Here is a 216,266-nt window from a genome sequence, read left to right on the forward strand (position 1 = left end):
CCCCGGCCTTCCCTGCCCCTTCCCTTCCCTTCCCTTCCGCATGTGGCACGGCGGGTCGAGTGTGGCGTGATGGGCAGGTGGGCGGCGCGGACCCGTTTTCCGGCGCTGTCATCTTCCCGATCGGCATTTCCCCCATTTTGTCCCGACACAAAAACATAATCACGTTATAATTATCACTTAATTAAAGCTGAGGAGATCAAAGCCACTTTAGACACATTAATGACATGTGAATGCCAGAAATTTCACCGGTTTCCAGAGTGGCCGCATTGTCGCTGCATGACGTTTTTGAATTTTTATTTTAAATTGCCATCGCGTATGCAAAAGCGGTCTTTTCATTCCCTCCTTTTCTTTGCTTCTCTTGACGGATCAAGGATTTTTGAAGCCCCAACAGCTGTGGGGATTTACGCGCCGAGGAAAGGAAACATTCGGATGGATTATCAGAACAAGGGGAGGAGAGAAACTGGCACAGGCGGCACACGCAGACGCGGACATATATATAAAAGGAGGAAAATTAAATGTAAAGAGCAGATCTATGCAAGGGCCAGGCTCCAAAAATAGAAGGCCAGAAATAGCGCTCGGGTCGTTTCGGTTGCGTAAGACAGCCGTCCCCGACCAGGCACCCTCCGGGTGCGCTGGACTCCAGTGCACGTCATTCCACTGAGGAATGATGGGAGTTGTGTTCCAAACCGTTGTGGGGAAAGCTGCCCAAGCCAGCGTTTCATTGAAAGGGCCGAAATAAGGAAGGGTGAATGACGGCCTTGGACTCCCCAGGAGTCTTGGAACGTTGGGTCCGCTCCCGGGTTGGAGAGGAGACGCGGGCAGCCTCCTGGGTGGGTGAAATTCCGACAGATTCGGGCAAATTTCACAAATTGCGCATTCTGTGCAAATGTCCTTGGCGGTGCTGGTTCACATTCACGGAGGCTGCCGAGGCGCCCCAGGCCGGGAGCAGACTGAGCCCAGGGTGAGCTGGGGGTCCCAACCCCTGTGCATCCGGGGGTGGGGAGGGATATGAGAACAGGTTGTCTGGACAGGGCGGGCTGGTGATCGGCACCCGAGGCAACCAAGAATGCACCTGCAGCCCACCCTGGCCCAGTTGCTGCTGGCTCCAAATTCCATCTTCCCCAACCATCAGCCATACTTCCAGGCCCAGCAGCATGGAGTCCCGTGTTGAGGTTACTGCTGAGTCGACAGACAACATCTTCGGGTCCTTCCGAGTGCACACGTGCCCCGACAGTCGCGTTTTTTCCAGCCCGGGCTGTGTGCATCTTGCCCTCAAGCTCCCCCTGAGTCTTGGGGGGTGGTCTGCTGAAAAGCAGATGCTCCAGCCCCCCGGAGGTGCTTTCTTCCTGGCCCCCTTCCATGGGTAAAGCCCACCCTGTGCCAAGAAGTCCTTGCCTGACTTCCGTCCGCTTGCTCTGGGCCGCCTCCGACAGCTGAGCTGTTGCGTCCCCAAAGGATCAGAGGCTTTCGGGGCCTGCAGACTCTACCAAGCGCGGACACGAAGAGACCTCTCTCTCTCCCTCATAGAGGCATCCATCTGCCAACAGCTGGTGGGATCAATATGTCACCGTGAGTTATGGAGCACGATCATCCACTGGCTTTTGACAAGGTGTTAGACAACGAGTGTATAAACCCCGAGACGCGGTGGCGGCATTGATTTACGGAGGATAATTGGGAGGGAAAGGCGCCTCCTCGTGCGGAGGACTCCCTCCGCCTGCTGTGTCGCCTCCCCTCGTTTTCGACCCAGGCTTGGCTCGCTGCGAGACTCTCTCGGGGTTGGCCCAGAATGGGCCATGCTTGCTCTAAGGGGCTTTTCTGGGCCAGGAAATTTGCTACAGCCGGCGATGCTTGGGAGCTTTGCACGAGCAGGAACGGGAGTTTCATGAACAGTGAGCATTTTCGGCAGAGCCTGCCGCATCCAGAGGGCAGAGGATCCACTGAAGCAGGAGCTGGACCCTGCAAGGGACTGCCCGTGGTCATGAACCCGAGTCGAGTTGAGCACCGTGGGCTGCCCCGTTCCCCTTTGGAGGAGAGCTGGCATGCATGCACTTCTGTAAAGTACACATTTTTCCTGCTCATCTGCCAGATTCATGTTGTCTCCACATGGGTCTGGTCTGCGATGCACACTGCAAGCTCACAGACGGGGGACTTGGATTGAAGATCGTGTCTGAGCAAAGGTGTTTGATCCAGCGCGGGCACACTTGACAAAACTCCAATGGGGACAAGGCAAAATGGGTTTTCCATCTGTCCCCGACTGCCGTGACTCGGCCCCCATTCATCCCTGCGGCTCAAGCGGAGAGAGCACAGCCTTGCACTCCCCACAGCCGCTTCCCAAACAAGTTATCCTTCCAGCCGTACCTGCTTTGTTCTCCTCTGCCAGTTCCAAAGCCGGCAGGTGTGAGCTGGAGCGCTCTTGGCCGGCGCCCAAGGATGCAGAGCCGTTCTGGGACCGCGTCCCTCTCCTGTCGCGCGCGTGTTGCTGCCGCTTCTCCCGGCTGCCAAAATGGCTTCCGCTTTCCAACGGCCGGAAGCCAATTGTGTGGGTTCTCATCGGCGCCTTGATAGCTGCGGCGTGCCGGCTGCCTGGCTGAGGCGAGCTGGTGCGCCACGGAAGGAGGGCGTGGGCACGCCATGTGCGGGGGGCTGGCGGGCCCACGCCGGCGGGTATCAGGAGCAGCCGGTGCAGCTTCCTGGGCCTGGGCTGGAGGCTCGACTTGTGAGCCCCGAGCGGAGCAGGGCAGGCCTCTCGGAGAAATGGGGGCGTTGGTTTGTTTGCGTGTTCCCTTATCGCCCACAAACTTGTGAGCAGGAGGAAGGGAGAGGGTGACAGGGCAGAAAATAGACTTCGAACAGGAGGGTGGGAAAGAGCTAGGTTTTGGAAAGGAGTATGGGAAAAAGCAGATTTTTGGAGTGGCCGGGCAGGGAGATGTGGGAACCAGCAAAACTTGAGCTCACTGAATTTCTCCAGGTTCCACCTCGGAGCTTTAAGCTAAATCAGAGCTTTAAGTCTCTAATAGGCTGCACGCCTTATTTTCTGTTTTGCACGGGAATTCATAGGCCTTTCCGTGCACATTTTCCAAAAGAGATGCATAGAATCTGCTCGTCTTGTCCACATTCTGAAAAGTTTTCCTCTTCTCCAGCAATGAAATCCTTGCATTCCCAGAGACACTGAATTTTTTAAAAAGCTCTGGGCCGTCGTTCACATTTCTGAGCAGAATCTTGGCTCCATGATCAAAGAATTGCCCCAGCTGGCCTGATTGGCATCCTCTTTTTATTCCACGTGGTGGCAGCGGATCAGCGTCGGATTTCTGGCAGCGCGTGGGCGAGACCTCTAAGCCCCTATCTCTGTCCTCTTGGCGGAAAAGCCGCACGCTGTGCAGGCACCAAGCTGGCTTGGCTTGCTTCAGATGAAAGGTCCTCACCAAAGGACTTGGGTGTGTATAAATTGGTGGCGAACACGATAAAATGGGGCGACTGGCTTCAGGGCTGGCTTTGTTCCACCTCCGGCTGCAAGAGGGAAGAGGCTTTGTTGAGCGACTCAGGTGGCCTTACTGGTTGATGCTATAGGAGCCGGTGACGGCAGAAACAGACTCCGGACCTTTGAGAAGCACCCACAGAGGGGGTGGGGCTTCCAGCCTTTATAAGGCTTTAGAAGGCCTCTGCCCCTTGCTTAGACAACAGCGCTTTATGGGTGAGCGCCAGCCTGTGAGCCGTCCAGGGTCCTGATGGGAAGCTGCACTGTTGCACCCGTGCTTGTCTTACTGGAAGCGATCTTGGCTTTCCAGTCCTCACCGCTGCTGTCTCCGGTTTCCTTTGGGATCTCAGCGAGGACTTCCTGGTAGGGAACATGGGGTATGACTGTCCTGGGAATCTGACTGCCTGATTGATTTCTACGCTACCCGATGGCTGAAGCAATGGGTACGGCACTCCCAGCGGACTCACAGCAGGTGCTGCTCCGCTGGGCTCTGTCACTGGGTAAATACGGCAGGCCCCAAATGGTGGCGGGCCGGAACTCCGCTCCTTGAGGACTCAGACAGGTGAGCCCGTTCAGGTGCAGACAAGACTCGCACGGAATATGCCTCTGATGGGGCTGGTGTGCGGAGCCTGTGTTGTAACATGTGGTATTCCTAACACTCCGTGACAGGGCCTCTGCCCGGGCTCCTGATTAATAGATGCTTCTCAAAATAAACCGACGGCGCAGCCTGCCGGAAAGCGACTCCACATCACAGTGATGCGGCTCCTCTCCCTTGTCGGCGGAACTGCTGCTAGGAAGGGAACATGCCGTGTTGAGAATCTTTATCGATACATCTTTTTAAAAGAAAAAGTGATGATAAACATAGCTTGGTACATTAATAACTCATCAGCCCGCGCCTTCCGGCATGGCAGTGTAATACATTTTTAACAGATGATTCTAAAATGAGCTATCATTGGACCTATTAGATTACATGACGATGTATCGATTGCGAAAGTTCCACGCATTATTTAAACATTGCCACTGAGGTAGGATGCGTGTCTCCCAAACCAGCGTATGTCTTTGCCTTCTGGCAGTCCAGTGAAAGGGATGCGGTCAATTTCTCCCCCCATCCTCCTGCCCCCATTAGTGAGAAGCCGTGGCACGACAAGACTCCCTCCTACACTGAGCTCCCAACGAGCCTCTTCTGCCTTTTTAATGTATGGCTTGCTGAGATGGTTCTGTGATTTGTTTTGTTTAAGGCAGAATCAAAATGTGTGTGTGTTTGGACTATAAAATACCCTCTGTTGGAGTCCTATTTCAAGGGATGTGATCTGGTGAAAATATTTGCCCATTCTGAGTGAGGTGAGTTACCTTGCCCTTACTCTGAGCTGGCTTTGTGATGTGTCTTATCGTTAGAAATATGTGAATCAGCCAACTCGGGCTGATCAAAGATTTCTGAATTCGGTGTCAAAAATGATTTTGACTTTAGTCCGTATCGCATTGCAAGCTCTGCCTTTTTTCTTCTTTTGGAAAACCCTTGCATGTTTTCTCAGAGGTGCCGCTCAGTTGTACATGTATCTGAAATATATGTACAATTATTTGCACATAGCATCAATGGCGTTGCTTTCCATTGATTAAAGGGTATCTGCGTGCATTTTTCACAAGTCCCCATTTTCACGTGCATTTCCCAAATGTACGCACAGGGCTGGATGTACTTTTTGGGCCACGAAGCACATTGCATGTGTGGAAATATCCACGTTGGGGCCACGGACCTCCTCCTAGCCCGTGTTTGCTCCAGAAGATGAGAACAGGGCAAATTCTGCTCAGAAGAGAACTGGCGCAAATGCCTTCGACGCATTTGTTGGTGTGCACCGTCCAGCCACGTCTGATTTGTGGCGACCCTGTGGAGGAGGCTGGGTCCAGCATGCCGCGTCCTTCCCAGCTCTGTGCAGCTCTTGGAAACGCAAGACCGTGGCTTCCCGCGTGGGACCCTTCCCCTCCTGCTTTCAACCTTCCCGGGCACGAACGCTGTTGAGCCCCAGCACGGAAGACCTGGCGTTGGCCGAAGGCCTGTCTCAGGGCTGGGGAACCTTCTCTGCCAGGTGTTGCTTGCCCTCAACCCTCCCACCTTGGTTCCCAGGCCTTGCTGGCTGGGACTGATGGGAGTTGGTGTGGTCCAGGTTCGGGCCCCGTTGGATGTTACCGCAGAAGGTTCTTCTCTTGGCTCGCGGAGTTTACCGGCTCTCCTTCTGCCGTCTTCTGCATTGACAGCGTTGATGTCTTGATACCACGCGCTGCCTCAGGATTCCCCCAAGAGACGGGCATTTTAAGTGAATCCATTAACTGATCAGCTAGCTGGTCGATTAATTAAACGCAGCGCTGCTTCGTTAAACGGAGGGGATTTCTCCCACCCACACGGCTGCCGGATGCTGACACCACGCAGGCCTCCTGTGACGTCGCATCTCTGGAAGCAACCGCGTGACAAGCCAGGCTGGAAACGCGAGGGCTCGGATGCCCGAGGGCTTCCTTCGGGCACTTTGCACTCCATCTCCCATCGGCCCCGGCCAGTACGGCCAGTGATCGTCAGCTGAGGGAATGGCGGTCCAACAGAGCCGTGGGCAACGTGGAGGGTCCCAGCCTGGAGGGAGCGTGGGGCTAGCGGGAGGCTTCTTTGTGTGGGGCAGAAACTTGCTGTCGGCAGCGGAACTGAGGGCTGGGCAGAGTGCAGGGCAACCGGGGGAAAGGCTTGGCTGGGGACGGAAGGAGGAGCCTGTGGCCACTGGGCCTTTGTGGACCCCCCGGGGCTTGTGGCAGAGGGTCCGGGGGGTCCTGCACTGCACACCCAGCCTCTGCGCGAGGGGCTGACGACCCCAAGCTCCTGAAGGGTGGGCCCCTGCCAGGCCGCTCACGCCCCCTGCCGGGAACGAGGACCGCGAGCAGCCCTCTCGGGCCCTGCCGGCTTTGCTCCAGCCACGAGTCCTCCCTGCCCTCGGCCCCGTGCTCGTAGCCCCGGCGGGGCTTTGGCTGGACTTCTAGCCCGCCGGCGGAGTCCCGGCTTTCTGCTTTGAACTGGGGGCGCCTCGTCGTGCACCTTGAGGCGGGGCACAGCCTTGGTGGCCCCCGGATGTTGTGGCACGAGGTCTTCTGCCTGGGCGCGCCCCCGTTCCCCCCCTGCCCGCCTGGCTTCTCCCTGCTCCGCCGGCCTCATTAATCGCTTCCGCTCTGCCGCGGCGTCGCTGGCTGCACGCGTGTCGTGATGAAGGTGCTGCGTCTCCGGGGTTTATTGCCCCGTCTGCCAAGCACGTCGGACCGTTGGTGCGGGAGCCTGCTCCGGCGCTCCCGGGCTCTGCTCCCGGCGGCGGCTGGCACGGGGCGCCCCTCGCTGGCTCCGTGCTGGCCTCGCTGCCCTCCGGGCCAGTCTGGCTGTGGGCTTTGGCCGGGGCCTGGCCTTGCTCTGCTTGGATACGCCGGCCTGGCTCGCCTGCTGACCTTGCGCTGGGCATTCTCGGACATCGCCGGGTTCGGGCTTTGGCTGGCGCCTGGCCTGGCCTGGCCTGGCTCTTCCCTGGGACACGCCTGGGCTGGGCCGTGGGTCACAGGCGCCAGCGTTGCTCCGGCTTTGCTCGAGGCCTGGCGGGCCGGAGCGATGCTCCCCATCCTTCCCCGCTGCCCGTGTTCTTCTCTAGAGCACCTGCAAGAGCTAAGGAAGCGGCGGGGGGGGGGCGGTTTGATTTTCTTCCTGGGGGTGGAGCTGGAGGAGCTGCTGCTCCGGGCTCTTGGCTCTCCAACTTGTAAATCTCGCTGAAAACCATTACGAAGCCATGGCAATTCGGAGACAAAATTAAGAGGGAGGCCAAAAAAAGAAAGAGCAAGAAAAAGGAAAGAGAAAAGATCGATGTTATTTATTCCCTCAAGCCCAATTCATAACTTTTTATGGCTAAATCAATGCAAATCTTTGTGGATCAAGAGGGGCGCAGGCATCCTTTAGCGGCGGGTGGGGGGAATAAGGGGTTTCTTTTATTTTCTCAAAATTGCTGGTTGCAGCAATTCTGAGCAGAAGAGCAGCCGGAGGATGGAGCTGGCTACCCAGGGAGGCGGGGGGCGGGCGGGCGGGCTTGTTGCTGGGGGGAAGCCAGGGCAGCTGTCAGCCAGGGGGCTTTGGACCGGATTTCCGCCCGGAGCAGGGGTGGACTTGATGGCCTCCGTGCACCCCTCCCAGCCGGAGCATCTTGCTCCACTTCTGCGGCAGTGTGCCGCGCTGGGGTGTTGGTCCTCCAGCCCCAACCCGGCCTGTGCTGGCCCCCTGCCACCGGTGTGGGCTTGGATCCAGGGCCGCCTCTGTCCTTGGCTCCCAGGGGGACAATGGGGGTCTGGCTGGGGCGGATCTGGGTGCATTCGATCCTCCAGCTCTGTCGGTCTCCTTGGTGGCCCTTTTCAAGGGCCCCCAATTCAGCTACCCAGGTGTGTCAGCTCTCCCCAGGATCTCACGGTTCAGGGGCTCTTGGGGGGGGGGGCCTTTGACGACCGCAGTGGGGTCCCTGCTGCTGTGGGGGCGGGGGCGGGCACCGGCGTGCCCCTCCCGCTGGAGGATGCCCCTTCCGTGCCTGCCGCCTCGTCCGCAGATGCTGCGCCTGCCTGAAGCCGGCCGCCACGCCTCCTGGGAGAAGCTGGCTCGGGCCTGGGTTGTTCTGCCCCCGCCCAGCCCGGCCACGGATCGCCCTGCCCGGGCAGCGAGGACTGCCCCATTCCTTGGCGACCCCCGGCGCTGACCCCCGGCTCGCCGGTCGGCTGCACCCCCTGCGCTTGCCCTTGAGTTTTGACCCGCTGGGCCGGCATCCTGGCCACCGGCCCTCCCCGATTCCGGGCCCTCCCGTGGCTCTGCCCGTGGCCCAGCCCTTCTTCTCGCCATCCGTGGACGGGAGAAGCAGGGCGCCCCCGAAAGAGGGTCGGTTGCCTGCCGCCTCTGGAGCGCGGAAGGGCTTTCCAGCCCCTCGAGAGGGGAGGGTGGGGAGCCCGCATTCAGCCCCGGAGCTGAGATCCCGCTCACGCCCTGCTAGCCGGCTGCTCTCCCCGCAACCGCAGCCGCCCCTCGCCTGCCCTGCGGGGAGGTTGTGGGGAGGGAGAGGGGCCTGGGCGAGGCCGCCGTGCTGCAGTCCCCGGGCACAGTTGGGAGTGGGTCAATAGCGGCTCTAGCCGAATAGTTATTTTCCTTCCATCTCTTTTGGTTTTAATTAGGTATCGATAGCCGAGGCAGGCGGGGAACGTCTCCGGTGGGCGGGGGCCGTGGACGGCGGGGTGGAGGAGGAGGCTGGTCCGCGGGAGGCCTGTGCAGCCGCAGGGGTGCGTGGGGATGGGGCGCCGGGCGCCCGCTGGAGCTGAAAGGCAGCGGGGGGGGCCCTGGCAGGGGGCGGGGGTGCAAGGACACCCCCGCTCGGCACGCGCGATTTCTTGCTTTCGCCCGAGCTGTGCCATGCTGAGCGCTGCCCGGGCCGTTGGGCTCTTGGGCGCGCCGGCCTTGCGCCTGGGCCCCCGTGCCCCGTTTGATCGGCGTCTCCTGTCCGCATGACGTGTGACCGGCTTCGCCACGGCCACGGCCGGGGACCTGGCGAGCCGAGCGGCCAAGCCGTGCGAAAGGGCTTCCTCTCGTGGGGCTCCCCGAGTCGGAGGCAGCCGGGCGGCATGAACGGAGGAGGCCCCGCTCTTGCTTTCCAGCCGCGGGCAGCTGGACCGTCTCGTAATCCCTTCCGTAATCCCTTCCTCATCGTTAAGGCGCTGGATGTGGGCGAGCGGAAGGAAGGGGCTTGCCAATTACAGCCCCTCATTCCAGCCATCCGTCTTCCTTTTGGGGACGCTAATGAGGGAGGAAGTCAAAAAGACGGAGTGGGGATTCCACGCCCCCAAACCAGGCCTCCCCGTTTCAGCTGCTGGAGGGCCCGGCGCTAAACAGATGAGCCGGGCCACCTCCGTTTTAGCCTGGACAGACAGAACTTTCCTTGGGGCTTGGCCCGAGCCATTTTAAGCACGTGCCGTTTGCGGACTGCCTCTGAGCATGTGCAGAGGGCTGCTTTTTCATCGTGGAGGCGGCTGCTTTCTGGGGAAAGATGTGAAGAACGCAGGGTGTAAGGGCAGCTTTGAAGCGGATGGTTTATGGAAGTGGGTTTCCCCAGCGGTGAGGACTGGGAACCTGGCGAGTGATAGGGATTGCTAATTTGGGACGTTATCCCGGGGTTCATTTGAGCCCGAGCTTTGAGCAGCTTTGGGTCAGGCCTCTAGAAAATGTGAGCGCCCCACTCGAGCAGATGCTCCATCCCCCAAAAACGGGGCGGCAGCAGAGGTGGACATTCTCTAGGGTGGCGAAATAGCTGCAGCACCGCCTGGCGCTTCAGGCGCTCCCCTTCTAGCCTCTGTGGTCTCTGAGCAACAGCGCTTTTGCAGGCCTCATTTGCAATGCAGCGGATAATGGCACTGGCCTACCTTGCAGGGCTGTTGTAAACCACAGCTTAACAGGCGCTTTTCCATCTGCCCCCAAATGAAGTGGCTGGGTGGGAAAACATTCGCCTGCTGGTGGGAAACCAGGTTGGAACTTGCTCTTTTCTCACAAGGAAAACAAACCCTTGTGAGTACAAAATGAGGACACCGAAGGACAGGCAGGACTAGAAACATGCTCCTTGCTATGCTAGGTTTTTGGTTTTATTGCGACTGAGAGTTATCAAAAATGCAGTGCCCCGCCTATACTCTGAACATGGCCTGGCCGGCTAAATCGCTTCCGCCTCTATCGGGGCCCCAAGTCACAGACGGGACGGTCCCCCGGCTCCCTGACTAAACCTGGCTGTGGTGACACGGTTTCCCTCCCGTTCTCAATCTCTCTGATTTCCATTTTTCCCAAATGTTAAACCCCTGAGAAGCGAAGGTTGCCGAACACCTGAACACTTCCTCATGTAACCGTGAGCTGAAGGAATGTAAGAAATTCTCCCTCTTACAGTTTCCTTCACGGATTCTTTTAAAAAATTTATTCTTCTATTTTTGAAAGGAATAAACTGTGCCAGGGGCCAAAGGGGAATCTATAAATCTCATCTGAGAATCACGAGAGGGGCAAATAAAAAAGGGATGTAAAGTTATTTCACTTATCCTCCCCTCTTTCTTTTTGGAGCGCGTGCCCCCCATTCCTAACTGAATAAACCGAAAGCAAATTTAAAGGAAGACTCCCAGGGAAAGCAGAGAGAAATGCATTTCAGTGTTTCTAAATGAAGAGAGAGGTGCCAATGCAATATTAAACCCATTCCCGGCAGAATTGGCTTCATTTCAGCTCTGAATTGGTGCAAAATCAGGTTTTGAAGTGTAACAGCTTTGCTCTCCGCTCTTCCCTGCTCCCCTCCGACTCCTCAATCGGAATCTCTGCTTCGGGAGGTGGATTGAATGGCGGTTCCCCGCCCGGCGTGGTCTTCATGCTGAAGTGCTGGCCCCTCGAAGCCAGCTGGGAGCAGCTGCCACGTCGCGGGCCACCCTCAGCTCAGCTCGGCCCCGTCTACGTGGGTGGCCCCGTCCGGCCCAGTTTTGCCAGCACGGGCTGGTAGCAGCAGCCCTCCCAGACGCTGAGCACCTGAGCCGTCCCAGGGAGCCCACGGGGGCACGAGCGTTTTCAGATCCTCTGGGATTTAGAAATGAGCGCTGTGGCCAGTCCAGCTTACCTGCGTGATAGACCGATGGGCATTCCTGACCACTCCTCAGCTGCTTTAATTTGAGGTGAGATATTAGCATTTATATTAAAATCCTGTTGTATTTTTGGATATACATAATTTCCTCCTAATCTGGTCTGTTTTGCCAAGTGAAGCAGAATCAGGGGAAGCTGCCCCTGGCCTGCTCAGCCCTGTGTGTTTGTGGGGGTGCTCAGCGGTGGCAGCCACGGTGCTTGGGGGGGTCCGGCCGGAGCTTCTCCAGCCCCACCTGGGACTGAACCGAGACCTTTGCCTCCGGCTCCGCCGTCCGTCCTCTCCTGGCGCAGAAGCACCTTCGTCTCCCCACCACTGTTGTCTAGGCGTGGAGCCGAGGACGGAAGACCGAGCAGGTTGAGGCTGGGGAGGGAAGGAGCAAGCCCAGGGGCCCCTTGCCAGGAGGTGTGGCGCCTCAGCGGGGGCCTGCCTGTGCCAGCCCTGGTCCCTGCAGTGGGGTGCAGCAGCCGGGGTCCTGGGGGAAGCCGAGCAGGGGGCTGTCCAGAGGGCCTGGGACTTTGCCCAGCCAGTTCCCTTCTGTGCCTGAAGAGGGCGCTGGTGCCCTCCTGATAGTTTGGCCCTGGCCATGGGTGGCCGCTGGAAGTCAGTGGAGAGGCCTGGAGACCCGCCAAGGGGCGTGTGGAGAGATGGTCAGGGGCCCGGGAGAGGGGAACTGGAGATTTCTTTCCCGGTTTCGGAAGCTCTTTCACGAGAGCTTTGGGTGTTGGTGGCCACCAAGCTGGATGAGAGAAGTTCATGGAGAGTCTGCGTGGCTACCGATCCTGGTGGTTATATGGCACCTGTCGCCTCAGAGGCCATGTGCCAGTGTAAAAGAGTTGCTGGGGGACATGGGTAGAGGGTGCTGCGGCGCTCCTGGTGAGCTTGTGGATTGCTTGTGGCGGGTTGGCTTCTGTGCGGACGGAAAGCTGGTTGAGGTGGACCCGGGTTTGCCGCAGCCCCGCTCTCCTGGTGTTCTGGTGTCGTGCTGAGCCTCAGGCCCAGCAGTGCGGCTGCCACTAGCTAGTCCAGACGCGCTCAGATGTGCCGTTGCCGTTGGCCTCCTCCATCCCACGGTGGGGTGTGGAGATGAGCACAGCCAGAGTTGCTCCAGACTCCACTCTGACGATCGTTCTGATCCACGTCCACACCCGAGCGGAAATTCCGTGCCCCTCCACCCCTCCCGGTTTGCGTGGAAATTGAGGCATATTTTCATGTGCGTGGTCCGAAAGGCAGCAATCGATGGTGTGCATTTGCTCCTGCTGGATCAACACGTTCCTGCGCGTTTTTCCGAGGGACACTTTCTCTCGTGTGCATTTCTCAAATGCACACCTCCTTGTTTGTCCTCCAAAGTGCGTCACCAGGTTGGAAAAACATGGATTGCAGGCTGGGCTGAGTTCCAGGAGGTGCAAATTGGGTGAATTCTGGTTCAGAAAAAAGCTTTGCAATAAATTCCCCCTGCATCTCAAGTCTCACCCTCTGTATTCTGTTTGCTACCAAGACGCTTTAAAAAAACCCGCCTGCAACGTGTCTGCACCAGGCTGCCTCTCCTGCCACAGCCCGGGGAATTTATTATTCAAAAGCACTTGTCTTTTCTGCGTTAATTTAAGGAAAAACGTATGTCGCTGGTGTAAGTAATGCTGTGTGAATCACACAATTACTGTGTAATGTATTGTCTTTTTTTTAAAACACACACACAGACGCCCAATATCTGAAAAAAAATCTTGTAAGATAATTAATTTACTAAACGTTTCACTTGGGCACAGTAATTCTATCCCCCACCCCACCCCACACACATCAAAAGCGGAGCAAGAAGGACTCTGAGTAATTTTGTGTTAATCAATCTCTCTCTTAACCAACATGAGCGTGAAGGACTTCCCAAGGCCGGGGGGGGGGGGGGGGGGGGGGGGCGAGGGAAGAGAGAGAGGCTCCCACAGCCCTCCGCCTCCTCCCTCGGATCACGTCCCTGGGAAATGCCGGCAATGGACGGAGCAGGCGGCTGTGAGGCGCAAGGGGCACCTGCCCCGCCAGTCGCGCTTCTCCGGCGTCCTCATTCGCATTAAGGGTACGTGCAAATTGCGGCGTCACCTGGAAAAGACCCGAATACCCTTCTGTGCAAAGCCCCAAATGCGACAAAAGGCCCGGTTGCGTATCCGACGGAAATCCCCGTCAAGCTTTCCGCAAGTTCCACGGTTTGGTCTGTGCGACTTTCCCCCACCCCTTGGACTTCGGTCGGTGGAGGAAAGTTCTGCAAATGGCGGAACCGCTGGCTTTGCTCAAGGGTCTCGTTGGCGCGGGGCGAGCGACCCTCCGAGCCGTGGATGGGAATCGTGCGGAAGCGCCGCAGTGTTTGGAGGCAGCTGGAGCTCAAGGACATGCCTGGCCCGCCCGAGGAGGCTGGGCTGAGCACGGACTCGGAAACCGCCTGCCGTCAGAGACGCCTCTTTGTTTGATGTGGATGCGGGGCAGAAGAGAGCACCTTCCGCAGCGCTGGGCAGGAAGCCCCGAAGGAGGACCTGAAGCACCTCCCTCCACGGAGGAGGCTCCAGCGTCCAGAGAGGCCACTTCCTTCACCGTCCTCTCTCCTACGGATATCCGACGGGCCCTGCGAGAGGTGCCCAAAGGGCCACCTCGCCTGGCTGCTGGCTCACCTGTGAGCAACAGGAAGCCTGCAGGCAGGGCTGGGGGTGCTCCCTCACCTGGTGCTCGGTCCCCGTGCTTGGCCTGCAGCGCGGCCGTTTCACCTGCCACCTGCCATGAGCCTCCTGAGAGGCACAGCTGGTCCAGGGAAGCCGGGAAGGCATCCGTGGCGTGGATTCCCACGGCTGGTGCCAGAGCTGCCGAGTGGGCTTTCCGGGCCGGCTCCCGGTTTTCCAGCTTTGCTTTTGTGAAAAGGGCAGGTAGAGGCTGTTCTGTGGGAGCCTCCACCCTCCGGCCGGGGGGCACAGCAGGACTGTGTCCTCTCGCCCTGGACGACGTCGCGACGGCACCGCTCCTGGCGGGCAGCCCCTGCCGGGCGCCAGCCTCGCACACGGCGAGGTCCAAGGGTTGGGGCTGCGCTGGGAGGGGGCAGAAGCAAAGCGGGGCAAGGCAGGCCTTGGCCTGGGCTGTGGCCGACCGCTCGAAAGCCGCTTCCACCCAGGAGAGGCATATGTGTTCCTTTCCTGCGGGAGGAAGCCTTGGAAGGAGGGACAGGTGTCTCCAGGCATCGCAGCCTCCAGCTCGCACCCTGGAGATCGGCTCGGCCTGCTGAGCCTTTTCTTGGGGGAGCGGGCTGCAGAATGGCCCTGTGGGTGTGGCCATGGTTGGGTGGGAAGCATGGGGGTCCCGCAGCACTCCCCGGGACTGCCCGAGCATGCGCGCCCGAGCGTCAGCGCAGCCGGGGCTGATCGTGCCGGGCCATCCGCGCGAGGGAGAGGGCGGCCCACGGATGCTCAGCCGCCCAGAGGCCACCTCTGCCCGGTGGAGGCTGACGTAATTCCAGCATTACCGGAGAACTATGTGGAAAAAATCGAGAGAATTGTGGGGAGGGCCCCCTCATGCGAGACATTTGCATGAGGCAAAAACATTAGAAAAAGGTAATCATGTTAAAAGCATGAGTCACTGTTTTATGTCCTGGCTTTTCTGACATCATTGCTTAGAAATGTTTGCCGTGCAGGCTCGGATCTGGAAATTGGGGGGACAGGTGGGACGGGGCGCGAAGCCTGGGTGCCCCGCCTGGGTCTTTCTCCCCGCTCCACCGCCCCCCCCACAGGTGTGCCGGGGCAGTTGTCCCTGTTGCTTCACACCCGGAGGTCTCCTGGGACCGATGCTGCCTGCGGACCCCCCTGGGGACAGTGGTGGCCCCGGGTGGGTGGCGCTGCGGTGGCTTCTCTCTCGAAATGCAGAGAATTCCCGCCTGTGCGCCCAAAGTTGGACCGTGTGATGTGTGGCGAGCAGGAGGCGCAGTTCAACGCCAGGCGGGACACTCGCGGCCCCGGCCCCCTCGCCCAGCGTTGGAGGCAATACTTGGCCCAGCAAGAACACAAGGGAGGAGCGTCCTGGCATTGTCGTGGATCACGAGCTGAATAGGAGCTGGCAGCGTGGCGTGGCTGCAAGAAGGACAGACGCTATTTTAGGCTGCATTGACAGAAGCATCACTTTCAAAAGGTCCCCTTAACTCAGCCCTGGTCAGGCCACCTCTGGAGTCCTGCGTACCGTTCTGGGCAGCAGCATTTCGGAAAGATGCGGACAGGCTGGGAAGGGCTCGGGAGGCCAACCAGGACGATTTGGGGTCTGGAAGCGAAGCCCCGTGAGGAGAGATGGAACGAACTGGGCACGTTGAGCCTTGAGAACCTTGCTCGAGTGCATGAAAGGCCCGGAAGAGGAAGGCCCGGATCTCTTTGCGATCAGCCCAGTGTGCAGGACACAGAACACCGGGCTCAAGTTCAGGAGCCAGGTTCTGCCTCGATAGCCGGAAAAATTCCTGACTCTTGGTGCAGTGCTCCGATGGAGCCGGTTGCCTGTGCAGGTGGTGGGCTTCCAAGACATTCAAGGGTCAGCGATTGGGAGGCGTTCAGGAGCGCTCTGAGAGGATGCAGCAGCCCTCCGGCCCCTTCCAGCTCAGGGAAGGGGAATCGCTCTCCTTCCGTTGTGCCCCTAAATATTTTTTCCTCTCAGCTGCCAAAGCATTCGCCAATTAAATGGCTGTTTAGCAGTCTTTAGAGCCACTAATCAAATCTGCCAAAACCCTTAATGAGGGCTTTTTATTTCCCCTTTCCATTTTTTAAAAGCACGTTTAAAGGTTCATTAAAGATCCGCAAAGGAACACAAAGAGCTTCTCACAGCCGCACGCACGCACGCTCTTCCTCGGCTGAGTCACCGGAGAGGCCCTGGGCTCGCCTCCCGTCGGGTCGGTCGGCCCGCTGCCCTCACTGGGGCCTGGACCCATGGCGAGGGCGACCCGTGAGGTCGGGGAGCAGCGCCGCCGTCCGCCTCGTGGGCCTTCTCCGCTCCAACCGGACCGTCCCCAGCTGCCTTCCTTCGTGGGGCCTGGTGTCCAGTCCGCACGCCATCTTTGGGCCTTTCCCCGAAGGCACGCTGACGTACCTGACGATGTCCAGAATGGGTCCCAATGCGTGAGGCGAGGCCTGAGGACCGTGGTGTCTTCCGGGTGGGGTGGTCTGATAAGCTGGTCCCCCCAGACCCCACGGTTAGGGTTCCGGTCCTGGCTGGGCCAGGACACCTGTCCCCCAAGATGGATTTCCAGAACGCCTGCCCTGTGGATGCTTTTCTGCACCGCTCATTCGTTCTGCCTGTGCTGATGCCGGCCGGTGGCTGTGACATAGAAGATCTGTGGGGCACAGGGCGCCCCCGCACAGCTGAGAAGTGGTGGGGAGAAGCGGAGGCTGATCTTGAGGCGACGCAGGGATGCCGCTGAGTGGACGGATGCTTTTGCACGTCGCAGGGACTGTCTTCTCCCGTCGGAAGAGGTGCAGCCTCTGGGGCGTCTCCCCCGATCAGCAGAATGTCTGGGGGCCGAGGGAAAGCCTCGCTTGGCGGCCTCACATGGTGCAGCTGCAGGAGGCGGGTGACTGCGGCGAGACCCGCAGCTGCACGGCAGAGATTCTGCTTCGCTTCTCCAGGTGTTCCCACGAGGATGGCTCATCCCCGCTGCAAAATCCGTGGGGCAGAGGGCGGGAAGCATGCCCTTTGGGGGGCAGAGCCCGCACACAACACAGGGAGATCTTCCGCTACAAGACCCTTGAGCCGGCGGGCGAGAAGCTCACGCAGGACGGCTGGAAAGCCCAGGATGCCATGCGAACCGGGCACATCCATCATCCCTACGCACACCGTGACGTGGGGTGGACGGTGCTCAGCAGAAGCAACACCTAAGGACTTTAATTAAAGCCATAAATTTGCAGTGTTTTAGGCCTGTCGGCCACATGCAGAAGAAAGCAGGATCTGAGGAGGCAGGCAGATTTTCTGCAGGAATCCTGCTGCTCGGGGACGGGAGCGGGGAGCGGAGGAGGAGAGCCCCGCCAGCGGCATGTGCCCTGGCTGGTATGCGGCGGGCACCAGCCGAGCCCGGGGGTCCCATCCAGAAGCATCTGCCCGCAGTTCTTCTGCCAGAGAGCCCCGTTCGGGAGCAGAGTGCCCCCCTCTGCCGGCAATAACCACCCCGAAACATTTCACGGAAGCGGCTCCTGAGGAGCAGAGCATATTGGATGCAAAATCGCCGAGTTTTTTAATCTGCATTTTCATCCAAGACTTCTCTTGGGGGGAGGGGTTGAGCCTTTTGCCGTCTGTTTACGCTCACTAAAAGCAAATAAACTTTGCACACCAGAAAATACTATCCAGCTTGTAAATTTGCAAAACGATAAATGTATGGCATCCGTCGAAGGCTTGCGTGGGCTGGCTGGAAGGGGGCTTCAGCGGCTCTTTGGTGCAGAAAGAGCGGGATTTGCAGATTTAATCTTCCCTTATTCTGTTTTGGGGGAAAAAATCATCCCTTTGAAGTGTTTTCCTGACTTCCACATGGAGACTTATTCTGCAAAGATTTCATATCTTCAAATAAATTCACGACTGCCAGCCTCACTTTTGCTGCCTGTTCGTGAAATGCAAACAGAGCCGCCGCCGTGCCGAGCATGAACTGGGCTGGAGCGCCGTGCTTGGCCCACACGGCCCGTCTGCGGGGCCCTCCTCGCGTGCAGAAGGCCCCAGCTCCGTCCGCACAGCCCTCGGGGGCGGCCTGGCGAAGGGCCGCCCTCCTTTCCAACTCCTGGCCCTTCTCCTCTTCCTCTTCGGGATCTGGCACAAATCGCGGGCATCGTGTGTCTGGCTGGGCTCTGAGAGTCTGGCTGGGCTCACCATCCCTTTCTCCCGGCTGTGCGTGATGCCCAGGCAGGGGGCCTCTTGCAGGTCCGTCCTCGGGCAGGAGGGGGTCAAGCCCGGTCAGGTCGGAGGACGTCCTGCCCTGAGCAGCCTGCCTGCTCGCTCCTCGGAGTCCCTCTTCCCGATCCGATCCGCCTGCCACTGTTCAGGGCCGCGGGCGCCTGGTCCCGTCCCCAGCCGGGCCTCTCGCTTGGCCTGCATGCTGATGGATGTCCAGCGTGCGTCCGCTCCTGCCTTCGGGGTGATGTCATTCTCATTTTCACAGGAGAGGGCTAATAAGCAGCCGCAGTTAACGCGGCCTCGTCTTCGCAGCCCCCGCGCTCCCCTCCTGCATCCACAGCCGCCTCTGCACGCCGCACGGACATAATTGCATGCCGGGAACGGCCCCGAATGCGCAACCCGGTCGCGGGCGGTGTGCTTCGGCGTCCTGCCGGTGGAGATGGCTCGCTCTCCAAGGCGCTGGGATAATCGCGGGTCGCTACCTGCTGAGCCTTCCACATCGCGAGCAGACCTGCCCCGTCAAGCGGCAGAGAACTAATTCGCCTTAAAGAGGCGACTCCGTCCTTAATAGGGGTGCGCAGAGCCAGGGAGGCGCCCATCTTCCACTGGCCGTTCCTTCCGGCACCCGACTGCTGCAGCAGGCCCCTCTGGAGGTGGCCTTTTCCCCCCCGCCAATGGCACGCAGCTCCGCCAGTGGACTGGAGTGTGGAAATGCCCCTCTGGGCCAGCACACCTGTCTGGACAGGGGTGCTCACCTGAGCATGCAGGCGCAGAAAGGGCGCTCACCCCAGGACTGCGCTCTGCCGGTGCTCTGCCTGGGGGGGCAACCAGGCCACCGTTGGCTGAACCTGTCCCAGCCGGACTCTGGTGGGGGGGAGCTGCATTAGCACCTGCCCCGTGGGCTCCAGCGGGACGACAGCTCCTTCCGGGGGGCCTAGCGGCCTTTGTGCAGCTTCTGGGTCAGAAACACGGACGGGAACCCTGGCAGGACTGGTGAAAAGGTCTTTGCCTTTCCGTTCCTTTTGCCCCCATCCTGTTGCTCATTGATATGCCTCGCCTTTGAATGCGAAGATCAGCATACTTGGGTTTTTGGCTTTTGCTTTGTTGCTGAGAGAGAGAGAGAAGAAGTGGAGAAAGGCGGAAAACACTGAAAGTAAAATAAAGGGAATGAGCTAAAACAGAAATTTCCCGACAAGCGAAGAGAAATAATTAGCAGCACATTGTGTCATTAAACACTAGACTTTAATTAAATTGCATAGAGATAACTACCTCGAACGGCTGGAAGTCTGGGAGCCCATGGAAAACAAAGCACCCGGCATAATGGAGGAACAGACCCCATGAATAGAGGCAAGTCAGAGACCCCGGCTTGATGCAGCACCTGGCACCCCGGGTTGTCCCTCTCCTCCTCCAGCCCGCGTCCTCCGGCTGGGCCGCGCTCTCCCGACGACTGCTCTCCCTGGGAGGTGACACTTGCGTGTGCGAACGAGGCTGCAGGATCGGAGCCAATCCACTTCTTCCTGCTTCGGCAGCCGCCTTCCCTTTTTCGTCCTGCCTCTCCCTCTTCCTCCAGCTCCAACCTGGCCCAGCTTTGAGCTCAGCCGGCCCTCGCGGCCTCCTGGACGGACGGGAGCCCTCCCCCTCCTCGCACCACCTGGCCACGCTCTCCCGCAACCACGCGCCGTTCGGTGGCGCCCAGCTTGTGGAGGGCTGGACCGCCTCCCCGCAGGGGCATCGCCAGGGCGGGAAGGCTCTGAGCTGCCCTGCACTGCCTCTCACCCAGCGCTACTGACTGCCCAGCCCTGCAATCTGGCTGCCCTCCAGGGCTATATCCGCCCCGCGGGGAGCGGGCGGCTTGTTGCCCCAGGCAGGAGAGCGCTGGCCCCTGGCCAGGGAGGTGCAGACCTGGCCCCTGGCCAGGGAGGTGCAGGGGTCCCATGTCTTCGAGGGTCTTTCGGTCCTTTATCTCCCCGCACGGTGGCTATCCCTTTTATCACTGATGTGCGGGAATGCCATTCCTCTCCACAAATGCACATTTGGCCTGATACACGCATGTGCTGATAGCACATAGGTACAGTTGTGCAACCCCCCCCCCCGCCCCCATCGGAAGAGGTCTTTCATCCTGCAGCTTTTTCGCAAGTTCAGCAAAGTCCGCCTGCTGCAGAATCTGCAGGTTGGAGTCACAGAAGCCCAAGTTCAGCTGCAGATGTTAAGAGGCGTCCCAGCCGCATCAGCTTCCACAGAGGGCCAGTGTCTCTGGATCCCCAGGCTTGCGGGCTCACACCGCCTGGGACGTTGTGGATGACCGAGGGTCATGAAACACTGGCTCGCCTGCAGCCCCCACTTGCCACCGTGGGGGCTCGCCGGGCACGACACACAAGGAAAGAGGAGCAGGGAGGGCAGAGGGGAACGGATGCTCTTGCCTCCATGCGGCCTGCCGGGCGTGGTGGCCAGAAGGACCTCCTTGCTGGTCCGTGGAACCTCACAAGCCGTGGCGGGGCCTGAGCGACGGTTTGGTCAAACGGAGCCGCCTTGTTCGGATCCCATGCGTCTTTCGAGAGGCTCGGTTTCTCCGCTTCTCTCCTCCTGACGACAAACACTCCTGCAAGCAGCGCTCACGGTTGCGGCATTGTGTTCCTCCGACGATTGCTGTGTAAGGCGCTTACGCGGGAGAACATTTAACCTTCCTTGATGAGACAATTCTGTTCAACTCTCAAGGCTGGAACGTCGTTCGTAATGAGTTTGGAAATGTTCCAGAGAGAGACTGTGCCTCTCTCCCTGCTCCCCACCCGCTCTTCGGGCTTATTCCATTTGACCAAATTGTTTAACCTCCTCCACCCCCGACTCCTGCGCACACTCGCCCCCGCAACGACATGGGTGGTGTTCACAGATGCGCGGCTGTCACGCAATCCATGCGCCTGGGCTCTTTTCGCACCATAATGCCCAGGACCAGCCACAGACCGTTTTCTGTGCCGAATCCGCACCTGGCGGTGGGTGGGGGGTTGCTGGTTGAATCTTCCTGCCCCCTTCACATTATCGGGGGGGGCACCATGTCACCAGTTACCCTGCTCAATAATAAATCAAGCGATATTTTCCTTTTACAGAAAGGGAAGGTAAGCAGAGGCGATCTAATCCCTGCTCATGGCATCTTTACAGCCAATTGCTTAGAGCAGAATAGAATTGGTGGAGCTAAAATGTATCTATTAAAATGCATGGGGCTCTCTCTCGCTCTCTTGGCACGCATCTGTGTTTCTGAGACGTCTTTGCACAGACATCAGCTGAGGAACTTCATCGGCAGCTGTGCTTCAGGAGAGACACCCTTCTTCTAGGCCCTTCTTTCCCAGCGCAACGTGCAAGCGCACCATGTACTTGTGGACTGCCGGGTAGGTCCCAGCGCCGTTTGCACGACCTCCCCGGCCTGGCCTGCTCCAGCGGCGCCCTTCCTCTGCCGGCCTCTGGAGCCGTGGAAAGGGGGACGTCCGGCCGGGCAGACGTGACGGATGTGCCACGCACGAAAAGACCATTTTTTGCTCATCAGCTTGTGCTCGTGTTTGTGCATTTAGTGTGTGGCCCAAGACATTCTTTCTTCTTCCGATGTGGCCCAGAGAAGCCAAAGGTTTGTTCACCCCTGGTTTAGAACACCACCTTTTCATGGCCCAACAGGTGGCCTCCAGACTGCGCCTTCCCCTGGCTGAGGTGCGCGTTTCCCTGTCTCTGGGTTGGAAGCCGACCTCTCTCTCTTCATCAGCAAAACACCGTTTTGCTCTGATCTTCCTCTCCATCGTCTCCTCCGCTTGTCCACTGCTTCGCGGGGCTTCCCAGCCCATCGTCCTTCGGTCTGTGGGGCTCCCGGGGGGCAGCAGGCCGGGCCAGCCAGGCAGAGAACGGCCTCGCCAGCCAGTGGATCAAACCCACTTACAATTTCTCTCACTGAAGGAGCAAAACAAGCTAAAGGGATTAGCATGATCTTGTTATAGCTGGGCTCCTTCTTAAAAACCAGGAGGAGGAGGAAGCAAGGGCCTCCTTAAAGGGATTGGTAATTATGGGTGGAAATGGCCCCACTTCAAACAAACATGCGCCCTTTTAAGTCTTGGCTGAGAGTCTGGCTTTCATGGCATCCTGGACACCTACAAAGAGTCGGGCCTGCTCTCTGAAGGCGGAGAGAAATTCCAGCAGGCCCCCGTGGAGTCGCGGGGCAGGATTAGCGCTGCAGGCAGAGGTGCTGGCCCTTTCCCTGCAGCTCCGTGGAAGCGTCCAGGCGCCAGTTGCACAGGCCCACCTGCCCGGAGGGGCTGCCACTTGGGAGGCGAGTGTGGCTCTTGGTGAGCGTCGTCTGACGAAGGGGTGGCGGCGTGGCAGTGCGGGCGATGCCCCCGGCCCCGTCTCGTGCTGGCCAGCCGGATGCCCCAGGGGCAGGCCCCAGGCAGGAGCTGGGGGCAGCTGCCCCTGTTCCGCTGCTCGTGGCCCCCAGGAGCTGGGGGCACACGGCACCCGCCTCTCCCTCTTCCCTCTCGGGCACCACCCAGCTCGGGAATGCTGTAACTTGACGACGTCAGCAGCCGATGGGGGCTGCTTGGGGTGTGAGCTGGTCAACGATGCGCCCGTCAGCCCAAGCCGAGGAGCCCTCCAGATTCCGTCCCCAACTTGACTTGACGGGGGGCCCGTGGGACCGCAAGGCGGCTTCATTTCCTTCCGCATGAGAATCCGCGTGAGTTTTTGTGCGCCTCGCTCCGGAAGCGCCTGAGTCCCCTCGAACTCTGCCCCTCCGGCTTCCCTCGCCTGCAGCTCGGTTGCGCTCGCTTTCCCACGGCGCCACGCTATTCGGCTCGCGCCGGGTTTTGCTCCCACAAAGCACAAAGGGAGCTCGGGCGCGGCTGGACCACCATCGCAGCATCTGCCTCTGAATCAGTCACTGGTTGGGAAGGCGGGAACGAGATAAATTCCCATCAGAACCGATCCGAAACCAATTCCTGCTTCTTCCAGGTGGCTGGCGCCCCTTGGCACGCTGGCGCTTCGACAGGAAGGCGCTGCCACACAACGGAAAGGTGCGAGTGCACCGCGTTGGAGCCGGCGTGTGATGCCGCCTCCCGCCTGCTTCCCCGCCCCCCCTCCCCCCCTCGGAAGAGCTTTATCCTGCTCTCCCCGAGAGAAGCTTGCCAGTGAATAGATTTAATACTTAACCACAGAGTTCTCCTGCACGCACATGTTCTCCTTACCTGCCTGAGGAGACACGGCAAGCCATTTGCATATTTATTAAATATCTTTTAGTAGGATACACAAGCCGCATTGCTACGTCTTGCTCACCGCGTGCAGCTCTGCTGGGGGAGGGGGCGGGGAGGGGAAGGGTCTGCGGGAGAAGAAGGGGCGGTGTGGAAAGCGAGCTGGTGTGGCAGCCTTGGCGTTGGCGGGTGTGCGGAGGCTGGGGCCGAGGCCGAGGCCTCGCCGCCCAAGCCGCTTCAGACTGCAGGTGTCCCCACACAGAGACAACCCCGCTCCAGCCAGCAGGTATCCATGCCCTTGGCAAGCTAGCAAGTCAAGGAAATGGGGTCTGCGCCGCGTGTCTCCCTGACAAGCTGCCTTTCCATGCTCGGGGCGGCGTGTTGGTTGGTTTGGCTTGCGTGGCCCTCGTGCGGGCCGGAGTGGCGCGTCCTCAGCAAAGGTTGAGTGCTTTGCCGAGGACGTGGCTCCTTCGCCGAGTACGGGAAGGGGAAGGACGTCGGCGCGATTTCTGGCTTGGATGAGCGTGTTGGGTTGTGCCCGTATTTTCCACAGTTCTGTGAAACGAGGCACAGATTGTTCTTCCGGCGGATTCGCTTGGTGGGCAGGAAGCTGCCGAAGCGACGTGGCGCCTCCTCTGCCTCACGGGGTTGTTGCGCAGAAAAATTGGAGAGGGGAGGATTGTGTAAAGCACTTAGGGTTCCTTGCGAAGTAAACAAGGAATAACAACAACCACCACAAGAACAACAGTTGTAGTAGTGGTCATATTTGTATGCTGCTCCAGAGCTAGACGATGAAAAGCAGTGAGCGGCGAAAAGTTCAGACCGACCACAGAATCCGAACAACGCGTGGGGACCCGGCTGCCATCAGAATGGGGCGGTTCAGCGGGGAGGCCTTCCTGCAGCAGGTGCCTCCTGCAGGCCCCGAAGGCGGCACGGCCGGCCTCCGCCCGGGCCCGGGCCGGGGGTCTAGAGAAGGGAGCCAGCCGGGCCACGTCTCCGGATGCACCTCACGCGAGCGCCCATCGCGTCCCCAGGTGGCCTTCGTGTCGCCCTCTCCCGCTGGCTGCCTGGATGGAGGAAGGCCCGGCTCCGTTCCTGGTGTCCCCCGGCAGACAGGAAAGGCTTCTCGCCGGAAGCTGCTGGCTGGTGTCTCCTGGGCTTGGCCCCTTGGCCGGAGGTGCAGCGGCCCGTCTGCCGAAAGCCGTGGGCCTTGCGTGCTGGCATGCGCTGCGGGATGCAGACAAAGTGGAGGCTGCGTCTGGGATGCTGAAGGTGACCGGGGCTGCCAAGTTCAGCTTTGTCTTCCTGTTTGCCATCTTCGTCTTTTGTCGTCCTCTGTGTCATCTCCTCCTCCTCCTCCTCCTCCTCGAGCCCTGTGCTAGTTTCAGGCACTACTTAGAAGTATTTCCTCCTCGTTCCTGGACATCTCGAACAAACCCACTCAGTTTAAATGCGAGCTGACAGGAACCAAGGTGCTATTGATCGTACTCTCTCTCCCAACTACTGGGGTAGTTCATTGCGGCGTCGTAGGTGGAGATGTGAGACCCCGCACTTCTGGTTCCGTTTCATCTCCCTGCGATTCGTTCCCATTCTCTCTCTCTCGGTTCCTCCCCTCCAATCCCTGTGTTCTGGATATTTTTTGACTATAAAGGGAAGGCAGATGGCATGGAATTGCTCAGGCGCCTCATTCAGAAGCTGCTGCACTCCGTTCCTTTTCCAAGCCATCCAAACATGCTCGCAGAATGGCGTGACTCCCCCTCTGCCGGGAGCCCCAGGATCCCCTCCGCTGGCTGGCGTCCCCTGATGCCACGCAGAGGAGATTCCCGATGTGCGCCCTTTGCTCCAAAATGCCTCCTCCTCTCCCACGTGGGGCCAGCAGTTCAGCTAGACGTGAAGTCCGACCTGGAAATCTTTGCCACCCTGCCGTTTCTCAGCAGCTTTTCCCGAGGGAGGGAGGGAGGCAGATCGAGAGGGAGGGAGGTGAGCTCGGCCAGGTTGCGGGCCAGATGAAGGATGTTTTGCCTGCCTCTGCTGCTGGGGAGGCCGCCAGCTTGTGGCTCCCCGGTTTTCCGGTCCCCACATCAGAGGAGGCAGCCCGCCTCGAAGCTGCGTGCCGGAGACAGGTTGCTTTGCAGCACAAATGCCGCTGGATTTACCCAGATGTGACTCAGCGGGCAAAGCTGCCCCGCTTCCAGCTGGCACACCGAGGCGTCCTGCGCCGGCTCGCTGCTGCAGGGAGGGATTAGCGGGGACGGCCTGCCCTTGTTCGTGGGCCAAGCTCGGCAGCGGCAGAAGGACGAGAGAGCGGGTGCTGGCCCCGTGCCTGCCCTTTGCTCTCCGGCGCGCCTTCCCGTGGCTGGGAGGGCTGGGGGGGGTGGCTGCGGGACCGAGAGGGAAACATGGCGTGCATGTGGGGCGCTGGAGGAGGGGCGGCAGAAGGAAGGGCTTCCAGCAGGGCAGGAGGTCTGGAGCGACCGGGCGCTTGAGCAGGCCTCCAGGCCTGCGGCTTTGTTGCCGGCATCGTCCTGAGTGCGGCGAATCTGGGGATGAACCGAACGAGGGAGGAATTCCCCCACCGAGCATCAGGCTGCCCGGGGCTCTGCGGAACAGGGCAACGTCCTGCAGTCACCGTCCAGACCCCGGGATGGGGAAGGGGGCACAGCCCGGCGCGTGTCTGCAGTGCCCCGTGGTGTCGCCGTGGACTCCGCCTCGTGTGAGATGCTGGCGTGGCCGGCACGGGACCCGCCTTCCCCTTGGGCCAGCGGCATTCGCCATTCTCCCTGGTGCGGCTCCTTCATCCCCAGGCACTGGGGGGTGGGCGTGCCAGGCCAAGATGCCGCAGGGGAGGACTGTTAGCCCCCCCCCCCCCCGGAGACTTCCAGTGGCCTCTCGACTGAAAGAGGTCTGGCGTCGCCCGCAGAAGGCGCCGAGGAGGTGCGGGGCGTGGAGTGGATGGGGTGGCGCACGGGCCGGGCGGGAGGGCTTGGGGTTGCGTGCGCACCATGGGCCGGCCGGCATCTGCGCACCAGACAGCCGCCTCGCCGGCACTTTTCTTCACTTGACGCCGAAAGGACCTGACAGCCCCGTTCACTTTGTGCAAAGCAAGCGAGCTGCAGTGACGCCTCGGTAAATAATCTTCGGCGGTCGCACGGTGCCGGCACGGAGCAAGCGGGAGCTGGATTCTGCTGACCCCGGCATTGTTGCTACCTAAAGGGAAGCAGTCCCCATAACATATTGAGAGGAACTAATAGAAAACAAGTCAGCGTGACTAATGGAGAGGGCCAGGCGGGGAGCGGCCGCACCGGGCGGCAGTGCGGATGCAGCTCTCTCGCCCCGCCGGGCGGGTGCAGGAGACTCCCACAATGCTCTGTGGCCCGGGCGATGGGGGGGGGGACAACCCAGGAGGCCAGGAGCGGCCAATGGGAGCGGGGCACGGCGGAATCTGCTGCCCATCCTGGCTCGGCATTGGCTGCCTTTAGGGACCTACGGATTTCGTGGAATCTCGTGGGTCATCCAGCGCCTGTTTTTCGATGGCCCGCGTACGGAAATATTTCTTAGGATTTGCACAAAGAGTTAATGTGCGCTTGCTCAAAGTTGCACCTGTGGGAATGTGCAAATGCTGCCTCTCCGAGCCCACTTCGATGCTGCCGCCCGTGGGAGGAAATGCCCCGTGGTTTCCTAGTTTTTCATAAAAAGACACTATTTGCATAAAATTCCACAAACTGAAAAAGAACTGGTCTGCAAGCCAATTTGTGCAGCTGGTCTGTTGCACCGCTCATGGAAGCCAGGGCTCGTCTGGGTCCTTTGCGGCCGTCTTCATCTTCCCCGCTTGACTTCCTGGAGAATCGTGATTTAGACCTTGGGGGACTTGGGTTCGAACGTCAGCTTCCCCTTTCGTCGCAGACAAATTGTGCTGCCTTGGATGAATAGACCTGTGTGGCCTCGGAGGGGATTGGCGCTCCGACTGATCATAACACGGGGTGGGAAGCGGGGTGGCCAACGGCGAGGTTGGAGAGCACCAGGGTGCCGTGAGTATCACCCCCCCCTCGTGTCCGCTCCCCGGCCACATCTGCAGTCCCCCTCGCCCCGGAGCCGGCAGAGGGCAGGCGGGTGCGTCATCAGCGGCAAATATGGGAAGGCCGTTCATAATTCCGTCTGATTCTCCCAGGCGGGGTGCAGAAGTGCCCTCTCCGGAAGGCCGAGAGGGTCCCGGGATGGCCGCACGGCAGGAGCGGGCAGGGCTGAGGTGCGAGGGGGCCGGGCTCTGGTGAGCGCCAGTCTCTCGCTTGCGCCGGCCGAGTTGTAGGGGAGGCATCCCGGCCTCTTCGACTCGTGGGAAAGGCCATGCACAAGCCAGGGAAACGTTTTGCGATTGGTCCAGGGGGGCGGCTTTAGACCCCTGGGCTTCAGGCCACCAAAGGGCCGGATTTACACCACCGATCTCGCGTCGCACAGATAAATCCTGCCGTCTGTCCAGACCTGATGGAGGGCCTCGGTCGCCCTCCGTGCCCCTGCCCCATCTCTGTGGGGAAACCTCCCCGGCTAAAGGACATCATTCTTCGGGTGCTTAATTCTGCCACCCTTGCTCTGCCTCGTTCTGGACCCTCAATCACTGCCTTCGCCGCTCTCCAGGTGAGGAAAGGGCTGTGGACGCCGGCTCACTCAAAACTGTCGATTTCCTTGTATTTTCCCCCTCGGAAGAGTGATTTGATTTCAGATCCGCCCAGAGGTGGTAGGACGGTGGCGGAGCATCCATTACGCCTGTCACGGACAGCCCTCCCTTTAAATCACCTCCAGCAGGCCAGAAAATCCCTGCCTCAAAGACCTTGTCACCATCTGCTCTGCGCAGCCCTGATCAGCTCTGGATGCCAGGCAAGCTCACCTGGAGCGCCGAGGGGTGGGTCGGGACGGCGGCTCATGCCAAACGCGGCGTGAGCGGGCTGCCCGTCCTGGCATCCGTCTCTTCCGATTGCAGCTCGCTTCTCGAACACACGGAGCCGGCCCTCGCCGGCCCCACCTCGCCGAGGGTGCCTTGCGGCCGCCGTTGCATACATTTGATTCACTCAATTTCGTCCTTGGTTTCTTACCCCGTTGCGCGAGATGCCTGGTGGCGGAGAGATTTCCCGGTCCCACCTTTCCATCGTGGGGTGCTGACCCTACCCTCTCCCCATCAGGTGCTCTTTTGTTGTTGACGTCGAATTCCATTAGAGGCAGACAAGCAAACTGTTTCTCTTGGCCTCTGTTGTCTGAAGGCTTTGATCGGCTGTGCTTTAAAGGAAAATAAAATAAATTCATGCGTGCAATTCTGTTTGCAATTCATTTCTATCAACATTTCACTTCCGTTACCAATAGCTGACTCACGTGCTGCTTTGGAATTTGGGAGACAGTCCAGGAGTCAAATTAATCCATGGACTGAGGTCAAGCTCCAGGTGAGGCCCGGGGTGAAGGTGAAGGGAGCTTTCGCCTCTGAGATGGTCACGCACCTGAGCCGGTTGCGACTGGTTTCGCTACCAAGTCATCCTTCGTGACCTCTGGGGATGCATATTTTGGGAGCGGCCCGTGTGTTGGATGGAAGGAGGGCCTGCAGGTGATTAAGGGTCAGGGCACGGAAGTGTCTTAGTGCCTGAAACCTAGGGTAGTTTCTTGAGACTCTGCTGGGAGGAAGAGCAGAGATAATTGCCTGGAAGCTGTCTTCTCCAATAACGTTTAGACAAGGGCTGTGTTTGCTGTGAGCACAGAACTGAGGCAGCTGCGTTCCCTCTCCTACGTGCCAGGAAGGAGTGGGTTAGACCCCCTGGATGAGTGGGGGAGATGCGTTTTATAATATCCGCGCGAAAGGGCATTGTCTTTTATTCTTGGTCTGGGGAGAGGAACTGATGGACTGTTCACCCGTGGAATTTTGGAAGCCTGCGGAGGATTGCCTGGCTGTTCACAGCCCTAGATAATGGGAGAATGGGCAATCGTTAGTGTGCTTATGTTCCGCACTCGTATTTTAGCTTTGCAGTGTATCCTATGTTGTGTATCCTCTTTGGCACAGGTAGACACCACATCTTCCGAAGCATCCTCAAATCTGAAGTGAAGTGAACTGACCAGGCTTCTGGGGCCGGGAGAGCTGCAGTGGTAAGTTATCCGAGTGAACGATTTCTTGTCCACCCTCGTCTTGTAAATCTCAGCGCTTCCTCACTGGGATCCGTGTGTGGTGCTTGGGATTCGGTTTTGTTTCCGGCAGGGTGCATAGACACAGATCTTGGGAGGACCATCTGGCAGGACAACCTGGTTCTGGCTAAGGGTGGGGGAGAAATTTCTTGGGTTTGCAGTCCTGCAGGAGCTGACCTAATTCACACCCCCTGCATTAATACACAGACTGGAATTCTGCAGTTTTTGCGCTTCTCCAGATTTGGCGATGCATTCTCAGATTTCCCGTATGTATAAAGAGCTGCATTTGTTAGAGGAGATCCATGCATTTCCCTCTCTTTAATACATCTTCGAATGCACTTCCTCAAACGGATGCATTTTAATTTGTCTTCCCCGCGTTGCTTCCAGCGCACAGAAGGCACGACAAAAGCACAGAAAAGCGCATGCAAACTTTTCCGTGGTCATTTTTCTTAAAAACAGCGTACCAAGAAACCCAGCAGCGGAAACCGAAGTGGGAACGAGGCAGAGAGAAATGTTGACTGAGGTGCCCAGGAGCCACCCCTCCCTCTGGTGGGTCGTGCTTTGGGGGTCTGCTTAGCCATGGCCTCCCTTCCCCTCTCGCACGTGCTCACACGCGAGCTCCCGAGTGCACAATGGTGCACACTCTTCCATGTGCCAGCGGATGGCTAATCTTTTCCCCTCCACCTTGGCCTTTAATGAAATATTGTGATTTCAAATCTTGTGAGTCGATGATTTATGGGAGCCGGCGAGGTCCGTGCGTGTTGGGGGAGAGCCCGTTAGCTCCCAGTGTTCTCTCTAATGGACCAGAGCGAGAGCGAGAGCGAGAGTGAGACAGGCGGCAAGAGAGGGAAAGGAGTTGGTCAGCGGAGTTCATCTTTGTTCCTCGGCTGCCTTGCCGTCAGAACTGCTTAGGAGAACGCGAGTTGGCAGACGGTTGACAGCATTAATTGGCAGGCCAAAGCCCTGCAGGGCGCCCCGTTTTCCGCTCCGGCCCGCTTCTCACGCACTCCAGCTGCAGCGCCGCGAAGCCTCGGAGGCGGTGAAAGGGCCGCGTGTGACGGGGCCACGTAGACCGGCCTGGCTAGCCCTTGAAAGCACACCTGTTGGTTCACATCCGCCCCTCACCTGTCTCAGGTCACGATGGGGCCCCTGGCCCGTCACTCCCTGTGGGGGCTGTGCTCCCTCCCCGGCACCCCGAGGCATCCCACGGAAAGGAGAAAGAAGGTGGCACCCAGGAGCACCCAGGAGCCTGTGGGGCGTGCGCCGTCACTGGGGGAACCCACCCCGCTTTCAGGGCCTCATCTCTGGAGTTCTTCCCTTCCACGGACATGTGAGCCCAGAGTTTTCCCCTGAGGTCGTTTGCCTCTGCTCTTGTGATGTTGTTTCGGTTTCTTGCTGGATGGGAGAGGAGAACTGCTGGGACCAGCGGCCGATGGAGCGTCCTTGACCCCTACGTGGTGGAGCTGGCCAGCCCAAGCAGTGAACTGAAACGTTGCAACGGAGGCCCGCCAGGCTGCCTTTCCTCCCATCGCTCATGGCTGGTGGCCGTCGGGCTCTCTTGCTTCCTTCTCACTGGGCACTGAACTCCGCTCACCGACTTCCTGCCACGAAAAGCACTGGCTGGTTCCTTCTCGGTGACCCTCCCTGTTTGCCATTTTCTTGGTTACTGACGAAAACACATCTTCTCCCCACGCAGCCCGCAGGCCCGGCTTTTCTGCCAGAACTTGCTATCCCTTCTCCCCACACGTCTCCCAAATACACGCAGTTCCGTGATTTATGCTTCTCCGCAGTGCGCTCCACTGGGGTCTGTGGATCACAGCAAGCTCCGCGGTGCTGGACATGGTGCGCCCAAGCCCGTGGTTGGCCGGGAAGGAGTGACCAGGAGTAGGCGGGTCGCTGGGTTGCGGCGCGGAGGCGCGGGGAGGGGCGCCCGTGTCCCTCGCCTCGCGGAGCTGGCCTTGGCGAAGTTCTGCGGGAGCCGAAAGGCAGGCATTTGGACGCCTCCCTATCAGCCACATCTCCCCTGGCTTAGGAACAATTCCTTTTGTCTCCGTTTCCTCGCTGTATCCCACGGCTTCAGTTGCCTTTGGCTCCCTCTTATTTCCCTGGCGTGTTTGTGTGTGCCTGCTCTTTTGTTGTCTTTGTCTGCCGATTGTTACCGCTCACTTTGCGATCCCTTGTCTTCCGCTCGATTCCTGCAGCGAGAGAAACTGTTTGTGTCTGTTGCTATATAATTAGCCGCAACTGAAGCCCAAGCCCAAACCTCCTCCCGAGATTCACACGGAGCCAAATGAGGTCAGATGCGGCTGCTTTCTCACCTGCCTGGATTTCAGCACAATGAAATATCTGTGGAGATGGGGGGCGGGGGGGGGGAGGAGGAGGAGGAGGAGGCGGCTGGGTGTGTGCTTTGTGCTGCCCTGGACTCGTATTTGAGGCTCTGGTGCGCTAGCAGCCTGTTTGGAGAGAAGAGGCCAATGCACCAGGCAGCTCGCCAAGAGCCTCGCTCGTGCTGAAGAGGGGCTTCGCGTCACCGACAGCAGACTTTCCTGGCCCGCCGCGCAACCCCATGGCGGAGCTGCCCGTGCAGGCGCTCCCAGCCTTGGCGTCCCAGAGGGCAAGCTGGGCTCAGGATTACCTTGGAAGCCCGAGGCTGGCTTGCATTAGGGCCCAGCAGGGACTGCCCTTCGGACCGCCCTGGCGAGGTTTGCCCCGCTCAGACTCCCAAGTGCTCTGCAGTGGAAGCCAGTCCATCTCTGAACTGGGAGTTCGATTCACGGGCCAAGAACGCTGCGTTTGAAACCGTGCGCGTGTGGCCGACGTGTGGGAGTCTGTCCTTGTGAAAACTGCGGCAAGCATCTTTTGATCCGCGGGAGAAAATGTGTCTTGCTCAGAAAGGCACGTGGCGAATTTGCACATTCAGAAAAAGGAATGCCAAAAGCGCGAGAGTTCCCAGGAGCCTCGGCAAACCCAGAAGAAGAGCGCTCACAATTCGTGGGGAAGTTCATCGGGGTGCTTTGAAGGAAGATTTGGAGACCCTCCGTGAGCACAGCCCTCCCTGATTCGCACTTTCCCAGTGCCTGGGCTCAGCTCTGTTTGGTCCCAGGCACTGTTTCTTCCAAGGCCGTGCCTGGAGATGTGGAGGATGGAACATGGGGCACCCTGAATACAGAACTATTGAGCTCCATCAGCCGAAAGGTGGCCTTCCTCCAGAACTAATAGGAAAGCTGGACGCAGCTTCTAGACGGGGCTTCTCTGTCGCACAAAGTTCTGGGATTTGTCTGCTTGTCCCGGCTTCCATGGACACCCATTTCCTATCCACCTAAGGTGGCTGGAGAAATCTCAAGTGGCTGAGACCCCACCCCACAGATTCCACGCCAGCCTCCCTTCTCTGGGCCGTGGGGACTCCATGGACTCGTCGAGCATTTTTAAAAAAGCAACAGCCTCTTATGCAGATCTACTCACAGAACAATCTGTAAAAGAGGCAAGAATATAATTTCCCCCACAGGCTAACGCATGGAAATACTCATTTTGGGGGATTTGCGTACTTGGGGGGGGCGTGCAAGTCTTCCGTGGGGTGTGTGCATTTGCTGTGCTCTGCGTTTGTGCGAATGCCTTTTCGCCATCTCCGGTTCTGCCAGCGAGCAGGCGGAGACAGACGAATGCGGGCCGCGCACTGTTGCGTGGCGAACCCCCGTGCCCCCGCGACTCACCCCCCCGTGCCTTGAAAGTCTCGAACCTGGCACCGTCCGTTCATTGTGCGGGGCGTGGAGCAGGGTTGCGTCCAAAGCCCCGCCTGGCCTTTCCCCCGCTCCCATCTCAGCCATTCTGAGCTGCACAGTCATATGCTAAAAATTACAAGGACGTCGATAGGATTCCTCCTTCCCCCTCCAACCTCCACATTTTTAATTTACATAGATACATATATATATATATTTGGCAATTCATGTAGTGTAGCAAATTGTACTTCATAAAGCAAAGGTTACGAGTTGTTATTGCCTTGCCGAAACAATCACGAGTGGCTGATCCTTACTCCGGGCCACGGCGCTCTCTCTCCGAATGCTTAGCACTGTTCCAATCACCGCTCCGGATTTATTCCAGTCAGCGCGGATGGGGGGTGGGGAGGCCGCGGGCGCGTGCACCGAGCGCGGCATCTGGATTTCGCTCGCCTCGCCTCCTCCCACTCGCGTCGGTGCAATGCACTCCATCGCCAGCTGCCCTGCAATCGGTTTGCGTGGGAAGGAAGCGCAGGAAGGCACATTCCTGTGTGCAGAGCGGAGGCTTCCGGGTTCCCGCGCTTGCCCTTCTCTCCCTCCGGACTCCCGGTCCAGTCTGCACAGTTTTCCCTCACGGGCCGCATCAATCTTGCTTTGTCTGCGGAGGAGAATTTGGAAGTTTGTGCGGGTTTAGGGAAAATGGCCCCAGCGTGCAAGCGCGGCCCGTTCCAGCATGTTTCTTCGCTTGCGCTGAGCCAGCGGCGATTCAGAGAGGTGAAAGAGAGCGGCTTGGGCGGAGCAGTGGGAGGATGACCGGATCCTTCTGGGGATTTGAACGGCCATTTTGCACCCACCCCGACTCATGAGTAGCCCTTTCGTCGCCAGCGGGCTGCTGCCACGGCTCTTGCGCTGCACCTGTGGCCTCTGCGCCCAGCCTGTGCTCCCACCTTCTTGCGCCGGGGAAACACAGTCCGGGGGGCCGGATCGTGCCCATGGGGCCGACTCCCCTCTGCACCCCCTGGCAGTCCCTTCACCCCTCCAGGTGCCCCCCAAGGCCACGGCCCCCCCGCAGCGCCCCTCCTCCGGAACACAACTGCATCAGGCAGGACCTGTGTGTGTGTGTGTGTGTGGTGGTTTAAAGAGAGAGGGGGAAAAGCACACACACCACGTCCTCCGGTTGCCATAACGACCCAATGCAAATCGCTTTGCCTGCCTTGTGCCTTCCCTCTCACCCACAGACTCCTGCCCGCCCTGCGTCTGACCCACGCCCAGCCCCAGGGCACCCGGACGGGGGCGAAGGGCCCCGCAGCGCTGCCGTTCCCTTGGTGGCTTCCGGCAGAGCCGCCCCGTGGCCCCTCGACGCGCCTTCCGGCTCCTGCGGGGCGACGGGGCCACCCTGCCGTCCGCCCGACATCCAGGCTTCCTTGGCGCCCCAGACCCCCAAGCAGGGGGGTCGAAGGCCGTGCTTCCCAGGCCTGGCTGCTACCCCTCCCTCCGCGCGGAGGTTGCCACGGACCCGCGGGCCAGAAGGAGCCACGTGGGTTGCAGGAGAATTGTGGGCAGCGGCCTCCACACGCGTGGGGCACAGCGACCTCGGGAGCGGGAGCGCCCGACGAAGTCCGCCTTGGCCAGCCTGTGGGGCGAAGGGCTTTGGCTGCCCCCCTCCCGCAGGCCCCCTGTCTCCGTGAGTGGCGAACACGCCACCTCTGCCCGAGGGCCTTCTGCACATGCCCCGCATCCACGCCCCCCGCTCACGGCTTCTGACCTTTGCGTCCGCTGGCGCAGGTTGCGTTCGCAGTGGGGACGTCCCCCATCACGGTGCCAGAGGCCTTATCGATTAGGATCGTTTTCGAGCTTGTCGCGGGGAGATATAGATTTTCCCCAGCCGCTTGTATCAAAGAGATGATTTATTTGTCTTTGCAAGAAAAACAAATATTCTGCTATTTCCCCCACCCCCTTTAATCTCTAAATACTTCGGCGCAAAATCGATCAATCGATACACGGACCGCAGACAGTCCCTTTCCTGTGGGCTCATAAAAACGTTAAATACTCATACGTGCGAAGACATTATGCAGGCAAAGCTGGAGCGGGTGGCTGAGGACGGACCACTCCTGAATCGCCAGGCGGGTCTTCCAAGTAATCAGTTTCCCTGCCCTGACTCTGTCTCTGTAGATTTTGGGCCGGCGGCGTAAGAATTTTGTTTCGGTCCCGCTTCCCCCCGGTTGTGCCAAGAGGGGCTCACCCGGCCCCTGCCCGGCGGGCTTTGTGGACCTCCAGGCTTCCTTATCGTGTCCCTTGGGTTGACACCTGCCACTGCGCGGTTCGCTCTCCGCTGCCGCCGCTTCCTCTGGCTGCCTGCCTCCTCGGGATGCTCAGGTTTTCGCCGTGCTGAACTCTGGGGTCCGTCGGAGGCGCACCCAGAGAGCCTCGGTGACCGGGCACGCTTGGGACGGGACGGCAGGCGCCGCTCGATGGGCTACAAACCACGCAGGGAAGGCAGAGGAAGAGGTGGGGGCTGTGGACCCCCGGCAGAGCGCCAGTTGCCCCGCGGCGCGTGGACGAGGCGGAGGGGCCGCAAGGCCCGCGGATCCAGCCCTGCTCCAAGTTGAAGCTGCGTGGACAGCTTTGCAAAGAGAAGCCGAGTCCTGCTGCGTGCGGTTCCCGTTGCGCGTCGGACAGCGCATACGTGGGGGGTCCCTCTCCGCGCGCCCCCCCACCGACGGCCAGAGGCAGAGGCGTGGGGTCCGGGAGGGTGCCGGGGCTGACTTTTGCACGCCGGCTGCTGCCCCCGCTTCCGCTGCAGAGCCGTGCTCACCGCTCCGGCGCCGGGGCCTGTGACGGACACGCATGGGTGTGGCGCACGGTGTGCGCCTCCCTGAGGTGCCCCAGAAGCCGGATAGTGTCTCGGCTGCGCTCTGCGCCTCGCTCACGCTTCCCAAACATCTCTCTTTATTTATAGCTTCCTGCGAGATGTCACCCGCCTATTTATACAGATGCTTCTTTCTCTTTTGTACGTGTTAAAAATACATATCTTTACCTTCCTCCCCTGGATCTACCCCTCCATATTCATATTCATATTCAAGCCTCGGGGGATTCACTTAGCAAAGCCACCGGTGATGTTTCGACAGGTGACGTGCAAGGGGCAGTGGCCAGGGAGGGGCTTGTTGGCTCAGGTGGCACATGGGCTGAGGAGGCCAGGTGGAGGGACAGCGCCCTCGTGCCTCTTCCGAGCATCGTGGGGTGCACCGCATCCTCTTCGGTTTGGTTTGGGCGATCAGAAAAGGCGATTTGGGAGGGCAGTAAAATAGTGCCCCTCGCCCGGAAGAAAATGCGAGGCAATATTGAGGTTTTAATGGGTCACAGGTTAAATCCTGGGGCAGCTGCAGGGAGATTCTCCTGACAGAGTAGCTGCCCGGAGGTGGGCTGGGTTCGGACAACGCAGCTCGCCATGATGGGTTTTCACCACGGCCGGTGTGTTGCATTCTCTGAACCCAGGCACGCTACTCTGCCATGGTGGGGTTGGACGTTCGAAGCCATGCTGGGAAACCAGGTTTGTTCTCTGGTTCTCTGGAAGAGCAGCAATTTCAGGAGCTGCCCCAGCCACCCAGCCTCTCGCTAGGAATCAGTGAGGAAGAGGGAGGGGACACAGGCAGGGGGCAGTGGGACTTGAGATTGAATTTCAGGCTTGGGGTGATGGGCTATATCCCCGCCGTGGGAGGCCTGGTACTGGCAAAGTTCCGAGAACGTGGCACTTGAAAGAGCCACTGGATTCTGCTCCAGGTGTTGACCAGAAAGCACAAAGCCGGGCTGGACCTGAGCTGCGCCAAAGGGCCGCCTTGCTCTCCCCACCGGAGGATCTTCAGGGACGCCGGCGCCGTTCTCTGCTCCAGGCAAGATCCCGCAGGCCATCCATGCCGGCAGAAGATCCCGCTCCATTCCCTCGTCTACGGATCTGAGAACTGGTCGCTTTTCATTCTCTCTCTCTCTCTTGCCTCGAAACGGACCGCTGGCTACCTAATCGGGCCTCATCTGCTGCCCAGCCTCCCATTTTGGCTTCTGCAGAGCTGCAGAGGGACAGAAATGTCGGGAAGCCATTAGCTACGGAGGTGCAGAGAAACGCAGGGAGAGAAACTCTCATGCGCGCGCCGATGAAAGAGAAGATCAGAAGGGAGGCCATGAATGGGAAGTGCGCAGCATCCCAAATCAGCTCCGCGTGTCAGTGGAGGGCTCGTGCCCGGCTCCTCTTCTTTTCCGAACCAGCTGCTTCCCTTATCGCTAACACGCAGCACATGTTCCCAGCGAGGTAAGAGGAGCGACGGGCGCTGGAGGACAAAAGGAGGCAGACAAAGATGAAGCTCCGGCAGCAGGCGCGGGGGAGGGGCCTCCCTGGCCTAGTTTTCTGCCTCTTCAGAACGGCTCAGCAATACCACCCTGCCTTTGAAGATTTACATATTTAGGTGGTGCCGAAATACTTCTGAACTGGAGCCCCCACTCGGCAGGGGGAGCGGCTCTTGGTCCTCCGCTTCCGGCCGCTCTTGGCGATGCCTTTCCCAGGCGGCCAGCCACCTCCGCCCTGCTTCTGTCCTCTCTTCTTGGCTGAAGCACCGGCCCCCTGGATGCCGCATGGAGGCCCGGCTTGCCCTTTCACACACCGGCAACCGTGGGGGGCCGGGCAGGGTGGGCACCAAACACCAGAAAACAAAGGAAGGGCTGAAGTACAGGTTGTTTGCCAAGAACACTGCCAGACAAGGTGCGGTGAAGCTCTTCCAAACCCGGAAGTGCCATGGACCCAGATAAAGATGAGATCGGAGGGCAGCTCTCGCTTTGCATCCCTAGCCCAATGCCCCCTTCAAATGCGTATGTATCTTAATGAAACACAGAGGACTCAAAGCAAGAATCGAAGGGGTGGAGATCCTGGCAGGTGCCCAGAAAGGTCGTCCCCCGGCACACTCAGCGTGTCAGCCAGCTCAGCCGCAGGCCCCCGTTCTCTCCCCACCAGTATCCACTTCTCTGCCAACAGCAGCATGGATAGCGCTATTCCATGACTGACCTTTCTCGTTCTTTCAGCAGTTCGACTGTTGCTGAGCATTCCAGGGCACCCGGCTCAGGTTTTGCTTTGTGTTAAAGCCGCACAGATCTCAGCCAGCCTCCTATCTTTTAAAACAGACGTCCTTTTAGCGTGCGGCTCTCCGCAGTTTTTAGTTGCGAAGGACGGGAGCCTCGGCCCCCCGAACTTTGCACAAACACCTTGTCATGATCCGGGTGGGAAATATTGTACGTTGGCTGAGAACGAGGAGAAATGGAGAAAGCGGCTGCGTTGCTGCAGCAACCGGAGATCCCGGTGTTGCTGATTGCCATAATTATGAACGGGGTGGGGGAGCGTTGGGGCCTCCCCATTAGCGATGTGACAGGGTCCGAACCTGGGGCGCTCCAGCCTCGCCCCCTCCCCTGGCTGGGACATGCCGCTGCCCGTAAGCTGAGTCTCCGCCCGGTGCTTCACGGATACCTGCTGCTTGCCTACTTTATTACGCTCTCATGACGTCGGTGGCAAAGCGCCCCTCTGTATCGTGGGTCTAGGTGCCAGCAGTTTTGGGAGGCCCGTGCCAGCCGGGACTGATGATTTTGCTGGAGGGCTGTGAGGAGGTCTGCTCACTTGGGGAGGGGAGGGGAGGGGAGGAAGAGTGATGGGTCACACGGGAGTTGGCGGGCCACCTCGCCAAGGCCTCGCAGCCACCGTGCGACGGCCAGCGGTTTCCTGGGACAAGCCACCCTGCCTGCTGGCCCGCCCTCTTGGGCTCACAGCGGCCAGCGAGGGCCAGCTGCAGGGGGCAGCTTGGCCGGACGCAGCCGTTCCCGAAGACCCGGTGTGGTGTGGGAGCAGCGTGCCGAAGCGTTCAGACGCATTGCTCTCCTTGCAGGAACCAGCCGCGCTGTCTGGCCTTCATTCCCGCTCTGGATCGGAGGAGGACTGCGGAGTGCGGAAGGTATGGTCCTGCTAACGCCACCTGTCGGCCTGGACGTTCCAGGCTCTTGGGGGCTCTCTGGGGTGGGAGGGCAGGCCAGCCGGGGCACACCTGGCCCAGGAAGGCCTGGTTGGGCACCTGACGCAGGCCCCCACTGCGGCTGCCCACTGGCCAGCACCCCGGACTAGCACCGCCCCTGGGCTCGGGCCTGGTGCACACGGAGAACGGCAGAATACCCTGCGCTCGAGGGGCCTGGGGACCACTGGGGGTCCTCCGCTCGGCCGCCGCAGGAGTTCGTGCAGCGGGGGCGGCGTCCTCGCCCGCTTTCCCCCTCCTGAGCTGCCAGACTCCTCAGCTGTGCGGCCTCTGCCCACGGAGGGCTCCTTCTGGGCTTTCAAGGTGAGCAGCCCCCGGGACGGGCTGGTTGCCTTTCCTTCGCAGTGGCAGGTTCCACGGCTGGGGGGAGAAAGCGCCCTCTCAGCTTGGGGGGTGGTGCTTTTCAGGATGGAGATGGGGATAATGAGCCAAAGATAAATCCCGTTAATGCTAATGGCGAGTTATCTGTGGTTAATTACCCCTGAGAGCCCTCTCTTCCATCATGTAAAGTGACTTTGTCAAGACCACCTGCGACGACGGGAGACTCCACTCCACTTTGCTGGAGTTCAGCGGCCTGCCTTGGCAGCGGGGCCGGCCCATTTAGCCAGGCCTGGGGTCGCGAGGCTTCTCCGGCAATTCTCCCGTGGGGGCTTGCAGCCTTGCAGGGAATGCCGGGCACATCAGGAGAACCGCCGGGGCAACGCGGTGTCTGGCAGTCATAACATCTTGGGCAGACGTGTGTGTGTGTTGTTCCTAAGTTGTTGCTCTTTTAAGCAGAAGGAAGCGGTCCCGGCCAGAAGCCTTGGACACCTCCGGCTGTTCCACACATCAACTCCCTGCTGGTGGCACAGGAGACCAGAAAGGTAGGCGCCCTGGCGGGTGTTGGTTTTGGTCTGGATTTAGCCAAATTTGCTGCGTTCTTCATGGTCTAGTTGGATTCCTCTTGAATTTCATTGGCAAGTCCTTATACGATGCCCACCTGCATGATTCTCTTTTGTGCAAGAATGTTTCCATGTGTATTTTCCTAATGCCAGTATTTATTGTGTGCATCTTCGACCCGCTCGTCCTCTTCTCGGATACTCTGCGGTATATCCTGTGCATCTTTCAGAGGTATGTTTTCGTTTAGTCCACAAGTCACTTTGGTCCACCGTGGAAGCCTGGAAATGCACAGTCTTTGACTGCAGATTGGATTCATGTCTGTGTTTCCACCTGAAGGTGCCGAACAGGCCAACTCTGAATGAAGGGGAATGAATTTTGTATGCGCCCCCGTTGCCCAGGGCTTTGAAGCTTTGCTCTTAAAATTCTGGCTTTGAATCGCGCCGTCCTCAACCATGTCTGTGCCAAATTTGTGTCGCTGCCTCTTTTTACCTTATGGGCGCCTCAATTTTAACCGCTGCGTGTCGGGTCCTCTTCATGCTCGGAACGGCAAATGGCTTTCATGGTTTCCTGTTTGTTTCTCGAAGGTACAAATTGAGCACGTTTTTCTAAAAGCACCCTTGATAGAACACATTCCCCATCTTCCCAGCTAGTCTTGATTTCTGCCGTTGGCTAAATGCGGTGCTTTTGTTTTGATTTTTGGCAAGGAAGGGTAGCTCAGTACAGATTACGGTGAGTGCGTTTGCCGCAGGGCTGGGCCCCGTTCATTTCACTTCGGCGGGTTTATGTGTTTCCGCCTGACCCAAGGGGATGATTTCTTTGCTCGGTGCTGATGAATGTGGGAAAGGCGGCGAATAAGGTGAGAAAGAGGCACAGGTCGGCGATCTGGGCTTGCTCAAAGACCAGCTGAGTGATTCCCTGATTTGAGTTCAGCAACTCAATGCACCTGCCAGCCAGTCTGATGCAGAACGGAGGGGCGGGCGGGAATCCTGGGAGCTTGGAAGTGAGTGCGTGGCCTCGGGGCGTCTCGCTTGCAATTTCCCGGCTGCCGGCTTACATTCTGGCACAGCTCTGCCTGCGTGCATCTCCGTCTCGGCTCTGGGACCAGCTGCCGGGCAGGTGCAGCGGCAGTGCAGCGGGCAGGGAACGGGTCACGCGCCGCCTCCGCAGCCCACCAAGCCCCAAGCGGGGGGGGGGGGAGTCGGCAGGCAGGCAGAGGGCAGGAGCGCAGGGCCACCGGTCAGCGAGGGCCACGGCCTGTGGTGTGGCCAAGGCCAGCGGCCTGGAGGAGCTTCAGGAAGAAAGGCTGCGGGAGCCACGGGTTCCGGCGCCAGGAGCTGGGAGGACTGGGTTGCGGCAGCGGTTCCTCCGGAGCTGGGCTGGCTGCAGGGCGTGTGCCTCGTCTCTGCCGCTGCCCGTGCCTTCGGCTTCTGGAGATGCTGCGCATGGGTTAGGTGGACAACTGTTCTTGCCTTCTGACCCTGTGGGCGAGGAGCAGTCCTCGGGGGCATTCCTCAGAGGCCACTGCTGTCAGAGGGCCTATGGCGTCTTCTCCACTGATGCTGGAGGTGCGGGGCGGTTGCCCCCCCCCCCACAGGTTCTGCTCAGCCCAGCCTAGGTCAGACTCGGAGAGGCAGGGCCTGGCGCGTTGGACCGTGAAGGCTTCCCAAAATGCCCTTTCTTCTCTTACACGTTCTCATAAAGGTAACAGGAATGCGAGGGGGTCGAAGACCTCTTCCGGCTGGAGCTTGTGCAGGATAAAGTTTCTCTCCCCCGGATCTTGTCTTCTCCCAAGAAGGGCAGAGCCGGAGCCGCCTTCCCAAACCTGGCACTAGGATTCCCAGGGCCCCGCTCCATGGGCCGGGCTGGGAGGGGCCGCTGGAGTCGGATTCAGCGCAGGCGTGAACTTTCTGACCTCTGGCGCTTCCCCCGGCAGCCAATTCCAACTTTCCGCCTCTCGTTTATTTCCCAATAACGCGCCCGCTCCAAAAGGGCCCCGAGCAGGTAGCAATCTTGAAAACACAGCATGTTATCGCAGCATAAAACGTGCATTTATAGTCCCACATAAAAAATAATGCTTATAAAATGGATTTGAAAGATATATTTCATCTCCAGTGCATCTTTTAAACTATACAGCGAAAACGAAGCCCTGCTTATTTCTGGCGGATAAACTGGGGTGGGGAGGGGGCCGTCAGGCAGCTTGGCCTGGCCTGGGGTTGCCGCTGACCCGCCGTTGGTGGCGTGCACGGTGGACCGAGCGAGCGAGCGTTCATTCGTGGTGTGAGCGAGCCACGGAGACGCTGCACCCTGCAAGCCGATGGGGCACCCGATCCCAGACCGGTCCCCAGAACATCAGATCTTCTCAGTCCGGAAACCGGGAGAGCGGATCCCAGAAGACGCTCTGCTTTGAGAACCAGATCCACTGGTGCAAAGCAAAATCCGTAAAGAAATGGAGGGCCGAATGTGGAGAGGCCACGGGCAGCTTTGTGGGCGCAGAATTTCGGTTTCGGTGCGGCCTCCCCCGGCCGAGCGCTCCTTTTCCGGCCCGGCCTCCGGCCTGTCCGGGTGCTGCTTAATCTCCCGCAAAGGGCGCGAGGGACAGAGAGAGGGGAAGGATCCGCCTGCTCCCACTTCTCCGTCTCCGCATTAATCTTGATTATGAAGCCCTCGTGCTGAAGTTAATTTTCTTGTAGATGCCTATCAGTCATGTTAGCTGGGAATCTCTCTCCAGCTAATAAGGAAATCGCATTCCTTGCAACTTTATTACGCCGCTAATTAGCGCGCGGGACTCTGGCAAATGGGGCTGGGGGAGGGGGAGCGGTGGGTGGTTGAGGGGCGCTTTGTTTCAGAATCCGGGCCGGGGCGTTATGCTCGCTCGGCGCACGCAGGGGCCGGGGGCCCCGTGGGAAGGCCCCGTGGGACAGCAGCACCGCGGCCGAAGCCACACGGACGCGCACGGGGCAAACCGCGCAAGACGCGGCACGCGGCTGGGCGGACCGTGTGGGGAGCTCCCATGGGGAGGACCAAGTCGAACCCGTGCAGGAGGAAGCGTCATGACGGCTGGGCAGCCTGGGCTCCCGGAAGCGTCCTGGGGCCTCCTCCGTGAGCGGCACTGGCCTCGTCGGCCGGCCGTCGGTCTCTCCCCCGCTGGCACTTCTGGAGCTCGCCGGCCTGTCCGGGTCCACGCAGCCCCATGCAAGGGCCACCCGGCCCAGGCGGCTCAGCTGGGCGGGCATCCAGGCCTTCCCCCGCAATCCAGGGTTCAAGCCCTCATGAGCGGCCTTTCCGTAGGAGAGGGAGCCAGCGCAAGGGGCGAGCGTCTGTTTGGCGCGACGGTTGATGGTCGGAGCCCTTAACGGCGGAGCGCCTATCTTTCCAAAACACCCCCCGGCTTTGTTTCCCCCGCCAGAAAAATGTAAATTGGGGAAGATGGCCGTGTGTGCATTGTTTACTTGCGTATTAAAGCTTAACGTTACTTTGGGTACACAAATGGGTTATATGTACCTTTTAGCATATAACATGAGGGTACCATTTGGCAAACCTAGACAGTTCGCAAGCATAAAGGCAGTTGTTTTATTCTAACAATAATTATGCCGATCTCCAGCATGAGAGATGGGGCTGCGATCAGCGGCAACTGAAGGTACTTAACTATATCTTTAATTTTTTTCCGGTTGGGAAAAGAGGGATTTAAAAGCAAAGCACAAATGAGAAAGAGAAAGCTGAAAATGCAAAGCATCAATATTGTAATAAACAGACGGAGGGTTTTATCAGCTAGGTTTAGAAAGAGGAACGAGCCCAAACCATGATCGGGCAGTTAGCAGCTCTCAGTGTTTTTATTTTTTATTTGTTTCGTTAGAAGAGAAATGATCAGAAAGTGAACAGGGGAAGAATTGCCCCGGGGGAGACCGAGCGGCCATCTAGTCCGGCGTCCTGGCCAGATAGCGGCCAGCCTGGTGCTCCAGTGGGAAGCCCATGAGTCACCGCACCCTTCCACCCACACTCCCCAGCAACAGGTGCACATAGGCCCATGGATGCCGGGTGGGAGGGGCGTGGCGCCGTCGGTGGTTTAACTAACTCAGAGCCACGTGAACGGTCTCTCCCTCTGACCTGCCCGGGAGCTGCCACCGGGCGCTGCCCCGTGCCCCGGGTTTTATGCGGGGGGAGAAGAACAGTCTCACGCCCCCAGAGACCACGCGTAATTCCGTCTCCCCTCACTCGGCCTTTCTCCAGGGCCAGGTGCTGCAGCTGTTCCTTTCGCGGGAGGCGCCGCGCTCCCTGCCCTTTTCTGTGTCTGCGCCACCCCGTCTCAGCTGCGGCGAGCCAACTGTGCCCGGGGCGGGCTCCGGCCGCCCCATCGATCGCATCTGAGTCTGCGCTCAGCCTCAGAGGGGCAAAGAGGGTAAATTCTGATCAAGCCGCACTGAAGGAAACAATGCCCACGGCTGTGCTTCCTGCCAGAGGTTGGGAGTTGTCCTTCTGACTTCCCCATCCACCCCCTCCTCTGGTTTCTGATCCTCCACCTCGTGGCCTGTCCACTCTGGTAATCTCAGCCAGGGTCCCCTTTCGGCTGCATTTCTGCCCCTTTTCATTTACCCCCCTGTTCATGGGCCTGGACACGAGTGCACAGGACTTTCACTCCCCCAACAGTTGGCACACGGAGGGGATCTCAGCTGTGGCAGATGGGACATGTCTTCAAAACAGCCTCTGGGGGCTGCAGGGGATGGGCGGAAGGATAAAATCTGGTAGGCACCAGGGTGGAAAAGGCTGTGCGAACAGCCACCCCTTGCCAGTCCTTTCTTCCACATATGACTCGCAGCTGGTTGCTTGCTCGGTGCTTTGAAAGATGGGCCCCATGCCTGTTTTCCACCCTTCTTCGTGACCCCTCGCTAGCAATCCCGTGCCACCAGGCCTCCCAAATCAAAAACCGAGCTGAGCCATAAAGCCAGGCACCCCGGGCTAAGAGAAACCCGTTTCGTCTGGCAGTTTACATGGCTTGCTGTCTCCTTTAATGCCTTGCCGTGGCCTTTAAGCCCCATCTATTTCTGAATGGCGTGCTCTCACCTTACAGTGGGCTGTCTGGAAGCCGTCAGAACAATTTCATTGCTGGGGGAAAAAATGAAACAAAACCACCCCAAATCCATTTTCAAATGATTTGGGAGAAGAAAGCAAACAAAATCCTCACCGTCTCCTTGGCAGCCAGCTTTGGAACTCTTGAGTGAAAAGGCAAATAAATGCCTAACAGCATTATAGTGAAATTTACTTATTTTTATTTTTTGAGGAGAAGCCTCCTATGGATAGGCATTCCACTTACAATGCCATAGTCACTTACTCTGAACTCAGAGGGAGGTGCCGCTATGCAAATATGCGTGTGAGCTGGCTGCTGAGTGCTGGCGGCAGACGGGGAGGGGTCAGCCTCCCGTTGGCCTCTGACTTGGAAGATGTTTTCTTGCAATGGTTTACGTCCCTCAGCCAAGCCGCAGGGCGAGGCTCTGCAAATCGTCACAGGCCCCTTAAGAACTGCAACCAGCTCCCAGCAGAGGTGGAGCCACAAGCTGAGGCCTCGGTTGGCCTCAGACCTTTGCTGAGACAACATCTCTCCCCAGCTCAGCACACTGGGAGCTGTCCATGATGCTAGTGGCTGCCTGAATCTGCCATGGCTAAGCCGGTAGTGAATGGGCTTGACCAGACTGAGTTGGCCAGATCTACTGGAGCAGATTTAATACATGAGCTCTGTGGGACGTGGCCTGCCTCCTCCTTCATGGGCTCCAAGTCCCAGCCCCCGTGCAGTGCTCTGTGTGAAACAGATTTATCGCATCTGCATCTCATGGAAGGGTTCATGGAGGTGGGGGAGATTTATGATAAGTTAGTGCACGGTGGCCTCCTCTTCCTCTTCCCTTCCTCTTCTTCTGGTATCACTTCCCCTCTTGGAAGGAATCCAAGGTGATGTACATTGTCCTCCTCCTCTTCATTCACATCCTCACAAGGTAGGCTGGATGGTGAATCAGCGACTGGCCCAAAGGGAGCGTCATGGCCAGGTGGGCTGCACGTGAGGACCCAGATCTCCCAAGCTGCAGACCAACTCTAACCAGCAGGCCACACTCCCTCCCTAATTAGACATGCCGACAGGAAAAGTGTGAGATGGCTTTTGTGGCATTTTTTTCACTCTGGGTGGTTGAAATGCCTCTCCCACAGCTGAGCTATTGGCGGAAGAGCTTTCAGCTGAAATGGGCTGGTGTTCCGGTCCCCGCCCCTTCTGCTTGTAGCCCCGCCCACCCCTGGGAGGCGTCCTGGAGAGCTGCCCCGGAAAGGCAGGCAGGCCGGCCGGCTGCCCCGGGGAGCTTCGGTGCTGAGTTCCGTGCTGGCCGAGAACCTGCTGAGCTCTCGATCTGGGCGATACCGGCGGAACGGGAGCGGTGGCCAGGCCCGTCTTCCCGGGCCGGCCTTACGTCCTGCTCCCTCTGGTCCCCACGGGAGAGCGGCTTCAGCGGCTTGCGTCCCCCCGCGTTCGCACGGCTGCGCGTGTGTGAGACAGGGTGTTTTTGTCCCTCCTGCGCTGCGTGTTTCTAATGTATGTCATCCGAGCTTAAATAATGATCTAAAAAGGACTTGTTTATCAGGCAGATTCTCCCGAAAGCATTAATAACGTTGTGTGTTCCCGAGCAAACAGGCACATTAGCATCCTCTTAAAGGACAGCAGGACTTTCTGAGGGCGAGAGCCTTCCTGGCTTTTGCGTTTCCGAATCTGAGTCAGCCCCAAAGCCCATGTGTGGGGGCTTCTCCCCCACTCCCCACACGCCTCCTTCGCGGGTTTGCAGGCGATTTCCTCCCCTCTGCACCATCGGCCGTTTTGGCAAATGGGCGTGTGAATGGTGGAGAGGAGGCGGAGAGCGTCTGGGGGCCGGGGGCCGGGAAGGCTGGGGAGAAGTGGACGGCGGCTGCTTAGGCCCTGCCCATCTTCTCCTCCACAGTGGAGTCCGGAGAGCATTCCCATTGATCTGTGATCGCGTGGGTTCCCGGGAGCGATCGCGCGCCAGCTGTGCCAGCCAGGGAGGCAGCCATGATCCGGAGAAACCGCACGGCGCAGCGGCGCTTCAGCATCTCTCCCTCCCAGAAAGGGACGCACCGAGATGTGCCTGGGAAGGTGCCACAGACGTGGCCCAGGCAGCGTTTGCGTCTTGGTCTGCCCGTGTTTAAAGATCCACTTGGCCTTTCCTTCTGGTTAGGGAAGCTTGTGGCACATGGGAACTCTTGCTCTAGTCCGTGCTGCATGACAAGCCGGGTTAGGTGGGTTAGTGCGTTGTATGAACCCAGCCGTGCTAACAACCCCTGGCTTGTTAACCTCCGGAAACCCACATGGGTTACTCTTAATGGGTTGTTTGTGGGTAACAAGCCATGGCTTGTTCATGCAGTTGGGTTCACGCAACACAAGAACCCATGAGTCAGCAACCGCAACAGCATGACAACCCAACCTGTATTCTTTGTTTTCCTTTTGCATGAACCCGGCCTTTATATGGCAGAGGAGTCGCCAAGCGGCTGGAATTGTGGGTGGAATTGTTTTGGAGAGAAACAGGCGGAGGAGCATATGCCGTCTGGCTCTGAATCGCTTTGCTGGCTCAGAAACGGGCGGACTCCAACCAGAGAGTGTGTCTGAGTCCACGCTCAGCCTGAAAGGTGCAGGCTGAGGAAATGCTGATTAAAAGGAATAAATGGAAACGAAATGTTCCTACATCCCTAGCGATTCTTCAGCACGTTCTTGAAGGACCACTGGCTCTCGGATCCCTGCTGGAGTCAGTCAGCGTTTCACCTCTCTGAGGAACTGTTGCCTACTTCTGGATCTAGGCCCTTCCCGGCCCTCCCAACACAATAGTTTTCCCCAACTTTTTATATTTTCCGGTCCCACTTCCCCTCCAAGAGCATAAAACTCTGAGATAATGCTCGCTTGGCGATGAGCGGATGGCTTACCTGAATTATATACCAAGGGGTTTTAAAATATAATTTTTTCACTCCTACCTCCTTGCAGGGAACAAACGCAGAAACGGCTCCATGTGCAGCCGAGCTGCAGAAGATGGAGTAGGTAGAATTTAAATACCTGCCAATTTGCAAAGCCAGTGCCCCGGGACACTGGAGACAATGCTTAGACAGAGCTGGGTAATTTTTATAACTGTTAATAACATTTTGACGCTCAGCAGGCACAAAACAGGAGCAGGCGCGTCCCTCCTCCGCCGCGTCTTCTGCTTTTGCGCCACGCAGGAGACGGTTTCACGTGCCAGGTTTGGGAAAGGGGAGGGGCGCGCGTGTTTCCGTGTCGCTGAGTTCGGTGGCTCTTTCTCCCCTCTTAGTTTCTCTTCCCCTAAAAAAAGAAGAGGAGAGGAATAGCTATAAAGGGATGGAAAGTCGCCTGCTGCTACTCCTGATGAAATCTGTAGGACCTTTGTGCCAGGAAGATGGATTTTGGCTGAACATGAGAAGAAGCATCTTGATGGCCAGAGCAGCAGGGCCGTGGAACCAGTGGCCAAGGGCCAGGTTGCCCAGTCTTTGTGCTTTCGCAGGCGTACCTGGAAGCCTTCGTGGCTTCTCTTCCCACGTGGCTGCCCTGCTGGGCACTGCCATGGGCAGCATTCCCGTTTCCTGGAAGCCGGATGGGCGGGGTGAGAAGAGGAGCCACCTGTCCAGGGACCCAGGTATAGAGCAGAGGTGTGGAGCGGGGTGTGAGGTGAAACCAGTTTTTGGAAGCCGAGTGGAGAGGGCTGGCACTTCAGTGGCAGCAGGATGGACTCCTAGTTCGTGTCTGAAAGGGATCTCGTCACTCTTCAGAATTAAAATGTAAATCAAAATCAGAGGAGGTGTGGAGAGGGACGGGGCCAAGAGAGGTTTGTGGCTATGCTGCCTCCACAGGCCCCACGTCGGAGACCAGAGTCTTAGGGGGATGGCGGTCTCTCCCTCCCTCGCCTTCGGGCTGAGGCAGTGCAGCCCTCTCTTGGGAAAACGTCCGTCCGTGTCTCTGTCCGTCCATCCGCCCATCTCCTCTGCCTCTAGGCCCATCCATCCCTCCTCCTGCGCCTCTAACCTGCCCAGTAATCAATGCTCTCGAGCAGGTGGTGGGACCAGATGGCCCAGGGCGCCCTTCCAAACCGAGGACGATCTGTGTGGCGGCCCTTCCGCCCTCACCTGCTTCGCGTCACCTCGTCTGCCCAGCCTGAGGATCCAGCTGCCAACTGTCCCACTCCCGAGGAGACCTTCTCGGGGCCGGGCCTCCCCGCACGGCCACTTCCGCGGCGCGCCCTCCACAGCGGGGCGGCAGTCCTCTCCGGCGCTCTGCCAGGCCTGTGTGCCGGCAGCAGTTCCGCTGCCTTTCCCGCTAAAGGTGGTTCTCTGTGCCGTGTTTCAAGGTTTTGCTTTGAGAGGGGGAGAAAAGCAACCGGCCCCCACCGGGCCTCGAGTTAACGAGGCCCGCGCTGATGGTGGCTGCTTCCTCTAGTCACGGGCGCGTGGAGGCCGGCCTGTGGAGTCGAGCCTCCAAGGGGTCCATGGCATCGTGCGGCCTGCTGCCGGATAAGCAGGCGCCTCGTTACCGGCTGGCCTTGGCCTCCCTTCCCCAGAATATCTTGCGCCACTTTCGCTGGAGGATAAAAACAGGGCCAAAAAGCCCACCTTGGAAGGCATTTCGAGCATAATTGATCCCCCGCCCAGCAGACGCCCGTTTGTGGCCTGCTTTCTTTATTGTGCTGCCGCCTATAAGCTGTTTAAGCACAGCAGCAGCATGAAACACCAATGCGCTGCACATTAATTTGGCCTCGGACCTGTGCTAGGCGTCCCAGATACATCTTCGTTTTCTGGAACTGTGGGTGATAGAAAGGCGGCGGGGGGTGGATCTGCTTCCCCATCTGGCGTGGGAGTGGGTGGCGAGAGGATTCGGGGTCCGAATACACCCCCCGCGTGCCAGTGGGGTGGGGTCTCGAGTGACGGGATGGGTCTGCGGCCCCCAGGGAGGGGGCGCCTCCTGCTAGAGACGAGCTGCTGGGGGGCAGCAGCCCTGGGGGGGTGAACGAGAGGCAGAAGATGGGGGAGGGGATGTGAGCAAGGAGCAGATTATCCTCGTCAGCGCTGAGCCTTAATCTTCACTGGCGACGGAGCTGAGAAGCCCTGGCAGAGCGAGCGGGGGGCACCACCAGCCCTGGGTGCCCAAGCTGTCCCTCGGCTGAGCGCCGCCCCCCACGCCCCGGGCATTAATTCCAGCACGCTTTTGTTGGTGCACGGTTGTCTCCGTTTAATTGGGGAAATCCGCTTAATTGGGATGTCTCCCAGGGCATGGGATGTGGCAAGCAACCATGCGGGCGGGGGGCGGGGGGGGAGCATGTGTCCAGCCCTTTGCATCTCGGTGCGCGACGCTGCCCTCTAGTGCCCGCCGGGGGGGTGCGCATCTCTGTGTCCTGCTGCCGAGATGCCTGCAGCTGCTTCGGCTCTTCCGCACCCTCGCAAAATGGCTGTTCAGTGAAGTCTTCCCTGGGGCAACTCCGTGCTGGGAAGCAGACGTGGCGTGCCGAAGCAGGGAAAAGGCGCTTCTCATCCCGCTTCCCTGGCACTTGGACACCGCCTCTGCTAGCCAAGCTAGACTTCTCCTGAGCATGGAGGTTCTATTGGGCATCGTGCAGAGCAGACTCCGAAATGCAGGAGCGGGTGTTCCAGGGCAGCCGTGTCCCATGGATCCCCTGGTTGGCTCGTCTGGACAAGCCCCTTCCAACCAGCCCCGCTTCCGTCAGAAGCAAGATGTCGGTCAAGCAAATCCGCCTCCGCTTTCCAGCCACGTCCAGCCGCCCTCTGAGCCTTCGCAGCCCAACAGGGAAGCACCGATTGCGGGGGGAATGAATGGGCTGTTCTCCCGGCTGCAGGGCCAGGGCTAAAGGGGAGTGAAGAGGACACAGAAGCTATGCCTGTTGTGGAGGAAGCAGGAAGGGAGGCGTTTCTCTCCCCCCACCCCCACCCCCGTCGCAGTGGGAGAACCCCGAGGGGCCGCCCCGTGAGGCCGGTTGCAGGAGGTTCAGGATGCAGCGAAGGAAGGGCTTCTCCGCACAGAGCGGGGCTGGACTGCGGAACTGGCTTCCACTTGATGCAGCCGCCCTTTGGACGCTTGGCCACATGCATGGAAGAGAAGTCTCGCAGGGCTCCCCCGTCCTGACGGCCACGTGGCCCCCGGGGTCAAAGGCAGTGTGCCCGTGTGGACCAGCTGCTGGGGAGCATGGGCAGGGGGGCCTGCCTACTCCTGTCCTGCTTGGGCTTTTTCCACGGAAGCCTCAGGACAGCCACTGTGGGGGCGGAACGGCGGGCCAGGCAGCCCCTGGAGGCTTCTGGTGTGCCCACATTCTCAGCAGGGAAGAGGCTCTGCCTTCGTGGCCCCCTTCGGACGTCACCGCCAGGCCGCGGTTTCCGCATCGCCAGCCGTGTTGGCCGACGTTCCCCCACCGCACCCCGCGCATTCCCCTGATCCCATCGGGCTCTGCGAGTGGATAATGGGACTGCCACCCATGAGGAAGGGAGGTATCGCCCATCGAAAAGGACGCTTCAGACGGAGTCTCATCGGACTGGCCTCCCAGGAGGCAGGGGGGCCCATCTGCAGGGCCACTGCGCCTCCAAAACGAGGCGCCTCCGAGGCCAAACGGGCGCGTTTGCAGTGCCCACCTGTGCGACGCGCCCGGATGCCTGTTTCACAGACGTGGCTACGATCCGTCACTCATCCTGAAACGCACTGTGAGCTTTGGGCGCAGGCGGACTCGAAGGGCTGAGTGCGGAAGCCACGTGGCTGCAGAAAACCAGGAGGGGGTGGCGCAGGGACGCTTCACGTGCTCCCGCCCCCCCCCAGGCACCTGGACCGTGCACCTGTGCAAAGGCGCGCACCTCTGGAACGCGGTTGCGAGAGCGCCCCCATCACGGCCTCGGGCCCTCTGCAGGTGTGGCGGGGGGCGCTGGGCAAGTCCTCGGCAAGGCCGCCCCGCCACGCTTCCGCGGAGCGAAGTCCCCCGCACGTGTGGGGCGCTTGTGCGGAGGCCGCGTGGGGGGCCGCTGGTTAAGACGGGGCCGTCCTGGGAGGGCCGCCCGGCGCTCGCCACAGCGCCTCCCCTCTCCTCCCTCGGCCTCACGCTGCGGCTTCGGCAGAGGGGGCGGCGGGAGAGCCGGTCCGGGGCACGGTCTTTTCTTTCAAGGCACGGTGGGCTTCCTCTCGGAGAGGGAGAACAGGAGAAGTCACATTTCCCAGTGCTGGGTAGAAACTTCACTTCCAGTGGAGCCCAGCTACCAGTAGCACAATTTCGCAGCAGTACAGTATGTGTCTTCTCCTTGGAAAAATGAAAATGCGCACCGGTTTCCGATGATTCTTGCCGGCATTGCGCTTGTAGCCACGTTGCTGACTCTTCCGGCACCCCCCACGTCTCCCCAGGCTGACTCCTCTTTGGGGCTGGTCGAGAAGGGGTTAAGCTCCTCAACCGAGCCGGGAGTGTGTGTGTGTGGGGGGGGGGAGGAGCCCTGGAAGCGAGGGGCTGTTTCCCCCTCTCTCCTCTCGCTCTTCGCTCGCTCTCTTGCTGCAATAAATCCGGCTTAAAGGACAAGAGCGCAGGAGCCTGGATGGATTAAAGAACAGCCTGTAAAATACAGATGCCAGCGCGAGAGGAAGGGAGCGAGCGGGAGCGAGAGCGAGCAAGGGAGACAGGAAGGGGGCACGGAGCCGCGCCGAGGGGAGGCGAGGCGGGGATGAGTTGACGCTGGCACCCCGAACTCCAGCTGCCCGAGGGCCGCCAGGACCGAGCAGGTGCGTCTCCGGGGCCCCGCCGGCGGCTTCCCTCGGGCACCTCCGCGCGCCCTCCTCCCGCCGCCGCCGCCGCCGCCGCCGCCTCGGCCCCCCCGCTCTCCGGTCCCGGGGCCTCCGCGATGCCCGCCAGGGCTGGCCGCAGATGCGTTGGCGCCGCGTCGCTGCCGCTCGGAGCCTCGCCGTGCTGAACGCCGCGGCGCGTTGGAACCAGATGGAGTTTCCCTCCGGAGGGCCAAGATGCCCACCATGAGCTGCCTGCTGCCCCTCTGCTTCGTGCTGGGCAAACTCCTCGACGCAGCGCTGGGTGAGTGATCGACGCCTGCCGGGGACGCGGGGCGGGGGGGGGGCGCGGGTCCTCGCTGCCCCACCGCCAGGGGCCCGGCCCCAGACCCCGCGGCAGGCTGGCTCGCCTCCGCCGCTCGCGCTCCCAACTCCGCAGCCGCGCCGCGCCGCGCCGCCCCAGCCCGGCCCCGAGCCAGCGGCTGCTGGGTCCAGCGGGGGGGGGGGCGCCTGCGCGGGGGGCACCGGGCGTGCTGGGTGTTCCCCAACTTATGCCAACTTCCGCCAGCCTGGTCCTGGCGGTGGTCCCCGCGCCCCCTCCGGAGCATCCCTCCCGCGGCCGACCGTGGAGTTGTTTTTTCCGGAGGGGGCGGGCGGGCGGGAGACCGCGGCGCATCTTCCCTGCTGTTTTGTGGCAAGACGTGCCCCCTCCCCTCCCCTCCTCCCCCCCTCCCCTCGTTATCATTCCCCTCGTCGCCCGCCCGGGCGTGTTAATAATGATGACCGTAAAGGGGGAGGGAGCGCCTTTTCCAGCCGCCGCCCCCGGCGATCAGCCCGCGCCGTGGCCGAGCCGAGCCGAGCCGAAGGGCGACGGGAGCCGAGCCGAGCCTTCCCTCCGGGGCATCGGACGAGCTCTCGCCTCTGGCGGAAATAACCAGGCGAGGGGCAGCGGGGGGGGGGGGGCCGGGGCGGGGGGGGGGCGACTGCAGGAAGCCCTGGGGCTGGCAGGGGCAGGAGCCCTGCGCGTGTGTGCGCGCGCACAGGCTCACGCACATGTTGGAGGGCTGGCCGGCCGCTGTGCCGATTTGCCCGCTGACTCCTCCAAACTGCACCCTGGTCCTCCCCAGATGTCCTGCCAGGGTGGGACAAGCGCCCCCCCCCCCCCGCTTCCTGTCTGGTCTGGTCTGGACTGAGACTGGGCGGACTGGCACGCGGCTGCACAAGTTCTGTTTGCGGGGCTTGTGCGACTGGATTTGGAGCCAACTCGCAGCCCGTCCTGCGCAGAGCCCCCCCCCGGGGGCAGAGGGCGGGGGGCACGTGGAGACCCAGGGGGCAGAGGGCCCCTTCTGCATCTTTTCAGGGCGGACGCCTCCCTTCACCGGATGGGCCCTGCCCACCTTTGCCAGGTGTGTCCACTGCCTGTCCTCTATGCCCCGCCATGTTGGAGGTGCAGCTGCACCCCAAGTTTGGCCCCCTCCCCCTTTCTCCCCTCCCCCAGCACACAATCCCCTCCCCGGGTCCTTAGCTGGGGGGTCCAGAGGGGGTGGACTATCTCCCCTTTGTCCCCCCGCCCCCTGCCTTGCTGAGTGATGAGCTGGGCAGGTTTCCTGAGCAAGGTGCTAGAGCCATTGGGCGATGGTGGGTGGGTGGGTGGGTCTGAGCGCCCCCGGCCCCTCTTTCTGCATGGGGGGGTGTGACCACGGCCGGGTGGGCAAGGTGGGGTCTTTTCTCTGCTGTGCTGTGGATTTGGAGATGCTAACGGAGAAGCGCTGTTTGGCGTTGTCTGCGTATTTTGGGCTTCCTCATCGGGACGGTGCTCTGCCACAGCCTATGGACTCACTCCGGTTTCGTATAACTTGCCCCAGTCTTTTGGGAATTTGGCTGTGTCATAATTCTGATTAACGCTGGGCGACGGGTTGGGAGAGTTTACGGAGCGCGGCTGCGCCTCGTGTTGAGCACAAAGAAGGCGTTGGGGGAGCGAGGAAAGCGCACACAGGGCCCAGTCGGAGAGGGGCCGAGGGGCCGCCGGGTCGTGTGAGGCGGGTGGAAGCGCCCGGCCCACACAGGGCCCTTCCTTCGGTTTGTTTCAGAGAAAAGAGACGCGCTTGCTTGTAGGGGGAGGAGGCACATTTGTGCTGGATCCGAAGCTGTGTTTTTTTCGGCTCACTTCCACGCTGGCTTCAGGCTTCCCACGCCCAGGTGGAAGAAGCAAGCAGGAGTTGTCTGAGCATGAGGCTGGGCTCACTTGCTCGAGTTATCTAGCTGCGTGGTCCGTTCTGCCGGTCCCGTTTCTTGTTGTGGCAGTTGCCCTCCAGATGTGCACAATCCTGGCCTGGATGGTTGGCTGAGGGCTGAGCTGTCGGGCGGGCGAGCGGATCCCGCCTTCCATGCGCTCCCCGTGGTGCCCGTTGTCACGCCCCCCGAAGGGTTCTAGGTTCCGTGTTACCCTTATTATTACTTTGCCTTTCTAGGCTGCCTTTCCCCCGTTTGCAGCGAGGCCAAAGGCCTGCACTGCTGCACCGCACCCTCGCAACACAACCCGGCGAGGTGGGCCAGGTCGCGAGTCGGTCTGGCCCAGAGCCCCCCAAGCGATGCCGGAGAGGCCGGGAGCGCGCTTTGCTCGGGAACGGGTGATGTCGCAGGGGAGGCAGGCTGGCCTAAGGGCCAGAGGGCTGGTCCAGGGCGTCGGAGCCCTGCGTTCTCGTTCCCACTTGGCCGAGACACTCGCTTGGTTGGTGTCTTCGGGCCGGCCTCCCCTACCTCACAGGGTTGTTGTGCAGACAAGCACGGAGAGGAGGGGGCTTGGCTGATGTGCCCCCCCGGGTTCTGTGCCAGGGCTCAAAGGCCCGCTGCATCGGCCGTAAAGGCCCTCTGCTGAATCGGCGAGAGGCCAGCAGCACTCGGGCCGCAGGCGGGGAAGAGCGGTGGGACGCCGAAGGGAGCAGAAGCCCCCCGGGGGCAAGCGGGTGGGGAATACCCTGCCTCAGAGCGCACCTGCCGAGCCCCCGGGGCCCCCGCCACCGCCGCGTCGCCGGAGGGGTGCGCCTGCCACGGCTGTTCCTTGCGCTGTCCTGGCTTCGGAGGGATGAGCACCTGCGCGGTTCTTTTGCGCCGCCGCGTCGTTGCTGTTTCCTCGCTCCCCGGCAGAGGACGCCCCGGTGCCCGTCCTCCAGCGGCTGCAGGCTGCGCGGGAGCGTTGTGGACTTCGCCACTTCGGTCTAGCGATCGCCATATGGCCCCTCGAGAGCAGCCCCCTCCGCACCCCACCCTCCGCTCCGGCTCCCGGGGCAGGTCCGTTCCCCTTCGGCTCTGCTGCGCCTCCTGGGGCCTGTGCAGACCGTTCTGATGGGCAAGAAGAAAAGAGAAAGCAAGCAAGCGAGCGAGCGAGCGAGAGAGAGAGAGAGCCTTATGGGAGGGAGGGAAGGACTCAGAGTCACAAGTGCAGGAGGGGCAGAGCCTCGGGGGCAGAGCACCGTTTCTGCCCCGGAAACCTCTGGCTGCCTCTGCGCCTTTGCTGCCTGGAGTCAGTCTGAGAGGGGGCAAAGGCGGGGCCTCTGACTCGGGGGACCGTGGGCCAGATCCTGGCTGCCGGCTTCCTGCTTTCACGTCCTTGTCGGGGGTCTGAAGAAGGGCACACCAGAGCGTGCTTCTCTCTCTCTCTCTCTCTCGCTCTCTCGCTCTCTCTCTCTCTCTGTCTCTCTTTCTCTGGGAGCTGCTTCATGGGCCCCCTGACCTGCCACGGGTTCCTCTCCCCGCCGAGCATCGCGGAGGGACTTCCTCACATGGCGCTGGCAGGAGCCCAGCTCGCCCTGGCTCGCTGCGTCATGCAAACCCAGGAAGCAGGGGTTGTGTGAGGGTGAGGCGGCTCCCCAGTAATCCAAGGCTTGTTTGGGGGGCCCCCGGGGGGCTGTCTGCTCCTGCTGCGCATGTCTGTGGGATTCGCCATGCCACGGCGAGCGGCGTGCGGGAATGGGGCGATTCGCCAGCTGCCTTCCTTTTGGGTCAGGCTGGTGAGCCCCTTGTCAGCGAGGCTTCTTAGCCATTGCAGCTTTTATTCTGAGCCTCGGTGGAGCCGTTTGTGGCGATCCATCCCCAGGCTAGTGTCAGCACCACGGAGCACCATGGGCAGCTCCTGGCGGGCTCCGAACACGGCCCACGGCAGGTCGAGTGCCCGAGCCCCGGTTCAGTGCGCCAGTCCCCACCCCGGAGCGCCTTCCTCAGGAGCCGCTTATGGATGGCGCCCCCTCGCCCTGTTCTAACGAATCAGAAAGGTAGGCGCGCGCCAAAGAGGGAAGGGCCTGATCCCTCCGATGCCTCGCTGACCGTGTGACGAGGCGGCTTCCCGGCCCCCGCTGCAACCGGGGGAGGGCTCTGTCCAGCGCCGGTGCCTGGATCACGGAGGGGGGCCGGCTCGTGGGCACGGGCAGCCAGGCTTCCGATCACGTGACCCAGAGCGGTCCGATACAGGCGATCCCAGTCCTCGGCAAAACGCTGGATGCCTCTGGGCAGGCGGAGGGTCCACGGAACCGTGGAGGGAGCGGACCCGTGACCCGGCACGCCTTGGTGAAGGCTCTCCCGTCGGCACGGGCGTCTGCGGGGTGGGCCTGCTCCGTGCGCCCGGGGGGTTCTGAGGCTTGGTGAGTGGCACTGCCCCCACCTTTCCCCCGCCCCGCCTCGGCTGTTGCCCCGGCCGTGGCTCTCGCGCGGTGCCTGACGATGCTCTGCTGGTCACGACGCAGCTGTCTGGACGAGAGGTGCCCTTCGTGAGATACTGTGGAGGAAATCCAGGCAGAGCTCTGACTTCGATGGGGATCCAGAAGGGCGGTGTGTGCGTTTGTGTCTGGTGTCTTGTGTCTCTCCATTCCCCTCTGCTTCTCCAACACCGTCTCCCACGTCGCCTTGGGGGGCCCAAGCATCAAGATCTGAAGCCGCAAGGTGGCCGCTTCCTCTCTGCCTTTCCCGAGCTGCAGCCCCCGACTCCTATTTCAGGCGCGGCAGCAGGACCAAGCCCTGCTCTGGTCTTTTCTGCTTCCAACCGTCCTCGCGTCGCAGCCTGCGGCGGAGGGGAAGGGGGTTGACTCCGACCCCTCCGTGGATGTTTCGGCAAGGGGCCGAAGGGCCAGATTTCCTCCTTTCCCCCTGCTCTCCCTTCTCACCTGCGCACTGGGGTCCCATGAAGAGGCCGTGTGGAGCCCCCCGGGGGCAAAGGGCTGAAGCAAGTGGGTTCCCCAGCCTCCCGCCCAGGAAATGGCTGTCCGGCCGAGCTCAGTCGGGCCCTCCAAATTATTGCTGAGGAGTTTTTCTTTTTGGCCTCGTTTGCATTCCCGAACACGAGGGAGGTTTTTGTGCTCGCTTCCCTGTTGGAGAAAATTGTGCACTCTCTCCCACAAGCTGTGAACATGTACATTTGGGGCGTGTGCGTGAAAACATAACTCTGTATGCATAAAGCTCCTTTCCTGAAATGCACGTTTGCCCGAGTGCATCCGTTTGATAGTGAATGTAATTTTGAGAAATAGCAAAAAAAGAAAGAAAGAAATCCTGAGGATTGCATGCCCACTGAGTTTGGGTTCAGGATTTTGAATGGCGCATGTGCGCATAATTTACAAACGGGAATGAAATTTTCCCACCCGAAAGTATGATGCTTTGTTTTCAACATTCTCTGGAGCCTTTTCTTTTCAGGCGAGCATCTTTGACCGATAATTAAATTCCGAGCACTGTTTCATGGATAAATTTGCTGTTATCAGTTTTTCCTTTTATATTTTGAGTTTTTAATTTGTTGAATCGTCTGGTATCTCTCAGTCTGCAAGAGGCTTTAGATGGATAACAAACAGATAAATAATTTCCCGCACTGATAAATTTCTCACCCAGCGAAGGAGAAAGGATGCGACCCGAGCCCATCAAAAGTCCCTCTCGTCCAGCTCCATGGAGGTGCCTTGTGTTTTATCCGACATATGCTCAAAGGTGAAAGTCCTTCTTTATTCAGGAAAACAAACGAGGAAAACCTGTGCAGGTTCCTGGAAGGAATATTGCTTTGGTGCAATGCATTCTGGCCACAATCTTTCCCCTTCCTTGGGGGCCACTTACTATTTTTTCCCAGATATACCGAGAAAACAGTCCTTATGAGGTTGCTTCTGAGCTAAGTGTTCCAGCATCCATCTCCTTGCTAGGGACCTGGGAATTTTTCTCTGCTTCCTTGTGGTGCTGAATCAAACCACTGGCCTGCCTAGGCCAGTGCTGGGCTGGCGACAGATCTCGTGCAGCACTCTGTGCATGTTCAGCTGCTCATCGCCTCTTGTTCCGGTGGTCCCTGCAGAGCTGATGGGAAAAGAACCGCAGAACTGCAAGGGGCTGGCATTGGCCCCTCCCCTCTTCGAGAGGCGTCTTTGGAGACGCTGACAGTTCCCCATGCTAGAAGCCAATTTGCGGGCGGCAGGCCGGCCGGGATAATCTCTTGCCGGTGCCCTGCCACCTCCGGCACATAAATCATCGCCGGAAAGCCAGCCGGAGCCCGGAGGCCGCAGCAGGGTCGTCCTTCCCCCTTCCTTTCTGTCCATGTGCCAAAGCGCCGCTTTGCCCTTCCTTACCTTCTCGCAGAGGTTCTTAGCATGCGGATGGGGTCACCTTCCTTCCTTTATTTATTTATTTTTTAATTAATGAATGGGCACTTCCATTATCCCTCCTGCATTATCTTTCCTTCCTCCCGCCGACAGCCTTCCTAAAATGAAACACGATTACTTTGTGGCTGGCGCCGCTCGCCGTGGGCGCTCTGGGACAGCTTCGCCTTCGGGGTGGGGCGGGGAAGGCTCCCCTTGGGGCCTCATCCGGGACAGGGCGAGGTGCCACTGGCCCTCTGGGATGCGGAACCAAACCGCTGCCTCGCAACCGAGCGTGGGGATGCTGGCATGCCCGAGCCCCAGTTAATGTTCTCTTTATAATCAGCCGCTCCTCCGTGTTGGGAATGAGCGAGGAGGAGACCAGCCAGGGACCCAGGAGGCACCGAGAGGGGGTGGAGAGCTCAAGGTCGGAGGGCCAGTGTGGTGCGGACAGCTTTGTGTTGCAATCCTGTGCGGCTACGTAATTTGCCTGTGCGTCCTGGATCTCGGCGTGAGTTGATTTCGCTGATGGTAGAAACGAAGAAACAGAGCAAGTCAGAAGGGGCCTCCCGGGCCATCTAGTCTGACCCCCTACTCCGCTCATGACTTGCCTGCCATGTGCATGCCCAGCCTATCCTTGAACACCCGCACCGACAGGGCCTCAACCGCCTCCCGTGGAAGCCCGTTCCCCACCCTCGGGGTCCTAACCGCCAGGAAGTCCTTCCTGGCATCCAAATGGACACTTGGTTCCCCGAGCTTGGCTCTGTTGGGGTGCGTCCTGCCTTCCTCCTCCTCAGGGAGTACAGGCCTCTAAGGTTGGGGAGCCCTGCCCCAAACATCTGACAATTGAACCAGGGTCGTCTGGTGCTCCAACAGCCTGTGGAGTGACCCCCGCCCCCCGTAGGACGGCTTCCCCCTCTTGTGTTTGGAGACCCCGGCTGGTTGGGCTCCATGATGAGGGTTAAAACAGAACCGCGGGGGTCCTACGTGAAACTGTCTGCACCTCCCCGAGGTGGGGTGGGCACGGGTTCCCGTGCTGTGCCTTGCCGGTCTTTGCTATAGCGCTGAGTCCCCAGCTGGGGGTCATCCTGACTTTCACTGTCCTGGGAGAGACTGGGAAAAATGTGGTGGGGAAGCAGCAAGGGGGGGGTCCCCAGTCCCCAGAGTACCCCAATTCAGGGCGGCGGTTCTCCTGCCCCACCCTGGAAGCGGCCAGTCGGTCGGCATGCTGGACGCAGCGTGGTCTCCTCGCATCCCACGGAGAGGCGCAGCGACGTGCCATCTGCATGCGCCCCTCCGGCTGCGAGCAGCGCTGTCCCCGAGGACCGGCCGCTCCACGTGGAGCTTCCCACGCTGGCTCCGGCCCCGGAGCGTTGAAGATGCTGGACGTCGCGGGTCGCCCCAGCTTGGCATCTGTGGAGGAAAACCGGGCACACGTGTCCCTCTGGGGACTCTCCCGGGGGGCTTCCTACCCACCACGGCTTTTCCGTCGAGCTCCCAGGAGCCGAGCACAGTGCCCCGGGGGGGGGGGGAGTGAGCTATTTGCTTGTTCCGCTTCCACCCTGCCCCACAGCTGAAGCTCTCCGGGCGTTCATGGCCCCAGAGATCGCTTCAGGAGAGCTCAGAGCCACCTGCCATGGGCGGGCGGGCGGCCTCAGTGACGCCGGGGTCCACGCCCCCCCCCATCAGAAGCCATGCCGGGAGCGGCTTCTTTGCGTGCCTGGCCCCCTCTGGCTCAGGGCGGTGGGATTTTGGCAGAGAGCAGCCGAGCCCAGGGCTGTCCAGGGGAGGGTGGCAAAGGGGACGCGTCCAATTAACCCATCGCTAAAGACATGGCAGTTTCAAAGCAGAGACTTCTGTTGGCAGGACAGGGGGAGCCCAGCAAAGTAATTAACCCACACATGGGGTCACGCCGATGAATCCCGAGGCAGCGCTCTCACTTCTCTGCTTTGCTTTCCCTTTTTGGGTCTGGCTCGCCAAGGAGAGTCGGCGCTTTGCTCCGCCCTCCAATGCTCACGGTTTGGATTTTGGTCATGGTTGCATTCTGAGTCCTCTCTGTGCACTCCAGAGAAATGGGTTCCGTGCCGGGCTTTTTTTGGGGGGGTGCTGTGAGGAAGTGTCAGCCATGAAAGCATCTGTTGTTTTGGTGCCAGGTTGGGGGCCAGCGTGACCGGCCTTTTTGGATGAGGAGGCCGAGGCCGGGGAAAGGGTCCTCCAGATGCAGACGGGAGGTCGGGAAGGGCCTGAGACCCATCAGGGCCAGGAGGTGGCATGGGAGAGGAGCCCCAGGACCCCGGTCTGACCCTTGACCCCGCGAATCGGCATCGGGAGAGAAGTGCTGGCCAACAGAGCAAAGAGGCCCACTCGTCTCCAGAGGGGTGGAGCCCTGGGCCATGCCAAAGGGGGTCTAGGTAGGGTTCAGCAAAGCAGTCTGTGCATGCTCAGAGACCTTCCTTGCTGGTTGTTGTTGGCTGGACGCGTGCTGGAGAACAAAGTGCGTTTTGCCCGGCTGCCTGAAGGCGAGGAGGGGAAGTGCAGCCCCTGACTGGAAAGCCCAAGGGGTGGCCACTTCTGCATGTGTGAATGGGTCCCGGTTGCCCCTCCTGGCCCAGCCACCCGCTCCCCACCCTGCCCACCACACAGGTGCTTACAACAGGGAAGCCGGCAGGCAGCCGAGTTCGGAGGGAACATCAGAGTCGGGGGGGCGGGAGGCAGGTGATGCCACCTTTCTGGGCCACCTGGGGCCACCTGGAGCCCTGGCTCTGCGACCCTGTGCCCAATCACTTTGTCAATCCAGCCCTTCAAAAACAGGTGGAAAACTTACCTGCTGCATCTCCAGACCATTTCATTCATTCATTCATTCATTCATTTCTTGATTTATATCCTGCCTTTTTCCTGCAAAGGGCTCAAGGCAGCTGACATCCTCCTCCTCCTCCATCCTATCCCCACAACAACAACCCTGTGAGGTAGGCTGGGCCGAGAGCCTGTGACTGGCCCAGAGTCACCCCGTGGGCTCCATGGCTGAGCGGGGACTCGAACCCGGATCATCCGAGTCCCAGTCCCACACTCTTCACCACCACGCCACCCTGGCCCTCATGCCTTCTTGCCCCTTTTCTGGAACCGCCGTGGTGATGGCTTTGCAGCCACATTAATGGAAAGATTCTCCTGACCTCGGTTGCTCAAGTTTAAGAAATTCCCAGCAGGAATGTCTGGTTGCATCCCGGATACCTGCAAACCGGCTTCGGATGGTGTGCGTGTTTTCCTCCGGGCTGAACCTGGGAGTGCGCAGCTGTGCTTGGCTGCATCGAACACGACGGTGGAGCATCGAAGTGCCATTTGAGGATGCCCGGATCCTGGCACCTCTCGCGCCCAATGCCAGCAAGGCCGAAGTCACCGCTCGCCTTTCCTCCGTGGAGGACACGCTCCGGACGGGCGGAGTGGCAAGTCGGCAGCCCCGCAGGCTGGGTGAAGTGCTCCGGCTCCCACCTCAGGGCGCATCCCGAGTTGAGCCCTTGGCTCATTCCGAGCTGGTGTATTTTGCGTGTCTTTTTCCAAATGCGGGTTTTGCACATGACTGTGTCCTCAAGCACATTTGTGCCCGTTTTGCAGAAGGATGGATTGTTTCCGTGTGCATTTTCCCCACCTGCGCTTACTGTCGGAGGCCGTGTTCTGCTCTGAGAATCTGGCCTGGGAAGGCGCAGGCTTTGACTGCGGACTCACCGCGGTTTGTCTCCGCTCCAAAGGGAGCCCACAGGGCGGCTCGTGACCAAAAATGACGTGGAAAGAATTTCCCACGGAGCCCGTTGTGGCCGAATCCTGAGGAAAGTTGTCTCCCCTTGGAGCCGGCCTGCCGTTTCTCGAGCAGAAGCCGCCTCCCTGGGCAAAACCTTATTGCTGCTTGGAAGCCTTGCACAGGGAACCCCCAGCGGCGGGACTCTGCCAGATCCGTGCCTGCGTCCCGGAGAGGGACCACGGAAAGATGCCCGGCAGGAGAGCCGCCATCACGAATCAGAATCCCAGCCGCTCAGTGCTCTGAATGGATGCGGAGCGAGGGGGAACCCCGGTTGGCCCCTGGAGCTTCTCCTGGTTGGGGAGGCATCCGAGATGGTGGCCGTCGTTCCGCAAACCTTCGGAAGAGCTGCGGGAAGCTCCCCTGCACGAGATAAACGTGCTCCTCTGGTGGAATTCGGTTAGCTCTGTGGAAACGTGACACGTTCACACCAGGGGAAAGTCGCGTTTTTCTGTTTGGACTTGTCCCTGCTTAATCGTAGTGCATGGGAACAGGCGGTTCTTACCCCTTTCGTGCCCGTGGCGGCTGCTAGAAACGGGATCCGTGGCTGCAGAGCAGGGTTGACGCTGGCGTCCTTGCTGCGCCCTCTCGTCGGAGGCCGTCTCCCCGCGGCAGGCGCTCCAGGGGTGCTCAGGCAGCAGGCCCCGGGGTGGGCCGATCCCTGGGCAGACCCCCCCCCCCGCTCCCCCGCATCCGCTTCGCTGTGTGCCGTGCATCCTTCACTTAGATTTTCTCCAGAACGGTTGATTTACGATCAAATGGATGACGGTTGGATTGATCGATCCGTCAGCTAAATGTCATGCAATTAATGGACTAGAAATTACCAGCACTGGCATGCGAGATCAGTCTGGCTGGAGCTTTTCCACCCACTCACGGCAAGCTTCGTTGCGGAGTGAAGAGGAGCCGTCCCGAGGGTTGACCTTCGAAGTCATTGCCGGCTGGAAGGGGTGTCCGGCTGCGTGGTGCCTCCCTCGGGACGTTCCTCGGCGGGGGGTCACCCGCCGGTGGCCCTCGGTTGGGGTCAGGGTGGCTCTCTGAAGAGAGCGGGCTGCTTGGTGGTGGCACCGATTCCTCGAGCGCGTCCTCCGGAGGGGGCCTCCGCCAGGAGGGGGCAGACGCCCTTGCTCTCTTTAGGCCTCTGACAATGGATTTAGCTCGTGCCACACGTCAGGCGGCCGCTGGTAAATGGCCCCTTGGCCGCTCTTCCGCCTCCCCGTGCGTTTTGCTCACGGATCACACGCTGAGCTCAGGGAAGGTGTGCCGAGCGCCATGCGCCAGCAGAGGTGGCACAAACTGCCGTGGGACCTTTGCGTGCTTCTCCAAAGCGGGAGGGGAAGACCCAGTCCCATCGGTGCTCCGGCGACGGACTGAAAGGCAGCCCACAGTCCGGCCAACACCGGAAGCAGAGGTTAAACAAAACGTGTGCGCCCCCCAGTTCAAGCGTGGCGTCTTCCGCCTCCCACAAGCAGCTCGGGAGAGAGGGCTTCACCACCTGGCGGAAAGGGGGTGCTTGCGAATGTGAATTAGGCAAGGGGGCAGAACCGCTCCTTCCCTGGGCATCTTGTTCCCGTGCCGTGCAGAGGCCGAAACACTTGGGGCAGTTCGCAACAGTCCATGAAAGCACGGATCCTGCATGAAATGCCCCCGGACAAAATGGGAAACGGTTCACACGGCTAGCACAATCTCAGTGAAAAGCTTGACCTATCGAAGCAGGTCCGCCACACTGTGATTGTCATTGCAAAACCTCACGTATAGCCTCTGGTTTTCCTCCGGTGAGCAACTCAAGGCGCCTTCCAGAGTTCTCCATTTGTGTCCTCACAGCAACAGCCCTGCGAGGTAGGTCAGGCTGAGAGTGGGCGAATTGCGGCAAATTAAGATGGAAATCCCCGCCTCTGTGCCCGGGTGGGGGGAAGCTACGCCCTTCTGGGGGATGCCGGATTATGGAGCCCACCGCCCCCCTCAGAGGCTTCCCCTTGGCATTCCAGAAGCCACAGACCACATGGCCAGGGCTTATGGGCTCTGTAGTGCAGCCTCATCTGGGGAGGAACAGCCTTCCTTCTCCTGCTCGAAGAGGGTGGGGGGCACGGCTCATCCAGCCCTGGTAAGACCCCCGTTTGGGGCACTCGGAGCGGCAGCTGGCCGGTTTCCTGTGCGGTGCGGAGATGGCGGGGGCTTTTCTTTTCTCTCTGGGAAGGAAACCTCATTTCCTTCTGTTTCCCCCTCCTTCCCTCCCTCCCTCCCTCCCTCCTTCCTACCATCTCTTTTTCTCTCACTTGAAAGCTTCCTGCAGAGGGAAAAAATAACCCAACTCTTTAAACATTTAAAGGGCTTATTTAAACAATGTTATCTCCCTCAGAAAAAAAGAGGAAGCCTATTTAATGGTTATATTTAGTGCCTCGTGTAGGACAAAGCCGGGGTTTGAGGCGCGGGGAATATTATTTGTTTGCACCGGTCTTTCTTCCGGGATGCAGCCAGCCCCGAGCGTTGAAAAGCTGCAAGCGTGCCGGGCAGGATCCGGCGAGAGAACGGCACCAGGTTTGGGGGTGCAAAGTCAGCTATTCTGCAGCTTCGTTAGCAGACCACAGAGGGACGGAGTTCAATGCACAGAGAAACTTTCCTTCCTGGTTTGAAAAGGAAAGAAGTTTCTAGTCCCTAAGCTTGCAAAGAGAGCGTTGGGCCCTGTGGGGAGAGCGTCTGCTGAAGTCTAAAAAGCCCGAAGAGATGAACCGGTGGCCACAGGGCGATGGAGTGTGCGAGAGAGCGAGGCGTCTCTCTGCGTGGGTGTGCCCCAGCACAGCCTTGCGTTGTCTGGCACAAGCCGCCCGTGCTCCTCCTCGGGGCAGAGTCCGAGCTTCGCGGGCCTCGGATCCTCACCCCTCTCGCTGGGCGCGCATGTCTCTCCACCCGGCCGACCTCTCCGTTGGGCAGCCTGGGCTCGGGCAGGATCCCTCCCTGTCCTCTGCAGGCTGTCTGGGGATCCCTCCCGCCTCCCGCGAGGGTTCCTCCGCTTTCAACCTTCGTCTTCCCCCTCCCGGATTCGCTCAGCAGCGGGTTCCGAAATTCTGCTCCTTCCTCCTCGAGCTCAGCTGGTTCCGTCGGCTACCTGTTTATTGATTGATTTAGAATTTTTGTATGCCGTCCCATCGCATGGGCCTCGGGACGGCTTACCTACAATAAACAAAATACAAATAGTGCAATTAAAATCCAGATTCACCCTGGCTGCAAATTAAAACCTGTAGATGATATCAAAATTTGTTAAAATATCCCTGAAATAAAAAGGCCTTGGCCTGGCACTGAAAAACAAATAACAACGGCGCCAGGCGGACCTCGCTGGGGAGCGCGTTCCACAGACGGGGCGCCACCGCAGAGAAGGCCCTGCTCCGGGGACGGTGCCTCCCGATGTCTCTCACGAGGGTCCCCGCAGGAACCTAGCACTCGGCACCTCGCTCCAGAACGGTGGCAGCAGCAGCGGGTGCCGTTCCCCAGGGGGTGGTGCCCAGCTCGGCCTCATCCAGCCAGCCCGCGCCTCGTCTCCACAGTGCTCCGGAGCCCTCGAGAGGCATCCCGACAGCGATAAAAACCGTTCCCGAAGACGCGGAGAGGCATCTGGGTTTGGGACCAGGAGGGCTCCTTCCACAGAAGTCCCTTTCCCCCGATGCTGGGGGGGACACCGTCCTCCAGGCTCCGAGGCCCAGCCCATTCCCGACCCCGTCCGGCATTTCCGGGGGGCCGGACGGGCGGCTGTGGGGGCTGGTGGGAAGGCCCCGCTTTCACCGGCACCGCTGGCCCTGCGGCTGCTGTCGGGATCCCGATCCCTGCGCAGCACGCGCTCCTCCCTCGGAGCGAGGCGTGCAGGGGCCTCAGCACCCTTGCGGGGCAGCAGACACCCCCAGCCCCTGGCCAGGCCAGCGCCGGGGTCTCTCCCGAGGGAGCCGTGGGCCAGGAAGTGGCTGCTGCCCCGTGGCTCCCCGGGAGCCGCCTTCCCAAGCCCCTGCGGGGGCGCAGGCGGCCGTTCCCCTCTCTCCCTGCCCAAACTGCCGAGTGCATTACGAGAGCTGCTATTACCCTTCCTCACGGGAGCACTGAATTAAAGGAAATATTTTACGATGCCACGCTTCGTTATGTTTTATTAAAAGCAGCGTGTCAGCTTTCCCTGGCCACATCCATCAGCCCGGGCTGCTCCCCCCCCCCCCCAGAGCATCCGTGGCTGCGGGCACCCTTCACGGCGGGGCCGAGGGAAGGGCGTGCAGCGGGGGCCGGGCCCCTCCCGCCTGTTTCCCTGGCAAGCTCGCGGCCACCTTCTGCTCGTGGGCAGGATCCGACCCTGCAGGCGCACGCGTGCCGCTCGTCCCCCTTGCGCAAGGGTCTCGGCGGCATCCCAGCGCCCGCAATCTGTTGTGCGGGTCCCCAGAGCGTCCCCACCCGGGAAAAGCGGATCTGCTGTGTGACCCGCAGGCCCGTTTCCCCCAGACCCGAACGCGTGCGGGTCTGCTGCAGAGTTGTTTGTCATCGCAGCGCCTGGGCCAGGAGCCCCAGGCTCGAGGTTCAAGCCAGGCGCCCGCGAGTGCCCAGAGCATGGTATAAGTGACCGAGGAGCGGTAGCGAAATTCACGGCAGGGGCGGTTGCACAGAAAAACACGCGCTGCTCGCTCGCTCAGGGCATTGCGGAGGCAGAGTGCTGGCTCCGGGCAGGGAGAAAGTGCCCCTTGGGAACCAGTGCTTCCCCAGGCACCCCGGCCATCCAGGGACGGGGCCGCCTGGGGGTTTCTGGCCATGGATCAGAAACGGAAGCCCGTCGTTTCCCTCATGTTCAGAAACAGACTTGTGTGAATACGCACTTCTGCAAACCCTCAGCCGGACATCACTTCCGTTCCTTTCAGTGGCAGCAACATCTGAGGCGGGGGGAGAGGGGAGGCCACAGGGAGCGCCCCCCCTCCCCAAACGCATCCCACGGTGAAGCCTGTTTTTTTATTCATTTATTTATTTTATTTCTCGGTTTATCTCCTGCCTTTTTCCTACCAAGGGCTCAAGGCAGCTGACATCCTTCTCCTCCTCCATCTTATCCCCACAACAACAACAACCATGTGAGGTAGGCTGGGCTGAGAGCCTGTGCCTGGCCCAAAGCCCCCCAGTGGGCTCCATGGCCGAGCGGGGACTCGAACCCGGATCGCCTGAGTCCCAGTCCCACGCTCTTCACCACCACGCCACCCTGGCTCCTGTTGCAATCCTCCTTTTTCAGACCAGGGCGGGGAAGGCCCCCGTTCCGGGGCAGGGAGGCAGAATGTGGTGGGACGGTCACCGTGCCGTCTTGGACGCAGCGCTGCTCGGGCAAGGCGCACGCTCCCCTCGCCCGCCGTCCCCGGAGTGTATCGGTGACAAAGAGGGCAAGGAGGGAAGTCTCGGCGTCAAGACGGGTGGAGAGGAGCTGCTGATGAATATTTGATAGGCATTTTTATCTCGGCAAACCTGGGAGACGGGAAGGTATTAATTAGCTGTTATTCCTCTGTGGCTTGGATGAGGATTAAAGTAGCAGGTAGCTCTCGTCTGTTCCTACGGAGTCAGAGAGGTAGCAGTAAATCAGCATTATGGATCGGTGCTGCACGAGAGAGATACGTTTTAATCTTATTAGCGCCCGACATTAAGGAGCAAAGGGATTATTAATCACGGGGTGCAGACCTATTTGCGAGGTGGGGGAGAAGACAGGGAAAGAGCGGGATGGGTGGCGGCTTCAGATTCTCCAGCACGTATGTTCTGGGTCAAGCCCCTGGGAGCGCTTGCGGACGAAGGCGGGAGAGGGGACGGGGTGCGCGAGCGAGCGGGGCAGCCACGAGGAGTCCCCCCGGAAAGGGGTGCGCGACTCACCAGGCCCGCTGCAGGCTCCCCCAAGCCGGTGCCCTTGAGGTGCGTCAGACCCGAGCTCCCGTCACTCCGATCTGGGGACGGTGGGGTGTGCAGTCCGGTCTCTCTGAAGCAGTCCAAGACGGCGAAGGACCGGGGTGGGTGAACGCGGCCCTAACGAGGCCTTGCCACCGAGGCCAGGAGGTTCTCGTCCGAGTTCGTGCTTGCTGCGCGGCCCAGCGGCCGTGGGGAAGGTCGCTCAGGCCGAGGCTGATGCTGCACCTCCCTCCATGGGCTGATCCAGGCGGAGGAAATCACGCAGATTAGCGGGCAAAGGCAAATACGTGCTCAAAACTCGCACGTAATTCTGGCGGCTTCGTGCTCGTTCCCATGTTTGGAGCATCAGCCGTGCAGCCGCCACAACTCCCCAGATACAGGTTTTGTGTCGATCCATTTCGTCCGTGTTTGGTAGATGGCACGGCATTTCCTCCTTCCCCAGTTCAATGATGGAATTTGGAATTGCTCCATTTCCCAAAGCGGTGTTTATTCAGTTGTGCGAATGCGCACGTCCGGAAATGCACAAAAGTGAACTTCCGCCCTTCTGATCTAGAGGGGGAAATGTGTATTTTTGGCCAGTGTCTCACAATTACGGTTCGTTCGGTTACGACGCAATGTGTGGGCAGTGAGTGAGTGGCCGGCTGGTTTGGGCGATCCGTACAGTCCCCGAAAGGCCGAAGTGCGGTGGAAGCCCGGGGGTTGCTTCACCAGGAACCCAAGCCCGGTGATCCACAGCAGGTGTCACCATCTTTCTGACGCCCCCCAGGCAGCAGTTGGGGGGCGGGGAGGGCTAGCTTCGACCATTGCTCAGTGCTGCCTTGATACCATTCACTCGGATGGAGTCTTCAGTGTGGTGTGTCTTCTCCCGGCGCCCGAGGGTTTTCAGCAGGATGGTCGGGAGTGCGAGAGCACGTGGGTGCGTGGGGGACTGAGGCTTGGCGTCGAAATGACCAGATATCCCCGAGTTCTTTCTCCCTTTAATTAATCCACTTTTACTGGGATGGATTTTCTTCCAAGAAGGTCGGCTTGTGTATACTTCTGTTAGTGGGTGTTCTCTTTAAAGAGGAGAAAGGAGGCCGATCCATTTCTGGCTGCGGTGCTGCCGAATCAATGCCAAGGCCTAGCATTAAATATAATGGTATCAAGAGAAAAGAAGGATCAATAGCTCCAAATGAGATGGATCCCATAAAAATGCTGCGATAATTGGATTTCCTAAAAATTCATCAGCTGCAGCGAAAGTGGGCACTTGTATCTTCCGCACCTTGCTTGCCACGGTGCTTTCTTTCCTTGTCAGTTTTATGCTCTTGGGTGGGAGCCTTGGCTGGGCGGGAGGGGGCAGGTCCTTCAAAAGCTTTCCCCCCTTGCCAGTTGGCGGCCGAGGTGGCGTGGCAATTGAGCAAGCGGGAACGTTCAGCCTGCCGACGGCGCTTCTGGGGCCATCTTGCCCTGGTACCCAAGCAAGGATGCTCAGCCGGCTCCTGCAGTCGGCCGTCTGCAGTTTTCCGATCGGCTGGGCCTGTTACGCACATGAGGGCGTGCAGGCAGTGGGGTGGGAACGCTTCCCCCCCCTCCCTCCCTGCCTCCCTCCCTCCAACAGTGTGGCCAGTTTCCATGATACATCCCAAACGCACCGGACTTGCCCCATGGAGGATGGCCATCAGAAATCTGACGGCGGGGAAGACCAATCTAAGTATATGTCTGGTTCCGTTTCCTCCCTGTGCTTCGGGCTAAAGCTCCCATCAGCCACAGCCAGCAGTTTGGGGGGCAGTGGCGATAGGATAAGAAATTGAACAGCAGCGTTGCTGCGTTCGCTTCGACCTCCCTGCGAGGTAGAGGCGCCGAATCTAGCAGACAATGTTAATGCGCCTTTAATTAAGTGTTCAAAGTCCAAAAGAGCTCGGCTGCGCACTGAATCCAAACTCTTATGTGATGATTTTTAGGAATCGCGAGCAATAAAGCAGGGGTGAGTCCATTCCTTCTCTTCGGCATGTAGCTATTTTTTAATCAGCGTATCCTGTAGGGACCCTGGGAGCACATTTTTGCTCAGTTCTGCGCCATTTTCTGTAATGGCCCTCATTAAGCGCCCCCGCCCCAAAGGAGACGCGTGTGTCCTTGGAACTTCCGGGCTTCCTGTTTTAATTTCATTGCCACCTCACAAATGCCATACAGCGCGGCAAGTTCTCCCAAACTGTTGCGTCGGCGACGGAGGCTGCAGGGAAGAAGAGACGGCTTGCGCAGTTCCAGCACGAGAAATAACCCGGAAGTCTCAGGAGACGTGCAAAACCGACGGGCCGACAAGGCTGCTCTTGAGTCAGAGTGGACAGAAGGTAGTTCTCCAGACGCTTCGGGCTCCAGCTCCCAGCATTGCGGGCTGTTGACCGTGCCAGACGAGGCTTCGGGGAATGAAGGTCCCAATCGTCTGGGTGACGGCTTCTGCATTGCACAGATTTCAGAAGGAAGGCCGTCCGAGACTCAGCGCTCTGGGAGAAATGGGCCACTTGGTGAAATGCCTAGGGGAGAAAGTCGTGCAACTTTGCAAAATCCCTGGGCAGTTTCGCTCTTTGCTCAGCAAGCACAAATCCAGCAGAGGCAGGGCTGTGCCTCCCAGGGCGGACGCCGGAGCCTCCCCTCCCGGCGGCAAGCTGGCAAAGAGCACACGTCGAACCTGCCTGGTGGGAGCGTCTAAATTGTGCAGATTGGACTGCCAGGATGTTTATATAATTAGCGGGAATGAGTTGCGTGTGTGCTGCGCGCGGAGAGTGCACCCAGATGAACAGCCTGGGCGTAGGTTAGATAATCAGAGAGCAGCAGGCAATCTGAGCTTTTGATTAGATCTGCAAGGTGCGAGTGCAGCACCTCGTCCGTCGCGGCGCAGCTCCCCGCAAGCATCCGGCCTCGAAGGCTGTGGATGAGGCCTGCGTGGCCCAGCAGAGGCCTCGAGCTGCATGTCCTCTGCTTCCCGGGGCCCTCGGTGTGGCCCTGGGGCCCCGGCTGGCACTGGTGAGTTTCTGGCGAATCAAGCTGAACATGGGCAGTGAACGTCTGTGTCTGATCCTCTGCACGGCTGTCTGAACACGCAAGTTTTGCACATGTTGGGCTTCCACACGTCGTTCCTTGAAGCTTGGTTTGTCTTGCTTGCTTTCTGGCATGTGAGCATCTTTTAAAAAAGGATCAGTGCACCTTTTGAAATGTGTGCACCCAAATTCCCAGCACACTTCCCAGCATAGGGTACAGTGTGGATTTGCGGGGGGAGGGTGTTGGTGGGGCGTGTGTACTTTCACAACTGTTCCCTGTACACACACACACACACACACTCCTTGCCCTTCGCACAGGCATAATAGAACCATTGAGCGGGAAGGGGCCCTCCAGGACATGGAGAACGCAGGGCATCCGTCCAGCAGGATTGGTTGGCAGGATGAGTGGGACACAGCACAGGACGCCGTCGTTCGCATGCGCCGTGATGCTGCGTGAGGCCCCCTCGCGCAGTCAGCGGCTCCGAAAGGGCTGGGCGAGTTCCTGGACGAGAGGCGTCGGTTAGATCTCTTCATTCGGGCGCTGCGCCACTCAGCCCTGCTGCAGGGAGACTCGGGCGGGAGGGCTCTGCTGTGTTCCAGTTTACCCGTGGACCTGCCGAGGTCAGCAGGTGGACTAACTTCCGGGCTGGAGGAGGGACATGGGAATTGGCAAAACTCGAGGACACCGAAGGTCTCCAAGTTCCACCTCGGAGCTCCCCGGGATGCGTGTCGTGAGCTGATGGTTCTTTGCCAGGCTTATTTCGACGCACGTTTTCCCCGGCATGTGGACCCTCCTCCCCTTAATTGCAATGCTTGGGCATGCATTTTTCAAAAGTGCATGTTTTTATACACCTGTTTTGAAAGTATGCGTGCTGTTCATCACACTGCTTTGCAGTCTGCGGATCATGTGGCAAACTTGGCACCGCCTGCTCTTTGATGGCAGATTGTGTCCATCTGGGCAAGTTGAACCTGCTGCCTCGGAGCTCAGGCCGAACTGAATTTCTAATACCTCTCTAGGCCAGGCAGGCCTTTGATCTGTTCCGTCTCGCGTCCGTTTCGGCCAGAACGGCCTGCGACTCGCGTCAAGGCCAGCCGAGCTGGATTTGCATCTATGCAAATCGGAAGCCCACGACCCTTGCAAGGGGACGCATCCAAAGGCCCTGTCTTGGCCCATCTGCGTGGCTTGCGTTGATGGAGGAGACAGCTGGGCACGCAGATGGGGCACGGGGGGCGTGGGCAGGCCTGGCGCGCAGCGCTCTGCTGGCGCCTCCGAGGAGCGTCATGGCCACCGGCTCCTGAGCCACAAGCCGGCAACCCTCCACCGTTGGCATGGAGGATCCAGAAGCCCTCGGAGGCCCCTTGCCTGGGGATCGCTGTCTGGACTCACCCAGGTTCCCTCACTGTTTCTCCCCCGCCTGATTCCCCTTCAGCGCTTGCTCTGTGCAAACAGGGGGACTGATGCAAATTCAGTGGCGACTTCCAGGGAGGCGTTGTGCATTTCGGCTGACCTAAATGGCCTAAATCTGGCCTAAATCTGCTACTTGGCACTGCGTTCCTTTGGAGGCAGGTTGAGGTGGTCTGTGGAGGGAATCTGTGCCAGTCAGAGTGAGAGTTGGGACCGAGAGGAAAGCACGCGCTCCAACGGAGCCAAGCTCAGGGAACGCAGCTTCCATTTGGATGCCAGGAAGCACTTCCGGACGGTTAGGACCCCGAGGGGGTGGGATGGGCTTCCCCAGGAGGCGGTTGAGGCCCTGTCGGTGAGGGTGTTCAAGGACAGGCTGGACCTGCACGTGGTGGGCATGTCGTGAGCAGAGCCGGCTGGAGCCGGGGGTCAGACTAGATGGCCCGGGAGGCCCCTTCTGACTTGCTCTGTTTCTATGCTTCTTCGGTGATGCAGAAATGTTTTGGGCCCTCTGCCTTTGTAGCCAGGTTGCCCGCCTGCGGTGTTTGCTCCTGAGGCCCACAGCACTCTTAAACCGACCGAATGAGGCTGTGGGAGAGGAAGTGGCATGGCCACTGGGGTCAATCTCGGCCGGACCGTGTGGTGCGCTCCCTCTCCGCAGCTGCCGCCAACCCCTGGAGGCGAGCAAGCCCCAGGGCGCCCAAACCGCCTGGGATTTTCTCCTCGGTCGGCTTTCCTTAGAACTTGGCTTCCTCTGCACATGGGGTTTGGTCTTGTTTGGTTCCACATGTGTCCTGGTGCAAGCAGCGCCCGGGGTGGGGATTTATCTCCGTCAGAAGCCGGCCCCTTAAGTGACCGGGGCGAGCCCCCCTCATTGGGGTCGCCGTGCGCCCTCGTGGCAGGAGGCGCGAGCAGAAAGGTTCTCCCCACTCCAGAGACCTCGTCTTGGCTCGCCGGCAGAAAGGACGAGGGGGCATTTATAAATAAAAGCAGGACTGCAGTGGGTAAGTGCTGCTAAGCATTCCGCACATCTGTGCAGCGGCGAGAGATAAATATTAAATCTATAATTTATGTAGATGGCTTCCCAGCTCTTAGGGAGGAAGCCAGCACTGGCTAATAAAGCGCGATATTTCAAGGCAGCTTATCTCGCCTGTTGACGGGACACTCTTAATGATTTGCATGAGGCCGGCGGGCAGATTTGCTGCCGTACCTGCCGCTAAATATGTCCGAGGGTTGCCTTGGAGAGGCTGGCCGTGTCCCCCGTGTTGCCTCCGGCTGTGTCTGTGCTTCCCCTTTAAAGATCCGGCCAGTGTTTGGATCGTGGATGCCGGACTGTTTAGCATACAGCCGTTGCGCCTTCCTCCTTGTTTGTGGCAATCCGGCAATCCATCAGCGCACGGGGAGACTCCTAGAAAATAAAGGGCGCGCGAGCACGGAAGCAGAGCAAATGATTTCTCTCCCTCGGGGCTGCACCCTCGACTGGCAGCTTTCCCGCCTTAGCTGGAAGCACCGCGTGGAGTCAGGCTGCGGGGCCATCCAGCTGGCGTCCCCTCCGGCGGGGCGTGTGGCGGTGCCCGGGGCACCTGCGCGCATGGCCCAGTGAGCAGAGGCTGCATCGAAACCCCGCGAAATGGTGGAGGGGGAGGCTGCATGTGCGGGCCCGGACAGCCTTCGACCCGGGGCTGACCGCATGAGGAACAGCCGAGGGGCATGGGGCGCCCGTCGCAGTGCGCCGCTGCGCAGGTTCGTGCCCAGTTCGCACCTTCCAGTCCAGACGAGGACTCGGACCCAGTCCGTGGCCAAGTTCCGCGCTTGCACAGGGACTTCCTTGCGTTCAGAAGCAGGTGCACATTTGCAGAACGCACAGGCAAGCAGAGTCCTGGCATCTGCTCAGGGGCACGTTTTCGGCGCTGGGAGGAGGCCGCACCATTGCGCAGGTGCTCGTCGCCCCGAGGTCGCCGAGCGCGGATCGCGTCGTGGGGGAGGGACGATGCGGTTTGGCTCTGCCTGCCAGCCGATTTCGGGGGTCCAGCCCAGCACCCCCGCGTCCCTCATATCCTGCCTGCCTCGGTCTCCCCGGTTGGCCCCTTCCTGGAGGCAGTTTTCGGGGCTTGGAGAAGCAGCTGGTGCGCCTCTTTCTCTCTCCGTGCCACTGGTCTCCGACTTGGTTTTGCCGGCTGGGTCCCTGGCTTGTCCACGGCACGCCATTTGCTTCCAGAGTTAGACCATTAGTCCCTCTAGCTGGCTGGCAGCGATGGTTCTCGGGGGGTCCAGAGCGGGGTCTTTCTCAGATCTTCCTGGAACGACCAGGGACTGAACTTAGAACGCTCTTCAGGCAAAGCCAGGGCTGTGCCACAGGGCCATGACACCTCCCTAAGATTCTAGTCCTCTTGATTCTATCAGATTTGAATAGGAGCATGGGAAGCCTCCGTGTACTTCGTCATGAACTGGCAGCGTTGGATGCCCAGGGCTTCTGGTGGCGTCCTTTCCTGGCTGCCCTGCCTCGAGATTGAACCGGGGCCCTTCTGCAAGGGGGCAGGGGCTTCTGCGGCCACAAAGGAAGGAGCCGCCAGCCCAGAGCACGTCCGCTCCCACCTCCCTCCCTCCCTCGCCACTTTTTCTTGCTGGCTCCCTGTGCTCCTCTGGCATGCCGATAAATCACACCCCGATTATGACACCAAATAGTGACCAATAAAAAAGGAGTAAGCTCCTGCTTTTTAGCTGGCCTATTACGCTCAGCCACCAGCCGCTAATGAAAAACAGATCTGCCGCGGACAGACTCATCCGTAATGCTTCTCGGCCGGTGCCAGGGCCGAGGCGCATGCAGGGACTGGACGTCTTCATCCTGCGCTGCAGGAGCCCTGCTCTGTGGGGGCCGCTGCTTCGGCTTGCGGGGCCGGAGACCCGGCGTGGGGCCCCCCACCCGTGCCGAGCCGTCCTTCTCCTCCAGGGGATCGGGATGGTGAGCTTGCTGCAGGTGTGCGTGAGTCACTCGCACAAGCACAAATAGCCCCTGCATGTAGAAAACAAGCATGCCAGCACCCAGGTGTTGCCGTTCTCCACAGCGGGGGCCTCTGTCGCCCCCTCCTGGAAAGAACGCAATCCCCCCATCCAGTATCCAGACCCGGGGGCGGGGGCGCAGAGTTTCTTTCCATCTGAGGGATGCAAACTGAGAGGGATCCAAGGGTAGCGGTCCCACTGGGTTTCCTGGCCGCCCCTCAAGATGGGTTGCAAGCCGTGCACTCGCCTTGTGTGAGTCGAGGCAGCTCGTGGGCTTCCGCCTCTAAGACGGGTCACGTTTTCGTGTGCAAATCTATGCAATTCTTGCTGCTTGCACAGGCGGGGAGCCAAAACCGGCGTGGTTCTAAGCTGAGCGGCACCAGCCGCGCTAGAACGATGCCGCCGTAGCTCCCAGCACACACGAGTCACACTGCTGGTGCAGATTGCGTACGTTGTGCGATCTGCCCCGATTTCCACGGTGTGTGTGTGTTTTATTGAGAAACCGCAGCCTTGTCTCACAGATGGAAATCTGTGCTGAACGGTGTCGGAGGCATCATTCTGGTCACGGGTGGGCAGAGCGTGTGCCAGGCTCCGAGGAGCCCCCCCCCCGCCCCGTGCGTGCGCATCCGGACTCGCCACATCTCCGCACCAAACCCGTTTGCGGCTTGGCCCTTCGGGCCCCAGCGAGCACCCATAAAGTATAATTAAGGACGGGACTGCTAAACGCCTCTTGTACATTCACGCCATCAGCGAAGGGAGAGGCCTGTAATTAAATGTTTGTGCTTTAATACACGGCGGTGTGAAGGACGATGAATTTTAATTACCAGCCCTTAATTGTTTGGCTGGTCTGGTTAATATCCTATTTACAGAGCATTAGAGCACTGCCGTGTTTGCCAGGAAGGCTCCATGCTCTTGGCAACAAGACCCCCCCCCCCCTTTGCTCAGTCTTCCTGAGCGCTTTGGGCTCCCCGTGCAAGCTTGCCAAGAGGGCTCAGCTCCGGGGAAGCCCTTCTGCCTGGGGAATTCGCACGCCAAGGTGCTAGGCCTGGTGGCCACCCTGGGCCTGAGGAGGCTGCCCGGTGGGGCTGGACGGCTGCGGCGGGCCTTCCGGCTCCTTTTCCCTCCTGCCGGGACCTCTTCCTCTTAGATGCGGGCAAACCTGGGATGGGGAACGGGCCGGGACCGGGCTGCCTGTGCTTCTCCGTGTCGCCTTCCGTGGCCAGCCTGGTTGTGTGAAAGCCCCCAATCGGGCAAGAGCCCAGTGAGTGGTCCCCGGACGAGCCCCTCTCCCCATCACCGTCCTCCCCCAGCGTGGTCCCCCAGCTGTGCTGAGCGGCGGCCCCCTCTTTTCCCAGCGAGCGTGTTCCCTGGGGCATTGCCAGTTGCCCGACGGAGGGGGAACCTCCCAGGCCTGGCTTGCGTCTATCGGTCGGCATGGCCACTCGAGCTTTTGGCGTCTTTGAGGGATGCATGGCTAGGAAGACGGTCCAGAGCAGGGCATGGACTTCAGAGTTCACCCGGCACTGCCGGTTTTCCTGGCTGTTCCAGCGGCTGGAGAGCTTGGGCAGAATCCGGTTCCGGTGCTCCGGATCTGTTCTGTTCCGCAGGGGGTCTTGCCCTCCTGGTCGTGGTGCCTCGTCCGTGGAACTGAGCCTAGCGGGCTGCAGGGACCATTAAGGCTAGAAAGCACGGGGGGAGAGGCCCATAACGTTGCCAGTGGCTGTCTTAAGTAGCTTGAGATTTATGAGTGTGATTTGCATATATTTCCCTCCAAGCAAAGTCTTAGAAAGTGCAAACACATATTTACCCCTCCCTTCCTCTTGCTTCCACACGAAACTGTTGGTTTTGGAAGTGTGAAGACAACTTCTCTTTCCAGTTCTCATTTTTTTCTCTCCCTTTTACATCATTTAACACATACTAAAATATGCATTTCCTACAATTTACTTGGATGGCAATATGGAGAGATTATGGCCGCACTGAATATTATGGAGTCGAGAGGAAGGAATAAATATAAAAGATTCTGTGGCAATAGGCACCCTGTGAAATTCTCTTTGGTGTTGTTACCTTTCGCCGGTGGCACCATCTTTCTGGATTGAGCATGTGTTAGAACTCAGCAGTGGTGATAATCTGGTTCCACTTTGCCAAACCAGCTCACGACCTTCCTTCTCTCATATGGGCTGTGATTTGTACATACTATTAAATGCAAGGAAATCGAATGCAAATCACACAATTGACACCAAATCAGAAGCTGGAAACGACAGAGCTGCAGAGCAGTTTGCACAAATCACACCGACGAGCTCCAGGTTTGGGTTTCTGATTTTGCTCCAGTGGCACAATGCGCATGAATGTTCTTCTCATTTCTTGTAAAAAACGCCCCCATCGTAGAGCCGAGTTCCATGAGCACCCACAATCCCCTTCCCAGCTTTGACCTCTTTCTGCTCACAGGATCAGAAGTGGGCAGGAAGCTGAATTGGCTCACCTGAGTCAGATTTTCCAGCATTGGCACATCCTCATCCTGGATCCATCCAGCCAATCAGGGATGGCCTAGTGAGCAGGATGAGATCATGACGCTATCTTTGGATACATTAACTAAAGGCATGATGTCGCCAGGAGCAAAGCGAGGCGAAGGAGAGCCAGGGCAGGGTGCCTTTCGCGATCCCAAACAATTAGGGAGCCTGCACCAGCTCCAACGGGACCAGCTGGCCTTGTTGTCAGTCTTAGTTGGTGATCCGAAGGCATCATCCGGGGCATATGGACTGAACTGAGCGTGAGGCAGGGAGCCCAGGAGGGCAACAAGATCAGAGCGGAAAAGGGGTTCTGTTTCTGATTTGGTTTTGCAAGTGGTTCGGAAGAATTTCAGGACAAGGCAGTGCTCCGCAGGCTCAGCTTTCCTTGGGGAACATGCCAGGTGGGTCTTCCAAGGAGAGGGCCTTGCTGCGCTTTGCTGGGGGGACTGAGCCCTCTCCCTAAGGAAACACACCTTGTGGGGAAAACCCGCTTTCTATCAGTGCCAGGTGAGGGCTTCATCTGGATGAAAGGGGGACGTGGGGAAAAAAACAGAATCAGACGGTGGATGTTGCCGATCTCCCAACAATGCGATCAGTTCCCTGGCCAGGGAACCCCGGCAGTGGCGCAAGGAAGGGGTGGAACGCAGAGTGAACAGTGACGCGCTCTGGTCAGTTTTGCTCGGCGTCTCCCTTTTCCCAGAGGCTTGTCTGCCTCGTGCTGTTTCCACATCAGTTGGCCAGTTCTTCCAGGAAGCCGCGTGCGTGGGAATTCGTGGGCTATTCATGGGCCTTCTCTCACTCAAAGCATTTTCATGCAGGACCTAACGATTGAGGCATTTCCACTACTGTGCAACTAGAAAAAACCGCGCCATTCCCAGAACAGAGGGGACCCACGTACCCGGCGCTCAGTTTGCGTGCTGGCGGAGGAAGCGCGAATCGGGTAGGCTCCCGGCTGGTGGCACCCGTGGCGAGGTGGCCTGCTGGCGGGGGGAAGGCCCCTCCAATCCAAGGGCCCGCCAAACCCTGCCTCCCCGAGCCTGGAGCAGAAGGGCTGGCTCTCTCGGCGTCTCCTGGCTCTCTGTCGTGTCTCCTTTCTGGCAGGAGTGCTCCATCTTAATTGCAAATTGCCTGTAAGATTATATAGCATTCACTTGTGAGAAGCCGGCAGTGACCCGGAAGGGAGATACGTTTCTTAGCAGCACTGGCAGGAGAGAGGACAACCGCCTGGCTGAATGTTTCATGAGGAAGCTGGCGAAAGCTGCCGCTTGTCAACACATGTTTTATTTAATGGGACCAGTGTTTGCACTCGGTTGTGCCAAGCGATGGGCTGGGGGGTTCTCTGGGTGCCACCTGCAGGTGCCGCAGCAACCGGGACGCGTCCCCAAAATTGGGATCCTGGTGCCCCAGGCCGTGGATGCTGCAGCGGGTGGGCTTTTTCAGGCCAGAGGAGGGCCAGGTCCCGGCCGCTGCCAAGGTGCATTACTGCTCATGCGTTGCTTGGCACAAGTGGCAGAGCACCCGGGCACCCGTGCGCACTCGCCAGCATCCGTGCAAATGTGCATTCGCGCCGGCGCGCCCTTGCGCAGCCCCCACCGGAGGGAACGCCAGCTCCAGATGGCAGAACGGAAGATACCTGACAATGTGCAGAACACGCAGGGAGTGGACTTTTGCACGTCCCTCGCTGAGATGATCTAATGCGACGGTCCTGCCTTCTGGAGGTTGAAAGGTCAGGGCTGGGTGTCTTTTCTGTCCTTGGTTAGGAACCCCAGCCAAACGATGGGACACCCTTCAGTCCCTTGACGCCTTGGCTTCATTTCCAAAGGTTTCTTGGCCGTTCACAACAATTCCTAGAAACACAGATCACATAGAGCACAAAACACACACAAAAACACAATTCCTAAAGACGCCGATCACAACAGTTCATAAGAACACACAAAACACAATACCATGGAAACACCACGAAAATTATTCCAACACACAAAATTGAAAGCCAGTGTTGGTGCGAACCAGTCCTGCTCAGCCAGCTGGCATTGGCCCATTCAATATCCTAAAATCTCATCGCACCCCCGGGAGAAGAGGGCTGTCGAAATCCGGGTGGCAAAAAGCACCAGGCCGGCAGCGGTTTCTCAGAACAGGAAGGTCCAGGTGATGGAGGAAACGTGCCCCACGCAATGGGGTCTCGGGCGCAAGGGGGACACGGCCGTGCGTTTGGCCCTGTGTGGCTGTTTTGCGCACGGTGGGGGCTCATTTGGAGCTTCGAGCAGAGTGTGGTTGAACGCTTCGCAAGCACAGAGGAAGCTCCCTGGGTCTCCGAGCACCCCTTCCCACTCCCGCTGGCACTGCTCCATGGGAAAAGAGCCACGCGGTCCGAAGGACGAGGGGTGAGCATGACGAACGGTGGCTCGTGTGAGCCGCCACCGCCGGAGCCGGGCGGGAGAGACAGGAGCTTTTAAATGGAGCAGAGCTGAATAATGCATGAAGTTTTGTTAATCATGTACTGATTAAAATGATGATGTGTTAATATTATCTCTGTCACCTCGGGAGAGAGGAGACCGAGCGAGCGGAGGCACCTGCGAAGGGAGGGTGGAGGAAGAGAAGGGAGCGATCCGGAGAGCGGCCCTTTCGGCCCCCGGACTGAAAAGGCCGTGCAGGGAGCTGGGCTCGGACACGGACCTGCCCGGCCAGGGGCCTGATGGACGGACGCCGCCTGCTCCCCCGCCGAGCCCGTGTGCTCGCGGCCACGGCGGCCCCGGCAGCCTCCCTGGGCGCTGACGAGGATGGGGGTCCGGAGCACAGGGCAGAACGGAGGGCGAGCCGTGCCTGACCTCAGCGGGACCCGTCTCCTCCAGCGTTCTGGCCGCACCGTGGCTGGCCAACAGGGCGCCCACCGGCAGGCCTCGAGGGTGGCGGCACTCTCCCGCCCATGCTCCCCAGCACCTGGCAGCGAGAGGCCCTTGGCCTTGATGTGGGAGAGGGTGCAGCGCCATCCGGACGGGGGCCGGCGATCGTGTGGCACGCTCCCACGAGCATGTGGCATTTCCTCGTAAAGTCACCAGGGCTGGTGGCCTCGCTGCACGATGGGGTCATGAAATCCATGGCTCCACTACCCACGAAGCCCATGGAAGGATTGACCATCAAAGCCCTGCACTCCATGGGGACAGGTTCCCTGAAGGACCGTCCCCTTCCATGCGCTCCGGCCCGGCCCGTGGGATCACCTGCGGGGGGTCTTCTCCTAGTGCTCCTGCCGGAGCTGGACGACTGCGAAGGAGAGGGGCTTCCAGTGGTGACCCCCTTGTTCTGGCATGACCTTCCTGGCCAGGGAGACTCACCAGGTGCCCCCAACATAGTGACCTTCTGGGCACCAGGCGAAGGCCTTTGTTTTCCCCAGCCCTTAATATCAGCCCGTCGCTCTTCAGAAACAGATCCCAGGCAAGGTCGGATCTTTCTGCTCCTGCTCGACTATTGCTTTGGTTTCGTTTTGTCTCAGTCCTGGGATTTTTAGGGTGTGTGTTGCTGCTATTGTGCTTTGTGGCTTTGAGATGTGTCTTCGGATCTGCGCTGGGAGATTCGGCTGCTGTGCGGTGCAGAAATGCCCTCGGGATATAAACCGCCTCGACGGAGGCCCAGTGCCCTTCCGTGTCAGCAGGCCAAGGCTGCCTGTGGAGTCCAGGTGCTGAGCTGGTGGCCAGCTCCACAGGCGGCCGGGGGGCTTCTGGCACTGCGATTCTGCGCTCACCCAAGGGCTCGCGGGCGCGCACGAGAGATTTCTCTGCAGGCTTGCTATGTGGTTCACAGAGCACCCCAAACGTGTTCAACAGCGCGTGTGCATTTGAAAAATGTGAAAAATATGAAAAAATAAAAAAGCTTGCACTTACGAACGACAAGCAGGATGCGCATGTTCTAAGAAAGTGCACCTTCCAGGAACATATTTGGACAAAGGTACATGGAAGCACATGCGGGGTTTCATGCACAAGGAACCGCATGTGGCTTGGAACCCAACAGAATGAGCTTTGGGATGGACTTCGGGGAGCTTCAGTGCTCTTGGGCGCAGCCGATCCATTCCTCTGTCGCTGCGCCGTCCCACAAGGCCGTGACCTTTGCTTCCTTCCATTCCGGTTGCCGCAGGAAGCAAAGTCCGGGCCCGGATTCGCTCCGTCGCGCGTGCCTCTCGCTGCTCGAGCCCCGATGGTTTGGCCCGTGCGACGGCAGGCCACTCAGCTTCCGCATGGACCGGTTTCATCCGATGGACCCAATCTCTGAACTGGACCCGCCTCGCCTTCTCTGTCGTGCGTGTCGTTGAAACACCCAGCCATGGCCTTGCCCGGTCCTGCGGGACCCGGAGTGAAAGCATGTAGAATACAGGAATCATCGCATCTGCCGCAGGCGGTGCCGTGGCTGGGCACCCTCCCCGCAGCAGCTCCAGGGGAAAGTTCTGTCGTGCTCGCAGCAGGCCTTCAGGGACCCCCGTCTGTCGGCTCACGTGTCAGCGTCTTGTCCAGCGTCGCTCTGACTAGCAGGCCTCCTTTTTACGCTGTCAGTCAGAGGCGTCAAGCGCCGGGAGGAGAGTGACCGCCTCTTCCCCCGTGTCCGTGTGTGCCGCCGCCTCTCCTTCCCTGAGAGCACGGGAGCGAAGCCGGCGGGCGGGCGGGTGAGGGGGGACGCAGGTATCCTGTGCTGGAACCGTCCTTCCCCAGCTGCAGCGTACTCTGAGGACGTGTCCCGCCCGTGCCGGCCACCCCTGGTGCTGCTTCGGGGCGGCTCTGGCGAGCCCCCCGGGCACCTCGGGAGCGGGGCAGAACGGCCGAGCCGGAGTGCAGAGGCGCGTCATCCCGTCCCTGCGGGGCCGGTGCCCAGGAGGGGCCGTGGCCCGGCCGGCCGAGTGCCCACGGCCCAGCGGGGAGGGACTCTGGCCAGAGTGCCCGGAGTCGCTCCTCTCTTCCCTGTGGCCCCGCCTGTTCGCTCGCCTCTTGCTCTGGTCGTGGGGACGAGGGCCAGGAGATGCTGCGGCCACCTGTCCCCCGGGCCTCCTGCCAGCTCAGCCAGTGCATCACGGCCTGAAATCAGCCAGAAAGAAGAGCTTTTCCCAGACGTGGCGCTGGGTGACGTCCCATCCCAGGCCCCCCCCCCCCCGCCCGGGTGCAGCCCCCGGTTGCATTTGGCTGAGAGCTGCCCCCGTCTCTGTCGTTGGAGCCTCTCTGTATGTAGACAGCTTTCCCTACAAATGATTTTCAGATGAGAGAATGGAACATGTTGTAAACATTTAAAAAAAAAAATGTAAAGATGCCTGTCCTGATTTCAAAGGACAAATTATATTTATCTCTCTGTGTGTGGCTGTGCTTGGAAAAGGGCATTGACAAAAATCGCCTCTGTTCGCTATCGGGAAAATATTCATATTCTGCTGGGCTGCCATCTAATCAGAGAAGTTATAATTCCCGGCTGGTAATCTAATCAGAAGGTCGCATTTGAAATACAACATTGGCGAGGAGAGGCAGTTGCTAAATAAAGCAGGCATCGTGGGGGGGGGCAGTTGTGTGGCGGGGATCCTGCAGGGTTGGGGGCACGGAGCTGGAGGAGAAGTCGGGAAGCCCGCCCCCTGGACTCCCCGGCCCCCCCACGAGGCGTCTGAGGCTTCCTGGCCTTGGGGCAGTTTTTCCTCCACTCTGGAGGGTGGGGAAACCTCTCTGGAGCACTTTTGGACTGCGTGGGTGCTCTTGGTGTCTTTGCCCTTGTCCCCCCCCCTGCCCCCCCCCCCCCCCCTAGCCGCCCCCCTGCTTGCAGCGGGAGGCGAGTCCCCAAGTAGCGAGCCGGTCCTGCTCCAGGCGATGAGGAGCTGCTTCCATGTGAACGGGGGCTAGGAAAGAGGCAGCCGTGTGATGTTGCAGTGCAACCGTCTCCTGGGACGGTGGGGATCCGGGTCCTAGTCCTCCTGGCCGAGGCGGCCCCCCTGGATCCGGGCCGGTCGCTGGCTCTCGGCCTCACCTGCCTCTCAGGGTCGTTGTGAGGGTGAAACGGAGAAGAAGAGTGGAGGACCGGGTGTGCGCCCCGGGATTTCCGGAGCGGGGATGAATTCGCTCCCTTCTGCAGTAGACTGCTTGCTGGGCCAGGCTGATCCAGGCAAGCCACGCACCGCCTTCCGGGGATCCCTCGGGAAATGGTGGGCGTACTCCCGACGGCGAATGCCCAGGGTTGCACCCCTAAAATCCAAGCACCAGCTGGGCCGTGAAGCCCCCCTCACCTGCCACAAAGCCCACCCCGGTGCTCCCAGGTCACGCCTGCGCCCTGTCAGGAAGTGTGCAAGCGCGTCTTCTCCGCTCGCTCTCGACGCAGCCCACTGGGCCGTCGGGCCGAGGCGTGTGGGCCGCCCGGCTTTGCACCGCAGAAGTCTGTTGACTGGCAGAGAGCGGGGAGCAGCTCAGAGGCCCCGGCGCATTTCTCGGGCATCAGGCCGCCGGGAGGAGCGGGCTGCGAGCCGCCAGCCGCGTCGTGCGGCCTGCCAGTGGCTTGACGTGACGGCGGCCATGTTTGCAGCCTTCAGCCGGCTCCACGAGTGCAAGGCCCTCTCTCCCCCGGGGGCCCCTGGACACGGCTGGTGGGCTGTGTCGGCGTCTGCGGCACCGAGCCGGCCCCCCTCCGCGGAGGTGTCTTGACTTCCCGTGTCATCCCAAAATCAGCAGCAGATGTGGCCGCGCTCGGCAGCTGCTGCAGGCGACGGGCTCCCCTGTGGGGCTTCGGGCGGCCCGTGCTTTGCAAACTCTGCCTCCGCAGTGGCATCAATAAAATTGGATTGTCATCCTGGAGTGTAAACATTCCTTCTACGTGCAGGGAGGGGCACAAAGTGTTTGTTTGCCCGTTGCCTCTTGCACCTATTGACGCGCGGAGCCAAAGACAGGTCTCTCGGGAGGGAGCCGATCTCGGCAGGCAGACGACTCCGGGAGAGGGGAGAGGAGAGGAGCCGGGCGTCGCGGAGAAGTTGCAGGAGCAGCCCGAGAGCGAGCGGGACCTGGCAGCCGCGCCAATCATGCGTCTCTTCAACGCCCGGCGAGGGATTTCCTGCCCGTTTCTGCTCTGATGCGCGGAAGGGGGCTGAGCTGGGTGTTATCCTGAGGCCTCCAAGCCTGCAGGTGGGCCGTGATCAACCACGTCACCACCGCATCGCATGTATCCCCTGCCTTTCCCGCTTGTGCGGAACCCAGCACGTCCCGCCTGCTCCTCCTCCAGGTTGCTGTATCCCCCCAACAACGGCCCCACGAGGTAGGCGAGGCTGAGGCAGGCGAGGCGGAAGGTGCGCGGGCCGATGTCGCGGCGGCCGCCTGCCTGCCTGCCAGCAGGTGCGCCTCTTGCCCCACCGCCGCATCCTTGCGCCAGGCGGTGCGAGGCCTGCGGGCCGGCGTGTCTGATGCGGACCGTTTCTTCTCAGCAAAGAGAAGACACGGATCCTGCCCTTGGAGACGGGGAGAGATGCTGTGCCAAGACAGTGCCGAGCCGCACGGTCCCCTCGGTGCCTCCCCGCGGCAGGAAGGGGCTCGGTCCCCCGAGGCACCGCGGCCCCCTCCCGGGGCACACGCCTCCTGCGGTCCGCCGTGCAGGTGACCTTGGGCCGGGCCGGGGAGGAAATCTTTGCAGTCCACACACACTTCCGGCCGCGGCGAGCCGGGGCCCGGGAACACTGGCGATTTGTATGCTCGGCGTTCGTCACTGCCTTTTCAGGAAGGGAGAGCGGCAGTTTGGGAAGTCATTTTTCAGCGTTTGACACCAAGCCTCTTTGGCTCTTGCGCCCAGCCAGATCCCAGTCAGCAGCTGGGGAGATTGGGGAAACGTGGACATTGTGTAGGGAAAGAAGCGAGGAGGAAAGGAGACGGCCTGCTTTGGTCCTGCGGTGAAGGAAGGGGATTTTAGAGCGATGGAAGACGGACCTGAATCAGTTCCTGGATGCATGGCCCAACCTCGGGATTTCCTTGAAAAACAGTTGGAACTGGGTGGACCCTTTCCCCGCTTCCACCTGGAGCAGGACAATTTCTTGCTCAACTTGCTGGGAAATTGCACAAGCCAGTGCCTTGCGAGGCTGGACGACTCTGGAATGGACTCCAAGGCCAGATTTCCTGGGAGCGACTCCGCGGGTCACCAGCTGCCCAGGTCACGTGGCGTCTGTGTGGTTGCAAAACCATTCCCCCCCCCCCCCAAGTTGGCACATTGTCACCTCAGAAAATGCAGACTTAAGCAAAAAAAAAAACAAGAATAAAAATGAGCAACCCCCCCCTCATTTGCACATTTTGGGGAGCGTCCGTTTGTGTGACTACAGATTTGTGGATATAAGCAATATTATTTTATTACAATTGTCACAATATGCATTCGTGACGATCCCAAGTCCATGAATCGGTGGGCGATGGAGCAAATCCAGAGATCACCCGAAGACCAGCTTTCTCTGCCTTCGAACACCCTCATGCGACTGTATTGGCTCACTTTTTGATAAGAACTTAAAGAATCCTTGAAGCATCCTTGAAGTTTCTGCCTTAAACTGGAAACCAGAAGAGAGGCACCCCCATCCCTGCTCAGAAGTAACCCAGCGAACTAGGAGGAGGCTTGTCGTGGCTGTGCGTTGACATCACGGCGGTCCTGGGTGAGGCCGTGCCTCCCGAGTCTTTTTGACCCAATCCCTGAGACAAGGCGACAGAGGCCCTTCCCAGCGAGACTGCCGAATATTCCAGAGAAGCTCGGTGGTATTCAGGCCAGGCTCACCTCCGGGAGGGTCCTTCGCTCTTCCAAGGTCTGCCCAACAATGTGAAGCTCTCCATCAGACTCTCCCGAGCCTGAAACAAATTTATTTATATATGTTTGGGTGTTAGACTGAGAAACACAATCCGTGTGTTATCTTTGCTTCTTATTTTTGTCAGAAGGGCAATTTCACCTCCACGGCATCCATTTTTCCAATCACTGCCATTTATCTCCCTCAAAAATAGATGGGGCCTTTACCCATGTGGATCCCGTCGTTTTGTTAACAAATAGGCACGGTTTGTTTTTCACTTTTGAAATCCCAACTGCCGGCAGCGCTCAGCATCCCTCTGCTCTCTCCGATAAGGGCCCACCAGTTCCGGAGTTTCATTCTGGATCCGAGCGACTGTGCCGGATAGCATCCTCGCGTTTCAATTCCGTGCAGTTTATCAGCAGCAGATAAAAAAATTGCCGCGATTGTTGAGGTTTGTAAGCTGGGAAGGTTACTCACAATCTGTATACGAACATGTGCGCTCTCGTTCGCTCTCTCTCCCTCTCTCCAGGGGAGGCAGCTGAGGCAGCTGATGTCTATCTCGGTGCAGCTCCTCCGCTGTTTCCGCTCCCGTTTTCAGCTTTATGGGAGCTGTCCGTGGTCCTGGCTCCATCTCCCAAAGGGTCAACACCATGCGCACCAGTGATAACTCATGTGCGGCTGCAAAGGAAAGCGGCAGTGCTCATCGGCTCCCCTCTCTCTTTCTCTTCCCCCCACCCCTTTCTCTGGTCTCTCCCCTTTCTTTTCTTTTGGGGGCCCGAGGCTTTTGCCGCCCCCGTTCCAACAGCTCCCGCAAGTGCTCTCGGCTGGGTGCCGGGTGCTTGGCTGGGAAGGATGGCGAGGTCAGCGAGGCTCCGCAGAAACCGTCGCGGCCGACATTTTTGGGGGACGGAACGATGTCGGGGCCACCTGCCTCCGCTGCGTCTCTTGGCAGGTTACTCTAGTGCAAGAAGTATCCCCTTGCGTGGTGCTCACGTAAGTCGAGGAGGCCGTCTCCACGGCTTGGGGAGGCCTCGCACCGGGGCTCGGGGCGCTTTGCAGGGTGGAGCCTGGCCTGCAGGCATCGGCAGGGGGTGGGCCCCCATCTCTGCCCGGTTCTCAGCCAGGCCCTGAGCCAGAGAGGGACACGTGCCTGCAGGCGTGTGCCTCCTCTCCAGGGCAGGCCGATGCGCCGTCGCCTTGAGCCTCTTGCCTGGCGCCGCCTCTTCTGGGGCCCAGAATCCAGGCGGGGAATCTGGCGGCTGGCGTAGGAGCCTCTGGCCCGTGGGTGCCCTTCCAGGGCTGTCGGGGGCCCATGGCTGTCGGGGGCCCCTGCCCCCGGCTCACGCCCCGGCTGCAAGTTTTGAAGGCGGGACTGTCGTCCGGCGTGCTGTGAAAGGCAAGGCACCTTGGCCGGGGCTGTGAAAGAGCAGCGCGTAAGCAAGGGCGTGCCGGGAGCGGAGCCAGGGCAGGAATACAAATGCGTCCTTGCCAGACGAGAGCAAGGATTGATGGGGGTGAGTCTAGAGGAGAAACCAGGGGCTGGCAGGGACCCACACCCTGCCGGGCCGCACCGAGGCCTCCCCGTCCGGCACCCGCTCCCAGCAGAGAGAAGCGGGGCGTTTCCTGGGGCGGTGTTGCGGTGGGCGTGTGTCGGTGTCTTCCTTGTACCCGTGAGTGCAGCGTTGGGGGGTCGTGCAAGTCTTGCCATCCCGCCTTGGTTGCATAGATTGCCTGGCACTGATTTTTCATCGTCCGCTCATCAGATATTTTTAAAGGCACGCAAGAATTTCATTCCACTTGCACGAAAGGGCTCCTGTGGTAATGCGCACGGGCTGAACAGAGCGCGCCAGCCGCTGGGCGTTGGCGCAAGTGTGAGTTTGCGCCGGCAAAAACTGTGCGACCTCTCTGTGGAATCCATTCCACACTGAAAAAGAAGTTCAGTGAAATCTGGCATCCCAAGTTACAGGTAGACTGCCTTTTAACATGGGGGACCCATGTAGCTATCATGGGTAATAACTATTGATAGTCCCACTAGGTCCCCCTGCCAAACCCAGTGGAGTCAGGAGCTGCCATGAACTGGGCTTCTCAGTGTGTCCCCCAGTTGTTGAAGCCCCCCCCCCCCCAGGAGAGGCTTGCCTTTTGGCATTTCAGTCCCGGGGGAAATGCCGTCATTCTCCCAAGCATTGTGTGGTTTTCCAGTGTGTTTGGGCAGTTTGAGTTCTTTAAACTGGCGCTTGCTTTTATTGTTACATTATTTAGTTTTCAGATGTTAAAAGTCCAACGTCTTGCTTTCAACTTTTTCTGGGTGGTGTATGAGGCGAAATAAACAGAAGAAATTCTGAAGCAGGAAGGGACAATTTCCCAGGCACCGTGGCCCGGAAGGTGGAAGGGGGCTAGAAAAGAATAATATTGACACCTGTACGAAAGATGACGGGTGTACTTTTGTCTCCAAGGACTTTTCTTCCAGGGCTTGTTCGCCCTGAAGGCAACGGCCGTGTAGCCAGTTTGGCAGAGAAGCGGTTTGTTCCCGAGCCGCTTGAGCACGTTGGCTGGCTGAGGTGGGCAGAAGGGGGGACGGAAGAAGAAAAGCCACTTGCAAGTCACCCAAACTAAACGCTTCTCTCCGGGCGCAGCTGCGCAGGGGTATGAAATCGAGATTAGAAGCGACGCGGCTCGTTTTCCAACTGCCTCAGCAGGCGCGGCTTTGCTGCAGGATAAGAGCAGTGTCGGAGGAGCCCGTGGAACTGCTTTCTTGCTTCCTTCCTGGCTCGCAGGTTTTGGCTCGGGCGGCCCGGGAATTTGGCTTCTGCTCACAAATCGTGGGAGAGGCCCACGTTTGCGCCTCCGAGGAAGAGTGGAGGCGCATCTGTGGACAACATTCCAGGACTTCTGAGTTCGTTCTTTTGTGCTTCTGGTTCCCGATTCCCAGTCTAAGCTGCTCAAACGTCCTAATTTACGCAGCTGTCCTGTGTAGAGGACGCCGGGCCTCTTTGGCTTGGGGAGAAAGTTGTGCGAATCCGGGGATCCCTGCAGAGCTCCCCCCTTGGGGCCGTGCTCGCTTCCGCAAGTCTGCTCACGCAGAGTGAATGGGAGCTGGGCATGGGTAGAGCAGCAAGACGGTTTCTGTTGAATCCTGGCCATCTTGGGCGCCCTTCCTGGCTTGAATGGGTGGGTGTGGGGGGCTCAGGGATGAAACTGGAGGGAAAGCAGTCAGCCTTCTCTTGGTTGCAACTCTTTTGTGTGCATACCCGAGACCCCCGCGTGGTTCTCATTTTTCCTTGGCAGTGGCATTACCTTGTCACTGGTATGGTGTTGAGCTGGGCTTTGATGGTTAAGGAGTGTGACGTTCTTTCCTGATTGGCTGATCGATAGGCTGGCTCACTGGGGAGCCCAGCCTGGTGACGGTGCAAAGCCGTTCGTTGGTGGAGCTGCAGAAGCAAGTACCCCTCCTTGGCAACACTTTGGGGAATTGCATGGAAAGTATCGACTTGGGTAGAACTGAAAGGAGGAGTCCTACTCATGAAATCTTCATCTGACTTGAAGAAGCCGCCCTCTTTGGGAATTGTCCACTGCACTAGAAAAGGGATCACTGATGGGCTAGAATCACCCTGTAATGTGTTTATGATCGCTGATTGGCTAGGATCAGTTGTGAATAGATGAGGAGGTGGAATGGGGGAGACCGCTGAAGAAGCATGAAAGGGTGGGAAACCCCCACCCCATTTCTGCCCCACCCCCCCCCCCAGCTTTGCCTCACTTTCAATAATGGACCAATCCTGTGCTACCCCCACCTCCCCAACTTGGTATGTCCAGGGTGAAGAATGCAACATGGCTGCATCCAAGGCCGTTCAAGCTTCTGAAATCCAAGGCGAAGGACCCTTTCAGCCTCTCTGTGTGCGCGAGGACTCAAGGAAGCGCCGGTGGAGCTGGTGCTTGTGCCACACAAGGCAGGCGACACTCCCACCCTCTCAGTTCTGCTTTTACGTTCTAGAAATTGTAGCTATTTTGAGACGGGAAGACCCGATGCCCCTCATTTTCCCATCTTTGCGAGCAGACGCGGCCTCCTTGCCAAAGAGGGGCTGAACACGGGGCCTCTGCCGCTCAGCATGCCCCCCCCCCGTGCCTTGGGCCGCCCAGGCCGCGCTGCTTGCGTCTTCGCCCCACCCCTTCCGTCTTTGCCAGGCGTTGCGACCCCCCTCCCCCCGCATGACAGATCCATTAGGGAATTATTTACATTTCTCCATTGCTGGCTCCTGAGTCATTTCCTCAGCACGGCAATGAAATCTGATGTGAAGAGGGTCCTCGCGGAACGAAGCCCTGTTGCGGTTCCATCATGGATTATGGCGACAAGAGCTGCAATTTACCTCTCAAGCGGATGACGGCGTGGGCACGGAGGTTTGGGGGCCGAGATGTCTTGAATGGCACGGCACTGGTGGAGTCCTTCCCTTGGCCCAGTGAGAATATTTTAGGGCTGTGCCTCCTTCCCAGCATGTTTTTGGTCGCTGTTCCCCCACGGGGAAGAGAAAAGCCAACTGCTTCCACGTCGGGCATGTTTTGGCAACGCCTGGAAGAGGACAACTGGAAATCGCCGTTCCTCCGTTCTGCAGAACAGATCACCAGCATTCCCAGTCCTGGGCTGCTCAGAGAAGGGCGACGACCCGGCTTGAAGGGCGGAGAGCAGATGTCTGGGAAGGCTTTGGGGCTCTCCGAGTCCTGCATCCCACAGGCTGGCTTTTCAGGGCTCCGTGGTGCCTCCAGTCGGAGAGGCAGTGTCCCTGTGCGCACCGGTTGCTGGGGAACATGGACGAGGGGGGCCATTGCACTCACCTCCTGCGGCGGGTGTGTGAACGGGGTGCTCAACCGGGTGGGCCCAGGGCCTGGCCCAGGGGGGCTTCCCTCGCCCTCCCATCGCCCACGACCCGGAGCGCGTTTCCCCCGAGGTTCTGTTCCACGGCTGTTCAGCCCAGCCGGGCGACGTGGGTGCGCTGCATCTGGCATGGCGCTCGGGCAGAGGACCTGATTTTTAAAAACCCAGCTGCTTTTGCTCGAGCCTTTGGCCTCCACGCTTCGATCGGGCTTGCAAGTGGTGCTGCATCTCCAAACTTGCCAAAAGATTTGGAGGGTTGTGCTTCAGGGTTTTTTTCTTTCTTTTTCATTTTTGTAACGGAAGTCCTTCTTCACACTGTGTATAATTACATTCTGGAAGTTGCTGTCACAAGTCGTGTGAGGTCCGCCAACGTGGGGGGCTTGCCAAGGCGGTTGGACAGATCTGTGGAAAAAGAGGCGATCGGTGACTGCGAGCCTTGCTGGCCATGGGCTTCCTCCTTCACCAGACACCTGTAGCGCCTGCAAGCACACGTACACCAAAGAAGGGCCAGGAAGAGAAGGGAGAGCGCCTGCTTGGCAAGTCCTCGGGCGGCCGGAGCCAAATGGCACGACGAAAGCCGGGCATCGTGTGAACGTTTCCTGGCCAGTCCTGCTGCCGGTCCAAGGAGAGAAGGTGCTCTGGAGACGCTGCGTTCGGTGGACGTGAAGAGCGAAGTGCTGATCCAGTTCTCGGCCTGTCCTTCCCGAGTCTTTGGTTTTGCTAACAGAACCTGTACAAAAGGAATAGAAACGCCTCCGGCAGATTTTGCTGGCCTCCAGATGCATTTCTTTTGAATGGTAGAGACATCGCTTCTAAAAGCTCAGTGTGTTTGGGAGGGGAGTCTCCTTTTGGGTTACAGGAAAGCTGTTTCCCCCCTCCCCTCACCCCACTCCAGCTGGAAGGAAAGAGCAGAGAAGCGTCTGTTCCCAGGCCGCCGTGGTTCAAAGCGGATCGCACTGACAACGGCCTCCCCGGGCTGGTTCTGGGGAGACAGGAGCATGTCGTTTCGCTCCGCAAAATTCTGCCCTATTCGCAACCCCACAAGTGGCCCTCGTGTGTTCTGCAAATCTTGACAGTTTCCCAAGACGGTGTTTGTGTGGGCAGCGTTTGCATGTTGAAAGAAAATGCACAACGTTCTCAGAACTCCCAAACTTCAAACATGTTTTGAAGAGTGTACAGCGTCCCTCAAATGTCAGGATGCACCTCTTTCTCCAAATACACACCCCACCAGAATTTTTCCAAGGCCTCCTTGAGATTCCTTAGCATAGAGAGGAAATGTCAATCGGCTCCTCCTTAAAAAAGAAGGCAGAGGAAAAATGACCCCGGCCGTCGCTCCCTTCGATGGCCATTCCTCTTCCTGTGCCGTGGACACGGAGGCCGCTGTTAACGCCATGGTCCATTGCTCCAAACGGCTCCATCCGTCTTCCGCCTCTCTCACCATGAACACCGATTCTCTGCCCATTAAGACGCGTTTAGCAACGGATCCAACAATATTTAAGAATTAGACATGGCCACACAGGGAAATTATGGCCGCAGATCTGTCTCCATCAAGGCATGTTAAGATGCCCCGAAGATGTTAGGAGAAGCTGAGCACAAATTTACGGCCTGCAGGTCGTGCTGGAGAGAGGCTGGAAGATTCGGCTTCCAAGCCCCTGGGGCAGTGGGTCCAGGGATGTGGAGCTCGAGGGCTGGACTCCCTGCTAAAGACTTTTGGAGGGGCCCAGGGGTTCACAGGGCTGAGCCCAGGTGGCCCAACCCATGGCACCCTCATGAGGCTGGTGACTCAGCTTCTAGGCTGGGGAAGGGGAGCTGCACGGAATCCCAAGAAAGCTGCCCAGCGACTGGGGCTTTGGGGAAGGGGTCGGGGGTCCCCGGGGCACCCCAGTGGGCCTGGTGGGGGCCGCAGGAGCCCCCCTTGCTCCACGTGGAACGGCTCCCGCACACCAGCGCAGCTGGTTGTGTTGGCCCCACGCAAGGGGCTGAGGCAACGTCCCGCCCTCGCCAGGCCGTCCCTCACACTCAGTCGCGGGATATAATGAACGGCTGCCTTTTTGGCTGTGTTTTTCAATTTTGCTTTGCTGGGCTTCCACGGGAACACAATTTTTCTTTAGGAATAAGAGGCGCAGCTGCATTTTTATTATTTTAAACTGTTGGACACCCTGAGAGTGCTTGGCAGTATATTCTGAAGAGATTAATGGGTGCGAAAGAAAACATCCCCTTTGGGGGAAGCGCCTGGCGCACGTGCCGTGTGTCCTCGGCGGCTTCGCGCTCGGGATAGATGGGACCACGCTGCTTCCTGCGTGTGTTTTCGGGTTCTTCGCTGGTGCGGGAGCTGCAGAATCCACCAGGTCGAACCTTGCATGGCTTGCCTGGCAGCTCTCCTTCTGGCGGCCACTTGGGCACAATCAGGTTTGGCCGAATGCGCCTGCTCCCCCATCATGCGCCTTCGGAGGCTTTCGCTTGGGGTGGGGGGGAGATGCATCCCCCGTGTTTCTGCAGCTGAAAGGGGGCCCACGAGGCGCTGGGCTTCTGCGCCAGCGAGAGCCTTCCTGGGGGTCGCGTCGCCCTCCTTCTCACCTGCCCCTCTCTCTCTGTTCCAGGTTACCTGACGGTCAGCATCGAGCCGTTGCCACCTGTGGTGGTGGGGGATGCCGTGACGCTGAAATGCAACTTCAAGACGGACGGCAGGATGCGGGAGATCGTCTGGTACCGGGTAAGCATGGCGGCATGGCACCAGCCCCCCACCCCGATCCAGGTGCACCCTCCCCTGCCGTCTCGGGGCGTGTGGCGAGTGCAGGGCCGAGCTGTGCTGCCAGCCCGGGCTTCGAGCACTCCCCATCTCGCTCTCTAGCTCGGGGTGAGGAGCAGTGCCGATGGCCAGTGCCCATCCGCCCCAGTTAGTTGGGGATGAGGGGTGCTGTAGTCCAACAGCCTCTGGGCAGCCCACCTGGCTCAGCGCACTGAGCACCAGCCTTGCCGCCATTCAGGTGTGGGAGGCGGGTGCTGAGGGCCGGAGGCGCCTCCGGGGACCTGCAGTGGCGAGAGGCCCTGTTCCCAGAGAGACGCTCGCCGTCCTCTCCGGGCAGCGATGCCTCGGGGAGCTCCGGGCGGTTCCGAGGGCAGGCTCAGAGCCCCAGCGGCTGGAAGAGGCCCCTGTGCTGGCCGCTGCTCCTGGCGCAGCCCCCGTGCAGCGGCCGAAGCGCAGACAGAGTTTTGGGTCTCCCCCTGTGCTGGCTGCCTGTTTCCGCTTCGCCTTCTCTGGGGCAAGAGCCCCACGGCATCTCGGGGTGCGGAAGCGGCTCATTTGCCCTGTTGCCCAAGAACTTGCTGGAGCGCTGAGCACTGGGGGACCCCGTGGGGGTTCTGGGGAGAGGGGGGGCAGAGCTTCGGGGGCCGTTGGTGTGGCACCCCCCACCTTTGGAACACCGTCTTGTCACGGTGGTGCGTGGGCGTGTGGTGGGCGTGTGGTGCTTTCTTGGGCGCGTGTGTTTCCTGCTGCTGCTTTTGAATTCTGCCCCGTCTGGGGAAGTCCGGCTTTCGCTCGGTGGCCGAAGTTGCGCGCCGCTTTCTTGACTGAGTGCCATGGTTGCAAATCCGGATATAAGGCCGACATGAATGCACAGGTTGGTCTCGGTGCCTCGCCTGCCCCCAGGACAGGTGCACAGAGAGACCCAGGAGCATGCGTGCGACGTGCTCATCCTGAAGCTGGTTGCTCTTTTGCAAGCTGCGATTCCACGCCTAGCGCAGAGCAAGCCCCCCGTATTTAAGTACACTTCTCTGGCTTTGAAAACAAGAACGGAAATGACGGCCTGCCTTAACCTCTCCGTTGCCCTGACTCGCCCCGGCAACACACTTTCTCACACACAGGTGTGCTTGCGCCTCTTTCTCTCCCCCTAACCCCCCCCCCCCCCCCCCCGCCGCCACCATGGAGAAGGCCCAGACTCGTGGCCTTCCGAGTCAAACGCCATGTCGTCCCAGGCCACCAGGGCTGCTGCAGGAGCTGGAGGCCTCTTTGTCCCAAAGCCCATTGGGGGTCTTCGGAGGAAGGCCGGGAGCGTGGGCGTGCCTGGGGGCCGGACCCCCCTTGCCCTGCTGCGCCTGACGAAGCGGGAGGGACCCTCTCTTCGATGCCGCGTCTCTTCGCTGGGTTTGCCCTCCGTGGGCCCACGCACCGGCAGGAACGGACGCCTCCCCGTTCGTGCCGCGCGCCGGTGCCGCCTGCCTCGCGCGCCCGGGCGCTGGAGCCTTGACCCTCCGGGTGCTGCCGGCAGGAGAGCGGAGCCTCACGCGGCCGGTCTTGCGGGCCCCTGGCCTTCCGCCGCCACTCCCGCAACACGCTTCTCCCGGATGCGACCTTTCGCAGCGAGGCCCTCCTCGGGACTGGCACCGCCGCGTCCCCGGCCTGGGCCCCCCAGAGAGCTGAGCTGACGGGCTCATCGAAGGCTCCAGGCCCGATGCCCAGCATCCCCAGGCGCGGCTGGGAACGACCCCTGTGCGGAAATACAGAGAGGGCCTCTCCTGGCAGCCCTTGTGGGCATCACTGGCCTCGGCGGGTGCACGTGCAACCAAAGAACGCCTCCCATGTGCCTGGCCGGTTTGGACTACAAGTCCCATCAGCCCCAGCCAACGTGTCCGGTGCTCCGGGATTATAGGGGTTCTAGCCAAAACCTCTGGCAGGGCATCCAGCTGGGGGAAGTTGACCTTGAAGACACCGCTGGAGTGCAACGTGGGAGCGTGCGGCGAAGACGCGCGTCTCGGGGCTGGAAGCAGGTTGCGGAGGAGGGAGCAAGCGCCGCTTAAAGGGCGTTCCAGAAGACGGGGAACCAGATGCCGAGCGGGAGGCGCCTGCTCCGGGCACCACTCCTCCTGCTGCTGCACGGACGTTCTCCCTACGGGGAGCGGCGAAATACTAATCCGAGGTGAAATTTCAAGAGAGCGGGAAATGTCTCGTTCCGTTTCCAAGGGTGGGATGCGGGAGGGAATGTGAAATCGGCTTGACATGCAGAAGCGTCTTTCAGCCTCAGTTTTCTGACGCCCCGCTGGATGCAGCGAAGCAGCCGAATTGATTGATGCCTCCTCAATCGGAAGCAGGAATCAAAGATTTGTAATTGAAATAATTCCCCTTTGAAGGGCGAGGGGGTGGGAAGGCAAGCCCGGCCTGACACTCCGAATCGATAGGCATCCTCTAATAGAAAACAGAAACCCGAGATTCATAAGCATGATCACGCGAATCATGATCGTGATCACGCCTGCCCGTCGGAGGCGGCCTCCCGCCCGGCTCTTCCCTTCCGCACAGAGCGCTGTGTCAGATACCCGGGGATTTTCAGACAAACAATCAGACAATGGTGGGTGGCAGATGCAGGGAGAGAGAAATCCCGCGTCGAGCGAGCGAGCAAGCGAGCGCTTCCCGTGCACGGCGAGGTTGGGGCCCCCCCAGCCAGCGCGTGCCCTTCGTTCGTTCGGCAGCCTGGGCTGACCCCGCCGGGGCCAGGGAAGGAGGGCCGAGAGGGACGCGTCATCCGGGCCGGAGAGGTCTCTGCAGGGCTGTGGGCGGGCTGGGGGGGCGGCTGCGGCGGCCATCCCTGGCCACCCGCCCCGCGTCGCCTCCGGCTTATGTAAGCAGCTCAGGTCGCGCGCTCTCCCTGCACGCAGCCAGCGTTCAGGAACGCCAGCGCAGCCCGCAGGGGCCGTCCCACGGGCGCGGCACGGAAGGGCCTCTGTTGGGTGGCCGGGGCCGTTCTCCTCCTTCCTGCGCTTCTGGATGATGCGCTGCAGGAGAACAGTCCTCGCTCCGGAGTGAACGGGAAGCCCTCCCCGGCACCGCGCAGAGGAAGGGGAGCCCCTCGCTCGCTCAGACGGCCCCGCTCCGGCACTGCCGTCCTCCACGTGGCTCGGCCGCCTCCACAGCGGGGGGATCCGCCAGCTCCCCCCCTTACTGGACTGCTCTCATGGCCTGAGCGTGGCCATGGGCAGCGCCCCGGCGTGGCAATCACGGATCGGGGAAAGGAGCGCCAAGGCAGGGATGCGCCGCCGCCGGGTGGATCGGCTTGGCGAGGGTTCCCCCGCGGCTTCATCACACCTGTCGACCGAGTCTTGTTTGGCTCCGTCCATAATTCATTACCTTTGATTTCTGCTCCCACTGGACTTCACGTGCGGCTCTGGGGCTGGGGCCACATGCTCTGCGGGCTTGCCTCTGCCCCCCCGCCCGCCCGTTCCCCGGGGTCCACGCATTGCTCTCCTGGTCTCCTTTCCCATTGCCCTTCGCAAGCATATCATCTCCCCATCTTAATCTCCTCTGTGTTTTCCTAATGAATGAAAACCTAATTATCCCCTCCACTCCTTGTAAAACTGGCAGCCTTTCCCACCTCAGCTCCCCCTGAGACGCATTGATCATCCCAATTACCCTTCTCGGTGCATTTCCCCCTGGGGGCCTTTATTTTCTTCCTGCTGATGGTGTTCCTTGCTCTGGAAGGGGCCACGGGGTCTCCTCTCCTCTCCTCTCGGCCCGCTCGGCCAGCGCACCCGCTTGCTGGGGTCTCCACCACGGGCTCCCAAGCCCTTCCGTTGACCGGTCAGCTGCCCAGGGGCTCCAGCTGCCCAGGGGTGGGATGGAAAGGGAATTAACAACAGCAAAAGTAATGAGACCACCCAACGAATACGGCGTTCTCCGGCGGTATCTGACCTCATTGCGCTTCTGTAAATTCTTCCTGCAACCTCATTTTCCAGATTTTGGGGGAATTTGCACATGGGCGCATTTTCTGGGAAATCTGAAGGTCCTTGGAGACTTGTGTCCCGCCACCCAGGAGTCCTGGGTTTCAGATGGGACACATTTGTATGTGCTGTCTAATTGCTCCTTGCAGTCTAGTCTAACGGTAAAGATTCCCAAGCGCAAGGGCGTTTTAAAAATTTATTTATGAAATGTATAGCCTGCCTTTTTTCCTACAAGAACTCAAGGCAGGTTACATGCGTCGCCTGCTGCTCTAAGGCTTATCCCCACGACAACAGCCCTGCGAGGTAGGGCAGGCTGGGGGTCTGACCGGCCCAAAGTCGCCCAGTTGCTGTGTGACGCGGACTTGCTTTGGAAGGCACTTCGGGATGGAACCTGGAGACATTTGCAGAGCTTCAGGGGTGCTCCTTCTCCCAGTGCTACTCCGGAAAACGGGGCTTGGCGGAAGCCGCATTCTCCGGAGGGCTTCCCACAAGTCTTTCCACATTGGCCCTGGAGTATCTGCCGTGGATGAGGGGCTGCAATTTTGTGAGGCTGACGCATCAAGATGCCAGTCTGTCACCATCTGCTGCTCAGCCCTTCAAGAGGACGACACCCCCAGCTCACAGGAATGTGTCTCTCTGGGAGATCGGACCCGATTTTGGAAACTGGACCTGGGGACCAACCTATTTAGCATCTATCAAAGTGCTTGGGGCTCATGGTGCTTGGTGCTCATGGAGGGACTGTACCTCCCTGCCCCACCCTTGACTCAATCTGCTTCGCCAGCCCAGAAGCCGGAACGAAAAGCAGCCCCCCCACCCCATTCCGGCGGAATCACATGCATCCGGAATGATTAGAGGACCCATCAGGACGGGGGCCTCAGAAACAGTCCTCGTTCCAAGCGGAGAAGAACCCACCCAGCCCTGCACGTGAATAATGGTGCCATAATTACTTCTTCAGTGCCTAATAGATTAATCAGTGCGCTTAATTGATTAAACACAGGGATGCATGAGAGTGCCTTCAAGCCTCGGAGTGTGTCCTGTCCCGGCCCTTGATGCCCGGCTCCCCGGGAACGCTTGCCACCTCCCAGGCGTCTTTGCAAGCGCACTGCTCCGAAAACGAGCGCTTGCGCTGACGCGTTCCCCAGGAGCGCCGTCCTGAGCCTGCTCGGGCAGCGGAGCAGGCCCTCCGACTCCCAGCATGCCCGGCCGTGGGCTGCCCCTTTCGGGGATGCTGGGCCTCGGGCACCGTCGGTGTCTGCGCTCGTCAATGTGATCCGGATCCCGCTGCTTCCCTTCTCCTGCCGGCGAGCGCACCAGTGGCGCACCAGCACCGCACGATCCGTTCGGGCAGGCACCTTCGCGGCGTCCTCTGCTCGTCGAGGGCGTCAGACCCAGGCACATCTGTGCCGTTCTCCAAGTGGCACGGCCTGGCATGTTCCTGCACTAACCTACTTTTGGTTGGCGCGTGTTTTAATTTTTCGTCTTTTTTAGACGATGTTGGCATGACAGGATGAGAAATTGCGACCATCAAAGGTCCTGCGGCTCCACCGGGGCTGCAGAACTTGGGAATGCTGCCCCCGCACCCCGTCTCTCGCTTGTACGTCCCTCTTCTTCTCCGTCGTAGCCCTGCTCCGTAATATTGGATTAGCCCACTTTCCCCCGAAAAGCTGATTCCGATTTGCATAATCTTTACCCCATTTGGAAAAGGGCTGCGGCAAAGACGCGCTGGCTGCCTCCGTGCGTTTGTGCGTGGCTGGTGGCGGTGGCAGGCGCGTGCATGCGCGGGTGCGTGGGAAGAACAATGATTGTCACCTCCGAGCAGTGACGGTGGTGAGCCGAGAGAAAAGGGGGAATCGGCTTAAAATAGTAATAATGAAAATATTTCCCCTTCTCTTCCCCTCCCACTTTTCCTTAAGCCACTGATATGCACACGAAGACAGGTCCCTGCCCCACAGAGCATACAATTTAATCAACCTGCAACATCTGCCCAATCACGCATCCCCACCCACACCTCGGGGGTTTTGTTTTGTAAGTCCCAACCCCCCCCCCCATGCTTTCTCCTTTGGGTACATTGAACCCGCTTGACTGGAGCATCTTTCTCCAAGAGGATGCCCCCCCCCAGCTCAGAGACAGAGGCAGCCTGATGTTGCCATGGCGACCTCCCATCCAGATGCGCTGACCGCTCCTCTCGCTTCAAAATCTGCCGGAACTGCTGGTCCTTGCCTCCGCTGGTCCTTGCCAGGAGAAGGCAGAGATGAAGGGGCGCGAGGGAAGTCTCTGCTGCTCGCTCGGTCGCAGCGAGAAAGGGGGTCCTGGCTTGGCGGCCATCCGCACGGGCGGGATCCTGCGCCGTGCAGAAAAGGGGCAGCCGGTCCATTCTGGCTCTTTCGCCACCTGCCTTTCCTGCCTCGTTTCCCCGTGCAAAGACCCCGCGGCAGCCTCCTCTCCATCACACCACAACCCTGCGAGGGAGTGCAGCTCGACAGCCCGGCGCATTTCTCACTGCCCCTGCCTAGGAGCACTTCCGGGGGCCCGGCCGGTCCCCTGCGTGTGTCCTTTCTCCTTCCTTCGTCAGTGCCCCTTCCGGTTAATTCCCAACGGCACACCTTCCCATAGTCAAGTTTTCCTTGCAGTCCCTCTGTGCTCAGTGACCAGGATGGCACCCGGCGGGGGGAGAAGCCGGCTCTTGCTGACGCCCTCGCGTCCGGGCAGCGGGGGCCTGCCCTGCCAGCCGCGCTCGGCAAAGATGCCCCGGACCCCTCGGCTCGGCAACACGAAGCCACAGCCGTGGTCTCCCTGTCCTTTGCGCCTCGGCAGAGCAAAGAGAATCATGCCAGGTTCTTCTTCTTCGGGGGGGAAATTCTTCTGTAGTCTGGCAAGCGAGACTTCATTATCACGCCCTCACTGCCTCTCCGGCAGTTTGCAGAAATGCCTCCTGGCTCCCGGGAGAGCGCAGTCTCGCAGTTTCTCTCTCTCTCGCGGGCCCACCAGCAACTCCCACACTTCTAACACAAGCGAGGCAGTGGCTGTGGCTTCCCAGCAACTGCTCCGCAGGAGCCTCCTTCCTCTTCTTGCAGATTCTGCTTGCCGGCTGGGTCAGAGACTTTCTACTGGCTCGGTCCCCCGGAAATTGGGGGCATATTCTCCGGGGAGCCAGACGCCTCTGGCAGCTCTCATGGGCCAAAATCCCCAAAGCAGCTGCCACGGAGTGCCGTGGCGGGAATGCTCCGACGCGCCGAGTTGCCCTGCCAGGCAAGCGCCAAGCGTGGGCGTGCGGATCCGCAGCACCTGAGCTGGCCCGTGCTTGCCGAGGCCCCGGCCAGCGTCCGTCGTGGCAAGGCTTGCCACGCGCAGGAGAGCCGCGCTGGGGCGTGCGCCCCCCTCACCACGGACGGCGGAGGCCAAGCGGGGCCGTCTCTGCGCAGGGCCAGGTGCGAGGCGAGGCCTGCCGAGCGCCTGCTGCCTCTTCCCTCGGACCCCCGGCAGCCCGTCCCTTTCGGCGGCAGTGCCAGGAGCAGCCCCCTTTCCCCTCCAAGCAGCTGCGCCCAAGGTCGCCCGGCCGCCTCTGTGCTTGCCTCTCCTTTGGCAGCTCCGTGAGGCCGGGCTGGGGGGTGCCGTGGGTCTCTGCCAGGCTCCTCGGGATGGCAGGGAGTTTGGAGGGCCAGCGCACGTTCCTGCCCCTCCCAAATGAGGAATCTTAGCCCGTCTGTGTTTTAAAAACGGGGAAGGCCGTCTCGTCTCCGCAGTCCTTTGCATCGATGGAGCAGGCCCCGCCTAAATGCACATTTTCCTGCTCTGAGCCTCTGAGGGAAGCTGCATTTCAGTCGGTATCTTTTTAACGTGTTTTTCCATTGCATCACATGCACTCCTGTTTCTAAGCACGATGGAGGCTGCATGGCTCAGGTCGGCCGCAGAAGCCGTGGGCCGCAGCCTGAGGAGTCTGAGCTGGTGCCAACCTGAGGAGGATTCCGCACGTGAACATCCGGCTCTCCGAGAGGTTTTGCCACCTTCGTCCCGGAGTGCAGCTCAGTTTCTGCGCCTGCCGACTCCCCGCTGAGCGTGCGGCAGCCCGTCCAAAAACGGAGCGGGCCAGCCCGGCCCTGGCTTCAGGCCGCAGCTGGACCGGGAGCTGCTGGCACTGCTGCCGGTGGGCCTTGCCGCTTCAGGGGCAAGAAATATCCTTCCGCGGTGCCAGGGGAGTGAAGTGCGGCTGTTGTGTCCTCTGTGTGCCAGCCTGCCTGCCGTCCTGCGGACGTGCTCATACGGCGTGAACTGGGCAGCCGTCCGGCTCTTGGCGAGGTGCTGAGCTTGGCATCGCGGAGCCAAGATGGTGACGGCGGGAAAGGAAGCGGCTGCACAGCTCAGCTCCGTGGGGGGAAGGCCGCCGGAAGGGGGCTTTGGCAGAGCCGGCGTGGCAGAAGGCAGTTTGTGCTCCGCAGGCCGCCTGCCAGGCTTCTTAAAGGGAGCCGGCAAGGCAGGCGGATTCTGTCGGAGCTGCAGACTCGCTTGGAAGAGGCCTGGGCGGAGGCCACGGAGACGCCTGTCCAGCGCGACCGGTGCGCCAGGTCGCCAGGCAGTCTTCGCCCCTTCCTCGCACCTCGGACCGGGCCCCGGCATGGGGGCGGGCCGCAGAAGTCACCTGCTGCCCTGGAAGGCGCTTGGTGCTGGGCGGCTCTGGTCCTGGCTTCCAAAAAGGGGAACTGGAGGACTAGGAAAAGGAAGAAGGGCGAGGGACTGGAACAGTTCGCCTCTCGGGAAAGGTTGCAGTGCCTGGGCTTAGAGGAAAGGCGAGCGAGGGGCAGAGAATCGTGTGGTGAGGAAAAACTGGTGAGGGAGTCATCTTCCGGACTTCCTCATCAGCGCAGGGCCTGGTGGAGTCCCAGGACGGATCGGGGCAAGGGCATGCGGAGCCGAGCTGCGGAATTCACTGCCACAAGATGCACGGACAGCCACTGGGCTGGATTTCAGGGGGGATCGGACGACTCCCCTGCGTGGACGCAGTGCCGGACTGGACGGACGGCTGGTCTGATCCAGCCGGGGCCTTCTGCTCCCATCCGCCTGTCATGCCGGCAAATGTTCTTGGCAAGTGTTCAGAACCTGCTCACAGGCCTGTCCTCCCAAGGACGCCGCCGGGACTCTTGCCTGGGCTGCGGGTCGTACGCTTGAAGGCTTTGATGGGCCGCGCGCACAGACCGTGCGGTGGAGCTGTGCGCGTGTTTGTCTCAGCCCCTGAACTCGTTCCCTCTGCAGGCCCAGATGTAAACAAGAACACGTTTTTCAAAGAAAGGAAAGGCAAGGCCCGTGGACGCGTTTGCAACAGGGGTGGGGGCTCGGAAAAGGCACGTTTTCCTCTTCTCCTCCCTTTGGCCCTTCCCCAGTCCTCGCGTTCCGATGATGTCCTGGCCTCCCTGACCGATCCTCCAGCGTGCGCATGTGAGGCAGGGAGTGGGGATTGTGGGGCTGATCAACAGCATGCGCGCTCCCCCACCACAGTTGTCGGCCGGCCGGCTCCTTGCGCAAAGGACAGAGAGGCACGCGGCCCTCAGCAGGGCGAGCGGCGGTTGATGCACTGCAGATGCCTGCGCTCTCCGAGCCTTCCTGATCAACTCCGACAAGCTGGAATTCCTGCTGGGGCTCGGCCGCCATTGTCCATTAGGAAGACGGAATGCCACCGCCGTGTCCGGGGGCTGGGAAGGCACAGCAGGAGGGCTGCGGGCGTCTCCGGCCTGGAAGGCCAGAAGCCCCGCAACTCCGGGAGCCAGAGGGCAGGGCCGCTGGGAATCTGCGGAATGATGGCCAGGCTGTCGAGCCGCGTCCAGGGACCGCGGGAGGCCTGGACCCGCAGGCTTTCTCCGCCTGCTGCCTCGGGGTCCAGGACGCATGCTGGGGACCAGGGATGCTGGCCCGCTTGCTCGCTCGCTCTCTCGCTCGGGTGGTGGTGTGTGGTGTGCAGGCAGCAGCTGGAGACCAGAGCGGTTGCAGGATGAGCTCCCGGGCCGAGATGAGCCGCTCCGAAACGCACGCTCTGCATCAGGCCTGCCAGGCGGTTGGCAGGCCTCCCGGGTGGGCGCTGTGCACATCTGCTGCACCACAACTCCCATGAGCCCCAGCCAGCATGGGCGGGAGGGCCGGCCTCATGATTTCCTCCCCCGCCCACGCGCAGGCTCCAAGTCCCGGAGTGTTGCGCTGCCTCGTCTCCCACAGGCACAAGTGAGCTCGGGCCCACAGCTGGGCGGGCGATCGCTTGTCTGCAGAGAGTCACCCCCACCCTGCAGAAGGGGGGCTCCCTAAGCCGGGCCTAACCACGGGGGGGGGGCTTTGCAGGGTGTGGCGGGTCACCCCATCCCGGGCCAAGTGCATGGATGGATTTAGGGGGACGGGTGCCTTAAATGATATTCTCCTGAACTCCTTGGATTTGCCCAGTTCCTTCCTGCTTGGGACTGAGCGCAGAGCCGAACACGAACTCTGCTGAGGGCCACACGCCTCCGAGGCTGCCAGGCGGCTCACAGGAGAGGGAAAATAGGGTTGGGAATGCGTGCATTAAACATGTGCACTGGGAAAAGCCCCACTTTTGACAACCCCCCCGCCATTAACCTGTCACGAGAAATGTGCGCACTGAATAGATTTGCACCAAGGCATGTTTAATGCACACGGTTTCCTGTGCGAGGAGAAGGTGGCATTTGTGGGCCTTTCCGGCACGTGTTCCAGTGAGCTTTGAGGGGGGCCCTCGAGAATTCGGCGCGCCCCCCTCTTCTGGAGCAGCCAAGCTCCCTCGCTCGGGGACCGCTCTGGAGAGGGCCGCCGTTCCCCCATCTGGTTGCACTCCATGCTCATGTGCACAGGCGCACTGGACGACGGGAAGCGCGCAAAGAGGCACTTTTCCGGCATGAAACTGGCAGCGCCGTGGGCTTTGGGCAGCAGGCGCCCTCCCCTCCGGGGCACGGGCCGCAAGCGAGCAGAAAGGTGGGAGCCCAACCGACCCGATCGCTTCTTCCGCAGCTTCCCCTGGGAGGAAAGCTGGATGCGGCACGGGTTCCCAGGCTGCGCCAAGTCTCTCTCCAGTGTCAGCAGGGAGGTAAAGAACCTCTCCCTCGTACTACCGTGAGGGGAGAGCGACCCAGACGAGGCCTGGATCCTGGGCCAGGAGGGAACCAGGGAATGTTTCCTCCTCCCTTCCTCTCCTGGGAGGCCCCGAATCGAGGGATGGGAAAGGAACGTGCCGATTTGTCCGTGCGCTCAGGCTCGCTTAATGCACAAGCCCGAGAACCGAATGCAGACTCACAGACGCTGCGTGGCCAGAAAGACACATGTTTACAAGCTGGAAATCCAATTAGCGCAGCAACAGAACGAATTGCGATGTCCGTGATGCTGTTTTGGATGGGGCTGCGTCCCCCTTGGAAGACCGGCATTTCACAGTCTGGGGCACCCGAGGCCCGTTGCCATTCCCGGGCAGGGCCAGCCTGGCCACACGGTCCAGGCACCGCTCGCCTCCAGGCGGGGTTAGTGCGACCCACGCGTTTTGGGGTGCCCTCGGCTGCGGCAGAGAGCCGCTCCTTCCCGCACGCGGCTCCTTCGCAGAGGGGACCGCGCAGGCTCTCCGGGCACCCCGGGCCGAGGTCAAGGTTTGGCTGGCCGGCACAGATCCCAGAGCAATTTGGGACCAGGAGGAGAGCCCCCGCTCCTTTTGACGTGCCCGCTCGCTGCGGCCACCAGGAACGAGCCCAAGGCGGCGCCGGCACTCCTCCGCCAAGCCACGGCCCCTGCACCTATTCTGTCCGCCTGGATCGCTGCCAACGTTTGACTCCCGGGAATTGGGCCCCATTTTGCTCCCCGTGTCCTCCAATGGGAAACTTCTTTCATGATCTCAGTGGCACTACTCCTCGCAGTAATAATTCCAAGAACACCAGCGATCGTCTCCCGCAAATCAAATGCCCGTTTTCTGCCTGCTGCCCTCGGTTCCTTGGCCGAGGCCATGAGATCCGCAGAACACAATTTAAACCATCCGAGTTGTTTTTCGCTTCCCAGCTGCTGTTCCACGTCCATGCAGTGGTGGCGGGATTGGGCCGTAAGTGGGATTTCAAGTTTATTGCAGCTATTTCCAGTCTGTAATTGGCCTTGTACCAACACGGGGAAGGGTGGGGAGCTGGGGCGGGGGCGGCCCCTGCGTGTGTGCAAGGGGGGCGGCGTGCAGCGCCTCTGCTTCGTGAGGCGCTTCTCCCGGCTGCGATCCGAGGGAGAGGCAGATGCAAGGAGCCCGCCTGCCCGCCCGCCTTCCCTCACTCTCCCTCCCTCCCGCCCTCTCTCGCTCGATCTCTCCCTCCCGGCGGCGTGTCGATATTTCTTCCAGAGTGATGGGGGAGATGAGAGTTTTATTTTTCCTCGTGCAGTTTGTGCGCATGACCCAGCGCTGGCCAGGAACGCGAGCGTCGGTGCTTGTCCACCAAATCACCCCCGACTACTCCCAGGCGGCTCGCCCCCGATCCCCTGGGTGATCGGGGCAAAGGTCCCCTGTGGGCACCACCGGCCCCTCCTCCCTCTTTGAGAGCAGCCACGCGAATTCAGAGGTGCTCACCTGTTCGGCAATGGGCTGAAATCCCCTTTCCGTTGCACCGTGCTTTGCCGACGAGGTTTCCCCTGGTGTGGATGGAGCGGACGGCCGGGCCCAAGAGGACTGGAGAGAGGAGTCCGGGTGACCTCACAGATGGCTTGCTTAGGCGCCGGTAGGCCACCCGGTGCTGGTGGCTTGTGGTCAGAAGGCAGCGCTTGGTGTCTGAAGTCGGGGCATGGTTAGCACTCGTGCGAGCGTCTCGCACCTCATGGAAGGGTCCGTTTATTTGCAGGGTTGGGCTGGCCAAGGAGGGACCAACGGCTGCTCTTGCATGAAATGGGTTTTCGAGGTTGCGTCTCGCCACGCGGCCCTGGCCGACAAAGAGCCAGTCCGTGTGCACGCTCCTTCCTCCTCTGCACCCGCCATGTCGATACCTTCTGACAGGCGTGCCAGTTTCACTGCTAGCATGTGTCGGTTGCGCCGCCGTGCCAGGAGCTGACAACTATTGGAGCTGACAGACCCTGCTCTGTCTCAATCCACCGAATTCCCGGAGGATGCCCACTGCGGAGCGGCTCGGATCCGACGGGCAGGCATTCCTCCGTCCCGAGCAATGGAACACGGGCTGCCCACGGCCTGAATCCGAGCACGAGGTTGGCTGGGGTGGCCGCAAGAGGGCGGCCTGCAGGGGCGCATTCGCCCATGCGCCGTCCTTGTGGATTGCGACGGGAGCGGAAGAGGTGCCCCAGCTCTGGTCCTGTTTGCAAATTGGGCTTGTGTGTCCCATGTGCCACCCAAACACGAGCGGGAGGATCCGCTGGGATCGCTGGAGGTCTCCTGAGCTCGTGCTTCGTTTTAGAGCGTCAGCTTCACTTTTTCACCCATGGGAGGGTGCATTCGGGTGGACCCTGCTGCAAATGTGAGTGCCATGTTTCTCTGCCCCGGATGACCAGCCTTGGCAGGTGCAATTCCCAGGGGCAGAATTTTGGCCCCAGTGCCCCAGCACCTGCTCCAGCTCCTCCCCGAGAGGTGTACATTGATGCCCTGGGGTGGCAGGGGGCTGGGCCTGATGGCCTTCACAGCCCCTTCTGGCCCTGCTCTCCTCTCCTGTGAATCTCATCCGAAATCCACCACTATTCCAGGCCCTGCCTGGCTGGATTCCACCATGGCTGAGATCAGGGGCACATGACTCTTTCAGTTTGGGTTCTGCACTTCCCAGATTTACAGCCTTATCCTCAGTTCCTATCAAACTTCAGAGATTTCTCCCCTCGTGATTTCAGTTTCTACTGCAAACTGAGATTTTTATTTTTGGAAACATTTCCATGAGAATCCATAAGCATTCGAGTGCACACTGCTCCCGGTAGAGGCATTTCTGCCTGCATTCTCTCTGATAGACACATGCTCAGCTTCCTAATCTCATGCATTTTAATGCCATTTCCCCTAATAGATGCATCTTTGCATGCATATTTTGGCTGGCGAGCGCCACGTCCATTTCCAGAGAAGCGTGGCTTTCGAAAGAGATAGGCGTTTCCTTTCACTCGCCGGATTGAAACTGCACAATCGGGTAGGTTACCATCACAATGAGAAGTGAGCAAATTTCTCCCGTACCCTTTGTTGTTCTTGGTATAACTTTGCAGAAAACTGTCTCCGCTTCATGCGTGGGTAAAGCAGTTGCATGAAGGAGACCACTCACCTGCTGTGCCGAGCTCAGCAAAGAGATTCGAATCGTAACAATAAGACCAATAATACCAATAATAGTAATAAATCCACCATCAGCAATTCCACTGAAATTGGGCACGTCCTTGAAAACTTCCAGTGTGTGTCTCTCAAAACACAAGAGATTTATGGTCTGAATAATTCTCTCTGGGGTTCTTTATCTTGTGTGTGGGAGAGAGTGTATTTTCTTTGTAATAAAACCTCGGCTTAGGCAAATAAATTTGAGGAGACAGGTTTACTGACAGCTCCCCTCCCTACTCTCTCCCCCTCCTCCTTTTTTTGGTTCCCATGTAGTAAAATAAAATAAAATAAAAAGCAGAGTGAAATTTCAGCTTGGAAACTCAACGTGGGGTGCATTTTAAGAGCCAGTGAGAACCCGGCTCTCGGAGCAGGGAGGGTGCAGGCGAAGGGGTTTGGGGAAACGGGGGCCGTGCGGCTTTGATCTCGCCACTCCGGCCTTCTGGGCTCTGATCCAGGCGAGGGGAAGAATTATAAGGCGACTGGAGCCCCTGGTTTCCGCAGAAGGACTCGACTGGAAAGATTCTCCTCCTCTTGTTGGAAGAGAAGAGTGGATGGCGCTTCGAAACGCTTTCTCTGAAAGGGCCTGGCTGCGGGAATGGCGATTGCTCTGCTTTTCCTCGTGGCTGCGAAGCAGAGAGCGAAGAAGGGGAAGGTCGCCGGCCGCCTCTGCTTTGCCCGGGCGGCTCCGGGCCCGTCGAGCGCACCCTTTGCGTGTAACTGGCGCCAGGCGTGGTGCGGTGGCTGAGCGCAGGCCGGGACGTGGGGGTCCGGTTCCGGTCCCACTTGGCCGAGGATCTCGCTGGGTGAGCCTGGGCCCCACAGGGTGATGGAGAGAAGAGACCTGGGCGAGGCCGTCCTTCCTTGGGAGAGGAAGAACAGCAGGGTAGAGAATAAGGACAGAAGATGCCGTACAAATGCCACTCCTTTGGGGCATCATGGAGCAAAGCCTTCGCCACATCTGGCCTGACCCGGCGGTTCCGAAGCAAAGTGCAGAGCTGGCGAGGGGCCTGAGACACAGTCGCAGGCATAGACCAAGCTGATCCCCGTTCTGCTTAGGTCAGGACTAGCCCAGGCCGCACCTTCCAGCCCCCGGGTGACACGGATGCACTGCCAGGCGAACGCCGGGACCTTTCCAAGCTTGCGATCTGGTCCTCGTGTGTTGGATGGACTGGGTACATTTGGAACAGAGGCAAGGAAAATGTGTCCTCTGGAAAAATGCATTCACACGCATGTGATTCCGCAGGGAGGGGATGCGCACGTTTCGGGGTTTGCGCACGACGGAGGCCTCACCTTGGGGACAAGACTTTGTGTGGCTCTCCAGGCGGTGAATCAGCAAACCGCCCCGGACGGGCTCCTCCGATCCCCCCTTGACGCTCCCTGCAACTTGCATTTGAGCGAATTCTGCTCAAAAGGGAACCGAAATGGATTTCTTTTCATCCCTATCCTCCAGATGGGGATGCAGTGCAGCACCCATCTGCCCCAGCCAGCCTCCCTCCTGGGAGGGTGAATTCTAAAGATCACCGGATGCCCCTGCGATTCTGACCCGACGCAACCTAGCCACCTGTGGTAGCCCACAGCTGCTATAAACTAGGAGCATTGTCCATGCGAGCTGGGGATGATGGGAATTGTGGTGCCTGCCCATTTCATTGTATTGGCCCAGTGGGAATCCTTCCGACAGCTCCTGTATTTTGGACTCACTGAGACAGCCTTGCTTCTTTTAGCCGCAGCTAACTGGAGTTGCACCGCCCTGCAGTCGACGTCTGCATCTTGAAACGTCAGAATCGAAGCCAGAATGGCTTCCCTTGGGGAGAACCTGATTTTGCACTGCGCTAAGGAGCAAAAGCACTGGCAGGAGCACCCAGTCCTGGAAGGGGTGGCTTCCCATCTCACCGCCCTCCCAGAGAAAGGCAGATACCAAATAAACTGTGGACAGGTAATTCCTGAGGACAGGAAACCTGCTCCTTCCAAATGGAACTAACCTGCTGACCGGCCAATGCAGCATTCCTGACTGAACCAGGAGGCAGTACCTGTCCAAGATCTCTCTTGTTTAAACCCCCCGACGATTGTAGGACTGCCGGGCGTGTTGCTGAGAGCCAGCACGAGGCGTTCTAAGCGTCACACCTCCGCAGGTCGGAACGAGCTGCCCTTCAGGGCCGGCTGAGACAACCGAACGCGGTCACGGACGCGCAAGGCACCCTTTCCCAGCCTCTCCTCCGCCCTCCCGCTGTGCCACCCGCTTCCGAGCCCCTTTCAGGACTCGCGGGGCGTGTGCGCGTGAAGGAGCCTCATGCGCCCGACGCGAGCCGTCTCCGCATGTTGAGGACAAAAGGGGGTGGAGGGCGGCTTCTGCCACGAGGCGTCTGCCTGGCGCTCGCCGAGAACCTGTCGCTTTTCCGAATGGGCCCTTGGTCCGTGGCGGCGCGTCCGTACGTGCCTGATGACCTTCCTCTTTCCTTGGCGCATTTCTAGAGCAGCCTGCCAGCCTGGCGGCGGGGGCTTGTCCCGCTGCCTTGCAACCCCTCTGCGGCCCCCGCAGATCCCCACGGAAAGGGGGCAGTGAGGGCCCCGTCCCCCTCCTCCCCTCTCTGGCCGCGTGTCGGCCGCACCGCCTCCCTGCACGCGTCTTCCTTTATTCCCCAGACGTTTGCTTCTGGAGTTTATTAGCACCATCTGCGATTTCGCATTTCCCATGGAAGAGACATTCTGACACTGCCTCCAGGTGCATCATTTCATTAGCAGATCTGCGCCTCGTTGTGTGTTATCTCGGAGACGTGCTGAGGCTTGGACGTGGTGGCCGCAGCCGGGGAGGGCTCTGCCCACCTGCCTGTCCCTCTCTGCCTCTCTCTGGGGAAATGCGGGATGTTCCCCAGAAGCCGCAAGGGGCAAACGCCTCCCCCCTCCGCACACAGGTGCGCCATATTGCTGGGCATGGAAGGATTTCGAAAGGAAAAGAGCCGGGGTCCCCAGATGCCGGTGCCATTGCTGGGGAAGCGCACAGATTCTGAGGCCTGTGAAAACAAGCCTCAGGTTTCTTCTCCCCCGGACATGAAGCCTTTCCATGCTTGGTTCCGTGGGGCTTGCGCACATCCCAAGTGACGGTTTGCATCCCCCCCCCCCACAAAGCAGAGTTCAGGAAACCCATGTGATCTGTGTAGATCGTTCCATGCTCTTTCTATCAATGGGAAGCTGGGGATTTGTGCCCGCCGTGCTGAAATTGCAAAGTGTTTGGCTTCCAGTTTGGGCAAATTAGTGTGTTCTGCATAAATTTCCTCACCGCTTTGTAAAAAAACTGTGGTGCACCTTGGAGGCGGAAGAGTGCGAGCTGTCCGGACCCGCGTGGGAGCGGGCTGGCCGCAGCAGGGGGCTATCAGAGCAGTGTTTGGGGGTCAGATCAGGACTGTGTGTCCATCGCCACTCCCGGGCAGGCTTTCCGTTCTTGCCTCGGTCCGGCTGGCTCCTCTGTGGCTTGCTCCCGGATCGCCCTGCCAGGAAAGTATCCAGTAGCTAAAATAAAGACGGAGACAGGCACCCTCGCCCCCTGCCTGCCCACCAGCCTGTCCCGGCCCAGCTGGCCCTTCCTCTTGATGCTGCGGCAGGCCCAGGAAGTGATAGCGGACCCGGGCCTGCAGCCTCCTCTGGGCTCCAGCCCTGCTTGGGGATCGGGGTCGGGATCAGGGCCCGGATCAGGGCCGCTGTGCTCCTCCAGGGTGGAACGGCAGCAGGACCCTCGGGGCCACCTGGCCGACATGGGGGGCACAGGGCCGTCCGGTCAGGTCGCTCTCGCCCCGCTGCACCCCCCTGCTCCAGCGCGTGGCGGTCCAGGCCACCCCGAGAAGCGGAACAGGGCGGCCCTTAATCCCGCCGCCACGCGCAGCCCGGCCGTGTCCTCCGAATCCATCGCAAGGTTAAGCAGCCCCCCTCCCCGGGTGTGCGAGTGCGAGTCACGGGGATGCGCGCACCGATGGGGTGGGAAGATGAAATTCTGCCGAGTGTGTATGTTCGCGAGATAAATAACGGGGGGAGATCTGAGGCCGCTCTGCCCCCCGAGGCTCGTGAAGACTTTAAACGCTCTGCCCTGATCTTCAGAGCTCCGCGGCGGCACGGCCCAATCCCCCCGTCTTCTCCCCCCGCCCCCCGGCAGAACCGCGTTCATCTCCCGCCGCAGGACTTTGAATGGCAGTGGCTGAAGTTGGCGGATCAAAGCAGCTCGGCTTCTTTCGCGTTTCTTAGATGCGCGCAGATGAAGAGGAAGCCGCCCCCCACCGACCGCGGCTGCCACCCCTCGATAATTCTTTATTCTCGAACAACATTTGTACCAATTTATTTTTAAACATGCCGCATCGGCAAGAAAGCACGCGGCAAGTGCTGGGGGAGGAAGGGCTGGGGGGGTGTGGAAAGGAGGGCCGCTCGCCTCGCCGGGGCCGGGGGCGTTGCGTGAAGAGGCCGCCCGCGTGCGTTGGCGCGTCCTCGGGCGGCGTTCCACCGGGTCACTGCTGAACGGGGCGGACTTCGGCCGGGAAAGCCGGGCGGTGGCGCTTCGGCAGCCGCCCCCTGGCGGGGACGCCACTCGGCCGGGTGCTGGATGGGGCCCTGGGCGGCCTGGGTTGCAGCCCCCACTCGCCCCCGGGGTTCTTTCGGCCCGTCATGAACCCTCCAGCGAAGCATTTCTGAGGGAGGCCGTAAGGATAACAGCAGGCTGTTAAAAAGTGCACGACAGCTGCCTTAAAATGCACGATTTTCTCAAATCGCATAACTTCCTCAAAATGCAGGCCTTTCCCAAAATGCCCGATTTCCTCAAAATGCAAAACTTTATCAAAATCTGTACGGTGTGAACAGCACCCACTTTAGCCTGTGGGGGGAACGGCACAATTCTGGGAACCTGCGAAGTTGGGGAGGGCTGCCTCTCCGTCTGAAATGGTTTGCGGTGTGCCGCTGTCGTCTTCTTAAAAAACCAGCAACGACTGCAGAACCGCAGGGAGCTGATGCCTGGAGGAAGGTGCGCGTCCGAGCACTCTTGCTGGCCCGTTCCCCACGCCCGTTGGGCTCCAGGAGCCCAAATATCTGCATCTCCTTCTAGCTAGCAGCAAACCGAGCAAAATGGGGAATCACACTGCGGCAGTCCAAAATGCTGCAGCACGCACTGTGCCGTTTCATTTCGATCTGAGTTGATGCGCGGCGTAATTTTTGCAGGATCCCTGCCTGGCCCGCCCGTGGCCCTGCTCTTTCGAAGGCTCTCTCCTGAGCCAGAGGTTGGGGCCTGGTGGCTTGGCAAACAGCCCCGAGCCGTGGCGCTGCCCCCCTCTGGGAACCCGCCTGCGGCTCCAGATCCGGCCCGTGGCCGCCCTTCGGGGGTTTTGGCCCCGCCGCAGGACGGATCTTCTCCCACAGGCCTTCCCAGGAGCAAAGCCCAGTCCTCCGAGCCTTGCTTGGGAACCTCGTCAGCAGCAGCACTTCATACCCCTCCTCAAGCGCATGACGCACTTGTCATTTAAGATGCATTAAGCCTTTGGTGCGTTTGCCAATTTCACTGCTCTTGCGTCGGTGCCACCGAGCCTCCTGGGAAGGCGGTGGGCGAGACGGTGCCTCTGGGGAGCAGGTGCGCTTGGGTTCACTCGGCCTCTTTTGCATTTCCCTGGGCAGGTGACGGACGGCGGGACCATCAAGCAGAAGATTTTCACCTTCGATGCCATGTTCTCCACCAACCAGTCGCACATGGAGAATTACCGCAAACGGGAGGACCTGGTGTACCAGTCGACTGTACGGTAAGCCCCGTGCGCTGAGGTGCCGGTTGGTTTGCCCGAAAACTCACGTGTCTTTTCAGCTCGGATCCAGTCCACGAAAATGTGGGCTCTGCCAACTGCGCAAGCTTTCAGGCCCGCACAGAGCGCTTTGCCGTCTTGGTCAAGGTCTTGCACTTTCTCGGAGTGAAAGTATGGGAAGCTTCCCCAGATCTGGAAGAGGTTCCCTCTTTGGGTTAATTTGGGGGTGGAAGAGCACATGCCTTGCTATCATACCTGCTTATTTTCCTCTCTGACAGACCGGGGGTCACCCTGGAGAACGTATGCGAATGTGATGGGGTGTCACACAGAGACCTGTGTAGAGACCTGTTCTTCCCTTTGGAGGAAGGCAGGACGCGCTCCAACAGAGCCAAGCTCAAGGGAGCGGGTTGAGGCCCCACCGGTGCGGGTGTTCAAGCATAGGCTAGGCACGCATGTGGTGGGCATGTCATGAGCAGAGCCGGCTGGAGCCGGGGGTCAGACTAGATGGCCCGGGAGACCCCTTCTGACTCGCTCTGTGTCTATGTTTCTGTGTTTCTCCGTATTCGTTCTTTCTCCGAAGTCTCTTGCTGCCCAGTTAGGGGCACCCACGAATAACCGCGTCTCTCTGCCCGTGTAACTCAGTGGTGCTGCCCCTGCCCAGCACAGGATCCCTGATTGGCTGGATCCCTTGGTAAGGAATGAGCAGAGCTGAAGGGGGCTGCTGAACAGCCGGGCGAGCCGTGGGCAGTGGCGGCAAGCAGACAGACAGGCAAGGAGGTTCGGGATCTGGAAGCGGTGGCTCAGGCACGGCTTTGTCTTGGGGACTGCCTTGGTGGAGCCTTGCCCGGAGCGATGCATTTCTTGAAGCTCTTCTCGCCTTGTGGGCCGGTCACAGAGCGGGGCCGGGGGCTGATGCTTCCGGCGTGCAGTGAGCCCAGCCGGGTCCATGTGGTGCAGGCCTCTGGGGGGAACGGATGCCCTTGCCTGGCGATGGTGTTCACCCCGCAGAGCCATCAGAGCCAGCAGCTAGCCGCCATTAGAAGGGCGCCTGTGGCGGGCAGGTCTCCCGGAGTCCCAAAGAATGAACCAGGGGACCAGGCAGCAGGGCTGAGTCAGCTGCAGCGGCCGCCGGATTTTGCTCCTCCACTCCTCGCCTCCTCACTCCAAAAGGGGAGAGGCCGCTGCGCCCGGAGACAAAGGTGCCAAAACACTTGGTGATACTGCCGTGATTGCATTTCAGGCACGGCCTGGCAGGGCCCAGGGAGAGGAGCTGGGGCAGATTCCATTATTCTGCAGGAAAGGAAGCCTTTGGAATGAGAATGAATGGCGGGGAGAGGGAGGGAGCGTGCAAAGGACAAGGAGACCGGAGGGGGACGGAGGTGCCAGCCCAACAAGCCGAAACGTTACATAAAAGCAAGCAAAGTTTGATGCGAAAGCAGCTCCTGCCGCGTCCTGATTGGCCAGGGAGACTTTGGGGATAAGAAACCCACATTTACATATAAATGAAGATATTTACAAATTAATGCATTTCCAGCAGGAGGAAGTCCCGTCGCCCCAGCTGTCAAAACATCAGCCTGCCTCGTTGTGGGAAGGCGCGGAGCGCGGCTTGGGCGGGCCAGCCGGGAAGCGAGCGCGGCATCTCCCAGGGCCCCCGAACCGACGCCGGCCACGTCATCCTCGGGTGGCTGCCTCGTGGCCTGGGCCTGGGGTGGCGTCCAGGGCAGGGCAGGGCAGGGTGCGTGGATGAGCAAAGCCGGAGCATCCCAGCTCCGAGGCCTGACTGAAGTCCGTTCCAGAACACGCTTTTCCGGGGTCCCTTTCCGCCCAAAAGTGCACATTTCCATGCGTCTTTCTCCGCTTGCCCCGTCGGGCCCGTGCATCCGGACGGGGCTGCTCTCCTTGAAATGTCAGGGGGCCCCATTCGGAGGGGGTTGTCCACGAACCGCGTCGCAAGCACTGAACTGAACTGCCCACGTCCAGCTGGGCAGGGGCAAACTGGCCCAGGCCCCAGTCCAGGTCAAACGGAGCTGAACTTGCTCTCCGCTCTTTGGTGAAGGGTGGGACTCCTGCAGGGACGAATCCTCAGCCGGCAGCCCCCAGAGGCGCTGGCGTTCAGCCTCCCAGCCCGCCCGACCAGTGGGGATGATGGGAGTTGTGCTGCATGGGCTCACACGGCAGGTATCGTGGCTTCGATTGTGGGCCGCAGAGGGGACCGCCGTGGCCCTGAGGTTGTGGGAACCCTTTGATGGGCGAGCTCCGCTATCTAGGAAGGGATGGGCCCCTTCTCCGCAGCTGCGGGCGGCTGCCCCCTCCCCGCCTGGCCATTCCAAGCCCCAAGCCTCTCCGGGAAGCAGGCGGCTCCCCTCTCGCGTCTCCCCGCCCCGTCCCAGGGCGCTGGGGGTGGCTGCTTGGGAAGCCACCCTCCCTGGCTGGCCGGGCCAGTGCCGTGGGGGCCCAGGGAGCTGTCCGTGTGCGTGCGCGTGGGAGGGAGGTTTTCGCTCCCCGAGCCCCCGTGCGCCGTGGCGGTGTGGGACCCGAGCGTTCTCCGCCACCTCGCCTATTTTTAAACCCCACCCGCTGCTCCCTAATCAGCGCCCTATTCATCGGGCTCGTGCGGCGTGGCTCCCGCGTCATCCGAGGGCCAGCCGCCCGGCCCCCTCCCAAACCCCCCCACCCCCCCCAATGCACGGAGCAGCTCCCCCTCTCCCTGCTCCCCAGCGGCTCCCATGGGAAACGGACCGGCGCCCTCTGGTGGCGCAGGGCTGCAACTGCAGGCTTGGGCGTGTGGTTGACTTGCTCGTGGGCCCGGTCACTCAAGAGTGGCCCCCGGACCCGTCGGGACCCAGCTCGCGCTGCGCCTGCAGTTGACGCTGGTGCGTCCGCCTGTCTGGCCGGGAGACGGGAAAAGCTGAGGAGAGACTCCTGCGTGCTCATCTCAGCCATTTATCGCTTCCGTCATGCAACTCAGAGCGGGTTCCCGGCCAGCTGGACTTCCTAGGCTGGCCCTGGCCGGCTAGGCTCCCCTCCAAGTATCGGCCAGGCTGGAGGGGTGAAATCCCGGGTGGCGTCTTGGAAAATCAGGGAACCTTCCATTTTTTATGCTTTTCCGATCTGCTTCTCAGCTCCAGAGCGAGTCTGGATCTGCCGGGCACGTCTTCCAAGCACGGCCTGGCTCAGGGATGAGCTTGGCCCGGGGCTGGCTCAGGGATGAGCTTGGCCCGGGGCTGCAGCCCAGACACGCTTCCTGAGCCGGGACGCGGCCTTTCGCGTGTGGGAACGCCGCCCCCAGGGAAGCTCCCTCTGCCCCACTGGGGGGCCCTGCCGCTCCGCAGCCGTTCCCGCCCCCTGCCTCTCCAGGTGGCGCTTCGGGGGCCGGCGGTGCCGCTGCAGGGACAGCACAGCCGTGCCTGCAGGCCGCTCGATCTGGAGAGAAGCCGCGGAGCCTGCCAGTCTCCGGCAGCGTTGCTCGGGCGGCTCCATCCGGGCGTCCCGCGATGTCAGCCACCGATTATTCCGCCGGCGGCTCATGACAGGCTTGGACTTCTTAAACTGCCGTTTGTTTTCTGCTCGCGCGGCTTCATGTCCACACCGATTGTGCTGTGTGAATGCAGTGACATCTAATGGCACCGACATGCATCAGTTAACGGGAAGGGGTGCGGACAGAACGCAGACAGACTGCCAAGACGCCCGCCCCCCTCCCCGTGCGAAAGGGACAGGCTGCCAAGCGGGGAATCCGGGCGACTCGGACAGAGCCGGCCTGCCGAGGAACCTGCAGGTCGGGCCGACAGAAATCTGGATGCCTTTCCATCTGTGGCGCCAGCGCAATGTGAAACAGGCCTCTGCCTGGAGGAGCTTACAGTGGGGAGAGTGGCCGGACAAATGCAGGCGGGCAGAGGAAGCCAAGACGCCCCGCCCCCCTTGCTTCCCAGAGGGGGGCAGCACCACGGCACGGGGCTGCTTCCAAGCTGGTTGGGGTCAGGTCCCTAGCCCATATGGCCCATGCCAATTGGGGATGATGGGATCTGTGGTGCACCGCATCAGGAGGGCCCTGGATGGGGTGTGCCAGTCAGCAGGAATCGGACTCGCCCGTCTCCTCCAGCGTCTGCCTTGAAGCTCGGCAGTCTGTCTCAGCTTGCAGGCCTCGCTCTCTCTCTCCCCCTTTCTCCTTGAAAAGCCCCGCATCGCATGTGGTGCATGTGCCCCTCAAATGCAGGCGTCGATGGTCCCCGTGCCGGAACCGTGCTCATTCTGCTCGCGTGATTACAGCGTGCTAACGTGCGTTTTTCAGAGGCGCGCTTGCGGTTGAAGGCATTCTTCGATGAACGAGGTGCCCCCACGGATCCTTGGGCAAGAGGAGGCGACGTGTGCGGGAGAGAGGCCTGCGCGGTCCATGCTCACACGGGGGGCCGGGGGGAGTGCCCAGAAAGCCCCCTTTCCCTGCCCCGATTCCCACAGTTCTCTGGGCAGCAGTGTGAACGAACGCTGAGTCGGGGGGGGAGGTTCTGCTGGACTGCACTCTAGGAGCCCCCCGGGAATCCCGGAGACGCATCCGATGTTGCCAGAAGAGACCAGCTGCTGCGAGGCTGGCCTGACGGGGAAGGGGGCTGCGGCGGTCCCAAACATCTGGAAGGCGCTCCTTTGGGGAAGGGGGCTGTGCTCGCCTGTTGCTGGGACAGAGCGCCTCTCTTTGCCGAGCGCCCTCCCCCCCCCGAACCCGGGCTTCCGTCAGCTTGCTGTGTCTGCAGTGGGCGATTCCGCCCGTGTTGGGCTGGGGTCCTCCTGCCGCTCCCTCGTCCACCGTCGCCCGTCCCCGGCACAAGCCAAGCGCTGTTGGGTGCAGGTTCTAGCTTCCCCGGCGACTGAAAGGTTGCCGCTTTCTGGGAAGCCAGGTTTGCTGCACCACTGGGTGTCAGGACCTGGGGGGAGGGGAGGCAGATGGACATAAATCCAGGCAAAACAGGAAAGCAGGATCCGGGCACATGCCGAAAATAAATAAATAACTCCCCCTCGCGCTCCTCCCTCCCCATGGCAGGGAATCACTCACGGCAGTGTTGGCTTTATTACTAATTATGCCGTTGGCTTTATGGCCAGGCTTATAAAACCCAAACTGGTGTATTAAAAAAATGTTAAAGAGAAACTTAATTTAAGCAGAAAGCCTGGGATATTGGCATCTCATTTTCGGTCCTATTTCTTCAAAATTGGCCTGAACATATTTCATTGCTTGTTTTTCGAGCACTGGGAGGCCGTAAAACTGGAGTATTATCCTGAGAGCGCCAACCTGCCAGTGCTCGGCGCCTCCCAGGGCTGAGATCCCGGCTGTCATGCGAACGGGTGAAGCATCGACTCGGAAAGTGGCTGGCCAGCCATTCTCCGGGAAGCCCAGAGCGGCGCGGGGCTCTGCCTGCGCGCAAAGATTTGGCGCATCTGCGAAGGCCTCGCTTCGAGTCGTGCCTTGCCGTTTTGTCACACAGCCCCGCGCGACGTGAGCCGTTTCCGATCGGTTTTCATTTTCAGCTGGCGATGCGAGAGGAATCCAATAAGCAGGTGAAAATCCAAGGGATTTTCTCGACTCGGGTCTGTGGATTTCATCCCATCTACCCCGCACGGCCAGCGGCTCAGTCTGATGCCGGCACTCGGCTGGACCAGGCCGACCGTGCCTCCCTTTCCAGAAGACGAGGAAATTTGCAGAGGATTTCCCACTCCACAAATTTGCACAAATCGCAGGCATTAGTGCAGAGTTGCACAAACGGCGGAGCGGAGGGTATGCGGCGAGGGGAGATTTTTTACTGCCCTTTGAGATGCCATCAGTGGAAACAATATCAAGGACTTCTAGCCAGTCTGGCCTCCGATTTAAAATACATCAGAGGAATACAAACCGCACCTTGACCACTGAGCGAGTGTTTTGACCAGCTCTGCAGAAGCTGGGCCCTGCCCCGCCTCAGCCACCTGTGCCCGGTCGAGTCAGAAATATTTCAAAAGTCTATTAAGCTCAAAGGCAACAGGTTTACGGCACCACGCACCCTGTTGCTGCTTGTCTTTCGGACAGGAAAATCGTGCATTTTGAACAAAACCAGTGCACGTTTCTTGGTGTCTTTTTTCGACTTGTGGTTCTGTGAGCGTTTTGGGGGGATTTTTAAAGAACCTGCTGCTGATCATGTATTCAGGCCTGAAAACCGAACCAAATCTTCCTATCGCCGCAGGATCCTTTTCGGGGCTCTTCTCACAGCGACGCCTCTCCCATCGGCCCCGTCTGGAGAGCAGGTTCTGTGCGTATTTCGTTGCCAGGAGAATCTAATTTTGGGTCGAAGGCCTGCTGGAGCGACAAGCTTCTCCCACCATGACGTTTAGCTTTGTCAGGTGCTGGCAGGTCTAAAGCAGGTGCGTGGAGACGGGCGCTCGCACACGCTTCGGCGTGATGCTCCCTGGCAGAAGCGATCCGTGGCGAAAGGGATCACCGCGTCTCCGCCGGCTCCCCGTAATCCTGAAGTCATTTCCTAGGGCGCCCGTGTTCCGCTCAGCTGCCAGTTTAATTGTTGCGGAATTTTCTGACTTGACTAATTATTGTTTTGCAAGTATTTCTGGGGCTTTACTAATTGACGGCATGTTCCCCGACTTGAGACTCTTTGCCTGCTGTTGCAGAGTGAAATGTGCTCCCTTCCCCCTTTCCTTGTAATAACGTTGTTTTCCCCTTTATTGACTTTGTTCTCTCGATATTATATAAAGTGCATTTTTCTCACAGCAAGGGAATGCGCAGAGGGGATTGTATTGGAACTTCCTTGCTTTGAATTTGACCTCGAAACTAACTTCGGTGTTCAACTCCAAAAAAGCCCGCTGCGCATGCATCAGGGAACGTGAGCGAGCAGGGAGCCCGCAGATTATCTGGACGCTTGCCCACCATCGCAAAGACGTCGCCACGTGCCGACCCAGAATATCCGTGGAGGACAAGGTGCCTTTCAGCCGCGCGGTGCGCCACCGAACACGGTCTGCAGATTCTCCGGAGCTCAGCCACGGAGAGCGCCCGAGCCGGCCGGGCTTGCGGCTGGTCGATCTGATCCAGACCACCCGAGTGGCTCCCTCTGACGTCCCTGGGAGTCTCAGGACCGTGGCTGAGAATGCGGCTGAAGCCGATCAGAGTGCCGACCCAGCCACCATCTCCGTGCTCTGGGGGCCGGGACACGGCCCGGGCCTCCCGCTGCTGCTCTCAGTCCCAAATATGTGGGGGAGACATCGTGGGCAAGGTCAGGAGGACCCTCGGACACCTCGCTGGGCTTCCCTGTGCAGATGCGCCAGCGGCCGCTGCCAGGGGGTCCGGGGCCCACAGTGGAGCTTCCACCCCAGCAGCCGGTGGGCCCACGGAAGCGCCACGCCCTGCCTGCCGGGCCTCTGTGTCCCGTCCCCTCCTGGAGGAATCCTGCTCTTCCGGCTGATGCAGGGGGCTGGGGGGTCGCCCGGGCTACTCTCTCCGGCAGCGGCCGAGTGCTTCCTTGCGGCACCCACCCCCCAACAATCGGGCGCAGACCGCCCCACCTCTCGGCCCAGGGGCCCTCCCGCACGTTGCCCTTCCCTGGCTCTGCGCATCAGGCACTCAGCTCATGCCCTGGGGTGCAATTTCCTCCCCTTTCATTGCGCTCTTTCCGAGCACAGAGGAGGAGAGAGGAAGGCTGCCTGTGCGAGTCCCAAGCCACCAATTACCGAAAAGAGGAGGAAAGAGGCCAGCGTCCGAGCCCCGAGGCAGCTCAGAACCAGAATGCTTTACAAGCCAGCAATTAGCGTCCACGTTGGCCGCGCCGGCCTGAGCCAGCGGAGCTGCTGCGGTGTCTGTGCTTCCAGGCCGTGCATTTCGTGTCTGCCTGGAAATGGGGTGCAGACACCCCGTCCACGATCCCAAACAGGCGGGGGTCTCCGCAGTACGGAAGCGGAAACGGGCCCTTCCTCAGGAGCTGCCGGTTTCATTCATTCAGCCGGTTGTGTTTGTGTCTCGCAGGCCCCCCGGGCGGCTTCGTTTCATCGCAGCTCACGGAGAGAGTCCGGGCCCCCCCCCCCCGCCCCCCAGGAATGACTCTGAGTGCCCTTCCTTTTGGCAAAAGTGCGTTTGTGCTAACCTCCATCGCGCTCGTGTCCAATTAAGACAGGGCCGATCCTGAGGCCCCTCCCAGCTCGTTTGGCTTTTTCAGCGTTCTGGAATCCTGTAAAATCCACACCCCCCGCCTGCTTCAGAACCTTGTGGGCTGGATCCACGGAGATCCACGCCTGTGCAGCCGTTTCTCTGGCGGAAAATGCCGGTCCTAGAGAACCAATTAAATTGGATACATTCACTCAGTCAAGAGGACTCGCCTGTGCGAAATGCAGCTCGGGGCCACCCTGCTGGAGGGTCAGCTACCCGGGCCCTGCGCTGAGCGTGCAGAGACGGAGCCCGAGTGTCCGGAGCATCTTCTGGCCTTTTCAGCCGGAGAGCGGCACAGCCGGGGGATGCGGCCCCCGTCTTGACCCTGAAATCCGGTCTCACTTGAGTGGAACTGGCTTCTTGTCAGATTCCTCCCCACCCCAAATAAAATTTTGCCGGGGGGCGGGCAGGGAAGGAAGGAGCCATGCGCACGTCTCCGTTCAAGGCACCCCTCCGGCTCCGAGCCCTCCAAGCTGTCAGTGGGGCCCGGAGCAGCTCCAGAAGGGACTTGGCTCGGCTGCCCCCAGCCCGGCCCCCTCCCTCTGCCGCGCGTGTGTTGTAGAACTAACACAATTTGCAGGCAGAACCGTTCTTGCCGGCCCCAGCGCTGAGCACTTAAAAGCATCCGTGATTGTCAGCCGGGCTGGCACAAATTGCCTGAATTACCGCGGTGCCGCGTCTGTTTGCAGCAAAGCCTTATTTTCAGATTCACCTTCATCCCCCCCCACCCCCCACCCACCCCTTTTAACACAGTGGTAGCGCAACCTGCTGTTGTCGCCTTAAAGACAACGGCAACGATCGCAACACCAACGCCGAGTTGCGTTTCACCGCACGGCCTGCACGGGGCCCTTCGCTCCCCGAGCGGGGGCTTTTGGATAGCGTCCCCGTCCGTCGCAAGGACACCCCCGTGGGGTTTTCTGTGAAGTTTATTTCTGCATCAACTCTGCTCAAAGCCTCCCACTAGGAACGTGCTCTCTGGGCAGCCAGCAGGTTGCTTGTCTGTGGCCAGACTGGAGGGCCAGAGCGGGGGGCTCCCAGGGCCGCAACCCACCAGTCCCGGGAGCACGGGAGGAGCCCGGTCCTGGCTGGAGGAAGGCTGCCCCCTCACGCTTCCCCTGAGCAGCCCCCGGGCGAGCTTTGCGGCCCCACTGCGGGCGGTTCCCCCTTCCCCGTGGCGCAGGCCTGCCAAGATGCTCAGAGACCCGCCGGCTCCGCAAGGGAGACCGAGAGCCCCTGGCTGCCTCGGGCCACGGAGATCCCTTGGCACAGGGAACACCCCCGGCCCGAGGACGAAGGGGGGCGGCAGCCCCGCACCTTCCCTTGCCCCTCGGCCGGCTTTCCAGCAAGGTCCACAAAACCCGCCGCTTCCAGGCCGATTTTCAGCTGGGCCTCTCAGCCCCAGCTCCAGCACCGCTGTGCCACGGCAGGGCTCTGCATCCAGTCAGATGTGCCCGCAGAGAAGAGCAGCTACCTGGGCAACAGGCTTTCCCCACTGCTTGTCTGCAGAAGCTGCTCTCCTCTCCTCTCGCGCCCTGACCTGCTTCGCTCGCATCGCTGTCTCTGCTTTTGGATCGTGGCAGCCGGCAAGTGAGGGAGGGCGAGCCTGGACACCTAGGGACGGCCATGCCTGTTGTGCCAGTTCCGAGCAGCGTCAGGAAACGTCAGGACACGGCCGGGGAGCCGGCTTGAAACGAGAGCGGGATGTGCAGGCTGCCTGAAGCCGGGAGACCCACCTTTCTCCTGCCCCGCGTCCCGGCAGGCTGACTCCGCCGGGTGGGCTGCAGCCGCGTGAAGCTGCGTTGCCCTCAGAACTGTCAGCCCAGAAGGCCGCCTCGCAGATGGCCGAGACGGAGAGCTCCTCGCCCCAGCGCAGCCTTAGTTTGGCTCTTCCCGGGTCGCACGCAGACCTGAGCTGCTCGGGGGCCCAGCCTTGGGGTCCGCCGTGGACCAGCTTTTCTCGAGTCCCAGGGGCGTCCCCGGCCCGGCCGCCGAAGAGCGCTGGATGAGCCGAAGCCGGCCCGGGCAGGATCCCCGAAGGCAGCTTTGCGTGGTTTGCGGGCGGGGGGCCAAGGCCTGGCTCTTCGGAGAGGCAGTGGCGGGGCTCGGGGAAGGCAGCACAGAGGGTGTCCCCCGGCTGCCGGAGGCGGTCCTGGCGCATTAGCGTTCGCGGTGTCCCCCCTCCGTGCCTGGCTTCCTCTCCCAGGGCTTGGCTCTGAGCGGTGCGTCTCTCCACGCGGATCTTGAGCTGCCCCCGCACTCTGAGGAATGGGGGCGTTCGGTTCCTCGCACGGTTAATTCTCTCTGGACTACTTCTGGAAGAGCAGGCCTCACCTGGGCTCTTCGGGGAGTCGGCTGATTTGGAGCGTAGGAGAGGGAAGCATGCCAAAATCCACACGGAACGGCCCTTTCTGCCCGGTTTGCTCTGGTGATGTCAGAAAAATCCACAGTGGAGTCAAGTGAATTTGGATCTTTAAGAAGCTGAGCTGTGGAGTTAACAACGGGCCAACATTTCTTGAACCGAGTGGATTTTGCAAACGAACGGTTCCAGTATTATTTTGTGTAAATTTAGGCACACAGAAACACGTTTTGTAAAGAAACAACAACGTTCCCACCCGTGCACATAAAAATACAAATTTTTTGAGGATTTTGCATTTGTGGGTGGGGTTTGCACAGATTTGGGAGTGCAAGTTTGTGCGATTCCAAAGGGCCTCAAATGTGTACAAACATATTTGTGCAGAAGCTAATTGTGCTAATGAAAAGATGATCGACTGAAAGGTGCCTGGCAGTCTGCGGAGCACAGACGGAGCGCATTTGGAAATGTCAGCCCATGCCTTCCTTTTTCACATGGATACGTTGGCAGTTGCGTTCGGGGAGCTGTGAATCACCCTTGCACGCTCGGAAACGTGCGAACTTTAATCGCAGACAGCATGTTCAGTGCCGTAATTATGACCTGGGTAAATCCTGACTTAAAAAATCAGCGGAGATGAATTTCTTAAACTCCTTAAGGCTGGACAGGGACAGGAAGAGGGAAAGCTGCCGGGGCTTCCCAGGGCGCTGCACTTGTCACGGGCCTGATTTCGGCTCCGGTTTGCGATCCCTCCCCGATTTGGGCGGGTGCAAGCGTTGCTCGAAGCAAGCGGTGACAGAACGGCCACGCCGTGCACGATTCCCCGGGCGTGCTTTCCGGCTCCACGTTGAGATCTGCCTGGCTGGGGTGGGGAGGGCTGTGCAGACCGGTCGCCCGAGTCTGCTGGGCCCCTGGGGGATTCTCGGGGGGGGGGGTGAGCAGGCTCGTGGGCACACGCTGCCTCTGGGTAGCTCCTTGGCTGGGCTCAGGGTGCAGGAACAGGCCAGGCCCGGGGCAAGAGGCTGTGGCCCCAAACTGAGCTGCCCGGAGACCCCGAAGCAGCAAGCTTCTGGGTTGTTTGGCAAGGGAGGGAAATGTTCCTCCGCTACCCAAGGAGCGGTTGGGACACAGAACCCGTCGTGGGGGGGACTGGCTCCGGGGAGCACCCCCCTCCCTCGGCATGCGGTGCTGGTAGCAAGCGCCCGGCCCTCGTTAAGCACCCCCGTCTCGCAGCTCCTCTCCACAAAAGCAGCCCCCGCACCGGTCGGCAGGAGCCCCGCGAGCCCCCTCGGTGCTCGCGAGATAAGCAGGGCTTGGCTCTTCTCTGACAAAACGGGAGCAGAAGAAAAACAGCTGCTCTGGGCAGCCTGCCAGACTCGGGCGGCCGTATTTATCTTTCCTCCGTGTTTTTGAGCCCGTGCAGTTTTTTGGGGCCGTGGGGGGGGGCAGGGGGGGCGTGTGGTTGTGGGGAGGCAGCGCCAGGTTTGCTTTCGGTGTTGCTGGGCTGTGGATCTGGGAATGGGGAAGGTGGGGGCAGCATGGGTGGCGGGGGCAGCAAAGGGCGGTGTGACTCCGGAGAGGGCAGCCTGGGTGGCAGCGGGCCCGGAGGCCTCGTCCTGCGGGGGAGGCTGAGCCCCTGGGGTGTTGAGCCCTGGGGAAAAGAGGCAGGAGAGCCGTTTCATGCCGGCTAAAGGAGGGCTGTCATTTTGCGGGGGCCCACAGGTGGTATCTCGGCGCAGAGCAGGAGAGCCGGGGGCCCCGTGGGGCAGAGCAGTGGGGCTGGGCTGGGCTGGGCCGGGCCGGGCCGGGCCGGGAGCCCCTGCTCAGGCGTCGATGCCGCTTTCGGGCACCGCCCCTGCTCTGGGCACCTCAGATGCCCCCCATCTGCAAGGCTAAGCTGCGGTCGGCCCCAGAGGGGGCATGCGAGGGGCAGAGCCGAGCGGGGCAGCCCCAGGTGGCCAGGGGGTCACTGCGGCTCAGCCCTGCCGCAGCGAGGCATCGATAATGAGCAGCAGTGCAGCTAATCAGACCGGTGCAAGCGGCAAGGAGGCGTCATCGCCGATCCAGAGTGCCTTCGCCTGCGAGAGCGGGGCGGCTTGCGATTGTTTTCCAGGGAAAGGGGGGCGCGTCCACGGAATAGTTCGGGGGAGGCAGCAAGGGATCCGATCCGCGTGCCGGTGGACCACCCCGTTCTCCTCACTCCGCCGCCACGAGGCAGCGCCGGGCACGTTCCTCGCACTGGGGGTCGAGTGGAGCAGCCGCGCTCCGCTTCTCCCAAAAGCGACTCTTCCCATTGATCCCGGCTCGCCTCGCATTCCGTCCACAGAATGATTTTATGATTGCGGCAGTTTGGAAACCAAGAGGAGCCGGGGGGGGCGCGGGGGGGGACGTGGCGGTGGTGGGGAAGTCATTAATGGGCTTGCGAAGGCTTTGGAGGGAGAGTTCGCACCCGCGAAAGGGAGCGATAAACCCGCCCGGCACTGCGGCGTGCCACGCTCTGATTCCGGCAGCCGCGCTTGCCTCGCGAGCTCCCCATCTCCCCGTTAGTCTGGCGGATTAATTGGCCACGCTCAGAGATGCCTGGATCAACCAAACATATTTAAATCAGACACACTGCCTGATTTGCATCCCACGGAGTCGGGAGCAGCCAGCGAATAAACACCAGCTGTTTGAAGTTGGAGGCCGCGCGCCAGGAAGGCAGGGGTGCTCCGCGGCCCCCTTTCCGGGGAAAGCCGCGTGCCGGGCCGGCCCCGCCACTGGCCGAGCCCCTGTGATGTCACGGAAGGCCCTCGCCGCCGCCTGCGAGCCCCCTGGGCCTGCCGGCTGGCTTCTGCAGGGGCGGGCACCTCATTCATCCCCGCATGAGTGGCCCCACTGGACCCCCCCCCCGCCCCACTGGCGCTCCAGCAAAGAGGGGCAGCCTGCCGAAGGAGGCAGAGCTTTGCGAAGGGAAGCGGCTGCAGCTGCTTCATCCGGGGCTTGAACCGCAGGCTGCCAAACGGCGTACCTGGGCCCCCCACCTGGCCAGGCCCCTTTCTGCTGACTGCCTGGCATGGGGGGCAGTTGCCGGCTTTAGTGCCGGTCCCCCCTCTGGAGAAGCTGCGCTTCCTGCAGGAAGAACATTCGGTCGACATCTGCTGGGTTTCCGCATCCCTGTTTCAGCAGAACAGTTCCCGGTCCCGGCATTCGATGGCTGGGTGGGGCGATGCAAAATAGCCCCCAGGGGTGTCTGGAACGCGCCGTGTTTTGTTGCGCAGACAATTAGGGCTGCTCCGACGGGCCAGCACGCGGGACCCTCGGACCCTTTCCAGCGCCATCTGGGTGGCTGATCGTTGCCCTCTCTCGCGCAGACGAAGCCCGTCCTGTAACTGCGTCGTGTGAAGATGGCATCCTGCCTTCCCCGCCCGTCAGCTCCTTGGGAGGACTGGGGGGCCTGGGATTGCAGTCCGGCACACCTGGCCGCCGCTAGCAAGGCCTTCGCCAGGAATCCCGCTCTGGCTGAGGCCTGAGCGCCCCACAACTCATGACGCGGCTGAGGAGCCACCTCCGGCTGATGGCTCGTGGCGCGCGCAGTCCTGCTGAGCTCGGGGAAGCCCAAGGCCGTGGCTCGCTTTGTGGGGCCAGACCTTCTCGCTCAGCACCCTGTTTGCTTTGGGCCCGCCCGCTGCAGCGGCTTGCGGGGGCAGCGTCAGACAGGTGCGCATCCCTCGAAAGGCGGGCCGCTCGGATGTGGTGGCGCAACACGGCCCTGTGCCCATGCGCACCCCGGCCTCTCGCTCCCACCCTTCGCGTGGGATCCCAGCCCCGGCAAGAGCTGCAGGAACGCCGAGTGGGCGCCTCACTGGGCCACGGAGCTCCACCTGGCCTTGCCCCTAACCGCGGTCCGTGCCTTGGCGTTCCCGCCCCGGAGCAGCTTCCCGCCTCGCCCTGCCCTTCCTCCTCCTTGCAGTAACACAATTACTTAGCCTTCTGAGGAGCTGTCAGTGTTGGTAAACTCCAGCTGCTAAGCTGCATTACACAGATCTCTCCTTAAAACCTTCTGCAGTTTATTAATAGTTTATTGATCCCAAAGCCCCGTCGACGGTGGAGAAGAAGCGCTGCTCCGTCCCGCTGCCATCAGTGCTGGTTATCTGAATACTGCCTACTAACCAGACAGTCAATCGATGGCACTCAATTCCCAGGGAAAAATGCTCTCCTGCCCTGCTTAATCCACTTAAAGGAGAGGCAGCCCAGCAGGGAGCAAGGAGCAAAGCCTGCCCAGCACAGTCCAGCCAAGCTGGCCGCTCACATCAGCAAGGGCGACCCCTCAAACTCGGGGCGTGGGACCGCCCACCGGGGTGCAGCTGTAGGAACACCCCACGTCTCCCAAAAAGGGCAAAACCGAGCAGACGGAAAGTTTTCCAGCTCAGCGTCCCCAGAACGGCCTTGCCTTGCCCTGCCCGTTTCCTTTCTTGTTGCTATCGCAGTTTGAAATGTACACTATTTCCGGTCCCGAGCCTGCTCGATTTCCTTGAGAGCCTCTCGCGAGGAAGGGCCACTTCCAGAGTTCAAGCAGAGTGACCAGCAGCAGCGTCACTGGAAGTTGTGCCTTGCTGGCATGTTCTCCGCAGCTGCGACTTCGTCGGGGCGTCTTCTGTGCCGAAGAAGAGTTGGGCCTGCCCGCCCGATTCTTGGCAAAGAGCAGCGCTGCTGGAACCTTTTACGGGGCATCTCTGTTGGGAATGTAAAGGCTCATTCGTAGCCAATTGCGGCAATAAAAGGTTTGATTGAGACTCCTCTTGGCCAAAAGCTCGTTTAAAAGTTAGCAAACTGAAAGCCATGCTGATTTTCCTCCAGCAGGACTTGTCCTTCGACCTGTTTGGCAATTTTACCCTTAGTAGCGCTTCCCGCGAGTTTTCCCAGAGCACATGTCGAACTGTCCAGTCCCCAGTTTTCTGGCTTCCCTCTTTGGCAAGTGTCTACTTACGGGTGCGTTAAATCTGCTATGGCTGCAGTCTCTACGAGGAATGTGAAGTCTCTGAGTGGATGGACAGATGACCCATCAGGGGTATTTCCAACCCCCATCTAAGGAAATAGATGCTTTGTGCTCCCAGCTAGTTCTAAAAATCTATTGGGGACGGTGCAGGTTCGGGATCAAGGTTCTGGTCCTCCTCCCTCCCATAACTGAACCTTTCCTAATCTTTCTCGACTTTCTTGGCACACCGTCCATCTCCTTCGCCCGCTCCCAGTCCGTGCCAAGGTGCTTCCTGAGTGAAGGAAAGCCGCCCACTTCCGCTCTTCCAGGGGTCGTGCTTTATGAGGCAGCCCTTGGCTGGGGCATAATTGGAGTCCTGTGCTCACCCTTCCCCAGCCTCGGCTCCCTGGGGTGCCAGTTTCCTTTGATTAACTCGCAGCATCAAGCCCCACCAAGCTGGCGCCATCAATCTGCCCTTTCGCTGCCGAGGCGCCTTCATCATCGCTCTCCGCGGAGACTCATTTTTTAGTTCCCGTTCCAAATTGGACTCCACAGTGTGGTCGGGCCACTTTGATTTTCTGTTGCCTTTCCCTCAGTGCCCCCCCCCCCCCAGCATGCTCTCCCTTCCCCTGTTCTTAAACCTGTTTTTAATTTAAAGCTATGTCACTTGATGAATTTAATACTGGAGCAGAGAAATGTCAGGAGCAAGCGCCAGGTGAAGAGAGATCAGTGCGGCCCGTTGCTTAACCCTCGTCGCCAACTTTCAGAGACTTTTCTCTCGAGCGGGGCTTCGCCCTGCCCCTCTCCTCCTCCTCTCCCGCCCTCTGCTTCTGCTCAGAGACTTCAGATGGTTCTCTTCTGGGAGATCACGGCGGGACGTGCAGGCTGCTCAGCAGGAGAGTGTCTGTTTCTGGGATGCGTGTGATCTAGCGAGGGGCCTGAGCTCAGTGGGGGGGCCCTACTTGGCTTCAGGATCCCGGGATGGGGCTCCTCCACCCCCAGGTGGGGCAGGAAGACCCCTGGGAGGGGCTGGAACCCCGCAGAGCTGCCCCCAGGGCGGTTTAGAGGCACCAGGGAGAACCTCGCAGGAGAACAGGACGGTGCCTTTCTCACCGCCTTCGAGGTCCGGCTGCCCCGGTTCTGCTGTTTAACCTTTTGGGTCTCGAAAGCTTGGCTTGCGTGGAAATTGGTGCTCCTGGTTGTTTGTGTCGCTGCACAGCGGCCTGAGTCTGAGGGCAAACACGGGTGGTGGCCGCGGAGTCCGAGGACCCCCAGGAGCCGCCACGGGAGCGGGGGATTTGCACGGTATTTACGCGCCGCGGTCTCTCTCTCTGTCGTCTGTCCAGGCTCCCCGAAGTCCGGATTTCAGACAACGGCCCCTATGAGTGCCACGTGGGTATTTACGACAGAGCGACCCGGGAGAAGGTGGTGCTGGCGTCCGGAAACATCTTCCTCAACGTGATGTGTAAGTGCTTGCGCGAAGGCCCCCTCCAGCACGGGGCGGGGGGCGTTTCGGGCTGTGGGGACGGGCTCAAGGGCCTGCTGTTGGTGGCTCTGCCCCACGCCTTGCTCGGGGCCACCGGGGCGCAAGGCACTCTCCTTGCTCGTGGCTCAGACGTGGGCACAGGTGGTGCGGGACGGTGGGAGCACCCACGGCTGCCCGACCCGGCTGCCCCTCGTTCTCACAGTCCAGGCCGGGGGCGGGAGGCAGCGTTGTCGTTGCTGCCGGTGTCGGGCGTGCGCTGTGCCAGGGCCGGCCGCGGCGTGGAGCAGATGTTGCGATTTAGATTTACCGAGCTGCCGCGTTTCCTGCCCTTGGCAGCATCCCGGGGATTTCCGGAAGGGACCCGGTCCGGCAGCCGCTGGGGCTCACAAGACGGCGGCTGCAGCTTCCTGCCCCAGGCCGCCCCTGACCTGGGCCGGCCGGATCGACCCAAGCCGGCCACCGGCGCTCCTGGGCGGATGGAGGTCGGTGGGAGGCCTCCTGCCCCCACGAGGCCCCACTCGGCCAGCCGCAGCCTTCCTGCCCCGGGTTGCCCTCTGCCCCGGGCATTCGGCTCGCTGTGCATTTGGACCAGAGCCAGCCTCCTGAAATGTGACATAGAACCGATCCAAATCAGCAGAGGCACAGCAGAGCCGTTTGGCTTCGTGCCCCGGCGAACAGGGATCTCCACGTGGCGTCGGAAGCTTGCCAGATTCCGCCTGCAGGGCCACACCGGAGTGGCTGTCTCAGGGGCCGGGTGCCAGCACCGGCCAGGCCCTGCATTTGTGCCAGCAGCCTGACAACAGACTGTCAGTCAAGGAGGGGTGAACTGGCCCTGCCTGGAGGCCCCCGGGGTTGCTGTGCTGGGGTCACCGGCCCTTAGCTCCTAGCCGGGGCTGTTCCCAGCCCTGCGCCTTGTGGGGCCAGGGGGCGGGGGCGGTGAGGCGCTTTGGGCGGGTGAGGAGGCGCCGGTGGCCGTGGGTCCCATCGCCCTCCAGCCCCTTCCCGACGTGAACCGCTACTCAGCCCCAGCCTCCAGATCCGAGTTCAGAGCTTTCCGCCACGTCTTCTGCTGCTCGGGTGACCCATCTCACCTTCACCGGCTCTGGAGAAAAGCCCGTTAAAATGCACAGCAGTCTCCATGGCAACCGCCTGCTGGCCGAGCCACGTTTCCCTTTCCTTCCCATCGTCCCCCGGACCCTCGCCGTTCTCTTCCTCGCCACCGTGGCAGCAAATTCCGCTCGGCGCTGGCCGTCCACGGTGAGGTGCTGCCGGCGCCCCTTCCGTCCGGGTCCGTGGCCGAAGGAAGCTTTTCCCGTGTGAGTGGAGCAAATGCCCGCCCAGGACCCCACCAAAGCAGGGGCCCCATCGCCGCCTCCAGCGCCCACGCCCCGGCTGTGCCGGCCTGGCTCCTGATGGGGGCACGCTTGGGCGTTTGCCCGGGGCCTGGAGTGGAGGGGGCCTGTCCCAGCTTTGTGGCCATTTCTGCTTTGCAGGGAGTGTCCAGCAAGACCCCATGAAAGGGGTCACTCTGCCCCTCACCCTGTGGCCCTCTGGAGATCTCGGCCTTCACGGGTGCAGCCCCTTTCGGAGCCGCTGCAAACGCTGGGGCAAGCTTCAGGCACAGTGACACCCCTGAGCAGACCGAAATCGAGAAATGCGTTGTAAAGCAAGATCCTCTTGCGATGCCGTACCCGTGGGCCCCCCGTTAGCAAGCATGCCAGAGCGCGGGAGTCTTGGCCTCTTCGTCCCGGGGCTTCGCTGGGGACGGGCGGGCAGCCACAGTTTCAGCAAGACGAAACCAAACAAAACCAGAAGCAGGAAAAAGGAACGAAAAGGCCGTTTCACGCCATTTGCATCCTGCGGTTTTCCTCTTGGCAAGAACCCAGGATGGCTCGCGCGGTCTTTCTCCTTCTCCCAGCTTGACCTTCACAACAACCCTGCGAGGTAGCTTAGGCTGAGCGTGAGTGGCTGGCCCCCAGGACACCTGTGATTTCATGGTGACACCTGTGATTTAAGGGAGTGGGGACTAGAACTCAGATCCCCTCAAGGCGCCGGTTCTCCGTAAAATAAAGGGTAATGAAGTAGATTTGACTCGGTCAGATTTAATTAATAGATGTAATGTGTCTCGAAGTGTGTGCGTATGAGAATATAACTTCCTAGAAAAAAAATTAATCGTCAGCACAGGCAGCCCAAACACCCAGGCTCCTGCTTGACACAACTGGCTGTTAATTAGTTATTAGTTTATCTGCCCCAGTCCAGAGCATTTCGTGTCACGGAGCGATAAAAGGAGAACGAAAGCAAGCGAGTGAGCAAGGTGCTTGTTGCTGCTCCTAGATTAGCTAATTCAGTGCAACTTTCTTGGGCCAGGGTACGCCGCCTCGGAGGCATTCAGAATAAGCAGGATCAGTGGGGCGACGAGGCTGTGGAAGATGGGCCCTGTGGCCTTTTGCGCCGCCTGCATTGCACCCCGATGCAGCAGCCGCCGACTTGGGCGACGCTGCCAAGGCACGTCCTGCAGCTCGAGGTCTTCCCACCCCTCTGCTGATAACTTCCTCTTCTCTGCAGATTGGAGGTATGGATGGTCCAGGAACCGTTCGGCCTCTGTACCCCGTATGGCCCGGCTGCTTTCATCCCATCATCTCTCCATTCACTGGCAGCACTGAATTTTGCCAGATCCATTTATAAGCAAATTTGCAAATGCCTGAATATGTGCAGCTCTCTGCAGCCTCGGTAAAGCCTTGAGAAATGCATATTTCCACCTTTTAGCCTGAGTGGAAAACTCACATTTTGGACAGTGGGGCTTTGATGCCTTTCCATGACTACATTAGCATAACATTACGGAATATTTTTAAACCCGGCATCGCGTCGGTGGGTCAGGGGAGTCATGATCAGTTGTTGATTCTTCCGGCTCCCGAGGCGTGTGTATGTGTGCGTAGCATTTTGGGCAAGCGATGCCCAAGGAGGGGGGCTTTGGACCCTCTGAGAGGACCGGGTCACACGAGGGCTGCTTGATGTCGTTTCTGCAGGGCCAGGGGCCGGCGGCGGAAAGGAGAGGCCGGCTGGGGGCACGGCTGCGCTCAGAGGAAGTGGAGCAGCCTTGCGAAAGGAGCGTGTGCCTGAAGCCGGGTTGGCCGCTCGGCGCTGGCGTGCCCGCCAGGCCTTCGGAGCGGTCTTCCCGGGGCCTCTCGCAGGCCCCGCTGGAGGTCGCGGCTGCCCCGCAGGCGTCCGTCCTCCTCCGCAGAGCAGGCCGAACGTACCGATGGGCTTCGAGCGGAGAAGGGGTCATGGGAAGCAGCTGCCCTCGAGCTTCGCTGCCACGAGCACAGTCCGCTTCCGAGAGCTGCGCCATCGTCCTCGGCGCTGGGGCGAAAATGATTTGCCCTTTCTGTGCAGAGCGAGGCCGAGAAGTCGGATTTCTCGGAGAGGCCGCCTCCGATTTTGTGGTGAGGTGCGGCCAGGTTCCGGCGAGGGTGCCGGTCACCTCGCAGTGGGGAAGGAAGGCGTGTCTGCAGAGCTCGGTCGTGGCTGCCGGGGCACATGGTTTGGAGGGGAAGTGTCCGGCGGGGAAAGGCGGAGGCACTTGGCTAGGCTGCGAGATCTGCACCCGGTCAGAGGCGGTGCCAGCCAGCCGCCCGGCCTCCCCGCTCGCCTTCCGCTCCTGGCCTGGCTGCTGGCGGCATTACAGCCTGGGCTGTATGGCAGGACCCGCACCCCGTTCCCGGGAAAGTTTCCCTCTTGGGGCAGAGGAGGAGGCCGGGCTGCTCGCCTTCCCATTTTACGACGGCCACCTCTCCCCAGCGCGGTCCAGAGTGGGTCGGGCCCATCGGAGGTGCTCGATCCGGCTCACGTGCAGCTCAGCTCGCAGGGCGAGGTGGGAACAGAGAGAGAGGCGGCAGGCCGTAATTCAGTGCGGAAGGCGCACGCACTCGTGCCGCAAATCAGGAAACGGCCGTCCCTCGGGCCCGCGGGGGCGTGTGCCTTCGCAGCCCTTTTCTCCTCCTCCGGCGTGTCTTCCTCCCTTGTCATCTCAATCGCCCTCCGGTTTTAAAGTGAGGCCAGCGACCCTCCTCCCCCCCCCGCCCCCAAATAAGATTTTGCGAGCTGTGGCAGCTGGAAAAGAATAATTCATTTCCTAATAGAAAAGCCAGGCATGGGCTGAAGGATGTAATTAACTGAGGCGCTGCTGGGAAAGACCTTCTGTCTCCAAGTGCCCTCATAAATAGAGGGAGCCCGTCTGAAGGGGCCGTTAAAGTCCCACCGTCAGGACCTCGGCATGTCCTTCCTGCGCCTCGGCCTCCCTTTGACTTTGGAAGACGCAGGGAAGAAGCTGCGGGTGGCGAAGGGCCCGGCTCCGGCCAGGGCGAGATCCGGAACCGTTTAGGGGCACCCCCTTGCTTTTAAAGTCGCACAAAGTTTGCACATGTGTGAATGGCGGGAGCGGGGCCGGCATCAACACGACGGGGCCCTTTCAAACTGCACCCCAGCCTGAATGTTGCAGCTGAGTTGCTGGTTCAAGAACTCCACTGCTCTTTCTCTCCGTTTCTCCTGTCCGACGCTTCCGGTTCAAACGTTCCGTTTCAAATTCAGCTCTTCCCAAACTTTGGGAATGATTTTTTTTCTTTAGTAAAAGAGCTAGCTGGAAATAAGTTGGCACTTCCTCTATGACTCACATTCTTTGCACGCAATTGTACTTGGTTTATCTCTATGTTTGGGGAAGACTTTGCAAATTTTTGAACGCTCTTTCCATGCCTCTGTGCATTCGTGTGTGCATTTTTGGATTGGAGCACTCCATTCCAAAATTTAGAGAAGCATTTTCAAGGGTAATTGAGCTCTGGTTGCAACGGAAATGCAAACTTGTCTGTTAATATGTGAATGGAACAAATCCCCCGCCCCCAAATTCTGTGCTCTGGTTCTCTCTTAATTCCGCTGATGTTTAAGTGTAAAAATGGCAAAGTCTCTCCCAGTTTTTGTACAAGGAAATATTGTACATTTGGAGCTCATAAAGGAAACTAACGCTTCGTTTAGTCAAGCGGTGGGCACGGGGTTTTCGGCTGCAGAGGAGGTGATTGCGACAGACTCTGCTCTCGACTTCCAAAAATGCTCCGTGGGTGATTTTTATGACTGCTAATAACATTTGTGGCTATGGAAGCTTGGACATTAAGTCCAATCAAATCTTATGCTCCAGGGCATAAAACCATCACCCACCGGGAGCTCCCCACTCCGTCCTCCCCTTCTCCACGCAACGCCGGCCTGTTGCATTTAGTGCGCCGCAGTTTTAATTTGCCTTCCTCCGCTGCGCCAGGCCCCTTCCCGCAGGGATGCTGTGCTCGGCCCTGGGAGGCCTGGCGGCGTCTTGATTAAGCTGGGCTCCTCGACCCACGGCAGGGCCGGCCTCGCGTGAGCCCGGCAGGGCCGGACCGCCCCTTCCTGGCCGCACGGAGGGGATCCAAGCCACAGATGGTAATTTCCAGATTCCACGTGTGTCTTATCTCCATCAAAAAATGGAAAAGGGGAAGACGGGTAAGCCGGTCAGCTTATCCTCGCAAATGCCTGTGATTTCGGCGCCGAAGACTGCTCTTGAAGAAATCGCGCGTGCCCTACAGAGTCCTAGTGCGAGATTCTGGCTGAGATGATGGAGCTGAGCTGTGCAGAGATTCCGAAACAGGTGACGTTTCGAGAAGACCGTCAGCGGCCGAAAATGCAGGATTTTAAAGCTGTCTCTGAACTTTCCAGTGGAAGCCTCTCCCCGCCCCACAGACGCAGAGGATGTCCCAGCGGCTAAGCGCCGGACTAGGAGACATCCGTGGCTTGTTGACGGGCGGAATTCGGCCTCGTGGGATCTTCCTTTCTCCTCTGCTGGGACTCCGCAGCCCCCCAGCGGGAGCCTGGCGCTGCAGCGCTCAGAGCCGCCTGCCCTTGGCCAACGGCCCTGGGATCATTCATCAGGGCGGCCTGAATACTGTGCTCCTTTTGCCGCCGGCTGTTTCTGGAGCAGGGATTCCAACACCGCTTAGCAAGCTCAGTTCAACCAGCTGAAGATATTTGTGTGTGCGCGATGGTTTCTTTATTCATTCCTGTCAAGCATTTTCGTCTCACTCCTTGGCCAGGAGGGTTCTCCGGACGGCGTGCGGCTACACAGCCGAGGAGCCTGGTGGTGTCGGGTGGGAGTGTCGGGCCAGGACTCAGGAGATCCAGATGCTGGTCCCCGCTTGGCCGTGAGTCTGGCCAGCCCCTGACTCCCAGCGCAGCGACCTTGCAGAGTCTCTACCGGGAAAAACGCAGAGGAGCAGGGCCCCGTGAGGCACTTTCCTTTCCTCGCAAGAGAGAAAATGGCAGGATACAAATATGCAAAAGGTGTGTTCGAAAGTGGGTTGCAGCTGCGACCTTCCGCCTGGAACCCTCCCGCCCACCGGCCGGAACTCGGCCTCAACCGTGCCCTGGCTCGCCTTGATCTCGGTCACCGGGTATTCGACAAGGTGTCCCTTCCAACTTTCTCAGCCACGTTCGTCGGCGCAAGGCGATGGGGAGACGAGCGAAAGGGGAAAACGCTGCACCAAAATTGGCAATGGACGACAGGCGGGATGGGTGAGCGAAATCTCCACCCGAGAGACGGGACCGGCTTTTCCTGCCTGCTGACTTTCTCCCCCTCCCTCCGCTCCCTTGGGTTGCTGCTGCGGGTGAAACCTTCCCATGACATAATCACATTCTGACACCTCCTGGGCCAGGCAGAGATGGTTTACGCCTCCCCCCTCGGCGGCTTCTAAATTTAGCCATCTCGGCATTAGGCAAAGTTTCCTTCCTCCAGACGGCACCTTTAATTGGCCATGATGTGTGACTTCGCGGTCCAGGGCGCTTGAGGGATGAAATAAGGGAGAGGCGAAGGTTACCAGCAGCACGGCGGGAGTGGAGACGCCTCCGGGCAGAGGAGGGGGGAAGGACGGCAGCGACCTGCCAGAGGGGGCCGTGCGACAGCCCTTCCCGGCTGACATGACACCTTGTCAGTCCCTTGCCCGAGGTGCTCCTGGCCGACGAGAAGCTCGGCGGAACGGCCTCTCGCTCGTTAGTCTGCTTGGAATGCGCCCAGATCCAGAATTCGGGGAAGACTGATCTTCTGCGGTGAAGGAAAGCTACGTGAGATGCCTTCGAGGATGGCCTGCTCTCCATACTCCCAGAAACCATGTCTCAGTGCGGTGGGGGAGAATCGGGGCCTGATCATAGTCTCATAGAATAGCAGATTGGCCATCCGGTCCACCCCCTGCTGGTGCAGGACACCAAGTCGCACCACCCCACTCAGAGGGCCGCCCAGTTTCTCCTTGAATGCCTCCAGTGAGGGAGAGCCCCCCCACCCCTCCAGGCAGCCGGTCCCCCTGTCGCATTGCTCTGACCCTGAGGAAGCTTCTCCTGATGTCCAGCTTGAATCTGGGCTGTCACAGCTTGACTTGATTCTTCCATGTCTGGTGTCAGTGAGAAGAGATCCTGACCTTCCTCTTTGTGGCAGCCTTTGAGGTGCTTTTAGAAGGATCTCATGTCCCCCCTCAGCCTTCTCTTCTCCAGGCTGAACATGCCCACTTCTCTCCGTCTCTTCTCGGTGTTCCCAAACCCTGGATCATCTTTGTCGCCCTCCGCTGGACCCTTCCTGATTTACCTGCATCTTCCTTCAATCTTGGTGCCCAGAACTGGACACGGGACTCCAGGTGAGGTCTGACTAGTGAGGGGTACAGAGGGACTCCTGCTTCTCGCCCCTTGGAGGTACGACTTCTCATTCCAGGCCTCCGTCTTGGGGATGGCTGCAGTGCCCCCAACCCCGGGAGGCGCGAGAGCCCATGGCCCAGAGGGTGGGTTGTGGGCCCGTTTGCTTGAACTCTCCAAGAAGAGGCATTGGTTCTGCCCCACCTCTAGTCTTCTCACAGAGGGGGGGCTGCAAGGGTCCCCCTCACCCCGATGTATCCATGACGGATCTGATATGTGCTCCCCGTTTCTCCCGAAGCAGAAATGCATAAAACATTATCCCGACCATGACGGGAACGCAAATCTTCCAGCGGCCTGAGCAGTCGCTTCCCACCAAGCAACGGTTTTTCAAGCATCCTTCCCGGCTTTTCTGCATTGGCATCCGCATCCCCCCTCGCCGTGACTCCCCCGTTCTCCCATGATCTATCTCCGGCCCCCCTCCTCCAAACACCCTCTGGGATGATTTCTCTTCCTTTCCCGTCCAGTCCATCTTTCTTGCCGCCGCGACACAGATATACGGCCTCACATTTGGGGACTCGCTGCTCGTTTATGCAGAGGGAGGAGGAAATGAAGTATATCTTTGCAGTACTTTTGAAGAAGAGATCCGATGCGACGGGCACGCGGTCTTTGGGGCCGTGAGCCACTCTGGAGCCTCTTAGGGGAGCCAGCGCGATTGCTCAGACTCTGTGTGGATGCCGAAACGCCCAGGGAAGCACGCGGGCGGGCGGGCGGGCAGGCGATATCCTGATGAAAAGATGGCAGGGTCCGGAGCCTGCAGCGAAGGCAGACGAAGGGCGGACCCTTCCCGACAATCGGAGCACCGTCCCGCGTCCGAGCTGGTGCCGACACCTGCCCGGTGCTGAGCGTTTCGGGGCTGATGGAGCCGGGAGGACTGGAAAGGATTGCGAGCCGAGAGCCGCTTGTCGTTCCGGAAAAGGGCCCCTCGGGAGGCACCTGCAGGGAGGGGGCCAGGTGCTTTGTGGGCCTCGATCCTGTGTTTTGGAGAGGAGCGTTGCCATCCCTGCCCCCGCCGAGACTGGCGCTCGGGGCCGTTGCGGCTCGGGAGATCTTGCTGGGGTGCTGGCGAGGGAGGAGAGGAGGAGAGTTCGCAGACTGTCACGCGGCATAAATCAGCCCGGGCCGGGTAATTCCCGCGGAACAGCTGCGGCGTTTGCCAGCTGGGGCTCCCGCCCTGCCGAGCTGACCTGCTTTCGAGCGAACGCGGCTTGGGGGGGGGGCTCCCTCCCCGGCACTGCCTGCCCCCTGCCAGGGTGGGCAGCTACTGCAGCCCCTCGCCCCCTCGCGCCACACTGCCTGCCCCGGCCGGCCGGCCGGCCCCAGGCAGGGTGAGGGGCAGGCAAAGAGGCTGCCCACCCCGGGGAAGAGGAGGCGCCTGTCTGGGGGCGCCCTGGTCAGGGGCCCCCGCCGGAGAGGGAGCCCTGGCAAGGGCCCGGCCGTGCCTTCCCTTGGTGCCGGCCCTGCCTTGCTTCCGCCAGGAAGGCTGCACCCTCAGCCGGGGATCTGAGCTCCCGGTGCTCCCTGGGGTGCGCCATTCGCATCCCGGCCTGGGAAGGGCTTGCCCCACGGCTGCTGCCCTGTGGATCTGCTGGCCATGGGGCTTTGGTCGAACCCTCCTCCGCCCCACTGCAGGGGGGCTCCCATTTTTCACCTTGCACTCAACGATGCCCTGGGGGGGTCACACCTTTCCTGGGTCTTACTGGCCCTAATGGGTGGCAGCATCTTGCCCCCCCCCCCCAGACCTCGGCTCCCTCCCGGCCCGGCTTCCTAGTCTCCGGTCAGGTGGAGATGCTGGGGGTGAACGTGCCAATAGCAGGTCATGGCTCCCCCCGGACGCATCCCTGCCTCCGCACTGTTCCAGGTAAGCAAAGGACGCTGGGAGAGCGCTTTGTACGCCCACTCAGGCACGTCTGGGGAGAAACAAGGTCTCTGCCACTGGGTTGTCACTCTGTGAAAGCCGCTGTGAGGAATCTTTGCTTCCGTTTTCATAGAAGCATAGATCAGAGCGAGTCAGAAGGGGTCTCCCGGGCCATCTAGTCTGACCCCAGATCCAGCCGGCTCCGCTCACGACATGCCTCTGACTTTGATGCTGCCTTTCTATTTCACCCCTTCCTGCGTAAGCCACTCTGTGAGCCCAAAAACAGCTCCTTTTGCTCTACGTTTGTCTCCGTCCGCTAGGATTTTTATTTTTATCTTTTGGTATTATTAAAAAAAAGCGTTTGGGGATTTTGCAGTGAGAGGCCCCCGGGGACCGGTGGCCTCACTGTGGAGTCAGCCCTGCGGACTTTGATTGATGCTCGCTTGCACAACGTACGTTTCTGGGCTCATAAAAACGGCGCCAGTTCACGAGAAACTCCGCTCTGGGCACAGCTAAGAGGAGGAAGCAGGCCGGCAGGAGGGGGTCGGAAGTGGGGCGTGCGTCCTCTCGCTGCCCGGCTCTGGGGCTGGCCACCTGGGAACCCCCGCGAGGCTTCAGCCCTCGCCTCCCCTTCTCGGGGGGTTCGTCTCCTAGGATCGTGGGGTGGGATGCCTCGGGGCTGTGGAGGCCCCCCATCCGGTCCACGCAGGGCGCAGCTCCGGAGACCCTGCCCCTCCTCAGACCCCTCCCGCCAAGGCAGGCCTCCCCTGGGTTGGTCCGCTCCCCGCTTTTGCACCCCTCGACCCACGCAGGGACCTCCCGGGGCAGCAGGGAGCTGAGCCAGGCCGCCTCCCGCTCGGGGGAGCCTCAGACCGAGCCCCGGGACCGGGCAGAGCCGAGTGCCAGCCACAAAGTTTGCAAGGTGGCTTTGGGCCAGCCTCTGGTGCCCAGGCTGACCTACCTCACAGGGTTGTTGCGAGGGTGAAACGGAGAGGGAGAGGAAGTGAATCCGGTAGGCTGCCTCGGTTTCCTTCCAAGAGGGGAAAAAGTGGGGAAGCAACGATGTTTATTAGCGTTTGGGCATCTTCGTAATGGTCGGACCTGCCTGTTTCCCCACCAGCGCCTCCGATATCCATCTCCGTGATTGCTGCCGACACGCCGGCCCCCTTCAGCCGCTACCAGGCGCAGAACTTCACCTTGGTCTGCATCGTCTCCGGCGGGAAGCCGGCTCCCATGGTAAGTCTCGCCCTGCCAGCCATCCGCCCTCCCGTGGCCTGCGGAAGAGCAGACGAGCCCCAGCAAGCCCAGGGTAAAGCGCGGTTTTGAAAAATGCCCAGAGAAGCCCAGTAGCTCAAGCTGCTTGCCGTGCAGAGAGACAGAGCAACGCCGTTCAATTCCTTCCGCTGAGACGCTGGTTGGAGCGGCCCCTGGGATGGGCAGGGCCTTCTCGGGGGCCACTCCCGGCCTGCGGAACTCCCTGCTGAAGGAGGCCAAGCAGGCAAAGACCACTTTATTCCTGGTCGGCGGGGCGGGGAGGGGTGGGTTGTCCTGAAAGTGACTCTGCTGCACTGAGCGCTGCATCTCTTAACTGTTATCCTGCATCGCTCTGCTTTTTATTTGGGGGAGGCAGGTGGATCCTGGACCAGCAGGTGCTCCTACCTGTGGCAGCCTTTGTGTGAGGGGTGGAACTCAGCACCATGGACAGTTCCCATGCCGCTTCGGAGCTGCGTTGCCATGAATTGGGACCGCCTCTGACATACGACCCCCCCCCTTTGAATACCTTTCAGTATATGGTATTATTGTGATCCATTTTGCAAGATATCCGGAGGGCTAATTTTTTTTAAGCATCTTTGAAAAATTTATATAAAACACACACAAATGTCTCAATCTACGCAAATATAGAACAACACGGATCGTAAAAATGCTACTTATAATAATAATTAGGCAGTGCAGTACAACAGAGCCTTCCTCCCCCTGGACCCACAGATCCGTGTTACTTAGTGTAAAATCAGCTCCCTCTCTGTGAGTTTGACTTTTTTTTAATTTATTTTACTCATTTACTGGCTTTCTGTACCGCTCAAAAGCGGAAGCTCTCTGGCCATTTCACACCAATTAAAAACATCATTTAAAGCATGATAAAATACAATATACTCATTTCGAGCACGGCAGAACAGATCATAATACGCGGCAAATAAAGCCCAGCAGAGACGCAGAGCTTGGAAGTGCAGGAAAGGACGTGGATGCGCGGCAGGACGCTCGGCAAAGCGGGGGAGGCGGCGCCTCAGTTCTGCCCCCCGTCTCCTTCCCCAGGTGTACTTCAAGAGGGACGGCGAGCCGATCGAGGTGGTGCCGCTGATGGAGCCGCCGGTCAACCCCTCCGGGCTGCAGGACGGCCGGCCCGCGCGCAACCTCTTCCACCGCGACCTGGACGACACCAAGCTGCAGAAGTCGCGCTCGCTGCTGGACGTGGAGGGCCGGGGCGGGCGGCCCTTCACCGAGGACCCCCGGGCGAGCCTCACCCCGGACAGCGGGCTCTTGCTCGGCCCCGCCACGGAGGCCGTCCCCGAGACGGTGGTGAGCCGGGAGTTCCCGCGCTGGATCCAGAACGTGGAGCCCGTCTACTTCTTCCACCACACCCACCTCCCCGTCAGCGACGGCACCGTGGAGGTGCGGGCCATGCTCATGTGGACGCTGAACCCTCAGATAGACAATGACGCCCTCTTCAGTTGCGAGGTCAAGCACCCGGCCCTCTCCATGCCCATGCAGTCCGAGGTCACGCTAGGTAAGGCGGGCGGGCGGGCGGGCGGGCCGGGGCTCCCGGGCGGGCCGAGAACGGGCCCCGGCGCAGCGGGGTCGGCGGGAGGACCCCCGTCGGTCGCCCTGAGATTCAGCACGGGCTCGTCCGGACCTCGGGTGTGCGTCTGTGCGGCAGCTGCCAAGAGCTCCGATTTCAGGCGGGCAAAGCAAACTCGGGGAGGCTCCGTCTTCACGGAGGCGGCAGGAGCCCGGGCACAGGAAGGACAGGCCTCTTAAAGGGGCACCTGCCGTGCCTAAAATCGGTTTCCTGGCTGGCCACGCCGTGCTACAGAGGAAAGGAAACTCGGGGCCCCATTCCTGGGAGGTCGCTGCAGACCCTTGCTAGCCAGTCCACTCGGGCGGCTGGCCACCCTAGCTTGACTCGAAGCCACGGCGTGGGACCGACCGCCACTGGCCCCGGAATCGCGCAGCCGTGGGGCCGCCATGTCCCCCCAGTGCTGACGCAGACCTGCGAGGCAGTCGGGATACAGGAGGGCCCGGCGGCTGTTCCGAGCCCTTCTTGCCCCACCGTGAACGGCCTTGGGAAGACGAGGTGGGCAGGGAGAGGCTGAGAGGAGGTCAGTGTCAGGGCTGTGGGGGGGCAGCCGAGTGCCTCTCTCTCCACCCCCCCACCCATTGAGTCTCCTCTCAGCACATCTCCCAGGGCCCGTCTAAGCCATAAGGTGTCTCATGGATTACCTGGCACCTGTCTGTCCATCATTAGTTCTGTAGCAGCGTGCGTGGACTCTGGGTATGGGAATCGTGTTAGGAGCAGAAGAAGGCTTGGGCCTGGGCCGGGCGTGGGGCCCTCTTGTCTGGCACGCTGTCCCCGCACTGGAAGGCTGACACCGAAGTGCCACCGAACAGCCGCGAGGACGAGCACAGACGGGCGATTTTCTTCTCCAGAGACTGGCCCGCCTCCTTTTCACACCACCCTGTTGCTCTTGGCCCTTTCGTCGTACACAAGCGAGTTCCGGGGCGTCACTGTGGGACTCGTTTGGTTGAACCGGGGGTTACCACTGGGGCTCAGGAGGTCCAGGGCCTGGTCTCCCAGTGCCCTCTGTGGGACTCTGGAGGAGGAACCCAAGCCAAGCCAACCTCGCAGGGTTGTTTTGAGAAGAGGGCAGAGAGGCGGAGGTGTGTGGCAGCTGGCTTTCCTTGCTGGGGGAAGGAAGCAGGGAATAAATAATGAAGGAAGATTAAAATGCGCGTTTCTTCCAAAGATGTTAAGAAAATGGTCTGCAGAGCCCACGTGGCTCAGAATCCACAGCTCAGGCTCATCTGGTTTCTTGGAATGTCCTCCAACACCCGTCTTGTCCCCAGATCCATGTATTTAAATTCATTTAAAAACTTCGATACGCCACCATTTTCCTGGGAGCTCAGGAGAGCGAAGCGTGACAATCGCCCGCCGAACGATTAAAAAGAAAGCTTCCTTCCAGTCTGAAGCCAGCGCCCCTGAACTTTAAGACCCACAAAATGCAACAGCAGGTAATCAAGTGGCAACCAGCGCTGAAAGGTTTAAAACCATTCCAAGGACAAGGGAGAGACGGAAATGGCATCTTTAAAATGACTGATGAAATCGTGACTTGCCACAAAGGAAGTTCATCTTCGCAGCTTCTGAAAGGTCACTGATGAAGAAGCCGTTCCCGTGCGTTCGGATGCTCTTCTTTCCACCTTGAAGGCACCACCGATTTTGTTTGCTTTTCATCAAGGCGTTAGGATGTGGGCGACGAGAGAGGAGCTTTCCCCCACCTATTGTCCCCAAGGTGTGATGGGTGGCATCTGGGTGGAAAGGGATGGGAGCTGTAGTCCAGGCAGAGGACACCCAGTTGGAGGATCGTTTCAGAGGTCTGCTCGGGGGCAGGCTGAGCTCTGCAAGGGCCCTTCCCAGGTGGGCACCTTCCGGAACGGCCGTTCGCTTCTCCTTGGCCTCCCCCTGCGAGATACGGGCAAGGCTGCCTCACACCCAGCACCTGCTTTCTGGCAGAGGCCAATCTCCCCGGGAAGCAGCGTGAGGGAGGCTGCCAGCTCGCCTGGAGGCTCGACTTCTTTGCAACGTCTCGCCCATCCCCTGCCCCGGACTTCTCCGGGGATGCGCCCATCGGCAAACTCCGAGCTCGCCAAAGCTCTCCAAATCCCACCTCAGCGCTTGTTCTGCCTCGTGCCTCCAGCAGATTGTCCTCTTGGTTTTCTTTATTTTGCGAGGCAGTCCGTGCGTATTCGTGCCTCTTTTCTCAGATGGGCACATCGGCGGGGCATGTCTTCGAGACATATGCTTTCTCCTCCCGTGGGTAAAAGCGCTTGGCGTGCATCTTCCAAAAGCACACACGTCGGTCGGCACATGCATTTTGCAGAGGGGCATGTACTGTCAGATGCTTTTCCTTGGTCTGCAAATCGAGTAACCGGCCCAGAAAGGCACAGACGCCGACCACAGATGGTGGCTGAGCCGGGAAGATGTGAGCCGAGGGCGTCTGGATCAAAACCAAGCTGAAGCAAACGCCACGCTCGAGCCTCGCGGGGACGGGTTGCGTCTCTGCGCCCGTGTGCCCGTTGCCCGCAGGGACCTGGCGGGCCACCTTTGCAGCCGCGCAGCCCGGGATCTCTCTGCAGCGGCTGTGCATCCTCCTGCCCTCCTTCCGCCCTCCCCCCCCCCCAGCAGCTCTGCCCGCTGGGGCATTTGCACCAGCAAGAAGTGGCGAGCGTCCCTTCCAGAGAAGGGCTCCTGTCAGGCCGAAATGAGGGCTCTTCCTCTCCCCCGTCTGTTCCCTCATCCTCTCCTGCCCCTTAAGGGCCGGGCCGCTCTCCTTCTCTCCAGTCCGCTCTGCCCCAGGGGCACAGTTTTGGCGTGCAAGCTCAGCTTTCTTCTCTCAGCATCCTTTTCTCCTCACCACGATTCGCGACCAGCATCCCGGCTAACGAGTCTTGGCAGGTTCCCTTCCGTGCCAGATGAGAGGAAGTGGGGGATTTCTCCCGGTTCTCCTCCTCTCTGCAAAATGCTCATTTCCTCCAGCAAAGAGCCTGCAAAGCAGTCTTCCCGGATTTGCCCGCCTCAGGGTAGGGCTTTCAGTCATTTTATCGGGCGCTGATCCTTCCCGTAATGCCCCTGGAATGCCCCTAGCGGCACTGGTAGGTTTTAAACCTGGTAAACGGGGGAATTTTGGCCCCTGTCCTTAACGGGCCAGTGGAATCTGGGCCCTGAATGCCTCTCCACCTTGGCTTCAAAGAATGGGAATGGGGAATAGGAAGGGAATCTGGTTTGAGAAGCTCTTTGGGGCTGCCCCACACTCCTGGGTCGGGACGAAGTGCATGTGGAATCAACCCCCCCCCCATTTTGGCTTCAAGCCCCTTGTGCCAGTCCCTTGGCCCTTGGAGCTCCTGCCAGCCCTCAAGCATGATGGGAAAGCCAGTGATGGGTGTCTAGGAGGAGGAGCAGGGGAGGGGCCGCGATCCTCAAGGCCCTGCCCCGTGGCATCCCCCCGGCCAGCCCCTCCTCGCACGGTGTTGTTTTCGACCAGTTATGGCCAAATTCTGCCGGTCGACCCGCTTCCCATTTCCCGCTCTTTCCGCAACCCGGCCCAGGCCCAGGATGACTGCTTGCTTCTCTCCCACTCAAAATGCCCGTGTTTCAGCTGTAGGGGCCGGATCCCCCTTGCTGTATTCCAGCTCCCCGCCTTGATCCCCTTTTCCCTCGCCTGGGATGGATCTCTGCTTAAATTAACATGTTTTCATTTGGTCGCTTTCAATTTCAGCCCGGCTGCCTCACCCAAGAGGGCACCGATGCCCCAGAGTTCATTTGGTTGCTCTAAATTGGGCTGGTCTAAATTTACCCAGAATTAACGAGCTCGGCCTTTGATCTACACCAGCATATGTAGATGTTTCAATCCAGTTTCCCTGCACCTGTAAAGAACTGAAAATACCCTCAGACTACCTAGAATAATCAGCTCCCAAGGATAGGTGACTCAGTCAGTAGAAATGGGTGAGTCAGCCAGTCGCAAGTTCTCCAGAGTTCTCCAAATTCCATCTCAGAGCTTGTTCCAACTGGAGCCTGTCCCAAAATTTGTTTGGCATGAAGAACCAGGCATGTTTTTGTGCGTATTTTCCCATTTGTACCCCTCCGTCGGCCTCTCCTTTTTGCAATGTCTTCATTGCTCTCCCATGAAGGAGGGACATTTTAAAAATGTGCTCCTTTTGGAATGTGCCCTGCTGGGGAACACTTCTAACTTTCTCCTCCGCAATTCACACCGCCAGCTTGGCCTTCCGCAAACGACAACCGCAGATTGAATCGGAGGCCGTGTGTGGTTCAGAAGGTGCAAACTGGGTAAAAAAACTGATCGAAATGAAGTGAAAGTAAATTATTACACCTCCTCGTGTGCCGTTTTCGCTTCCTCCTGCGGAGAATCAATTCATCAATCAATCCTTTGTGTTCCCACTGGGAAGATGCTTGCGGATTTTTGTACATCCCTACCAACGACACTCGGAACGAAATCCTCGCTCGTCGGCACACGGAATTCAACGGACGCGAGCAGCAACTCCCATTCTGCAACTGACATGGTGGAATTCCCAGGCATCCAACCCTGGACTTGCAGGAATTGAGCACTCAAAGCCCTGGAGCTGGATGGCTGAGCCCAGTGGTTCTGGTTTTATCCCCCATTTGGTTATTTTATTTTATTTTTAATGCGTTATTTCCTTCCCATTCCATTCAAGAAGGAGCAGATACCATTCCTGGTCGGGGCCTGCTTTGAGATGGACTTGAGCGAACTCCATGGAGCGTCCGTATCCCCTGGAATCCCCCGGATCCAAGCTGATTGGAGGGGCGTCCAGGATGAGTCAGTGGAAGGGGGTCCTCGCTCACCCCGTGCCTGGACGATGGAATTTTCCCTCACAAGCCACAGCGACGACTGCAAGTTTGGATGGCTTCAAAAGGGGCTTGGACCAGTCCGGGGAGGCAGTGGCTACTAGTCCAAAGGGCACGTGTCCCCTTCAGTATCAGAGACCAGTGGCTGGGGAGCCTGGGCAGGTGGCCCTGCTCGGGGGTCTCCCTCGGTGGCTAGTGGGCCTCTGTGTGAGCAGAACGCTGGACAAGACGGACCTCGGCCTCCTGCTGACGTTGCTCACGTGCGAACAGGATCTTGCTGGGGCGAAGCGCTTTTGGAAAGGGGGGCTGGCGCCCCCACACCCCAAGTGCGTGAGGGAGGCGTGGGCGGAAATGGCTGTCGGGCCAGGCTGGGGGACCGTCCCGACGCCCTGGGGATCTGCTCCTGCGTCACCCTCTGCAGGGATCCTTCGGGGGTCCGAGTCCCTCTCCGGCCTGGGCAATCCCCGTGCGCCCGCCCCCCCGCCCAGACCTCCTGTCAGAGGAGCCTGTAGTTGCGCAGGAGAAGCCCCTCGGCCCGCGTGGCGAGAGCCTGGGCCGCCCGTCCCACCTCTTGTGCTGTGGGAGATTAGCCAGCGCTCTCCACGGAGCTAATCCCGGGAAGGGCGTCCGATCAAACACTCCATTGAGTCGCGTCCCGCGATGCGCTTCTCTCCCTGTCAGACCCGGCATTTGCATATTAAAGACAAAATACCTTTTATGTTAATCCCCAGCGGAAAAGCTCCCTTCAGCTGAGGGGAGACATAAATCTTACACGGCCGGATAATGGAACGCAGTCAAAGAGGCCCTGCGCTCGGCAGCTGGCAGGCTTGAGCGCTGCGCCCACACGCACCCGCCTTCAGAGGGGTGTTCGGCCAGCTCCTCTCACGGCGACGGTGGGCCGGCCCGGCCGCGGGCGCGTGGCTCTTCCCCTCCTTCGAACGCCTTGACTAATGCAGGGCTTTCCCGGTGCCTGTGGATGCTCAGTGGGGTGGAGAGCAGCCCGGAACGTCCTTGTCCCACTCGTTCATGGGTTTGCCAGGCAACATGGGCTGGAAGTCCCATCATCCAGGTCGTTGGCCACGTTGGCGTGGACACTGGTGTCGGGGTCCAGTCACATGTAAGGGAAGCCAGGTGGGTAGGGGAGGTACAGCCTGCGGGGAACTGATGGGACTCGATCCGGGGTATATTTTATTTATTTATTTATTTATTATATATTTGTTCCGCTTGCGCAAGTGCGCATTACCGCTGGCACGCTTCAGGGCGACTGCACGTTGAACACTTGCATAAATCTCCTTTTTTATTCACCTGCAAGGGTGGAGAACCTTCGTGGCCGGGAGAACCTCGTCCTTTGTGGGATCTGCAGTTCAGATACACAGAAATCCCATGGAATCTCATTTAGGCTTCCTCAGCAGCCAGATTGCCCAGAAAGCCCGCCTGGGACGGGACGGGACGGGGCGGGGCGGGCTGGCTTGGCGTGGCCCACGCCTTCCGTCGGCTGCCCGGGGGCATCAAGAGGGGGACCCAGAGTGGAGACCTGGTGCGTCTTCCCACACAAAAGACACAGGACACGCACCTTGTGCCACCACTGCCCCAAAAGGAAGTCACTGAATCCCCCCCCCCCACAGAAGCGGAGGGAAGTTTGCTCCTTCGTTGCCAAGGCAACCTTCCCCCCCCTTCCAGTCGGCTCAGGCTGACCGACCCCATTTGGTCTTCTTCCGGCCCTCTTAAGTCACCAAGGCCGGCACGGGGGGCTCCTTGTGTCTCACGCCCCGTGAAAGCCACATGCGGCTTTTTGGTGGGGAAACGGGGGGGCAGGGGGAGTGAGCTCCGCTGCCGAGGGTCCGACCCGCCTCTCTGTCCCCACAGTGGCTCCCAAGGGCCCCAAGATCCTGATGACCCCGACGAGAGCCCGCGTCGGAGACACGGTCCGCATCCTGGTGCAGGGCTTCCAGGTACGGGGCCCCCGGCCAGCGCCCCGCGAGCTCCCGGGTGCTCCCAGGTTTGGGCTGGACGTGGGCTGGTTTGCTTCCCCGTTTTCTTTCGAAGGTCACTTGGGTGAATCGTTTCATTGTTGGCGGGGATTCGGGCTAGAGGGATGGCTACAAATATATAAAGGAAATTATGCGCCAGGACTGAATGGTGGGGAGAGGAATACCGGGGAGGGTTTGTTCGGTCCGACTAATTGGACTGGCAAACAGAGAAGAGAAAGGGCAGGAGAGAGGAGGAGAGAAGTGAGAGGCTTCGCGGAAAGCGGCGCTTCGTTCAAATCGCAGGGGAAATGTGCCGCACGAGGGTCAGTCCCGAAGGGGACACTGGACCCTTGTCTCCCTCGGGCCGGCTGCGGAAGTGACCCCTCCGGCCTTCCAGACTAGCCCTCACGTGTTGGTGCCCCCCCCCCGGGATCTGGGGGCAGGGAAGGAAAAAGGTCTTCCTCGGATTTTGAAGGGCACTCAGATCTGTGCGGACAGTCCCGGGCTGGGCCACACAAGCCCCGTGGGGGGACGGCTCCCCGTGTTCCCAGGTCAGCCGGCCCTTGGTTCAGCATCATGAGGACTAGATGCACGGGAGGGGCTGCAGTCCAGTGGCAGAGGACCGGGAACGCCTCCGATCCCACTTTGGACAGCCTGAGGCGCCGCCGGTCCCGGGCCAGATGGGCCCGAGCCGCACCGAGGCCTGGCACGTCCCGCTCTCTCCTCCGCTTGGCAGAACGAAGTCTTCCCCGAGCCCCTGTTCACCTGGACCCGCGTTGGCAGCAGGCTCCTGGACGGCAGCACCGAGCACCACGGGAAGGAGCTGGTCCTGGAGCGCGTGCCGGCAGAGCTGAACGGCTCCATGTACCGCTGCACCGCCCAGAACCCGCTGGGCTCCACGGACACGCACACCCGGCTCATCGTGTTCGGTAGGTCGTGGGGCGTGCGGGCAGGGGTAGAATCCTGCCTGGGGGCTGCTCTGGGGCTCCAGTCCACCGGGGGGGGGTGGCCGGGGAGGGGGCGGAGCCACCGTGAATGGGGTGGGGCGAGGAGGCCCACCAGGGCCAGCACGCCGGAGCCGAAACCCCCCCACCTGCAGTGGAGCCTTTGGGAAGACACAGAAACAGTGCAAGTCAGAAGGGGCTCCCGGGCCATCTAGTCTGACCTCCGGGTAGGGGTGGGGAAGGACGCACGGGGGCCAGAACCCGCCCAGGGATCCAGGGGTGGAGCCCAAAGCGTGGGGACACCTGTGGGACCAGAGGGGGGCCCCGGAAGGCCGGATCTGGCCCTGGGGCCCGGCCTGGGGCTGGGCTCTCCACTGCTCCGCCTCGTTCCTGCTCCCCGGGGGAAGGTCCTGCGCTCCCGGCCTCCACGCCTGTGGACCTCCTGCGGAGAGGCCCTCTGCCCCACGGCCAGGCCATTGCAGGGCAGCTGGCGTTGCAAAGGTGTCCCGAGGGGCCCCACCAGCAGGGCACGGGGGAGGGAAGGCGGTGCCCCTCGGCCGGCCAGAGCCGGGTCCCCAGCCGAGCGGCACGCAGCCAGGGCTCGCGAGACGCCGCCTTCCGCGTCCGTGCTCGGGCCAAACCCACCCGCTCGCGGCGTGCTGGAAACCTCAGGGCCGTGCATCCTCTTCCTCGAGTGAAAGGGCCATCTAACCGTTCTCTTTCCGTCCCCTCCCTTTTTCTCATCAGAAAACCCAAATATTCCAAGAGGATCCGAGGACTCCAACGGTGAGGCACAGTTCGAATGCGGGTTGGGGGCAAAGGGTTCGGCCGATCTGCCACTGTCGCTTCCTGAGCACCCCCTGCTCTGCTCCCCAATTTCTCTCCTGTCTCTCTCTGGCTCCCCCCCCCCCCCCCGCATGGAGTCCCTTCCCAGAGCCCCAGTCGCAAGCAAAATACGCAGGCTTGCTTTGCCAAACCAAACCAAACCAAACCAAACCAGCGTTGAAAAGCACCCAATTTTCAGAAAATACCTTGCAAAAACATGCGCATTGAACCAACCGTACGTGATGACGCGCGTGCTAGAAGGAAGCGGCCCAAAACGGGGACCCCGTTTCATGCAATCAAAACATAAACAAATCTCCAAGCTTGCACTGGATTTAAGACGGAGCAAATTCTCAAAGTGTGCAAGGGACAGAGCTTAAGGCCGGGCAAACGTGAAACGAGGGAGAAGCGAAACCGGCAGACGTCTGTCTCCGTCACGGAGGCGCTCTCCTTCCGGGGCCGGCAAACCAGCAGCTTCTCCAAGGGCTGTCTTGTCTCTCCTTCCTCGTAGGTTCCCCCACCGCAAGCAGCAACTTCCGGCTGGTCCTGGCCGTCATCTTAACAGTCGCCTTGGAGCTGACGTGAAAGTCCCTGCCTCGGCGGCCCTCACCTCTGCCCCTCGAATGGCTTTGTCCTGCATCCACACCTCTGTCGACCGGGTTTCTTTTCGTTTTGTTTCCCTTTTCTATTTCGCATTTTCTTTTCTCTCTTTTCGCCCCTCTAAACTATTTACAGTCCTGTTATTGGTCTCTTTCTGTCTGTGTCTTGGCTTTGTCATCAAATTTAATTAAAAAGAAAACAATGGGGGAAAAAATGAGGACGAAAAGCCGACCGCCACCACACGGAAACTTTGTGTATACGGCTGATGCAAATTGCAGTTTTCCTTTTGCATTGTGTGCAGGTATTAAAAAGAGGAAGCAGGCCAGCAAAGATCTCTGAGTCCACCTAAAACGATGATTAGGAGAATATGTGAAACTGTTTTCCAGGAATGGGTTCATGTGTGAGCAGGCAGGCAACTTTGGCCGTGGCCACGCTGGCATTTCGATGCCATCTGGCACTCTGGAGTACTGGATTTGGGTTGTTCATCTGTTCTTTGCTGTTGTATGTTGCTGTACTTGTTTGTAAGGCGGGGGGACCCACAGGGGACTGCGACTCAAAATTCCCACTCCCAGTGCTGCAGTTTTCACATGTTTAAAAGAGAAAGCACTCTTCTAGTCCTCAAGCTCCACAGCATTTCTTCCATCCCTGTATTGCCCACCCGTGAGCTTTCCAGGGCAGAAGGCAAAACCGGTGGACAACTATAACGGATTTGGACAGTTCTGAAGTTCATGAAAGCCCTTGAAAGCATTGAGCGGAAGCCCCAAAGTTTCTCCACAGCTCCAGAAGTGGTGGAAGAGGAACGCTCTCCATGCGAGCATTGTGAGGAATCGTCTTGGTGGCCAGCACCGGAGTTGAGGAAAAGACACACGCGGCGGGATGAATTCTGCAAGGCCTGGCGGCTGCGAGTTTGCGGTCCTTCTGCCTCTGGGTTCAGACTCCTCTGCGCATGATCGCAGCGGTTTCTGGCTTGTTCTTCAGTCCAGGGACTGCCAAGGATGGCTGGCCCACACGCCTCGTTTCGGATTCCAGTTCCCACCCCTCTTTCATGGCATGTGAATCCTGAAGTGGTGAATCCAGAGTTGCCCCAGCATTTGGCTCCTCTCCATCCAAAGAGGCAGCATGGAGCCATGAGGACCAGAAACCTTGGCGAGCCTTTAAGCGTGTGCGAATTGGTGGCCAGCACCGTCACAGGAAGTCAATTCCAGGGGTGCCGGGTGAAGAAGCCCTTCCTTGGATCTGCCTGAAATCTTTGCCCCTCCTGGGCTGTGAGAAGGGGAAGTCGGGAGGAAGATGTCCCCGTCTCCACACGCCCCGCACCAGGCCTGCCCCCGTGCTCTGCTCGCGTGCCATTGCTCCGGGCTGAAGACTCTTGGCTGTTGCCACTCTGCCTCGCTGCCCCTCCCGCATTTGTGCTGCCCTTGCGGGCCCTTTGCCCACCTCTGCAATACCCTTTTCTGTCCCGTGTTGAGGTCGCTTCCAGACCTTCTCTGACCGAGTTTGGAGGTGCGCGTGTCCCAAAGCAGCCCAGAAATGGGGTGCCCCTACATTGCAAGATGAAATCAGAGACGGGCCGTGTGCCACGCTTGTCCCGGGCAGCGCCCGGGCTGAAAAGAGCCACAATCGCCGCCTCTCCAGGTCGACGTCCGTGCCCCTTTCACCGGGGACGAAACCCCCGAGGGGCCGGGCTTCCGTGAGGCGCCTGCCGCCTGTGGAGCCGCTCGGGAAGGCCGCGCCTCTGCCGATGTTGGCATGGAAGGCAGCCCGCCATGCGCTTTCCCAGAGGCAACGAGGGAAGCAACGGTCCCCCCTCCACCAGCTTCCCCACCCGCTCATTTTAATAAGCAAACGCCACGCCTTAGTTAGGCCCTGTGCTGTGCTCGTGCCACCTCTGCCGGCCGCTTAGCGGCTGGCACCCGCACGTTTCGGGGAGGCGGGGTGGGCACCTGCTGGGGAGGGAGCGCGCCCCCCATGGAGCCGGCCTTGGCGGTGACCGGAGCTGCTGCGCCGGAAGGGGGCCGGACACGCTTCGCTTCCGACCCCGTCGGCTGGAGAGGCCGAGCCGCTGGACCAAGGCCTCGGCGGGGCTGCTGGTGGCCGCAGGTCCCTGGGCCCGGGGAGCTCAGAGGAACTTGGTGCCGGCTGCATCCCAGCCCTCGGATCCCGGCGAGCGGGAGCGCCATGCCAGCGTCTGACGGAGCAGCCTCGGCGGGAGCAGGACCGCTTTTTAAAGAAACGACAGGGCGGTGTGTCAGTCGGGTTGACGCCCTCGCCCGCCAGCGGAGAGGCTCGGGAGAGGCCTGGCGGCGCTGCCCTTCCTTTCGTGGGAGTGCCGAGGCGGAGAGCCGGCCGCGGAGGCGCAGGAGCGTGGGAGTGACGGCGGAGCCCTCCAGAGTGGCTGCTTTCTGGCCATCCGTCAGAAGACCCCGAAACCTGCCGCTGAATCACCACCCGCGATGGGTCCCCCGCGGGCGCTCCCGGCGCTCGGCATCCCACGGAGCGTCTCGTTCGTCACCCGGAGCCGAGGCGGCGTCAGTGACTTTGTCAGGAGAAAGAGCCTTCCCGGGGCCATCGCTCACGCCTGGCATAAAAGGTTCGCGCGCTGAGTGGCCGCCGGGGACGGCCGGCTTCCCTTATTTATGGACCTCCGGGCCTCCGGGCCGCGCATTAAAATGCAGCGCATTTCGAAGGCGCCTCTCCAAAGGCTGTTGAGTTGATGGATGTGGGAGGTAACCATGGCGATGGCCAGGAACGCCAGGCAGGGCCGAGCGGGGCGGTGGGGCTGAGGAAGGGGTCTTCGGGTGGGCGTCACCCGCGGAGTACGGCCCGACTCCCGAGGGCGAGGGGAGCGGAGACCGGCCGGCTCTGGGACGTGCTGCTGCTCTTGGGGGCCGCCCCCGATCGGGCCCGGCCTGGCTCTGTGGGCTTCCCCAGATGGCCACAGCCCCCCTGCGGAGCCCAGCCATGGCAGGTGGCCCCGGGCTGCGTGCGGTCCCTCCCCCCTCCAGGGGGGCGAAACCCCTTTCCGAAGGCACCGCCCCCAATGTGCCACTGGCGTTGGCCCCGCCCCGCCCGCCTTTGGCCCCCCCCACCTCGCCGCGGGCTCCACCCACGCCGGGGACGGCCTGGAGCGTCTCCAGAATGGAAAGCCGCCCTGGGGCACCGTCAGTCCCGCAGCCCTGTTTGAAGACCACCTGCCCGTGGGGCGGGCGGGTTTCCTCCGCGGCCGAAGCCCACCCAGGGCAGGGCAATTCCAAGCTGCCCGAGCCGGTGGAGCTCACCCGTGCCCCAGCGCGTGGCCGTCCGGGGTGGCGGGCAGTGCCTCACGGCTGCGGTCGGAACCCGATCCGTGCCGTGCGTCATGCTTCCGTCCACATGGACATCTGCGGGCGTTTCCGTGCACACGTTCCCGACTGTAGCCTCCCTCGTGCGCACCTGTGCGGTGCGTACGTCCTTCTCTTGTTGACAAATGGCCCCGTGTGCAGATTCCCCAAGTGCGCATGGGGTAGGCTCCGAAGGTGTGGCCGATGGCAGCAGAAAGCTTCCAAGGCCACGTTCAGTCCGGAAGGTGGGAGGTGGGTGTACCTTCCCCAAAAGCGACACAGATGAGCGGCTTGCACATCCGTAGCTTGTCGGCCAAAACATATTGAGGGCCACACGTTCCCTGCCTAATTTCCCCCCCTCGAGGGGAGGAAGGGAAGCATCCTGATGGCAGAAAAAGAGATGCCGCGGCCCTCGAACGGGAAATACCGAGAGGAGGGAGTGAGGAAGGGAAGATGCGCGGATACACGGCCCAAAGGAAGAGCTCGCTTGCCAGAAAAATTAAAAAGCCAGCCGGCCCGGGTGGACAGCTTGTCACAAGGTAGTTAAAGCTATTAATCGCCCGTGTTCAGACAGCTGCTCACCCCCAGGGGCAGAGGGAAAACTCAGTCTGGCGTGGGACAGGTGTGGAGAGCCCAAAGGTGTCAGCGGCTTTGCTTTTGTTGCGCGGAGAGCAATCGCTGCTGACAGAGCGAGCCCGCCAGCGCCGGCCCCAGAACGTCAGCGTGGGCACAGAAAGAGCCTCGGCCCCTGCAGAACCCCTTTCCTGCTGGCTCTGACCTCGGGGACAGTCCCCCAAAGCAGGCACTGAGGGGGCTTCTGCCAACGGCAGCTTTTGAGCCACGCGGTCCCGGTGCTCGGCGGCTTCTCCCCAGGCGCTGCCTCCCCGTGGTTCCATCCTGGATTCCTTTTTCCCCAGGCTCGGGGGGCGATTGCACGGAGCGGCACGGGGCCGCCGCTCTCAGCCCGGTCTGTGTGTGCCTGGGCTCCCCTGCCCTGGGACTCTCGTCTGCAGGCCCGGCCAGATGCTTCGGAGGGTCCCCCGTTTCCTGCAGGATCTGCGGCGGTCGACTTGGAGGCCTCCCGAAGCTCGTTATGGTACCGATCTGGTCACGGTGTCTCACCACGGGGGCTGCACAGCATGGCCGGGGGAGAGGAGGGCACGCAAATGGATCAAGCCCCCCAGGGGGAAAGGCGATGGCGTCGGGAGATGTTTCACTTCGGGGGGGGGGAGCACGGTGGAGGTGCACGAAACTCTTGTGTGGTGTGGTGAAAGTGCGTTGATCGAGGGGCGTTTCTCTCCCAGTGCCAGAGCCCCGAGGGGGCCTCCTCGTGAGCGGCGGGAGGTTCGGGGCAGATCAAAGGCGGTCCTTCTTCACACAGCACAACGTTCCACTGGGGAAGTCACTCCCACAACCGTTTGGACGGCCACCCCCTGGGGACTGGGCTCCTTCCTGGGGGAGGAGGGGGGGGCTGTCCGAGGCGGCTGGTCCTGCCGGCCACACGCTCCCAGGGTGCAGCTCGGGGGCCGCAGGAGCCGTGGGTTGGACCTGATGGCCTCCCGGCTCTTTCAGCTCGACAATTCTGCGATGCTGTGAGCAGCTGCCAGTGCCAGAGGCGGTGGGCCTTGTCCACCAAATCCTGGAGCAGGCTGGCAGGAAGATCCTGTTGGCCTCGTGTCCCGGTGCGGCTGAAGGGTCCTCGCCACCTCCTGGAGCCTCGTCACGCGGCCGAGGACACCCTCTTCCCAGTGAGTACAATGTAGTCCCTTGGCTAGAGAGGGTTCCACACTGGAGAACCAGCTTTGCTCGGCCTTGAATGAGGAACGGTGGGCCTCTGGTGGTTTGGATTACGACTCCCATCAGCTGCATCCTATGAAGCCAGCAGTGAGAGCTGTGGGGAGATGGAGGCCCAGACTCCGGGTAGGCAGGAGGATCAAACATGTCCCCGCTCAGCTGGATAGGGAAGTGTGTTCCTCCACGCAGTTGTCTCAGCCGAGCATCACCGTATTGAGACTGAGCTCGTCCAGCTTTTCATTCTCCCTCCGTTCTGCATCTGGAGTTGAAACTTCCTATGTTTAAAAACCTCCTTCACCTTGAACTCATCCATCTCTCTCCCTCTCTCCCACACACCACACCTTACTTGTTCTCCAGGGGCTATTAACTACGAATAATTTATCCTGGAAATTTGTTATGTTAGAATTACCAATTAGATATGATTATAACTTACCACGGCTAACGCTGTGCCGCTGTTGAAAAATCTGAATCCCATTAAAATCAAATTAGCATATATTAAGAAAAAGACGGGTTTTACCGCACCATGCCTGGGCTTTGCAGAGCGAAAGCCAAGGCGCTTGTGCTGCTCGGAGGGGCTGGCCGCTTGCGGGACGTCCCCGGGAGGCGGGTAATACGGACCTGGAGACCCCGAGCCAGAAGCCGTGGCTGCCAGGATCCATTCCCGGGCTGGCTCCAAACAGCCACGTGGCTGTAAGCCTCCGATCTGGGGGCCTGGGGTGCACAGTCAGGACAATGCCCTTCCTCGGAAAGGAGACCGCTCTCCCCAAGTTAGGTTTTGCCTATTTGTTTATTAGATTTATATCCCGCCTGTTTTCCTTCCGAGGAATTCATGGAGACTTACAGAATTCTCCGCCTCCTCATCCCCAGAACAACAACCCTGCGAGGTAGGCTGGGCCGAGAGTCTGTGGTGGGCCCAAAGTCACCCCGTTGGCTCCGTGGCCGCGCAGGGTCTGGAACGCAGGGCGCCTGAGCTCTGGCCTGCACTCTTAACACCCCCCAAGCCGGCTCCCGGGCTCCCCTCTGCACCCGCTGAGCCCAGCCTCCTGGACACGGGGCGGCGCTTCTGTGCCCGGGCCTTCGTGGGCCCTCTCGCAGAGCCCGCCAAGAGCCGTCCCCTCTGCCTGGGACCGAGACACGCATGACAGGAGCAAGGTCACCATCCGCTGCGTGCCATCACTGGCTGGGCCGCAGCTTGGCAGCCGTGCCCCCGAAGTCACCCAGCAGACGGCCCCCCGAGAGCGTGCCCATTGCTCAGCTCGGGAAGGCGTCTGGGCAAGGGGCCCCGGCCGCAGCCCTGCCGCCTTCCCGGAGAAGAGCTGGCCAGGGCCCCCGAGGAACCCCTCCGCCACTTAATTCTAACACCAGCATCTTCCCGAATGTGGCGGCACAGTGCAGATGTGCCATAAAAATTTTATGCTCTTCATAAAATGCCTTGCCATTTACTTCCAGATGATACATCAGAAAGTGAGTAAAACCACATTTTAAATATTAAAAGACCATCCTTGCTTTTCCCGGCGGCATGCAAAGAGGCAGGGAAGGCAGGTCCTCCCACCGCCCGAGCAAGGAGCGGAGCGCCGTGCAGAGCCGTCCAAGGACGCGGCGGAGCAGGCCATGTGTGAGCCAGGCGCTGAGAGGCCTTCATTCGCTGACGGGGTGTGTGTGTGTGTGTGAGAGAGAGAAGGGAGAGGCTGCGGTGCCTTGTGGAGGGTGACCCAGGCTGTGTTCACAAGAATTCACAGCCGTGGGCGGCGAGATGCCGGCAGCGCCGGGCGCCCTTTCGCTCGGCAGCACGGCGTGGTGCGACTCAAATGGGTAAAGAAACCGCACGTCGCGAGGAAGCCTGCCTTGCGTCCAGTGGCAGGGAAGCGCTCACAACCCGGATGCTGTTGGACTCTGACTCCCATCTGCCTTGGCCGGCACGGGCCATGACCGGGGCTGATGGGGGTTGCAGTCCAGCCATCTGTCTGGCCCGGTTGGGAGCAGCAGCCAGTATGGAAAGAGCGGTGTTGGCGGCTTCTCCGAAGCTGGAGAATTGATTGTTGGGGAGGATTGGGGCGCGCGTCCGGGTGGCCGGAGGGAAAAGGCGAGGCTGCGATCAGGCGGTGGGCTCATGGGGGCCCAGGACCCCCGGGGCCCTCAGTCTCGGGGCAGGCGGGAAAGGGAGGGTGCTCGCCGTCGCAGAGAGCACACGCTCCCCGGGCGACATCCAGAGCAGGGATGGCCCAGACCGGCCGGCGTGGGCAGCGCTGCCCCTCCCCAGCCACGCCGGCCTTGCCCGTGGCAGCGGTGGAAGGGGGGAGTCGGACGCCCGCGCGGTCAATGGACAGGCCCCCGTGGCTTCTGGGCTGCGCTGGCTAACATCTGCCATAATATCAAATATTTATCCAGGACCATCTCGCCTTGCTCAGCCCTCGCGAGCTCGTCAGTGAGCGGAAAAATGTTGTGCTTAGTCAAAGGAGGCTCAGAAATATTGGACGAGGAGAGGGAAAAAAGATGTAAAAGCACGCGGACCACCGAAATCTTTCTGCAAAGCTGATGGCTAATTCAGGGGCGGCTTCAAGGCAGCTCCGCAAAGCGTTCCGAAAGGAAATGGAATCTATCCAGCTGCATTTCAGTTTTAAGAATCCTCTTCATTCAATTTTTCTGTGGGGGCGTGTGCCCTTTGATAAGGCTTTGCTGGGCATCTGCTTCCTTTGCTGGGCTTATTTGCATGCATTTGCATATGCAAATAGTTACTGGCACTAGCCCCTTGCTTTGCATGTCTGTTCTGCCTCCAGCTAGAAAAAACAAACTTCCCAACCATAAAACCCACGAACTGCCAGAAAAAGGGAAAACGTTCCAGGAAGGTGACATGGATAATTGCCAAAGGCCCTGCCAACCTGCAGCCCATAAGCTGTCCTGCACTTCAGTACCCATCAGCCCCAGCCGTCGTGGCGAAGGGTCGGGAACTATGGGAACTGCAGTTCTGGGAGATCTGGCTGAGCAAAGGGAGCCTTGACATTACCCCCATGTGTAACTTAGGAAGGATTTTCAGCATGTGCCAGAGCCCACGCCTGGCAGCTTTGAATAGGTTTGGCAAGGATGATGGGACAGATGCCGCGGCACGGAGTCAAGAACACCCGCTGGACTTCCCCCCCCACCAAATTCCTCACACTCCCCTGGTTCCTGCAGGGGGCGCCTGGACCGCCCCCCCCCCCCATGTCGGTTTCCTCCCCTGCTGAAGGAGGAATCTGCTCACACACCATCAAATGACAATCGCCCCAGCCGGGCTGCTTGGTCGGGAGAGAGCGAGAGAGCACGCGGCTCTTCATAAATCTTGCAGTAATTACAAACATATTAAATATTTCAGCCCATCAGTGTCAGGGCTTATTACAGAGACGAGAAGTACAAGTGGGCCTGTGTCAGAGCACCGGCGAGCTAATTGCAAGCGGGAGGCATCGTCGCGAAGACTCCTTGACTCGCGTCGGACGCCTGTGCCAGTCAGTCATGCAAGGATTCTCCCCGGCCTGCAGGATGGTCCAGGTCGGAGGCGGGAGGTGCAGGCAGGATGCTGCTTGGGGCGGCACACCTGGCCATGCCTGCCCACTGCTGCCCCCCGTGCTCGACCGGGGAACTGCAGGCGGCCGCTTCTCGGCGGGCATCGTGGCTCCCAGCGCCCCAGGATCGGGGCCCGGGGTTTCTTTTATGAGCAGGGCAAAGGCATGGGGACCACCTGCCGGGGCGTCCCTGTTCCCTCTCAGCTTCCCTGCAGGCTTCGCAGTAACGGGGGCGGAAGTGGGCTCCCCCCCCGCAGCGGGCTCCGTCCCCTTCTCCTGCATTGGGCCGCCTTGCAGGCATCCGGGCCATCGCCTGCTCATCCACGGAAACAGATGTTATGCAGACTTGCACCTCTGGAAACGGCAAGGCCCCCCCCCCAGCTGTCACGTTTCAGTTTAAGGCAAGAAATGGCAATTGGGCAGCGCTTTTCCCTTCGTTTTCTACAACTAAATTTGCATGAAACGGTGGCCGGTTTTTTTAAAACCCACAGAGGTTTCTAGACTTCCAAATTCCCCCGAGCCCTTGTGGATTTCTCTGTCGTCATGAGCCAGGAGCGACCACCTCGTTCCCGTGTTCTTATCTTGAATGGCCTCGTCTTGAACCGGTGGTTAAAATGGCATTTGCTCCAGGCTGACGTTGCCACGCCGGGGTCTGCCCGCGTCCTCGGGACACGAAGGGGCCCAAGAGGTCGTGGGACCCCCACGCCCCGCTTCCGTTGCCTGGATGCCTGGACTGTTTTCCCTGTGCAAGGAAGAGGGGAGGGGGAGATCCCCTGGAACAAGCATCCCCCCCACCCCAAATATTTGATGGACTCTGTTTGATTTGCCGGGAGATGCTTCACCCTCTGAGGCGTGCCAGGGTGCAGCGTGGCCAGAAGAGCAAGGCGAGGGAAGATTACGCTCCATCAGAGCCGTAATTAATGCCAAGTGTTTGTGTAAGAGCTTTATCCCTCCAAAGCACTGTGCAAACAGAGTCTAATCCCCGGGGATCAAAGCCCCGGGAGGAGAAGGCATCCCTGAGCTTGGCCAAGATGCTTGCGTCTGCGCATCATGGGCCTCCACACCCGACCCCCAAGGACTGGCGGTACCGGGGCCTGGTGCCAATGCGGGAAACCGGGCCTTGAACGAGGGACTCGTGCGGGGCTGTGTGGAGACACGGGGGAGCCCTGTGTAAGTGGGGCTCCTCGTCCACCGCAGCTTTTCTTTTGAGCTTTGCAGGCCCAATTCTGCGGTGCAGAAGCTCCGCCTCCGCCACGGAGAGCGCCTACGAGGCTCAGAGCAGAACCTGCACTGGCTGGGAAGTCCCACTCTTGAAGGCTTCACAGCCTCCTGGGAATGGGGCCGGCGCTCCTTGGAATCCTCGGGGAAAGGGGCTGTGCAGCGTTGGCCGTGTAGTCCGTGGGTGGTGTGATACATGCTCTGGCTTCTGTCCCGGGCCAACAGTGCAGGGACTGCTTCGGGGCGCGCTCTGGTTTTCGGAAGACCCTCGGCAAGACCCTCCGGCGGGCCTCCACCTGCAGTGCGTCGGGCTCCTCGCCACCCTGGCCGTCCGCTGCGCTCGCCCCTCGCCTCTCCCTGCATCGTGGCTGCCATTCCTGCAGGGCAACGGGGGGCTGCGGCCCCTCCCGCTCCTGCCCTCGCCCCGTCCCACTGCCATGGCGAAGGGGAGGGGCGCTGGCCCCGGACCCCTGCAAGGACAGGGCCCTGGACCGTGCCAACCTTGGGCCCCAGACGCACGCCCAGCGCCCACCCGCCTTGTGTTACGGCACAGGAGGAGGGAGGGGGGCCGTTGCGGCGTGCGGGACGGACGGCCAGGCGTCTTTGCAAATGCCGAGCTCCATTCAGGGCTGACATTCAAAGCCCGGCTCCCTGGAGTTCCCCCGGGGCCAAGACGCGGCCATCTTTCCTCGGCTGCTCACGACGATCAGGCCTGGGGGAGCCACACCAGGCCGGTGATGAGACGAGATCCTCCTTCCTCCCCTCCTCCTCCTCCCGCCACCCTGAGCACCACTTCCCGCACTTCCCTCCACTGGGTCGATGCTCCGGGGGTCTCATCCCAACGTGATGCAGCCCCCATTATGCCCACTCGAAAAGAAGACAGAGTTTTATGGACTCCCAGGCCTCCATTTAAATGCAAATGTGGCCATTTCAGCCCAGAACCGTGGAAATGAGGGACATTAAGGTGTCAGTGTGGCATTTGCCAGCCCTCCCGTCTCCGCCGAGGCCTCGAGCGAAGCTCCTTCTCCGCTCTCCGACCCTCACAGCGGCCTGATGCGGAGGGCGCAAAGCGGCCTCGCCCTTCGGCTGGAGTGTGCCGTGGGCCCCCCTGCCCCTCCACGGAGTGCTCGGTGCTGCTTCGGCCAAGGCCAGGCCAAGGTCGGGGCGGATGCTGCACCAGGCGACTGCCACTCCGGCTCGCCCAGGTGTGCCTGCTCGGGCCGCTGGGAGCCCACCTCGGCCCAGAGGTTCCCGCTGCCCCCCCCCCGCCCCACTGGAATGGCCACCCGTTCCACCGGTGCAGCTTGCGACCCCTTCCGACAGAGACAGACCTGATCGCCGCCTCCCGCCCTCCCCTGCCGCCTCTCCGGGTGATTTCAAAGGGCATCCAAGCTGGGAGGCTCCAAGCACGGAATAAAACAGGACCCGGCTGGGCAGGGGAGGCGCTTCGGAGACGTTGGCGATTGTTTTATTATTGATGGGAGCTGACAGGGCCTCCGCTGACAATCTGCCTATGAGAGATGATTAGCTGGTAAAAAATTAATCGCGGCTCTTTGGAACGATGCGATGAAACCCCACACGCCTGCCCGGATACACGGCGTGACCCCCAAAGATGCGTGTCGGCGCTTCTCATCTTTCAGGGGAGTTTGAAAAAGGTTTAGCAGAACGTCAAGCAGACAATTTAATTCAATTAGGATCACAGGCAGCAAAATGTCACTGCGAGGATGGGGAGGCAAAGCGGGAACAGCGAGGTGGCGGCGCTGAGCCGGCTCCGGAAGGGGAGGCGAGAAAGGGAGCAGCTGTGCTGGATGCTCCTCGGCAGGGAGGCCCTGCGATCCGGATTCCGGGGCCCTGGACCACATGGCCTGCTTCCCAGAATTGCCCCAACGCTTTAGGAATCCCCCATACTGGTCGTACTGGGTCGAGGGCTTCCATCCCCGTGCTATCCTTGTTGTTGTGAGGATGAAATGGGGAGGGGGGGAGGACCACCACGTGAACCTCATTCGGGGGAAAAAGCAAGGCAGACGCTCGCCCTCGTCGCTCTTTCTCACCGATTTTCAACAGCCAAATCAGTGAGAAACCATCCCAGGGACTCGCTATCTTGGGAGCAGCTCTAACGATGTTCCTGAGGTCCGGGGCGTCTTTCCATCGGAAGTCTCCGTGCTTGCATCGACCTTGCCAAGGTCACTGAAGACGTGTCCCCCAGGGGTCCATCCGGGAACATCCGTCCCGTGTTTCTCTTTGCATTATTCCTTGGGCATGTGCCGGGCGGAGAGAGCCCCGAACCGTGTTTCCTTTCCGTGCAGCTGCCCGCCGGAAGAAAGCAGGGCCTGCCCACCGAAAGGCGCGGAAGGCGATCACGGACAAGCTCTGAATCACGGAGCGATCCTGACCCACTCTTTAAAAAAGGGGCAGAAACGCGTATATTGGGGGTGTTTTGAAAGGAATGTATGTTAGGAGAGTTCGTTGCACACACGGATTTATTAGGCAAAACCATGTGCAAGGAAGGCACAACGTGGGTGGGGCTCGTGGGAGTGGGGAAGGGGCACCCCGGCCTCTGCAGGCCACGTGGGGTCGGACCCTCAACCACCCCCCCCCCGGTTCATCCTTGCAGCGGTTGTCTCAGCATCTGCAATCGGAGGCAGGCAGGTGGCCAAACCAAGCGGCGTTCATGGCCGTGTGCGTGCCGGGACACGGTCCAAAGCTCCCCTCCGTCCAGCCCCCCTCTTAAAGCCTTCCACGCAGGTGGCCGTCTGGCACAACCTGTGCGGGCAAATCCCACCATTAGACCGAGCAGCCCCTTGAAATTTCAAGGCGGGAAGAAGCAGCGTCTGCCGCTTGCTTTTCTCCACCGTCTTCCTGCCGTTGCAAAGAGCGGCTCACAGAACCTCTCATCACGCGAGGCATAACGCACCGCTTCCCAAGATGCCGCTGAGCCCGGTCCGCTTGCTGATCCCCTTAAAAATAATCGCGCCGATAAAGGGCCCGGAAATACTCGGGAGATGCTTTGCCTGGGGAAGAAGGTGGGTGGAGAAGTTGCAGAGAGCAGCCCATTGGCAGCGTCCCCAAACATGTGGCCTTTGAACCCGTGGGATCCGACCGCCCTCAGCCCAGCCTTCCTGGGGAAAATTGGCTTCCTTTCGGGCAGCGGTGGATCTTTTGTGCCATTCGGCTTTTGAATGGGGAGTGCAGCTAGTCCTCATGGTTTGTGGGCAAAACTCTTCCTCTGTGTGGACATATTTAGGCAGCTCCTGCTGCTCTTCAAGCCAGGAGGAGGTGTCTCACACCCGGCCCTGTGCACCAGTCTGAATTTGCCTCTGTGACTGTCAGATGTTTATTTTTATTTATTTATTTTTATTTATTTTTCGATTTATATCCTGCCTTTTTCCTACAAAGGGCTCAAGGCAGCTTACATCATTCTCCTCCTCCATCTTATCCCCACAACACCAACCCTGTGAGGTAGGCTGGGCTGAGAGTCTGTGACTGGCCCAGAGTCACCCAGTTGGCTCCATGCCCGAGTGGGGACTCGAACCCAGATCGTCTGAGTTCCAGTCCCATGCTCTTAACCACTACACCACACTGGACCCGCAAGAAAGGCGTGCTAAATTCCAGGAAGCACACAGTACCTGCCAGGTCTCCGGGACTACATTTCCCACGATTCCTTGTCAGGAGCCAGGCAGCCTCAGTTTGAGCACCAGAGCAGCAGCCCTGGCAGTTGCAGGATTGTTCCCTTAATTGCCCGCAGCTGCCGGGTTCTCATGAGCCCCACCTGGGAGGCCTGGGCAGGAAGCAGTGCTGTTCCTCCAGAAGCTGTCTTGGCAGCGGGGCTCCAGACTCGCTGTGCTGCTCCTCGCTTGTTGGGACCCCAACCCTTGGGCCTCGCTCCCGTTGCTGGACCCCGCCTGGCTTCCGGACCCCTGCCCTGCTCCGGCCCTCAGGTACCCGCTCCTGTGCGCGTGGCTCGCTCGCTCGCTCGCTTTCCTGGGCCCTGCCTTGCTTGGCTCCTGCTGCTGACTTTGGGCCGTTGTATAAAGATGTGGGTTTGCCTGGGATTGGACTTGGGGGGCTCTCGCCCAGTTGCCGGGCTCCCGGTGCCCGTGTGGGGTAGTCAGTTTCCCCCAGCCTGGATGTTGCTGTGGGGCCAAGGGTCATGCAGTTTGGGGGACCAGCTGCGGGAAGCCGGCAGCGCCCCTGTGCTCTTCCGAGGCTCTGCCGGGATGGCTGGATTCAGCCAAGCACGGACCCTCCGAGTCGCCCCGCGAGCTTGAACCCCAACGGCAAACAGTCAGAGCTTCCACCCCGGGCCAGCCCCTGCTCACCGGAGCAGAATGACCAAGGGCACCAGGCCGGGGGGGGGGGGGGGGCTGCTGATTCCCAGAAGTGGTCTCGCCGCCCCCTATTTTAACAAGTATCGCTCCCATTGTTTATGGTCTCTCGTACCCAGTGGGTCATTCTATACTACGGGGGGAGGGGGTCAGAGGCAGAGCAACTGTGCTGGTCTTCTGGGCATGTGCAGAGTGCCTGCTTCAGGCTGGGATGGCAGGCAGGCAGGCTTTTCTGCAGAGGTTGGCTGCAGGACCACGGTAGAGCAGCCGTTCTCAGTTAAGCCGCGATCTGCGCGCACGGCCGTCCCCCCAGCCTGCCCGCGACTCGCCGCCACCCCCCTCCTCCCCCCCTCCCTCGGAGCTCCGCCTTCCGCCAGCCCCACAGCATGTGGAGCTGGCCCCCAGCGCTCCGGTTTCTCCTCCTCCTCTTAGAGGAAGAGTCGTGAGCCGAGGCGAAGCTAATCCTCGCAAAGCTCCCCTGCGTCCCGCTCGAGAGATGCGTGGAAAGCAGCCCTGCCGGCCCTCTGAAGCCGCCCCGTCTTCCAAGTCCCAGGGCGCCGCCTTGACTCCTAGCAAGCGGGCTCTGCCTCTTCCGCTTCGGTGACAGGTCCCCTCGTCCTGCGCCTCCCAGCCGCCTCTCCCCCCCCCCCCGCCCGCCTTTGAGTGGGGCTGGCAGGGGCGCACGGCCGCTTCCTCCACGCCCACGGCAGAGGGACGGGGCGTCCGCGCCGCAGAGGGACGGGCCACGGGTGGGGGAGAGCCGGCCAGGCTGAGGGACGCTGGCGAGACGCGGAAGGGCACAGATCCACGGTCCCTCCCCCAGATCTAGCAAGAAGCCTCACACTGGCGGCCAGAAGTACGGGGGACGCTGCGTGGCGGGCGCGGCCGTCACGGAGACGGGGAAAGGGGAGTGGGGCCATTTGGCCTGCCTCGCAGCTCGGCTTGTTCTTCCTCTACCCTCCTCGTCGCTCATGTAGCGTGTGTGTCTACAGCACAAGCCTTCGGGCAGGGACTGTGCTTTCTGGTGACGGGGGCCAGGGGTCTTACCATCAGCTGTCCCAGCGCCCTGAGCAGGGGACTAAGAGGCATGCTCTACACGCATTGGACTCCTGACCCTACGCCACGGCCTGGGCCCTCACACTTCCCCACCGGGTCCTCTTCTGCCAGGGGTGCCCCATCCTGCCTGCCCCCTCGTGCTTCTCTGCCCCCCCCCCAGCATGGCTCCCCCATCCAGAGAGCGGGGCAGCGGCTCGGCAGATGTTGCACAGCCGGATGCAGCCGTGTCGGCCGCCGCTCCCCACACCTGAAGGGCCGCTTTGAGAGGACGCGCTCGCAGGCGTACCTGACCCTCGATTATGGGGCGGGGGCCCAGCTCGAACGGCTGGCGGCAGGGGCAAAAAGCGCCTGCTCGGCTCTTTGCTTTGCGTTCACAGATGGGGGGCTGGGGGGGGGGGCAGTCGCCCGGCTGGCCTTGTTTGCAGCTCCCTTCAAAGGCGGCACTGCGCTTCCGCGCCTCTTTTTAGAGAACAAGCAATCTTCTCTGAGAGAGTTTGGGCCACGCAGGACATAAAAAGAGATAAAACCCCCAACAAAATGAGAAATGCTGCTGATTTCTTGCATGTGGATTTCGGGAGAAGCGAGACATCAAAGGTGTTTGGTACCTCCAGAAGCAAAGGGCTGCCAAAAAAGCATGGGCTGCGTGGGGAGTTGCTTTACCCGCCGGTTTTGCCTCCCTTGCAAAAGCGGGCAGGTTTGGGCAGCCGAAAATGTTCTGAAGAAGGGCGAGGGGCAGAGGCGGAGGGAGGGAGGGAGGGTCCATGGGTCCAGCTTGCGGGTGGCTCCACTAGGGTGGAGCAAAGGGGCCGGGCAGTGCCACGCTGTGGCCGTGCCATGTTTCCGGCGGCTGCAACGAGACGCATCCGCACGAGGCCGTCAGTCCGGCGTCTCGGATGACCGGCCCGCTCCGCTGCGCAGCAACTCGAGCGGAGGGCAGGCGGCTGCAGCGGAGTCGCGTCTGGGCTTTCGGCAGCCTGGGCCAGCTTCGTTCCTCGCTGCCAAGCCCCCCGTCCCCACGCGGCCTTCGTGCAGGAACCCTCTCCGTCCCGCTCTGAACCTGGCGCGGCTCGCTCGCTTTGCCTCTCCGGGGGGTCGGGGACCGGGGCCTCCTTTACCTCGCCAGGGTGGTCGAGACGGGGTGACAGGCCAGATCTGGGCATCCTGGCCCGACGCGTCTCTATGCTGGTGTTTAGCTGGGGGGGGGGTGGCTCTGCCCCTTTTGGACAGAGAGAGATTCCACAGCTCGTGACAAATGGGATGGGAAGTTCCCATGGCTGCTCTTATTTGTCATTATTGGGTGTAAAAGCGATCGGCAAATGTTTATATTTGCGTTGCCATCCTGTCTCTGCTGCATCCACGCCCCGTAAGAAGGCAAGGCATGTGCCTCATTAGTGTAAGGATCCGGCTGGGGGTGGTGTCTCCCCCCACCCCGGAAAGCCTTCGGGTCGCGGCAGGGACGGTGCCTCCAGGGTCCCCCTCGCCCTGCCAGCTGGTGCGTCTCTTTGCACGTCGGCCGAGACCCCGGAGATGCGACTACTTTGCTGGGACGGGGCAGGGGGCTTTCGGGGCCAGCACCACCCGCGTCTGCCCCAATGAGCTGCTTTCTGGGCGAGGGGTTCCCCTCTGCTCCGCGCCGTTTCTGGGCTCGACGGCTCGCGTGCGCCCTGCCAAGGCCTGGGCCCAGGTGGGGCAGAGTAGGTGAGTGGCCGGCAGCTTAGTCCTCCCAGTGACCCTGCAGTGCGGGCCAAGACGGAGCAGAGCACGGCTCAGCGCCAGGCACGGCAGCCTGGATTGATTTCTCGTCAGCCCAGATCCTCCGCCCTGAGCTCTCCCGGGGAACCGGGGGGCCTGCGTTCCCGGCGCACAACTCGCCTGCCTGGCCAGCTGCAGCAAGGTCGATCGATCCGACCTTCCCCGGCACACGGCTTCCGCGGGAACCCCTGCGGGCCGTGCTTTCTGCCGGCGGGCGCTTTCAATCCTCCTCCTCTTCCTGCTCCGCGCAGGCTCGTTCCTGCAGGGAAACACAAGAAGGGCCGCGTGTCTTCGCTCGCGGTTCAGCAGAGCCCGCTTTCCCAGTGAGCAAGATGGCAGCAAGGAGCCCAGCGCCCTCCCCAGCGCTGCTCGGGGCGAGCGCGCGACCGAGACCGGCTTTGCAAAGGCCCACCCTGTGGGAGGTGGGGGTCGGGAGCCAGGCCTCGGTCGTCCTTTCGGAGGCCCCTGCCCCGCCGCTCGGCTGTCCGAGCCAAAATATGGCCAGCGGGGCCCCGGTGCCTCCCACCCCCTTCCTGGGGGAGCCAGCTTTGTGCCCATGCGTGTGGCACTCCAGCTGCCCCCTTGACTCTTCCTGCTGGGGTCTTCCGCCCCCAAATGCCCCCACCCCGCCCGGGCATCCCTTGGCACGAATATGGAGACCTCGCAGGCAAATGGCTTGAAGCATTTCGGACCATGACTAATTAGCACACGCAGACTTGCGCCTTTTCTGGACCCGTAGTATGGAGCAGCAGCCCCAGGAAACGCCTCTTCTGCCACGGTACCTCAGTGGCCTCTTTTGCGGAGGGCAGTCCTCTGCTTGAAGGCCGCCTGTCCGAGGGGGTCCCCTCCCAGCCCCAGTCTAAGGCGAAGGAGCCCCGAGAGAGTCCTGGGCAGCGGGCCACCCGGCCACTGCGTCTGCCCACGGCAAGTCTCCTCTGGCCTGTGAGCCACCATTTCCTCGGCTTTGTGGGGAAAACATCTCCCCAAAGGCTGGGAAGCCAGCAGCCTTAATTTCAGGGCCCTGCGAAGCCCCCGCATCTGCAAACGCGCGCATCCTGTTGCCGCATCTGCTCCGCACGGGCCTCCCAGTCCGCGTCTCCGGCAGAGGCAGCATCGCTATTCCAGGCACGTGCGCGCCGTCCTCCTTGGCCTCGCAACGCTCTCGCGCACCCTCCTTCCCCAAGCCGGCGGTGCCCCTTCTGCAAGTTGCTCTTTCGGGGGAGTCCTCCAGGAGGGCTGAAGCGGATTTAGAACGATCAGCCAGCCAGCCAGCCGCTAATTGCATTTCAGGGCGGGTGGTTTCTCTCTCCTCCCGTTGTGTTTGCATTCCACTTATTTGCCTACCTTTCTTTCCCGTTTGGCTCGGTTTACCTCTCCTGCCCCGCCATGAGCAAACTCCCCGGCTGGCCCTGCGTGCCGACGTGCCCATACTGGCGGGCTGCTTCCTCCGTGCGCGGCGGCTCGGGCTCCCAATAATCTCCCAAATTTTGCTCCTGCCTTTGGTGCCCGCTTCACTTTCTCCTGCAGGCCCCTCTCGGCCCACCACTTCGGGGCAGCTTGGCTGAGCTGGCCTCTAATTTGCCGCGATGGGCTGGGCCGGCGCTGGAGAACCGGGGAGCCCCGGAGCAGTGGGGCAGCTCCTCCGGAGTGCTGAGCTGGCCGCAGCGTGCAGATGCCCTAGCGCAAGGCGGGCGACGCGTGTGTAGCGTGTGCTGGGGTGTGAATGGGTGTGCCGAGGACAGGCGTGGGCTGCTTGCACTGCGGCGCATGGGTCAGACTAGAGAACCGCCGAGGTCGCTCCCGAGTCCTACACTGAATGTAAACACAGGTAGCCAAGGGCGAGGGGGCAGAAATCAGCCCTGTGGGGGGCTCATGCGGGGCTCCCAAGGGCACTCCTACCTGTGACCCCACTCGCTTTCCCCAAACGCAAAATCACCATGCGGATTCTGGGAATGTGCGAATCGGCGGGCGTGGAGCTCCCTGGAGCTCTGCAGGCCCCACCTGGACTCTCCCTCGGACCTGAGCTTCGGTTCGGTTGCTTTTCCTCCTTGCGGGAAAAGCCGGGCGTCTTGGCATGCGTCTTTCTCAGCTGTGCAGCCGGCCAAGTGGCTCTTTGCCACCTGCAGAGCTTCATCTCCTGGGCGATGTGGGCAGGAAACGCACGGCTGTTGCCACTGCCACGGCCTCCTGGACGTGGACTCATAGACTCACAGAATAGTAGAGCTGGAAGGGGCCGTGAAGGCCATCCGGTCCACCCCCTGCTGTTGCGGGACACCAAGCCGCACCACCCCACTCAGAGGGCCGCCCAGTTTCTCCTTGAATGCCTCCAGTGTGGGGGAGCCCCCCACCCCTCCAGGCAGCCGGTCCCCCTGTCGCATTGCTCTGACCCTGAGGAAGCTCTTCCTGATGCCTGGCCTGAACCTGGGTTGATTCTTCCGTGTCCGGCACTCTGGTATCAGCGGGAAGAGAGCCTGACCTTCCTCCTCGTGGCAGCCTTTGAGGGACTCATACGGGGACCTCATGCCCCCCCCCCGAGTCTTCTCTTCTCAAGGCTGAACGTGCCCAGTTCCCTGCACAAAGAACTCCGTTAAGGCTCAGGGAGGGGTCACGGGCCAGGTGCCTTCCCTGAGCCTCTGGCTGCTCATAAGGATCCTGCGAGGAGGGGCCTTCTGCACATGCTCAGAGAGCCTTGGGCGAAGGTCCCGATGCGAACGGAAGGCAGGCTCGGCGCACCAGTCCCGACACCAGGCGGGAACTTGGAGCTGCCCGAAATGCCACGAAGCGCAGACGGGATGCGCCACCTCCTTGGAGTGCCACGGCGTGCCACGGAGGGGGTGGGTGTGAGAGCCGCTCTTGGGACGGATCCTCCCTTCGGTCGCGCTGCTCAACACGCGCGCCCAGGAGCACGACGCGCTGGCCCTGCGGGGCGGGACACGCGGACGCGTCCGTGACGTGGCAGCGCTAACGCGAGGACATATGATCAGTGGCACATATCCTCCACGGCACGCGCGCCACAGCCTCCGAAAAACCATTTTTCCGCCGTGCGTTCGTTTCCTCTGCCTGCTTTCTGCTACCCTGGCAAAGCTGCTGCTGTTTTTCGATGCTGAGTAAACAGACCGACTGCACGGGGAGCTCTGCCTTGCCGTGCAGTGACTGGCGTCGTCCTCCCCTCAACTGTGTCCGGCCCGGCCCACCTTGCTCAAATATGCAAACCTGCTCTGCTCCGGTAAGCAGACACCTGGCGAGTGGAGACACCATCCAGGAAGCGCAAGGGCTTCTCTCTTTACCTGCCTGCAGGTAGAAGTCACCTTCCAGAGCGGGGCCAAGAGGAGGGGGCGGCCGTGCCTGCTCGCAGCTGGCCCCGGCTTGGCAATCATTAATCCCAGATTTCTCGCATGCCTGGGCCGTGGCATGTCGGAGAAAAATGACCATGGGCGCCCAGGTAAGCGGGGATCGCCAGCCCTCCGAAATGCAGCTGGTCGGGCGGCTGGCTCTCTCGGCCGCAGCCCTCCTCCTGCTGACGTTGCTGTATAGATACTACAAGTCTCGGGTACCTGCTGGCGCCATCGGGAGCCGTGGCTGCGGAAAAGCCGGCACTGGCCGAGACGCGGCACAAGAAGCGCCCCCGGGCGGCACGGCGGTGGAGAGGGGGGCCGCGCCAGGGCAGCCGGGCAGCCAGCTCGTCCGACGGAAGGCAGCGGGGCCAGCGGGCCGAGCAGAGGGCCGGCCAGCGGGTGGGCTGGCCACCGCGGAGACGCCTGGGCCATGCGGCACACCTGTTGGCAGAGAGCGGAGGGAGGAGGCGGCGCAGGCGAAAGCGGGAGAGGCCATGAGTCACCCAAGGACTGGGCGGCTGCCGGAAGATCACGGCTCGGCACCAGAGGGAACGGAAGTGGAAGTGGAAGCGGGGGCACCACTGGCCGCCTGCAGCGACGGAGACGGCGTGTGGGTCAGCGACGGCACCCCTGCCATGGCGTCGGGGGGCAGGCGGCCCTCCCCGGGGCTGCCGTGCCACGGGGGGAGCAGCTGCGGTCCCGGCGGAGGCCCCGAGGGGCTGAGCCAGGAGGCTGAGGAGGCCGGTGCTGGATCCTGCCCGGTGCCCCCCGAAAAGCGAGCTGGCCAAGACACGCCCCCAGGAGGCGAGCGAGGGCCTTCCTTCGGAGGCGAGCGAGGCCGGCCGCCCGCAGACTACGGCCAAGGCCGTGCGGCCCCAAGGCAAGCCTCTCCCGTCCAAGTGCTCCATGCCACCTCCAGCGTGGGCGCCGTGACGCGCCAGAGCGGTGGGCACTCCCTCGCCACACACACCTTCTGCTCCATCGCCGAGGTCCACGTGGCGGAGGGCTTCGTCCAGGACAGGGGGGCCGCGGACGGGCCCGGCCTGCGGGGCAAAATCTACGACTACTACGCGCAATCCGTCTCCCGGGCAGAGGTGCAGGAGAGCCCCCCCTGCGCCCCCCCGGTGCCCAGCGTGCCCAGCAGTGGCCCCGAGGCCCCCCCGGGTCCCGCCACAGAGGAGGGGCAGGCTGCGGCGGCCGAGGGCCCGGGCCCCTCTCCGGAGACGCCGCTCCACCTCACGCAGGGGGAGTCGAGCCCCGCGCAAGCAGAAGCCCCGAGCCGGGATCCCGCCGGAGGAAACCAGCCGCAGCAGCCGCCGGGCGCACGGGGCGGCCTCAGCCGGAAGGAGAGCTTCCGCGAGATCGCGGAGAACCCGGAGCTCCAGGTGCCCATGGACGGCTTCGGCTCCCCGGCCCCCGAGGAGCCCGGCCGGGCCCCCCGCCTGCCCCAGGCCAGCCCCGCCTCTGCCCTGGCGGCCTCCGTCCGGAGCAGCGCCGCCGAGCAGCCCACGGTGGAGCGTGTGGCCGGCGCCGAGTTCTTCCGCATCCCGCTCAGCCCCGCCGCCTCGCTGGACATGCACGTGGACCTGGGCAACTGCTGCGAGCTGCTCTGCCTGGCCAAGGAGCGGGGGCTGGAGCGCCTGCGCGAGGCGGCCTACCGGGTCATGAGCGACAACTACCTGCAGGTGCTCAGGACCCCCGCCATCTACGGCCGCCTCAACGCCGCGGAGAGGGACCTGATCCTGCAGCGGAGGATGCGGGGCCGGCCCTGCGTGGCCGTGGCGGAGGTCAGCGCGCGGGCGCGGGGGCCCCACGCCAGCCGGCTGTGCGTCTACGACGACCAGAGCGACGCCTGGCGCCTGCTGACGCACCTGCCGCTCGAGGCCGCCTCCACGGGCTCGGCCGCCTGCGCCATGTTCAACTACCTCTTCGTGGCGGCCGGCTGCACGGGGCACGGGGCGAGCCAGCGGCCCTCCCGGCGGGTCTTCTGCTACAACCCCTGCACCCGCGTCTGGCGGGAGCTCTGCCCGCTGAACCAGGCCCGGCCCCACTGCAAGCTGCTCGCGCTGGACGGCTGCCTCTACGCCATCGGCGGCGAGTGCCTGCACACGGTGGAGCGCTACGACCCCCGCCTGGACCGCTGGGCCTTCGCCGCGCCCCTGCCCAGCGACGCCTTCGCCGTGGCCCACACCGCCACCGCCTGCGCCGGGGAGATCTACGCCACAGGGGGCACGCTGCGCTACAAGCTGCTGCGCTACTCCGGCCAGGGGGGCGCCTGGAAGGTCAGCCTCACCGGGGGCAGCCGGGACCGGACGGCCGAGATGGTGACTGCCGGCGGCTTCATCTACCGCTTCGACCTGAACCGCAGCCGGGGCATCGCCGTGTACCGCTGCAGCGCCCGGGCGAAGCTCTGGTACGAGTGCGCCACCCACCCGGCGCCCGTCCCGGCCGCCTTCCGGTGCGCCGTCGTGGGCAACCTGGTCCACTGCATCGGCCCGCAGCTGCACCTCCGCTTCCTGGCCGACCCCGTCTCGCCGCGCTTCGGGAGCAAGGAGCTGCAGAGGTTTCCCTCCCCGCGGGGGGCGCTGCTGCCCCTGGCCCTGGTGCTGCCCGACACGTGCCACGGGGGGGCGGTGCAGACGCGGGTCTGACGGGCACCGGCGGGGGGCTCCCGAGCCCTCGCTCCCGCCTGTGGGCCAGGAGGGCCCTCCTTCGCTGACCCGTCGCCGCACGCCTGTCCGAGGAGGGAGCCGCAGGCGTGGGGCGAGCGCTGTGGCTGAAGGCGCACACGGCCTTGTGGGGCCACACGTGGACCCAGCCGCGGCTCGAGGGCCGGGCCGGGCTCCACAGAGGGCGGGGCCGAGCGGGGGGCCAGCGGAAGCTGCCGAGCCGCCGTTGCCGCCCACCACGCTCCAGCGTAGCGGTGGGGAAGCCCCTCGGGGCCCGGGGGCTGCTTCCATTTCAGAGGACCCCGGGGGCCGCAGCCAGAAGGGGGCTGGGGCCTCCCTGGGCTGCAGTGCGAGCCCCGGCGCTTTTGGCTGGGTGAAGCAGGAGGCATTGCCCCTGTGGCAGCTGGGCCCTTGCCCCCCGCCCGAACTGGTCAGCCGCCCTTCCACAGCCATCGCCGCCTCGGCCAAGCGCGCTCCCACGGCTCTCCCCGCTTCCCCCCCCCCAATGGCAGCGGATTCCGTGCCTTAATTATGTGGTGCGCATAAACAAAACGAGCAAAGGTCTGTGGCGAATCGGCTGCCAATCAGTTTAATTGGATGGCCCCGAGGTCTCGTGTTCTGGGAGAGCGAGGAAGAAACATCTTCTCCCGTGTGCGCGGGCGTCCCAGCGGAAGAAGCAGGATGGGCGCCGTGGGTGGGCCTGGTTGGGCATGGCGCAAGGGCCCGCCCCGGCAGGGGCCCAGCAAAGGAAGAGCCTCCGGAGGTGCTCCTCCCCTTTCGCTGAGCAACCCGCTGGACTGTCTGCTCTTTGCGGCGCCCCAACCAGAGGAGGCATGGAGGAGAGGCGGGGGATGCCCCCGACGGCCCCCTGCCCCTTGAGCGAGCCAGTGGTGGCCCCCTGGGAAGGAAGGGCCGCAGGGGACCCTGGCGGGGAGAAGGCGGGCCCGTGAGGGGAGGGGGCCTTGCCGAAGCCGCGGGCCTGGCCCCGGGCATCAGCTGCCTCGTTCTGGGCTGCGCAAGGATGGGCTGGGGCTTCCGCCTGAACGCAGGTGCTCCGGGCGCTGCCCAGCCTGCCCTTCCCACTGCTCCGTCTCCCTTCTTCCCCGCCGTTTGCGACGCCTCCCGGCCCCCTCGAGCAAGGCCACGTAGCTTCATCCAGGCTCTTGCCCGGCACCTGCATTTCCTTCCCACAAACCGCCTTCCCGAGCAGACGGGGCTTTGGAAAGCTGCTTGTAATGTTGCACCTCCTGGATTCAAAGGAACACGCAACCGCCACCCCCTTTGCAAGATGGGCTCAATTGATTAGTGCTTGTTAAATCAGAGGTTCTCACACAAACACCTGGAAGAGGCACTGAATTTCTGGTCTCCGCAGGACGCGGTAGCAAAGGAATTGTGCGATAAGTGAGCGGCTCCCGTTTTTGCTTCTCTCCTGCTTTCCCACCGAACTGGCATCCAGGGAGGGCAAAGAACCCCTCACCGCTCCGGAAAATACATTTACAAGCCTCTCACTTCCCTCCAAGAAACCTGCAGTGTTTGACAACATTCCAATATTCCAGGGTTCCCTTCCCAAGCAGATGGGAATGTTTATGAACATGTCATGATGTCCCAGGAACTTGGCCAATGGCGACGGGGGAGGCGGGATCTGCACACGCTCAGGTCGCCACAAGGTTTGCCGCTTCTGAATGTCTACACACAATTAAGTGGCTGCGTGCGGTGGTTGTTTTCGCGATTTCCTGAGAGTTTGAATATGCAAATAAAACAAAATTAAACAGCATTAAAAGGGGCCGGTGGAAACTCTGTGGCATATGTTAATCCACATTCTTACTGCCTGCCCTTGCCGCTTCCTTTCCAGTAAGTGACTGAAATTGGATAATTAAGATACATAACCTGCCGTAATCATTAATGCACTTTATATCCTACTCTCTCCCGCTGCATTTTGGTCAAAGTGCCGCCAATTACCCATCCCGGGTACCAATTTCAAGCGACTGCTCTTCTTTAGCTATCGAGTTGTCCAAGATGGGTGACATGCAGCTTGACTTCCCTGGAATAGTCCGGCTCACAGCTGAGACATTTGTTTCGGTTTGCGTTCGGTCGGGGTTTATCCAGCCGCACCGTCCTCTTCTGAGCTTGCAGTGTGATCTGCGGGCCAAAGCAATGTATTTGGTCACATGCCTGCGTTCAACAATTGTGTGTGGGAAGATTTGCACCTTCCACAAATATGCGCCAAGTCCTTTAAATCGTACATCTCGCACATGCGTGCAGTTTGAGTGTGTGTTTGGAAAGCCGCGCGTGCAGATCAACCCGAGAGTCCAATTAGACAGAGAGGCAAAGTCGGACCAAGGCAGAGGCCGCGATGGGTCTGGTGCTTTTGCGTTCCGCTTGCGTGTGTCTTTCCGCGAGGCGGGCATTGTCCCATCATTCCGCTCGTGCGTCCCATTCCGACACTGGACAGCCCAGCGGCGCCAGCAGGTGGGACTGGCCGGGCAGGCAACCGGGTCCCTAGTTAACAGAACAAGCAGGAGGCGCTCCCGGACCCTGTAGGGCTGGTTTTCCATATTTTGAAATAAGTGAAGCAAGCTGACGCTCCGACCCCTTCAAGTAAGGTTGCAAAATCTCAAGTCTTCGGTCTCCTCCTATTCTGCTATCAGAGCTGGGGTATCCTGGTCCTGGGGGCTGGCTTGGCCGCCAGCCCCGAGCTTACAGGTGTGCCTGCGTGTTCCCGTCCTTTGGAAGCTCCCAGCACGCTGCTCCCAGGGATTTTTGAATCCCAACAACAAGGCCTGGTGGTAGCACAAGGGCGAGGTTGTGTCCACAGGCAGGGGAGAGGAAGCCCCCCGCCGTCTGGGGCTCCCTGGAATCGGTGCCCGCGAGAGGAAGCCGGCCGGTCCGGCAATTAGCTCCCGCCCGGCTCTCTCCGGGCGACCCGGTGCCTCAGTTGCCCACTGCGCACTCCCCCGCAAACCTTTTCCGGCAGAAATGCGCCCCCCTGCAAGGGAGAGCCTTCCCGCAGGAAGGAAATAGGCCAGGAATGGCAGCCGGCACCTTGTGAGCGCGGCGAGGTCAGCGTTAATGAAAAGATGCTATCGGGGAGGCTGGCGAGCTGCCAGGCAAACATAATTAGCGGTATTTGCGGAAGATGAACCTCGGCGAACTGCTGCGGGGAGGGAGGGCTGGGGGGAGATGTGGGGGGCGGGAGGGAACATGTCCCCCCCGCGACGCTTTTGCAACAAACACTGCCATTTGGAGAGCATCCAAGGCAGAGTAACAACCCAGCGAATGACTATTTAATTAAAATCTGCCCAGTCTTGGGACGGAAAGTGAATGAGCGCGGCGGTAAAAGAGGCACGGGATCCGGCGCGAGCACCGCTTTTTATGCGCCAGCTCACAGCCGACCTGCTCCGGAGAGTTGCCAGTGGCGTGTGATTCACTGGCTGTCGTTAAGGGGGGAGAGCCGCTCTCTCCCCGACGCTAATTCACCCCTCGTCTTTCCGGGGGTTATAGCAACACCATAGTTTAAGGCGCGCCGGTGTCAGAAATACAATCAGCCAGGCTATTAAAAGACCGTCGCGGCCTGCCGTTTGTTTATTCCTTGGGCTAAGGACTCGGGGCCAGGTAAGCGGCTCGCTCCCGCCTGCGTTTTCCTTGTTCTTCCGCCTCCTCTTGGCTGCCTCCATTTGGAGTCAAGGTCGTTGTTGGGCGGATGGGGAGGCTTACAGGAAGGTTGCTCTGTGCACGTCTAGGGGTGGCCGCCACGAGGGGAAAGGCACGTCCCGGACTGGGGGGCTCCCTTCCCCCCGCGTGCCGCATCCCCCTCCTGGCTGGGCACCCCAGAAGCTGCTGCAGGCGGGCGGGCGGGCGGCTTCTGCTCTGGAGAGACCTGGGCACCAAGGACGCATCCAGCATCCTTCCCTGCCGACGGGCGGGCGGGCTGAAGCGCCACGCCAGGAACTTTCCCTTAGGAGCTGGTTTGGGGAACATGCATCCCTGCCGGTGTGGCTGGACTCCAGCAACCATCTGCCCCGTGGCTGAAGACCAAGGCGCAGGAGCACAGCGGAACATCTTCCTGGCTTGGTAGCGAAGGGGCATCTCATCCGAGTCGGGTCCCTGGAGGGGCGGCGTTCTCTGCCACGCACCCACACCGGCTCCGGGGCAGAGACCCTCTCCGATCGGCCGGAGGTTTGTAGCCTCAGTCTGCTCTTGGCTGCTGAGATGAATATTCTTGGCATGGTTCTTGTCGCCAAGGAGGCCGCCTCGGCTCGGCTCCCTCCCGGGACGGGACGGGACAGGCACGCTGATGGACGGAGTGGGTGCGGAAGCTGCCGGAAGGCGCCCCCCCCACAAACCCTTCTCCATATACATGCAGGGCATGCGACAGCTCTGCAGAGACCTGGAGACAATCTCACTGAATGGAAAGCAAGCGCCGCTTTTCATTTCATTTCATTTCATTTCATTTCATTTCTTTTTATTTCATTTCATTTTATTTCATTTCGTTCCTGCACTGCCAAATAGCTGGAGTTCTGCAGGCACAGGAGAAAGGCTAAACCCTTTTAAAAAATCTGTTATAAAAAACAGACACCCACAAACACAGACGCGTACGAGGCAGAGAGAAAAATGCCTGTGTCGAAAGCCCAATTGAAACCGTCGACAACAAGTGGCCCGGAAGGCCTGATCAAGCCTCATCTTGTGCTGCCAAATGCCTGGGAGCAGAAGGTGGTCTTGCCCTGGTGTCGCGTTCATTCCGGAATGGGGGCCACCCCGAGAAGGCCCTCCCCATCCTTGCTGCCTTCCAAGCCCCTCCTGAAGGGGAATCCTGGAGGGCCGCACAGGGGTAGCTTCCTGCCAGGAGGGGCTCCATCCGGTACCGAGAAGAAGCAGGGGGCCGAGAGCTGCCCAGAGGCAAATGGCTGCTGCCCTCTCCTCCTCTCTGTGGGTCTCCTGCGGGCGCCAGGCCGGCCGCTGCCGGAAACCAGAGCATGGGCCAGGCGGCCCTTGGGCAGCCCCATCTGCACCGACGGCCGTCCATAAGCCCGACACAAAGGTGCCCGGAGGTCAAGCCCGAAAGTGGGCAGGCCAGGGGAGGGAACCCGCTGCTTCTCCAGGTCTTGGGGCCCCCACAGCCTCTGCTCAGCAGCTCAGGACTTTGGGAGGGCTGCCCTGCCGGTCCCATGGGAAAGAGGAATCTGGAAGCCCCTCCCTGGTGAGAGGGGAAGCCCGGCATTCTCGTGGAAGCTCCAGAGGCAGCCCGCCATCCGAGATTCTGGCTCAGGGAGTGGGGAATGCGAGGGGGGCTCTAACCACTGTGCAACACTGCCTCTCCCCCAGCGTCCTGTTCTGGGGTCATTCGTAAGGGGTCCCTCAGACCCTGCTACCCTCTATTAGAAATGCCAACGGGACGTGATGTCTTGCTTGGGAAAGCGCCGGCAGGGCCTGGGTCCATGTTCGATTTTGAGGGGCGAGGCCAGGCGGGGTGGGAGACGGTCGGAAGTGTCTGCCAGCCTCCTTTGCAGGGCGTAGCGAGCCATTAACCTCCCCTGAACAATCCGAGTCGGACTGGAAAGCGCCATGAAAGATTAAAGGCATCACCTCGGGAGCACGGGGGCTGTTACTTTCCATTACAAACTCATTAACTGCCGTGCCAGAAGGGAAGCGCTTCCAGGAGAGCCTCTGGTGGACATTTACCTGAGCATCCGTGGCCGTCGCCGTCAGGCCAAGCTGCTTCACGGACGATTACCGCCGATGGCTCGCCTCCCGCAACCGTGCGCCGCCCCGGCAGCCCGCCTCAAGACTTCCCTCTTGCTGCCGGAGATGATGGGAAAGGCGCCGGCCGCCGAGGTGCTTCGGTTCCCGCACGGGCCATGCAGGAACCGAAGCCCCAGGTAAAGCGGGTGCCAAGGTCCTAGTCCTCAGTTTTAAAGCTCTGTCCCTCTTCCCCCAGTATGCGATCGTCCTGGGCTGCCTCGTGCCCTGCGTCACCGTGGAGACCAGTGGTCCATCCATCTCTCGGGCTTAATCCGGAATAGTGGCAAAAGAACCGTGGATGCAGAACTGGCGCCACGGAGCGGGAGCGGGCCCAGGGTCTCTGGTCCATGTGCCCCGGCTGGGGGCAGCCTTCTCCAGGGGAGGCCCGTCTGCGCAACCAACGCCCTGTGCAAAGCTGTGGAAGACCGGGCGCGCTGGGGCTGGGGAGGCAGCCCCCCCATTCCCGGCTTTTCATTTTCTTCCGGAAGGGGGGTGTCCATCCAGCGTGGAGGCAAACAGACAAACCGCCCAGACCTGCCAGCGAATGGAAGACTTCCGACAAAGCCCTTGCACTGGCCGCTGCTGATAACAGGCTTGCGACGGTGCCAGCGGCCCTGGAAGCCTGCAGGGAATTCCCGGGAGGGGCAGAGCTGGATCCGGCCCAGCACAGAGCGCCCGGCCAGCCGGCAGACAAATCCGCTCGTAATGGCCATATTGCGAGCGGGGAGGCTCGGCAGGAGCGCTCCTTCCCCGCGGACGGACTCGCAGCCCAGCCTCCGGCGCTTTGGGGGCCCAGATGTGCTGAGCCTGCCGGGCCCCCGTGCTGAAACTGCCTCCAGCAAACGGAAGGGGGTCCGAACCCCTTTGGATGCCCTCAGACGAGCACCTCCTCACACCCCTTCTGCGCTGCTCTGGGCAGGAAAAGGAGAAGGCCTCTGTCCCGCCCTCGTGGCGCCGCCGGACGTGCGGGGAAAGCTTTTCGGAGCAGAATGCGGGGGCCCGCGAGGGGCCTTCTGCCTTTGCTCACAGCACAAGGAGACCTGCCGGCGTGGGGGCCGGAGGTCTGGAGTGCGGGCCTGGGAGGCCGGTTCAAGTCCCCGCCTGGCCTTGGGACTCACTGGATGGCGCTGGGCCAGCCCTGCCTGCCTGACGGGGTTGAGGTTGTGCACACAGACGGAACGGGAGAACCTGCGAGCCAGGAAGGGCGGAAGGAAAGGAGGGGAACGGCGAGGCCCGGCGTGACGGACACTCTCTGAGGAAGCATGTCAGGCCTTCCAGCTGACGGAATCGGCCGTGTAAGGTTGCTCTGCTCCAGCAGGCGAGTGTTGTCCGCACTCCAGCTGCCGACGGTTCTCCGGCGTGTGTCACCACAAACATGGTGTGCTGCGAGCTGACGGAGCAAACCGCTCGCGCTGGAAGGAAACCGTTTGCGTGATCGCGGAGTGATGGAAGGACTGGGGGAAGCAACCCGAGGTTCCTTTGACAAGCTGCGACCTTGCCCAAAAGCTGGCACAGGGGAGGGCCCAGGAACGCCGCCCCCGAGCCAAGCCGTCCTGTCTCTTTCCTTTTCGGAGTCTTCCTCACCCCACGGATGCCCTCCGCTACGCTCGCGGCCACACCTGACCCAGAGTCATCCATCTTGGTTTCGGTATAACGGCTGCTGGCGAAGGCATCTCATGCATGCTCAGGAAAAGGTCGGCCTGAGAATCCCCATCAGAATCCCGGTCTTTCCATTCAGAGTTATGGCACGTGACCTGCCCCGGTATCTGCTTTCATCATTTTTTCACCCCCCCCATGTGAAGGTAATTTGACCCCACCGCCTTCCAAGGAAGACCAGCGAGGCCGGAACTGTCCGTGGCGTTCGGCAGGAGCATTCCAAGGCCTTGGGCAGCGAGGCGGCTCTTCTCCGTTTCTCCTGCGGTGCTTCTCTGAGAAGGTGCCAGAAATGGAGGCTCTGGCTTTCCACTTCTGCGGAAGGATGGAGCCATGGTCTGACGCAGCTCAGCCCTAAACTGAGCTCATACCCTCGCTCAGCTCAGTTCGTCGCCTCACGACTGGCGCTTGTTGGCCCACCAGTTGCGTTGGCTGCTTCTGGATGCCTTGACCTTCTCCAGCCTCCGCTGCTCCTGGGCCGAGCCAAGATCGTCTCCCGCCTGGCCCTCCACTGTCTCTCACCGCCCTTGCAGGGGGTTTATTAGCACCCCCTCCCCGCACGAGGCACATGCTCTGTCGTCCTCTCACTCCCCTGGGAGGGGAAAGGAGAGCGGCAGCCCCGTCGTGGCCGCCTCGCTCTATCCAGTCTCGAGAGCCCTCATCTTTTGGGATCTTCCAAATGGCACCTCCGCTCTCCTCCTCTCCACCAGAGATGCTTGAGCAACTCGGCATCATTCAAGAAAGCTTTTTCTCTGCAAATGAGGTCCCCGTCGGATGCTTTTCTGCAGAATCTCTGGCCCAAACTTCCCCATCAATGCAATTAAACGCCTTCTCGATTTATTACCACTGGCTGCGCTTGCCTCCACTGCCCACCCAGACCCAGAATTAATACGGGAAGATCGGCCCTAATCCTGAGTCATCAGCTGATCGTGTGGAGATGCTTCCCCCACGGGCCAAGCTAATCGCTCGTGAGAAAAAGGGACAGCCTGTGGAGAACAGCTGCTGGCGAAGGCCCGCGGAGGCGGCGATGGAGCGTCCAAGGCCGCGGCTGGGATGCTGCGGGCTGGCTCGACAGCCCCGTGTTCCTGTCCCGCTCAGCCACCCCGAAGCAGCTGGCACCTTCCCCGCGCTCGGCCAGGCCCCTCGCCCTCCCCGCCCCCGCTTCCCTTTGCAAGCAATTTCCCGTTTTATGCCGCTTTGATTTATGGAGCGCCAGCTGCACGCCGGGCTCCCCACGAACCGAGCAATTAGCGGTGGCAGTTGTTTCCCGTTAAACAGCCAGCGCCGTCACAGGTGGGACAGCCCAGATTCCATCCCCACATCCATCATGTGCAGGGCGAGAGGCACGGGGGGGGCGGCCCCCGGGAGCTTGTGCGCACCTCCCGTTCGGCGGGACTGCAGCTCAGCAGGTGCTTTTGGCGCCCGCGCTCCAAACCCGCTCGTTGCGGCTCTTTCCTTGCACCCGCAGCCGCCGTTCAGCTTGCCAGGGCTGCATCCAGAAGACCCGGGAAAGAGGCAGGTGGCCAGTGGCCGGCCGGCCCGAGTTTCGTGGCCACAGGGGGCTGGAACCAGGCCTCCCAGCCGGGCCTCGCACTGCAGCGCTTCGGAGGCCACTGCTGGGACGCGATGCACAGGCTGGGCTCCCCAAGGAAACTGCGCCCCTCTCCTGTGTCTGCCCACCCAGGAAGTGGGCGCTCGGCTCTCCAGGGACGGCGTGTTGCGCATGGGGGCGGCAGCCACACATGCAACATGACAGCCACACCGAGAAGATGACTCCAGCGCTGCAAACCAGCTGCAGCCGTTCCGGCTCCACGGGGAGCGGGTCTCCTGCAAAGCTAATGGGCCGTAATTGCCCACCAAGGACCACCACCCACAAAATACGCTTAAATTACAGTGCGGAGCAATTTCTCAGCTGGGAAAATTCCTTTCTCCCCCCGCCCCACTGCCCCCGGCTTCTGGGAGGGTTGCAGCTAAGCTCGGAGGGAGCCAGGGAGTGGCAGAGGGCTTCCCTGCGGATAAGACCCCGGTGCAGCAGCCCGGAGGACCCTGCCTCAGGTACACCCCTGCCAGGTGAGGCCCACCTGGCAGGCCTTTCCCATTGTGCAGCCATCTTCTCCCCACCACCGTCGCTGCTACCGTCCTCTGCGGCCTTTTGGGGGGTGTACCGGCATCCTGCCCCCCACCCAGCCCATGGCTACATCAATGCACACGCGATAAACGAGAGGAAAACACTCCGAGCTGCTGCTTCGCAACGAGGCTCCTTCGCCCCAGTGTGCCGGATGCCTCGTTAAAGAGCTATTCCCAAACCCAAGGAAACTTATTTTCTAATTAAGCAAGACAAGGAAGCGACAAGTGGGGTGGGAAGGAGGGACCCTGAGACACTGCACAAGGTCACGCGTAGCGGCAGCCTGGTGGTCCCGCAAGCACCGCGGCGGGCGTGGGGGACGATGGGCCCTGCAGCAGCTCCCCGGCCCCCACCGCACGCCCCTGCGTCCCTCGCTCCGCTCCAGCCCTTCTGTCCGCCACAGAAATAGCAGCCAGCTGTGCATTCAAATTCTCTCCCGCTCGCTCGCTCGCTCGCTCGCTCGCTCGCTCCTTGAAAGATCCAGAGCTCTGCCTGCGCCTCTCCAACTGGCTGGCAGCCAGCTCTCCCGAATCCGCTTTTCCCCGCAGCTGCCACCTGCAGTCTGTCGAAGTCAGGCCGGCCCGGCCTGCCGCAGCGCCACCTGGGCGGCCCGGCTCGGGTCTCCGCTCGGGCACCCCCAGCCTGGCCTCCCCCTGGGAGGCTCCAGCGGAGCCCAAAGCCAAAGCTGCGCATCAAGGCCGGCCTGAGGTCTCTCTGAGGGCTGCAACGCCGCGGGGCAGGAGGGATCCCTGGGCATCCCTCTTCCCGAACGAGGCTCTGCCTCGCATTCCCAGTGGGCACCGGCCTCAGAAGCCTGCTAAAACAAGGACACCCCACCTGTGTCTTCCGGGCTCCGGCTGGCAGGCAGGAGAAGTGAGTCACTCTCCATCCGATCTCGTCTGGTCCTTTTTTCCTTTTTGCATTCGGAGCCCATGTTCCTGTAGGTACCATATGCTGGAGGCAAAACACAGGGGTACAAGGGGGGGTGGACTGAGAATTCGGTGGCCACTCCGGGTGCCAGGAGGAAGACGAAAAAGATTGGCAAGGTTTGAGTGGGGGCCTGGAGACCATCCTTTCTTAGACAGGGCCTGTCGGTGCGTCAAAGAATGTTGCTACCCTCCTGGGGGAGCATATGGTTTGCGGCTCTGTTTCTCTGGCATTTCATATAAAAATAAATTAATTCACATATGTTTGTTCATTTTAATACCGCGATTGCAGCATGTCTGTTTTGACAGGAAAGGAGGGTGTCATTTTCGCGGGGACATGCAGATTTTCTTCAATGTGTCGCTGGCGTTTTGCAGATTCTGTGTTTGTCTTATTCTGTCATGCGTTCACGGACGGGACTTGGTTTTTTAAGAGCTTTATGAGAATTTTGATCCTGGGAGCAAATGCACATTTTTCCAATGAAGGTTAGCAGAAGTATTCTCTTGCTCAGATGTTCATCTGCACAAATCCTCACCAGCATTTTTTTAAAACAGATCTACAATGTGACAGAACCTGCTTAATGAGGGAAATCCCGGGCATTTCCAGAACCTGCCGGTCAGATTCCCAGAAATCCAAAATTATCTGAATTGATTGGGGATTTCTCTGATCCCTCTAGACATGCGCTGCACAACCTGGGCCCCCAAACAGGATGCAGCAGTACACACGTCACCCGCTTGGTTCTGTGGGGTTTTCTGATCAAACACACAGAAATAGAGGCTGCTGGAGGCTCTCCTGATGTCCATGGGGGTTTCCTCCCAATTCGTGTCGCAGCTTCAGAGGGGGAAGGCGGAGAGGAAAGGGTGAAGCACCCCCCACCTGCTGCAGTGCCCATCATTCCCCGTCTGCTTGTTTTAGTTGTAGTTTTGACCGCGCGGGTTGGATGCGAGACGCATTTGTTGCTGTGCTTGGTTTGGCCCTGAGAGCCTGGAAGGGGGGAGGCTAGGAAGGAAGGGAGGTGGAGTGGGGGGGGGGTACCTGAATCGGCTGGTACCTGACCGCTAAAACTGGAGCAAGCTGTGCTCCTGAGAGCCGCATCAGCAGGGGGCAGAGCTCTGGGGTGGAAAGGCCCCGTCGCTACAGTGCGCAGGTGACCCATAGCAAAGCTTTCTGCCCCGGAGGAGCTGCTCAGAGCCCCAGCAAAGCAGCCAGCCTGGCGGAAAGAGGGGGCGTATTTGCAGGGGCGGCAAAGACGGCAGCGAGGGGACGGTATATGAAAGTTTCAAACAAATAAAATCAAAAATAAAGAGGGTTCTGGGTTTGGGTTCTCATCTGCAATGGTGAACCTGGCCGCTCCGAGGAGCTGCCGAAGCAGTTTGCCGGAATAAAGGCATAACGCCCAGTGCGAAGGACGATTCTGCAATATTTAAAGAAATCAGCATGCTTCTAGTCCTTAATGATAAAGGAATGCGATATTTAGAGGGGGCTACTCTGGCACGACTTGACTCTCATTACCAAATTCTCCTCTGCAAGGGTATAGTAGTAGTTGTAATTGTTGTTGTTGTTTTGTAGTAGTAGTTGTTGTTGTTGATGATGTTGTTCTTTAGTCACACAGTCGTGTCCGACTCCTCACAACCCCGTGGACAACATTCCTCCAGGCTCTCCTGCCCTGGAGTGTATTCTAGCATTCATATTAATTGTGACTTTGGATCTGGTCTTTTCAAACACTGAAAGCCAGGACTTGGGGGAAGCCGCTCGTTCGGTGCCCGGGGCCAGATTTGGCCATCCCAGGAAAACGGCGCATACGCACCAGCCCACATTATTCCCAAGAAGGGCCTCTGCCTTTCCCCTCCTCATCCTTGGTTCCCTCCTTTCCCATTCAAAACATCTCCTGTTCCACACAGCCAAAGATATTGATAGCTGTAATTTAAGATCTCTCCCACTGTAAGAAGCACTGGGAGATACTCTGCCGAGCTGCCGGCAGCAGAATTGCAGCTAAAAATGTGCCATTGCGCGGCTGCAGCCCGTGGCTTTCCCTTAACCTTTTTGCTGATAGGATTAAAAGCTTTGCCCTTGCCAGGCAGGCCGGCTGACCACGAAGCTCGCAGTTCAGTGCTTTTGCGTCGCTATTATTATTGCTACTTTTTTACTGGCTTTGCAGACCGAACTGGCCTCTGTCCCCGATTTTGCCCCGTGGAGCAAAGACCTGGCAGAAAAGAAAGGGGAAGGAAAGGGCACGGCGGCTCTCGAAAAGATGAGGCAGCCTCGGGGGCTCCGGTTTGTGGGTGCCGCGCGACCCAAATGCTCGGAGAAGTGGCCGGACGTTCCGGGCCCTGCTCGTGTCGGGGGGGGGGTGCACTTTCAGTCCTGGGGCCGCATCCCGTCTCAGAGACGTTTCGGGGCAGATTCTTGGGTGTCCGGGGCTGCGGGCAAAAGGAATACGGCCGAAATACCCAAAATGACGCTTACATTTGAGATTACACCTGTCCGTATTTCGGTCTCAGAAGAGACACTTCAGCCTCGTGCAATGGGGGTAAATCCACCCAGTGGTCGGTGGTTGGGGGAAAAGGGGTGGCGCTTGGGGAAGGGGACACCCCCAGAAGCCAGCCTGAGGGTCAGCCCTTCTGGCCGATGCCACGTGGGGTTGCAAAACTGCTTCGAAGCAACTTGGGCGAAAGGCTCCCCGGCCCCGCCAAGACCAGGGCAGGGCAGGGGAGACCGGGCGGGCCAAGATGCCACGCAAAGCCAAAACCTGGCTGCTGCTTTGTCGGCCGGTCTTTCCGGCTTTCTCCTTCACTGGCGTGGACACAAGGAGGCGGAGAGGAGAGCAACGTGGCCCCGGCGCAGGAGAGCCCGTTCCCTCCTCTGCCCGCAACTTTGGGGAGTTAGCAGAAGGAAGGCCACCGTGCTGCCACCCTTCAGACGCTGAGCTCTGGGAGGGACCTCTTTGGTTGCCTTCCTGAGCGCCGTGACCGGGACCTACGGAGGTGATGGTGAGGCAGGGGACACTGGCTCCCAGCATCCCCAGTGTTAGCCAGCTTAGAGTAGGCCCACTGGAATGAGTGTCCAGTTCCCCCCGGGCAGGCAGGCCTCTGTTCCGCGGTCCTCGTGTCGGAGGGTCCTCTCTCTCCGCCCGCCGGCCCTTTTGTCATGGGCCGCGTGATGCTCCTGGCACGGGTCCCGCTGCGGTTGCCACCTAGCTGTGCCCGGCCCCCATTCGGGCAGCGGCGGGCACTCGCCTGCCTCCGCTGGCTGTGTGCATCTCTCCGTCTGTCGCCCAGGCAACGAGCCCGGGCTCTCCTCCCTCCTCATCCTGCCCGGTAATGAATTCATTTGTACGGATCCTGAAAGGCTCTGGCGGCCTTCCCCGGCCCCTCTGCAGGCTCGCCTGGAGAGCGGGAACCCGGATGGTCTCCCTGCCACCCGTCTTCGGGATTAACGGGGCCGGGGGGAGGCTGCCCTGCAGAAGACCTGCCCGCCTGGGTGTCCTCGCCCGGGCACGGCCTGGAACGGCCAGGTGTCTCGCTGGCCACCCACCTTGTCCGGAGCGATCTTTGCCCCCCGATCCAGCATGGTGGACGTTCCGCTCAGAAGGTTCCAGAAGGTGGCCAACCCCAGAATCCCCAGCAGTCCCTGGGAGTCCCGGGCAAGCTCCCCTCTTCCTGCCAGCCATCAGGGCTGGCACCAAGGCAAAAGTGGCCCTGCTCTTGCTGAGGACTGCCATCCCTTGGACGAACTCCTCCTCTGCCTCAGGAGGTGGCAAGGGAGCAGCAGGCCTGGGGAGACCCCGGCGTGGCCCCTTCCGCCTCCTCAGCGCCGCCACTGCCGGGGCCAGCGTGGGGGGATCTGGTTCTCTGGGGCCCCCTGCTCGGCGCCCCTCTCTCCCCGGGCCCAGCCCCTTTCCCAACCATGAGTCACTGACTAGTTTCCTGGCTTCGGGGCTGTTCTCTCCCTGCACTGCCATGCAGTCCCCGGGAGCTTCTCTGAAGTGCAGTTCGGCCCTTGGTCCGAAAGGATCCAGCGCCCATGCCCCGAGGCACCCCAGACGCAGTCGGGGGGCTCCAGCGAGGTCCCGAAAGGAGGAAGCACCTGCCTTGGGCTTGGCATCGGAGCAAACCGGAGAGCTGGTTCCAGAGGCGCCGTGCCCGTCGCACGGGTGCCAAGCAAGGCAGGGCCTGCTTGGTGGTGGCACCTCACAGCCGCAAAGAACCTCTCCTTGGCTTGTGGGAGAGCCTTTCCAGTGGCAGCACAGGGGCTATTCTCCACGGCGGTGGGTTTTGTGTCAGGGCCACCCCCCCCTTGTCGGGGCACAGCGAGGGACTGGTTTCAGCACCATGGAAAGCCCACCCCACAGGGTTGTTGTGAGCTAAAAGGACCGAGCGGGAAGGGCTTGCGTGGGATCCCTGGAGGCAGGTGCGAGAGAGATGTAAGGAAGGAAGTGGGCGAACGGGCTCTGGGTGCATGTGTGAACACAGCAGAAAGGGGCCCATCCGGGGACAGGCATGCCCTGCAGCCCCCCCCCCGTGCGCCTCCCCCCAGTGCACCGCTGCAGTTCCCCCCGGCCAGGCTGTGGGCACGGAGTGGCCAGGCCCTCCCTCAAACCAGGAGGCAGGCAGGCGGGCCCCCTGCATCCCCCCCCCGCCCAGCCGCGCCTTCTCCTCCTCATCACCCTCCATCTTTTTCCCAGTGAAAAAGCTTCCAGCGGCTCCTCTTCTTGTTGCGGGAAAGTGGAAGGGGGGGGGCAGGCCTGCAGCTTGCGGTTGCCTGGTCCTGGAGCGCCCCCTCCTGTCCACCTGCTCGCAGCACGGGCCGCGCTGCCCGCCTCCCTCCGCCCGTGTCTGGCTCTCTGCTGCCGGGCGCCGGGGGCTTCTGCCGGCCACTCTGGGTCTGCCGGACCGTCCCTCCCTCTCTGGGGGGGGGGGTCTGCGTGTCCTTGCACGGGTGCCCCTCCTGCCTGCCTCTCCATGGAGGCCTCTCCATGTGTCCGTGCAGCTGTCCAGCCGGCTCTGTCTGCCGCGGCCCCCCACCTGCGCCGTCGGCCTGGACCCGCCTTGCGCCCACGTCCTTCTCTCGGATGGCCCGTTCCAGGTGGCGTGCAAAGGGGCGCAGTGCCCCCCCCCACTTGCCTGGAATGGGTCCCGCTCCTAAGCCAGGTCTGAGGCTTCTGGGGGCTGGCTTTGGGGAGGGGCTCCCGAGGGGGCTGCCCACACCCCTTGGGACCAGTCCACAAGATGGACGGTTATGGCGCCAGTGGCTGTTCCTCCAAGGTACATTTCTCTGTACTTTGAAATCTTTGTTTTGTTCAGAGTCGTTTTCCTCCCACTCAGTTGGCTCCCCGCTTGTCCGACAGCACCCCTTCCAGCAGGCTGCAATGACAGAGAGAAAGCAAGAGGCAGGAGTGCTCTCCAGCCCTGACAAAAGAGCTTCTTTTTCCTCTGCCCTCCTCATCCACTATTCCTTATGTGCTACTACATTTGTGGTCCTGCAGGCAGACGCTGTGAGTCGTCATTTAAAATGCCCAGGAGCCCATTGCTGTGGGGCTTTGGCTCAGGAGATGCTGCTCTTCCTTGCGCCTTCACGCCTCCCGGAGCACCCCCGCCGTGGGGTGGTGTAGACATGAAATGAATATAGTAACAACGCTCTCTCGGAGCTGAGCCACTGGGGTTGCCTGCCCGCGGCATCCGGGAAGCAGGCAGCGCACCATCTGCCTTCTTGGGAGAGGAGCGGAAGGGCAAGCGACGCCAGTCCGCAAGAAATACCGCCCTGTGGAGGCTGTAAAAAGAGGGCAGCCCCCAGCCTGCAGATGGGGTGATAAAAAGCTGCCAGAGCGTGGATTTACGGCTCGTAAAATTTGCCGAGGGCAGATCAGCACCGCCCATGGCAGTTTATAAACACACACAGCGGAGGCTTCTCCCTGCACACATCGGTGCTTCCCTGAGTGGAGAAACGCGCACGAGCCGGTTGGGGGAGCGCGGTTTGTGTCTTGGCTGTCTAGACGCGTTCGGGGGCAGCTAAAAGCCCCCCATTCCTCCCTCCATGATTCGGCCAGCTCACCGCCTGGCTCGCCGGGTTTTTCCGCCGCGGCCTCCGCACTGTATTTGCTTGGCAGGCAGAGACTCAAGCTCATTGCGCTCCTGCTACTTGGCATTATAGAATCACGGGGGGGGGGGGGGGGGGGGCAGCAGGGCCTCGGGGCAGCCACGGGCCGGGCAGCATCTGTCCCGGGCCGTGCGGGGGCGCTCAGCCTCTTGACGAGGGCCGGTCAACGGGACAAGTGCCCCGGAAGCAGCAGTCCTGGCTCCAGCCACACGCACACCTCTGCTGCTCCTGAATCCCACCCGGCTGTCCGGCCCCAGGGGCGCCCCTTTCTGTTTGCCCTTGCGGGGCTTCACCTTCCGCTCCCCCAGCTGGCCTTGCTCTGCGGCGCTCCTCTCCTCGCCTCTGGGCCGTCCTTGGCCACCCTGGCCTTCCTCCTCCCCCACTTTTGCACCGGGCTTCCCGGACCCCTGGCAGGGCCTTGACAAGCGGCCGCCTTCTGGAGCCCGGCTGGCTGGGGCTCCTCCGGAGCTCCTCCGGGTGCTGCGGGCTCTTGGGGTGACCCCGCAGCTGCTTCTGCGCTCCTTCGGCTGGAGAAGGGGGCCAGGGGGGTCGAGCCTGCCCTGTCTTGCGTGCCGGGCCCACGGCCCGCCCTGGGTCCTGCCCCACGCCGGCCGGTGCAAGGGCCACGCGGCCACCACACGCCGTCAGTGCTCCGTGCGCGCTTTGCTGCTGCCCCCCAGTGCCCGCCTGGAGTATTGCCGGCCCCCCATCGCCCCCCTCCTCGCATCATCCGGGAGGCCGAAAGCACCACGAGGTCCGCCCCGTAGCCAAGCGGCCTCGGGCTGCGTGGCCCCGATGGGGGCAGGCTCCGGCTGGGCAGCCCCTCCAGAGTCACACTGATCCCTCCCCACCTCGTGGACCTGCCTGTTCGTTTTAGGGAAGGTCTGCACACGCTTGCACATCCGGCGACGCACGCTTGTGCCAGTGTGAACTGGCACATGTTCCTGTGCCGAGTGGGAAATGGTCCTCCTGCCTCTTCCCTGAGCTGGGAGACCCCCCCACCCCCCAGTTAGGAAAAGACTTGCTTGGAATCGACAATGCGACGGCCCCAAGGTCGAGGCCCCGCAAGAGCCTGCAGCCCGTGCTTCCAGTGGCTGGTTTGGGAGTTCACAGAGGCAAAGCAGTTGCTCACTGGGAAGTTCCCCTGCGTGCAAGAGCACCCGCCTCCCAAATCGAGTACTGATGCCATGATTCCCCCAGAAAGGCAGTAACCCTAAATCAGCATCACAAAGAAGAGGAATATTCTAGATTTTGAGGCACCAAGCCCTCAAAGCCTTGGGATAAGCCATCCCTTCTCGGTTTCTCCCACAGTTCATTTTATCTTTTAAATCCCTCTTATTCCTTCCATTCTGCTTGTGGAGTTCTTTGTGCATTGTGAAAACCCTTCTTTAAAGAAATGAACCATAGGAAATTTTTACACATCCCAAGGAAAGTAAACAGGAACTCCAAAAGTCTGGAAAAGAAAAGCTTCCACTGACATTTTTATTTACTGGTTTCTGGGAGTGGGTGAGGGGGGGAAAGTTCTTTTTTTAAACTAAAAGGAATGAAAACTTTATGGAGGAAATGCGGCAGAACAAATTGACAGAGCGGAGCTGGGTGAGGCCGAACTCAAGCAGTGACTGAGAGTCTGAAATATCGTGGGACTTATCAAGTGCACGGAAGGCACAACTTCAGGGAAGATGGAAAAGGGAGAGGAAGGACGGCTTCTCCAACCCAGCTTTTCCGGTGTGCAATATGTTTCAGTATTCTCATTGCCTGACTTTTATCTCTTCATCATATTCCGCTTTTAATCACGAAAGCTCGGGGATACAGAGCATGTGATCCCGATTTGGAAATGATGTTTTGGAATGACGGGGGTCAAGGGGGATCTGTGAGAGATGCGTTTCAGTGTATTTTTGATTGGACTCAGTGTAGATTGGAAGCAACCGGATCAGGTGCGGATGCGGACATAATCCGTGGTCGCTAAGCCTGCAGGGCCATTTGTGTGACCTGACACTCACACAGAGTTGCGTCGACTGCATGTGCTCATCCGAACACAGGGTGGACTTTGGAAAAAGGCGCATGACGGCGCTTCAAGCCATGGGAGAAGGGTGCGGGCATTTCTGCACAACCGGTGTGCTGGTTGAAGCTCGCCTGTGCGATGGGAACGGAAGTCAGGATGGGATTTGGAGAAATTTGGGCGGGCCCGGCTTTTGCCGATTGGCCTTTGCCGGCTCGAGCAGGGGCAGAGGGGCTGCGAGGTGGAAGAAGGCGGCCTTCCTCAGGCTGTGGGGACATTCAGGAGCCCTGCTGGAGCAGAACGGGAGCTGGGGCAGGATGAGGGCCCATCCAGGGCAGGGTCCTGGTCAGACGGGGCGCAACCGGCTGCCCCAAAAGGAATCGCACCCTCCTCCGAGTGGGCAAGGGGAGGCAGCATTAGCGATCAGGATGAATAGAAACATAGAAACGAGCGAGTCGGAAGGGGTCTCCTGGGCTATCTAGTCTGACCCCCAGGCTCCAGCCAGCGCCACTCATGGCATGCCCACCACGTGCATGTCCAGCCTGTCCTTGAACAGCCTCACCGACGGGACCTCAGGCACCTCCTGGGGAAGCCCATGCCAGACCCTGGGGCCCTGACTGTCCGGAAGTCCTTCCTGGCATCCCAACTGATCCTTGATTCCCTGAGCTTGGCTCTGCTGGAGCGCGAAGTAGCTCTGGGAAGCCCTCCAGATGGGCTGCCATGGGGGACGCTGGTCACCTGGGTCACCCATCTCCTTCCCTCTGCTCAGCGGAAGTCTTTTAAGCACCCTTTTCGAAGGAGAGTCAGAAGAATCTATAAAACAGGAGAAGGGAAACACTGATGCTCTTGAGATCTCTGTGCCCAGTGCGCAACCTTGCGCATGGGCGTTCATGCACAAGAGCTTGTCTTCAAGCCACGCCACGGCGAGAACACAGTTTCTTCCTCACTTGGGACCGTCGTGGCTCCTCCACCGGGCAAGAGCAAATCCACCTTCCTCCTGCTTCTCTTGAGTGTGATGTAAGCCCCCCCCCCTCCCCCAGTCTCCGAAGGACTCCTGATTTTCCGTCTTTGCTGGTATACCAAGTTATCTAATGGCTGGAGGGTGTTTTGTGTTTTATGTTCTTTCTCTGAGTGGCTGAAAGCCAATTTTGTTTAATTAAAAAGCCCCGACGCACAACTTGGCAACTCGGCGTGGGGGTGCAGACAAGAATGTCCTGTTGGAGACGTGGCTTTGAAGGCTTGCTGTAACATCTTTCCGTCGTGCATCCCACCAGGGTTGGAACACCGCACCATGACGAAAACTCCACAATAACGGCTCTGTCTCCAGGAAGAGGGCCGGTCACATGTGGGGCCATGAGGGGAGAAGAAGGGGCGGCGGGGAGGTTCCTCTGTTATGTATCCCTGGATTTTAGCTCTACTGCGCCCTTTTGATGGAAGTCCCAGTCCTGCCTGCTCAAACCAGACTGAAATGCTCAGGGGCAAACGCAACGGGACTTGCTTTCGAGAGAAACGCTCCCCTCCCGAAGGGAAGCCGGGTCAGTCACTTGCCCATCTCCACGCGCACAAGAGGCAGGAGAACCGGTTTGCACCTGGTCTCGGTGGGGCCAGGCCTCTCCGTTCCAGATCCTCTGTGCTTCTCACGTCCCCCCTCTTAGGTCTGGGTCGTCTCAAACGTCGCAAATTTCTCCGTCGCGGGAGAAAGTTGGAGAGTTTCTCCAGCCTCATTTGGTGAGCACTGAGAATGATGGAAGAGCATCTTTTGTGAACATCTAAAATACGCATTCCTGTGGCGATGCACAGTTTTTGCAAACGATTTACCTTACAGAGTTATTGATTTCTAGAGCTTAAGGCCCTCTTATGAGTTCTTATTTTCTCTAATGCAGAAATTTTTCAGCTGGAAAATTGCGGTCACCCCGAGAACAGCTGAGGGCCAAGGGAGGCACGAGGGTCCCTTGGTGGCTAGCCCTGGCCTGAAGGGGGGGGGGCACGCCATGACGTCCCACCGAAGACCCCCAGCGGCCAACGGAAGCAGATGCAGCCCATTCCAACACCTGGGGAGCTCTTCCCGTCCACTCCAGTTTCACCAAGAGGAGCTGCTCCAGGCTTCCTGGACCACACCTCCCATCAGGCCTGCTCAGGAGCATGGGGAATTGAGGCATCAAACATCAGGGAAGGGTCTCAGGCTGCAGAAGTCTGGTCCAGTGATATTCCTTGACCTATTTTGGTCCAGGGATGTCCCCTACCAGGTAGATCTAATGCCCACTTGCTCACCTCCCCAGGAAGGACCATCCCGGCTGCTTATTCAGGCCAGAACGTCGTCTGAGTCACAATTCCTTTGCAATTTCTCGTCTGGAATGCTTCAAAAGTCAAGAAGTCAAACTTTCAGCACCGTGACAGGGCAACACAATACTGTTTGCATTTAACCTGAGCCAGTTTCAGGCAACCAAGTCTTTGCACAGACCAAGGCCCAGCCGCCCTTCCAGACGTGGCCACAGCGGTCTCCATTTTTTAAAGAAAGTAGTCACCGTGAGCCCGTGGCGGGGAAGAGATTAAAATGCCGGGAAAAGCGCCTGCCAGGAATATGCCCATTATGCAGAAATGCACACATTGGAAACATGCGCCTGGATTTTCATGAGGACACTGAAAACGTCTCCAGTGTCGGAACGCGCAGAACTTGAGACGGCAAACATGGCGGATGAAGAGACGCCAGCGAGCCCAAGGAGTCCGCCCTTACTGTGCAGGACGTGGGTGAGGCACGATTCTGATTTCAGCTAGGGAAGGTTGCTGGATCGCAGCTGCTTAGCCATCTGGCAGCCCCAACGGAGGAGCGAGTGGTCCTTGGGGGGCCCTGTCAGTAGAATGAGCAGGGGAGACCCCCTCACCCTTCAGGGCTGATTTGGACGCTCCGAAGGGCAGTGAAACCAGCGTTATTTCTTCATTTAAGGCATCCGTGTGCCTCCTGATTGTGCTGTAGCACCTCTGGCCGGCTCACAACGTGAGACCAAAACCCACAGTGTGGATCCAGAGCCCTCCAGACAGAGCCCCTGCCTTTGCCCAGGGTCTTAAACACGACCTGGCGCCATCTCTGGGACGCAGATGCTGTTTGGCTCAGCCCGAACTGCCAGGTGCCTGTGGGGAGGGGCTTTGGGGGCTGCTACCCATGGTGGTTACGCCCCCACTGCTGATCCCCCCATCCAAAAGGCCCCTGGTGCCGGTCACACGGGGAGGCTGCCCTCCGCCCTCCCAGGACTGAATTAAACCTGTGCGCAGGTGGGGGGCAGGCACAGGCCGGCTGCCTCTTTTGGGACTGGGCCTATGGGGGTTTCGCGGGGGGGGGTGCAGCTCCACGCTGATCCATCGCCATCCCAGGCTGGGCCGGGCTGGGCCGGGCCGGGCCGGAGTGCTCTGGCCCCCGCTCGCCGCCCCGGGGGGGTTGTGGAGGCCGCTTTCATCCTGCCTGCCACTCAGCCGGCCGACCCACAATGGCCGCTTGTCCGGGCACGGCGCAGCAATCCGCCCTCCCGGGGGCTGGTGCGGTGCACTTGAAGGGTGCCGAGCGGAGAGGGAGGGGTGGGCAGGGGGTCCCCACGGCCGGGATGGGCGAGCCCCGGGCCAGTCTGAACCAGCTCACCCGCCCCGGTCCGGCTTCTCCAGGACTCCCGCTTCCTCACTCGCTTTTGGATGCTGCGCTTGCCTCCGCACTGCTCACGTGCCCCGACGCCCCGTCAGAGCCTGGCGAGGGAGACGCGCTCCTGGGCGACGGAGCCCCCGCTGGAACATGGAGGGTGCGTGGGCGAGGGGGGGAGTCTCCCCATCCATGGCTGAAGGGTGGCTGCGCGAGACAAGACACCCCACAAGGATGCCGCCGCCTCACTGGGCCACCCCAGGGCAAGGGGCGAGGGAAGGCGGAGGCTGCCCTGGTGAGCAGGACCCCTGCGAGGATGCCGACCTCCGGCGGAGCCCAGGGGGACCCGGCCCGGCCTTGCGGGGGGAGGTTCCCCTTTGCCCGGTGACCCCCGGCCACTGCCCATGGATGCCCAGGCCTCCCCTGACGCCCTCAAAGCTCGCGCCCTCCTCACGCCACGGGGCACAGCCCAGGCGCCCCACTTGGGTGGGGGGCGCTGGCAGCATGGAGCAGGTGGACAGGGATCGGTGCCGCCGAGGTCCCAAGCGAGCACGCCTCCGTCCCGCAGACACCTCCTCACGTGCCTCGCGGGGAGGGGGGCGCCCTGCCTGCCCGGTCCCCCACCGGTTGCCTGACCCACTGGAGGCAGGCAAGAGCGAGGCCCCACCCCCCCGGAGGGGTTCCTCCTCCTTCGCCCCAGCACACCGCGCGTCCCGCGGCACAAGTGAGCCATGTCCCCCGTCGCTCGCTTCGCGCCCTCCTCGTGCGGGGCCGTGCGGGGTCTTCCCTCGGCTGGCTGGCGCGGCTGAGCTCAGTTGCCCAAAGGGGAAGGCCCCTCCGAGCGCCTGCCGGGGATACGGCTGCCCTTCTGACTGGCACCGGGAAGGGGTGGCAAAGGGGGAGAAGTCAGGGGAGGACGTAGCGAGGGTGGACCTAAGCACCGAAGCCTGGCGGAGGGATCCGTGCGCCCTGGTGCACCAGGGCCAAAGGTGGGGTGAGGACAGCCCCGGGTCCTGGCCATGAGTGGCCGCCAAGCCGCATGCCAAGTTGTGAGCCTGCTTGGACGGCTGGGGCTGTTCATGTGACGGGGCAGAATTCACGGTTCAATCTTTGCTGAAAGGTCAAGTGGGAGGAGAGGGTATAATTCGATTATCGTCTTGTGACCGTTGTCTGAAAAGGAGTCCGGGCCGGGCCGGGGTGGGGGCTGGGGGCAGTGTGGGCGGCAGCCCTCCCCTCTCGTAGGTGGGGTGCTCCGGGCATCTCGGCCGACGAACCTTCCCTTGTTCCAGTCACGGGCATTCCCGACGAGCCGTTCTGCCCGACAGACGCTCCCAGTTTCACCCAGGCTGGAGTCCTCGTCCCTGTGCCTCTGCCGCATCCAGCAGGCCCAAAGTCCTCCGTGGCCAGGTTCCTCCCCGGGGTTCTCCTGGGCCAGATCAGCGTCCTTTCTGAAGTGAAACCGAAACCGAATTGGGCATGTGTCCAGAATGGTCACACGTGTTGCGAAGCATGTCTTTTCTGGGCAGGTGGCACTGCCTTCCGTTCCTGCTCTTACCTCCTGCCTGCGAGCCCCGGCGGGTGAAACCGTGCCACCTCCGCTCAGGAAAGCGAGCCATCCTGGTAGGACGCAGTTGCGCGGCCTCGCCCCGTGCGGCTTCCCCTGCCGTCCGGCCACTGTCCTTGTGGCCCAGCGCGGCACTGACTCTGCCCTGGCCATATCCGTCCTGTGATGCAGAGCCCAGAACTGAGCACGAGGCTCCAGCTGTGGGCGCATCTTTTCCCCATCATTTTAATGTTTAGATGATTTTAACTGGGGTCTTATCATCTTAGTTGCTGGATGCTAAGCTGCTTTATCTATCTTATTCGTTTCGTTGTCAGCCATCCCAAGACGCTAGTGGTGGACCGGCTAGAGAAGCTTTTAATAAATTAATTAAATGAAATTAAATTAATCATCGCAGGTGGGAGGGCAGAAGGAGAGCCCTGCGCGGGCGGAGGCCCAGCTCCGCCTGTGGAAAGCTCTGGGCACTCCAGCCCATCCTATGGCCGCCTAGCCAAGGAGTCGCGGCGATGACACCGCACCTCAGCGGCTCTGGCGACCTCCCGCTCGGCGCATGGGGGCCACGGGACTCCTCGTGTCGTGCGCTCAAGAGCGACGGTAATAGGAGCGAGGCAGAAGCTGCGCATGATTTGTGTGAAAAAGGAGATTTTGTGTTCTCGTCCGACTTGTCCTGGAGCTAGGGGCTTGGACAGAGATAGCGCTTTCAGAAGTAACCCACAGGTAGCTGACTCGACATTAGACCCACAGGCACGCTTATTAATGTGGCAGAGGGAAGCTGGGAAGTACAAGAGGCCGGCGTCGGCTGGAATGATTTATGTAAAGCATCGGTGTCGGTGTCGGAGCGTCTCTGCTCGAGCAAGGAATGGGCCTGAGCAGGGCGGTCGCTCTCATTTGAGACTCCATGATAGCAAGCAGGCAGACCCTGCAGGCGCGCGCGCTCGCTCGCTCTCTCTCTCTCTCTCTCTCTCTCTCTCTCTCTCTCTCTCTCTGTGTGTGTGTGTGTGTGTGTGTGTGTGTGTGTGTGTGTGGTTTCAGCTTGAAGACTGACCACAGCTTGTTCATTTTTTAACACCCCCCCCGATGATATTTGCATGAATCGGCACCCCAAACCCACATGGTTTCAGCACGGTTTATGCAGTATTGGCTGATTTGTACGCATCTGAATTTGGACACATCTCAAATCGTGCCACACGGCCGAGGGCTGTGGGATCTGCCCTAGAGGCGTGTGGCTTTGGGGGCTTGATTTGGGCAAAGTTCGTCAATGGTCGCAAACCAGACACAAACCGCAGGCCAGTGGGAAGATCGAAGTCTCGCGCAGACTTAATTCTCGCCGCGGCGAGTCGGGAGCAGCCGTGTCAGCCCTAGAACTGACTGCAGGAAGCCGGGAGTCCTTTCTGCCCAAAACATGCATAAATTTATGCTTTTATTTAATTGAGATCTCACCTTCCACCACAAAGAAGCGCCCAGGGCAGCTGGAAGTCAAGCTGGATCCAAAACAAAACCGGAACTCAAGCCTAGCAGAGGAGCACGGGGGCCTTTCTGTGGGGCCCCTCCGGGTCAGCACGCCCCCTGGGAGGTTAGAAGAGCCCTTCCTCCGTTGTCCTTTCCTCTGGGGACTAGAGGCACAATTCAGTGCACAATCACACAGAAACAAGGCCTACCGGCTCCGACTAGATGGCCCGGGGGGCCCCTTCCGTTTCTGTATTTCTATAATTAATGAGCCTCCGTTGGAAAGCACTGGCTTTGCAGCCCAAGTCTGGTTCCCAAGTAAAGACGCACGAAGGTGGGCCAAAATCAGATGAGTGGGGTGCATGTGCAAAGGGCAGGAAGCGCACCATGGATTCCGTTCATGCTGGTTCACAAATATAGAAGCATAGAAACAGAGCGAGCCAGAAGGGGTCTCCCGGGCCATCTAGTCTGACCCCCCGGCTCCAGCCGGCTCCGCTCACGACATGCCCACCACGTGCACGTCCAGCCTATCCTTATATCTGGATTTGCGAATTATAATCACACCACACGGTGTGTCTGTATTCTCTATGTGCAGCCTTTTAATCCAGGGGAAAGCATATGGGTTCTGACTTTTCCCACCCTCTCCTTCCCCCCCCCCCCCCCCCGAAATCTACATCACAAGATTTCACTTTCTGGGGAGGAAACCAAGCAGGTTAATAAAGAGATGAGAACAGAATCGGTTTTCCCTGTAAATGGTGTCCGTCAGCCACTAGAGGGGAATAATGGATTGCTTTCTGTGTGTTGGTGCTGGAAGTTTTCTGGCCCAGGCAGCAAGGGTTTTCTTCGCATCCATCGCCAAGCAGCGAATGCAATTGCTGGGGATGCGCAAACCGGCAAAATTCTCCCCACGCCATCCCAGGATTTCTGCCGGACTGCGAGCTTTGTTTCCTTTGGCAGTCTGCTTGGAGTTCCATGTATTTTTCCCAAAGTCCACAATGATCACGCACATTTGAAACACGGGCGTTTCTCGCCTGTTGATTAAAGTGTGTTTGTGCATCTCTTGTGAGAAAATATATTTTTACAGGCATTTTGCAAAGGCGTGTGTGCTGTCCGATGAAGGAGGCTGTCCGTGAATCCCGGCTCTGACTGCAGAATGTATCCCAGCCCAGGCTTGTTCCAGAAGGTGAGAATCGCTTGATCCCGATCAAAAGCAAACCAGAGCAACTGTGGTGTGCATGGCCAAGGGCTTGAACCTGTTGGCCTCGCAGCCTTTCTCCCCTCTGGTGCTGAAAACGGCCCTCTAGAGCCAAACTGGGGTGGGTGCTGGCCCCCCGGTGGGGCAGGCTCTTCCTTTGGTCCATCCTAAATCCCCAGCTTGGTGGCGCCAACCAGATCCCCGCCTTGTTTGATTATCCGTCTTACGCTGCCCTGCATCCCAGTGGATTCCAGAATGGCAAGCAATGAAAAGGTTTCATGATTAAAAGAAAACAACTGCACCAGAGAAGAAAATAGGAGTTAAAAGCCAATCAAGGCAGTCTTTCTGTCAATCAAGGGATTTCAAGAGGCGGAGAGTTCCATAGGAAAGGGGCCACTGCACTGAAGGCCCTTCCCAGGGGGGCACCCAAGTCCAGGCGGGATTGCCGGCAGGGTGCCTTCTGACGGCCCCAGTGACCAGGCAGCTGATACGGGACAAGGGTCAAGGTTCCTGATCCCACCTTTGAGGGCTTTAGGAGCTCTCAACAAACCCTTGCCGTGGCCTAGTCGGTTCAGGCATCCAGGGCATGTCCCTCGGCAGAGGTGCTGCATGCTAGGAAGGGTCCGTCTCGCCTTTGAAAGCACCAAGGCACGGTGGCATGAAACCGCTTGGCCCGTCTGGATGTCCGGCGTGTTTCTGGGCACTGAACGTCTGAAAACGGCTCTTCGGTAAGAGTGCGTGTCCGTTAGCAGTGCCTTCCCGTGCTAAATAGTGCTGCTACGGGCAGTACAGAAATGTAATCTTAGTAATAACAACAATAACAGCAATAATAAGGACCGAGTAAAGCATGTCATATGGGAAAGCTAGAATTTGGAATAACTGGGGAGGACGAGAACTCCGCCTCGGGTAGCGTCGTCTCGGGGCTGATCCGGTTTGCCCCTTGCCAACCAAATGCGGGCTTGAAGAGAAAGTATGGCTTTCTTTCCAGCTTGCAGTGCGACTCGAGGCCCCAAAATGGCGTCCAGCAACACGTGTGCTTTTGACAACTGTGCCGGGGAAAACATCGTTGGGAAAGAGCACGGCAGCGAGCTGGGCTCCTCGGGAGCAGAACACACAATGCTCCAGGAAAGCAAGTCCGAGGCTTCGCGAAGGCAGAAGAAAGCTGCAAAAGTCGGAGTCGGATATGGGCCAGAGGGGGAAGGAGCCTGCAGGGGACCCTGGAGAGCTGCATCCAAGGCGAGCGCTTCTTTCGCTCACCCTTAGGATCACCGAGAAGTCAACCCGGTCCCCGTGGAAGAGAAAGCGGGGGGTGTTTCTACATGCAGAGGGGATGGGGGAGAACGGGGGGCTGCCCCTGCCCCCACAGTCCTCTGGGGACCTTCCGGACCAGCGTCCTGCAGCCGGACCCTGCCGGCACCGTCGCCCGCGGACCTGAAGCTGGCTGCCCGCCCAGACCCACGCGGAGGCGGGGTGCGTGGGGGACGGAGCCGCGAGGAGAGCGCCAAAGGTCAGTGCTTCGCCGCTTGGCTCATCCCGCTTCCGGCACGTCACCCTCCCCGCTGCTTTCCCAGCCATCCCAGTGCGGTCAGGGGAGGGGCTTGGGGCGACCTGCCCCCCCTACCCGGTGTCGGGCAGGGTCCCGAGGGAGGACGGCTCCATCAAGCAGCACGCGGGCCCCTCGGAAGCAGGCCGCACCTGCCCCTGCCATTCACCCGCATCCGGTGGGGTTAGCGCTCCAGATGTGCCGAAAGGCGTGGAGCCGGGCTGAAGGCCAAGACTTAATCCAGAATCTGGCCAGCTCCTTGGAAACCAGAAGTGACCAGTGCCTCCGGGCAGGGAGGGTGGGGAGCCACAGGCGCTTCCCGGCCCACCAAGGCGCGCTCAGCTACTGCGGATCCACCGGGAATGGTCTCCGGAGCAGTTGGCGGCTCCCGCCTTCTCCGTGTCCCGCCAGGCCCTGAGCGGGGGAGCGACCTGGAGGAGGCTCTCTCTGGCCCCCTGGATGTCCCTGGTGGCAGCCCCCACGCCATGCTGGGGGGGGACCAGTGGGAGCCCATCAACCTGACTCTTTCCGGGAGTACCCTCCCCGGTGGGGCTTCCAAGGAGGGGGTGTCGGAGGAAAGGCTGGACAGGCACATGGTGGGGGTTCCAGGAGCACAGCCGGCTGGAGCCGGGGGTCTGACTAAATGGCCCAGGAGGCCCCTTTTGACTCACCCTGCTTCTAAGTGTCCAGCCTCTGACTCAGCCAAGAGAGCAGAGAGTGCTTCAAGTGTCATGACGTCACTTGTGGCTTTTGTGGAGACCGGAGACGCTTCCTCGCAGACTCCGCCAGGGGCTGGAGAGCACAGTGTGCCGGATGGCCTGGGAGACGAGGATGGCGGGAATGTGGACAACCAGCAGGCAGGAATCCCGCAGGCTCACCTCAGAGGGCCTGACGCCCGCCTGGGAGCCCTGTCCGGCCCCAGCGCCTTCCTTGACAGTGGCTGGACCCCAGAGGGGCCACCTGTGGGTGCTGCAGGGATGTGTGGGGCGGCTCAGGTCCCTCTGCTGGGGCCCTTCAAGCCAGCACAGCAGTCCCGGGCCCCAAAGTCCTGGATTCCACGGCTCTGCCCCACCTCCTGCCTCTCTCTGGACATTCCTGTTGTGTCTCACCGATTTTCCACCCCCCGCCCCGAGTCCTGGTCCGAGGAGGGGAGACACGGGGGCTGTTGCGGCCCAGCTTTCTGGCTTGTTCTTGATCCTGCCAGAGGCAAACTTCCCTGCAGGAGCTGGACCTCCTTTGCCTGGCACGGCAGGGACATTCCGGCTGCCATCCCGTTCCCGCAGGACTCTCCTCTGCATCGGGGTCTGGTCCCAGGTTCCTCTCATCCCAACCTCGGGGGGGGGGAAAGCTTGGCACGATGGACGTACGCCCTTTCTCGCACAGGCATGATTAAGGAGCCTCTCCTGCGCATTTTTTGCCGTCGTTGGCCATTCAGTCGTGTCTGGCCCTCGGCCCCTCCGTGGCTCTTGCTCTCCAGGCTGCTCTCCCTCGCTCGGCTTCCTTCAAGACCTCCGTGTCTATCCCAGTGGCTCACTTTGTGGCGTGCTGCCAACATGTCCTGGGGCAGCCTGACCTCCTTTTCCGCTGATCACTCCCAGCATGATTGACTTTCTGAGTGAGCCAGCTCTCATGACCTGGCTGAAGTATGACAGTTTTTGTCCGGTGATCTCGGCCACAAGTGATAATTTTGGTGAGGCTCAGTCTAGGAATTCTTCGCTGGCTCTTTTTGAAGACCATGCAATGCATTTATAGACAGAAAAACGGTCTTGTGACTTCCAGCGGAGGGAGATTAGAGGGACAAGCCGGGCCACTCCGGGACTCCTGTCAAAGGCTACATCGACCTCTTCCCTCCTCATCTCTCTTTCCTTGTATGCCATGACTCTTTAGACATAAACCTGCAGAGTGGGTCGAGGGACTGCCTTGTCTCACTGAGGCTGCCCGGAAGATGCTCTGAGGGGGCTCGCCACGTTCAATAACTAAAAAGTAACCCTTGAAACCGCAGCTTCAGCCTCAAGCGGCCACCAGAACCATGGCCTGTAGGTGGCAGCACCTCCCTTTAGGTTTCCAGCGTGAATCGGCTGCTTCCTTTTTTTTTGGTATTTATTGATTAAATAGAAAAGTGGGACTTTCACCCATATCAGACTGAGCTCCTCCTTGAGCCCCGGCCTGTAGTTTTGCGGCCGACCGGACAGCCGATCGCAGGCCTCTGTCGTCAATGCGGTCATTATCTCCCCCATAGGTCCCCCACGTCACTTGTGAACGGCCCTCGCTGGACGTGCTCAAGTCCCATCGCTCCAGAGGGTCGGCTCTGTGCAGGACTTCACTTTGGATGCTGCCCTCGGCCTAGACTCCATCCGAGGAGGCAGACGCCAGAGGACGGCGCACGGTCCACTTCCAGCACCCGAGCACAACAGAAGCACAGGCGCCACGAGTCCCTGTGGTAAGTGGGCCACGCTGGATTCGCCTCTCCTCCGTAGCCGTCAACTCCGAAAAGGGTGTGTAGCTTGCATCCTCTCTTTTAGGCTTTAGTTCCTTCTCTTCAGGTGCAAAACACCTGGAAGCCTGCAAGCAGGCAGGAACGGGCGGGCAGCACGTCTCCAGGTGTTCGGGACTTCAGCTCCCAGAAGCCAAGGCTGTGGAACGGGCTTCCCCGGGAGGTGGTTGAGGCCCCATTGGTGAGGGGCTTCAAGGACAGGCCACACATGCACATGGTGGGCGTGCCATGAGCAGAGCTGGGGGTCAGACTAGATGGCCCGGGAGACCCCTTCTGGCTCACTCTGTTTCTATGAAGCCTCTGCCAGCGTGGCCAAGGAGCAGGAAGGGTGGAAGTCCCAAACATCTGGAAATCACCTTTCTGCCCACCTCTGTCTGCTCTTCGGGGGTGGCCAAGCCTGCAGCCAGCCTGAAAGGTCTGGGTCGGGGTTGTGGGGGGGCACCAAGGCCCTGGGACCGTTCGTCCCCTTGGCACGCCTTTTGAAGACCACCCTGGAAACGGACTTCGAGCGAGAGGGGAGCCCAGCATGAGCCTGGACGAGTGCCCGCCCACGCCGTAGCCGGCAGCTGCCCACGGGACACCGCCGCACGGCGGGAACGCAGCGGCTCCACCGCCCCCATGTTCCCCAGCAAGGGCAGTGCCTGGCCGTGTTGGCTCTGATGCCGACGGCAGTGCTCAAGTTGCCCTGATCCCCTTTGAAAACCTGCCAAACCGTTCCTTCTTTCCGCCTTTATTAACGAAAACAACCGCCGCATGAAACACGCTCGCATGTGCAGTTCACAATCACCTGCGCACAAACCAGTGCGTGCAAGTGGGGCACGCGCCAGAGAGCCTAAGGCCTGCCTCCCCGCCTGCCTGGCCGTTAGTGACCCTGCCAGGGCTGATGGGGGTTGTAGGCCCGAGCATCATAGCCCTGCAAGTTGCCCCCGTCTTGGGCAAAGCCGGATTCGGACTGGGGACCCCCAGGTTTGGATCCGCACTCCCTTTGGGTGCGCACTAGGTGCCACGGACCCGTCCCCACCTCTCAGCCCAGCCTACCTCGCAGGGTTGTTGCTGGGACAAGCCAGAGGGGAGCGGCTTGGTATCTCATGGGCAGGAACCAAACGGTCGGCCCAAGAGCCTCGCAGGGACAGGACCGAGGGCGAAGGACCGGGTCTCTCCGGGGAGACAGCAGAGCCCGGCTGGCGCGCCACGAGCCGAGCATCCGCACTCCCCTTCCCCTCAGAGGGCTTGGAGCTTTTGGAAGTTAATTCCCGGCCAACGCTTTTTTCCTTTTTTTAAGAGCAATTTCCACTTCTATTTAGACTCGCTGCACTTTGCGATAAGTTCTTTGAACGTTGCCTCTCCTGAGCTCGCCAGGCAGCTCGGCAGATAGACGCGTCGCCCCCGAATTGCAGAGGTGCTTGTCAGGGGCTGGGGGAGAAAAAGAAAGGAGGTGGGGGAACCGGTCGAAGGATTATGATAAGGAGGAGAAAGCCATTTTGATATGCTGAGTGTGTCTTTTCCTTGACGGCGTCTTACCCGGTTGGGGCAGAGGGGAGAGACGATTCTCCGCTCGCCCTCCGTGTCTGAGCATGCCAAAAGTTTAACTTTCAGCTGACAAAGAACGCCCTTGAAAAGTGGATTTCACAGAGGGGCAAACTGCACCGGTGAGTCCACGGGCCACTGCAGCCCTACCCATCGTCCCCGGCCGACGCGGTACCATGGCATGCAAAAAGAATTGGTTTAACTGAAATAACAGTGCCGTTTGCACCACCCAGCACCTGGTGGACCAAAAGTGACCTCCTTTAGAGCCCCCAAAATGAGGGGCATGAGACTCACCTCCATGCGGCACGGGCTCGGTCGCCCACACGGGAATCCAGGGCCAGATGTGCCCGAGCAGAGCACTGAAATTCCCGGGACTAGATGGCCAAATGTATTTCTCCAGCATTTGTCTTTTGCAAGCCTCGGGTTCTTTTGTTCTCCTAGCTCTGCAGCACCTGTTGAATTTTGGTCAATTCTGATCGAAACCCAAACAAAATTCACGCCCAGATTTGGCTGGTCTCCCCCTGGTCCAGCCAATGACTTTTCGCAGCCCCATGAGCAGTCCGGGCACCGAAACGGTGGGCCCCCTGTGCCCCCTCCCCAGGCAGGGCCCATGCCCACAGAGGGCCTCCCCGAAGTGCAGAATTTGGGGAAGGGCAAGAATTCGGCTCAGAGTGGCCGGACTAGAAATCCTCCGCCCCGTCTCACACATGGGAAAAATACCTTTGGGATCCCTGAACATCTGTAATGCTTCCTCCGTGCCGGCATAAGACGGGCGGAAAACCTCCTCTCTCCCTCGCCAGGCATGCTTCTCCGCAGAATCACTTTTTAATAAGACCGGGCTTAGGGTGCCCTTAATGCAGTCGTAACGGGATTTGGTCTGGTCGGCGGCTGGGAAAGCTGGACGGGGCTGTGCTGGGGATGGAGTGCCAGGGCCCAAGTCAGCCATGCAGCCCCATATACCCCAAGAGGGTCCCGTGTCTCGCTGTGGCGGCGGCATGTGGGTCCCCTTCCCGTCCCCGCCGTGCCCCACAAAGCCTCATCGGGGGACACCCCAGAGCAGCTGTAAGCGAGGCGAGCAAGCTGCCGGGTCCCCAAAGACAGATGGCATTGGGGAATCCTCGGGGAGGCACACGGTCTGACCCCTGCCCCGGTTTTAGGGCTTGGCGTGGGGCAGAGTCCTCCCGGCAACATGCACCCGGGGGCCGCGGAACCCGGCGAGCCAAAGGGAGCTGGCCGGGGGCGCCCTCTGTGCCGGGGGGTTCCTTGGATGAGGGAGATCACTTGCGCTTTCCCGGTCCCCGATTGCCCGGTGGGTCCCCGGCTCTCTTGTGGCCCCCCTTTCGAAGAGACCCCGAGGCCTCCCCGCTGGCTTAGCTCCTGCCACTCCGAGATTCGGGGGAAATGTCCGGCTGCTCTTCCCGTGGAGTGCAAAGCAAGCTCCTCGCGGGGAGAGCGGCAGCCTCTTCTTCTGGGGGTAGAAAGCCAGCCCTGCGAGGAGGAAGCTTCGGCTGCTCCTCGAAGGTAGAAAGCGAGCATCTCAAGAAGGCCTCAGCTTCTGCTTCTGGGGCAGAAACGGCCGGGCCAAGGTACAGGCTCTTCTTCTCGCCGATGTGCTGTGGGGGAAATAGGGAGCGTTCAGCGGGCCTTGTGCGGAGGGGAAAAAACATCGATGGGGGAAGCTGACCTTGGCTTCTCTCCATTACGAATCATGCAAACCAGTCTCAGCATCCCATTACCAGTCTGAGCACGCCCCCAGGAGCCCCTCCACTGGGGAGGGAGGGAGGGAGGCCTTCGTGCCCTTCCACCTGCTAACATGTACCTTCATGGTTCTAGTCCCTAATGAGGAAACAACCTGTCAGTGTTCAACCAAAGAACTGAAATGCTGGCATATGCCTCTGCTTGCGATGTACAAAAAAGGAGAGAGAAAGAGATGGGTCTTCCTGGAATAAACGCAAGGGGCATCGGGGGGGCAGCGGGAGGGGGGGGGGTGTTTCAAGACACAGGTGAGCATGGCCCTGCTGAGAGACAGAGGAAGCGGGGGGGGGGGGACTCCGCTCACTGGCATCCCTTTTTTGATCTTCCTTAACCACCCTGCCACAGAACTAAATTAATTTCATTTTGACGATGAAGGAATTAATGGCCAAAGAAGAATAAAGAATGGAGAATCGAGTTCAGGTAGGAGACTGGAATCTAAAGGAGCAAATCAGGCCTTGATATTCAAATAGGGAAGAAAAACTTATTATATATATATATATATGAGAGAAAAAAAACATAAAGGGAGCCTATTTTTCACGTATACGACTATAAAATGCATAAATGTGGACCGAGAGACCTCTCTGGGCAAGTGGAATTGTGTTTTTAATTCACCCAGACAAATAAGCAGCCGACTTGCCCCGCGAGCCGAGCGTTTCCACGGAGGCCCGGCTGCACGGCGCTGGAGGGAAGCCGGCCGTCCTCGCTCCCCGCCATCTCTGTCTCTCGGCACTACGAGGCGCAAGGACGGCCTTTCGTTTCATCTGTGGGCGAGAGGTGCCGGGGGAGTGCTCCGGAGGGGGGCGAGGAGCTCCTGTGCCAGGGAGCCGCCAAGCCGGGTTGGCATGATTGGGCACTGGCCGGGGCTCCACACGCAAGAGCGCCGTGGAGCCGCACCTCCTCTTCCTCCTGTGCCTTCGCCTGCCTCTTGGGGTGGTGGGAAGCTGCGGGCTCCGAGCTCTGCCCGTCCAGCAAGCATGTGTTGGCCAGGACGTGAGGAGGAGGAAGAGCAGCTCTGATGGGGGACATGCTCGGGGGGGGGGGTGTCCGCAGGCAGCCCTGCCCAAGGATTGCAAGATTTTTGCTGCCAAATGGCGCCCTGAACCTCCGAACGTCCCCCGTTTGCACTCCCTGATTAGAAGTAGATCCTTCGCCAGACCTCTCCGATGGCTGTGCTTGCGCTGTGTGTCCAGCAGAAAAATGCACGCATTAAGTGCACACACGGGGGGGGGGGAGGCAGTGCGCGGGGCACATGCCTCTTCCGGTGCACGCTTGCAAAGTGCACAGTCCAATGCGCCGCTTCCCTGTTTCAAAGGGCCTCCGAAAGAGTTTGCATTTGGGAACTGCAAGGGCCTGTTAGGCTTGCGTGGCGTTTCCTGGGGCCACCACAAAACAGGCCTCTTTTGCCCTGCTGCCACGTGTGGCTCCGGCAGAGTTGGGCTGACGCGAAGGGCCTCCCACAAGGACCTGAAGCCGCGGGGAGGCCCCCGGACAGGCCCCGTTCCATGTTGCCCTTCTGTCTGCCCTGCCTGTGGGGTAGGGGGTCGGAGTGTTTCCGCAAATTTGATTTCAGTTTGCCAGTCGGTTCTATCCAACAATATAAACTGGAGCTCATATTCGTCAACAACATTCGCAAGTTCGCAAAACATGTCCTGAGCACGCGCCGTCTGTCCAAATGCGCTTCATTTAAACCGCCTGCATTTTAGTCTGTGGGTCAAAAGCCCCTCTCTGGAACAGCCACAGGCTCGGGATGTGGTTGTTTGTGCAGCTTTTGGGTTCACTTGGCACAACTTTCGCGTTCGAGAGCCGTTCGTCTCATGCAATTCTCCCGCTGCACAGATGGATGAACCCCTCCGAGAACTGAGCGAGTCTGGAGGGCGCTCGGTTGCCCGGCCCGAGGAGTTTGGCTCTGATGAGGACCAGGTTCGGGTTCAGTAACCGATCGGGTCTTTCCCAGGCTCCAGCTGAGTGAACCAAACCTGGGGAGGACATTTGTGTGTGTGTCATTTTGTTCCTGAGGTTGCTTGAAAGCAAGACTTGGGGTCTCCCTTTCCAAAAACATACTGAGCGAGAAACCAAGCTGCTCGTATTTCACTGGCGATTTAAAATCCTAAGGAACAATCCAAATTATGTTTCTCAGGATGTCTGCCCAACTGCATGGAACATGAGCAGCTGTTTACACAGAAAAGGTCTTTGCGTCCCTTGTTGACGCGCACGCACTGGGGGGCGGGGGGGGTGACCTTTTTCTGGCGAAACAATGGATCGGACTAAATTCCAAGCCACTTAATTTCCAGGTGCCCGCGGAATCAAGCGAAGCAGGGGGCCGCTGAGGACCCGTTTAGTGGCGACACCCACACTGTGGAACGTTCTCCCTGGAGAAGGGGTCCCCCGGTCTTGCTGGCGCCAAGGGAAGTATTTTTGGCCCCCCAGGAAGTTTAGTTCTTGGGGTTTGATTGTTCTCTTGGGGCAAATTCTTACAACTGGCGAACACGGACCATAGTGGGAATCCCATGCGTCCTGGCTGCATTTTCGGCTCTTGACAACACTGCTGGGTCGGTCGTTGCCGTGGTCACTCTGACTTTCTGCTGCGGTTTTCGAAAGTTTTGCACCGTCTGTGTCCGGTTGTTGTGTTTTGGGGGCTCAGCTGTTGTGCACCCTCCCAGCGGTTCGGCAATTCAGGAATGCCCTGAATCAACCCCCGTCTTTCCTGCACCCGGCAGTTCAGAGTGGATTCCACAGCACAAAATCAGGTTCACTTGGAAGAATTCTAATTCAAATTCCATTTGAAAAAGGGAGATTCGGAGAGGCAGGGGTGTGATAAAAAACAGACCATCCACACTTCAAATGTTTTATTCCCCCCGTCTTCTCTTCTATTTTTTCTTTCTTTCTTTCTAAGAATTTAGGAGACAGAGAGAGAAGAGCGAGAAACATACCTTAAGGAAACCATGGAGATAAAACAGCAGGGGGTGTGCAGAGAAGCCCACTGAAGGGAAAAGAAGGGGGGGGGGATTCAGTTTGACTCCCTGCATGTTTACTCAGAAGTAAACCCCACGTCATGCCTCCATCAGCCTCAAGTGGCCCTTGGCCGTGATCCCCGCATGCCGAACACAGCAAGAAACCGTGGGCCAGGCTGGGATGGGGTTCACTGGGAAACCTCTGCTCCCTCCAGCTGCAGGACTGTGGGGCAGAGATGCCCTCCCAACCCAGGCTACTGCCTTGGATGGTGCAAGCAGCATTCCTCCATGAGGACTAGTCAGCATAAATAGCCCTCTGCAGCAGGACCTTGCCTCGGGCCCTTTTCAGTGGCCGTTGTGCCCCTTCTGTCCTGCGTTTCCATCCTGGCTTTGTCTCGGAGGGGCTGGTGGTGGTTTCAGCCTCATCGGAGTTTTCCTAGCAGAAAAAGCCCCCAGCCTCTCAGCTCAGTGGCCTTAGTCCTGAGTTCATCCACATGGGACTTGCAGTGCCTGTGCAGCTCGATTCCCTGCTCATTTACCCAGAGACAGATGCCTCTGGATGAAATTGGGGCTTTCTCCCCTAGTAAAACCCCCCAGGAATATCTTGGCCCTCGAGCCGTTAGGGTGCAAGTTGAGGCAGCGTGCCTGGAGCATGCTGGGAATTGTAGGCCCCCCTTCTGCCTAAACTCGCACTGGCGTGCACCCTGAGCGTCTGTTCTATCTAAGGGGCCGTTTGGCCCAGCGGCTTGGTGTCACTCGCTCGGGTGCCATCCGGGACAAAGGGGTTCCTAAGCTCGGCCGTGCCTCCTCACACACCTGCCCCACGGCTCGCAATGGGGCTGCTCCCCAGCCCACGGGCTCCATTGGCCAACTGACGCCTCCCAGTATTCAGGTGCCGGTGGGCCAAGCCGGAGCAGCTCAGAACCAAGAAGGGAACGTGAATAAAATGGGAACAGGCCTTCCCAGGTCTTGCTTTTAGTTGCAGGAGGGAAGATGTGGGGCGAGGGGGGTGTGGCGGTGCTAGGGGACTGCCCCCCAGGACTGGGGCCTCACATCCCTGTTGAAATAGGACCTGCCCCCCAGCTTTTCGGATCGAGCCCAACCCTAGTGATCTGGGTCCGGGTGCCTGCTCAGATCTGAAGCAGCCTGGGTGACTTTGGGCCAGTCACGGGCTCTCAGCCTAGCCTACCTCACAGGGATGTTGTCAGGATAAACATGGAGAAGGAAGAGGCTTGCCAAGGATGGATGGGTGGAAAGAGGGGGGACAAAGGGTGGGGGGGGTTGATTCTGTGCCCACGGCCGCTCTTAGCTGTCTTGCCGGGCAAGCGCTGCCAGCCCCGTCCCTCTGACCCATCCTTTTCTCCCCCACCTCTGCCCCCCTGGAGCCACGCCACGCCACTGCGTCCGTTCTGCGCTTCTCTGTTCTTGCTGTGGCTGCAGCGTTCGCCCACACAGGTGTGTGCAGGTGTTGCGAAACCTGCTTGCTCCGGGAACGTGTAGGCCGCCCACACGCGAGCCCCCCCTTCCCGTCTCCTGATGCAGAGGGGCACTGCAGGGGTCCCTGGAAGGCCCCCCGTGGCCGGCTGTGCCCAAGGAGATGCCAGCTGCTCTTGGACCAGCGCCTTGCCTGGCCTCCCTCCAGGAAGACAGCCATTTCGGCCCGTCTTCCTCACCTCCACCGCCTCCTCCTGCCAGCAAGGCAGCAGCTCCCACCACGCCGTGCGGCTTGCCACGTTCCCCGTGCACGTGGCCCTTCCGCCTGCCTGTTCTCCTCCTCCTCCTCCTCCGGCCAGCGGCTCACCAGATCCTCCGCTTCCTCCTCCTCTTCCTCTTGTCCCTGCGCAGGCCTCAGGAGCCACCCGACTCTCCTGGGTCCTGGCTGAGCCCCCCCCCCCCTCCCCCCCCCCCCCTCTCCCCCCCGCCCTCCCCCTCCCCCGCGCACTCCCTCTCTCTCTCTCTCTCTCTCTCTCTCTCTCTCTCTCTCTCTCTCTCGCACATGGGCCTCTGATGGGCACCCTTAGCCCCCTAATTCAGAGTGGCAGGAAACCTGGCACCTTCTGTCTGCTCTGCACCATGGGCCCATGTTGGCTGGGGCCAATGGGAGTTGCAGTCCAAACCTTTGGAGGTCCGTGCGGTGACGCTGTGCAGACTCCCAGATTCCTGTTGGCTGTTTTAGAAGAGCAACAGGAGGGGAGGTGTTCAAGTGTGTGTGTGTGTGAGGGGGCAATTTGGCTGCAAAGCAACGCTTTGTGCATTTCCCCGGCGGGTGCCAGGGCACTCTTGCATCTTGCATGGGGACCATTTTCCCTGGTTCCCAAGAGATAATATTGAATTCTCAGTGCAGGTCGGTTGCTGTGAAGCTACACCACAGCCAGGCAACCAGGAGGTTCCGGCTGCATCGTGGCTCTCGTCAGTTTCCAGGGATGCATTTATTTAGTTCCTGTGTTTCCACAGCTCCCGATAGCCAGTGCTTCCTGATTCACAACTATCAGAAAAACCGAGTAACAGCAGAGCGATTTCACAATGTATTCCGGGCAAAATGTTTCGGCCTCTGCCCTCTCCTGTAGCTGCGTTAGAGAGAGAGATTCAGTTCTTTATGCTCAGCAGCTGCTGTGAGGGATAGAAATGAAATAAATGAGAAACGTAAGACTGTCCTGCTCTGAGTGGGGAGACCCAG

General features: G+C 60.4%; 2 protein-coding genes across 2 annotated transcripts; both read left to right on the forward strand.

Annotated features, from left to right (window-relative positions):
• The first annotated feature begins 37,266 nt into the window (after nt 1-37,266).
• Nucleotides 37,267-155,341, forward strand: IGSF21 (immunoglobin superfamily member 21). The gene is made up of 12 exons (XM_044445293.1): nt 37,267-37,421; nt 39,037-39,102; nt 39,955-40,040; nt 95,261-95,373; nt 115,291-115,412; nt 132,221-132,339; nt 143,085-143,200; nt 144,275-144,746; nt 151,482-151,567; nt 152,322-152,514; nt 153,277-153,315; nt 153,863-155,341. Exons 1-12 carry the CDS (start codon nt 37,267-37,269, stop codon nt 153,934-153,936), a joined length of 1,641 nt encoding a protein of 546 aa, XP_044301228.1. The 3' UTR covers nt 153,937-155,341.
• Nucleotides 155,342-174,376: 19,035 nt separating this feature from the next.
• KLHDC7A (kelch domain containing 7A) lies at nt 174,377-176,938 on the forward strand. The gene has a single exon (XM_044445294.1). It carries the CDS (start codon nt 174,377-174,379, stop codon nt 176,936-176,938), a length of 2,562 nt encoding a protein of 853 aa, XP_044301229.1.
• Nucleotides 176,939-216,266: the final 39,328 nt, after the last annotated feature.

This window comes from Varanus komodoensis, unplaced genomic scaffold (genome assembly GCF_004798865.1).
Source record: "Varanus komodoensis strain SLA01 unplaced genomic scaffold, ASM479886v1 scaffold48, whole genome shotgun sequence".
NCBI classification, from domain to species: Eukaryota; Metazoa; Chordata; class Lepidosauria; order Squamata; family Varanidae; genus Varanus; species Varanus komodoensis.

Coding starts and splice junctions, on each gene's coding strand:
- IGSF21 (XM_044445293.1), top strand. CDS start 37,267: ATGAAAGAGAAGATCAGAAGGGAGGCCATGAATGGGAAGTGCGCAGCA. Junction 95,374..115,290: donor GGGAGATCGTCTGGTACCGG/GTAAGCATGGCG, acceptor TTCCCTGGGCAG/GTGACGGACGGCGGGACCAT. Junction 153,316..153,862: donor AGGATCCGAGGACTCCAACG/GTGAGGCACAGT, acceptor CCTTCCTCGTAG/GTTCCCCCACCGCAAGCAGC.
- KLHDC7A (XM_044445294.1), top strand. CDS start 174,377: ATGACCATGGGCGCCCAGGTAAGCGGGGATCGCCAGCCCTCCGAAATG.